The 288,358-nt window shown below is 41.1% G+C and overlaps 1 protein-coding gene across 1 annotated transcript; it reads right to left on the reverse strand.

Moving 5' to 3' along the window:
- Nucleotides 1–43,865: 43,865 nt before the first annotated feature.
- PLPPR5 (phospholipid phosphatase related 5) lies at nt 43,866–231,867 on the reverse strand. Its single transcript, XM_075539991.1, has 6 exons — nt 231,862–231,867; nt 207,934–208,512; nt 128,933–129,065; nt 119,420–119,670; nt 62,549–62,725; nt 43,866–44,030 (listed from the first exon to the last, which is right to left on the reverse strand). The coding sequence occupies exons 1-6, from the start codon at nt 231,865–231,867 to the stop codon at nt 43,866–43,868; spliced, it is 1,311 nt and encodes a 436-aa protein (XP_075396106.1).
- Nucleotides 231,868–288,358: the final 56,491 nt, after the last annotated feature.

The following is a 288,358-nucleotide window of genomic DNA, read 5'->3' on the forward strand; positions in this document are numbered from 1 at the left end:
CCACCCACAAGCAGGGTCCTGCCCCTCCCCGGACCCAGCCGGGACAGCCAGGGACCAAGCACGGAGTTCGGAGCCTTCTCCTGTGCCCCACTTCCTCGCCCTGGTTGTGGTGTTGTGTCTGCTGGTGTCTCAGCCTCTGAGACTGCAGAGCGCCCACTCCTGCTCCCCCCTCTGACTGGGAATAAATTCCCCCAAAGGAGCCCGGGGAAAAAAAAAAAAGAAGACTCTTCAACACTGGTCTGTTTTCCTTCTATTACAACGAATGACTATTTCTCCAAATATTCCCTCAATTATATTGGCTATTAGATAGATGCTGGTGGCATAGAGGTGACCCATTGGGCTGTGATCCAAAAGAGCAGCAGTTTGAAACCACCTGCTGCTCCTTCGGAGAAAGACAAGGGTTTTTATTACTGTGGAGAGACACCGTCTCAGAAACTCACAGGGGTAATTCTACTTGGTCCTATAGGGTCTCTGTAGGACTCAGCATTGGTGGAATGGCAGTGAGGTGTTTTTGTTTGTTTGTTTTAATTAAATACATCAGAGTCTTCACCTGACATGATAGACACATGGTATGAGCCAGAAACAGCATCACTTGCTTTGGGCTGAGATTTGGAGCTCTGTTCCTGTAACCTGCTGCAGTTCGACTCTGACTAATAGAGAGGTTAGCAGGTTCAAGTCACATGTGGTAAATGACATCAAAGCTGGTGATGGCGACCCAAACTGACACTCAGCTCTGTGTGTTTCTTTCTCACTATTGCAGAATACCACGAAATGTTCGCAGGAAGAGCAGTCCTTGCTTGGTCTATTATCTGCAGTGAGAATAAATATATTTTAATAAAAATTTAAAAGGAAACGGCTTTCTATCATGATAATAATAATGTGTGACATTTCCACACCTATATCCAGATTGACTTGGGTCGAAGTGCTGTTGTGCAGCTACTGCCTCTGCTGTCTTTATGACATTCCTGGAAATCTGTGAATTAGAAAGAGCCAGCAAAATATAAATTAAAAAGGAGTTGAATATAGCAGTGTCACTCCTTTTAAATATATATTGCTAATGAAAATAATATTAGAGCCTCTTTTGATGCTGGCTCAGCTGGTATGTCCTTATGTCTTCGGCATTTCTCTGAAGTCATCTGAAATGTTATGGGTATGATCCCAGCTGCTGTCACCATGTGTCTTATAAATTTCCCACTTACGAATACTAAGTTATGTCATTAAATTATCTGATGTAATACACAAATTGTTGTCCTATAATGAGCGCACCAAGTCATATATAAAATAAGAATGTTAAATTACTGACAGCATTGGTGTTTCACATTCAATCATTGCAATTTAGGACCCCTAAGTTTACATTTCATTTACAATAAAACTACGTTGACATAATTCAGGGAAAAATCATCCTTTAAGGGAGCAAGTTATTTTTTTCAACATCTATTTGGGATCTTTCAGATTAGGTTTCCCATAACATCATGATCTCTCATATTGCACCTTATTATTTTTAGTAAGAAAAAGTATGCTACATCAAGATATACCTACCCCAAACCAGTATATAATCAAAGTTCCACTTTTGGTAAGCAGATGATTTTAATCTAAACCATAGAAGGTGATTTAAAAAACCACTACATAACAAATAGATCAGACTACATTTAGCAGTCAAAGTGGCTATCACAATGTCCAAGCATCTTATTTCTTAAGAGAGGAACAGAAACTACCTTGACTTAATTTTATACATAGCAGCACCATGACTAACTAGGTATCTTTGACATTAGTTAGCTCTTCTGTGGATTATAACTCTAGAAAAGATCATTCAAAGGCAACGCATAGCAGACTGGAAATGGGTAAGATTGTAGGAGAGTTTTCGAGACAAGAAATGATGAGAATTAACAGCAGAGGGCAGAGAAAGCCATAAGGAAAAATCAAATCAACCATCAGTCTCTGAAATAGTTCAGATCAAGGGAGCAATTTCCCCTCTGCTCTCCCTTACACATCTCTGTGTCACTTTTAAGAGTCTTACTTTATTAGGATTCAAGGTCCACGTGCTGGATGGGCTAAGTGATGTATATTTATGTATGAAGTCAATCGTTGAAAAAACTATGTTAGAAAGTTGGTTTGAAGTATCAAGCTCCAGTTATCTGGAGAAAATAACTTTCTGAAGCCTCCTTACTGCTCCGCTCCCTTCAACGCACAGCCTGCATTTTTGGGAGGGTACTGTAAAACAAACACATAACTATCCACTGACAAGATCAGCATTTCGGAATTGACATCACCATGGAAAAACACATGATTACATAATCACAATTAAGAGTTCTGAAAAAAGGAGGAGCCAATACCAAGTAGAAAGAAAATGTTTTGGAGAGGATGCTGGCAACATGTGTACAAATGTGCTTGACACAATGGATCGAGGGGTTGTTACACGCCCAACAAAATGATTAAAATTTTTTTAAAAGAGAAAGAATTGAACTATGAAAAAAAGAGTTCTGATAATTAATTACTATAACGTTACAACAAATGATGCTATGTCTTTAAAAAATCATTTAATTGAGCTCATATAACTCTTATCACAATCCATCTATCCATCCATTGTGTCAAGCACCTTTGTACATTTGTTGCCCTCATCATTCCCAAAACATTTACTTTTTGCTTGATCCCTTGGTATCAGCTCCTCATTTTCCCCCCTGCCTTCCCACCCCCTCCCTCATGAACCCTTGATAATTTATAAATTATTATTATTTTGTCATATCTTACACTGTCCAAAGTCTCCCTTCACCCACTTTTTTGTTGTACATCCCCCAGGGAGGAGATTATATGTAGATCCTTGTAATCGGTTTCCCCTTTCCACCCCATCCTTCCTCTACCCTCCCGGTATTGCCACTCTCACCACTGGTCCTGAAGGGATCATCCACCCTGGATTTCCTGTGTTTCCAGTTCCTATCTGTACTGGTGTACATCCTCTGGTCTAGCCATATTATTAAGGTAGAATTGAGATCATGATAGTGGGGGGCGGGTCAGGAAGCATTTAGGAGCTAGAGAAAAGTTGTATGTTTCATCATTGCTACCTCACACCCTGACTGGCTCATCTCCTCCCTGAGACCTTTCTGTAAGGGGATGTCCAGTGGCCTACAGATGGGCTTTGGATCTCCAGTCCGCACTCCCCCACTCATTCACAATGATATGAGGTTTTGTTCTGATGATGCCTGATACCTGATACCTTTGACACCTTGTGATCGCATAGGCTGGTGTGCTTCTTCCATGTGGGCTTTGTTGCTTCTGTGCTAGATGGCCACTTGTTTACTTTCAAGCTTTTAAGATCCCAGGTGCTATATCTTTTGATAGTCAGGCACCATCAGCTTTCTTCACCACTTTTGCTTATGCACCAATTTGTCTTCAGCGATCATATTGGGAAGGTAAGCACACAATGGTATGATTTTTTTTTGTCTTTGATGTCTGATACCTGATCCCTTGGACACCTCATGATTACATGTTGCTTCTGAGCTAGATGGCCGCTTATTTACCACTATGTCTTAATATAAACTATATTTAGAGTTCCACCGAAGGAAAGCCAAATTCTTCCCACAGAAGTCATCTTGAGATCAGTCTAGAGTCAGATGACTCTTCATACATGTGTGAATCCCGCTGAGATCCTCAGATCTATCTACTTGACTGCAGTGACATAAATGAGTCCAGCAAATATGAGCAAAAGAGTGTCCTTATACATAGTGTCATGAGGTGTAATAAATCCTGATTATGATCATCCAGAACATTTTAGGTTTTAAAATTGAACTGTAGCTAGCAAGCACAAAGTTGTCTAAGGAGTAAGTTGTTTTGTGTGTGTGTGTGTGTGTGTGTGTGTACCTCAGCTGTTGCTGTAAGCTATGTACAAATATGTACATTGCATATGAACTGATTGATAGAATCACGTGATAAAAATGTGCTGGGTGAATGTAGGCTAGAAGGACTTCATGAGAAAGAGAAATAACACTAGAGAAGCCTGATAAATATACAAAGGACCTCAATATTTTGAATAACTCTCTCTTTTTAATTAATTTACTTTTCCTTTCTTTTAACACTGTATATTTTTACAAAGCCCATTTCAAGAAATGAAATCAGCAACAGTATCCTGTTAAATCCTACATAGATATAGTTTTTTCTTTAATTAATTTACTTTTCATTTTTAATTTAAACACACCTTTGTTTTCCATTCGGAGAAGTATAAATGCACACACATACATATACCCCCCTTTTAAACAAATGATAATTTCAGTGAATGTGAAAATAAACCAAAACAAAGTTTACTGCCATTGTGCTGACAAGTTTAGAACTGCTTCTGTGAGTTTCTGAGACTAACTCTACCCTTTCTACTGAAGAGTGGCTGGTGGTTTCGGATTTCAGCACTTGCAGTTACCAGTCAAGTGCATAGCCACTACATCTCCAGGGCTGCTCAGAATGGAAATTGGAATACTTTGAAATAACATAAAGTGAATTGGCCAGAGAATGATCCCTGTTGTACTCCCTCAATGCAAGAGAACTTTGTTCTAATAATCCAGTATTCTTGATGTTCACCTTGCCAACACGATTACTGAAGACAAAATGGGTGCTTAAGCAAATGTGGTGAAGAAAACCGATGGTGCCCAGCTATCAAAAGTTATTGTGTCTTGGCCTTAAAGGCTTGATGATAAATAAGTGCCCATCTAGCTGAGAAGTAACCAAGACCACATGGAAGAAGCACACCGGCCTATATGACCATAAAGTGTTGATGGGATCAGATATCAGGCATCAAGGACCCAGAACAAAAAAAATCATATTGATGTGAATGAGGAGGAGTGCATAGTGGAGACCCAAAGCCCATCTGTAAACAATTGGATACCCACTTACAGAAGGATCACAAGTAAGAGATGAGCCAGTCTAAGTCTTCAATGCTCCCCCCCCCACTATCATGACCCCGTCTACTTTACAAATCTAGCTAGACCAGAGCATGTACATGGGTACAGATAAGAACTGGAAACACAGGGAATCCAAGACAGATAAGCTCCTCAGGACCAATAATAAGAGTAGGGAAAGGCGGGGGAGGGGGAACAAAGGAGGAACAGGCCACAATTATCAACACATAACCCCCTCTCACGGTGATGAACAATAGGAAACTGGATGAAGGAAGACAGTGGTCAGTGTAAGACACACAAACAACAACAACAACAAAACAAATTATCAAAGGTCATCGAGGGAAGGAAGGTGGGGCAGGAAAGGGGAATGAGCCGATACCAAGGGCTCAAGTAGAAAGAAAATGTTTTGAAAATGATGATGGCACTAAATGCACAAATGTGCTGGACACAATGGATGTACGTGTGTACTGTGATAAGAGCTGTAAGAGCCCCCAATAAAATGATTAAAAAAGAAAAGAAGAATGAAATGTGAGTTTTGATGCTGGAGGTGGATATATGTCCACTCATTTGTATTTTCTTACTGTAGCTCTTTGTGAGCAAGACCACTGATTCAAAAGATGGCAGTGTGAAAGTAGGGTTTCTGCCTTTAGCCCTGGTGGTACTGTGAGCTGTGCACTGGGCTACTACTTGCATGGTGAATGGTTCAAATCCACAGTCTGTGCTGTGGGAGGAAGAGGAGGCTCTCTTCTCTGGTCAGGATTTATAATCTTGGTGGCTATTTGATGGAGCTGATTGGTGGCCGTGATGGAATCCATTGTGGGAAACAGAACCGGGAAGAGTTAATGTGGACAAACTTTCAATATTTATACGTTTAGAAGTCTGGGAGGCCAGGGTTCCCATGGAGGAAACCTTCGCATCATGGGTTGGAGATGCGTCCCACTCATACTCACCTAAGTACAAGTCATTCCCCGCAATGTCCCCCCATAATAATGTCAAATTTAAGGTGGTGTCTGCAAACACATGGTCGCTTATTATAAACTTGAAGGTCAACTGCTTGAAAACTATCTGCCTGAAAGTTGTCTGCCATCAAAAGCAATCAGACCCTGTTGTCTGTCCCACCCTAAGAAAGGCCCACTCCCTTCCGCTAAGGATTGTTCCCTGGAGAAGAGCTCAAAGACATCTAAGGTCAAGCCAACTCAGAGAAGACCAAGGCTAGGCTGACATCTTGACTCTAGAGCCCATCCGTCCTGTTACATATGCAACTTCCTGTCACCCATATGCCTCTAGCACCTCCCTTCCTATTTTGTGGATACTCCTAGCTTGTCCCCCTTGTTGTGTACATGCTTACTGTGGCCTGCGTGTCTGAGATTACATACCCTCCTGCCACTACAGTGAAATCTCTCTCTGCTGAGACCTGAAACAATCACAGGTGAGCCCTTGCATGCTTTATCTTGTCTGATGTCTCTTTAATTTACCTCTCAATTGAACAATCATCCCTTGGACCCATTTGGTTATGGGGAGACTGGTCCCCCACAATCCATCACAAAGGGTATGTTGGGTGGGGAGTACAGTTCATTTTCTTAAACCTTGCCATGTCTTTAGGCTCTACCACATTAACTACATGTAATTTGAAAAAAAGGAATAGGAAAATTGATTAGAATAATCTTATTTTTCTTCGTAGGACAATATTTTTTGTCTCAAAATCTTGGAGAAACTAGAGCCATCTGATGTGTCCAGGGAAACTTTTTAGACCATGTGATCAGAATGTCAGAAGTGGTGTTCCACAGGCAGGAGCAAGATCATTTGCATTCATTCCTTAGAGCCTTCTAGTACAAAGAAAAGTATATATATATATATATATATATATATATATATATATATATATATATATATATATATATATATGCAGGAAAGATTCCCTGCAAATTGTACACCTGTCCAGCATCCTAACTTGTTTCCAGAAGTTGCAATATGCAAATAAGGTAAGATCTCAGAATGGCCCAGGAGATGCAGAAAAACACTTAGTTGGCAACAGAACTTATCAGTCCTGGGCATTGTGATTTGTTTCCAAACACTGTCCAGACCCTCTGACAATTTTGACCCACATGTTTTTTAGCAAACATTTTTTTATTCCTCTACCCCCAATAAAGAACTAATGCATGGGGGGAAAAAATCAAGCATCATGTTTTTGGTTTTTTAAATTAAAATTTTGAATTTTATTTGAAAAATACAATACACAGCAGAAAACAAGTTTCTCCCCTACTGCTCTTTCACAAAGGAAACCATATAGTCGCTGTAACTGAACTGTTTGCTCGGGTAGGTCCTGAGAAAAGAGAGGCCCCATTAGAAGTGGAATTGACAAAGTTTGTCAAAGAAGGTTCACCCCTCTTTTAACATAAAAGACCCTTTTAAATAATCTTAGGACTCAGATAAAACATGTGCAGAATTTCTGCCATGCACACAGGAAATTTCAGGTTGACCGATTTATACTGACCTGGGCCCCAAGTAACTAGAATAAAAAGGAGATGTCTGTATCAGAAAGATATGTGTTTGCCTGCTTTGACTAGACTACATATGTGCATATTTACATATTTATATATCCTTCGAGTGTAGTTTTTCTTTATTCGTGGTAACATGCCGATTAAGGGCTCTGTGCTCTTTGCCTTGTGTAGATCTATGTACACACTCTTTTTCATTTCCTTTATGGCAGGGACACTCACTGCATAACCTTGTGCCAACGCATGGCCTTTAAATATCACCTACTTTACTCTCTTCTTGCGTTTAAGAAGGTTTTTAAAAAGAACGTATACTTCTTGCCATCAGACCAGAGTAGTGGTGCAAAGATCTCAGTAGTGCAGTATTTAAGTAGAGTTTCCAGCAGGAAAAGAAGCCCTGGAAAAACAGGCTAAGTGTGGCTGCTGAAAGGTCACTGGGTCGAATCTTCCTGCCGCTTCTTGGGGGAACGATGTGGTGGTCTGCGTCTATAAGGGTTACAGGCTTGGAGACCCTGGGGGGCCGTTCTACGCTGTCCCCTAGGGGAACTGTGGGTCCAAAGTGACTGTCCTTCAATGGGTCCCACAGGAAAAAGATTCCTGCTTACTCCACGTGTCTCTGGAAAGAAAGATGACACAAGGGATAGAAGCTATATAATTCGAAAAACCTCAGTACTAACAGTAATCCTGCCTCCGAGGACTGCATGATCTCCCTCCTCGCTTGCATTTCCAGTGATTCCTCACTGTTGTTATTGTCTAAAAGTGTCTTCAAAGAGGGTCACCATAGGTCCAACTTTTCAAAGTCTAAACTTCAGTAGAAGTAAATTGCTTTGGAAGTCTGAGGTTGGCAAACACGTGGATTTTCTTTTTTTAAAATTTTGGTACTAGGCATTTATTGGGAACGATCCACAAATCTTTGGCTATATTTACTGAATTCTACTGAATGTAGAGGATCCCTGGTGGCACCATGAGTTAAGCAGTGGACTGATAATTGAAAGGTTAGCGGTTCAAACCCACCATTTGCTCCATGGGAGAACGATCAGGCTGTTTGCTCCCATAAAGAATTACAGTTTAGGGAATCTCCTCTAGAGAGGCTATGGATCAGAATCAATTTGTTAGCCATGAGTTTTTAAAAATTACAGAAAACATTCTCAAGTTTACCTTCTCTATGAACTGTCACGGGTCACCTGGGCTCACATAGGCCTGCCCTACTCAGAGGAGGTTTAAAGATTACCCTCACTATTGAGGCGTGAATGTAATGGCTTTCTTCCGGTCCAGCTGATCTCCCTTATATTGCCATGGTTTGAACCCTAATCCTTCCGTCTCAGGAGAACATGTGCTCCTAGGGATGGGGACTGGAGTTGGGGACGGGGGACCTCTCCTGAGGGGCTGGGGTTGGGGACTGGAGATGGGGGTAGGGAGGACCTCTCCTGAAGGATTGGGGTTGGGGACTGGAGATGGGGGTAGGGAGGACCTCTCCTGAGGGGTTGGGGTTGGGGACTGGAGATGGAGGTAGGGAGGACCTCTCCTGAAGGATTGGGGTTGGGGACTGGAGATGGGGGTAGGGAGGACCTCTCCTGAGGGGTTGGGGTTGGGGACTGGAGATGGGGGTAGGGAGGACCTCTCCTGAGGGGTTGGGGTTGGGGACTGGAGATGGAGGTAGGGAGGACCTCTCCTGAAGGATTGGGGTTGGGGACTGGAGATGGGGGTAGGGAGGACCTCTCCTGAGGGGTTGGGGTTGGGGACTGGAGAGGGGGACGGTAAGAGCGCCATTTGATGAAGGCTTTGCCTTCACAATCAGTCTCACATCTAGGCTCTTGACACTGTTATTAAATATGAGTATACATAGATCCTTATCTATCTGCATATCTTAAAAGGTGTTCATTATCAAACTACCACAAAGATTTTGCAATTCTCTCTCGGCATTTCTCTCCTTTTCTACTTAAATGTAGGTAATTGCAAAAGACTTCACCTACTGCTAAAAGGCCACGGCTTGTTCACAGTGGGGTGGCCACTGTGGGCTATGGGCGGGAGAAATTCTGAGCCAGAGTACTCGCATTTGAGTTGTACTCTTCCTTGCTGTGTGTTTGTGTGTGATTTAGTTTGTTATTTACCCTGTCTTGGTTTCATTTTTCTCATCTATAAAATTACAGGCCATTCCCTTTAATGTTTACACGGCTCTTTCTAATTATTAAATACAAAGAGAGAGGTCAATGGACTTTGCTAACTAAAAAGTACCACACAAATGCAAAATAAAATATTCTACTCCTTTTATGTGAGGTCAGCGAAGTGCCAGAGTGTAATTCTTTCCCACTTGCATGACGTGGAGTCTTGACTCTCATAAAGCCAAAGGCAGGAGGCTTGGACGACACTAGTCATGCTGTCACCAAGGGAAGACTGCTCAATCATGGGTGTCATTGCTGATGTGAGTCCTGTCACCATCTTAAATACTGCCTGTCTTTGAAACCTGTACATCTACAATCAAATCACGATTTTCAGGAAAACAAATCCAAATAAATAACTTTTAATTATGATACATTACTTATTACAGTAAAAATTGGCATTTTTTCCCTCCAAAAGCAGAAGCACCAGTCTTAGAATGGAGAGTATGGATGGTATTTTAAAGTGAAATATCACATAAGATAATGTGCAAACATTATTTTAGTATCGAACAGACTTCCTAAAAGTAAAGTGATTTCACACGCTGGAATTTTGTTAGAATGGAAATTATGTCATGCTGAATAATAAAATAAAACTCCCATGACTTTCAAAGTCCACTTCAAATTAAAAATGGCATACTGCTGAACAGATAAATGATAAGTTAAAAAAGCTCAACTAGCCCCGAATTGAGGGTTTTCTTGTGCAAAGATGACTTCTCAGGGGTCTCTTTTCACGTAGCTGGCCTGATAACTGTGAGGAACTAAAGTGAACGTTTTATTTAAGAACTAATTTGTTCATTCATATACAAATTTTTTATTGAGCACCTACTTTGTGCTCGACATCGTGGTAGGTGCTGGGGGTACAGAGAAGGAGACACAGTCCTACCATGAGGGGCTCCCAGTCTAGGGGGGGCAACAGGTTGACACGGATTCTAAAATTATAGAAATCATTAGACGACATTAAAAGCCTCTTTCGTGATCAAACAAACTTTGGGTGCTATGGATGGACGGTGAAGAGGGACGATGTCCAATGCAGGGAAAGACCAGCTGCTTCGATATCATGTGACTTCCGCGAAGGCCGTGATGTGGTTCTGCAAAGAGAAAAAGGAATTGCAAGGTAAGAATCTTGGAGAAACTGGTTTGATAAAGGAGTTAGGGCCTTTGGCCAATCACAGCCAGGCTAATGTAAAATTACTGTCTCTATATGTTGAAATTACGCAAACACATCGTGTGAATAGTCTATATTCTATGTGTTACTACATGCTTAGCTGCTAATGAGAGAGATCTGTCAAGGTTCCTAATTAACCCAAAAGAATATAATGTCTTGTCTGCTTTATTCTAAATGAACATTCAAATTTGGGGAGCGAGAAGTGGCAATGGCAGAGACATCAATGTTCTGTCCATTGTGAAAATGGACTTTAATGCCGCACACTGGGGTTGCCGATTAATTGCTCCCTGTGAGACGGATGGCATGCAATGAGGTGGCAAAATGCTCAGACTGAAATGGCATTTCCTAGTTGACAAAAACTGACTTAAATGTACTTCATTTCTGATTCATGAATTCAGACTCCAGACTCTGCAACCGCTGTTAATTACCTTGACCATATAATTCCTTACAGAGCCTTTTAACCACCCCTCCCCAAGTAATAGACATTGTCCACGAAGTGTGCCACCGATCATTGTACAGTGCTGAAGTGTCATCGGGAAGCATGTATGCGCCAAATGAAGGCTGGCACATAGAGCTATGTCGAGACCTAAGATGAGTGAGCTCCCAAGGGCGGAAGCACCAAGAAGGCGTCTCTCATATAACCTATGTTGGACGTCGTCTCAGTAGTTTGTTTTTTAATGTTGACACTTTTTATTTTCCTTTGTTCTTTTAAACTTAGGATCCTTGTTTAGAGAACTTAGTTACTAATCACAAGGTTGGAGGCTCAAATCCACTAGCCGCTCCATGGGAGAAAGTGGAAGCTCCCTGCTTCCCTACAGATGCATAATCTCTGAAGCCCCACAGGGCAGTCGCATGGCACCTAAGTGGGTCACCATGTGTCAGAACCTGCTTAATGAGTGATTCATTGCCATGAACAAATAGGAAGCACATTGTTTACCATGTTAGCCTTCTTCAGGTGTGTAATTCAGTGATGCAGTTATGTTTATCACATGCGCTGTACCATAAAGACATCATAGAATTTCATCTAATGAATGCACACCACGAGTTGGTTTTCATGGACCTGTTGTCCTTTTCAAGTTAAAAAGAAAACATTTTAGCTTGCTAAACTACATTTAAAATGTACGTGAAGAAACTAAACTTCACTTTTATTAGATTTCTGCTCATAACCCATAACTAGAAGGTTCCTCTTGCCTAATGCTTAGGGTGCTATGGATTTAGTTTGAGCCACTGAAAAATAGGGAGAAACTATCCAGTAAGAACCAGTATTGAGAAAAGCATGCTCACTTTTCACAATCTCCAGAGAAGAGTTGAGAAACTTCCATTGTCACTAAAAAGGAAATGTGGAAATACTGGAAAATTCAGTAGATCATCTCGAAGTTTTCCTTACAAAAGTGCATCTGTGACTTCAGGACTTGTCAGGGTCACAGAATACATGAGAGCTGAAGAAAGGGCGGAAGAGCTGGGGGATCATAGTCTTTCCAGTGATCCCACGAAGATTTGAAATGTATAAATTGAGGAAAATATGATTGACATACGGTGTCTTGGTACAGTGCTGACAGGAGAGTCACACTCCTCTGGAGAGTACCTAGCATCTAGTGATTGCTGGAAAGAGGTCAAGGCCACATCTGGGGGACGGGGCAGGATGAATTGGTGACAGAGGACGGAGAAGAGAGGAGCTGTACATGGAGAGCGAAGAAGGAAAAGGGTGCTGTTTCAGTGACCACTGGCTGTAGGCATCCATCTTCTCCCCCTTGACCTAGAGGGCGAAGCACCCTAACGCTGGTTAAATTAGCTGAAGTGATCCCATGTGAAGGGGAAGCCATCACCTTGGAATGTACAACTGAAATATTTAAAGACCTTCTTAAAGCTGAAAAGTGAACAAACCATTGCAGACCACAAGGCCGAAGAGAAGCAGAGGGCAAACCAAGCAGATGTGTGCACACCAGCGAGCACGAGGAAGAAGGTGCCGTGGCTGCTGCGTGACTGTGGGATGGACTGTCCCCACCTGGACTTCTGCAGGGGGTGGGGGAGTTAATGCATTTTAGGACCACCTCAAAGTCTGAGGTCATGTTTAGAAATTAGGCATTGAAAGATGGTGATATGTGTTACTGAGGCATTGGAAAGCATCGGAATTCACTGTGGGTGATTGAGAGCACATGCTCGGTGGCTGCTAGGTCTTCCTTTCATGGCCCTCAAGTTGAAAATTGAAAATACTTAAATTTCTTTATACTATAAGGGTAACAACATGTTTCAAGACAAATTACACTTTTAGACTTAGGTCTCTGGGGAGAGAGACTGTAACAGTCGTGTCTAGCGTACTTTCAGTTTCACATCACATTTCAGTTTGCTTCCCAGACAATTCTTCCCATTAGATGGAAATTGAAGCATCCTGTGATAGGCTCGTTATTTAAAGGTAGTCATGCTTAGCAGAGAGATAAGCCCGCGAAGGAGAACACTGACCTGACTGTGCATACGAAAGAGAAAAACAGAAGGGAATTGAGTAGTGGGTTCTAAGTACATGAAAGGAGTCATTTGTTCATTAACTTTACTAAGCGCAAATGGACCTATTCCAAAGTATGAGGGAGAAGGATTATTTATCTTTGTGAGCTTTAGAAAAAATCAATTATCTTCCAGCTTAGCCACGCGTTTCCTTGAAGTGTTAGAGATAGGACACAATGCAAGCTAAGGTCCTTCCCACTTTCAATTCTAAATATCTTTATAAGCAGGCTGATAAAAATATGTAACCATCAGTGACATGGAATAGGTTCTGACTCACAGTGACCTTATAGCAACTCTATGGGAGTGAGTTGAACTGCTCCTTTGCGTTACCAAGTCAGCCTCATCTTCCTTCCGTGTTGCATCTGGAGGGTCTGAACCATCTTTGTGGTTAGCTGCCCAGTGCTTGATCCACTGCACCCCCAAGGAAGATACGATATCGCTGACTTCTCACCAGCATAATTTTAGGAGTAAAAAAAAATTGACTTGCCTTGTATGCTTTGAGACCCCCTTTCCTGAAGAATACAGTCACGGGATTTCACTTTTTAATGCAGGTGAAGTCTAAATCAACCATATTAGTTGATGGTAGTTCAAACACGGTATAGGCAAGCCAAAGATTCATGCGTAGATGTTTAAATAAGAGTCACAAGAAGAAAGTGTTTATATAAGGTATCAGCACGGCACGATGACTGGAACCTTAAGCAATTGCACATACAGAGGTTTATATGAGAGATGACAGAATTTGAACTCAGTGCGTGGAAGATTAGAACGTGCTACAAAAACACTCATTAGAAAATGCTCATTCAAGTCCACAGCAAACCAGGGGGCAAAACGAAGAATCAAATCCTTGAGTGCAGGAGTCTCATAGAAAAGGACACTTGGTTTCTAAAACATAGCAGGGATCCTCAAATTCAATTCATTCTCAAGCTTGTAGGTCATCAATTTTTAAACCTCTATCTTTGTATAAAATATCTCTTTTAATATTTACTCTCAGTCAGAAAACATGGGGGAAGGGAGACAGCGGTTGTTGTGAGAGATGAAAATAATCACAATGTACAATCTATCAGGAGGTTATGAGGGTGGAGGGGAGGGAAGGGGGTGAGCGCTGATACCAAGAGCTCAATAGAAAGTAAATGTCTAGAAAAGAATGAGGGAAACCTGTGTGCAAACATGCCTGATTCAATTGATGTATGGGTTGTGATGAGTTGTACGAGCCACCAATGAAATGATTAAAAAATACATTTAAAAAATAACAACAAAATTTACTCTGTCTCATTTGTAGAAGTGACACTACTTCTTTTAAAAATGTTATTTAACATTGTCACTTAGTTTAACGTGAAAACTCGGTGATGAAGCATCACCTCTGTTTATCTGCTACACACCTAACCAAACCACTCATTGCCATCCAGTCGATGCCGATTCACAGCGACTCTGCGAGGCTGACCTTGTGGATGACAGCTCAGCGTGTAACCACTCAGACATGAGGGTCTAGTTTTTTTCCTTTTTTTTTTTAAAGCGCAGGGGTGTGGGATGTGATAAGGGAAATGTTCAGAATTAAAGCAAGAAGTAAAGAAGAAAAAAATTATTGTTAAGGGCAATTTGATTGACTAATTCTAAATACTCGTAGATAAGTAGAAAAAGCAGTGGAAAAAAGATATTTGAAAACAAACTAGCAATAATAATCTCCAGTTCTTAAATATCTTTTGGTTGTAACAGAAACCTGCACAGAAGGATATAGTTTTCTGTATGTGCCACAGTTTTGCAAATCAGTCCCAACACCAGTGCGCTCTCGCGCACATACGTTTATTGCCTTAATCGAAAGTGTTCACAGTGGCTTATTCCCGTTATCCAGCTGAAGAGCCTTGCAAGACAACCTTTAAATGACCTTTCCTGGGCGTTTTCTTCGTCATCATTCTCAATGCATTGGTTTCTGGATACCTAGAACAGGTATTTTATATATTAATGGAATCTTAAAATATATAGTTGGATAAAGTAATAGTTTATTCAAAATACGGTGTTGTTCTAACATTATATTACATTCTTCTGGTTATTTTCCTTATATGAAAGTATTCAGTGAGTTGGAATTGGCTTGAAGGTAATGTTTGGTTTGGTTTGGCGTGTTAACTGAGAATACATGTATCTTTGACTTGGTTGACACTGGTAGTGTGGTCAAGCAGTTTGAATGCCAAGTATTTGAATGTTGCTTCATCACAACTTATGCTTTTATAAGCAATTTTATTCTCCAAAATCCAATTTTGCTTATCTCTAAAGTGGCGATAATAATATCTGTAGGAATTTGTTTTTATTAAAATTAAATGAAATTAAATGTTATATACATAAAGGTGCTAGTTTCTCAAATGTATCTGCTATTTATTTACAACTATGTATACAAGTAATAGAATTGAGCTTTAAAAAAAGAGAAGTCAAAACATTTTTTCCATAATGTTGTATTTTATAAAACAGAATACATCATTTGTTTACCTAACCAACAAGAATAATTCTTTAGGGACAATTACAATACCCCCAAAACCTTTTAGCCCCCAACTATCTTCATATAAGATATTAACTTACTGCCAAAAACTTGACCTTAACTGACGTGAGGCCATTAATACTCTGCATGTCTTGCTGTAGAACAAGTCCCATGTCTGATTTTTGAGCTGCTCTATCAGCCTGTACTTATAACACAAAATACATTGTATTTTTCTTTCAAAAATATAAAATCTTTAGAATACTGAAAATTATACATCACTAAGGACTTAAGATCAGAAGTTGCGGTCTTATAATTAAGTCGATCATCAATCAACACCGTCTCAGTCTCCATTTTATAAGGGGCCCTGCTGGTGCAGTGGCTACAATGAGGCTGTGATCTGCACGGTCAGCAGTTTGAAACCACTATCTGTCCCGCTGGAGAAAGACAGGGCTTTCTACTCCCATGAACAGTTTTGGACACTCCAAAGGAGCAGTATGATTTGGTGTGGACTTGATGTCCGTCAGTTTTGAGTCATGTTTTAAAGGGAAGTCAGATGAATGTCATGCTCCAAACTATTGTCCCGCTTTATTTAGCTAGTGGCTGTTCTCCTCCCTGCACTGTGCACTTGGAGGATGGTAACAGGAACGGAGGACAGCCACGGTACATAAAGGCCCAAGTTCTCTGAGATTCAACTTTGTGCCATTGAGTTTCCTCACGATGGTTTCCGATGTCAGTGCGTACCTTAGTAAGGAGAAATAATGTGTGATTGGCTTAGGAAGAAGCTATGTGAGAAACCCAGACTCAGTTGTAAAATTCATTTTAAGCAATTTCTTCTTTTTTCAAGAAGTTGGAGATATTGACACTCAAAGGATAACATGTGACTTGTCCTTGGGGGAGGGGACAGGATGTGGTGGCCACTTTCCAGAATGCTTCTACTCCTCCCTTCACCCCAACCAAACTCCCTGCCATAGAGTCAATTCTAGCAGGGACCCTATAGGACAGGGCAGAATTTGCTCTGTGGCTTTCTGAGACTAACTTTTTATGGGAGTAGAAAGCCTTACGTTTCTCCCTCAGAGTAACTGGTGCTTTGGGACTGTTGGCCTTTTTTGTTAGACACTCAATGTAGCCATCTCAATTTCATTTTACTTCAGAGGGTTTTCTTTCCCCTTCCCATTCAAGACTTTGTGTGTGTGTGTGTGTGTGTGTGTGTGTGAGAGAGAGAGAGAGAGAGAGAGAGAGAGAGAGAGAGAGAGAGAGAGAGAGAGAGAGAGAGTGTTACGAGAGGAGAATCTGTTGTCTAGAGAAAGGAGAACGCTCCACTCAGTTTTCTCTGGTAAGCTAACGAAGCCAGAGGCAGGCCCAGCTTTTGGTAGCTACTGAGCTTGTGGACTATTTCCAAGTCCTGAAGGGTCAAAGAAGCGTAAGGTTTTCTAAATCAGATCTATAGGACCCCTGGTCGTCAACGTTGGTTTCATGCTGGAATCAGGTGGGAGCTTGAACATTTCCTGATGCAGGGGTCGTAACCTAGAGACTAGAAATTCAATCTGTCTTGGCAGGACATCAGGGATGTTAAGGCCTCCTGCATATTTTAATGTACAGCCAGGGCAGGCAGACTCAACTGGATCCAGGCTGGGTGCTCGCTGTGGAACTGCATCCGAGGAGGTGCCTGTTACAGTGTACACCCCCACACCAGACACGAGAAATCACCTTGGAAGATTTTCCATGAAAGGTATCTTTGTATTAAAAAATGGGTGGGTGGGGTGTGGGAGAACTCCCTATATCCATGCTCTCTTAGCACTTTCCAATGCATATTATCTCAGTGAGGTTGATATGACTCACAGCAAGGAATTCTCTCACTTTAACTTGGGATTGCTCAGAGTTTTCCAAACTTGTTAGCATGCATGAGTCCGTGTAAGTTGGTTGATACTGACGTGTTTATGGCGTTAGTAGAGGTGGCCGTCCAAGCACTCTGCTCTGTAAAGTTCTTAACCTCTCTAAATCTAATGGTTTTCCCCTATAACCATTCTGCTTGGTAATCACAGCTATGGTCTCAACCCCAACTATTATTAGAAATATAAAATTCCCATTTTCCCTTATCCTTCCATTCTTCTCACACTAAAAGGCTCTTTGACCATGTTGGAGTTTCCCAGGGCTCCATTTACCTGAGCACTCAGCCTACCATGTTCCATCTGCATACTAATTTCCCATTCACTCTGGATCCCAAGGTCTATCCCCTTGCAAGGACATGCTCAAAGTCTCTTGCATCACATGCCAAACAAACGTTTGTACAAACGGGTTCGTCTAGCTTGAACATTCTTCTTTCTTCTCAATCACTGGGCTAAATCCTAAGTGTCCCTGAGAACTTGCCGTCAACGATGCTGAAAGCGCAGCTCAGCTGGATAAACAGGTGCTGTACAGATGGTGCCGACGCGAGGTGACCCGTATATGGCAGTGCGGAGTCCCACTCCACGGGGTCCTCATGGCTATGCCCTCCCAGCAGAAGACCACCCGCGCTTCCTTCTAAGAGACCCTTGCAGGCAGGTTGGAACCGCCAGCCTTTCAGGTTAGTGCTGAGTCCTGAACCACGTGCGCCAGCAGAAGACTCTAAGCATGTACACATCCGCCTGTTATGGAACCTTCTAACACAGCTGTATTGTCACTTGTCTGTCCATTTGTTCTACTCTGGTGGCTCGTGTGGTGCTGCCATGCTGGAGGAGCTGTCACTGGTATTTCGCAACAAGCCTGGTCGCCCAGAGTGAGAAGGTTTCAGCAGAGAGGCCAGTCTAGAATGGACTACCAAGAAGGAATAGGCTGTCCACTTAGGAGCTAATTAGCCACTGGGAACCATATGGATAGCAGCAAATCACTAACAAATACCGAAAAATCTCATGAATAGCAGCAGAACAATGTCAGGGATAGTGCCAGAAAATAAGCCTCTCAGGCCACGTGGACTTCTTCCGATGCAATACACAGAAATCAAACTGACAACATCTGTGGGAAAAACAATGGAGAAGCTCAATATCAGCAACTGAAATGAGGTCAAGGCATGGAACAGACCATCAATTGTTCATATTTAAGTTTAGGTCGAACCTGAAGAAAAGTCAGAATAGTCTAAGAGAGCCTAACTATGACCTTGAATATGTCATCTGTTGGTTCTGAACCACAGTGACTTTAAACACAACAGAATCAAATGCTGCCTGATAAGGTGTCATCGTTTTTTCTATGTTTGAGCCCATTGTTGCAACCACAGTGACGATCCATCTGCTTGAGGCCAGCTTCTTTTTTGCTGCCAAACATGACATCTGTCTTGAGAGCCTGATAGCTCCTGACAACAGGTCCAAAGTATGTAAGAAAGTGCCTTTAAGGTGCACCCTGACCTTACTTCTTTCGTGATAGATTTGTCTGTCATTTTAGCATTCCATGGCATCTTCAATATTCTTCTCCAGCACGATTTAAATGCATTGAATCTTCTCTACTCTTCTTTATTCAATGTCCAATTTTCACATACATCGGAGGCAAATGGAATCCCATGGCGTGGGTCGAGGGCACCTTATTCTTCAAAGCAACATCCTTGTTGTCAATACTCTAAAGAGATCTTGTGCAGCACATTCACCTAATGTGCCCCTTGATTTCCTGAATGCAATTTCTAGGAGCATTGATTGTGGATCCAAGCAAGACAAAATCCTTGACAACTTCAACCTTTTCTCCATGTATCATGATGTTACCTATTGGCCCTCTTTCCACGGAGTCATGATCCATACAGAAGGCTACGATCCATGTTCTTCATCAGCAAGTGTTTCAAGTCTCACTCTCAGCAAACAAGATTGTGTCAGCTGCATATCTCAGGTGGTTAATAAGCCTTCCTACAATTCTGATGCCACATTTGTCTCTATGTAACCCAGCTTATCTGACTCTTTGCTCAGAATAGAGGCTGAATACGTGCGGGGAGATGCAAAAGCACACTTTTCCTATTGTAAACCACTGCTCTCCTCTCACAAGTGCCTGTTGATCCAGATCTTGAGGATATGCCACCTGAATCTTGAGAACATCTCAAGATTGACTCATTGAACACTAATGACAAAAGACTTCATGATCTGTGGGACGCCATCAAGAACAGCATTCATGAAGAATGCAAAAGGTCACTAAAAGGAAGCGAAAGAAAAATGAAGTTGTCAAAAGAGATGGAAGGTTACTTTTGAACATAAAACAGCAAAGAAATAATGGAATAAAAGAGCTTAACAGAAAATTTCAAAGGACAGCTTGAAAAGACAAATTAAAATGAGTTAGAAAACCAAAAAGGAATAACATGCTCTGCATATCTTAAATTGAAAAATGAGGAAGATTTCAAGCTTTGAGTTTAAATATTGAAAAAATTCTATGGGCAAAAATGTATTAAATTGCCATCAACTCATTATTTGCTTGTGGTAATTGATGTGATCCTGTGCCAGCTGATGGTTTCTGCAGGCATGCACGCGCACACACCCTCACCCACTTACACAAACATCTGCACACTGACTGCCTGCCAGGCACTGCGCCAGTCACCGAGATACCATGATTTGGTACATGTTCAAAGAATGCAAAATGAGCATATTCACCTAAGCAAGACAATGACAAAGGTACATTATTTTTCAAAATAAGGACCAGAGCAAAAGTCTGTTTCTTTTGGTCAGTGAGTGCCTTTCTACACCGGGACCTAACCTGGAACGCCTCACACTGTCGTCCAGATAGCCCACCATCTCTCTCTGTCTCTGTCTCTCTCTCTCTCTCTTTGGTCTCAAACGTCTATTGTTCTTTGGAACACCTGACCCCATATGAACCATTCCACACTTAAAAGCATTTGTAAACTGATTTAATACATTTTTACCTCACACTAAGGTAATGTTTGATGGAGACATAGATACTCAATTTTAAAAATGTTAACACAGTACTGTGCACACAGTGGGTGCTCAATAATAATGAATGGATTTGTGACACAGACTTCAATCCCCCTGAACTGCTCTGCTAACACGTGAACAGATATGCTCTACAATCCAAATACACTTTAAATCTTGTTTCCTGAAAGTGTGGCATCTGAAATATTTGTAGAAAAACTTGGCACACTGGTTTGAATGTTTGTATTTTCTTTTGCCTCTGACTTTGTTACTGGCTTGTAACGTCTGTTTTCATCCTGTGCACGCTAGTGGAATGGAACAAACACTCTAGCCAATCATCAGAGGCCCTCTCTGATCGGTTGTCCAGAGCCATGACATGTACCGTTGAGTTGGATTTGGCTAGGTGGCAGTTGTTGGGCCCCAAGAAATACAAGAATTTACAAGTATCTTCCAAGAGCAAATACTAGAATCCTATTCAAGTGTATATGTACATTGCCACAGAGCAAAGTAAACTGAAATTGGCTGCTATATTTTATATAACTGTTTCTGCAAAAGCCTGTGTTTTGGATACTAATATTTGACATGGTTAATTCTTATGAATCTGTTGGAATTGTTTATTGTTAATAAATGCAAATAGATCCTTTTTAATTATCCTCAGGTAACAGTTCACTATTAGTGGTTTGAAGTGGGTGATAAGCAAGCCAACTTGAAATAAAATATGAACACGTGCCATTGTACTATAACTATACATTTTCTTGACAGATTTTTTTAAAAGTATTTTTTTGTAGCACGTATATGTTCATAGTATGTGTAGTAAATAAAAACATGGCCAGCTGTTTGGCTTGGTGATCTTTTGGAGATAAAGAAAGAACAATTCTATGGGCACACTACCGAATAATGCAGGGAACATCAAAAGAAGATGAAAAAGATACACAAGATCACTGCCCCCAAAAGAATTAGCCACTGCTCAATCGCTTCAAGAGGGAGCAGACGATCAAAAACGGATGGCACTGAAGGAAGGTGTCCAAGTTACACTAACGGCCTTAGTAAGAAACAAAGTTCTGGTAGTGACTGAAATCGCTCAAACAACACTCACTCCTTGATGGCAAGAAAATTGGAAGATAGCTACTTGCACCTGTTCCACAGAAAGGTGACCCAACCGAACACACAAGGTAACACTATTATCCACATTATACACGACTAAAATTTTGCTGAGGGCCCCCAACAATAGTTGCAGCAGCACATTTACAGGGAGCTTCCAGTTTCCCGCGGTGTTCAGGTGAGGGTGCGGAACGAGGGGTATCCTTTTTGATGTTCGATGGATCTTGGCTGAGAGCAAAGCACACCAGGAATCTGTTTCTGAGTCTCTGATCGACGATGCAAAGGCATCCGTTCGACGGTGGGGAGCGTTACCCCGGCTATCTGTGGGAAGAATGGCAATTCCAAACCACGTAATTGTGCTCATGCTGAACCTGGAGGTGGCTTAAGAGGCAGCGGTGAGAAAAAGAACAGGAGAATGCTGCACAGTTTGAAATCAAGATGCATGACGGGGTTGTATCCTATCACCAGACTTATTCAGTGTGTTCTGAGCAAATAACCAGAGAAACTGGATTGTGTGAGGAGAACTTGGCATAAGGAATGGAGGAAGACTTGTCAACTAAGTCTTCGATATGCAGATGAAACAACCTTACCTGCTCAAAGTGAGGAGGACATGAAGCAATTGCTGATGGAGAGAAAAGATTACAGGCTTCTATGGATTACAAACCAATGTAAAGCAAATCACAACCTTCACAACTGAGCAGCAATAGGGAACAGCATGGTAAGTCCAGAAAAGATTGAAATTGTTGAGGATTTTATCTTATTTGGATCCACAATCAAGGTGTATACAGGCAGCAGAAAGCAAACCACACATTGCATGGGATAAATCTGCTGCACGCATCTTTTTAAGGTGTTGTTGAGCAAGGATGTCACTTTGAGGACTCTCAATTGCCTCTTCGGCATGGGAAAGTTGGACACTGGATAAGGACGGCAGAAGGAGTATTGATGCTTTTGAATGATGGTGCTGGAGAAGATTATTGAAAGTATCATTGCGTGCCACAAGGACAAACACCTGTCGTGGAAGAAACGCAGCCAAAATGCTCCTTAGAAGCAAGACTGGTGAGACTTAGTCTCATGCACTTTGGATATGCTACGAGGAGAGGCAAGTCCCTGGAAAGGACAGCGTGTTGGGGAAAGTAGAGGGGCAGGTGAAAAGAAGGCCCTTGACAAGATGCATTGCTATGGCGGCTGCAATGAGTTCACATTGTGAAGACGGTGCCGGAAGGAGTGGTGTTTTGTTCCATTATATAGCCGGTTTCTGTGAGGTGGAATCACTTCTTTGGCTCCTAAAAAGCAGAACACCCACACGGCCATTGTTAACTTCTTCTGCACTCATGGTGGGGCTTCCAAAAGTTCATGGAACAATGGAATTAAAGGATGGTGGGGTTTTTCTGTGACTTCTGTAAAGCACTATTGTACTTCCCACATTTCCTATTGCAGCTCATGAGGATAGGAAAAATAGTCAGAGGCCTTGATATTTGTTATACATTTCAAATAGTAGAAATCTGATTACAAATAAAAATGTTATTATACATAAAACTGATGATAAGAAATAACTCATCCCATGAATCCATTTTATATATACTTGCCATATTATATATATATATGTAATGTATATATCATATATACACACCTTCCTAATTAATCTATCGCATTTAAAAAACATGTTTAAATATTTAGATTTGCTAACTGAGCAGCCCAATGCTAATTGACAGAAAAGAATCACAGCACATGAATAATGAAGATGCATGATGAAATTCTTGTATAATCAGAAGCCGATCATAATTCCTCTGTTAAACATTGTCCACTGTCATCAAGAGCAGCTAGTCAGCAAAATCCACATGAGTCACATGCAGAATCATTTCATGGAAATAAAAAATGAACTGGTAGCTGTCAAGTTGACACCCATGCACAGTAATCCTCCAGGGCAGAGTGGCATTGTCTCGAGGACTTCTGAGTCTCTGCCTTTAAGTGAGTGCCAGGTTGTTCTTCCATGAAGCGGTTGGTGGTTTCAATCCACAGACCTTTCCATTGATGGTCGAGAGATTTAACGACCAAAACTCTAGAAACACGTTTAAACCATTAAAATCTGTAAGGGCCTTTATCTAGACCTCTATAAATGCCCTTTTCCTCCTAGCTCTTTCCTCTATTTCCCTTGATTTTCCTCCTGTCCCACTATCATGCTCAGTCCTCACCTGGGTTTCAGCAATTCCTCTTTGTTACATTACCCTTGATCATGTCCTACCAGGCCTCCCACACCCTCCTTACCACCGATTTGGATAACTTGATGTTCCCTTGTCCTTGGGCTTGTTAACACCACTACCTTTCCCCCAACCTCCCCCTCTCCCATGTCCCCTCAGAACTGTCAGTCCCATTGTTTTCTCCTTCAGATTTTTTATCCAGCCTATCTTATTTAGACAGACCTGCGGAGATAATAACATGCACAAAAACAAGACAGAGCAAAACCGAGCAACAAAATAAAGCAAAAGAACAGCAACTACAAATCACTGACAAAGAAAAAAACAAAACACAACAAGAAAGAAAAACTTGTAGTTAGTTCAAGGATCGTTTGTTGGCCTTTAGGACTGTTTTCCAGTCTAGTCTGTTGGGGTACCACGCCCTGGCCCCAAAGTCCACCTTCAGCATTCCCTGGGGACCTCGCCGCTCCATTCCCTTGCTGTTCCACTGCACTCCCCCAGTGTCTTGCATTGGTGTGGTGGGATCAGATTGGGCACAATTCCCACACTGTGTCTCCGGTGCTGTCCCCCGCAGGGCCATGGGTCAGCAAGGGGCATCATGACTCATAGTGGGGCTGGCCATGTGGTCCTCTCTGTGGACTGGCTGCTCTAATTGGGGTCAGCATCCTCAAGACCTGGTGGATCAGGATGTACTCCACTCTCTCCTACTCCCCCTTCATCAGCTCCTGTGTGCTCTGATGTGCATATGCAAATATATTTATATATGAGGATGGGGAAATAGATCTATGTGCTTATATTTATAGGGTTAGTATTAAGGTAGCAGAAGGACATTGGGCCTCCACTCAAGCACTCCCTCAATGCAAGAATACTTTTTCTATTAAATTGGCATTCTATGATGCTCACCTTCCCGACACAGCCGCTGAAAACAAAATGGGTTGAATAAGCAAATGTGGTGAAGAAAGCTTATGGTGCCTGGCTATCAAAAGATATAGAGTCTGGGGTCTTAAAAACTTGAGAGTAAACAAGCGGCCATCTAGCTCAGAAGCAACAAAGCCCACATGGAACAACACACCAGCCTGTGTGATCACGAGGCGCCAAAGGGATCAGTTATCAGGCATCAAAGAACAAAAATTCATATCATTGGTGCACACCTCCATGATACGATGGCTGAGGACAAGCGGGTACATAAGCAAACATGGTGAAGAAAGCTGACGGTGCCCGGCTATCAAAAGGTATAGCGTCTAGGGTTTTACAGGATTGGAGGTAAATAAGCAGCCATCTAGCTCAGAAGTAACAAAGCCCACATGGAAGAAGCACACCAGCCTGTGTGATCACGAGGTGTCAAAAGGATCAGGTATAAGGCATCATCAGAACAAAAAAATATTACCATAGTGAATGAGGGGGGGGAGTGCAGAGTGGAGACCCAAAGCTTATTTGTCGGCCACTGGAGATCCCCTTGCAGAGGGTTCTAGGGGAGGACACGCGCCAGTCAAAGTAAAATGTAGCACCAATGAAAAATACAACCTTCCTCTAGTTCCTAAATGCTTTCTCCCCTCACCCTCCCCCCAACTATCATGGTCCGAATTCTACCTTGCAAGTCTGGCTAGATCAGAGGATGTACACTGGTACAGATAGGAACTGGAAACACAGGGAATCCAGGGTGGATGATCCCTTCAGGGCCAGCGGTTTGAGTGGTGACATTGGAAGGGTAGAGGGAGAGTGGGTTGGAAAGAGGGAACCTATTACAAGGATCTGCATGTGACCTCCTCCCTAGGAGATGGACAACAAAAAAGTGGGTGAAGGGAGATGTTGGACAGGGCAAGAGATGACAAAATGATAATTTATAAATTATCAAGGGCTCATGAGGGAGAGGGCAGGAGGGAGGGAGGGGAAAAACGAGGAACTGATGCCAGGGCTTAAGTGGAGAGCAAATGTTTTGAGAATGGTGAGGGCAATGAATATATAGATGTGCTTTACACAATTGATGTATGGATGGATTGTGATAAGAGTTGTAGGAGCCCCTAATAAAACGATTAAAAATATCTATCAGGGCCACTTGCCATCACACCTGTAGTTCACTTTTTTTTAAAAAAGAAAGGTAGATCAATATTTACCAAACAATTCAGTAATCCCGCTCTTAAAAGTATTTTTCTAAGTGAAAGACAATATATTCAGACAAAAATCTGTACATGAATATTTATGCTAGTTTTATTCATAGTCGACAAAACTTAGAAACAACTCATATGCCCTTCAGTAACAAACCGTGATACATCTACACAATGGAATGTCAGATTCAGCAGTGGAAAAAGAAACACCACCAAAAACTGACTGATCCACGGATAAATCTCAAGTGCATTACTCTCAGATTTGAGAGTCTAAGAGAAAGAAGCCAGACTAAAAAGCTACACACTATTTGATTCCTCTTAGAAGACATCTGGGGAAAGCAAAGGCACGGGGAGAGAAAACAGATCAAAGGTTGGCAGGAGGTGAGGGTGTGGAAGTGGTTATTTGTAATAGAGTAGGAGGGTGCCTTCTAGGGTGACAGAATGTCCTATCACTTGATCAGAGTGCTGGTTCCATGACGGTATTTGTGTTTTGTTGAAACCCAATACTTCACCCTAAAAAGAAGTGTACACTGTACCTAGTAAGGCTGACCCCAAATCCCAAACCTATAGGTGTCAGGACAGCTAGTCATGGTGGCAAGCCTGAAGACCAAAGGTGTCTAATTTGTTTTTATCAGTTATTGAATTATTGTTTCAAAATCTGATTGCACCAGTCACAAAATAAAAACGAGTAAAACAAATTTATGGTAAAATGTTTAAAGTACAAATTCAGAAAAGACATTTTACTGGTCATTGGCCTATGATCTTACTGATGATTATAGAGAACAACATTTTCCATTGTTTGAAAGGATATAAGGTTCATTTGCTCAGGTGAGAAGCCCTGGTGGCCCTGTGGGGCAAGCGTTGGGCTGCTAAGTGCAAGGTCATCAGTTCAAACCTACCAGCATCTTTGTGGGAGAGAGACAAGGCCATCTGCTCTTGTAAAGGTTTACAGTCTCAGAAGCACTACGCAGAGTCACCGTGTCGGAATCGACCAGATGGCAGTTGGTTTTGTTATTTGTTTTTAATATGAATCAAGAATATTTATCTTCTTTGTCTCAGTGTTTTCAACTGTATGGATTTACCCTGAATAAGTTATTTATTGAGCTCACAAACAAACATATTTTAAGAGTGTTTGCCTTAGTGCAGTTTATAATTGTGCAGAGCCGAAAGCAATGATCTAATGAAAAGGTAATGTTAGATGATTTACATAAGCTATTACTTGTCAATGTCATGACATAATATTATCCCAGTGAGACAGTTAATGTTTATTGTGCTAACCTGGCCAATAAACACATGTGGGGTTAACTGAAGGGCAGAGAGATAAATGGCTCAGTGAGCCTTGCCTTTCCAGTTCTTGGGTTTCTTTCTTTCTGATGGTAGGACCAGAGTGAAGCTGCCTTAGCCAGTTCCCTTCTTCAGCTGGCAAGGCTCACTTCCTGTAAGACATCCCTGAGGAGAAGTCACATGGACCTGCCCTGATGCAGCCCTGGGTGCTGCAGCAGATATGTGGAGATCCCTGCTGGTGCTGAGATTCTTACACGTTCACTGATTAGGCTTTTCTCCTGCGGTTGGCATCATAGTGTGCTTTGTGAGATGGAGGAGGACTTTGTGGATTGGTGTCTGATACATGGGTTAATGTTGGACTTTTGGGTTTGGGCAGCACTGGGTTGGGATATTTTCTTGAGGTTCACTTACCCTTATATAAAACTCTCTTATACAACTGAGTTTCTGTGGATTTTTTTTCTCTAATGTACCCAGGCTAACACACCCAGCATAGTGAATCTGAACATGAATTCTGAAGTCAGACAAATATGGTTTCATGATTGTTTCAGAATATATAGGTTAAGTGGCCTTGGCAAGTCTCTTAGTCTCTCTCTATTCCCTTCCCTGTATCATGGTGCTAATAAGACTTGTTTAATAATGTCTATAAAAATTAAATGAGATTTTATGTGTGAGGTTCTTCCATTAATTTCAGACACATATGAAGCTCTAATGAAAGATTAGCTTTTACTCTCATGTTTGATATGATTGCTATATTTATTCATGTGCACTAATACTCATGATATGATGCTATGGGAGTGAAAGTAGATTGACATGTAAAACAGCTTAGAGAGACCGTATTTGACCTCCCCTGGCTTTCCTATTGTGAAGAGGCAGAAGTCAGACATGCCTCTGCTCTCCATCATGTTTTACAGTCTAATACCAACTTTTTATCCCAGGCACTATATATCCACGTTAGGTTCATTAATTCATTGTAAAGATCATATGGAACTTACAGACAATACTTACAATTATGGGGTTTTACAAGGAAGCTAAAAAATTACCACAAGTCAGTGTTAATAAAAAGGATTGTCTATAGCAATTGGTCTACAGTCACTGGTCTACAGTAACACCCCTTATCAGCCAGCAGACAAGTATCTCTCTAGTCCTCTGCCTCTTGGCCTCTGCCACCTGGACCAGGAAGCAAGCGTGTTGCTGTGCTCCCCAGTCCCCAACTCTTGGCACTGTTCTGTTCTGTTTCATGGTTTCTTCACCTTGGGCGGGCTCCTTGGCTCTGCCCCATATGCCCTGCAGCACATATGCCCTGTGTCTCGGTGCCACATATACTGAGTGTCGGTACCACATATGTTCTTTGATACTTGATACTTGATACCTGACCCCTTCGACAGCTCATGGTCACACAGGCTGGTGTGCTTCTTCCATGTGGGCTTTGTTGCTTCTGAGCTAGATGGCCGCTTGTTTACCTTCAAGCCTTTAAGACCCCAGATGCTACGTCTTTTGATAGCCAGGCACCATCAGCTTTCTTCACCATATTTGATTATGCGTTCATTTTTCTTCAGCAATCAGAACACGCTCTTCTTCTGAAGGTCCTGCAGTTTTTTCTCTCTGCTCCTGCTGCAAAGATGGTTATCCTTGCCGCCATGGAAGAGGATCTAAAACTGACCAAACCCTGCTCTTACTGTTATACATGCCATATTTGCAATAATCCCACCCAGTCATTTGGGTGGAGTTATAGAGATGTAGAAGAGTCAAATTAAGAAATTTCACTCAAACACACACACACACACACACACACACACACATAAAATATCCATCTATCTATCTATCTATCTATCTATCTATCTATCTATCTATCTATCTATCTATCGCAAGGCTGCATTATACACATACTCTGAACACATCTCCTTTCCTCAGAGGTTCTTGAGAGGTACTAAATGCATGAAAACAAATCCCAGCTATTGCTGTGGTGGGACATGGTCGTACATTTAAAATAACACGTACACATGACTTATTTGTTCCTTGGTTGTTCCTTTAATCAAAGCATTAAAAAAACAAACATGGGCTGATTTTTAAAGCTGTCAACTGAATTAGTTTGCTTGCTTTCCTGGTTTTTATATAAGCATAGTTTTACATTTTTCCTATCAAAAAAGTTCAACAGAGTTGTAGTGCTTTGGATTGTGATGTCACCATGATGTCTGTAAGATGGTCCAGTGTCAGAGAAGAGATCTGGGCAAAGAAGGGGTGGCTGAACATGAACGATTTCCCATGTATGACTAATTATGTGTGCATTGCAAATGACTCTTCAGGTCAACCATTGTTTTACTTGCTCCTTCATTAACTAATGACTGAATGAATTATGCAATATAGAAATACAGTCATCAATTCTATATTTATTCACACAAATGAGAAAGCTTGCTATCTGTACTCAAAATTAATTTATGCAAGAATGGTTTTATAATAAATGTTCTGTTAGCTGTAAAAAGTTTGGCTTTTATAATTCGTATTATGATTTATAAATAATGTAGAAAATAGGTGCTGATTATATGTGAGTACAAATAGAAGAAATGACATATGGCAAAGTAGTAACAGAATGTGCTTGTGGGTTTTTTTAACCTAAAATGTTGATGTCAACATAATTATATGTGTTGTTTTCTTAAATTTACATTCTCCATTTACTTTTATCAAGGACAATTAAATTTAACATATAAGAACAAGTGGTAACATGTAGACATTGCTCAACTGCAAATAATGTCTTTGTTACAAGTAATTTTTTAAAGCCTCAAAGCTTAGATTAAGGAAAAATGCCTAAAATATGAGTATTTTTCATTCGACTACCTATCCCAACATATAATCACTAATAAAGTTGTTTTGACAAGGCCCTATATAACATTTACATTTCAGTTCAGCAGCTCTGTAAAACAAAGATTTGCATTTTTTTTAAAAACACTGAATTTTAACTAGACTGCCACAGTTGTTCATGCATAGCATTCTGAAACCTCAAAGGAATGGATCACAGGGACACGGTAATGTATAATCGTATTTGTCTTGGCAAGAAGCCACGGGGTTGGTTTTGCTATTGCTATGGCACTAATGTATGCAGCATTTCATACTGTGATACTTCTGCCACACGTGGGGCATGGCAGTCTGTATAAACACCTAAATAGGTCAGTTATGTTTACAGGAGTGCCCCAATATGAAATCAAATAGCCTTGTTATGAGAATTACTATTGTTGTAAGAGGGAACATAAGTTCTGTTAGACAACTGTGATGTGCCAAGAAAGTTACGCTTTGCCACTTTTACCGTACACACACTGAGATTCCCGTCTAATCTCTTGATTTACTGTAGTCAATTTGATCCCACATAGATAGTTTTTAAAAACATAGTGTTCAAACCAGGTATTTTTAAATGGTTATGTTAAACGATTGTTTGGCTTAACACTTAAGGGATATTTTTAACTTAAGGTTTCAGGCGTATCTTCGCATAATAGTTTTAGAGGCTCTTTTAACTCTCATTGCTTCAGACAGTCAAGAGTTCGTGAGAAGTTCAAATTCTGTTTTACATTTCCCTCCTTTTGATAAAAATCATTCTATAGAATTTGTTGATCAGAATGCTTCGTTATGATACTGGGCACCATCCAGCTCTTCTGATCTCATGACAAAGGATAAAGTTAGTCATTTCACTCTCTTGTTTTGAGTAAATATTTGTACCTTAAATGGACTGAGCTTGTGCTACAGCGTTGCTCTATCTCAATTTATTGACCATTCAGAACACGCCATTTTCTGTTGTAACCCTTTCCCGACCAATTTATTTTCTTCTTTGATTTGTGTGAGTGTTTTCAGTAACTGATAGCATGCTGGAATTCAGGGAAAACACGTTGTGAAGCATTGTGGAGCCTGGATGATGGCGTGTTTTATGCATTAGGCTGCGAACCACAAGGTAGGCAGTGCAAACACACCAGAGAGAGAGGAGGCATTCTGCTTCCACAGAGACTCATAACCTTGGAAATCCATGAGGATAGGGCAATTTGGAATCAGTTCAATGGCAGGCTGTGAGTGATTGCGGATTTTGATATAATTATGTTGGACACCTACACCTGCCGTGGATTCTAGCAGTGGTATTGGTGAGCTAAGGCCAACTTCTTTGGGTTAATGCAGTTATAAAGGTCCCTGCCAGGGGAAGCCTACACTGAAACTGGGACATAAGTTTCTCAAGAAACCTGAGCGGCTGAAACTTTTGTCGGGTGGTATATATGTGGTTCTTCCACAGCTCATGTCAATATGAAGTGCTTTAAATGACCCTAATTGTTTACAGAGCCAGGACCAACTTTTCAGCAAGACATTTGCCCATTCATAAACCTTGCCCATTTTTTATTGGTAGGTTTTTAAAATGATAAGCATGAATCCTTTGACATCTGTGTTCTTTATGGTTTTTACTTGTCATTGGTTTTTTATAAATTGTTGCACCATTTTTGGTAGCCTTTATTTAAAACAAACAAACAAACAAATAGCAACAGCCTTGAATGAAACAGTAAAGGACTTCTTTCATAAAATCTAGAAATTATCATGCTTTTAAGTGTTTGTTAGTATTATCTAGGATTTATCTCTGCTTTTTATTCTTTTCTACATTTTATAATTTTGGACTGTTTCTGTTACAATATTTACCTAAGTTACTTAGAATTAATTCTACCTTTAAATGGATTCGACTCTTACTTTCATCCATTCATATAATAACTTTGTCAATCAGAGAGTCCTAGATATTAATACACTTCTCAGTTACTGGTAATCATTGTCTAGTACTTCTTCACAAATAGTATCATCCCTGAATTCTCAGAAGTATGGATTTTTATTGTTAGATAGATATTTAAATTGGTGTGTTTATTGAAGTACAATTCTCTTAAAAAAACAAAAACACTTTTCATTTGAATTATGTTAAGATTAAAGAGGAGATTCTCGATTTTACATTCAATAACTCATTAAACTGCCCAATGTCTTTCCTTCTGTCCCTTATTTTTTATCCAACTTCTTCTTTTTGGATATTGCCTTTCCCTTCTACCAAGCTAACATCTGTCTACTCCCTAAGCTAGGACTTCCCCTTACCTCTCTTCCTCCCCCCACTATCCCCTCCCCTCCCCCCACAGACCTCGGGCAACCATCAAAATCTATTTTATAGTAAAAAATATTTCTTGATTTTTAAAAATTCAAGTGGTCTCATTCACTATGTTTCCTTTTGGCTTGATTAATTTCACTTAGCATTATGAACTCCAGGTTCACCTAGGTCATGATGTGTTTCACGGATTCACTGTTGTTCTTGAAGCTTACATAGCATTCTGCTGTGTGCATTGACCAAAGAAAGGGTTTTATTCACTCTTCTGCGGGTGGACACTTATATTGTTTCTATCTTTTTTGCTACGTGAACAGTGCTTCCACAAATAGGGATGCGCTACAGCTCTTATCTTTTTAGGATATATACCAAGTAAAGGACTTGCAGGCTAACCTGATATTTCTATTCTCAATGTTTTTGAGGAAGCCCCATACCGCAGGGGTTGTCCTGCTCTATAGTCGCACGAGTTATGAAGGAGAATTCCAATCTCTCTACACACTCTCCGATATTTTGTTCTTTTCTGTTTATTTTATTATTTTTAATGTCACTATCAAAGCTGGATTAGAGGTTTATCTCATTGTTGCTTTGTTTTGCAACTCTCTTAATAGCAAATGATTTGGGACATATATTCATATACTTTCTGGCCATCTGAAGGTCTTTTTTAGTCAACTCTCTGTTTATGTCCTCTGCCCCCTGTTTTAATTTATCTTTTGTTGAGGTGTTGAAGCTTTCTATAAAATTTAGTAATCAGTCCTTTGTCCAATATGTCATTAACAATCATTTTTCCCAGTCTGTGGGTTCTTTTTTTTTTTTTTACTATTTTGGCAAAGTAATTTCAATGCATTAAATGTCCTATATTTAGGAGGTCCCAGTAATCTATTTTTCTAGTCACTCTATTAATCTATCTTCCATGGTGTGTGTTTTTTCATTATGTTTGATAGATGTCACAAACTTTTCCCTTGAGAGTTCTTAAGGCATTCTGTCATCTAATGCTAATGGGGATCCCCATACAGTCTGAGTCGATATGCTTTCAGCTCTGACTACATAGCCAGCTGTTTCTGCTGGTGTTTGCTCATTTTTTTGGCTATATATACTTTCATACAAACCTAAACAGCTCTATCATTTCTGAAAACAATTTTTTTATTTATCCCTTATCCAGCATGTTGATAAAGAGGCTGGCTCCTGGATAAAAAATTAATAATCTATATATGATTTCTTCAGGCTGACCAATAGACATATACAAAGGAGTTACTGGCAAGCTGCAGGGGCAAAGCTGCCTGCCCCACCCACAATGCATTGCAGTCCTTGAATTTGTCAACTAAGAACTCAGCCCTGTACCCCAAATTTCAATGTCTTTTAGCCTATCTACTTCCCCAACTCTGTGTTGTTCTTGTGAGGTGCCATCTAGTCGGTTCTGACACATAGCAACCATACGGACAACAGAACAAAACACTGCCCGATCCTGTGCCAGCCTCACAGTTGTTTCTGTGTTTGTTCAGAGTCCGTCCCTCCATCAATATGGCACTCCATCCTACGGAGGGCATTTCCTCTTCAGTTATGTCTGTCTCCTCCTCCGGAGAATGGTCTTTCCAGACAGCATGTCCAAAGTACACAAGATGAAGTCTGCTATGTGAACACTCGGGTCACACTTCCGATGGCCTTGTTTGTCTTTTGGGCAGTCCATGGTACTTCCAATATTCTTCTCCAGCCCCACAGTTCAAGTGCACCAATTCTTCTTCAGTCTTCCTTAATCAATGTCCAACTTTCACATGCATCAAAGTGACACTCTTGCTTTTCAATATTCTAACAAACTCTTGTGCAGATGATTTACCTACTGCAACGCATCGTTTGATCTCTTGACTGCTGCTTCCACACGCACTGATTGTGGATCACAGCAAGACAAACTCTTTGGGACTCCAACCTTTTCTCCATTGATCATGATGTGACCCGCTGGTCCAGTTGTGAGGACTCTGTTCTTCTTAATATCGAGTTGTTATTCCTAGCCTAGCTGTGTCCGACATAGAAGACTCTTTATTGAGGCCCGTTGGCAGGGGGCTCCCATGGGCAACACTGCTAAAGCGTCCTAATCAGAGCACAGGGAGGGGAAGTTGAAGCCACCTCTCCACTCTGACACCATGCTGAGCGCTCTTCCACCCTACTGCCATCCCACCATCGCGGTCATAGGCTGCTCCTGGGGAAATGGAAACCAAGCACCGCCTTCTCTTGCTTGCACTATAGTTCACTAAAAAGTGGGTTCCTGAGACTGTAAAGCTTTACCCGAGTAGAAGAAAACCTCATCTTTATTACATGGAGCAACTGGTGGTCTTGAACTGGCGACTTTGTGCTTAGCAGCACGACTTGTACCACACTATGCTGCCAGAACGCGATGAAAGAAATGACTGAGCGTTTTATTTCAGCTCATTGTCTCTATCAGCTACTTGGGACAAGTGGTCGTCCGGTGCAGCTCAGCTCCTCTTTGTGACAGTTGGCAGTCAGCTTCTACCCATCGGCTCCAGGCTAGCGCCGGGATGCTGACCTGCTTCTCGTGCATTTCCATTCAGAGATTCAGGCTGAGGGAGTAGTTACTAACCATAACACAGTCTCCTCGGGCAGAAAGCATAGGAACAGTAAGGTGAGCAAAAACTCATCTTTGATGAACATGTTTAGGGTTGATTGGGTTTAAATCATGTCCTCTTACCTCCTATTTAACAACCCTCAAATAGATGATGTAGGAAGGATATTCCCTTAAGGAAGGTGGTAGTTTATAAGTGGGCACAACCATGCCCTTTACCCCAATACTCGTAGGATCGTTTCTTCAGTATTGAAATAAAACATTTTCACTTTTAATTATTTTATGTAGCATCTAGTTAGCTCTTCAAAGAGCCCAGGTGGTGCAATGCTCCAGTGCTCCGCTACTCGCTGGAAGGTTAGAGGCTCTGACACACCAGCTACTCTGTAGCAGAAAGGGCAGCAGTTGGCATTGGCATTGAAACCCTGTGGGCACTTCAACTCTCTCCTGAGTAGGCTCTAGGAGTCACAGTCAAGTACACCACAAGGGGTTTGCTAGGTTAGCTCTTCAAGCTTGGAAACTCAGGTACTTACTTGGAAGAAATGTTTTTTTCTTAAAATGCATCTCTGAATAGAATTGCTTCATTTGTTTTTTTTTCCCCTCAGGATCTACAATGATTCATACAAGGGGCTTCAAAAGTTCATGGAAAAATAATATTATTAAATAATTGAGATTTTCCACAAGCTTTTGATGCTCCCTCAAATGCTGTTTCTGTGACATTCTCTCTACATGATCCTTTTTCGCATCGATTGCCTTCTCTTATTCTAGGCACACATGCATTTTTTATAGATTGGATATTTGTACAGACCCATGCTAAGCAAGTCTGTCGGTATCATTTTCCCAATATCATGTGCTCACTCTTGTGTCCATAAGTCATATTTTTGTAGTTGTCATAATATTTCAAATTTTTCTCTAATGCTATTGCAGTAGAGTACCTTTGTAGACTATAGAATAATGTGCACATAATTATTAATTTTTTATTTTACCACAAAACCTAAAAAGTCCCATGATTATTTATTGCTGTATTCACTTTATCACAGTTGTTTGGATTGGAACTCACACTATCTCCAAGATATGCCTGTATATCCAAGATTCGTCTACTGGTTTGTTGTATTGTGTGTTGTCGTGATGCCTGTCACTATGCCACCAACAGTTTACGTATGAATAGAGCCATCAGTGGGGAAGCTATGTCAGGAAGAGCTTCCAGATTAACACACAATGGAAAGGACATGGGACTCCACTTCTGGAAGTAATTGCCGATTATGAAGGTCAGTGGACACCGGCTAATGCAGAGCAGAAAAATGAGCTCCTCAGGTGGGAAGGCACACAAAACATGTGGGGGGGGGGCTGTTTCCTCAAACAACGTTGACTTTAATGTACTGAATGGGACAAAGCTTTTGAGACCTACATTTGCTGAGGTGGCACGGGGGAAAATGAGAAGAAACAGCTGCCAACAGCCCTTCCTAATTAAACATATGTTATTCAATATTTTATTTATAGGACCCTTCAAAATAGCCACTCAAAGCTTGGATTTTTTCTTCAGTTTGCTGTAAGAAATTCCAAGCATGTTCTTCCAGTTTGTCTAACTTTCGGTATTTTCACATTTCATTATAATACTTTACTCTGCCTTCTAAAGTTACCCTTTGAAATCTTTTCAGTTCGTTTACTTAACCATTCATACCTTTAGTTTTAGCTATTCTATATGAAAGAGAAAACTTTAAAAGTCTTCTTCTGACATACATTTTTGTCTTTTCATTTTAGTGATATTTTTCTTTCTTCATGTATGGTGTTCTTGATACCATCCAGCAATTTGTCTGGTCTTCACTCATTCATTTTCAATATGTCAAATCTATTCTTGAGATAGTCTTTCAGTTCAGGTGGGGTATGCTTGAGACCATAATTTACCATTCCCATGGTCATTTTAATTTTATCTCCCTATCAATCAATTTATCATCTATCATAATTTATTTTTTGTCGCCCCCTTCACCAAAGTCAGCATGTTACTGGTTTTCCCTCATTCGTGATTTACTGCTTCTAAACCTCCCACCCCAGGGAGCCATCAATGAATGTTTCTGGGTGAAAACCTTTTCTTGACTTTTTATAATTGTGCTCCCATGTAATATTTACCCTTCTATGATTTACTTATTTAACTCAGCAAGCATCCTCCGAGTTCATCCATGTTGACAGGTGTTTTGCAGATTTGTCATTATTTCCATGTTGCATAGTATTTCACCGTGTACGTGTGCCATAGTTTGCTTATCCATTTAGTTTAGTTCTATCTGTCGGATAGCGGGAAAATGGATGTTCATACAGGGGCTTCAAAATTTCATGGAAAAACGTAAAGCCAGTATGAATTAGGATTAACTTGGTAGCAGTTGCATTTTGGTTTTACAAACAAAATGTTGAATAACATTCAAAGCAACAAGAGAAAATAGAAGGAATATACAGTCACTGTACCAGAAAGAGCTGGTTCATGCGCACTCATTTCAGGAAGTAACATATGACCAACAACTAGTGGTATTAGCAAAGAACTCAACCCCCCACACCCAGCGGCCGAGGTTTAGGCTAAACAGCAAGGCTCCAGCAATAGAAGGAATACCAATTGCAATGTTTTGATAAAAGGAAGCAAGCGCTGGAGGCACTCAGTCATTTGTGTGAATAAATTTAGATTACAGCTATCTGACCAACTGGAAGAGATCCATATCCATTCCCATTCCAAAGAAAGCTGGCCCATTGGATGAGGAAATTATTAATCAAAAGCATTAATTTAACACGCCCGATTTGCGTATGATCACACAGTAATAGGACCTGCACAGGAAGCATCCAGGAACCCAAACTTGATTCAGAAGGGAATGTGAAATGGGCTATTATTGCTGCTATTTTGGATCTTGGTTAAATGTAAAGAAAATAAAAAGTCTTATTGAATATGAAAATGCTTTCCACTGTGTGGATCATATCCAACTATTGATAACATTTCAAAGAATGGGAATTCTAGAACACTTAATTTTATTCATATAGACTCTGTACATAAACAAAGAGGCAGTCATTCAAATAGAACAAAGAAATGTTGAATGATTGAAAATAAAGGTTTTCATCAGGGTTATACCCTCTCACCATAATTATTCAATTTGAATGCCTGGCAAATAATCAGAGAAGGCCAACTATATAAATAACGTGTCATCAGGATTGGGGAAGACTCATTATCAACCTCAATGTGAAACTGCACTACCTTTGAAGACTGCTGTCTTCATTACGGATTGCATACACCTTGAAATAAAGAAAGTAAAAATCCTCACACTTGGATCAAGAAGGAACATGATGGTAAATTGAGAACGTCTCTAAGTGGCCCAGGAATTACTTGACTTCACAATCAACAATGCAAAAGCACAATCAAGAAATTAAATGGTGTATTGCATTGGGCGACTCTGCTGAAAAATATATCTTTAAAGTGTTCAAGAGGAAAGATGTAACTTTGAAGACTAAGTGCATTTGGCCAAAGCCATGATCTTCTCGGTCTCTTGTATGCCTATAAAGATTGAGCCACGAATACATGAGAGGCAATAAGAATTGGCATCTATGAACTATGGTGCAGAAGAAGATTATTAACAATTCCATGGAGAACGAGCACATCTGTCTGGGAAACGTAGCCAAATGCTCCTAAGAGTGGCGGATCGTGAGACTTTAGCTCACGTACTTTGGACATCTTATGGGGGCAGTCCCTAGAACAGATCCTTATGCTGGATAAAGCGGCAGGCCAGGAGAGAAGAAAGTTCTCAACACCACCCCTGACACAGGGATGGCAACAACGGGCTCAAACGTGGGAATCGGAGGAGAGGACGGTGTAGGGCTGGCCAGGGTATCGTTCTGCTGCAAGAGTCACCGGATGGAAGTGGATTTGCTGGTACCTAACAATAATAGCGCCTATGTGTTCGGAAACCTTTGATCAGTGGAACCGATTTGACTCTTTCCAGTGTAAAGTTTGTTCTTTATGATTTCTAGCATTGTTTTTTTTTATTTCGTGACTGAAGTACCATATATACTCGAGTATAAGCCGACCTGCATATCAGCAGAGGCACCTAATTTTATCACAAAAACTGCATTAAAATGTGCTGAAAAACTCAGCCTATACACAAGTATATCCAGTATTTGCTTTCTAGGTGAGCCCGCTATCATTCATCTCTCATTTCACACATGTTATCTAATTTCCTTGACAGTGGAAAGCAGATGCCATCTACAAGAAATTTAATTACATTTCTTGACATTAATCTTTTTGTCAACAATATGTTCTTTCTCTTGAAATCTCTCTCTCCTCTGTCAGGAAATCATGTTAAATGAGTTATTGTCCTGCTTTTTTCATGCTGCAATCACAACAGGTATACAAGTATAATCCTAAAATGAGTGTGAATGGAGTAACCCAGGATCCCTTTATGCTTTCTAAGAACAGTTTGGAAACCTTCCAGCTGAGACCTTGAGGCCAAGTGTTGAGGGCACAGTTTCATATGATCACGTTGATGATCTAGCAGGTGACCAGATGGGAAAAGAACCTGGCATCAGGAGCATTCTCAGAAAGTGGCTGTTTCTGTACAGTTCCGTGCCTATGCTGCTGAAACACCAGGCAGACCAATGGTCAGGCTCATGCCTGCTCCATGAGGTTGTGTAATATTTGGATTTAGCTTCTTTTAGAGGTGCTGCTCTTTGTTGTAAAGATGTCCTTCCAGATGAATCCATAGCAATGAATGAAACGCTTGCTGTGGGAAAGGCCTCTTGCCTGCAAGCTTTATTTTCAATTTGTGTTTATCTATTTGCTATTTTGCCTTGTTTTAAGAAGGGGGTTGGTCCAAAGGATTGAAAGTTGTTAGAGATCAAAAGTATACAAAATCCACCTTCAAGAGCTGTGACTAGAAGCAGTTCACTATATTTTACTGTGTCCCATGGAAGAAATGTACTGCAACTAAAATTTCCTATTGTTATTGTTGATGCCAGTGGCAGCTGAATCCATTCTAACTCAAGGATACTTGGCTGTAATCTTAATGGAAATAGATATGAGCTCAAATCACCAACGTTTATGTTAGAAATAGAAATATCAATGGTTCATACAGCCCACAGCTCATCCCCAACAACATACTACTGATATATATTTAGGATTTTCATGACTTGATAATATCAATGGTTATAAACGAATGTCACTTGAATACTTAATGGGCATTGAATTAAGACAGACCAATTTCCACAGAAGACTAATTCTTTACATAAAACCAAATGTAATCAATGCTCAAATTTACTTAGATTTTAGAGAAATCATGATTTTCCTCATAAATATGGTAATTAACGATATGACCAACTCCCTATAATTAAAGGATAAATAGCTGGCATAAAAATAAAGAATGTCTGTATGCTATAATTACTCTGCAGCTTACAGTTTATCAAACATGTGTTTTGAACATGAGGTTACATAAGTTCATAACTTCCAAAAGAAGCACGTTGCCTTGCCTGCTTTCCCCAAAGCAGACAACCAGAAACAAAAGCCTGGCTGAGAGGCGGTAACACTTGGGACCATCCCGCGTATCAGATCTTACCATTGGCATCATTTCTTTCCCCTTGCAGCAGTTTGAAGGATAAATGTTACCGTCCAAATAGTAATTACTGAGGCACAGGGAGAAAACTCACATTCCCTTTTCCCCGTATGTGAATATGATGAAAAGCAGCACGTGTGTCCCAAGTGCTCAGGAAGAGCAAAGCAAGGCATTGCAGGCTTCCTTTGCGTGGCGCCTTTCCTTCTGGTCAGCGAGCACGGCAGCGCTCCAAAGGGCAGCATGGCAGGTGTCCCTGGCCTCTCAATTCAGCCTCCCAGGATCTGCCTGAGGGGAGGGACTAGCAGCGGTGTGTGGACAGCATTCTGCCTCCGACTGGGAACACAATGAGCTACGAGGAAAGTGGAAGCGTAGCAGCCTGCGGAATGAATGCACTCTGTTGAGTAAAGAAGAAAGTCGAATTCAAGCAAACTTCAGTCTTTACTAAAGTGAAGGAGTTTCTGGGTGGTGCAAATAATTAATGGCTTGACTGGTAACGAAGAGTTGGGAGGCTTGAGTCCGACAACTAAATGGTTGCCGCAGAAAGATTACATAATCCAGTGCCTTAGAGGAGGGAGGAGCTTCTCGCTCTTTACTGGCACGTGTACGTGGTCGCTGCTCTAGGAGCTCATCCAGGCCCGTTTAAAAAAGGACTCCCAAACTTGTTCCCGAAATATTTTGCAAGAAATCCAGGGTCAGAAAATTCAGGGTCAGGAAATGTAGGGTCAGAATCTTTGAAGAGATGACCCCAAAGTTGAACGTATCCCTTCTGCTCACATTCTATTGCTCTGGACTTTGCTGCTTGGTGGCACCTAATTGTAAGGGAGGCTAATAAATATGGACTGTACATAATAAAATCATAGAATTCGCTTACTAGAAGGAGGATGAAAAGAAGGGAGGGAGTGGACTATTATAGCGGTCCTTGCCTCTGATGTCATGTCCAGGTTAAAAATTGTTATAGGAACTCGAAATGCTTTCATGGAATTTACACGAGTAGTCATTATAGTAGGAGACTGAGTGGTATAGTGGTTACACACTGGGCTGCAATTCTCATGGTCAGAAATTTGAAACCAGCAGCAGCTCCTCTTGGGCAAGACTGGGCTTTCTACTCCCCTGAACAGTTACCGTCTCAGAAACCCGCAGGGAGTCTACAGGAGCTGGCACGGACTCGATGGCGGCGGGAGGTGGGAATCAGTATGGCAGCATCCACACGCCCAATGATCTTTGAATGACAGCCATAGTCATCATCAGTACCACCACCATCGTCGACTACCCCCGATCCTCATTGCGATGCGTGAATTTCTTCTACAGTATTACAGGTCAGTAATTTTTAAAGCCTCGCTTGAAAAATTGCATTTAAACATATTGCATTCTCTCTTGGAGGAGCCTTTCCATGTTTTAGAAACTTTTTTCATTCTTCTCAGCCACTAGCCATCTCCCTACTCATTCCTTTCTTTCATCCAAATAGTGATCTCTGAGACCCACTGGGAGACATCTCATCCCTTATGCACATGACAGCGCGTCATCCCTTTATGTGCTTCAGAGTTACTTCACAGTACTCGGACACTGGCATCTCTCACCATCCTGTACACATTCATTTACTCACTTAACAATAAATTCTATCAATGCCCACCTTAACATGTTCTGCCAAGTGAGTTCCAAAATATGCCAAGTTGTGTACAATATTCCAGAGATGGACAGAAAAGACATTAATCCCTTCATTTAGGGCATCATTTTCTCTAGTAACACTTGAAGATTATACCTTAATTCTTTGCGTAACCATATCATGCTATTGACACAGGATGATTTATATAAAATTGAACCCTCCAACTGAATCAATAAGCAACATCAATAAATGGAGAAAATGTTAAGGTTATCAAGGATTTCATTTTACTTGGATCAGCAATCGATGCTCATAGACGAAGCAGTCAAGAAATCAAATGGCAAATTGCTTTGGTGTTGTTAAAAAAACTCTTTAAAATTGGAAAGGGTGTCACTTTTAAGACAAAGTTGACTCGATCACTCATGTGCATGAAAAAGCTGGACAATGCCTAAAGAAGATCAAAGAAAACCCAATGCACCTGAGTTACGTTTCTGTCACAGAATACTGGCTGTATCCCGGACTGCCAGAAGAACAAACCCATTTTTCTGGGAGGAAGTAAAGGCAGACATGTTTCTGATAAATAAGGATGTCGAGACATTCTTTTACATACTTTGGGCATGTTGTCAGGAGAAAACAATTCCTGGAGAAGAACATCATGCTTTCTATGAGAGGATATGAGAGGATCAGCTACAAAGCAGAAGACCCTTAGCAAGATGGATTGGCAGAGTGAGTGTAACAATAGGTTCAAAAACAGGTATACTTATGAAGATGGTTCAGGACTAGGCAATGTAATTCTCTGACATACATGGGGGTGATATAAATCCGCGTGGTCTTCATGGCACTTAACTGCAGCAACAGGCTCCAATATATTTTTATTTGTGCAGTTAACAGAGGTGCTGTCCAAGTTGTATTGGAACATTTTTGTTCATCCAAATGCAAAATATTTACTGTATTTCTAGGTAATTGCTAATTTTCTTACTGAAGTCTTTCAATAACTTTTATTATGTTATCCAAAATCCTTTGGTAGCCTTCATACCATTGAAACACATGATTAGCATATAATTAAACTCATTAAGATTTTGTTCTATATGTGGAAATGTGCAGATCTAAAGCAAAGCCACTGGTGGCTCTGAACCTAAGGACATCATCGTTTTACTCTCTCTGGAAAAGGAAAGTCTTAAGCAAAGCTTTTGTCAACATTTGCTTCAATTCCTATTAGTGATGCCCAAGAGAGTGGCCAGAACACACACACCCCCACTGGACATTGGTGTGTATCACTAATGTACACAGCATTTTCTTGTGTCTAATTAGCATGAGATTTCTGTGTTCACTGCCAAGCCCAAGGAGACAGGCCTGCCAGTCAAACAGCTGCACGGTCTGGGTTCATTCAGCCCCACTTGACTCAATTCTGCCTTCTTTCTGACATACCTTTATATATTTGTGGTTCAACCTATATTCATTATCAGTTGTCAGTCATCATTCTAAGCACTTTCTCATGCAAATGGAGCATGAAATAAAATCTAAAGTCATATGTGTGAAAAAGGCATACATTCTAGAGTAAATGATCATATTATGGAGCTTATTCAATGAGCATTCCACAGTATTCCTTAATTAGAAGCTGAACATATTCCATAATGCAGGGACTCTGCTTTTTGTTTCGAGGACACAAAGAGATGTGAAAGGTGACATGCACTGCTCTAAATTTTGCTAAATACGACACTAGACACTGAGATTGTAGTAAATTAACAATAAGTGTGTCGGCACACTCCAGACAGACACAGGAATTCATCTTCTCAGCTCATAATCACATCTTAGAACTCAAATTCGGAATCACCTGTACAGATGTTACCTTTTCCAAAGGACTTTCTGCTCGAGGGATGCTGATCATTGGCATCTGTGCCAGATTATCCATATGTATATGCTCATTTTCTGGTTGTCTTCCCTTGAAATTATTTACCACACACACAACCTAAAAGTTTAGAAAACAATTAGAGTTAAATTAAAATCCTGCTCCCTTTACAACCAGCTTTTTAAGTGGCTTAATAACTCTAATCATAGTGATAAAGCATTAAAATCACTTAAATATTACATGTAAGTAACTTAACACTCAGATTTATCTTGTACAAATTTTAATTGTTACTGCAATGCATATATAATCAAGACAATTCACCAATTAATATGTAGATTAATTAATGATGAATTTTTTATTATCCCACACTTTCATTACTTAAGGCATAGTCAGTGCTCAAATCAATCCAAAAATAACATCATAACGTTATAAAAATTATAGCAAGCTAACCTTTTACTAATGTGAATAACCTACAACTTAATTTAAATGCTAATTATTTCCCATTGCTTCAAAATCATTATATTCATAATAAACCTTTTACAATGTCTATTCTCAAATTTAGTAGAAAACCCTTTAATTAACCTAGCTTATTCTGTATTATTGTATCCCATAAATACATGGCATTTCAACAATAGCTTCCTGGGATGACTAGTGAAATAAAGACCCCCTGAAAGAAAGGAAATTGATCCTGGTTTCAATTGATCAAAAATCACAGGTGACAGAATTTTAATTACATGAGAGGTTCTGAAACTCTATTGTGCATAAAAATAAAGTTTGGGCGCGAATAAAAAGAAAGGTTGCATAAATCATCCCTCTAAAAATCTGGTCTAATGTTTGAAGCCCACCACCCATTTGGAGGGTGGACACAGAGAGGAAGGCTCTGGGGAATCACCTTTGACCATAGTCTTGGGACGTGACCAGCAGAGTTGCTGCCATGTTACCTTGTTATCCTGCAGAGAGCATTGGAAAGTGGATCACTGCAAATGCAGTTAGGTTAACACTTAACAGCTTCCCCTTTGGAACTCCCGTTTGACCCATTTTAAATTTGTTTTACTTTTTAGTATTTTCTGATTTCTTTCCAATTGAGCTTTTTCTCTGTTTTACTTTGTTATTGTTGTTTGTTTTTTTTTTTAAGGGAGTGTGCTTTTCTGCTTGTGAAATCCAGGATAGGTAAATCTACAGAGACAGTAACTGAATTAATGATTTTGGGGGAGTATGACAGAGGAGGTTGTGGGGCCACGAGGAACCAATAACAGTGAGTACAAGAAGGGGAGAGAAAGTTCTAAAATTGATTGTGATCATGATTGTACAACTCTTCTTAATATGATTGAACTATTGAAGTGTATGATATGTGAATTACATGACAATAAAACTACTGGAGAAAAGGAATCTAGTTTAGTAAGTGAAATATTGAGAGTAGAATTTAGCACTTTAAAATGCATTCCAGAAGCTTCTGATGTAAACACAGTCTAACAATATCATGTTCTGCATCCTAATTTGGTGGACTAGCCAGGAGCCACGGAGTCTGAAAAGCTTTTGAGTGGTCATCCAAGGAGTAACTATCAGTGGCTCATGTCCAGAGGAAAGAAGAGTGATTCAAATCAAAGACACCTGGGAGCAATTAGTCCAGTTTCTTAATGGACAACTCAAACATCAGTCTCAGAACACTGAGACTGGAAGACCTAGCCAGTGGCCAGTTATCACTATCAACTACTCAGAAAGAGATCGCATTAGAAACTCCTAGACAGAGTGGGAGGAAAATGTGGAACAAAATTTAAAGTCATAAAAACATCAGGCTTTCTGGTAAGATCGAGATTGGAGACAGCTGCAAGACTATTGCCCTTAGTCCCCTTTCAGGCCTAGAATTGAAATCACCCCAATGGCTCAATTTTCAGTCAAGCCACCAGGCAGGTTCATACAGGTACCAGAACACGAGGGAGATACATAGAGCAAAAGCAACTATTTTCGATTAAGAGGACAACACTGAACCAAGGACAAAGTTCCACAGGGTGAGAGGAAATGAGGAGGGGCTATGGAAACCACAGGGAGAACTGGGATATGGGGTGTTGCCCTGAGGGACTGCCATGGATGAGGCAGAGCACGTTTTTTATGAATCATTGAATGTAAAACTGGTGATCTGCTCTGTACATGTTCACACAGATTCATCATAAAACGTTTTTTAAAAAAGCATCTCAAGCAGGTAGGTGAATATCTTTAGAAAGCGTAAATTAACACATGACAATTACTGGGGTCGCTTGGCTATATTAATTACTAGTTAAGATATTCTTGGGTTTCCTTTGGGTGTACTTTATGTTATATTATTCAATCAATATTCAGAACTTATTTGTAGTTAAACTAACTTTAATATTTAAAAAATATGTGCCATGAATGGAATTGTCTCCCAAAGCACCTGCCAACGTGCCTGGGTCATGATTCTCAGTGGTTCAGCAGTCACAGAATTGTGCAATTGGCAGTAATGTCATGATGCATCATCTCCCATGATGCCCTCTGATGTAATCAACTTATACAGATTGGAGGGACCAGTGCAGGAGGCAGTAACTTCTGTTAAGTCATACCTCCCATATATGTAAGGCCATTTCCCCACCATGTGTTCTACATCATCTTTCGTCTTACAAGAGATGAAAGGAGAGAGAAGCAGAGAAGGAAGAATCTGATGACCAACAGAAAGAAGAGCCAGCCTTAGAGTGTGTCCTTTGGACCCAGGTTCCCTGCACTGAGAACCTTTCAGCTTCGGGCTAAGAATGGTGCAAAATACATGGATATCACCATGGATCATTAAATTGACAGATGCTGAAAGGAGACAGGACAAGAACGTAGTGCCAGCAGAGAAAGAAAGCCATCCTATTGAGCTGGTGCCGAGAATTAGGATTTCTATGCTCGTTACCAGTGAAAGAATGAATTCCTGCCGGCGAACTCATCGACTTGCGGTATTTCTGTTATGGCAACACTAAATCATTTTGTACTGAATAGTGGGTTGCTCCTCTAACAAAGATCTAAAATGCACAAGTGTTCTTTTAATTGGGTAGTGATTGGAAGTTGGAAGATTTTTTCAACAGTTTTATTGGCATCTAATCCACATATCATACAATTCGATAATTCAATTATATCAGGAAGAATTGTACAATTATGACCACGATCAGTTTTAGAACATTTCCTTCCATCTCCTACCCATCACTCTTAGCTTCCTATTTCCCCCCAAGCTCTCCTGCCAACCCCCCAGGGAACCATGAAACAGTTACTATCTCTATAGATCCACCCATCCTTGATTTCATATACTGAAGAAAGCACTTACAAACAAACAAACAAACAAACAAAACCCTAGCAAGATGAACAACAGAAAAAAGATGAAAAACTTCCAAGAAATGAAAGCAGAAAACCTTAAAAATTTAACAAATTAAATGGATCATAAGGAAGATCAAATGATAGGGTGCTTCATTTTACTCTAACTACGTCTGCAACAATCTATTTTCCAAGGCATCGTACATGAGAGCATCTGATATCCGTGGTCATGAGGGATTCACCATAAGCTTAATACACATGTACTTCTCCTCATTTAACACAAAAATTAAACTGAAATAGCTTTAAAATGAGTCAAAAGGGAGCTCAAACTGCTGTCATAATTGACTTTACGATACCCTTTGTCTGACAACAGGATTATTCAAATCCCTCAAATATGACTGGAGGGCATTCCCAGAGGCTTAATCCATGTGGGAACCCTGAAAATGGATTTTGAGCTTCCACTGTCACCGATAGCCTCTCCCAACCAGGTACTCACATTTTAAACTGCGACATCCTTCCCTCCTTTAGGTTTGGATTATATTACTTAAAATTCTTGAATCACACAGGCTGGTGTGCTTAGTTGACATGCACTTAAATGGCTGATTGTTTGAAAATATTCCTTTAATATCCTAGACACTATTATTTCGGATAGCTGGGCACCATCTAGTTTCTTCACCACACTTTGCTACAGCACCCATATCTTCAGTGATCCCTTCATGAGGTCAACCATCAAGCATTAAGCAACTAATAGTTCCTAGACTATGGCTAGAATTAATTGCAAGCTCAAATCCGTGTGTCTATGGTTTATTTACATCTCTGGCTCACTCTAGAGACATCTTTGACATTTTTTGGGTAGAGATCATTATCCCTGTGGGGCATCAATGAGGTTGGAACAATTGAAAGGTGACTGTGGTAGTTGAATAATCTGGGGTCAATTTGAGAGAATTATGAGTGAAGGGGTGGAGTCTGGCCTGTCAATCAAGATATAACCAATGAGGCCTCTGGGTGGTCACGGCCTTCTCCTGAGAATTCTGAGAATTCTTGTTTTTCCTCCTTGGAGACGGGAGACACTTCACTCTCTGCTCACTTCCTTGGAGACTCTCTCCTGACAAGGCTGACTCCCTGCTCCACATTCCTGATGAGAAGCCACATGGACCTACCCTGATACAGCCAGCACCCTGGACCTGGAGAGGCCACGGGGAGACCTCTGCCAGCATGGAGATGCTTACAATGGCACTGGATCTACAAGACTTCCCACTGGCCTATGATCATCCTGCATTTGGCATCATTGCATGTGTTTCATGAATCTGAAGAGGACTTTATAGACTGGTATCACACATATGGGCGCATATCGGACTTATGGGCTTGGACTGGACGGAGTTGGGATGCTTCTCAATGTACAATGACCCTGTAGATAAAGCTCTCTTTTACACACATATGAGTGCCTGGGAATTTGTTTCTCTCATCCACCCAGACGAACAGTGCCTCAGACTATAGGCCTGCATTGCCTTGAAGAGTTGCTGTTGTTAGGTGCCACCAAGTTGGCTCCAACCCATTGCAACCTTACGCACACCAGCAGGAAGCACTGCCAGCCCTGTGCCAGCCTCACCACTGCTCCTATGCCTAAGCCCACTGATGCAGTCACTGTGCCAATCCATCTCCTGGAGGGCCTGCCTCTTTTTTTGCTGCCCTTTCATTTTACCAAACACTATGGTCTTCTCCAGGGACTGGTCTCTCCTGACAATATGTCTAAAGTACGTAAGATGAAGTCTTGCCATCCTTGCCTCTAAGGAGCACTCTGGCCTTTCTTGTTCCAAGATAGATTGGTTTGTCCTTTTAGCAGTCTATGGCACTTTCAATATTATTCGCTGGAACCACAATTCAAATCCATCTATTCTGCAATCTTCTTTATTCAATATCCATCTTTCATTTGCATAGGATGCAATGGAGACTACCCTAAAGAGACTGTTGGTGAAATTGCGGATGGATTTCAAAGGCAGTTCTGGTGAGGGCTCAGAGTGAGTGAGGCGATCTCTGACACCAGGCCAGTGCAGACAACAAGTCACAGTAGCAGCTGAGAGGGAGCAACAGCCAGACTGAGTCCACAGTGAGCTCACAGGGGCTAGCCCACAGAGTGACTGTCTTTGGGCAGAAAGGGTCCCTGTAGAGTGGACGCCTCTAAGCCCAGGTCAGCGGAAATCAGTTTACTGATCATAGAACAATGGAGCTGAGCACCTTTGGGTCTTGGTTTCCCTTGGAATGGGGGCCTCTGAGCACTGTTGGCAGAGCTAAAGAGCTTTGTAGTACTTACATGAAGCAGAGAAGAGGTTGGGGGCAGAGCCAAGAGGCCTGAAGGGTCAAGAGACAAGGAGCACAGGAAGCAGAGCTGCCCAAGTCTCAAAGAGTTTGGAATCACAAAGGGTTGAATCGCAGCCCACTGGGGCTGAAATAGTTGGGTCACGGCCATCTCGATTTTAAAGAAGTATGTCTTTGCCTCTTTGGGTCCAGAGGGTTAGGCAGCCATTTATAAATGCCAGTGGCACGGATCCTACTTTGAAAGCTACTCAGCTATTCAAAGCTAATGGAGTGGCATTTTCATGGCCAGGAGCTAGAAGAACAGCTTTGTGTGTCCAGGGTGTGTGTTTGTATGTGTCCGTGTCATTGTCACTCAATTGAACTAGAGAAATGGGGCCACCCAAAGACAAGGGAAAAGTTGCCCTTCCAGTGCACTTGGAAGTTGGAGCTGCAGCCGAGGGCGACAGTGACTTCAGAGAGCATGGCCAAACTCAAAGGCTCCAGAGAAGAGCTATTGTCTGGATGATCTCAGAGATCACAGGAGTATCTTCAAGCTTTAAGAGCTAATGTAAATTATTCTTTTGGATTCTTTTTATGTGCTTAATGCCTGCTTTGGAGCCCTGGTGGCTTAGTGGTTACGCATTGGGCTGCTCACTGAAAGGTCAGCAGTTCAAAACCACCAGCTTTTCCAAGGGAGAAAGCTCAGGCTTTCTACTCCTGTGAAGAGTTACGGCTTTGGAAACCCATGGGAACAGTTAGTTCTAAGCTGACCTATAAGGTCATTATGAGTTGGAATCAACTTGATGACAGTGAGTTTTTGGTTTGGCTTGTTCTCTGCTATTTCTTTTTTCCATGGAGTCTCTCACATTGGTAATGGAATTTTGCCTTATACCTATTCCACCATTCTATTTTGGAATAGACAATATATAGTCTAGATCAGTGGTTCTCAACCTTCCTAATGCCGCAGCCCTTCAATACATTTCCTAATGTTGTGGGACCCTCACCCCCACCATAAAATTATTTTCATTGGTACTTCATAATTGTAATTTTGCAACTGTTATGAATCAGGCGATCCCTGTGAAAGGGTCATTTGACCCCCCAAAGGGGTCGTGACCCACAGGTTGAGAACCATTGCTCTAGATTCACATATGAAGAGGAATTTTGTCCCAGGTTGACTAAGCATCTTTTGGATAATACAACAGTGAAGGTGCATGTTTGCTTGCAGGTGTTAAGGACATTAATTTTGAGGAAGCAATGGAATGATATGGATTGGATTGGATTCCCCAAGCATGTGTCAAGTTAGTTGGGCCATGATTATCAGGGGTGCACAGTCATGAAATTGGTAGTTCTATGTTGATGTTACCATCCCAATGACATATTCTGATATAATCAATCAATCAGCTGTAAAGGAGCTAGGGTAGGGTGCAACACTCCTACTCAGGTCATGGCCTTGATCCAATGTGAGGGGAGTTTCCTTCGATGCGGCCTGCCTCACCTTTTATAGATACTAGGAGAGAAGTAATCAAAGAAGGGAGGACTTGACTACCAGCAGGTCCAGGGTGGAGGGAATTACTTAGACTGAGGTGCCTGGACATCTTCAAGGAACAATGGAAAACGACATATTAAATGGACACAAGACCTTCCCCAGAGGCAACAGAGAGAAGTCCTTCCCCAAATGTGGGTGTTCTGAATCAGACTTTGAAAGTTGGACATTGAGTAAGGAAGCCTGAAGAAAAATTGATGCATTTGAACTATGATGTTGATGAAGAATAAGGACTTGTTTTTTTGTGTTATAAGAGCACTGGATAACCAAGATAATATGTAATCATACAGCTAAATTTCACATGTTTATAAAGGTTCCACTGGAAGTCCTTTTATTTAGTAGAGATCATTACTAAATATTATCAAATGCCAAACAGATCTTGGTTACACACCAGCTTTCGAATAAAATTACTTTACAAGCCAATAGCTTACTATCTAATAGATTTTATGTTAAAAAGATAATTTCTTTCAAACGTATATATTTATTTTTTCCTCCACCTCTAAGAAGAGTTAAACATCAGAAGCACAGATCTAAGTAGGTTAAACTAGTCCCTCAACTTCAACACTGCTATCTTAAAATAAGGGGTAGGAAGGGCTTGTGGATGAGTACTTGATAAACCTATTATTAAATAATTTTGCCAATTTCTTGACCCTACAAAGGACTTTGAGATACAAGAGTTCTAAAACAAGAGCTATCAAATTTTGTCTGTAAAAGACCAACACAAAATCAAACCAACCATCCTTGAGTTGATTTAAACTCACAGCCACTTTAGACAGGATTCCAAGACTACAAATCTTGCTGGGAGCAGACAACCTCACTTTTCTCTCACCAGACAGCTGGGAGGCTTGAACACCTAATCTCTTTGTTAGCAGCCCAGTAGCTAACCCACAGAGCCACAAAAGCTCCTCTGTGAAAGACTAAAGAATAAATATTTTTGGCCTAAGAGTTCATACAGGCTCTGTAGCCACTACTCAACTCTGCTGATCTAGCAGTGAAGCAGTCATGGAAAATTGGCAAAATGTTACATTTTTATACAGCTACTTTACAAAAACAATATATATAACAAATTTGGCCTATGCTGTCGTTTGCCAATTGACTCTTGCTCTGGAGTATAAAGAATAACATTTAAAAAACAAACAAACATTAGCCAACAAAACCAGGAAGAAGAAAAAATAAGGCATTATACTCATTTATTGAAACATAGTCAATTTATTTTTCATTAGTACTAAAAATGATTAGAAAATTATTCCAATGAAAAAGTTTCCAAAGGCCTGATGTGGAACGATCAAGGGTAAGGTTGCGTAGAGAAGAGGTATAGCTGTAGCCCGGGTGGGGATGGAGCATGGTGGTGGGGCAGGAGGAAAGTCAAGGGAGATGGAGGAAGGCGCTGGGAGTCAAGGGTCATTTATGGAGGTCTAGACAAAGACATGTACATGCAAACATATATATGAGGATGGGGAAATAGATCTAAGTGTCTACATTTATAGGTTTAATATTAAGGTGGCAGAGGGACCTTGGGCCTCTACTCAAGCACTCCCTCAATGCATGAATACTTTTGTTTATTAAATTGGTACTCTCTGATGCTCACTCTCCCGACACAACTGCTGGAGCCAAAGTGGGTGAACAAGTAAATGTGGTGAAGGAAGCTTATGGTTCCCGGCTATCAAAAGAGATAGTGACTGGGGTCTTAAAGGCTTGAAGATAAACAAGCGGCCATCTAGCTCAGAAGCAACAAAGCCCACATGGATGAACGCACCAGCCTGTGTGAGCGAGTGATCCCAAAGGAATCAGTTACCAGGCATCAAAGAACAAAAAATCATCATATCATTGGCTGCACACCTCCATGATAGGATCGCTGAAGACAAATGGGTGCATAAGCAAATGTGGCGAAGAAAGCTGATGGTGCCCGGCTATCAAAAGAGATAGTGTCTGGGGTCTTAAAGGCTTGAAGATAAACAAGCGGCCATCTAGCTCAGAAGCAAAAAGCCCACATAGAAGAAGCACACCAGCCAGTGCGATCATGAGGTGCCTAAGGGACCAGGTATAAGGAAGGCATCATGCAAAAGAAAAAAAGAATATGTGTGTGTATATATATATATATATATATATATATATATATATATATATATATACCATATTGAATGAAGGAGGAAAGTGCAGAGTGGAGACTCAAGGCCCAAGTGTCAGCCACTGGAGATCCCCTCATAGAGGGGTTTAGGAGAGGAGAAGGGTCAGTCAGGGTGTGAGGTAGTACCGATGAAGAGCACAGCTTTCCCCCAGATCCTAGATGCTTCCTCCCCCCAACTACCACGATCCGAATTCTACCTTGCAGGGCTGGATAGGGCAGAGGTTGTACACTGGTACATATGAGGGCTGGAGGCACAGGGAATCCAGGGTGGATGATACCTTCAGGACCAAGGGTGTGAGGGGTGATGCTGGGAGAGTGTAGGGTGAGTGGGTTGGAAAGAGGGAACTGATTACAGGGATCCACATGTGACCTCCTCCCTGGGAGAGGGACGGCAGAGAAGGGGGGGAAGGGAGACTCCGGATAGAGCAAGATATGACAAAATAACGATGTATAAATTACAAAGGGCTCATGAGGGAGGGGGGAGTGGGGAGGGAGGGGAAAAAAAAGAGAACCTGATGCAGAGGGCTTAGGTGGAGAGCAGATGCTTTGAGAATGATTGGGGCAGGGAATGTATGGATGTGCTTTATACAATTGATGTATGTATATGTATGGATTGTGATAAGAGTTGTATGCGCCCCTAATAATACGTTTAAAACAAACAAACAAACAAAAAAAGAAAAAGTTGCCAAATGTTTTTCTGAAATAAAATTTATTGAAATTAATAACTGTGCTCATGGATAAATAACAGTGAGCACTGTGAGATTAAAAATGTTCATCTTATATTAATATGGCATTTTGAAATAAATTTAGTTGTCTTTTAAATTTCCTTAGGCGGGAACAGAGTGGCCAGGTCTCCAGGGAATGCTGAAGGTGGATTTGGGGGCCAGAGTATGGTGCCCCAACAGACTGGACTCGAAAACATTCCTAAAGGCCAACGAATAGTCCTTGAACTAACTATAAGCTTTTCTTTCTTGTTGGTTTTTTTGTCATTGGTTTGTTGTTATTTTGTTGTATATTGTTGCTTGGTTTTGCTCTGTCTTGTTTTTGTGCATGTTATTATCTCCACAGGTCTGTCTAAATAAGATAGGCTGGATGAACAATCTGGAAGAGAAAACAATGGGACCGACAGTTCCAGGGGGACATGGGAGCAGAGGAGGTGGGGGAAAAGGTAGTAGTGTTAACAAACCCAGGGACAAGGGAACAACAAGTGAACCAAATCAGTGATGAGGATGGTGTGGGAGGCCTGGTATGGTATGATCAAGGGTAATGTAATCAAGAGGAATTGCTGAAACCCAGGTGGGGACTTAGCATGATAGTGGGACAGGAGGAAAGTCAAAGGAAATAGAGGAAAGAGCTGGGAGGCAAAGGGCATTTATAGAGGACTAGATAAAGACATGTGCATATGCAAATATAGTTATATATGAGGATGGAAAAACAAACTTATGTGCATATATTTACAGGTTTACTATTAAGGGAGCAGAAGGACATTCGGCCTCCACTCAAGTACTCCTTCAATGCAAGAATACTTTGTTCTATTAAACTGGAATTCTATGATGCTCACCTTCCCGACACAACCACTAAAGACAAAGTGGGTGAAGAAACAAATGTGATGAAGAAAGCTGATGGTGCCCGGCTATCAAAAGAGATAGCTTCTGGGGTCTTAAAAGCTTGAAGATAAACAAGTGGCCATCTATCTCAGAAGCAACAAAACTTACAAGGAACAAGCATACCAGCCTGGGTGATCACCAGGTTTCTAAGGGATCAGTTATCAGGCATCAAAGAACAAAAAATCATATCATTGTGTGCTCACTTCCATGATAAGATTGCTGCAGACAAATGGGTGCATAAGCAAATGTGCTGAAGAAAGCTTTTGGTGCCCGGCTATCAAAAGAAATAGCGTCTGGGGTCTTAAAGGCTTGAAGGTAAACAAGCGGCCATCTAGCTGAGAAGCAACAAAGCCCACAAGGAAAAAGAACACCAGCCTGTGTCATCAAGAAGTGTTGAAGGGATCAGGTATAAGGCATTATCAGAACAAAACATCTTACCATAGTGAATGAGGGGTGAAGTGTAGAGTGTAGACCCAAAGCCCATTTGTAGGCCACTGGACATCCCTTATAGAAGTGTCTCGGGGAGGAGACAAGCCAGTCAGGGTGTGATGTAGCAACAATGAAACACAACTTTCCTCTATTCCTAAATGTTTCTTCCTCCCCCATTATCATGATCCCAATTCTACCTTATAAATCTGGCTAGACCAGAGGATGTACACTGGTACGGATAGGAACTGGAAACACAGGGAATCCAGGATGGATGATCCCCTCAGGACCAGTGGTGTGTGTGGCTATACTGGGAGGGCAGAGGGAGGATGGGTTGGAAAGGCGGAACCGATTACAAGGATCTGTATGTGACATCCTCCCTAGTGGATGGATAACAGAAAAGTGGGTGGAGACGTCAGACAGGGAAAGATATGACAAAATAATAATTTATAAATTATCAAGGGTTCACGAGGGAGAGGGTAGCGGGAAGGAGGGCAAAAATGAGGAGCTGATGCCAGGGGCTTAGGTGGAGAGCAAATGTTTTGAGAATGCTGAGGGCAATGAATGTGCAAATGTGCTTTACACAATTGTGATAAGAGTTGTACGAGCCCCTAATAAAATGATTAAAAATAAATTTCCTTAGGCTTAGAAAACTCTTTACAGGTTGTAGAAGTAATGACTTTGCCATCAGTATGAGCACTATTGAAAAGCTGAGAATTCTGATGTGAAATGTAAAAATTCCTAAAACATAATAAATATTCATGAAGGGAAACCTATTAGCATAATGATTATACTTCATTACTGTTATTTAAATTATAAAGAAGGAGATAGCCAAATGAGTAAAATCATATTCAAATATTTAATAAGTCTTGTTTGCTACTTCTCATAATTCCAGACATAATATTCTACTCAAAATCCTACCTGTGAAAAGATCTCTTTAAAGGGTGAAAGAGCAAAGAGGCCATATTTTTTTCAATAGTCTCATATGCATGTGAGAGCAGGAAAGTGAACCGGAAGATTAGGGAGGAATTGATGCATTTAAATGGTGGTGTTGGTGGAAGTAACCATGAATTTCAAAGTACCATGGATTTCTGGAAGAACACACAAATCTCTCTGGGGGAAAATACGGTTTCAAAGCTCCTTAGGAGGGGGAAGGGAGAGAATGCAGGGCAGGAACTTGGAGCGAGCAGTCACTGGTCGGCACTTTAGCCAAAAAATGCCTAGGAAACCCTCCCCTGAGACTCCTACATCATGACAACGTTCTTACTCATTCCTGTCATCACACAAGGGCACCTCTGCAAGATTTCTTTAAGAAATGATCAGATTTACACATTACAGTCCTGATTTATCTCTTTCTGACTTTGTTTCTACCCTTTAAAAAATGTATATAAAAGACTCATTTTTTTCCTTCAGTTAATATGAACTGAAATTGACCAGACGATACCCAATGATAATAGCCTATAAAATGGGAACTGGACTCTTTTAGGGAAGGGAAGGAAGCACCCTCTATGCAGTTGCACAAGTCAAAAAGCTGTGAATTTATCTTTTATGCCTTTCACTCAGTCTGCTCGACTTTACTTCCTTTACATCTTAATTTCTTATATTGACTTTGTTAGATCCTTGTTTCAAAGACTAATTTACCACCCCTTTCCCCCTGGATTCCTACAGAGCTTGCTCGACAGCTAAACCATCTTCCTGAATGTATCTGTCACCCTCAAGACACTTACATCTGAAATGTAAGTTGGATTACTTCATCTTCCTCAAAACTCTTGGTGGCTTGGCCTCTGATTTCTCTTTAATTGAAGTGTAAACTCTGGGCCTTCCAAGGAAGCCTCCCTAAGCTCAGTTTAACACACCTTCTTTACTCGCCCCCCCCCACCTTCCTTCTGTTTGCAGCCTCCTCTTCACCCCTTCTCCCTAGTACACGGTATCTCACTCACCTATCGTATATTGTCTCAGCATCACTTCGACAGGGAAGCCTTGTCAGCTAGCTTCTCCAGTCTGTTTGTTTTCTGCTTGTTTGGTTGGCTTTTGTTCACAGCTAACTGAGATTCTTTTCATCCAAGCACGTGATACAGGAGTTTGCATCCACGGGAGTTATGGTCTCTAGGAGTCCTGGGCTGTGCAGCTGTTACGTGTTAGGCTACAATCTTCATGGGGGACCGGGAGAGAAAGGCTGGCTTTCTACTCCCATAAAAAGTGACAGCCTTGGAAACCCAAAGGGGGTCTCTGAGAGTCAACAGTGACTCGACGGCAGTGAGAGAGGAATGGTTTGACGGCTGTATGTCTATTCCACGGCTGTAAACTCCGTGTAAGCAGGGACCCCCTCTCCATGTTGATCAGCACTATCCTAACAATGAATAGAGTGATGGGGAGTGAGCAGACACATGAGTGAACATGAAGCCAGATTTAAAGTTCTCCGGTTCCTATTATTCCCAGTTGAGTAAAATTACTCTCCTTTAACCCCGTTTTCACATTAGCAGCTTCCACGTGTACAATGCTGCTCTCACAAACATGACATAAATATGTCACCACTTAGCATATTTTTTCTTACTTTTCTAGTAATGACAGTAAGTTCATCTGACCCACTGGTGTTTATTTTTGTTTTTGCTCCCACCTTTCCCTTGTGGCAAATGTAAGACCACCATGTATGTCATGGACTTAAGTACATGGGTTTGGGGATCTTAAGCCTGGGCTCTGTGGTTTACTAGCTTTGTGAATATGGGCAAACTACTTAATATAATTTGACTTCTGCTTTTTTTATCAGCAAAATGAGGCCACACATTATATATCAGTGAGCTGTTCGAAGATTCATTTATTTAACGTAGTAAAGAACAGTCCACCCATTGGTGTCACTCTATTATTATATCTGGTGACATGAGAAACAGTTGCCGTGGCTCAGAAAATGTGACCCACACAGGACGACACTGATGCTCTTTTTTGGGAGCAAGTGCATTGAGGTTCATTCATAAAGTAGTATTGATAAATCTACAACTATTTTTCAACTCCTATATCCTGTATTTTGCTAAGCATGGAGATTCTGTTCTTTAAGCACACACACACACAAATGCATATGGAATTAGATCGATAAATTTAAGACAAAATTCCTTGTTAGGTAGTAACAGGATTGCTTTGGGTGCTTTATAAATTTAGGAGAGAGGAGGAAGATTGTTCCTGAAGAAATTTGAGAACTGTTTCAGGGGAAGCTTGAGTGAGTGAAGGACTACAGTGAATGCAAAGCTGAGGGCCATCCTCTCGAGGGCCTGTTCTGGCCTAGGCACTGGGATGCTCCCACTACATAAATGGATTCTGTTTAACTTTCCAAAGAAACCTGGGCGTAACTGAAATGACTCCTTATTTATTTGTTCACTTGTTCATCAAATATTTATTGAGCACTTTCATTGTATGTACCAGACCCTTTTCTAGATGCTAGGAATCAAAGTGCTAGATAGATAGGTAGATGTCAGATAGATAAATAGATGGATGGTTAGATAGATAGATAGATAGATAGATAGATAGATAGATAGATAGATAGATAGATAGATAGATGGTCCTCTCCAGGAGAAATTTACATCCTAGTGTGGTAGCCTCATTAGCATATTGGGTTATGAGTTGGACTGATAACTGCAAATTCAGCAGTTCTAACCCACTAACCCACTGAGGGTGAGCGACTGAGGCTCTGTACTTCTGTAAAGAGTGACAGTCTCTGAAAGCCACAGGCAGGAGTTTGACTGTCCTTCTAGGTCACTGTAAGTCAGAATTGACTCTGCAGCAGTGAGGGTCTATTTGAGTGATGGTGATAGAGGAAAAAGAAAATTGTATGTGGTATACTAAAAGTTGAAGCAAGCCAAGTCTTGGCTTGAAACACTGCGGTGGATGAGGGCTGGAGTTCTCTCCTTGGGTGGGGAGGCTGTTTTAAACAATGCAAGCAAGGCCTCCTCATTTCACGAAATGAGTGAATAAGTGACTTGTTCAAGGTCGTGCATCCATGATTAGAGAATCCGAGCCTGGGTCAGTCTGATTCACAAACCCTTGTTTGCTCTCTAAAATATAGAGAAGCAAAGGTTTTCTTCTTTTCACACAACTGTGTAGGTTGGGCAGTTGTATTTGCGAGAGAAGACCGAAGCTGACTGGTTTTGAATTTCAGGATTCACACCGTGAAGCGTGAAATTTAACTTGCCTAAAAGCGTGTGGGAATGTAGCGGCTCACTTGTACAATTGTTGCCTGCCATGTGGAAGGCCTGAAAAGTCCTGGTGGCGCGGTTGAGTAAGCCATGGACCTCTAGCCTAGGGGCTCGATCAGGGACAGACCAGGCTGTGTGCTCCCAGTAGACTGACAGCCTCAGCAACCCTATACATAGGATCCCAAGAGTTGGGGTCAACGGGATAACAGGAGGTTGGTTTCCTATGTAGAAGACCTGGGTTCAATTCCCTGCCAATGCTCCTTACCCTCAGCCACCTCATGTCGGTCTGAGCAGCTTGGGTGCTGTTATGATACTGGACAGGTTTCAGTGGAACCTTCGGATTTAGATGGACTACAAGACAGGCCTGGCATCGACTTCCAAAAACCAGCCAAGGGAACTTTTAATACAGTTCCTCATGCTGTGGTGACCCCCCAACCATAAAATTATTCTCATTGATACTTCATCACTGTAATTTTGCTAATGTTATGAATTGGGTGACCCCTGTGAAAGGGTCATTCGACCCCAAAAGGGGTCACACCCCACAGGTTGAGAACTGCTAAACTAGAGGAATGCAGGTGTGTATGAGAGAATGACAAGGGGACCCCACAGGTTAAGAACCGCTAAACTAGAGGAATGCGGGTGTGCATGAGAGAATGACAGGGGGACCCCACAGGTTGAGAACCGCTAAACTAGAGGAATGCAGGTGTGTATGAGAGAATGACGGGGAGGATCTGCAGTCTGAGCCTTTGATTGCAACTCCCGTCATGAACTCAAATACACTAGCTGTCCACTGAGACAAAAGGGGGGAGGCAAATCCCCCCCCCATCAAGAGGGCCATCTACATGCCGTATTCAATATGGTGGCCACTGGTCACATGGCCACTACTGAGCATTGAAACTATGGCACGCACAATGGAGGAACTGAGAATTAAATTAAAATCTTTAAATATTAAAATAAAACCTATATAGCTAGGGGTCACCTTAGACAATATAGGTCTGGACCATTTGCCCTTGGAGAATTTGACTTATATGATGTCAATACTAAAAAATACATAAATAAACAAACTTTTTCCCGCCAAAAATTCTATCAATGAAAATTCTTTGGATCACAGTAACCTGATATGCAACTAACCATGAGGTTAGTGCAGGCCTGGGTGTTTCTGCCGTGCCTGGGGTGCACTTGAGTCACGGCGGCTGTCAGCGTAGAGGTGCGCGAGGGGGCCGCATGGACTCTAGGAGTCTAATGAGAGAGGTCCCAGAAGCAACAGCCCCCATGGAAAAAGCACACCAGCCAGTGTGATCATGAGGGGTCACAGGGACCAGGTATCAAGCACCAAAGAACAAAAAATCATATCACCGTGAATGAGGGGGAGTGCGGGATGGGGTCCCAATGCCCATTTGTAGACAACTGGACATCCCTTGCAGAGGAGTAGTGGGGAGGAGATGAGTCACTCAGGGTGCAGTGTAGCAACAATGAAACTCTAAACCTTCCTCTAGTTCTTAAACACCCCTCCCCCTCACTATCATGATCTCAGTTCTACCTCACAAACCTGGTTAGAGCAGAGGATGCACAGTGGTGCAGACAGGAACTGGAAACACAGGGAGTCTAGAACAGATGAACCCCTCAGGACCAGTGCTGAGAGTGGTGATACCAGGAGGGAGGAGGAAGGGTGGGGTGAAAAGGGGGAACCGCTTACAAGGATCTATATATAACCTCCTCCCTGGAGGATTGACAACAGAAAAGTGGGTGAAGGGAGACATCAGGCAGTGTAAGATATGATAAAATAATAATATATGAATTATCAAAGGTTCATGAGGAACAGGGGAGCGGGGAGGGAGGGAAAAACAAAAATGAGGGGTTGATTGCAAGAGCCCAAGTGGAAAGCAAACACTCTGAGAATGATGAAGGCAGTGAATGGACAAGTGTGCTTTACACAATGGATGGATGGCTGGATTGTGATAAGAGTTGTATGAGCCCCAATAAAAAGATTAAAAAAAAGAAAAAGGTCTGGGTTTAATGCAGCAGAACAAAGGTGGAGGGTGGTTATTAGCAATGTGTTATCTCATAAATGTAATTTGTCTAGAATGTGGGTCTTTGGAGGAAAGTCAGCATCGAGGAGGCCACTAGAAGCTTACATAAATAATAGAGGTGAGACTACATGAACTCTAGAATTGAATGGCTTTGGTCACAATGGCAAATGAGACACAGCAGAAATAGTTTGTAAAGGAACTGGGACAAGATGAATCACCCATGTGGGGGATGAACGAGGAGAATGAGTCAAAGGCAAATGCAAGGCATTGGGTGTGGAGGCCTGGGAGATGTGGATGTCTTCCACAGAGACACGGAAACTTGGAGTAGGTTAGCATTAATTCTATTCTGGAATCCTTTTAGAAGGATGCCCACACTGCAGGATAATTGGAAACACCCCAGGATATTGCAAGCCAGAGCTGGAATCACTGGTCAAAACAAATGTTCTCCTTAGTTGCCCAATGGGAAACCAGGGAGTCATCATGGCTCGCCCCTCCCCCTGGTCCCGTCTCAGCATCTCCTGCCTTCCATCAAGTTCCCAGACCTCCATCTCCTAAACACCTCACAGGGAGGCTCCCTTTTCTCGGTGCCGTCTTATTTCCAATGTCTGCATTCTCTGTCTCCTCTAGCTTCAGCTGTCTATTGAGCAGAATTGCATTTAAGATGCGATTTTCTCTGAAATCGTGCAGACTTTCATTCACAGTCACTGAAGGGGAAAGGCTCATGGCACCAGGGACTTTTACTCAGCGAGCACACCGAGGCACGCCTCATGGAGAGTCAGTGGGAGCCACTTGCAGATGTTCCAGATGCTATGAGGTGCAAACTGCCCAGAGGAAACAAAAACTACTGCAATCAATCCCAGTTTAAGGACTGGCCAAGAAGGCCTGAGGGCATTTAGCTTCGTCTTATTTTGTAAGAGAATATTTTATGAACTTTAAGTGTATAATTTATATTCTTCACACCCTGCTAATGGCTTTGGGCAAAACACGTGGGAGAAGAGGAAGAATGAATGACTTAAGATGTATTCCCATTTGATATACCACATTTAGACAAGCCTAATGATTCCTACTTGTGTTTTCTTACAGGTTACTTTAAGCCCAATCCAATATAAATAAATGTGTACTTACCAAAAATACTGCTATAGATATGCCAACCAGAAAGCCGGCTATCACATCTGACCAGTGATTTCGATATTCTGCTACTCTGTTGAGTCCAGTAAGAAAGGCCAAACACATTAAACTCAAGCACAGAACAGGCTTAGCAAGTCTTGTTCCTTTGGTTTTGATTGTGTTGGTAATATACATCTGAAATATTAAAGGAAAAACAAGACTTTTCATGAACCTATTTCCTTAATGGATACACAGAATACATTATGTTTAAATATACACACATGTGTACATGGTTCAAATAATTTACTATAGTTTATACAATTTTAAAAAAAAGTTTCTTAAAAGCTGAGAGACAGACTTTAAGAGGAACGAGCATCTTATTTTACTTACATGCATGAGTAATTTTTATATAGCATTATTAATCAGTTATGAACATTGAACATAAATATGCTAAGACCCTTTGTTATTATAATGAATCCATGCCCCCTTTTAATGATTTATTTATATTATATTTTTTGCTAAAAATATACATAGAAGAGCATGTATCAATTCAATAATTTCTACAGTTACAACCCAGTGGCATTTATTTTATCTTTAAGTAGTTTGCTTCCAAATTGTTCTGCCACCCCATGAACATAAAAAAATACTTTCTGCCTGCTAGGCTTCCTATTTAACCATTTGTTTTGTTTCCTATCTAACCATGGATGGTTCTTTAAAACAGCAGAGTGCTCATGCTAGCCATTCTGCATTGATTAGGATTGAAGAAGACTGCCAGGGATAATGTTGTAAAGAATGACAGGGTAATAGTTGAGGAAGTTTGTCCAACTTCAATGACTCCAAAAATCTGGATTCAAGGAGAATTTTATATTCTGTTCAACAACCTCTACCTTTTGACCAAAATTCTTCTGTAAAATCTTTGATTAAACTATTCATTAATTATAGCCAAGCACACTCAAGTTCTTCTGATCTTCTAGCAGATCTTAGAGATAATTAGCCACCTCCTCCAGATGAAGTCGCCCTGTGCACTGGAATAGATAGACTTGATGGCGGTGAGGTTTTTTTGGTTTTGCTTTTAGTACTGATTCTTCATTTTCTGATGTTCCAGCTGAGTAGAGACCAATTGTACTTAGATGGCAGCTTGCAAGGTTATGAGACTGCAGATCCTAGACAGTGCATGTGGAGGTAGAAATGAAGGACTTGAAGACATTGGTATTCAGCCAATCAACGCTGATGTCCCAGCAAACTATGACCCTAAAACTTTAAGCCAAGAAACTTAATTCTATGGGGCATTAGTTGTACAGAGGCAGCCTCAGCAGCTGCTTTTTTATCGGAATTTACATTTTTTTTTCAATTAACCTTGATAATGTCTTTAGAAAGGGCAAATTAATAAAGGCATTTTTGATGTTTACATTTCTGCAAACCATATTGAGACACTGTAAACTTGATACAGTCAGAACTTCTTAACAGATCTAGAAAAAATATGATGGAATATATTTCTAGTCAGTAAATGTTCCCATGAAGAAGGAATCTGCGGTCCAATTGCCATACCAAGGTTTACATTAATTTTATCTGAAATTATGAAAGTAATTCATCATGACTAAATTTTATAAATCCAAACAACAAAAACAAAATTAATTACTAGGGGCAAAGGTGCCAACCAAAGCAAAACAAGAGAATAGATATTGAAATTTTCTGGCATCTCCATTGATGTAGTTAATTAATATAGCTCTGATAGCCATGTGATATAGTTCTGGACTCTGTGCCTGTGGCTGTAATCCCATTTGAGAGGAAGTACTCCGCTATACGAATGGGCAGGATGAAGGTGGGATTAAATGCTGACTTTTGTAGAGGGTGGGACCAAATCACACCCTTTGTTCCTTTGGGGTATGGTCTGCTGAGAGACAGAAAGCCCACTGCCATCCAAGCCACCCATCAATGTAAAGGAACCAACCCTGACACGGAGAAATCCCAGGACCCTCAAAGAGGAGCACGTGTGAAGAGACCAGAGGCCGAGACCATAGGTACCAGAGACTGCGGCCCAGAGACTACAGGACAGGAGCCAAGGCAAGCAGCAGGCTCCAGACTACCAGGCTGTGATGCAGAATGACAGGCTTTTTGGTCCACAGAGGCAGAGGCCAAAGGACCAGGTAGCAGAGATGCTAACGACTGGAGAGAGGCTTGGCTGCCGGCTAAGGAGAGGTGTTGGTATGGACCAATGACTAAAACCTTACTGTTTACTGATCCTGATTTGTGGTAACCTGTTACCTCTCCCCAGAAGCTCCTTAAAGGTGAGTACTACCAGAGAGTTCTGTGTGGCCATTGCGATGAATTATCGGACCCAGCAAAGAAGTAGAGTGGTGACAGTTGGTGTCAGAAGGATGATGTTTAGAGACATGACTGCCCTCTGCCTTGTGGCAACATGAAAGCTGAAGGAGGTCAAATACCATCCTCCCCTTTCACATGGTTTTTGCAGCGATTAAGAATGTATAGTGGCCATCGATTGCACTGTAAGACATGTCTGTAGTTCTGAGTCACGAGGCTAAGCAATAATAAGCTCAGGTGGCAGAGTAGTTGCATATTGGGCCACAATCCACAAGGCCAGATGTTTGAAACCACAAGCAGCTTCTCAGGAGAATGATGAGGCTTTCCACTCCTGTAAGTTTCAGACTCAGAAACTCACAGTGGCAGTTTTACCCCATTCTATATGGTCGCTATTAGCTGGCATCAAATCGATGCTAACACTATACTCAATAAGAACTGGGTCTTTCTTCCAACTTAATTTATCATGTTGCTCAATATAAGTTCCAATGTGCATGACGACACCAGGGGTCCTGGTGGTGCTGTGGTTAAGAACTTACTGCTAACTAAAAGGTCAGCAGGTAACACCTACCAGCCATTCTGCAGGAGAAAGATGGGGCAGCCAGATCCCTGAAATATCCCAGCCTTGGATACCCCACAGGGCAGATTCTTTTCTCTTACAAGTTTGCTGGGAGTTGGAATTGACTGGACAGCAACAAGCTTCAGTTTGGGGGGTTGCTGTACTATAAAAACAGATGGCAAGCGAATGTGTTGGTTGTTATTTTGTTAGCAGCCGGGTAATTATGAGAGAGAGGCTTTTGAGAGTGGCATAAGAAACTGGTTTGATAGGATTAAAGTCAGGTAAGTATCTGATACCAATAATGCACTCTGATAATACTCAGAAATCCATGACCACTTACCTATTCTCCTGATTTGCATATATTTGAAAATGGCTGAGATATTGGACTAAAATCAGAATTTAAAATTTGGCTCATAACAGTCATTTTTTCAATGTAATGAAATTCAGTAATTATCTTCTATTTTTGCTTTATTTTTTGTTCCTGGGAAAAATTTGCAATCTTATTAGTTGGCAGAAGGGGTGGTATGAATATTTAAATGCCCCGTGTGATATGGAGCGTCTCTCAAGCCAAATTCTAGCCCATCGCAATCCATCCCAGATCCCAATAGGCTGCAGAAAAACAAAAAAGAGACTTGCTTCCATTTGGGCCCGTGGCTGTCGGGAGTTATGCCTGTACATTCTAAACTGATGCTCAGGAGAGCTTACTGATTTCACTATGGCGAGTAAGTCAACATGTCAGAAGCAGGAAGAGGTGGGAAAGAGAAATTCATGTCCTTGGCATGCTGAAGACATGTGTTATAAAGCTCTGGTCACTCAAGCAACGAAGCATGGGTATCACACCACTTCGTTTCCAATGATGCAGAATAATTCCTAACATGACTAGTTCATTTGAATGAAGTTGAACACAGAAAAAATTTGGATGGTTTCTGAAATAAAACAACTACACAGCTGACACAAGATTTCTGCAATAAAAGATTAATGCAATAAACTAAATATGAATGAGTGCTAGATCACTGCAATGCAGGGAGAAGGCAGGGGCAAGTAGTTCCACAGAAAGGAGACCACATCCATACTCTGCTGTTCAGGTGGCACGGGGTATGCATGTGGCCTGGGTGGAAAACCCCCAACAGATGCTACACGGCCATCTCACAAGGCAATGTCAGCTCTACCCCAGGCTTCCGTGTTCAAGGTGTATGGAACACCAGTTGCCATTTAGTTCATCCCAGTCCCTGGCAACCCAGTGTAGTATAGGTACATCCTGATCTACGGGCCACCGTGTTCTAATGCTTCTTTGAATCTTGCCTGAGTGAAGCAGAAATGGTGTGATAAGGAGCCTAATGACACAAGGTGACCATTCTGCAAACTCTTGAACAGGCGTTTTCATCAGTAAGAATGTAAAATTTAGCTCTTCCTCTACTGCTGTGGTTGTTTCGCGTCATCAAGTCCGTTGCGACCCTCAATGATGCTATGCACAATAGAATGAAACGCCCTCCTCTACTAAATCCCTACGCTAATGGGCAGCGACAGAGGAGACAGTAAATGCATTCTAGGGTTCGCTGGACTTCTTGAGACATTTGCTTACATTCGACATCAAGATGGGTCATGACAGTGCTTGTATTGCACATATTTTCTTTTTTAAGAATAGCTTTGTTTGCTTCCCCTCTAGATGGCTGCTTGTTTGACCTCAATCCTTTATGACCCCAGACCCTCTATCTGTCGACAGACGGGCACCATCTCCTCTCTTCACCACGTTTGTTTACGCACCCGCTTTGTCTTCAGTAATCATGTCTTGAAGTTGATTATCAAAGAGTGCCAAGTTGTCAGAACAAAGTGTTCTTGTGTTAAGGGAGGCATTGGGTAGAGCCCAGAGTTCATCTCATAGCCTAATACTTATCACATAAATATATATACATCGACCTCTATCCCTTTCATTAGAAATTAATACATTCACATGTTGTTGTTCCCCCACCCCTGAAGGGGATGAATGACAGAAATGGGGGTGAAGAGCGATCAGACAGTGTAAAATACAAAATAATAATAACAATGTACAATTGATCAAGGATTCACAAGGGTGGGTGGGTGGGGAAAAAAGAGGAGCTGACACCAAGGGTTCAAGTAGAAAATGTTTTGGAAAAGATGATGGTAACATATGTACAAATATACTTGATAAAATTGATGTATGCAATGTTATAAGAGCTGTAAGAGTCCCCAGTAAAGTGATTTACACCATGTAAGAATAGTGTTGTTGGCATATCATTCACATATCATACAATTGAATAGCTTAATCAGATTAAGAAGAATTGTGTGATCACCACCAGAATCCATTTCAGAATATTTTCTTCTTTCTTATTGTTGTTAGCTCCCCATTACCAGCCCCCACCCCCCCAATCCATGCCTTCCACCCCCAAATCAACTCACTGCCAATGAATCAATTCTAATGCATTGCAACATTGTGAGTTAGTATTATACCAGTTACTGTTTCTCTAGATTTACTTATCCTGGATTCCATATATTGGATTCATATTTCATACAAAACACAAACAACTAACAAAAACAACACTGACAAAACAAAACAGAAAAAAGCTCTCAATTGCAAAGAAAGCAAAAAATATAAAAAATCTGGAACAACTCCAAAATGGGTCAAAAGGGAGATCAAATGATATAGCGTGACATGGACCATGGTCACCTTTCCAGTGCTCTGCCTGCCGGCAAGACTACACACACTCCTGGGCGATGGTCAGAGAGCATTCACCAGCAGTCTAATCCACACAGGGGTCCCTGCGAATGGAGTTTTGGTTTCCACTGTCATCTGTGGCCTTCTGCAAACAAGGTGCTCAGAATGTAAGCTCTGATACTGTCCCACTGAGATTTAGATTTTTAAAAATTTATAATCCTTGGCTCTCACAGCCTTGGGTGGTTCTTCATGTGGAGTTAGTTGATGCCTCATTTAGATAGCTGCTTGTTTTACGAAAACTTTGACGACCCCAGATGCTATTCCTTCTGATAGCTACATACCATCTGGGTTCTTCGCCGCATTTTGCTATGACACCCGTGTCTTCAGTGATCTCTTCATGGGGGTGTGCATTGCACATATTTTCTGGAGTACAGTCGGTTGGTATGGATGTCACAAAAGAAAAATTAGAGAGTTTTTACTTGTCCTCAACAACTATTAAGTATTTTATGAATAGACGTGCCTTTTAACCAGTCTAATTGTGTTATCTGCACAGAAAGTCTATTATTCTTAATTTATGGCATAAAAATCTGCTAAGCAAGTTAGAAACAGGACATGAATTGATTACTTATGCCTTCTTGGTTTTTAATTCACTTATGAAACCATCTAGATTAGCCACCTGTCAAAAGGCAGCTAAAATAAAACACAACAGGAGGGCCTAAGAATTGAACAGTCTGTTTACCTAATCCTGAGGGATCGGCCCTCCACCTTATAGTTCCACATCCATGTCAGCATTCCAGACTCATTCCACAAACATCAATTTGCATAAAAATGCAGAAAATCAAAGCTCATTGTTTGCTGCCTGTTTACAGCTTAGTGGGATACCTGACAGCAGAGTGGGTCAGTGCTTGACTGATAACCTAAAGGCTGCAGGTTTGAATGCATTTGCCACTGGGTGGGAGGGAGATGAGGCAGCTGTTTCCATGAGGATTGTAGTCTCAGAAACCCTAGGCAGCAGTTGTGCTATACAGGCTATGACTCAGGATGAACTCAGTGGCACCCACCCACAAAAGTCAGATGGGTATTGTTATACCCCTTCCTCCTTGTTTATGCAAACACATTCAAGCATTGACACATAGATATTTTGCTTGCTTTTCCATTTTACTAAAATCTTAATAGCCATGTTACTCTGTTATGTGACTGGACTCATTTATTTGTAAAAAAGGAATGCTTTTCACTTCTTTGTAAATTGAGAAAACACACTATATAAAGATAAATCAATAAAACAGTCAAAGTCTCTACCAGAGACTGGGCTAGATGGCTTCAAAGAGGAGATTCCTGAGGTTCAATTCTAAGGGATGAGCCCAAAGTTCCAAGGAAAGGAGCAGAAACCAGAAATATGCCCCAGGCACAGAGATAATGCAGGGGATCCTTTCAAGGAGCTCGCTCTCAGGGGATTGACCACAATGCGTGGCTAGCGCTGATTTTCGTTGTTCTTTCACTAGTCGGGAGGTCTGATGGAACGCACAACTGTAAACTCAGTACCTGGTCACAGCCTGACACACAGTAAGCTCTCCATATAGATACATAAATAAATGTATGATGAAGAATGCAGAGCCCACGGACAGAGGATGACGTATTTTCTTCATACCATTTGTCAATATCTAAAATGATGTTCTCAACTTGTTTCTGCCCTTCCACTGTTACACCTCATTAGAAGGGCCCTTTGCCCATTCACTGATCCATATGAAAGACACAGCACAGTGGTGTGTCCATAGAGGTGTCCACTGACTATGGACTGAAACAAGTTAACAACATGCATGAGAAAAAGTAAAAATTTTCCAGTGTTTTATTGTTATAAAATACTTATCTCTATCAGACATTCGCTTGCATCTGCATTTGTTCACTTGTTCATAACATGTCTCCTCCTTTCTATCTCACGCTGGCTGGAGCAATATCTGGTAGAGGGTAGCCATTTGCGATAGGTAAGGATGGCCATTCCTTAATCCCTGGAGCTATGAACATGTTATTTTATACAAAAGAGCTGAATTTTCAGACCTAGTTAAGGGTAAGACCTTTGCAATGGGGAGATTTTCTTGGAAAATGAATCATGATTTCTTGAGCATGCAGAATCTTTCTGACTGATGGATGAGAACAAGAGCTTCCAATGGAGTGAACTCCCTCCCTAACACGTGCATAAGGTTCGTAGTATTTTACATCCACCAAACACTGCCGGCTTGAACTGAAAGGGGAAGACAGAGTATGAAATGAAAGAATTCTGCCAGACACTAAAAATCAGAGGCAAGAAATAAACTACAAAACTGCTCATTTGCAAAAGTGTAGTACTTTTCATTAAAAAGCAAGGGGTAAGAGAGCTCAGAGGTATGTAAGAATATTCTCAGGCCTGGAAACCAAATGCTATTGAAACTGCTTGGAACCAGTAACTCCATTTTCCCCATGCTTTCCTCCCTTTTCCAAAAAGGATTATCTACAACTGGTATCCTATTTTGCCCTACAATTGCATTTGGGAACTAGATCGCTTAATTATTAGTTTCAGAGATCCACACTGATGGAGAGGACTATTGCTCCAGAGTGCCATCTATACCTATTTTAGAACATTTACCTGCTAAGTTTTGGTATCTTGAAGGTTTGGAACTTTCTGTTGTTTTGAATTAAGATGTTGAACAGATGTTAGAATGGGTTGAGCTTTGGGGAGAATTTTAGATGTCATGTGGGATGTGTGACTCTTTGTAGGCCATAAGAAGGACAATGATAAGAACAATGATGCCCCACTAAAGATGTCTTTCCCTTGGGAAAGTTCTGCAATTTGCGGCACTTGGATCTTTCAGAATGGTCAATTCAGCCTGAACTTCTACTCCACTTTAGCTTTGCATCTGTCTCTTGCTACTATCAAACCCTTAGATCGACTTAAGCCAGCAACAAAAGAAACTTATTTCTCTGTGATTAAACTAAAGGCATGAAAAGAATGTTCCTAAGGCAGACCCTTATCAGGATTTCTCTCTGCAACTCTCTAGAAATGTTTTAGGAAAACTGCTAGTTTATGACGCCTGTCAAACGCCACTGAACAAATTCATACACCCTACACAGGTTATCAACCAACCACATTCACATCGCTGCTGCTGTCCAGTCAATTCTAATGCGTAGTGAGCCTACAAGGACACCGTAAAACTGCTCCTGAGGGTTTCTTAGGGAATAAATCTTCATGGGCTCTGGTTTGTCTTATCTTTCTTCTAAGAGTGGCTGGTGGGTTTGAACGGCTGGCCTTGGGGTTCGCAGTCCGTTGCTTTCCCCACTGGGCCACCAGGACTTCTTACCAACTGCCATAGAGACACAGATTTTGCAACTTCCATTCAGTGTTGCGCCATAAACTCTTGATTTTACCTAATAAATATGCCTGTCACTCCATTTTGGCACATTTGACTTCACAGTCTCCCATTCTGTTTGGAGCCTGCAATAAATCTCTGCTTTTATTTGAACAGATGAGATGTTCTTACTTGTTGACACCATAATCCCTGAAACCTATGAGCACATTCCTTTACAAAGCAAAAGCGACTTTGCAAATATAATTAAGGTTAAGAACGTTGAACGGGGACGATTATCCTGGATTATCCAGGTGCGGTGATTCCAGCATACATCAGAATCCTCAATATGTGGCTTGAGTCCTAGTCTGGAACAAGGTTAGAAAGGTTATCCCATATATGAAAGCTTTGGTCTCCATACAGGGATGAAACGGGAATAACTCTGAAGGCGCTGCCACAACACATTGTTGGCATTAAATTACATACATGCACAAGCCACTCACAGAGTATGACTTGAATTGGGGCTGGAAAACACGGTCACCCTCTGCTCTTGATTCGGGGGCAGTGCCCAACGAGGGCCGATCGTCGAGGTCTCAGTGCCAGTGTGAGCCTGTAGAAAACATGGCTCTCTCTTCTCCTCATTCTTCTCTCCTTACCCTCATTCGTCTCCCTTTCAAAGTCTTTACCTGAAGACCCCCACCAATGGCTCCATTGTATTTGGCTTTTGTGCATACTTTCTCATTTTTTTTTCCAACTTCTAACCTGTTTTGCCAGCCCCACTCGTGTGGGATGAACTCGGTTGTATGATCCCTCAGCCACCCAGGCACCGCCCTGTGGTTGCGCTCTCCTTCCTCCCAATGGGAGCCGGGACCAACCCCACTGCTGGACATCCCCTCTGGCAACCCAGGATACACAGCGAAAACTGGAATGAACTGCGTCCCGTAGTCTTACTCACTGATTATTTTCATTATAAGTTTAGGATTAGATTCTACTTAAACTGATTACCATTTTTTCGTGCCTGGATTAAAACAATCCAATAAAGCAATACGTTTGTTGTTTGTTTTAATCAGGGTCCCAAACTTTTAAAACAGGGGGCCAGTTCACTGGCCCTCAGGCCCGTTGGAGGGCCAGACTACAGTTTTTGTGTTTTTTTAAAACTATGAACAAATTCCTATGCACACTGCACATATCTTATTTTGAAGTAAAAAAACAAAAACACCCAAGAACCGGATGAATGTCCTTGGGGGCCACATGTGGCCCACGGGCCATAGTGTGAGGACGCCGGGTTTTAATAATCATCCAACATTCTTGGTCACATTCGGCTTGTCTCCTAAAACCTCCATGAGTTCCTTACGGGGACTGATGACTTTGACAGCTTCTGCTGACCATCAATTGTTATTTTTAAAAAGTTAATTTAAAAAATAAAAATTGTTAGTTTCAAAATAACCTTCCATCCTGTCGTGGGCATCTCTCCCATTAGTTTCTCTCTCCTTATGGATCACCAACACCAAAGCAACATCAAGGTTAGAACTCATGGTTAGAATACAAAATGTAGATGTTTCTTTTTAAATTAACCTGGAGATATTGAATGTAATTTTTTTGCTTTAGTGGGCTGTGTAGTCTCTTGGACATCTGATTACTCTATCCACGCTTGTCATTCTTATCCATATTCATACATGGCCAATTAGCATGAATATAGCATAAATATGATGGCAGGAAAATTAATTGTAGAAAGACCATGCCTTTGAGCCAGATTGATGTATTCACATAATTCAGACACTTAGGGACAGTGATGGATGTGCAATACATGGTTGACACTTCAAGTCATATACATTACAGAGTACAATCTGGATTATACAACATGATAATAATTTACTTTCCGTAATGGATCTAAGCATCACCATGAGTATTTATGCTGCATTGAACCGGAATAGGAATGGGGAGGAAAGACTCTTGAATAACGGCCCACTTCTGCAGCTCATCCTTCCTGCTCTGGCAAAATGACAGTGTGGCTGTGGTGGTTGCATAATCTGTTATCAATTCGAGAGGATTAAGAGTGAAGGGGGGAGTTTAGCCTGCCAATCAGGTGGCAGTTTGATGATCTCATTTGTAGGTGCAAAGAACATAAACAGCTCGCTCGAGGCAGGACACAAGCTCACTCCCTGAGAGACAATGCTGCAGACAAGACGCATGGAGCTACCTTAGTGCCCTGAGCTGGAGGAGCCACACAGAGACCCCTGCCAGTGCTGAGATGCTTACGGCACCACTGTATCCACAAGACCTTCTACCCACTGCTGTGACCTTCCTGCATTCAGCATCATTGCATGTTTCTCATGACACTGAAGAGGATTTTACAGATTGGTATCAGACATATGGGCTAATATCGGACTAATGGACTTGATCTGGGCTGGGTTGGGATGTTTGCTCAATATTCAGTTGCTCTTGCATATAAAGCTCTTTCTTATTCACATGTATTTATAAATTTGTTGTCTAATTTACCCAGACTAACAAAGTGCTCCAGTGGGAACCTTGCATGACCTCATCATCCTAGTGAGGAGGCAACAGAAGAGAAGGCAGAGGTCAGCTGGCAGTCTTCCCCAATCTTCTTGGGCCTTCACTGCCATGTGTCTTGCCTATTAGGTCATCGGGCAACCTACAGACAATCCCTGGCAGGGTACTTTCTGCCCCATGGCTTGGTTCATTTAAGCTCTTACATTACATTTCATTAAGCTATAATCCTGAGTCTCAGCCACTCCTCCCTTAGGTTTCCACGTTGACTGTCTTTCCGCTCAGTTTCTGCAATGGTGTCCTCTTCCTGTCAGCACAGCCAAGCTCTCTACTGCCTGACCTGCTTCCACGTCGGTGTATTTACAAGTTCTCTCAGAGTTTTAAAGCAGAAATGAAGCACACACTCTCCCTGCATTCTGATTTTTGCCCAGCCTCTCTATTTTTAATCAAACAATGTCGAGTAGGACAAACAATATTGGAACACCGTGATGAAAGGGGAATGGAAAATAGAGAATTTTATTTATTACATTGATGACAGCTAGATACCAAACCTACAACCACCCGTAGTTCATCAAACAACTCTGTTTTAAATGGCACATTACATAATAAACATGCTGTTATTGACTCTATTGAACTGTTACTGAATTTTTCAAATGAGACAATTACCATATATACTTGTGTATAAGCCGAGTTTTTCCGAACATTTTTAGTGTGGTTTTTGTGGTGAAATTGGGTGCCTCGGCTGAGATTCGGGTCAGCTTATACTTGAGTATATACGGTACATCTCATCTTCCTTTCCCCGCCCAGGTATTGGTAACGCAACAACTACATTTTTCTTCTCTGTCACCAAAATTAACAGATTGTTTTGTATGCCACTTTACCTACTTGGGGGATTTCATATTCAGTTTGTACAAACTATTAAGGGAAGCTCGGTCTCAGAAATTCAATGTTCGGGGCCAAAGTAACTTCTTGCAGACTTCATTACATCGTAGTGTCCATGAATGAGAAGGACAATGTTATTCATGTTGCTTAGAACTGGCAGGATGCAGGCTTGCTTCATTCATAGATAATTTCATGTGTTGCTTGTCATCCCCTCATTTCTTGGCAGAGTGTCTGAGCTGTCAGAGATGCCCAGTAAATGTCGGCTGAGTAACACTGAATCCAGACAAAGAGACCTGGTGGTGCAGGCGGGTAGGTTTGGGGATGATAACTACGAGGTTTTCGATGCAAACCCACTAGATGCCCCTCAGGAGAAAGATGAGGATGCTGTACCTGTAAGATTTACAGTCTTGGAAACCCACTATGAGTCAGAACAGGAGCCCTGGTGGTATAGTGGAACAGGCTTTGCTGCTAGCCACAAGGCCGCAGTTCAAACCCACCAGCGGCTCCTGGGGATAAAGATGAGGTTTTCTGCTCTCATAAATTTCTATAGCTGAATGCCCTCTTCAATAAGTGGGGCTGGAAAACAGCATATTTACATGCACAAAAACGAAGCAAGACCCTTACCTCACTCCATGCACAAGAATAAACTCAAAGTGGATCACAGACCTTGTGGTAAAATCCCACACTATTAGGGCCATCAATGAGGGAATTGGGACAAACCTGAGAACTCTGATGCAGAGAATACATAGGTTATCAGAAATTGGGAAGAACACAAATAAAAATGAGCCACAAATTGACAAGTGGGATACACTGATGATAAAATCCCTGTGTACACTGAAAGAATTCACCAAGACAGTAATAAGAGAGTCCACAGACTGAAAAAAACATCTTTAGTAATGACACATCAGACAAAGACTTTATTACTAAAATCTATAATGCTCTGCTAGCTTCCAAAAAGAAAAAAAAAATTGCCAAATGAGGAGGTAGGCACAGACCTGAACAGAAGTTTCACAGGGGCAGAAATCCAAATGGCCAATAAACATAAGAAAATGTTCCCCATAATTAGCCTTATGAGAAATGCAAATTAAAACAACTATGAGATACCACCTAACACCCTCAAAGACAGCCCAATTAAAAAAATCAGAAAGCAACAAGTATTGGAGGGGGTGTGGTGAAATAGGAACTCTCATCCACTGCTGGTAGACCTGTAGGTATGTACAGCCACTATGGAAATCAGTTTGGTGATATCTACAACAGATGGAAATTAAGCTACCATACGACCCAGCAATCCCCCTACTGGGCATACATCCAGAAGAGACAAGAAACAAACCACGGCCAGACATCTGTGCTCCAATGTTCACTGCAGCATAGTTCACAATCACAAGGAGTTGGAAACAACCCAATCACAAGGAGTTGGAAACAACCCAAATTTCCATCAACTGATGAGTGGATTAAAAACCTGTGGTACATACATATAATGGAGTACTACACATCCCTAAAAAACAGTGATGAACACATGAAGCACATCGTCATATGGGAAGAACTGGGGGAAAGTATGCTAAGCGAAGTAAGTCAAGCACAAAAGGACAAGTACATCATGGGCCCGCTGAGGTAAGCTTAAAACAAAATGCAAAAGGGGCATAGGGAAAAAGCTACTGTATACAAACACTCCAGGGGTGAGGTCCACGTAGTATGGCAGAGGCCAGATTAAATCCAGGGATACATATGTTAATCAACTAAAAAGGAGGGGGGAAAATCATAGGCAGTGGAGGAACAGGGCACTAACCCACCCACGGGAGGGTATTGTTTATATCTCCACAGGGAAAGAGGTACCAGACTTCAACCTGGTGCTCCAAGATGTTAATTCAAAAGAAGTAATAGACAGGTCTGAGAAGCCATCCCCAATCTCGACTATGTGGACATCCTCCCTTCCTGCAGAAGAATTCACCTCAGAGGACAGCACTGAATCTACAGCTCAGGGAGAGGGACATGTCTGATCAGAGCACAGGGGAGCAAATTCAGGGGGAAGAAGAGAGAGTGGAGCACGTCCTGGCCCACCATGCCCTGAGGATGATACTCCTGCTCAGAGCAGCCAATGCACAGAGAGGACAACAGGGCTGGCCCCACCATGAGACAAGACATCCCTCACTGACCCTTAGCTCTATGGGCAACAACACTGGACACACAGAGTGGGATCTGCACCGGATCTGACCCCTCCACACCAAGGCGAAACACTAAGGGTGTGCAACAGAACAGGAAAGGGAGCAGAGTAAGGAAGCCCAGAGGGCATACTAAAAGTAGACTTTGGGGCCAGGGCGTGGCACTCCACTCTTAAAGATCAACAAACAGACCTTGAACTATCTATAGGCTTTCCTGCCCCCACCTTGGTTTTTTGTTTTTGCTGTTTTGTTTTCTTTTGTTGCTTTGTTTTGCTCTGTCTTGTGTGTTGTGCATATTACTATCTCTGCAGGTCAATCTAGGTAAGATAGATGGGAAAAACAATCTGGAGGTGAAAACAATGGGACTGAGGGTTCCAGGAGACATGGGAGAGGAGGAAGCAGGGAAAAGGAAGTGGGTGTTAACAAACCCAGGGACAATAAATGGTGAGGAGGATGTAAGAGGCCTGGTAGGGCTAGCTCAAGGGCAATGCAACTGAGAGGAATTACTGAAACCCAAATGAAGGCTGAGCATGATAGTGGGACAAGAGGAAAGTAAAAGGAAATAGAGGTAAGAATTAGGGGGCAAAGGGCATTTATAAAGGTATAAATGCAGGTATGTACACAAGTAAATATATTTATATATGACGATGGGGAAATACATGTATGTGCATATATTTCTAGGTTTGGTATTAAAGTAGCAGATGAACATTGGACCTCAATGTTCTCAAGTATTCAAGTACTCCCTCAATGCAAGAACACTTTTTCCTATTAACCCAGCTTTCCATGATGCTAACCTTCCCGACATGATCCCTGAAGACAAAGTGGGTGCATAAGAAAATTTGGTGAAGAAAGCAGATGGGGCCTGGCTATCTTAAGATATAATGTCTGGGGTCTTAAAGGCTTTAAGATGAACAAGCGACCAGCTAGCTGAGAAGCAACAAAGTTCACATGGAAGAAGCACACCAGCCCTTATGATCATGAGGTGTTGATAGTATTAGGTATCAGGCATCAAAGAACAAAAAATCGGGAAGTGGAGAATGGAGACTCAATGCCCATCTGTAGGCACCTAAGACATCCCTTACAGAAAGGTCACTGGAAGGAGATGAGCCAGTCAGGGTGCAGTTTAACACCAAGGGAATATGCACCTCCTCTTCCCCACTATCATGATCCCAATTCTACTTTAGAAATCCTGTTAGACCAGATGGTATAGATAAGAGCTGGAAACACAGGGAATCCAAGACAGATAAACCCCTCAGGACCAATAGTGAAAGTAGCGATGCCAGGAGGGTGAGGGAAAGGTGTGTGGGTGTGGAACCATTCACAGTGATCTACATATAGGACCCCTCCCTGTGGGATGAACAATAGAAAAGTGGGTGAAGGGAGATATCAGACAGTATAAGACATAAAATAATAATAAAAAATTATAAATTATCAAGGGTTTGTAAGGGAGAGAGAGTAGAAGAGGGAAAGGATAAAATGAGGAACTGCTATTAAAGGCTCAAGTAGAAAGAAAATGAATTGAAAATGATGGCAACAAATGTATAAATGTGCTTGATACAATGGATGGATGCATGAATTATGTTAAGAGTTTGTTCGAGCCCCCAATAAAATGATTTAAAAAATATCTGTAGCTTTGTAAACTCAAAGAGGGCCGCTCCACTGGGCCCTTTAGGGTAACCATGAGTTGCAAACAACTCTTTGGTCGTATTTGGTCTTTTTAATGAGTCAGAATGGACTAGAGGGCTGTGGATTTGGTTTGGATTTGATTATATAGAAAATGCAGACCTAGCATTGAAATCATACAACAGTGTAACGTTTATCCTTATCACATGACAGCATGATGATAATGTTTGCTTTGAGACTGGAATAAAATATTAAAACTATTCATTTGGTATAAAGCTACATACTTGTAATATGTTGAATTTCCTTACTTATAAGCAGAGGGGTTGTAGTGAAATTAGTTTATGCCGTCTTTTCCATGGTGCTTTGGAAAAGCCAGTTGAAGAGCTCTCCCCCCTTATCCAGAGGTTGCCTAGTAGTCCAGCCCAGTGAGTTTGTTACTCTTGTTCAGGTTCATTACACTTTTTGAATAAACTGTAGCAACTCCACAGATGGTTTGATACTTTTTGTTTGCCCATTAGTTTATCTGCTTTGCATTAATTAGGCCAGTTTATTATGCAAATCTAGGGACATCTGGTCCACTGAGGGTTTGGTCAGTTCGTGGCCCTGCTGGAAAGGCTATGCCTGGCCACTGAGAACTGATTGCGATCGAGTCATTGCAGCTCAGAGTGATTCCTCTAGTCGAAAAGCCCTTGTGAGTTTGAGACTAAACCTTGACAGGGGGTGTCCTGTAGAGATAAGGAGGAGGGAGCCTGGTCTTTCACCCGTGGAGTGGCTGCTGGATTCAAACCACTGTTTTGTGGTTAGCAGCCCAATGCTCAACTCACTACGCCAACAGGGATTCTTTATTTTATTTTATTTTTTTTACATTTTATTAGGGACTCATACAACTCCCATCACAATCCATACATATACATACATCAATTGTATAAAGACACATCCATACATTCCCCGCCCCAATCATTCTCAAAGCATTTGCTCTCCACTTACACCCTTTGCATCAGGTCCTCTTTTTTTTTTCCCCTCCCTCCCCGCCCCCCCTCCCTCATGTGCCCTTGGTCATTTATACATTGCCACTTTGTCATATCTTGCTCTATCCGGAGTCTCCCTTCCCCCCCTTCTCCGCCGTTCATCTCCCAGGGAGGACGTCACATGCGGATCCTTGCACTCTGACAAGGAACTTGCTTAAATAGGAGGTAACCCCACATGGGTTTTAGACAGGTGCGAAGAGAGAAGCTGAGAGAGGGGAGGCCAGAAACCTTGTAAGCGAGCTGAAAACACTGAAGCTGGCCTGGAAAGGCCCCTATTATAGAGCTGCTAGGGACAGGCCCAGCAAAGGCCCTATGGCAGAGGTGGCAACAGTAGGCTTGGAAGTGACTCTGAGACCCTGGTGGTGACAAGCTTGTGAGGGGACCTGAGATAGTTAGTTTATTGTGCCAGCCTGGCCATAAACACAAGTGGGATTAATTGAAGGGTGGAGAGATAAATGGCTCGGTGAGCCTCGCCTTTTTTGTCTCTCACTCTTTGATCATCGGACCAGTGTGTGGCTGCCTTGCTTGTTCTGTGCCTCAATTTAGAGGCTACACTACCTGCGGGACACATAGCTTGTGGACTGTGTCACTATACGTTGAGGTCCTTTTAAGCCCACACGATTGGAATGTACCTCTCTGGAGCTGGGGACCGGAGGCTGGTGACCTGCCTTGCTGTTTGCTGCTTGTGTATATATAACCCAGCTCTCTCTACAGAGGACGGAAAGGTGGCCCTCAAGACTTAAAGGACTTCCAGTGTCTCACAACTCTCTCACGGGAGTGAGTTACACTGAGCATTTGTACTGCTTTATAATTTAACTGTTCATTTCTTGTATTATAGATCTATCTCTCTGTATATAATTTAATAGTTCACTCTTGTGTTATCTATCTATCTATCTACCTACCTATCGATCTGTGTGTGTGTGTGTGTGTATATATATATATATGTATATATATATGTATATATATATATGTATTTACTAGCAATCTGGTTTTGTCTATCTAGAGAACCCTGTCTAACACAGGCCCTAAGTTGAAAGCAGAGCCCTGCTGCTAGGAAGGCAACTCCATGACAGGAGCAAGCTGCCACACTGGCCTTCTATGAGTTCGCCAGCAGTGAAGCCCAGGCCAAGGAAGCCCAGAGCAGCAGGCCTGCCTGCATGGCTAAGAGCGGGTGTGCAGAGTCAAGAGAAGGCCTGCCCTGAGGGATGCACTGGAGGCCTGGGCAGCCAAGAGAGGATAGCCCATGGGACGGAAGAACCTGCCTGCTTGCACATCCAAGAAGAGTGTACAAAGCTCTCTTCTCTGAGGCAGGAAAGGGCGATTGTGTTCTTCACTTTCAGGGATTCTCCCAGACATTGCTTACACACGTCTTGATCCTGATCTCAAAATAACCATGGCACTCCCTACTTAGCCTCACAGTCATCAGTAGGGTGAGTTCTGCGTGGCCATTGCAATGAATGTTTGCAGCAGCGGAAGAGCTGGTGTCGAAAGGGTGAAGACCCTGGAGAGCCCCAGTACGCAGAGACCTCTCTTTCACAGGCACCAACTCTGGGCTGCTCCTGAGTTGGACTGTCCCGTGGGAATTCAGATGACTTGAACACATCTAGAACAGAGGATACAGGTCTTTAAACACAGTATGAGAGTCAAGTCGAGAATACACATCCAGTCTCTTTACAGCGATGCTTCATGGGTAGCTAACAAAGGTTACATAATCACAGCCACAGAATTCACCATGTCGTTGCTGTCCTTGAATGGGCAAACGCTGGGGAGTCACCAGCGCCATGTGAGTAACAACAGCGTCAGTGTTCAGGACCAGCTGGTGCCTGCAGTTAGGATCAGAATATGCTCAGGGACTCAGCTGCCTTCGACACAATGGCCCATTGATGGCTGGGCTGTGAATAACACCCCCTTCATCACTGACACATTTACCTTATCCCTAGAGTGCCGCCTTGGCTGATTTACACGGAGGCCGTTACGCTCCAGCATGACCACACTGATCAATACATGGCACACACGTGGGGTTCCTTTATCCTCGGCTAGGAGAACAAAAGCACTTTTATTTGCCATTTCCTCTCCCTTCTATAAAATCAAGGACCACATATACTCACCACTTAACATTTATTTCCCAACCTAAAAAAGAAGTGAGATGATATTTAGATAAAAGATCGGCCGCCGCCTTATTTCGCGGTCCGATGCAAGGCAAGGAAGCCGTGTGACATGTGAGCTGCTAAGTGCCTGCAGAGGACATAGGACTGCTATGACTCTCTGAGCCCCTTCATCTCCAAGACATGAAATTCACTTCCTAGCACTGTCAAATTCACACAGGAAACTAAAATTATAAGTAAACAAGGAATCTAGAAACCTTTAAATATATCAAAAACGTGCACTCTCTTGGGAGGGTAGTTGAGGTATTGCTTTCAGTTTTTCTGGAAGAGAAATGATGAACGCAGAACATGGAAAACTATTGAAGTGCTGGAAAATGTCATTTAAATGTCAGGGACAGGAAATTGGGGGTAAAATGATGGAAGCACATCTCAACTATCTCTGACAAATCCTCAAAACTGTGTGACCATGCAGTTGCATCTTTGGGACTCAAAATATTTCTCATGCTTTCTTCAGTCAAGAATAGAAACTGTCATTTAAGTCGGTGTGATTTGTTAATTGCATCTATATATAATTCTTAAACACACACTCTATTTATTTAATATAACCCTGGCAGTGTCGTAGTTACATGCTGGGCTGCGGACCGCAAAGTTGGCTGTTCAAAACTTCCAGCTGCTTCCCTGGAGAAAGATGCATCTTTCTACTCCTGTATAGTTCTGCTCTGTTCTGCTGCGTCAGCATGAGTCAGAACGGACTCAATGGCAGTGAGTTTTTGCTTTATGCCATACAGTATCTGAAAAGAAAATACCTTATTTAATTACTACTAGATTGCAGATCCTTGTTATCTTTAATTATCCGATGAAAGATGAAGGCAAGACATACGTGTAAAATCCCTGACGTCAAGAGGTGAGCAGCACGTCGAACTCTGGAGTCTCATGTTTACTTTGAGTGCATCTGAATGGATGGCTTACTTAAACCGGCAATCAGTGACCAGTCACACTGCCAGTTTCATACTCACTTCAATAAATATCCTAAACATTAACCGCATTGTGATTTCAAGAGGAGTTTGCAAATCCAAGGCTAGAGATACATGATGCGAAACTTCATCTGCGAAGAGCTGGGTGGCGATGAGAGGGGAGAAGGAAGCTGCTTGAGTGGTCCCAGGAGTTGCTCTTCCCTTCCTTGGCTCATGGCTTGGGATTTCCTTTCCCACTTCCTCCTTTTCCATTCAACTAAAAGCTGCCTAGCTCCAACCCCACCCCCACCCCCACTATATCCTCACCCCATTCCAACTCTCACTTTTATTCCCCCTCAAGGAGCGGGAGAAACATGGAGAGAGTGAATTCCCACGATCTCTCTTTTCTTACACCTACCAGCTTCTAACCTCCATTCCAAGAAGCTGTGAGGTTGGGGAACACACTTGTGGTAGATGGCAGAAGATACCTGTCTTCATAGTGTCTGTCCTTGACCTCAGCTCAAACTCTCCACCTGAGTCCCAGTCATAGAGATAAGCATTCCCTTTCTGATTTTGCTATACAACACTTTGTTCAGAACTTACCAAAGGACTTATATTTATATAGAAATAATATTTGTTTTCTCTTTTGATAACTTGTTAAGGATAGACACATCCTTTCCTCTTTGCAACTCCAGAGCCTAGCTAGCATGAAGCAAGGCTGCTATTCAATACTAGCTAATAATATTAAGGAAATGACGTACTAAATAATGATTATGTGCCACTGACTGTGCTAAGTGCATAATGTGCATTCACTGAGTTATATTCCAAACAATCCTAAGACAGTGGAACCTAACAAAGAGGTTACAAGCACATGGATTCTCACGTAGTAGATGACAAAGCAGGCTTCACACTCAATCAGCTTAGCTACAAAGTCCATGCTCCAAAAGCCTATGCTGTAGGACCTCTTTGATAAATGTCTTGTCATAAATAAATTATGAAGTGCACACAACAGCCATGTCTTACTTCACTGCACAAAGGAATCCATGACTTTACCTTCAGATGAAAAAGGAATCTTAAATTGGAGGGTGGCATCAATGGGCTTGTGGAAAATCTGATGAAAGTTTTTAATCTTTTTGATACACACACAAAATGCACAAGTGCACGCACACACTATTTTCCATGTAATTCCAGGGCTTCACATCAGATCTAAGTACTTTTCAATGTCTATGAACAAGGAGAAACAACAGAATAAGTGGACATCTTTGCATTCCCTACCTGCTATTACAAAGAAACAAAAACTCAGTAAAACAACTCTAAAAGTTACCTGACTGCCAGGGTCTTCCTACCAGAAGCATTTGCATCAGGGATGTAGTCACAAATTTCTGGAAGTTCATGGGATTCAATTTCAAAAGCAATAATCAGATATTGCCCCCCAGGGAGTTCATGTCCCAGCCAGTTGCCAGTATCACAGAGTGAGGAGGTGGGCTTACTACAGTTTACTTATCACTTCCTACATCACTGACTTTGAGGATGCATCTTATCTGGAAAACTAGAAGATGCTTCTTCTGCCCTGGTTAGTAGGAAAGTTATTATCCAAGAAATTAATCCATGCAAACCAGGTTAGCCTATTCTCCACAGCAGAGGAGAATATTGGAGTCTCTCAGCCAAGATATTTATTTTTCTGTAATAAAGATTTTTTTCATGCTAAAAAAAAAACAACAACTCTAAAAGCCAGACGCTAGCTCTAGGTTGGGGACAGGTAGGAAAGACACTAACAAGCAGGTGGGAAAAATCTGATAGGAAATTGGGAAGATGCTCCATGAGACCGCCAAAGACATGGGACTGCAGAACACTGGATGAAACATGAGAGGGACCGTCTGAGACTGGGATTGCATGAGGCCTGACATTTCACAATCCCATCAATCTTCCCATATGAACAAACCACATGCCCCAACGTCCTTGCCCATGTCTTCATTCATGTAGCCATTCCTAACTTATCTATTGAATCCCACTATATCCTCAGAGATATGTTTCTGACCAGGGAGACCAGGCTGGTTCCTTAGGGGGCTCGCCATCTTAATAGGGAAAAGAAGTAAGGCAAAACTCAAATCCACCACCACTAAGCTGATTCTGAATCAGAGTAAGTACAAATTTGAATGATGAACGATGCTATGAAAGATACAGTATGAAGTCCCGAGGACACCCCTAACTCAGTCTTGGAGTGAGAAGCGAGGTTCAGGGAGTGCTTCAATCAGTGGTCAGAGAGCACGTCAAGGAGGAGTTAAACATATCACAGACTATCAGATGGCCGGCATGATAGAGGAGGGTTCAGATGTGTACCCGAGGCATGACAATGTGTAAGCCTGATGTTTTGTCCAGAAGCAAAACCAGTTAACACTCATATATGCATCAGAAAGAACTTTAGGTCAATAAGTAAGTTTGTATGGGGAAGGCACCCCAGGTCAGGCAACTCAAGTCCATGGTTCTGATACAAACCAGAGTCTCTTCAGACTCATTGGTGCAGGTCGATGGGGTAGAAAGGTGAAGCAGAAGCTGGGGGATCCCAGGCTGCTGAATACAGAGTCTCGTGGATGGATCTAACATGCCAGGAGCTAATAGCTCCCTGGGTTGGGGTCCACAGCGAGCCGCCCCTAGAGTCAGACGCAGAATCCAAGCAACGGGGAGGGCAAAGGGAAAGACAGAAAGAGAGGTTCCCTGTCTCTTTTATTAAAAGGCCATGCCCCCAAGAAGGCATCATCAGGCTCTGACTTGATAGGGTGGACCCACCCCTACAACTTCACACAGGTCTACGCTGACATAAAATATAATCACCCCAGGCACAGGGCGGAGAGTGGCAGAAAATTAAGGAAAAGATAATAACAAAGGTCAAGTTGAAAAAATTAAATGCTGGCCTGCTAACTGACATAGCAGTGGTTTGAACCCACCAGTCACTCGCGGGAGACAGCCGAGGAAGTCTCTTTCCATAAAGAATGACAGCCTCTGCACCTCTAGGAGACAGTCCCCCTGGGTCCCAGAGCACTGCTTCCCAAAGTGGGCAGTAACCGCCACCGGGGGACTGGATCCATCGGGGTGGGTGGAAGGGATGTGGAGTCTACGAAAGTAGATATCCACACTTTATCCTGGAGGAGTCCTGGTGGGATACTGGGTTATGTGCTGGGCGGCTAACCGCAGAGTCAGCAGTTCAAAACTGCCAGGTGCTGCACGGGAGAGAGAAGAGGCTTTCTCCCCATTAAAAAGTACTATCTCAGAAACTCACAAGGGCAGTTCTATCCAGTCACTAGGGGTCAGCAGAGACTCGATGGCAGTGAGAGAACACACTTTATCCTTGATTATGGGCTACAGTACAAAAATTTCTCATTGCCAGAGTGCTTCTGAGTAATTTTTGATTTTTTTTTGAAAACGGGGTGGTAGGCCAAATAATTTTGGGACCCTATGTCCCATGGGATCTCTATGAGTGGAAAGAGCCGGGCATGGGTAATTGCAAAAGACTTTGAGGAATGGGTTGGTTGGTTTTATCTTGAAAGTGGGGGTGGGGAATCTTAAAGGGATGGGAGCAAATGACAGGGGCCATTTTGAGTTTGAAAATTTCACTTGGGCTGACGCGGTCCCATGTGTTCGATCAAGTCCTGTACTGAAGTGATACTTGCTCAGAAAGGAGAACTGGTCATGTGGAGTTTCTGTGTGCTCACACACCTGCCTGACCAGGCAAAGGTGAACTGATATGAGAGGTCAGTGGAGGACATGAGGTAAGAAGTGCAGTACCCCAGTCTTAGGTTCAGTTGTCAATTGTGACGATTAGTGTCTATGTCAACTAGTCTCTGCCAGCGGAAGGCAGGGGTGGAGCCCAGTCTACAGATTAGGTAGCAACCTGATGATACTTCCTTGGGGGGCATGGCCTTTTGTCTGAGAGAGATCCTTGATAGCAACAAATGTACAGATGCCCTTGACACAATGGATGTATAAGAGCAATGGATGTATCACAATGGGTTGTGATAAGATAGTATGAGCCCCTGAGAAACTAATTGAGAGAGAGAGAGAGAGAGAGAGAGAGAGAGAGAGAGAGAGAGAGAGAGAGAGAGAGAGAGATTCTAAGCAGAACTGAGTTCTCGGTGACCCCTTGCCTGCCGCTGGAACTGGGTCCTGCATCTGGTTCGGAGATCTCCTATTACATCCTATGCTGATCCCAGGAGCTATCAGCAGATGACTGATGGTGGATTAGTTCATCCAACCGTGGATTCACTTACGTGTGCATCTGCCATCCTGTGGCCCCTTCTGCCTCCCATTCTCTGGTCATCTTGCTTTTGGGTCATCAGCTTCCACAGCTACATCAATGAAGAGAAGCTTGACTTGAATCACACTGGACTTACCTGCTTCGACTGTGTGAGCCATTTCCCAAGATAAATCTCGTTCTGTATATAAACACAGACCCGTGTCACTGGTGTTGCTTTGCTTGAGAACCCAACCTAACAAACCAATTTATCAAACTCAAACACCCTCAACTTTCTTCAGGGGAGCTGAACGTGGGTGTGAACCACTAACCCTGAGGTTGGCAGTCCCATGTCTAATCCAACAGAAGCTTCTTACTAGAAAATCTACATTCCTGCCTGGAAGCACAGTACATTAAGAATCACAATGTTGTAGTTACTTTCTCATAGAAGCATTGTACTCTATTAGAATCTTATGTCATTGTTGTTAGGGGCTACTGAATCAATTTCATCTAAGAATGACCTCCTGTGAAACTAACACCAGAAGGTTTTTAGGTTGTAATCTTTATAGAAGCAGGTCACCAACTTTTCTTCTGTAGAGTCATTGGGGGGATTTGAAATGTCCACTTTTGGGTTAGCAGCCAAGTTCTCCATTGCAGCATCATTGGCATCATGCTGGGTACAGTAGAAGGGCAGTGGGAAAGATAAAGGCCCTTCATGAGATGAACTGACCCAGTGCCACAGCAAGGGGCTCAAACCCAACAAAACTTGTGAGGACGGGGTAATGTTTTCCTCTGTTGCACATAGGGGCAAGGAGTCAGAACAAATTAGCCATTGCCTAATCACATCATCAACAACAAGAACAACAACATAGCACGATTAAACTAATTTAAAGTACATATGCCTTGTACAGGCCTACAGGCATCCCAACCTCTTGCATGACAGGACATCCATTAGGCAACATTTTCAAACAACTAAATTAAAATCCTAGACTGCAACTCCACGAGGGAAAAGGTGATGTTTTTCTTGTTCCCTGTTTTATACCACATGCTGATGGTCATAAAGGAGGTGCTCAGTGAATGAATGACTGTTATCCACAATGAGATTGCATCTACTTTTTATTGGTGAAATTTACCTAAAATATAATACATAGATACTTAAAGGAATTTCCACAATGATAATATTGACCTTTCAACCTTATGAATTATTTTAGTTTTTTTAAAAATGTATAGTCAGTTATGTTCTGTGAAGCTATATGTGGTCCAGCAATTTATAAATTTTCTAATAAATAAGTGCACCGAGCAGGCTGTGATAAAATCATCTCTGCTTTCTCTACTCTCTTTTTCTAAATACCCGGCCCAGACTGACTATGATGAGTGTAGAGTGCATCATGCTCATCCGTTACAATCAGAGGATCTGAATTCAAGTTCCACGTCTTTAAAGAAGACTACATATCACTTCAAGTAATAAACACTATTGCATTAGGTGAGTTGAGTCTTTCTTTATGAGTCTTAGTTTCTTCATTGATCAAATGTGGAAGAGAGTGATATCTGTCTTCCTAAAGTACCACAATCCCTTATTTGAATCCCGGACATGAGAAGTATTTCAAATATATATATATATAAATTTGAAATATATATGAAGTATATATATTTCAGATTCTAGAGAAGTAATACATATATTGATGTGATGCTAAATATAAGGCAATGCCAGTGGGATCTAGACTATACTCCAAAATAAAACACAGTCTATAGCAAAACATAAGGACCTTCTTCCTGAGTCGAGAGAGAGAGAAAACCTTCCTGTAGAGCTAGCATCCAGAATTCAGATTTTATCCCCCTTAAGTGTGAAAAGAGAAATTTCTGTTTGTTTGGTTTTAACAAACCAAACCATATGTGGTATCTGTTATAGCAGAACTAAATAACTAAGACACTGAGCATCTCCACTTATAGGCTATAATTAATCAAAAGAATTTAAATCAACAATTCAGAATACACATACACACAAAGAGTGTTGACTTTAGCATTATGCACAATAGCCAAAATGTGGAAACAGCCCAGTTGCCTACAAACAAAGGAATAAACAAACTGTAGTCTATGCATAGGATGGAATGTCATGCAGTCAGACGCAGTCTAGGAATAGTGATGTGATACATGCCACCATATGGACAAAATTGAAAATATTATGCTCAGTGAAACAAGTAAGTCATGAAATAATAAAATTATGTAGCCCACCATGAGCTATTTAGAATAGTAATCTCTCCAGACCAAAAAATTAACTAGTTGCTTTGGGTTGGAAGGAGGAAGTTATAAGGAGAAAGGAAGGAGAGAAAGGAGGGAGGAAGAAAATAGAGAATTTAGTAGGAAAGAGATGCAGACAGAATTGATTTTTTCATTCTTTCAGTTACTGATTAATTTTAAAATGTTCTTTGTGTCTTTATTCTGCTTTGATACTGTGCTTCACATATCATGTATAGGAACAGAGAAAGACTTCTTTACAGACTTCAAGCAACTCAATAGTGTAAAGTGAGAGATATGCTAAAAGGCAATTATAATACAGTTCAATAAATAAGAGTCATTATGATGTATGTAGAGGAATCTGAGCCCATCTTTCAATTTGTCATAATGTGAGAGCCTGCATTTTACTGTAATTCTGGAAGCGAATCCATTCATATTTAAAATCCCAGCAGGATCACCTATGGTAGATGGGTTTCAGAAGGGATTCTAAAATGGAATCATACTCAAAAATGCAAACTGGTGATCTTCTGAAAACTTTTGGCCAGCGAAAACTTTATGAATGGCAGTAGAAATAAGACCAGCTACCAAAAAGAAAACTTAAACAAGTCTGTGGAAGACAAAGTGTGCCTATGAGCATACACCATTTGAATTAGTAGACCACCACAAGAAATATTTGACACGTCAGACACTAACGACAGAATGCCAGGCAAGTCATGAAATTATGTCAAGATTACCACACATGGAGAAAGCACAAGGATGCTGAAAGACAGGAAAGAAGAGAAGACCAAACCGGGTGTCAGAAAGAGACTCTGAAACTCGTTCTTGAATGTAGAATAGCTACAACGAAGGAGGAAACGTTGAAGGAAAATATCTGAACAGAATACTTCAGAAGGTGGCTCGTGAGACCAAAACAAGGTGTTATACTGAACTGGACGAAGACACTTCAGTATTTCTCAAGTGGAAAGAGAACAGGGGGGAAAGGTCAAAGCGCAGGTTGTAACACTGAAGCGCTCTCTAAACAAAATATTGAAAAATGCAGAAAGTTACAAAGGAAGATCGAAGGAAAACATGGATGCACTGTGCCTAAAATAGCAAGTTTAGATTTAAACATATGATCTTATTGAGATAGATGAATAAGTGGATTGAACCCTGGAAGCACTCACGAAGTCTCTATCAAGAAAGTTGAAAGGCAGCTTCTTGGTCACGGCCTGGAAAAAAAACTATATGTATGCCCTTTCCAAAAAATGTGATCCGACCGAATGTGAAAGTTATGGAACAATATCGTTAATATCATACACAAGTTACATTTTGCTGAAGTTAATGCAAAAACAGTTATGACAGAAAACTACTATAAGTTCAAGGAGGAATCAGAAAAATACCTGAAACAAGGGACATCCTTGCTGATATCAGGCAGATCTTGACTGAAAACAGAATACCAAAAATATGTTTACCAGTGTTTTATTGACTATGCAAAGACATTTGACCGTGAGGATCATATCAAATTGTAAGAAAAATAGGTATTCCTGAACTTGGGTATGTTCATGAAGAACCTGTATAGAGACCAAGAGGCAATCATTTGAACTGGAGACTATTGATTGGTTCAAAATCTGAAAAGATATGCATCAGGTTGTATGATTATTTGATCTCAATGCCAAGCAAATAATCTGACAAACTGGATAATATGGAACAGAATGGGCATTAACAACCTTCATATGCAGATGGTACAACCTTTCCTATAGAAAGTCAAGAGGAAGTGGAGTACTTGCTGCTAACGAATAAAGAACATGTCCTTCAAGTACGGATTGATTACCCCTCGGCATAAAGAAAACACAATTCCTTGTGGTTGGACCAATAAGCAACATCAGAAAAAATGCAGAAATTCTCAGAATTGTCTGTAGCTGTGGAAGTATCAGTCAAGATATCAACTGGCATATTGCACTGGAAAAAATCTGCACAATATCTCTTTAAAGTGTCCCAAAGCAAAGATGTCACTTTGTGCCTGACCTAAAACCATTGTATTGTCAATCTCTGTAGATGCCCGTGAAAGCTGGGCACTGAGTCAGGAAGGCAGAGTAGTAATTGGTGTCCTGGGTTTGGGTGTTGTGAAAGATCTTCCCAATGGAAGGGGCGTCTTCTGCCAGTTCTGAACCACTGCTTGCATCCAACAACACTTCTCCACCCGCGGAGGGCCACAGCTTCCGTCTGATCATCTCTCCGATAATTCACCATTCCTGCCTTGGTTCTTCACTCTTCTCCCTAGGCTAAAATCAGTTTTCTTATCATAAGTCAGCCCGTCAGCCTATGTCCACCTGCTCATCTACTCCTCCCTATAAGAGTGCTTATTACAGTGGCTGTAATAGGGATGTCTTTGCTCCCCTCTTCGGGCCACTAAACCTCCTGATAAATCCAGAACTTAACAGGTGCTCAACAATTGCTATTTAATTTGGCCAATAAATAAACTGAACAATTTTTAACTTCTCTGTTTAATGTCACAGTTTTGTAATTTGGCTGTTCGGGGTCTGAATTTGTGATCTGCATGTATTAGATAAAATGCTGTGAAAGTAATCGAGTTAAACCATATTTGTTTACTTTGATCCCTTTTAGCTACGTCTTAGTAGAAACTAAGATAGTTGATGGCAGTGAAAATTATTCGTTCTGTGAATTTAAAGAAACAAGATAAAGGTCGCTGCTGAAGAAAACACTGGGAGTTCTGTTTGAACAACAGATCAATGCAAGCAAATTTGCAAGATGTGTTTGTTGAAAGATTCCAGAAAACAATGACTTTTAAAAAATTCATATCAGCTTAGGTGTGACTTTCAGTGTTTGAGGTGTATATGTGAACAAAAGTTCAGGCATTCCTTAATAATTGCCTTTGTAAAAGCAACTGTCAGTTTACAGAATTTTCAAATTTTTAAGTGGAAGGAAGCTTACAAAAAGATCCAGAGGCTTCTAAACTGTATTCCATGAAGTCCTTAAAATTCATGGAAGTGCTTCCAGAGCCTTTACGAGGGTAGGAGTGGGAGGAGATGACACGATTATGTGAGTACAGCATCCGAGCGACTGTGTAATTTCCAGGGCTCACTGCAAAATGAAAACGAGGGACCGCTTGTTCAGACATCGTTATGAAGTCAATATGATGACAGCAACCAAGGAGCGAGCACACTAGTTCACTTAATCCATTAAGTTATGATGCTCATTTAAGAATGTTTCACGGATAGAAGAATACATAAAGCAATGGATTTCATTTCAACGAACAAGAAAGAAAGCCATCAGGAGATTTCTGTTAGAACCCCACACCAAAGTCGCTGCCATCGCACCGATGTCTACTCGTGGTGGCCCTACACAGGACAGAAGAAAGCTTCCCCCTGCGTCCCTGTGGCGGTGCCTGCTGACGGGAGTGGAAAGCCCCATCTTTCTCCTGCAGAGCGCACGGGCTTTCCACCTGCGGAATGTCAGATGGCAGCTCAACTCGTGGCCGCTAAGCCACCGGGTCCTAGCGGGAATAACAGGCGGCTCCAACTTTGCGTAAGTGCACAGTGAAGTTTCAGTATTCTAAAATAATAGTGCATATGACTGCTCACATGTCAAATGTACTTTTCTCTATTTTAATTATGTTTATAAGTCCAAACTTACAATCTGTATAACTTTATAAATACCCAATAAGAAAACTTTATGAAATAAGTAAAACCAATTCCATGGAGTGTTGAAACTTCTGGCATTTCAGGTAGCGTCCAGTTCACCTCATGGAGTTTCTGCCCCATGTGACTCTGGTATGGTCTTTGGAATGTGCTGTGCACCTGGAAGATCCAGCATTCAATGCCCTAGTGTTCCATGGCACTGGACCATGGCTGTGCCCGGTGAGTGGTTTATTCAGTTGGTGCCTATTATTGGGGACACTACCCACTAGGGTTCTTAAATGTATTTTTAGTCATACCCCTCCTGCCCCTTGGAGGCTAACCCACACTGTTAGTCTTCCAAAAGCAATGCACCTGTGTTCTCCCAAATGTGTCTGCTCCCTTTTCCCTTTATTCTGAACATGTGAACAATCCAGGTCTTGTGATATGGAGTCAGCCTACATTGCCCCAATAGCCCTCTATTAACAGTGTTTTAAAAAAATAGTACCAGGGGCTAATCAATAACAATATTAACAGAGCATATTTTTGCTCCAGGGAGATGATTGATATGACTCTCTACTATAAATAAACAATGAGGACTCTAAGAGGAGCTAGAAGTAGATACAAAAAAAAACCCAAACACACAAATCCAGGAATGGGTTTTTGGCTAGACTACATCCTATCTCCACTTTAAGAAAAATTAGCTTTTACAACATGGCCCTGCTCAATACTCACCCTCAGGATGGGACCACAGAAGATATGGGTGCTATAGTAAGGTGTGGTGAAGAAATTAGATGGTGCCCAGCTCGCAGATAAAACAGTCAGGGGTTTTAAAGGCTTGTTTTTTAAAAAAAGACATCTAAGTGAGATGTCAACTATGGTCACATGGAAGAAGGACACCAACAAAAGTGACTAAAGGATTATAAATCACATAATCCAGATCCAAGGAAGGGAATTGTATCAGAACCTAACGTGAGATATTCTGGTTTGCAGAAGGCCACGGATGACAGTGGAAGCCCACGATACATTGAGAGACCTACACAGTAAATAAGCGATTTCTCTCTTTACATCCTAGAAGGATGGAAGAAACTGGTTACCAAATGGAGTGCCTTGGAGAGACAACTATAGGAGATCAAAGTGATAAACCTGACTTCTGTGGTTACAACCTTGTCAGTTGATCACTTCTCTGATGCATGTTGGGCCTGAACTAGCTTTCAACATTTTCTGATACTGATACATATACATACATATATATGTGTGTGTGTGTGTGTATGTGTTACAGATATATCTATATATCAATGTAATTTGTCATTGGGAGTAAGTCCCTTGAATTTTGTTTATATGTTTTTCTGTTTTTCAGTATATGAAACCCAGGAGTGATGAATCTATAGAGACAAGTAGAATAAGGTTTCCTGGGGGGAGCGGAGAGTGGGAAGGGGGGAGGGGTTGTAAAGGGAGGGGTTGTAAAGGGAGGGGTTGTAAAGGAGTTCAAGTAGGAAGAGACTGCTTTGAAACTGACTGTGGTAGCAATTACACAACATTACTTGATGTGACTAAACTATGGAATGATATGCTACCTGTATTAGCTCCCAATAAAATGGTTTGGGGGAAAAAGCCCTCTTGGTGATTCTATTTTAAAAGTAGCTCAACTGAATTAATGAGTGTCATCATCAGTAGGGCAAACTTAATAGCAGCAGATATATGAGCAGAGAGGAGCAAATAAAACACGGATTTATATGCAGCAGCTTGCTTCTCGGGCTCCTTCTCGGGCAGGTAGACTGTAATTTCTTGCTCGCTCTTTATTAAAAAATCAACAGGCTTTGCCATGATAATATACCATGGTCACATGAGAAGCCACAGCCTGGGCTGAGAGTCAAAACCCTACCTGAGACACTACAGAGACCTCCGCCAGCCCAAGAAAGGTTTGGGGGCCTTAAGTAAATGCCAAGGTGTTGCCACTCCACTCTATTGAAATTGTCACAAGAAATACAAAATGTATCTAAAGAGGCAGACATACAACTATGCAGAATGATTTATCTAGAAGTTTATCCAGGCATAGCCTCTGAGTCCTTTTTCCTGCCCCAGCTCCTTTGAGATTTATGCTTTAATAGGAGGCATGGACAAAATACTTGTTTAGACCTCCCCTTTACTAAGAATGGGCACCTAATACGTACTTGCAGTTGTTTGAACCAATGAACAATCTTTCTTAAGCTTACATTCTGTTCATGCCACCACCAGCTTTGTGGTGACTATTAAAATATAGCCAAAAATTTGACTATTAAAATATAGCCAAAATACATTTGTAATCTACAGCAGGTAGACAAAGAAAAAAAAGCAGATAAACAAGCGAAAAATAAAAGTAGGCTGGTGTGTAGTCTTTGTAAGCACAGGTTTGCACGTGGTTTCTGCTATCAGAGTGCAGTTGGTGGAAGAGTTAGGGGAAGCAGTAGTAGTAGTCTGTCCCAGGGTGAGGCAATACGAGAACAGAAAATTTAACAACAAGAATAAAATGTCCTAAAAGTCTACCTGCTTTATTATTACCACTATGCTCTGGCAGGTACAAACAATTTTAGTGATAAGAGACTCCTCTCCCCCAAAATCTTGATGGTTGTACTCGATGGTTTTGACGTAGCTAGCCGCATCACTATTCCTACCCTGCCCCACTGCTCCTGATTTCTCTCTAGTCCCCTTATCACTAGGACACCATAAGGTAGTCAAATTTACCCCCTTTGGTTTGGGGCTAGAAACCCTGGTGGCATAGTGGTTATGCATTAGGCTGTGATCTGAAAGGTCTGTAGTTCAAAACCCCCAGCCAGCTCCTCAGGAGAAAGATGGAGATTCCTTCTCCAGCAAACAGTTATTCTCAGAAACCTACAGGAGCAATTCCATTGTGTCCTACAGAGTCACCATGAGTTACCATCAACTTGGTGACAGTGAGAGTTGGCTTGGGGAAGTCTTGTGGCTTGTTACCAATAAAATGTAGCAGGTGGGACATTCATGCACAGAGTCCAGTAAGGAGTCAGCAATTTAGGACCACCAGGCTGTGCGGAAGCTCAGACATCGGGAAAGGCCATGCGTAGGGATCCCTCATCTCCAAGCCCTCCTGCCCATGCATAGACATGTGAACCAACAGTCCTCCAGAAGGTGAAATGTCCCAGCCAACGTGTCAGCTCCTAATCATTGAGAGTCTCCAGATGAGGCCTGCAAAATCACGGGCAGAAAGAAGACAGACACACCATGCCACTTAGAAAATTTCTAACTCATATTATTTGTGAGATTCTTTTTGTGCTGCTAAATTTGGGGCATGGAGCCCTGGTGAGTTAAGCATTGGGCAAGGCTGCCAATGCAACCCTATCAGACAATGTGTTGGACAGATGAGGCAGCTCTGTTCGGTAAAGTCAGAGTCAGAAATGCAAAGGGGCAGCTCTATTTTGTCTTATAGCGTTGCTATGAGTCAAAATGGACTCAATAGCATTGGGTTTTTTTGTGGGTATTTTTTAGCTTAACTTGGGGTGATTTGTTATGAAGCAATATACATGTTATGAAGCAATATCATTGGTCTACTGGTCTGCAGTTACTGTTGCATTACTGTATATCTAAATGTCACCGCGATGCACTGGTGATTCAATGATAGAATTCTCCCCCTCCAGGTGAGAGATTGGGTTTGGTTCCTGGCCAACACACCTCATGCACAGTCACCAGCAATCTGTCAGAGGAGGCTTGTGAGTTTCTGTGATGCAGAACATGTTTCAGTTAAACTTGCAGAGTAAGAAGGACTAGAAAGTAAGGGCTAATGATCTACTTTCAAACATCAGCCAGTACAGATCCCATGAATCACAGTGACTCAATCCACAAACAGGCATGTGATGGCACAGGCGCTAGCAGTGTAGGGAATGTCATAAGCCTCATTACCTCTGGGTTATAAAAGTGGCAGCGTAAACACAAATGCATGGACCAACTAGGGAATCTAGATGTCACATGAGGCTCCACTGTGAGCCAAGAAACCAATGAATCCCAGGGACCACCTACAAAGAAGTACTCAACTCAACCAAGGACCTCTTTAAGACTATGGCTTTCAGAAGCCTGAGAAGTTACACTGGTGTTATTTAAAGCCACCCTCTGGTGGTATTTCTGGTCAGGAAGCATTCGGCAAACAAGGCATGTGAAAAATGGTCTGATTTGGTGTTAAGTGTTCTAGGTGTTTCACTGAAGATGAGTAGCTTAATTTGAACCAAAAAGACAAAACGAATTTCTAGGAGGAGATACAATTTGATCTAGATCACAACGTTAAAAAAGAAATTTGCCCCTTTCTAGAGAGCATCTGAACTTCCTTCCTGTGAGTGGGGAATTCTCCCTGTTCCGAGTCCTAGTGGGTTCATATCTATCACCACCAAAGTAAAGAGGGGTTGGACATGACCATCTTCAAAGCCCCAGCACGGTAGTTCACATGGTCTACACTTGGCCAGTGAGATTCTCTGAGTATTGCCAAGAAGTAGAAAAGGTACAAACCTCTTATATTGACAGCTGGGGACAAATCAGTGAGACATCCAGGCATGGTGGTATTTGGGGGTGTCTGAGAGCCATGTTCACGGAAATGGATCACCATTGTACCCTTCCTGTGGTTTGATTCTGGCTTCAGTTCTAGATTTTTTAGCTCCTATAAATTCGTGTTCCTTTCTTGGGCATAAATGTAAGCTGCTCTCTTTATGTCATTTAATGTAAATGATTTTATCCAAACCGTCTATTATTTGTGGAGAAGAATTCAGATGGATAGAATTATGACCAGGAAGAGACAAATACAAATCTGGAGGTAGAGAGAAGACTGCAGGCTTACAGGATAGCAATCCCAGGAGAGGTAGAACAACATTGGTGTGTTCAGTGACTGGCCGTGGTCAAATATGAACTGAATTTATATGACGTGATAACAGATTTTATGAGAGAAGCTATTATCAAGTAAAAGGGAAAGGGAAGGGTTTAGCCATGGCCAAGATATGGCAGACACAGGGATTTGACACCTGATGGGTCAGCAATGGCCGACAGGAAAGCTTCCAAGCGAAGAGGGTCTTGCTCAAAGGTCATGTTTTAAGAGTGCTTCCCAGGTACCAGGGTGTCAGATGGACAAGAATCGTGGTGAAAACTCACGTGAGGAACTTTGCAATAGTCAAGGCAAGCAATGTGCGGGCGGGATTCAAACAGCAGGAATGTAAAGGGAAAAAGGAAGAGTCTTGTTGGGAGAGATACTTACATGTGGAGTCAAACGAATCCGATGTCAGATGAAGAAGGAGGCCGAATGCCGATAATCAAATCAGAAGATGCACAAGTAGGACCTAGTTCAGAACGGCGAAACAACCATGATCCGAGTTTTTGAAACGCTGAGTTTTATTCACAAATTGACACTGCAGAGAACCAAGGATGGAGATTATGAGCGATTTGGGATATACTTGAAAAGGCATAAGTAGAAGAGAGGAATGAAGACCAAGAACAGACACTTAACTGTGAAAGCCAGTAGCTGCTTCTCGGGCACTGTGGCAAAGCTCTTCGGGACGGAGGAAGCAAGCGAGGGGAATCTAACGTTCTCAGAGTCTAAAGTCTTAGATGGCCGCAAGACAAGAATATGAAGGAATCCCGGTAAAATGGAGGGTGGCTGCTCTCTGGGGATAATTTAAATAGAGCACTGCCATGTGCGGGGATAAAAAATCCCTCTTATAGCTGGTCACAATGAGCGAGGATAAACTAAATCTTCCTGGAACCTCCAGAGATGCGAGGAAAGCTCCAATCAATAGAGAGCTCGCCTTGGCGGTGTTGTTTTTGACCCAGTGGAAATTTTGGCATGTCCAAGAAAAATAAATCCCCTAAAATTGTCCATAACCTAGTGGACCACTTCCCTATCAGGTGCCCACTGCAGTTGGCAAAAGAAAGTAAACGGTGACTAGCACAGTAAGCACTCAGTAATGATAGGTATTATTTTATGCTCTGAATTTCCATATTATTATAGAGATTTCTACTTGTTATTTGAAGTCTTTTGTTCCCCTTCCAAGATTTTCTTTAAATGGCTTATACAAACAAATAGCTCAAAGCAGAATACATTCACAAGGATAAAGCGGCCTTGTGTAATACAATGGGAGAGGGGCTTAGAAATCTCCCTGATTTTAACTCGGGAGAAGTTTGATGAGTAAAATTATAGTATCAAAACTTATTGCTATCTGCTCAAGCACTTACCATGTAACTATATTTGACAGAGGAAAAAGATAACAGAAGAGAATACATTGTGCTATTGATACTGTTATGCAGTTTATTAGATGCTCTCTGGGTTATGGCTGGGTAAAAGAAGCATGGCGGTCGTCGTCCTTGAGGAAAGAGGCAGTTGTGGGCTGCAAGGAACAGTTAGAAAACCTGACGGGCCTTTAGATTCTCCACAAGTTTGCAAAAGACGTCACACTCATCCTGGGATGCCCCACTGCCCACCGCACCATGCCCCCAAAGGATTGACTGTGGTATAACTCTTTAATAGGCAATCTTTGCTTAGGATTGGCTGAGCTTCTCAAATCTGAATGTTATACTCCTAATTCTATGCCTGCATCTGCGTCTGCTTCTGCTTCCTAGAGGATCCTCCTCGATAGAGTCGTTGAGGAAGCGGGTGATAAGGTGGAGTTTTGACCACTTGTCTTTAAGTTTTTCACAGCTCGTTATGTTGCTATGAGGCTGGGAGCCCTGCGACCGGTGAAGAGGTTTCAGTCGAGCTTTTAAACTAAGACAGACTAGGGAGAAAGACCTAAGTAACTACTGCTGAAAATGGGCTCATGAGTCCCTATGGACCGCAACAAGTCTTCCTCACTTATCTGAACACAGCAGAAGGGATCACTCACTAGAGGAAGATGTCATAGTTGGTGAAGTAGAGGGCAAGGAAGTTACTCACTGAGAAAACTGACGTAATAGCCACAATGATGGATGTGAAGAAGCCCATGAATGTTAGGACGACATGAAACCAGGCAACATTGGATTCTGTTACTCATTAGGTTGCCAAAAGTTGGAATCAGCTCAAAGGCATCTATCTATTTTCACGCTCCTGCTCTTTCCCCCTTTTTCCTTTTCTCCTTCCCACCCTTCTTTGCATCCTTCACCCACTCCTTCTTTAACCCATCTCTCTATTAATAATGGGATTTTGGAACGAGTCCACTCACATCTGGGCTGGAAATGAAGACCCCGTCCACAGGAAAGATGGAGCACATATAGGCCCCTGAGAAAACAACCAGTAATGATGTGGCTGAATGTTCCGGTGCAGATAGCGTGATCAATGAGTTGTTTTGCAGGAAACCATGTTCTGCACCTCAGTTCCTAGGGAACTGAGATCGTTGGTGACCCTAGTGGGAGGAATCCTGGGATGGGTTCAATTATATAGGCAGCTGAGAAGTCTAGGGAACAATGCCTACAAGGGTAATAAAACTAGAGCATTCTTATTAGGTTGCATTGGTATATCTGCAAAGGGGAAATAAAACTCTGAAAGTAGCTAACCAGCAATTAAAAACTAAATGTGCAGGAAAGATTAAAATTTTTTGTTAGCCTACAAAGAGATAGTTTATCTGGCAGTGTGAGAGCAGAAAATGTCGAAGACTAAAGTCATCATTTGGTAGTTTAAAGTCAGAGGACCTTCAAAGATGACGGAATGTTCAGTGTAGGCATGTCTACTATGCCAAGGTCGGGGCATGCTTGGGCAAATCTGAGACCTTGACCATGGGATGAGGATGTCTGGTGGATGTACCTGAAGATCATGGTTCCTGAGACTCTTCTGAAGCCTCAAAGATTTTGCCTGTGACCCACTACTACCCATTAGCACTGTCCCATATTACTCCATGAGAGAACATACTTTTCGGGAATAGAGGGAGGAGAGTGAGCTTCTTCACAAGGAAACAGCCCCCAACACCCCCTCATAATCTTCCCCTACCTCCTGTTCCAAGAATGTGATAATTGTCCCAAGAATGTGATAAACCTGGTTTATATCTAAAAGGAGCTGCAGATTCGGTCAGAAATAAGCAACATCTAGAGGAGAGCTGTAGGGCTGGGGTTTTCGGGTTCTTGATCAACTAGACGGAAATATAGTCAGGCTAAGGGAACATCTGTAGATGTGGCAGGACTCTCGTGGGCTCTAGGATGGACCAGCGAGAACGAGGACAGCCCTGGACTGACACAGTGGGCTCAAATGTAAGAACAGTCGTGAGGATGGTGCAGGACTGGGTCGTGTTTCGTTCTGTTATCCGTAAGGTCAAAATGTGTCATTCAACAACACCAAGATTTACCCCTCCAGAAAGCCCCTTGGGGATGATAACCCACTCTCGGCTGATCCACTCCTAAAAACCTGGGAAAGGCGATGGCTGAATGAAGTAGAAATGCTTGATTATCAAGAAGGGAATGAAATGACTCAGAGAAGGGGGCATGCCATAGGGGATCTGTCACATTAGGCACTAAGACTCACCAGGTGATTCTGTGCCACAGGAGCGGCCGGGTCCCAGAATTCACCAAGGCGTCAGAAGTGTGCTGGTGAGAGGGGCACGTGCATCCCTCCAAAGCTCAGTGATGGTTCTTTCTGATGCTAAGAGATACCATCAGAAATCCTGGGCTCCTTAACAGTCATGAAAACCCTGAAAGAATTGCACTGTGATCCACAAGGTCAACAGTTTGAAACCACCAGCCCCTCCAAGGGAGAAAGATGAGACTTTCAACTCACATAAAGAGTTACAGTCTCAGAAACCCAGAGGTACAATTCTATCCTGTCCTATAGGCTTGCCATGAGTCCGAATTGACTCGATGGCAGTGAGTCTGATTTGGGTTTGGTTTAGCATTGCTTAACCACCAGAAGCCAGGAACCTTTCATTATCATGACATACAAAATTAGCTTGCGATTCATGGGAGGGTTGACCTACAGGAAATTCTGGAGATGTTTTACAGAGAACAGCATGGTAAAGTGACACAGTAGCAACAGCTATATATTTTGGTTTGTTTTCTTTTGTTATTGTTTTGGGGGTACAATGGGAGGCACTGGTGGTTCGGTGGGAGAACGCGTGCTTTTATCTGGGACACCCAGGCTGTGCTCTTGGCCAGTGCATCTCACACTCCCATCACTCATCTGTCAGTGACACGTTGTTGTCACTGTGGAGATGACATACCACACGCTTCAGATGAGCTTCCAGATGGAGGCAGATTAGGAGGTAACGCCCGGCAGTTTCCTTGTACAACTCTGCCCCTGACAATCCTACAGATGACATGGTCCAAGCGAAAACCAATCAGGAGGATGGAGCAAGATTAGCCAGGGGCCATGTCAAGGGCAACTGACAACAAAAGGGAAACTTGATAGGCAATCAGTTGGGATTATTACATAGCATGCATAATTACAAGAAACCGGGAGTGTAGGAGGTTATTATTGGTGCTTCAATAAAAAGTAGAAATCTTCGCAGTTACCAGACTTTACTTAAAAGATAAAAGAGGTGGTCGGATACCAGAGAGAAGTAGCCTGCAATACTGCAGAAGGAATACACTGTTAACAGTCTCCCCAATGTAACGATTTCCTCAGAAGGACCTATGGCAATTTACACAGGTAACTGACTACTTTGGGGAAAAGATACTTCCTAGATCTGTGTGGACCCTTGGACACAAGGTCTAACTTGATTGATTCTGGAGATCTGAAATGGAGTGAGGTGCATACGAGAGGCAGGTAATAATGGAGTACAGATTCATGGGACCACTTGTTCTGCAAACACGTATGGCGATCATTGTTTCCAGTCCAGGAATGCATAAATGGGTGGAGTCAGGCCCAGATTGGGAGAACTGAAATGAGTTTCCGAGCTGCGCACTCCCAGAGCAAACCCGGGAGTAAGTGCAAAGGCCACATTGAACTAGAGGAGAGCAAATTGTGGTACACTGCAGAGTTCAAGCTAACGGCGTGGTGGGTCTTCTCCTGCCTGTGTTGAATTCCCCTGTCTGTCAGGATTTAGAAGAATGCCTACAGGCTGTTCAATCTTTGACCGAGTAACAGTGGTCGTTACTTTGCCTAATGTTTCTTTCCTATCCCAATTCAGAAAGAGGGTGAGACATAGCTCAAAGGCACAGAGGATAGGCAACTACATAAGCCAGTTTGTGTCTGCGCTATATTACTGCTCCCACTCTCTGCCATAACGTAGTTTGCAGAGGTAGGAACAGTGCGTACATCAAAGACATTATTCTGGTCCGGTAAGAGAAGCAAGAAGTGGCTAATATCCCGGACACGTTGGTGGTAAGATCTTAAGAGAGAAAAACCACAAGACTGGGGGGCCTATGGCGTCAATGAAGTTTTCAGAGACCTAGGTTGGGAAGTATGCTGACATCCCATGCAAAATAAAAGACAAATTTCTGTATCTTATCTCCACTATGGAAAAGACAGGAACAGAGCACTGATTAGGACTCTTGGGATTCTTCAGAAAGCATTAAGGAATACTTCTCTGGTCCATATGCAAAGTGGCAAACTCCCAGCTTAGTTGGCCCTGGGGCAGGAAAGAGCTCTGTGGCAGGTATAGGCTATGGGGCAAGCAGCCCTGCTGTGCCAGCCATATGATCCGCAGGACCCTAGGATGCTCAGGGATCACTGGTAGAAAACACAGTGAGGCGCTTGGAGGGTCACAATGCAGGGAATGCAGGGGTTAAGGCCATGCCATTTACAGCAAAGAACTACTTATCATTTGAAAACTCACCTGGTAGAAATAAAATGTGTGGTCACAGGCTATCAAAATACCATGCATTCAGAATTGCCTACGAAGAGCTGGACAGTGGTATTGTCTAAAGGCCCCTAGGTGGCTTAAGGAGTTTGCCTTCAAAGGTTGGCAGTGTGAATCCAGCCAGGAACACCTCAAAAAGAAGTCCTGGTGATAGTCTTCTGTAAGACTATAGGCACTGAGACCCTGCAGGGCACGGTTCTCCAGGGAATCACACGGGCTTGCCATGAGTTGGACTTAACTAGCTGGTAATAGATTTTTTAAAATATTATTATTAGTATTGCCTCCCATGGAGTTAGATCAGTTATAAGCACTGCTAGGTCCTAGTTAGGCTATTATGTAGCCAATTACTATACATTGTAAAGACAATAAAGATAACTTCGAAGTTATTATTTTAAAAGCAATTAAAGTTATTTAGCACCTCAAATGATGTACATAACATAAAATATTAATGACCAGGTGTCATAAGAATAAAATATGTACTCACTTAAAATCCTAGTACAATTAAACTCTAATAATCCAGACCTATTATATTACTTCTAGTATATGAGCTTCTTGGCCACTTGGAAACTCTCCTTGATTGCACTTCTTTCAAGGCATGTTCCTAATTTGCATTACACAAAATTTAATTAAATTCAGTTCACAAATGTTCTGACGCAGCAACGTGGAAGCCACTGCACGCTGCAGATAACTCAAAACACGGCTGGTTTGTCATCACTGTGTACTTCTCCGGACACCATGTGATATGAAAGACCAAACGCAGGCAGTCTCTGGACAGGAGTGTCAGACGGAAGGCTCACTCCTACCTACTCTTCAATGTTACGTACACTTGCTCTCACTTTGAAACGAACCAACATCAATGCACAACACATTCTTGATCGCAACCACCTTCATTTGCTACACATGGAACTTTTAAATCATTCACAAGGTCTCAAGCACTATCCATTTCCAAACCCACTAGTCTGTCCATTTCTTATACTGTCGTGGTCTGCATGTTGCTGTGATGTTGGAAGCTACACCGCCATTACTTCAAACACCACACAGGAATCCACGGTGAATAGGTCTCAGCAGGGCCTCCAGACCGAAAATGAATAGGTAATCCGCTTCTGAGGGATCAGCCGCTGAAAACCACATGAGAGCTGTGGAATATTGTCTGACACAGAGCCAGAGGATGAAACCTTCAGGTTGAAAGTACTTAAAATATAATGGGGCTGCTGTCTCCTCAAAGTAAAAGTGACCTTGCTACATGGATGGAACAGAGCATTCAGGACCTTCATTTGCTGATGGGGCATGGCATAAAGTGAGAAAAAAAATAGATATTAACTTCCACTAATCATTAGAACTGGAGGGAACAATCATTGGTGGGAAAAGACGATAAAAGCTAAATATCAATTCCAAAACAAGGTCAGAGGCCAACTTGTAACAGCCCATATGTTGTTCATATTCAAGTTCAGCTTGAAGCTAAAGAAAATGGTAACAAGTTCATGAGAACCAAAGTAAGATCTTGAGTTTAACACATCTGAATTTTGAGAACATCTCAGAAGCATATTTGACACGTAGAACAGGAGTGAATCAAGCCCAGTCAAGTTAAAGGATGAGATGTCAGACATAATATAAGAGAGAGAAAAACAACAACAGCAAAAAACAATAACCCCAGATCATTTTAAAAGACAGGAAAGAATGACTAGTGTGGGTATCAGAAGAGGCCCTGATACATGTTCTTGAACAGAGAGTAGCTAAAGCAAGTGGAAGAAATTATTAAGTAAAAAACCTGAACAGGATATTTCAAAGGGCAGTTTGAGAAGACAAAATATTATAAGGAAATGGGCAAAGACCTGGGACTAGCAAGCTAAAGGGGAAGACCATGTTGAGAATAAATCTCAAGCTTAAAAAGAAGAAAAATTCAAGCCTGGGATTGAAGTATTGAAAGATTCAGTGAACGAAATTTTGAGCAATGCAGGAGGCATTAAAGAAGATGGAAGAAACGCACAGTCACTGTGCGAAAAAGAATCAGTAGCATCTGATCAAGAGCCCTGTGTTGAAGCCTGGTGTCCAAGCTGCACTGAAGGTCTGGACAAAAGCAGGTCTCCAGGAACTGACAGCATGACAAGCGAACAGGTCCAACAAGCTGGTGCAGTGTGGGAAGCCTTGTCTATGGCAGTAGATGCATAAGGCAGCTGCCATGCGAACCTGCTGGAAGAGCGCCATGTTTGTGCCAATACAAGGAAAGATGGCAGAAGAGACAGTGGAAATTATCATCCATAGCATCGTTATACGCAAGTAAAATTTTTCTGAAGCTAATTCAAAATTGGTTGCAGCAGTACCACAGCAGGAAGCTGAAAGAAATCCACCTTAGACAGAAGAGGCCATGGTGCCAAGGATGTCATTATGGATCTTGGCTGAGAGCAGAGGCTACCAGGAAGATGTTCATTTGTGTTTCACTAACTGCGCAAAGGATTCAACTACGTGGATGGAGCATAACAAGAAGTTTGGGAATTTCAGAAAGTGTAATTATGTGCGTATGGAACCTGTATGTGTGCCACGAGCCAGACATTTGAACCGAATAAGAGGATATTGCACAGTTTAAAATCAGGAAAGTTGAGTGTCGGGGTTATATACCTTTCATCACAGTCATTCCATTTGTTGGCTCAGCAAATAACTTGAGAAGCTGTACTGTATGCAGAGTGACAGTTAAAGAACCTGAGGAAGGCTCATTAGACGCCTATAATACGAAGATGACATAGCCCTTGCTTGCTGAAAGGAAAGCAGACTTGAAGCACTTATTAATGACTATCAAAGGCTGCAATCTCTGGCATAGATTACAGCAACATAGAAAGAAAACCAAGATCCTTACAACTGGACCAATAGGTAACATCATGATAAACGGAGAATTGGACTTTTCAAGAATTTAATTCTACTTGGATCCACAATCAACTATTATGGGAACCAGCAGCCAAGGAATTGATTAGTTCACTGGGTCAAACTGCTGCACAAGGCTTAATTAACATGTTCAACAGCAAATATGTCACCAAAGGCTATGGAGCACCTCACCTATGCCATGGTGTTTTCAGTTGCCTTACATTCACGTAAAAGCTGGAAAATGAATAAGGAATACTGGAAAAAAGAAATGGAAGCTTTTTAGTTATGATATTGTTGAAGAATACCAAATATTACTATAGATTGCCAGAAGAACCAACAAATCCATTTTGGAGGAAAGATATCCTTAATGCTCCTTAGAAGTGAGGTTGGCAAGATTTTATCTCTCCTACTTGGACATGTTATCAGGAGGAACTAGTGTCTGGAAAAAGCCATTGTGCTTTGTAAAGTATATGGTCAAGGGAGAGAAAATAAAAAAGGAAGACCTTCCACCAGATGGACTAACCGGGGTTTCAATGAAGGGCTCCAACATAGCAATATTAGTGAGTCTGGCGAGGAACAATAGAGTTTGTTGTGTTGTATAAGCATGACTATGTGTCAGCATCAATTCCAGGTTGCCTATCAACAATCCCATCCATTTATACTAATTTCCATCACCCTTAACAAAGGCTGAGAATCCCCCAAGTGAACAGTCTCTTTTTTTTCTCTCTTTTACCCCGGTTTCTGGTAACCATTAATAAGCATTGTTCTGTATCCATTCGCCTATTTTAATATTTTATATAAATGAGATTATATAATATTTGCTTTTTCAATTTTTTCCTTCTCCAACTTTCTCTCCATTCTTTACCAGACAGCCCCTTACACTCTAGAAAAATGTTTTTATCAATATGTTCAGGTCCAATGTATTCTAGATATTAATGAGTATTTATGAAATGGTATTAAATAGTAACATTTTAAAGTACTGAAAGTTGTCACACCTTGGGCTTCTAACTGCAAGACCAGCAGTTCAAAACCATCAGCTGCTCTATGGGAGAAAGACAGGCTTCCTACTCTCATAAGGAGTTACTCTTGGAAACTCATGGGGGCAGTTCTAGCCTGCCCTGTAGGGTCGCTATGAGTTGGCATCGCATTGATGGCAGTGAGTTTGTTTGCTTTGGTCTGTTTTGCTTGTTAGAGTCACAATGTCTCTGAATGGTTGAGATTTATTTACTCTTGATAGTCTTTAAGTCCCACAAAACCCCACATATTGCTTCCACCCCAAATTTTCAATTTGAGGCCATCCTCTCTATTCTAATTTCTCTACTGTTTCTTGACCCTGCTAATCGCCAAGTCCTCCCCTGCCCTGGAATGCCTCTTCTTTACAGATCTCCATTGCTTCCAGGTTAAGGCCCATCTCCAGCACCCTTCTGAAGTATTCCTCTGTGATAGTTCCCGAGTGACGTGTTTTCTCCTTGAAGACACTCATTGCAAAGTCCAGATGCACTGATGATAATTCTAAACTTCATTATGTCCTGTTCTCAGGGTAGAAGTCGCTCGGTTGAGAAAACAGTTCAAACCTACTCCGATGCATCTCTGAAGACAGGCCTTGTGAAATACTTCCAAAAGGTTTAGCCCTGAATGCTCTATGGAGCGGGTCTCCACTATGCCCACCTGCGGTCACCTTGACTCAGAATCAATCCCATGGCAACGAGCAATAACATCTGCAGGACGGATTTATCTATTGGACAAAGAATGCACAATAGGAGACCACTAGACTTCATGGCATGCACAAACTATGTTACTATCTTGTAAAATCGGAAAAGATCTTTTAGGATGCATAATACTTATACATGTGTTTTAAAACCATGCAGTTGTAAAACATAATTTAACTATTGCTATGGATACATGACGAGGACCCATAAACGTCATCGTGCAACCACATTCCTGTATACATGTTTCCCACGACAGGGCCAGACCTGCGATCCTAATTAGAACTTGTGAGGCCCAGCCAGGCTGGAGTTTCTTTTCTAACACACATGTATATTCATCAATTCCTGTGACGTATTCACAAGGTTTCAAAAAGCCAAATAGTATATTTACCCACCAGAAGTCCACAGGCGATAAATGAAAAGTCAATGCTTTGCTTTGGCTTCAATTGTGTTAAACTGTTAGTAAGACTGGTGAGCTCATGCTGCGCTGGGGGTATTCTAGGCTGTTGAGGACACAGGATCAAGAATACAAGATAGAGGAAAAAAATATTTTTTTCTTCTGTGATATAATGGACAGCCAGGTATCATTATAAAGCCACATGCCAATCCAGGACTTCCAGATTCGTCTCTTAAAGAGGCCACTTAAAAATCTAAGCTTAAGGTGCAGTGTACCCATGTGTCTTTAATTGTTTACTGAATGACTTATTACCTAATTGTGGGTATGTATTTTCAAAACAGCATTATTATATTATTGTTATTATGGACCACTGTTAAATATGTGGCCCTAATGTTGAATGGGAAAGTTATAACACAGGAGCATTGGGTAGATTGTAACATTTGGCAGTAATAGGAAAATATGGAGGCAGGGGAGAGTATGGTGCCCTGTAGTGAAGTGAGATTTCTTAAGATTTTTTTTTTTTTATCTACGCCTCTGTAATTCCCACCAAGGGACTGGGTGGGGCCGTGCAAATTAGGAATAAAGGACTTTTAACTTGAAGACTTGTCAGTTTTGCCATTCCCTGGCTGTAAGAATAAAACATCACAGAAGTAAGAACAGAGAGGATTCCCAAGACCATCCAGGAGGAAGAGCCACCCGAAGATCTGTTCAAGGTCGCTTACTAATGTGGCAGAGGCCAAGACCCAAGGTCCAAGAGGCTGTGGCTCAGAGACTATGGAGTAAGGAAGTCAGGCTGAGATCAGAGGCTGAGGCAGAGACTGTGTTAGTATGGGTTGACTAGAGAAACAAATCCAGAGACACTCATATACGTATAAGAGATAACTTTATATCGATAAAACACTCCAGCCCCACCCAGATCAAGTCCCGAAGTTTGATAAACCCATAAGTCCATTGTTGGCCCATATGTCCAATACTAGCCCATAGATTCTTCTGCAGACTCATGCAGGACATGCAAGGATGCCGAATGCAGGAAGATCACAGGCCAGTGAGTGCAAAGTCTGTGGAAGCATCTCAGCGCTGGCACAGCCCTCTATGTGGCTCCTCCAGCTCCAGGGATCGGGCTGACCTTTAGCATAGCTTCATGTAGCTTGTCAACAGAATGTGTAGCAGAGAAAGACTGCGGTCCTCCTCCCAGAAGGAAAAAAGAGGACATTCCCAGAATCCTTCTGGTCTGTGTTGCCTTGTGACCTGATTGATAAGCTAGACTCCACTCCACTGTGTCATAACAAGCTGACATGAAATTATGTACCTGCCACAGAGACCTCGAGACAGAACAGAAGAGCAGTGCTAAGACCACGAGACGGAGGCAGAGCAAAGGGTGGGTTTCCTGGCACGTGGAAGCAGAGGCCAAGGGAGTGTGCAGCCCAGAGACTAAAGAGCAGAAAGAGACACTTGGCTCCTGTCTGAGGAGAGGCAGTGCTGTGGACAAAAGAGTTTATCCTTCTTTATGATCCTGACTTGTGGAAACCTGTCAATATTTCTGATAATCCCCCATAATCATGAGCATTCGCTGTGAGTTCTCAAACCCAGCAGAGAAGTAGAGAACAAGGGGAGTGAGGTTTGAAGTCAGAATAAAGTAGAAGAAGGACAGAGGATGGAGGGTGGAGGGTGCCTGAGCTCTGGCTTGTGGTAGTTGGCCTTGGGTTGGTGTGGAGTTGAATTATTCTTCTCCTGTGTGGGGCCAGAGGAGGTCAGGTAAGTCATAGGAGGGAGTACACGCAAAAACCTCATGTTAATTTGCTTTGTTGGTGTGAGGGTGATAGTGAATTGGAGTTCATTCCACTAGGTCAGACTATTAACCAAGCTTTCTATTTAAAGGTTCTGAAATACTGCATAACAATGTGCGACAAAAAAGGTCTGATATGTCACACACTGTTATGTAATCTTCTCAGCATCTCTAAACGGTACTGAAGCTGTAAATAGATGTAAATAGACATACAGCTAAGTCAGTGTGCTGGTTTTAGGCAAAATACAGCATGCCTCTCTTGCCTCATGCACCTTACTCACCTGACCTCGCACTGTGTGACTTCATTTCCGTGAATGAAGAGGGACATGAAAGGACAGTGATTTGACGACATAGAAGAGGTGAAGAAAGAAATGAGGAAGTACTATCAGCCATCGAAACAGATGAGTTTGAAAAATGTTATCCCGAATGGGATGGCACAGATTTGACAAATATATTAAGTGTAATGGAGAGTACATTGAAGGAGATAGGTTGTTTAGTTAGAAAAAAAGTTAAATACAGAGCTTTGGAGAAAATTCCAGTTTATTTTTTGGGGGTACCCCCTCACATATGACCTCTACACAGCTTTAGAAGTCCATAGACAAAACGGCAGTCATTGGGTCATTGTGGAATCATAGGGACCCTGTAGGACAGGGCAGAACTGTCCCACGGGATTCTGAAGGTTGTAGAGTTTATGTAAGCAAAGTACCGTATCTCTCTCCTATGGAGCAGCTGGTAAATTTGAATACTGACCTTTTGTTTAGCAAGCAGGGCTCCTAAAGAATAAGCCAGCCCATGGCCATCAAGTCAATTCTGACTTGCAATGTCTCTATTGAGTTCCCAAGGCTGTAGATCATCATGGGAGCAAGAACAGCAATTAATCTTTATCAGCAGGATAGGCTTGTGGGTTTGAACTGCCCATTTTGCTCCTAGAAGTCCAGTCTTTCCCAGTAGTGCCATAACACGGGCAGTGAAGATCTTAGATTCCAGTGGATACTTCATAGATGTCTTGTGCATCACCATCCATCTCCCAACAATAATACTTAGTTGAAGGATGAAAACAAAAAATATAAATTGATAAAATTGGTGGCCATCCCATCACTTCAACAGTAAAGCAGTCATAAAGAGCGGGTGTTAAATAAATATTTTTCATCTTTACCACGGAGACACTTAATCCATTTGCTGACTTAAAATGCACAGGGAATTGATACACATCAGCATTAAATCACTCTTGCAGGAGCAGGGGAAATTGATAGAATGGCTTTATGATGGCAGGTGTCCTCGGTGCCAGGAAGACAAGTCGGTGAAAGTAGCCAGAAGCTTCACTTTCAACCTACCCTCAGTCCTTCTCTCGCTAAAGACAACCCATGTCTAAGAGCGATTTACCCAGGAAAGTGGAAGATATGTGAATATCATATCAAGAAAACTAGTAAACCAAGCTTGACCAATAGTCATCATGGCTGAAGGAGGAAGAGCTTTGCTTAGGGGGCAAAGCATTTATGTTACTGGTGGTGGAATGATGTGGAAAAGGATATCAATCATGGTTGTGCAACACAAAGGGTATAATCCATGGCCCTGAATTGTATATGAAGACATAGTTAAATTGGAAAATGTTTTGTCGTGTATGCATATTGTTACCACAATTTTAAAAATAATTACATGAATAACAAGCAGTACAAGGAAGAAGAAAAATGTCTACAACAGAGGAAGGAACTTGGAAGTAAAATATATTTATAGAGGTATAAATATAGGCATGTATACATGTAAATATAGTAATATATAATATAAGGCTATAGGCCTATGTCCATACGTTAATACGTTAAGTATCAAGATAGCAGATGGACATTGAGATTCTACCCAAGTCCTCCCTCAATGCAAGAACACTTGGTTATAATAACTGTGATGCTCACCTTTCCAAAATGATCTCTGAAGACAAAAGGGTGCATAAGTAGATTGGGCGAGGAAAACTGATGGTGCCTGGCTATTACTAGATATAGCATCTCGGGTCTTAAAGTCTTGAAGATAAGTACCCATCCAGCAGGGAAGCGACAAAGCACACATGCCTGTGTGATCACGAGGTGTGACAGGATCAGGTCTCTGGCATCAGAAGACCCAAAACAATCATATCAATGAGAATGCGGTGGGTTGGAATGGAGACCCAAAGCCCATACATAGACAACTGAACACATACTCTCACAGAAGGGTAACAAATAAGGGATGAATCAGCTTGGGTACCATACAGCACTGATGAAACATATAACATTCTCTGAGAGGCCAGCCCCGAACCTAATTACATAGACATCCACCCTCCCCCAAGAATAATTTACTTCAGAGGTCAGCAATGAAGCTACAGCTCAGGGAGAGGGACATGTCTGATCAGAACACCCAGGAGCAAATGAAGGGGGAGGGAGAGAGTGTGGAACACAACCTGGCCCACCAAGCCCTAAGTATGATATCCTTGCTCAGAGTAGCCAATGCACAGAGGGGACAATATGGCCAGTACCCACTATAAGATACAATATCCCTCACTGATCCATAACCCTACAGGGGAAAACACTGGAGACACAATGCAGGAATTGAACCCGATTTGACCCCGCCACACCAAGGCAAAAGACTAAGGGTGTGCAATCGAACAGCAAGGGGAGCAGAACAAGGAAGTCCTGAGGGAATATTGAAAATAGACTTTGGGGCCAGGGCAAGGCACCCCATCAGCTTCAACTGGAAAACACTCTGAATGGTCAAGAAATAGACTTTGAACTATTTACAGGCTTTTCTTTTTTTGGTCATTGCTTTTTCATTGTTGTTTTGCCTTGGTTTTGTTGTTGTTGCTGTATTTTATTCTGTCTTGATCTTGGTGCATATAAACTCTGAAGATTTATCTCGATAAGATAGGCAAGATAAACAATCTGGAGGAGAAAACAATAGAACCAATGTTTCAGGGGGGGCATGGGAGAAGGGAAGGAGGAGGAAAAGAAGTGGGTGTTAACAAACCTACGGACAAGGGAACAACAAGTGATCCAAAATCTATGGCGAGGAGGGTGCAGGCGACGTGGTAGGGATTAGTCAAGGGCAATGTAACCAAGAGAAATTACTGAAACCCAAATAAAGGCTGAGCATGATAGTGAGACACGAGGAAAGTAAAAGTAAATAGAGGAAAGAACAAGGAAGCAAAGGGCATTTATAGAGGTCTAAATGCAGGTATGAACATACATAAATATATTTATATATAATCGTGGGGAAATAGATCTATGTACATATATTTATAGGTTTAGTATTAAGGTAGCAAATGGACATTGGGCCTCTACTTAAGTACTCCCTCAATGCAAAAACACTGTTCTATTCCACTAGCATTCCATGATGCTCACCTTCCCGACATAATCGCTGAAGACAAAATGGGTACATAAGCAAATGTGGTGATGAAAGCTGATATTGCCCGGCTATCAAAAGATAAAGTATCTGGGGTCTTAAAGGCTTGAAGATAAATAAGTGGCCAGCCAGCTGAGAAGCAACACAGCCCACATGGAAGAAGCACATCAGCCTATGTGATCATCAGGTGTTGATGGGATCAGGTATCAGGCATCAAACAACAAAAAATCATATCATTGTGAATATAAGGCCATCTGTAGGCAACTGGACATCCCCTTGCCGAAAGGTCCCGGGGAGGAGATGAGCCACTCAGGGTGCAGTATAACACTGATGAAACATACAACATTCCTCTAGTTCTTTAGTGCTTCCTCTCCCACCCCTCTACCCCCATTGTCATGGTCCCAATTCTACCTTACAAATCCAGCTAGACTAGAGCATGTACTCTGGTACAGATAAGAGCTGGAAACACAGGGAATCCAGGACAGATAAACCCCTCAGGACCAATAATGAGAGTAGCAATACCAGGAGGGGAAGGGGAAGGTGGGGTAGAAAGGTGGAACTGATCACAACGATCTACACATAACCTCCTCCATGGGGCACGGACAACAAAAAAAGTGGGTGAAGGGAGACATCAGACAGTGTAAGACATGAAAAAATAATAATAATTTATAAATTATCAAGGATTGGTGAGGGAAGAGGGGTGGAGAGGGAGGGGGAAATGAGGAGCTGATACCAATGGCTCAAGTAGATAATGCTTTGAGAATGTTGAGGGCAACAAATGCACAAATGTGTTTGACACAATGGATTGTATGGGTTGTGATGAGAGTTGTACGAGGCCCCGATAAAATTATTTTAAAAAGAAACATGTTCCCCTAGTTCTTTAATGCTCCCCCGTCCCCCCATCCTACACACCATCATGACTCCAGTTCTACTTTACAAATCCGGCTAGATCAGAGAACACTGGGACAGGTAAGAGCTCTTGACACACGGAATCCAGGGCAGATGAACCCCTCAGGAACAGTAATAGGAGTAGGAATACCATGCAGGCTTCGGGAAGTTGAGGGGAGGAGGGAGAGAAAGGGGGAACTGATCACAATGATCGACGTATAGTCCCACAGGGTGAACAACAGAAATGTGGGTGAAGGGAGATAGCAGATGGTGTAAGACATGAAAATGATAATAATTTATAATTTATCAAGGGTTCACAACTGTGGGAGGGTGGAGGAGGGAGGTCAATTTTTAAAAAGGAGCTAATACCAAGGGCTCAAAGAAAAAGAAAAAAATTTAAATGATGATGGCAATATATGTATACGCTCAAACAACTGATGTAGAGATTTTATAAGAACCGTAAGAGACTCCAATAAAATGATTTATTTTTTTAAAAAGAAGCGAATGTTCAACAATTGATTGTGGCAATGATTGCACAACTCTTCTGGATATTATTGAATTACCAAATTGTATGATATGTTGATGAAATTCCAATAAAACTGTTAAAAATACAACCTCTGACCAGTCTTATAAAATCGAATGTTCCAACTTATTTGGAATGCATTCTCCAAATTCCTAAAATGCTAGAATGAGGGTCTGCTTAAAATGAGGATCTGGTACATAAAAATCAGTGGCATCAAGTCAATTTCAACCCGCAGCCGGTCCATAGGGTTTCTGAGGCTGTAAGTCTAATGTGAGAGAAGCAAGCCATATCTTTCTCCCAGAGGGGCTGGTGGGTTTGAATCGCCAATCTTGCAATTACCCCACAGCACCACCAGGGCACCTTTACGACCTGCATAGATTTACGTACAAAGCTGTTAAAAAGGGAGGTGGGCCATCAATGGATTGTGTTCACTTTACGCTTTTCTCAGGAGCCTGTGAGCAATGAATACTGCGCATAGGACAGTGTGAGCCTTTGAGAAGAGAGAGTTGTGTGGGAAGTGAGGCGAGGACGCTGCATAGCACTGAGAACCAAACAGAAGGAGGTCAAGTCAAAAAGGGTACTTTAGAGTTTTCCACTAATATTCCGGGGGAGGAAAGACTCTGGTAAATTAATGAAATTGATTGCTAATGCCCACAAATGTCTCTTCTCCCTGGATTGACAATCTGTCTTTGGCATGCTTCCTCTCCAAATGGAGTCTATTTTTCCACCCCCATCAATCTGGGCTCACCCAGAAACTTGCTTAGACCAACAGAATGCTTCCAGAGTGATGTTAAACACGTTGAGGAGTCTAGTACCCCAATTTTAACTTATAATAGTCCCATTACATAGATTTTCTGAGGCTGACAATCTTCATGGGTACACATTGCCGCATCATTTTCAGGGGGGAACAGCTGGTACGTTTGAATCAATCACCTTGTGACTAGAAATCCAAGGTTTACCTGAGAGGCCCACCAGGGTTCTTAGCCAAGGAGGTCTCAGCATGTCTTAGGAGCTTGGGCTTTGCTAGCTTAGAATACTACACAGAAACAGCAATCAGGGAAGACCTAGTGCAGTGAGAGACCCCGCTCTAGGAATTGCCACCGATGATCAATGATCGGAGGCCCCCAAATGACTGATCAGCTTGATATGAGGCTTGGCTGTTAGGAAACTCCCAGTCCGCTCAGAGACTTCTGAGAGTGATCTAGCATTACTATCGCGAGGGTGAGGTCGTTGCTGTAGAGTAATAAATAGCGGGACTGGAGCCTAGCTAACGGTGCTCCCTCTTTGTCTTGTTTTTCAACATTTTCAGAAAACCTAATGTCAGCATTGGAAGAGATCTACTGAAATCATTTTAGGTCTTTCGAGTTCAAGGGTTGATGAGGTTAACTGGAAAGTCGCCAATCACGATTTCTCATTCTCAGCTCTGAAGTTCATTTGGTTTTAATTGGAAACGCTCTGGCCAGCTGATGTGGAAAGAAATGCCACAGAGCTAAAGTTAGATTGCATTCTAAGGTAACTTAACACTGAATTATAATTTGACAGTTCGAGGGTTAAATAACCTTCAGAATTTTCTTTTCCAGGGAAACCGACAGCGTTTGCTAAAATAGGCATGGGTTGTTTTTTTCCCGCCCCCCCCCCCCAAGGTTCTAAAGGAAACTGTGATCAAATTATCCTCAATGCTGTAATTAGTCAGCTGCAGAGGGAGAGGCCATGTTTCTTGATTTCCTGTGCTAATCCACGGCAACTATCGGAGGAGTGTGCCTCAGGTCTCACACGCTTCATAAGAGGGCTTGTTGATTTTTATTTATGTGAGTTACCTATGCTTTTAACCCCCACAGCAAAGAAACAAGTATGTAAGAACACACACACACACACACACACACACACATCCGTGGCTGTCCTTTTAAACTCACAGCAACCCTATGGGCAGAATAGAATTGCCCCAAAGGGTTGCCAAGATGAGCAGCTGAGTACTTAACCACCGTGCCATCGGGCGCCCTCTCTGTATTCAGATATTAACTGTAAGCCCATTTCCATTGAGAAAATGGAACACATGGTTGTTTCCCTCATTTACCTACTCATCGCAATTCTGCAGGTATTTCATGAGACTGTATCAGCCTGGAATACTCCAACATGTCTATTATGAACTTTTCCCAAGGTGTCTCTAGTAAAGCTGGGAAAAAATGTTTGTATATGGGTTCAAATATAACATAAAAACCTGACTGTAGAGCCTACAGCTTTCCTGCCCAAGTTGCAGCCGGAGTTATATTCAGAGTTGCCATAGCAGCCTCCCACCCACCCCCACACATGCACACACAGGCACACAAATGGGTGGTCAGGAAAGAAAAGAAGCAGTTAGCAGAGAAAGACTCTATTGTTAACAAGACAGCTGTACCCATCGAAGTAATTATAAGCAAGATTGACTGTTAGGCTGAACTGCTCAGTGTTTAATGATAGATTTTTGAGTGTTTCTCAAATGTTTTTGTTTTTTTTTCTCTAAAGCATTCTACCTTCTGTACCCTTGGCTTTAACCTTCGTAGAACGCGGAGATTATGTTCCGGGAGGACATCCAGCCCCGCAGGCAGTGGGCAGGGCTAACGGGATGTGATATTTTCTCTCTGTGGAACATCTGGAATCGTTGTAGTCAACGATATTTCTGATTTGATGGGCCTGGAGAAAAAGTTACCACACTAAACAAGTGTCCTCATCTGTAACCTGGAGTATTTGGTGGGTTTGAACCGCCGACCGTATGGTTAGCAATACGAAACGTACCCAGCCGCACCACCAGGGCTCCTCAGCATCCTTGTTGTTTGGCAGTTGTCAGGAGCTGTCGGTCAGTTCTGACTAATGGCGACCTTATGAAAACAAAATGAGATACCACGTGGTCCAGCACCATCCTCACAGCGGTTCCTGTTTGACCATTGTCGCAGCCAATGTGTCAACCATCTTGTCAAGATTCTCCACTCGTTTTTTTGCTGTCCTGCTACCTCACCAAGTACGATGTCCTTCTCCGGGGATTGGTCTCTCCCGTACACTTGTCCAAAGTCTGCGAGACAGAGTCTTGTCATCCTTCTCTCTGAGGAGCAGTCTGGTGTACTTCTTACAAGGCAGGCTTTTTTTGCTCTTTGGCAGTCCAGGTTCTTCCACTCGTCTTTGCCAGCAGCACCATTCGAATGTCCCAGTTCTTTTCCAGGCTTCCTTGTTCAAGGTCCAACTTCCAGAGGCCTGTGAGGGGACTGCCGAATTTGTTGTGAGGGGCTGTCAAGTCAGTTCCAACACCAGATCCCATCCACAACAGAAAGAAATGAGTTGATTTCTTCTCCTTAAAATCGCCTCTTTTAGTCAGCTTTCTTTCTAAATTCAATGTGGTATTCCCTAAGACGTGATATTGCCTTTAGTGACAATCTGACACAGTCACATCGGAAATATCTCCATGATCAAATAGCTTTCCGAGGGCAACAACAATCCTGATTTTTCTGAGTATTAGATAGGATCAAATTTAATTCCAAGTCAACCCTAAGTTTTTAGAATTCTCTTTCCACGGGGTTACCACTCGGTACCCCTGGTACCACCAGGCAGGAGAAGCTAAAATATCCCTTGGCCTCGAAACTTCCTGCTAGTGCTCAGAGAACGGCTGCTGGGCACACTTGGCCAACGCCAGCGCGCAGGCGGGATATGCAGAGATTGGAGAAAAAGGCTACTGGCAAACGCTGGGGTCAAGTGTCTTCTGTTCCTCATGTCGTTAGTGCGTCAGCTGTGACCGCTCCTCCTCAAGGCCTTCTATCAGTGCAGTGGGGTCAGCTCACTATCACTAAAATTGTGGCACGAGCTTGAGATCCAGAGGTCAAATCTGTCCAGAGGCATCTCCAAAGAACTGAAAACCTTATGAAGAACAGGACTGTGCTACAGCACAAGGGGCTGCCAGCAGGGGGCAGTAATCCCAGGGCAGTTGGCTTGATGGCATCCACTGAGACGGTAAAATGATAAGGATGCAGATAACAAAGGAGCTTCCAGATTAAAAACAACTCTTTCTCCATCCCCCAAGGGAAGACTGGAGCGCAAGCAGCCCACTAAGAAGCCCGGGTAATTCCCATAAGTGTGCTATTACAAGTTCATGGGAATGCAATCGAACAAATATGTTTCCATTAAAGCCTCTTTAATAGAAAGATGAACATAGTCTCAAATAAAAATGCTAATGACTACATTTTCTAAGGTAACTAGCTATCCACATATAATCTCATGAGGGCCAACACACTGAATTTCACTCACAATACAAATAGTTAGGACTACCTTAAATGGCCTACAACAGGTGACTACTGTACTGCAAGTAACTGGCATCGTGGCAGGGAAAAATCGTTTACACATTTGAAGAAATAACAAAAACACCAAGTGCAAGGCCATGCTGCTTTATCATCCTTACTTACTGCCAGATACATAGCTGCATAGACGCTGAGAGCAGCTTCTTTGGATGGGAAGGTCTTCCGTGCTCTCAGGACGAGATCCGGGTTGCCAGTACAGGCCTCCTCGCCACGGATGAACTGTGTGTACTGCTGACACCCCAGTGCTGTGTAGTTGGGCTTACACAGGGCAAGAAAGTGTGGAGCCAGGTTTCCGGTCACCACTTGGCCGGCATTCACAAAGATGTCGGTAGCAAATAGTCCAAACGTATAAATCCCTAAGGAAGAAAACAAACCATTTTAACCCTTCACTAGTAGTATTTCTGCTTATTAAAAAGCAAAACAGGAACATTTTAAAAATCAGGAAGGATTTCCTACATACAAGCATGTATGTTTCTAGTCCACGCCTTCCTAGTTCTTTCCTGACTCTCTGAAGTGAGTGTTGGAGTGCTCAATAATTTTACATATTAAACTGGTTACCTTTTATTCATGGCAGGTTTATGACAAGATAAAAAAAAAGAAAATGCAGTCTAAGGCTGGGTTTAGAGAATGGAATTAGTAATATGGAAATGCGTCTTCTCTGATAGGTTACAACATATATAACTTTTGATTACTGTTAAACTTCAATCTAATCTGGCTCATAGCAAACCCATCTTTTAAAAAAATTTTAAGTTTTAGTTTTTAAATAATTTTATTGGGGGCTCGTATAACCCTTATCACAATCTATCCATCCATCCACTGTGTCAAGTCAAGCACATTTGTACATTTGTTGCCATCATCATTTTCAGAACATTTTCTTTCTACTGGAGCCCTTGGTATCAGCTTCTCATTATTTCCCCTCCCTCCCCCCTCCCTCCTTCATGAACCCTTGATAATTTATAAATTATTTTTTCATGCCGTGCACTGTCTCTGATGTCTCCCTTTACCCACTGTTGTCCATGCCCCCAGGGAGGGGTGTTATATGCAGATCATTGTGATTGGTTTCTCTTTTCTCCCCCTACCTTGCCCTTACCCTCCTGGTATGGCTACCACAATATTGGTCCCGAGGGGTTTATCTATCCTGGATTCCCTGTGTTTCCAGCTCTTATCTGTACCAGTGTACATGCTCTGGTCTAGCTAGATTTGTAAGGTAGAATTGGGCCATGATAGTGGGGGAGGAGGAAGCATTAAAGAACTAGAGGAAAGTTGTATATTTCATCTGTGCTATACTTCACCCTGACTGGCTCGTCTCCGCCCTGAGACTCTTCTAAAAGGGGATGTCTAATTGTCTACAGATGGGCTTTGGTTCTCCACTCAGTACTTCCCCATATTCACAATGATATGATTTTTTTTGTTCTGGGTCTTTGATGTCTGATACCTGATCCTATCGACACCTCATGATCATACAGCCCAGTGTGCTTCTTCCATGAGGGCTTTGTTACTTCTAAGCTAGATGGTCACATGTTTATCTTTAAGACGCCAGATGTGATATCTTTTGAAAGCTGGGCACCATCAGCTTTCTTCACCAAATTTGCTTTTTCACCCAATTCATCTTCTGCGATCTTGTCAGGAAGGTGAGCATCATGGAATGCCAGGTTAATAGAACAAAGTGTTCTTATGTTAAGGGTGAACTTTAGTAGAAGTCCAATGTCCTTAAAACTGAATCTATAAATATATGTACACAGATCTATTTCCAGATCTTTGTATCTAAATATATTTACATATATACATACCTGTATTTAGACCCCTATAAATGCTCTTCTAACTCTTTCCTCTATTTCCTTTTCCTTTCCTCTTGTCCCACTATCATGTTCAGCCTTCATTTGTGTTTCCGTAATTCCTCTTGGTTACACTGCCTTTGATCAAGCCCTACCAGGACTCCTACACCCTCCTCACCCTCGATTTTAGAGCCCTTGTTGTTCCTATGTACCTGGGTTTGTTAACACCCACTTCCTTTCCCTTGCCTCCCCCTCTCCTGTGTCCCCTTGGAACCATCAGTCCTGTTGTTTTCTCCTCTGGATTGTTTATCCTGCCTACCTTATCTAGATAGATCTACAGAGACAATAATATCCACAAAAACAAGACAGCAAAACAAAGCAACAAAAGAAAACAACAGCAAAAACCAACTACTAAAAAGGGGGAGTGTTTTCTGGTCGAGTCTGATGGGGTGCCACGCCCTGGCCCCACAGTCTGTTTTTGGTATTCCCTAGGGAATTCCTTGCTCCGTTCCCCTTGCTGCTCTGTTGCAGGCTCTTAGTGTTTCGCCTTGGTATGGTGGGATCAAGTAGGGCACAGTTCCCACACTGTGTCTCCAGTGTTGTCCCCAAAGTGCTATTGGTCAGGGAGGGATTCCACGTCTCCTGGTGGGGCCGGCCCTATGGTCCTATCTGTGCACTGACTGCTCTGAGCAGGAATATCATCCTCAGGGCTTAGTGGGTCAGGATGTGTTCCACGCTCTCTCCCTCCCCCTTTGTTTGCTCCTGTGTGCTCTGAGCAGACATATCCCTCTCCCTGAGCTGCAGCTTCAGTGCTGTCCTCTGAAGTGAATTCTTCTGTGGGGAGGGCAGGCTTTCCATGTAGTTGGGTTTGGGGCTGTCACCTCAGACCTCTCTATTGGTTCTTTGCTTCATGCTGGTTTGAGCAAGCCCCTCTTTATGGGAGCAGACACCCTCATGTTTTCCTCCTGGGTGCTGGCTCGTTTGTACCGCCAGCTTTGTATACAATAGTCCAGTGCTTAAATCCACAGGACCACCAGGCTCTTCTACACTAATATCAGTCTTTATTTATTTCTCTAGTTTTGAAAATATTGAGCCAGCATAAAGCTAAGCAATTATCCCCTTTTGATTTGTGTCTCCTTAAGCCCGTCCAACTGATGTTAACTCTGCAGAAGGTGCTGATTAGCAGTAAGATCCAATGACATCAGTTCTTATTTAAATATCAGGGGAAATCTGAAGTAGAGCAGAATGTTTCAGAACAGTCCTTACAGCTGCCTTCAAAAGCCCACTGGAAAAACAAACCCAAAACATCGTAAATGGCAATTTATCTTATTTAAAGAATTGGTCACTTTAAGGTAATTTATCAAATTACAAAAATTTTTAAAATATTAAACAGTCAAATGGTAAAATTTCAATTATTTCAGTATTAAAATGTATTTGTTTTTGTATTTTAGCCTTAAGGTGTAAAATTAAGAACATATTTTTCTGTTGTTTATTTATTTGGTTTGTTTTACTCTTCCTTTATAAAGAAATTATGAATCTACTCAAATACCAAAAACACTTTAACATGTCACTAGTCATTGCTACCAAAAGTATTTTCCTATTTATGTATGTAGGCAAAACAAAGGTTTTTCATCATTGTCAATTAAACTCATAAATATAACCTTCAAAGATATGATAACAATAGAAAGAAACCAATTCTCTTATACTTTTATGAAATAAAATCAACATTTTAAAACTAGACCAAAATGATACCTCCTCAAACAGATGACTCATTATTCCATAATTCTATTATAATAATGAGCTATTTTTCTTCTTAGCCAGATGTTTCTAGATGATTTGCGTCGTAAGCCTTTATCTCATTACGGATTGCTATATGGGGAATCATCAGGAACATTGTGAAGGACTGAATAATTACCCCTAATTTGATACATGGCCATCCTTTTAATTTTCAGAGTATCATGTAATATTTTTAAATGTTCATACACAAGTCTGCATATGGCAAAATTATCTATTCAAATGATTATGGTGCAATGGCCTTCGTTTTATCTTTATCTAAAAATCTTAAAAGAAAATAAGAAAAGTCTCACTCTGTAACTTAATCAGTATTCTATGAATCATAAAAGTAAATGTTATCAAAAGTGAAATTTGGGAGAGTCAGAGAAATACAGAATGACCAAGTACATTAAGTACACACTTCTTTTTTTCCAAAATACCGTGGTCAAATATGAACACCTAAATTACAAACCATCTTCATTTGTATTCCCCTAAAATCTGGGCTAATATGTAATCATCTTATTTAAGCAAGCTATTCTTTTCATCTGGTGTAATAAGTTTTCCTGTTTCAAATAGAGTGAAGTATTTGATAAGGACATTGAAAAGTCTCTTGATACTGGTAAAGTTCCCAAATGTGCTTTAGAATGGAACTGTCCGTGCATCAGGCCCCCGGCCGATGTTTTGATTGACTACAAAGGGAGGAAGCTAAAGTGAGATCCCATGAGTGTATCCACTCTGCTGCCCTGAAGAATAAAGTCCCTACGAAGGGTAGTGTTCCACTGTGCAGTAACGCCTTGCTGACCACCCGGTGTTTATGATAATAAACTAGAAACACCGGTCATGATTTTTAACAAGGAAATAAAAATCAAATCAAGCACTCGTCAATGTTTCACAAATCATGTGATCGGTAAGACTATCTAGCAATGTAAAAGCACATTGTTTTGTGCAAGATGTTCCTTAGAAGAAATATGTATGGATACGCAAAAGCAAGTTTTGAAGTAGATACAAGATAACTTAAGAAAGTTTAGGAAAGCTTAAATTTAATAAAATTACTATTGTTTTTTAGTACACAAGTATTTTTGTTTACTGCTTACTTTATAATTACATGAGTCTATAGATAGTTACGCATTGAGCTGCTAACCACGAGGTCAGAGATTCAAAACCACCAGCCACCCCACAGGAGAAAAATGAGGCTCTTTCCTTCAGTAAAGAGTTATAATCTCAGAAACCCGAAGAAGTAGTTCTGTCTTGTCTTGTAGTGTCGCTATGAGTTGGGATCAACTCTATGGAGGTGAGGGTTTTTAAAACTTTTTAATTAAAAGATCATTTTATTGGGGACTCCTACAACTCTTGTCACAATCCATACATTTCTTGAATCAGATGAATTTTTATATATGCTGCCTTCATTCTTTTCTAGACATTTACTTTCTATTGAGGCCTTGGTATCAGCTCCTCTTTCCACCCCGCTTCCTGCCCCCCCCCCCACACCCTCATAACCCCTTGATTACAATGTACATTGTTATTATTTTCATCTCTCACACAGACCGGGGTCTCCCTTCCCCCAAGTTTTCTGTTGTTCTTCCCCCTAGAGAGGGGTGTATGGTTATGTGTCAATCATTGCTTTCCGTTCCCCCTTTCTCCCTTCCTCTTCCCTTCTCCCCCCTACCCTTCTGGTATCACTATTCCCACTCCTGTTCCTGGATTCTGCGTGTCCTGAGCTCCCATCCCTCTCCATACCTGTGTACCTGTTCCAGTCTAGTCTGAACTCAGATGCAGCACTGGGGTCATGAAAGTGGGCGGGGGGTGGTGGTGGGGTGGTGGTGGTGAGGAAGCCTTAAGCAACCAGAGAAATGCAGTGTGTGTTTCATTGATGCTTTACTGCACCTTGGTTGACTCATCCTTTCCTTGTGGCCCCGCTGTGGGGGATTGCTCCATTGTCTATAGATGGGATTTAGATCTCGGTTCCCAGCCCCCTCATTCTCAACAATATGTCTTTGTATGATTGTTATGTGTCTGCTGATGCCTATTACCCGGTCCTGATAACTCCTCATGATCACACCGGTGGTGTGCTTCTTCCATGTGGACTTGTTGCTTCTCTGTAACTTCAAGCCTTTAAGACCACAAACGCTGTATCTTTGAAGAGATGGCAGATGGTTTCAATGAAGGTGACAGTCCTAAAAAACCCTAGGAGGGCAGTGCTACTTTGCCCTGTACATTCTCTGTGAGTTGAAATTAACTCAAGGGCAATGACTTAGTGTAAAGAGAAATGAGTTAAAGAAATAGTATTAATATGTGTGGGAAAATTACTTTTTAAAGTTTCATGTAACAAAACAGATGGGGATTTTGGAGACATACTTTGATGATACTATGTTTGGATAAGAAAATCTTTATGCTCAGATGGGTCTAAAGATATGTTATGTCTAGTTATTTAGTTTTTAATGACTATACAGATTAGGTGATTGCTGCATAATATCTCCAAATTCTTAATCTTGACTCTATTGATATGAGAAACATATTGAAAGAGCACAATATTTTAAAAAGATTTTTTAACAGTTTTATTGGCATTTCAACCACATATCATACAATTCAATAGTTTAATCATATCAAGGAGAGTTATGCAATCATTACCACAAACATTTTCTTCTTCCTTGTTCTCATTGCTCATGATTAAAAAAAATAATTATGGCAACAATATATGCAACATTCTCCAATTCAACAACATCTTAGATGTGTAATTCAGTGCCACTGATGGGACTTGTTGTGTTGTGCAATCATTGTTGATATCTTTTTCCCAATTATTCCACCACCAGTGACCCCTGAACAAAAATTCTTCCCTCTGCCTATGGGATCCAATGGTGTCAAGTATGGTTCCTTTTTTTTTTTTAATGTTTTTAGTAGTTTTCTTGTTATAATATCCACAGATCATACACTTTCATGGTTAAACTGCTTTTAAAAAGAATTGTGTATAAATTATCCTAATCAGTTCTCATGTTCCCCCCCACACACACACACATTCATTGTTCCCCAATTCCTCCCCAATTAATCATTCCACCAGTAGTTATTATCTCTCTGCATATACTCTTTCTATGGTTCATAAACTGGGAAACCTAACAGAATCAATTAAAAAAAACAGAATAATGATAACAATAATGTCAAGATACAAATAAAAGTGTAAGAAAGAAAAGACCACCAACAATATTTTAAAAACCAGAGAAGACATGTCTGCCTTGAAACAAAAGAGAAATATTTGGGCCTAGAGCAAATTCAAATTGGGTCACAAGGGAGGTCAACCGACCAGGTATCACATTATCATAGCAGGTTCAATCCACCATAATCAAGTTTACAATAATCCCTGACTGATAGCAAAGCTGTTGGCGTCCCTCACCTGTGGTTAGAGGGGATCTGACAAGGCTCAATCTGACTAGATGCTCTGCAGATGGACTTTGGACTCCCATTGTCCTCCATAGCCTTCTCAAAATTGGTTGTTCACAATTGAACCTCAAATACTTTCCCCTTCAGCATATTGCATTTTGTTATCATCATCTTTGGATCACAGGCTGGTGTGCTTCTTCCCTGTGGACTTAGTTGAGGCCTCGCTTAGATGGCTGCTGGCTTCACTACAGGCATTTTAGACCCCAGGCACTAGGCCAGTTGACAGCAAGTCACCCTCTGCTTTCTTCACCACCCCTTGTTGGGGCACCTTCAACACTGTATTGTCAGTGATCAACTTCATGACGGGGAGTATCACAGCAGGGTTATGTTATGAGAACTAACTATTCTTGGATTAAGAGGGGCCCAGAATCCATCAGCTTGTCTATGGGTATGAACCACTGTGGTTTACATTCATGGTCATATTATGACAAAAACAAGAACAAAAATCAACAACAATAACAACAATCACCAAAGACAAACAACCCCTCCTAAAAACAAACGAAGCAAGAACAACTTTGTCCATCATCCCCCTCCACCCCAGAGTATACAGTGATTGCATTGGTCATTTCAAAATGCCATCAAATGGCATAGACATTTCCAGTCTTGGTGTGGGCATCCTTTGCTTCCTCTCCTTTCAGGATGTTTCCATCCTAAGTTCAAAGGTGCAGAGAGTTTGGAGGTAGGGCCTAGGTAGTCCTGTGAGGTTTCCACATAGAGTGCTTCTGGTGTGGCTCTGGGGGATGCCAGGTTCACTGTAAGGCCAGCATCTAAGGTCATCTTAGTGCTTAGTCCATGGTGTGGTTCACTAAGGGTTAGAGAACTGGGTTTCTCTCTCCTAAGAACCACCTCCAAAGAGAAGATCTCACATGGCTGGGGTCACCCCTTCAAGAAGAGGGGAAAGGGGGAAGGCCATCAACTGGGATGCTATAAAATAATTATAAGGAACTTAAAAGTTCCTTATAATTATTTTATAGCATCCCTTCTCAGGGTGAGGGTGCTATTCCCCATTTACGTACCATATCCACCACCACCACCAAAAAAAAAAAAAGTGGCACCTCTAAAATGCAGACACTTCCCTCTCTTGGTCTTAACGTGATTTTCCAGGAAGGCTCTCCTGTCCTTCCTACGGAGCACCAGTTGATTTGTTGTAGCCATGTCTCAGTATTTTATAGCACCCAGTTGATGGCCTTCCCCCTTTTCCCTCTTCTTGAAGGGGTGACCCCAGCCATGTGAGATCTTCTCTTTGGAGGTGGTTCTTAGGAAATATACATAAGGGGGGTGGGGGAATGATGTATGGTTCATTGCCAGTAGGTAGATATTCTACCCGTTTGTTTGGTAATTAGTCTCTAAGATTTGCTTAATGGTATTTTTCCTTACAATATTTGTTCATTGTGATTGACTAGCCACTCAGCACAATGGTTTCCAGGTGTGCCATGCCATGCCATGCCATGCCATGCCATGTTTCATCATCGTTCTTTAGGGCTGCATAGTATTCCATCGTGTGTATGCACCATAGTATCTTTGTGCATTCTTCCACTACTGAGCATTTTAACTGCTTCCAGTTTCTTGCTATTATGTACAGTGCTGCTATAAACTTGGTAGAGCATACATCCACTCGTGAGGATCACATCATTTTTAAGGTTCATTAGATACCAATGAGGATTTCTCTCAGATGTTATCTATAGTGAACCATATACTTATTTACATATGCTAAATAATGAACATAAGTGAATTTATTTATTGTGTCAAATAAGAAAAAAATTGTCTCAGTCAAGTTTCTATTGAATTGAAATTATTTCCAAAAAATCAGCATCACTCATGCTAAATATAAATTTGAAAATTAGAGTGTAGTCAATGATTCTTGTCCTCTAATAAAATCAGCAATACATATTTTTATACATAAGAAGTACTTCAGAAGCAGTACATTAAGCACTACCTCAAAGTAATTGCTACTGAGTTGATTCCGACTGATAGTGACAACACAGAGTAGGGTAAAATCGCCCCCTGTGCATTTCAGAAATGGAGTGGAGAGCATCATCTTTCTCCAGCTGGTGATTTCAAACTGCTCACCCTCTGGGTAGCATCCCAACGTGTCCCCAAAGTGCCACCAGGGCTCCTTCTGCACACACAGGTTATAAGCAAATACAGTGTTTCTTCTACTTCCCAAGCCTTCATGATATTCAACATCCTCCCTGGAATAACCACTTTTCCCCAAAACATTGATTGCTTCTGATATTTCGTAAACACAATAAGTAATTTATTTTAATTATCCAATTTCTAGTTTTAAATAGATTCTTAAATATCCGGTGTGGTGTCCTTCTTTCCCCTTAAAAAAGAAGAAGAGGGAGAAGACAATAAGACGAAGAAGAAGAAGACGAAGACGAAGAAGAAGAAGAAGAAGAAGAAGAAGAAGAAGAAGAAGAAGAAGAAGAAGAAGAAGAAGAAGGAGAAATGATATCCCTAGCAGGCCCTTACAATATAAAAAAAAAAGCAGAATATAATGCTTATTTCCAAACCAAACTGAAATATTTTTAAAGGAATCAAATTATGGGTACTTAAAATGTTGAACATTGCAAAGGTTAGCTTGTATGCAAACATTTTTTTTCACCAACAATAAAAACAGTTTAATGAGCCATACCAAGAAATCGGACTGTGCGCCGCACCAGTGGGTTTATATAGCAGCAGTCTCCAGTTAAAATCGTTTTTTCTTGATTTTCAAAATCTCTGGTGGCGAGTTGTAGGCAAAACACAGCAGTTTCTCCAACTATTATCTTGCAAGAAAACAAAGATGAAAGAATGTTAGCATTTAGCCCAGATAAATGTAGGCTATTTTTATTTTTTAAATGCAAGGAAACAGCTCCTTGGAATTGAAATGCTCTCAAGGTAAACCAGGTAATATTTTCTTAACCAGGCCTCTTCATGAAAACCTTGTTCTATACAGATCATCGATATTTCGGTCAATTCAAAGTCCTATTGATACATTATGAATAAAATAGACCATAACTTGTTTGTCTTCTGGAAATTTACACTGAATAACGAAATGTACAAAAAAGAGCTCTGCTTTATTTTGGAGATGTAATTGAATTCCATGCTTTATTTCTGAAATGATTGTGTCTTGCTTCAATTTCACTTTGCCATAGAAATGAAAATGGTTCTGTGTGCAAATATTTTTGTAGGATCAGCATAAAGATACTAATTTATACTAAAATAAATACTTTCATAATAAGAAAAAACTCAGTTCACAGGTGTTTGGCCTGGAGATTATCTTTTGCCAATATCTCAGTTTTCTGTTTTAAAACATTATTGAGAATTCCAATCATGACTACAATTTATATTTTAATATGGATGTCATTTTACCTTCATAAAATACATTGAACAGATTATTGCTAAACTTGCAAGTGAAGATCCCAAAGCGGGGAACCCATTGCATGGTCAAGGTCACAGAGGAAAGAAGAAGGAGTGGACACTGGTCCAGATCCTTTACCTTACCATCCTATTAAAGGACCAGGTTTATGTAGCAATCAAAATATCTCATTATGAACAAGTATCAAATGAAATAGTTTTCATATTGTTCTCAAGACTACCCAGCAAGCTATTATCCCATTTTGCAGAAGAGAAAATTGGAGTACACCAAGATAAATAATGTCTCATATCGGGCCAGTCAAAAGCCAAAAAGCCATTTACAAATCAACCATAGATCTTTCGACTCCATTTACTACCCTGAACAACAGCTGTAGAAACAAAATTAAGAGGGGGGAAAAAAACCCAACTGGAGCCAATAGTACCTCACCTAACAGTTGTAGTTTAGATTTAAATATGCCAAATCCCATTAGCATAATATACAGGGAGTCCCTGACTTTCCCAGGAAAACTTTTGGGGATCTCCACGAAAGGTAATATCTACAATTACAATACCTTCAAAGTAGCCGGTGGAAGGTTGAGAGGGAGTTCAAAGAAAAGTGGGCGTGTGACCTACTTTTACCCTAACATGAGCAACAGACTGTGAGGCATTTCTTTAAAATCTTCAGCTGGTTTTGCTACCTCCTGCTCCTCCATCTCTACTGCACATCTTCCAAGCAGGCAAAGAACCAAAGTCGAATAAGGCGATGGTGAACCAAACTGCACTAAAGGAGTCCGGTCCTGCCATCTGTTGAGACTGGTTTGGGCTAGAGATGGTTATGGCATTCAGCCTTCCAAATCCTCCTAATAGTATAACTTCAGTTTAGTAAATCCGAGCTAGTTTATAAAGCATCAGTTCATTCAGACTCACGAGGCACAAAGGTATTCTTTATTGGTAAATCAGCTGTTGCCATGGTCCTTAAAGAAACTAAAAATGGTGAGGGGGTGCGGGTGGGGAGGAAGGGGGAAATGAGGAGCTGATACCAAGGGCTTAAGTAGAAATAAAATGTTTTGAGAATGATGATGGCAACAAATGTACAAATGTGCTTGACACAATGGATGGATGTATGGATTGTGATAAGAGTTGTATGAGACCACAATAAAGTGATTTTTTAAAATGGCAAGAAGTACATTTAGCACCTTCATGTCTCCCTTCCTGCAAAACTCTTTTGTGTCCTAACTACTCTCCCATGGCCCTCAGAAGAAATTACTCCTGCAGTGCATTGTCTTTGTGTCAACATTTCCCAAGATTCACACCTTAGTATAGTCCAAATCCTAACATTCCATTATCCACCCACCGCTAGCTGGTCAGTTTGTTATAATGTGGTGACTTGTATCGCTCAGTGATTGTTTAGGAACTATGTCACCAGTACTTCATGCAACAGTGGGGTCATTCATGAAGGACAGGTTTCAACAGAAATTTCAAACTAGGAAAAAGGAACCAGTGGACAACTTCTTTTCAACTCGCCATCGAAGACTTAAGAAGAGCCTCAGAACATTGTCTGGAATAGTGCCGTAAGATGAGCAGCTCCATTTGGCCACACTCAAAATACGACTGGACAGAGAAGCATCCTGCAGGGGGTTCGACCTTAATAACCTAGAGGAGGCAAAGCTTTGGGGACCTTCATTTGCTAACGTGGCGTGACTCAAAAGGAGAAGCAACAGCAAAAGACATCCATTAATGAAATGAACGTGGATGCATAAAATACATACCTAAGAAAACGGAAAGTCCTCAGAAACAAGGAACTCATAAAGTTCTGTTTCATAGACATTAGTGAACGGAAATGGATTGATAGTGGCCATTTTGAATCAGACAATTATATGATCTGTTATGGTGGGAATGACAATTGAAGAGAAATGGTGTTGCCTTGATAATTTAAAAAGCATTTAATTATCTATCTTGAAGTATAATGCTATGATATGATAAAATCAATATGCCAACAGGAAAGACCTGTTAAAATTTACATACCAATAACAAGCCAATGATAAAGAAATTGAATAATTCTATGAACTTCTGTTTGCAATTGATCAAATATGTAATCAGGATGCAAGAATAATTATCGGTGATTGGAATGTGAAAGTCAGAAATAAGCAAAAAGATTGGTAGTTGGAAAATATGGTCTGGGTAATGGAAATGCCACAGATCACACAAGAGATTTTGCAAGACCAACGACTTCTACATTGCAAATAACTTTTTCAACACCCTAATTGGCACTTACATACCTGGGCCTTAGTATATGCTGGAATCAAACTGAATATATTTGAGGAAAAACATAATGGAGAAACTCAACATCATCAACTAAAACAAAGCAAGTAGAGAACGATAGAACAGTTGCTCATATGAAAGTTCAAATAGAAGCGGAAGAAAATGAAAACAAGCCTATGGGAGAAAAAATATGCCCTTGACTAGATCTCAATTGAACTTAGAAACCTACTCAGGAATAGATTTGATGCACTGAACACTAACGACCAAAGCCCAGAAGACTTGTATAAGGGCATCAAGAACATCAGACATGAAGAAATTAAAAGGGCATTAAAAAGATAAAAATTTAAAAAATGACTAAAATGGGTGAGAGACTCTAAAACATGTTTGAATGCAGAGTAGCTAAAGCAAACGGAAGAAATAATGTACTTATTAATGAAGTTAAAGAGCTGAATAGATAAAGGCAATTGAGAAGAGAAAGTAAAGTATTATAAAGAAATGTGCAAAGACCTAGAGTAAGAATACCTAAAGAGAAAACATGCTCAGCGTTTTGCAAGCTGAACAAACAGAACTAAACTAAATAAAGGGAAAAAAAGAAATCTCCGGTTGCAATTTTAAAGGATTCTACCAACAAAAGAGTGCGCGTGTAGGAAGCCTCCAAAGAAGAAGAAGAAAGACACACACTCTCTACACTAACAAGAATTGGCCACCGTATAACCATTTCAAGATGTAGAAAGGGACCGAGAAATAATCGCACAGAAGGAAAAAGTCTAAGCTGTGCTGAAGGTATTGGCAACAAAGAAAGCTCCAGGAACTCGGAGACTACCAATTGAAATGTTTCAATGAACTGGTGCGCCTCTTCCTTATCTATAGCAAGAAACTTGAACACTGGAAGACAAGCGCCTGGCCGATCAACTGGAAAAATGCATAATTATGCCCATTCCAAGGATGAGGACCCAACATTGCATAGAAATTATTGAACAATATCATTATTGCCATATGAAAGTAAAATGTTGCTGAAGACAATTCAAAACCAGTTGCTGCAGTACCCAAACAGGGAGCGTTCGGATAGTCACTCCGGATCCAGGAGAGGATGAAGCATAAGGGACAGCAATGATGACATCTAATGGATCTTGGCTAAAAGCAGAGAACGCTAGAGCGATGTTAACTTGCAATTTATTGATGATGCAGTTATTCTGCCGTTGATCATAACAAGCTCTGGATGACATTTTGAAGAACAGCAATTCTGGAACACTTATTTGTACTTAGGTGGAGCCTGTGCAAGAGGCAGTCTTACACACAGAACAGGGGATTCCACGTGGTTTAAAATCAAGGTGTGCCCAGGGCTGTTTCCTTTCACCATACGATCCGATCTGTACGCTAAGCAAACCCTCTGGGAAGCGGGCTATTGGAAGAAGACCACATCAGGATTGCAGGAAGGTGCATTAACTTCCTGCCATATACAGGCGACACAACCTGGCTTGAAGTGAAGGGAAGAGAGCTTGAAACACCTTTGACAAAGCTTAAGACTATAGCCTTCAGTAAGGATTACACCTCAAAGTGAAGAAAGCTAAAATCTTCACAACTGTACCCCTTCGTCACACCAAGATAAAAGAGAAAAGGTTATCAGGGATTTCATTTTATTCAGTGCCACGATCCATGCTCATGGAAGCAGCAAGCAAGAAATCAAATGATTTGTTGCCCCGGGAAAAATCTTCCACAAAAGATCTCTGAAAGAATCAAGATGTGCTGTAGAGATCTAAGATGGGCTTGGCTCCAATCTCTGGTGTTTTAAATCACTTCATGTGCACATGAAGAAGGCCAACAAAAGAAGAAGAAGGGATAGTAATGGGGGCCAGATCAGGAAGAGCAGCAAACACTGGATGCTGTTGAAGTATAGAGTTTGAAAACAATATTGACTAAACCATGGAATTACCAAGGAAAACAAATGTTTTGGAAAATGGACAGTTGAATTGTTTCTTAGAAGCAAAGGTGTTCAGACTTCCTCTCCTGCACTCTGATAACTTATCGGGAGGGACCGGTCCCTGGAGAATGACATCATACTTGGTTATGTAGAGTCAATGAGACCAAAGAAGGAAGACCCTTCATGAGAGAAACGGACATATGACTGCAATAGAGAAATCGATGACAGAGTGACTGTGAGGCTGGTGCCGTACTTGCAAGTGTCCACAGGGCCACTGGGAGTTGGAACTGACTTGGTGGCACCCGACAATGACAACACCATCTATTACACATGAGGAATTCACTCATTCCTCGTCTGTTCCTGCTCTCAAATGTCCCTTCTCCAAGCTAAATTCAACTGGCTCTGTACCTTTACGCATGTGCCAACCCATAATGCCTTAATTCCTGACTCAGGCTGTTCACACACTAAGCTCTCTAAAATATAGTAAATAGTCAGCGATTTTGAGTAAATGCAAAAATGAATCTATCTCATCTTCAATGGGAATTTAAAGATTGTGATTTGAATAGATCAGTTTTAACCAGACTCTGTCCAATGCCTGATTTCCAATAAACAACTCATTCTGCCTCACTCTGGTGATAACAGTTTTACCTGACAACCTCATTCCTATAACCTGATCCTACATGGAGGAATCAAATGTAGACTCGACTCAATCACCTGTTAGAATTTCCAGGCCTCTGCCAGATTAAAAGGCACCTTAGGCCACTCTCCCCGGGAATTGGACTATAATTTATTTAATGCTGACTTCCTGCTTGCCTGTATCTCAGTATACTTGTTTCTAAATTTCCTATTTGCCTCCTAAGCAAGCTTATCTGTGGAAACACTATTTTTGTCAATATCCTACAGCTGCCACTAAGAGAACCCCACTTGAATTGGATTAATTAGCATCGGGCATTTATTCTGGGTACTGTGCCATCGAAGTACCTGAGATCAGGGAGTAAGAACTAGGCCAAGGGAACGAGAGTCCTTCGCAATCTAGGTAATGACTCACTCATCATTACTTTGTCTTCCTCTCCAGTCACACTCTCGTATCTTGGCTCCTGGCTCATTTTTAGTTCTCTGGAAATCACTTCTCCCTGCTTCCTAGTACACATGGTTACTCTAGTTATGTATAATAACCGTGCGTTTTGAGTAAACATTAGCTCTGAGTAGATAAGATTCAAAGGCTTGTTCAACTAGACTTGCTAATGCCCAAGTCCAAATTTCCAAGTGGTTCATCTCGAAATTGCTGTCTCCCTGATCCAAATAACCAGGGTTAAAAAGGCAGTGTATGAAAATTACTTCTCTGGGTGAAGGGGATCGTTCTTGCGGATGAAACATCGGTTATGTCTACCTCAAACTCCCAACTGTGACTTTGGCTGGACCTGCCCCAAACTAATTGCTAGCCTACACTTGCAATTTCCACCATATCCCCCCACCTAATTACACCTATGGACTATGGACATCTATCTATATAAATCCTCATTGAAACCATATTTCTTTCTTTTGTTTTGTTTTAAATCATTTTATTAGGGGCTCATACGACTCTTATCACAATCCATACATACATCAATTGTGTAAAGCACATCTCTACATTCATTGCCCTCATCATTCTCAAAACATTTGCTCTCCACTAAAGCACAGGTCCTCATCTTTCCCCTCCCTCCCCCTCCCCTTTCCCTCATGAGGCCTTAATAATTTATATACTATTATTTTGTCATATCTTGCCCTGTCCAATGTCTCCCTTCACCCACTTTTCTGTTGTCCATCTCCCAGGGTGGAAGTCACATGTAGATCATTGTAATCGGTTCCTTCTTTCCAATCCACTCTCCCTCCACCCTCCCAGTATCGCCCCTCACACCCCTGGTCCTGAAGGTATCATCCACCCTGGATTCCCGTGTTTCCATTTCCTATCTGTACCAGTGTACATCCTCTGGTCTAGCCAGTCTTGCAAGGTAGAATTGGGATCATGATAGTAGGGGACGGGAAGAAGCATTTAGGAACTAGAAGAAAGTTTTATTTTTCATCATTGCTACACCGTACTTTGACTGGCTCATCTCCTCCCCTAGACCACTCTGCAGGGGATCTCCAGTGGCCAACAAATGGGCTTTGGGTCTCCACTCTGCACTGCCCCCCTCATTCACTATGTCAACCATATTTCTTAACTTGCCTTCTGCTCTAATTTTGGGAGTCTTCTCACCATTTACTGTCTTTGGCTAAGCTCTAATAAGAAAAATAAAGCAAATCTTAGTATAATTTAAATGAAGGGCTTAAAATTTTGTGGAAAATAGAAACAAAGATAATGTCATTTCTCCACAAACTTTTAGAAATTTCCTCATATTTAAATATCTTTCGGGTTAATAATGACACTAATATTTTACTAGTTGAGCAGACATAGATGAAAATAATGATGGTACATGGTTTTTTGAACTGATTTGTGGACCTCTCAAAATATATATTGAAAGCCTATTCCTTGTGCCTGTGAGTGACTCCACGTGAAAATCGGGCTGTTCTTTTTATGTTAATGAGGTCCCACTATAGTTCTACCTAAACCAATCTCTTTTGAATGATGTTTAGAAAAAGGGTCAAGAAAAGAAACGAAGAGACACCACCTGCATAGGAAGAACACAGCCCATGAGGACCCCTCTCCAAGGCGGGTAAACATACACAAATGATGAGAGCTGAAAGGAGCTCAAGGGACCACAAATGACCACCTCCTACATCAGGCAGCACAGCCCTAAATTCAAAACCCCAAACCCTCAACACAGCGAGAATATTGCTCTGTGGTATTTTTGTTATGGCAACATTAGGAAACTAAGACAATTGCTCGCCAAGTTTTCTTTAGCTGTTTTGCACAGCAATTAACAACAACAAAAAAGTCTTGAATGGTCAACAAATATACAAAAGGAATGTAACAATCATTAGACATTAGAGAGATACAAATAACAATGACAATGAGATGGTAATCTCACCCTGGAAAAACACTGGCAACAAAAGCACAAAAAAAGTAGAAAACAGCTAATGCCAGTGAGGTTGTGGGGAGCTGGAACTGTGGGAATTTAAAATGGTGCAACCACTATGAAAAATAATATGGCTCCTCCATTCCTAGGTATATAGCCTAGGTAAATCAGACAAATGGACACTGATGGTCCTTGCAACATTTACAAGAGAAGAAATATGGAAGCAACCTAAATGTCCATCAAGTGGTAATTGGATAATTGTGATACATGAATATGATGGCACTCTATGTAACCAGAAATAGAATGAGGAATTCATAAAACCCCTTATAAGATGGATGAATCGTATATGATGGAGGACATTATAGTGAGTCAAAGAAAGGATACATATTGAAAACAAACTCACTGCCATCGCGTCAATACTGACTCATAGTGACTTTCTAGGACAGAGTAGGACTGCCCCAGTGAGTTTCTGAGACTGTCACTGTTTACAGGAATAGACAGCTCTGTTCTTCTCCAGAGAAGGTTCTGGTGGTTTTGATCTGCTGACCTTTCTTATCACAGCCCAATGCACAATCACTACGTACCAAGGACTAGGCAATTCCAAATATGGATGAAGTAAGCACAAGTTAAGCAATGCAAATAAAAGCACCGAGAAGTACACTAAGTAGACAAGGGGACAATTACTGTACATGCTATAATACATAAAATTTTAGAAAAAAATAGCCAAAAATACATACGTGGTTAGGTAGGTAGATATGGATAAATATACCTGAGAACTTTGAAAGTTCATGAGCAAAGGGAACTACAATATAAAAGAAATTTTCGACAAGCTTTTTGAAGCACCCTCCTGTCTACAGATGAAGACACATGTGAGTAAATGCAGGTGTATGTGTAGTGCTATCTTCAGAATGTGTATATACATGATTTTAGGTGCAGCACATATACCTATCCACATAGGTAACAAACCGCAGGGGGCACGGTTACAGAGGCTTCCTAGGCAGGCAAAAAAAAAACTCGCTGATTTCTTTACTTGGTTAGAATGCTAGGGACCATAGTCTCAGAGGACCGCTTAGCTAATTGACTAGTTCACAGAGATCATGTTCTACATCTCGGTTTAGTGACCAGTTTCTGTGGACTTAAATTTTTGCAAGCATCCATCTGTGATCCAACTGTTGGTCTCTAATTATACAACTGTTGATCTCTAATCATGGATTATGGCAGCAGATGGATATTGGGTCTCCACTCAATACTTCCTCAACACAAGAACAATTTGTTCTCCTAACATGGTACTCGATGATGTTCACCTTCCCTGACATGATTGCTGAAGGCAAAATGAGTGCATAAGTAAATGTGGTGAAGAAAGCTGATGGTGCCTGGTTATCAAAAGATATAGCATCTGGGGTCTCAAAGGCTTGAAGGTAAACAAGCGGCCATCTAGCTGAGAAGCAACAAAGCCCACATGGAAGAAGCACACCAGCCTGTGTGATCATGAGGTGTCAATGGGGTCAGGTATCAGGCATCAAATACCCAAAACAAAACAGACAAACGAAAATCACATCAATGGGAATGAGGGAGAGGGTGCACAGTGGAGACACAAAGCCCATCAGTAGTCAATTGGACGCCCCTTCTCAGAAGGGCCACAAGGAAGAGAAGAGCCTGCCAGGGTGCAGTATAGCATCAATGAAACACACCACCTTCCTCTAGTTCTTAAATGCTTTCTTTCTCACCCCCACCCCCACCACTACCATGGCCCCAATTCTATCTTAGGAATCTGGCTAGACCAGCACATGTACACTGGTACAGAGAAGAGCTCGCACACAGATAAAGCCCTCAGGACCTATAAAGGGAGCAGCAATACTAGGAGGGCGAGGGTAGAAGGGAGGGTAAAGAGGAACCTTTCAATCACAATGATTGACATATGGCTCCCTTCCCAGGGGGACTGACAGCAGAAAAGTGGGTGCAATGAGACAGTGGTGAGTGTAAGACATAAAAAAATGGAATAATTTATAAATTATCAAGGGGACATGAGAGAGGGGGGAAACTAAGAGCTGATGCCAGGGGACCAAGTAGAAAGAACCTGTTTTGAAAAACGATGATGACAACATATGTACAGAAGTGTTTGACACAATGGATATATGTATGGATTGTGATAAGAACGGTAAGAGCCCCCAGTAAAATAAAAAAAGAAACTATTCCATGGGGCTAGTAAGTCACATGCACCACAGCTAAACAAAGACTAGAAGAACTAGACATGGCTGGCTACCCAACTGTTCTGACGAGGAACACAAAAGAAGGTCCCAGATAAAATATGAGAAAATGTGGACGACGGCTCAACTTCTAAAGCAGGCCAGACGCACTGGGCAGATGGAATCTAGCGGCGTCTCCTGCATTACTACCCTTTGAACTTAGAACTGCAGCTACTCCATAGGTTACATAACAGAGGGGCGATACTGGGAGGGTAGAGGGTGAGTGGGTTCGAAAGGGGGAACCGATGACAAGGATCTACATGTGACCTCCTCCCTGGGAAATGACAACAGAAAAGGGGATGAAGGGAGACTCCGGATAGGGCAAGATATGACAAAATAACAATCTATAAATTATCAAGGGCTCATGAGGGAGGGAGGAACAGGGAAGGAGGCGGGGAAAAAAAAGAGGACCTGATGCAAAGGGCTTAAGTGGAGAGCAAATGCCTTGAAAATGATGAGGGCAAAGAATGTACAGATGTGCTTTACACAATTGATATATGTATGGATTGTGATGAGAGTTGTATGAGCCCCTAAAAAAATGTTTAACAAAATGAACTTAGCACCCGTGAGTAATGCACTCGCTCCCTTAGGTGATCAACCACATGAGCCTAAAGGCCAATATTGACTCAGCAGCAACCATGAGAAGGCTGGGAGTAGAAGGAAAGCGAGATCAATGACAACAGAACAAGCACAAGTAAACAAGCATGCTGACAGGTTGTAAACATTACAACTAATGGCATGAAATCATTTCTATAGACTGTGTCATGGGGAAATCTAATTTGCTGGGCAAAACACAGCACCATGTTACTTTTTAAAAGAGAGAAAGCGGAACTAGCAGCAGTAACAGAAACCTAGTGAAAAGGGCCCTTCGGTTTAGAGAAGGCCTTTGTGATCGCCATGAAGCATGCCACTCAGACCTGCGGGGGAGCGGCTTAGGGACAGTGGCCCAGATCCACCGCTGCGCCTGTGTGAGACTGTGACTCCTGCAGGCTCCGCGTGGACACTAAGAAAGTACGGCTGGTGCTCAGGGAAGCCATTTCTCTGAGACTTAAGATATCTCCAAGGGGGAAATAGTACTTACAGGTTCCCCGTCAACTTGGCCCAATTTTTCTCAGAATCGCAATTCAAGCTGAAGTGCTTCCTACCAAACTCTCCTCCTCCTCACCCCTCTTCTCTTCACAGTGGTCCAACCTTCATCATGGTGTTAACCTTCCCCTGCCTTCTTTGCCATCTGCTACACACACACGGGTATCCTGTAAAGGCACCCTCCCCGATAAAGCTCTGCTATAAAGGAGGCTTCAAAAATCCACAGAAATATTACATTATCTTTTACTTCCGTGTCTCCATGAACATTTCAAAGCCTCTTCGTGTATAATCCATTTGATAGTCGTGCGTTCTAGAGCACAACTTAACACAATGGCAAAAGGTAGGATGTAACCCTGACTACTCTTGAAGAAAGGAAGGTAAAAGATAAGTGAGAGGATTTGGAAGCCTTCCCTCCAGGAAATCAGCGTCACAGAACAGAAATCTAAAGTAGGTTGAGTGTACATTGCAGGAAGAGGCTATCTTCAGTGCATTGCAGACTTAAATGAGATGTGCACCGTATTATATTTTTGGTTCTTTTCTATCCTTCCAGAAACACTCCCTGGTGCACTTCAGTCCTCTTGAGAACCCCTGCGATAAGTCAGTCACTAGACAGTAACTCAATTAATTGTCTCTTAGGGTTATGGAGGAGAGGCTGTGTAATGGAAAGCTAATATTAATGAGTTAATGGTCTAAAATAAAGAAAATGGTCTAAAATGGACTGTAGTTATGACCATTACAGCTATTTTTAATATATTGAAACCATTGCATTATATATGGTAATTATATGCCAATAAACTGTTAAAATTTTCATTAAAATAAAATAAATAAATATAGAAAAGAGAACACAATTTCATAGTCAAAAAGGGCCCAATTGATCAAGACAACACAACAATCCTAAATGCTATGCACTGAATTAGTTTCATATTATATGAAGGAAAACCTGATACAGCTGTAAGAAGAAACAGACAAATCCAAACTTATAATCAGAAATTTTATTACCCCTCAATAATTGGTACAACCACAAACAGAACATAGATGATATGCAAGGATATTTTAGGCCAAAACAACAATATTAATCAGGAAAGACCATATGCTTGATTAGTGGTTCTGAGCTTTCCTAGTGGCACGACCCTTTACAACAATTCCTCTGTTGTGGTGGCCCCCGTATGTGGGCTCAGTTCCTAAGACCATCGGAAATAAGGTCTTGAGTGACCCCTGTGAACGGGCTGTTGGGCCCCCCAAAGGGGTCGCGACCCACAGGTTGAGAACCAGTGTTCTAGATCATAAACCAAATCTCAACATATGTAAAAGGATTAAAGTCATACAAACTCTGTGATCTGACCACAAGAAAACTGCATTAGAAATCCATAATAGATCTCCTGAAAATTCCCCCAAATTTTGAAACTAAACATTGAATTTCCAACTAACTCATGGGTTTAAGAAGAACTTACGCACGGAATTAGAAAGTGCCTTGAATGGAAGGGAATTAAAAGCACAAAATAGCAAAATTTTGGACACTGTTTTCTTCTATGATATGGATCTGTTGTTGTTGTTGTTGTTAGGTGCCCTCCAGTTGACTGTGACTCATAGCCACTCTACATACAAGCGAAGGAAACACTGCCCAGAACTATGACATCTCACAATTTTGAGGAGCCCATCTAGGCAGTCCCCGTGTCCTTCCCACTCGACGGCCATCTGCTACACTGTCTCTGACAAAGTCTGGCTCTTTCATAAGTATATAGCAGATGTTAATGGTACTTTTTCCATTGACAATTGGTTAGGTTGTTTCTAAGATGTCACAATTAGTTTGCAGTGATACTATCTATCAATAGCTTTAAAGTATCCTTTTATACATGGTAAAGAGTTTTCTATCATTTATATCTGGGTGTGGAATTGATGCCTTTAATATGAATTAAGCATGGTGTTAATTTGATCTAAAATCCATATTAAATCATATATTTTATGTATTCCTGTTTTGGTTATTTGTACCTTATCCATTTATAAATCTGTAAAAGGTAATAATGACATATTAAAAAACACTGTTGCATCAACACCTCTAGGTTTATTTTAAAACCTTTATCCTTTTAAAAACCATCCACTGCCAGATTGATAAACTGAAGACACTTTTGTACAATCCAAATTTTCTAGTTACAGTTTCAATTGGTTCTGCCATTGGCGACCATTGTCATGTCTTCCCACAGCCCTGGGTAAAGAGTGTAATCCCAGTGCTTCCCTCCTAAGAGACTGGGGTCCGGAAAGCTTTATCACTTCACAGCGTCCCTTGATAAAATTTCCTCTCTCCTGTGAACTAACAGATGAAAGTCGTTTCCAGGCAGAGTTGAGGTGATGAACAGTGTTAACTGAGATCAACCACCAGCACCCAGGGGCTACAGGAAGCAAGAAAGGTGCAGACTAGGAAAAAGACACCTGTGGTTCAGGTGGGGTAGCCCCCCCCCCCCCACTTATGGGACAGTCTTTCACGGTGAGAATTTCTCCCCCACTTGAGTCCACACTCTCCATTCGTCCAGACAGCAGAAGAGAAAGGAAAACAACACACTGATTACTGGCCAGGAGGGTGTAGGCTGGCAAGGCACAGAGCTGGGAAAGCTGACCTCTTCCTCTTGCACTTCCTCTCCAGCCCCTCCCATCTGGGCTTACTCACCTCCTTCCACCCCCACTCTCTCTGCTGAGCGAAGCTTCCCTGTGTGTTCCCCACTCCCATGTAATGTTCGTATCTATTTATAGCCTCTGTCAATCAGATATGGAATGTTATAAGCTGCCAAGGATCCAGGAGCTGATGTTTCACTTCCCAGACAGGGCTCTATCTTTGTCACTTGAGTCACAGCCCACCTCCCTGGGGGCCAAATCCGCTGCATCCTACTGGCCAAAAAACTTCTTCCTTACCGCCACCAGGTCAATCCCAACTCATAGCAGCAGCCCGACTAGAACTGTTCCTGGGGATCTGGGAGACTGTGAGTCTTTGCAGGAGCCGAAAGTCCCATCTTTCTCCCATCAGTGGGTTCAAACGGATCACCTGGTGCTTAGCAGCCCAAAGTGCAATCAAGGGTCTTATTCCAAGGACTACCTTCCTGGTCAATGACATTTTGACCTACTTCTTGTTGGATCATTCCATGATGCTTTATTTCACTCATTGAACATTATGAAGCTCTGGAACTCTTTCTTGCTATCACACTGAAACAATCTATTTCCCTTTTTCCATGACCTATGCAAGTCTCCTGTCTTTGAGGGCAGATCTGATATCCAGTCCTATTCTTCAATGCTACCATGTTTAGTCATGAGTAAAACAACCATCTTGCTCAGAAATAGCAAACGAAAACTGCAGTTGTAAATCATGGATCGCCAGGTACAAGTACATAAACTTTTCTTCCTTGAACACGTAGTTTTGCATATCCCTCAACTCCGCAGGCGGACCCTTTGGGTATTCATATTCTCTGGTGACAAAATACAAAATGAAGTTTTTCTAGGAAGAGAATATCATTGCAGACTTTCCACAAATTACAAATTACTGGTAGTTTTAAGCTTCCATTTATAAAAATCCAAATAGAAATTCCCCTGTAACTGGCAGTGATTCAAAAATAGCTAAGCATCAATGGTTTGAAATTGATACAAGAAATCTATTGCAGACATAATGTAACAGTAAGGGTCATGAAATCAGTGGGATGGTTCTTGGCATGTGTCTCACATAACTGAAATATGTGTGACTTAATATTTTACCCAGGTAATCTAAGAATCAATTAATCCACAAAAATGTAATCATGAGACACAATTAAAATTTTCAGTGTAAGAAGATACTGGGTTTATATTTAGAATCCTATCATACTGTGCTTTGTTCACGATTATATGGGAGCTTATTTATTCTCATCACTCTCAAATTAGTCAAGGAAAATTGTAAATCATATCAAAAGAGAATATGCTATGCTGGGTACCATCTCATTAAATTGTGTAATGATACAAAGAAACCAAAGTGTCCTCTATGCATGCTCGGCATCCTTGCTTCAGCATCTTTGCTAAGTAATTACATCGCGCATTCCTTGGAACATGATTCCTGAGCGTAGCGAGCTTAACCAAACGCACTTCTATCGAGTCATTTCCAAGGCACGCTGCTGTGAGGTGTCATCACGTCAGTCCTGACACACAGCAATCCTGTGCACAATGGAACAAAGCACTTCCCGTTTCTGTGCCATCCTCACAATTGTTCCTGTGCCTGAACCCTTTGTTGCAGCCACAATGCCCATCCATCGCCATGAGGGCCTTCCTTTTTAATGCTGCCCTGCGGCTTTACCAAGCGTGATGTCCTTCACCAGGCAGGGGTCTCTCCTGACAACATAGCCAAGGTATTTAGGACTCTGATGTATAGCGGCCCTACAGAGGGTATGCATCTTCAAGGGAGAGGCAGCAGGCAGCAGGCAGCTTTCTCTGGAGTTGTGGCTAACTGGTTTGAACTGCCACGATCTTTGCCATTAGCAACCAATAGCAAACCCACAATGTTACCAGGGATCATTGTGAAAAATGGTAAGAGGGAGGAAAATGAATGGGACTAGTTCTTATGATTGGAAATTGATGATCTAGTTGTTGCTAGATCCCTCTCAGATGTTAAAGCTTCACAACAATCGAATACCCAACATACACGAGAAAGTTACCTTGGGATGTGGTAACCGTGCCTAAGCTACCATTCCTTATGTACTTGTTGGACTTCCAGAGGAATGTTAAAACATGTGATGGATGTCAGGTTTAGACTGTAAAAAAAAAAGAGATTCTAAAAATCATCACAAATGTCTTCTTCATGCTCTCCTCCCCTCAAGGGTTGGCTGGAAGCACCCAGGGTACCGTGGCTGCCCAAGGCAGATGAAGTCACAATGCAGGAGGGGCTGAAGTGCTGCAGCCAGATCAGCATCATCGGACTCTTACCTGAGTGAGAAATAAGCTCTAATATGTAAAGTGACTGATATGTGGGGGAGCTATTTCTTACACAGCGAACACTTGCTAATTTCCCTGTTTTAAAGAAAGACAAAATAGATTGGCTTAAGAAAAATTAGTTGAGGTGGTATGCAACTGTGAAATAAATCATTAATGAGATGTGCTAAGATTAAAATTTGGGAAACATCTTTAATATACAGTAGAACCTAACATCTGAGGCATTTAAAATGTCCTAAGCACTGCAACAAATCTGCTGGGCAGTGGGGCTCCGGGAGGAGGAGGAGGTTCTTTAAATTTCTAAATAATCAAAGCTATCACTGTGATGATGAAGGGGTGCTTGATCGAAGCGATGGGATTTTCAATGATTTTATACACATGAGAAAGCTGCAAAGGGGGTGGCGGGAGGAGACAGAAGAAGATTGATTTTGGAATGTGTTTTTAAACTATGCAATAGGCTGCCAGAAGAATAAAACAAATCCCTCTTTTAAAAAGTAGATCAAAATGCTTCCTAGAAATGAGGGCGGTGAAACTTTGCCTTGCATATTTTGAAAAGACCAATTCCTAGAAAAGGACATCATGTTTTAGCAAAAGGAGAAGTTTCAGTGGAAACAAGAACAAAACCTCAGGAGAGGGGTTAATGCCATACCACAGTTCACGAAGACGGCCAGGCCAGGCAGTATTTTGCTCTGTTATATACAAAGTCCCTGTGAGTAGAGCCAACTGCACTGCAACTAGCAACAACCGCCACAAAGGACTGTTGCAATTGTGGTGCATATTATTAAGGGATTTAATTCTCTGAACAACTTTATGGGAATAGAGAGTCTGAGTAAAATCCAGGTATAAATGAAAGGAAGGAAAGCATTCATTAATTTAATTGTTGGTGGGTTGAGGAGTGGGAAACAAGCATGAGAAGCCAGGGAACTCTGTCTCCAGGGCTCAGGATATTAACCTGTATGATGAGTCTTCAAAAAGTTCATGGAAATTGTATATTATGAGGAAAACTGCATGGAATTTTTTTCTGGTACCAAAATGTACTCCTGCTAACTTCTCATAACATAGCTGAATAGGATCTACTTTGAGGCAATAAGAAGGGTAAGTCATCAGTCTGAAAACCGTCCCCAGTACAACAACATGAATTCTACTAAAACCGAATCAAGAACAAACATCAAGTTTATGGTGAGGCTTGGATGGAAGAATGTTGAAATAATTGATGCCTATGAAAAGTTAATAGGGGCAATGAGCCCAAGAAATCAGAAGGTCACAAGTGGAGAATTCTGGTGAAGAAGATATTACAGGTAGTGTTGGGGATGAGGCCGCCCCTAGCAGACCATTCACACCAATTTGCAAGGACCAATGTAATCCTTCTCACATTGTCAATGAGGAGAGCCAATGATTAGCAGCAGACACATTTCAGTTGGATCAATTTACGCAATTCTGAATGAAAAAGTTGAGCGAAAAAGAAGAAAATATAGCTCAAATATATGCAGTGCCCACCTTAGGATATATAATCAAGTTAGGATGAATCCCTTTTAAGATTGTCTTGTGATTTTTGTGGGTTGTACATCTTAGCATTAGTAATACACCCTTTGCTGCGGTGAAAAACTGGCTGATGCGATCATTCTCAGATGTTTGCTCTGAGATGCTCGGTGTTAGGCTTTCGAAACAAGCCCTTGGCAAACTTTGAAAACTAACAACAAAAAGAGGTATCTGACGTACACCAGAACCAAGTTATAATGTTGGAACCGGATCTTGTTTTAAATGGGGACAGGCTGTAATACATTTAAAAAAAATAAAGAGTAATAGTTACACATAAATTAAAAAAAGAAGAAAATAAAAAGTTGAGCGAACGTTGCTTGACAAGAGCCAAACATGTTGCAAATGTCAATGGGAATTTTAAACCAGAAAATCAGGATCCTGAAGCTTTTCTTTGAAGACCTGCAGCAGGAAATTAAACACGGATTTATCAGTTTGCATTTTTAAATTTTGTTATTAAAAGATCATTTTTATTAGGGGCTCTGTGGTAGTTACATAATCATTTGTCAATTTGAGGATTAAGAGTGAAGGGTTGGAGTCTAGTCTGTCAATCAGATCATAGCCAATGAGGTCTCTGTGTGGGCATGGCCTTCTGAGAATTCTGGGAAATCTGGTTATTCCTCCTTGGAGGTGGACAAACTTCTCGGTTCACTTCCTGGGAGACATCCCTGATGAAGCTTTGGGAACTGGAAGAGCCACATGAGACCCCTGCCAGCACTGAGATGCTTACGCCACTGGATCCAAAGACTATCATCCTGATTCAGCATTTAGCATGTGTTTTGTGAATCAGAAGGGGACTTTATATTTGGTATCAACTATATATGGGATAATATCGGACTTATGGACTTGATCTGGACTGGTTGGATGTTTACTTAATGTACAGTTGCTCTGTATATAAACACCCTCTTATATACATATGAGTGTCTATAAATTTGTTTCTCTCATCTACCTGGACTAACATAGGTTCTTACAGTTCTTATAACAATCGATATACATTAATTGTATCAAAGCATATTTGTACATATGTTGCCATAATTATTTTCTAAACATCTACTTCCTATTAAGCCCTTGGTATCAGCTCCTTTCCCCCTCCCCCCCACCATCCCCACTCTTGTGACCCCTTGATAAATTATAAAGTATTATTATTTTCATATCTTACACTGACCAATGTCTCCTCTCCCCCATGGTTTCGGTTGTTTGTCCCCAGGGTTGAGGTGGGGTGGTGGTTATGACAGTAGTGATTATATATTGATCATTTCAGCTTGTTCACCCTTCCTCACCCCTTCGCCCCACCTTCCTCTTACTCTCCTGGTATCACTACTCCCATTCCTCTTCCTGGATTCTTTGTGTCCTGAGCTCTTATCTCTTATCTAGACCTGTGTACATGCTCCACTCTAGCCCACAGTGAAAGGCAAGACTTGGGTCATTATAGTGGGGGGTGAGGAAGGCTCAAGGAGCCAGAGGAATACTGTGTGCTTCATCAGTGCTATATTTCACCCTGGCTGACTCATCCCTTCCCTGTGACCCTTCTGTGAGGGGATGTCCCATTGCCTACAAGTGGGTTTGGAGTCTCTGCTTTGACCCAGCCTCAGTCTCAGCAATGTTTGTTTGCTTTGTGTCTTCTGATGACTGTTACCCAATCCTGTTGACATCTCATCATTGCACAGGCTGGTGTGCTTCTTTGATGCGGGCTTGTTGCTTCTCAGCTGGATGGCGACTTGTTTAACTTCAAGCCTTTAAGACCCCAGACACTATATCTTTTGATAGCCAGGTACCATCTGCTTTCTTCACCACATTTGCTTATGCACCCATTCTGTCTTCAGCAATCATGCCAGCAGGTAAGCATCACAGAAATCCAGGTTGTTAAAATACAGTGTTCTTGTGATTAGACAGGCCTTGAGCAGAGGCCTGAGGTCCGCCCTCTACCTCAGTGTATGATCTTGAAGACGAAACACAACCCAAGCAATGGCTGCTAAGTGGTATGGGTGGATCAGGCAGAGCAAACCTGGACCAGTCATGAGCAAAGGTTATGGCATAGGTTCCCAAATTTATTTGACCTACCATCCTCTTTTCAAAAAAAACCAAACAAACAAAAAAACCAAATGCATGGCCCCCTGGCCATTAAAAACCTTTGTACTACAGTTCACAATCCAGGATAGAGTGTAGGTATCTGTTTTTGAAGCCCCCCTGGATAATTTCCACATCTTGCTTGGTATTTTTCACTTTGGAAACATTGTTATGGTAATAATTTGAGGGGACTTAAGACACTCCACATATTGACCTTCTGGAAGGCAAATAAATAAACAAAATGATAGCATCTTCTTCTGTGAGCGTGTTCTAAGAAAATCAAAGCTTTCACAGTCAAATTAAACTCACTACCATAAAGTCAATTCTGACTCATAGCAACCCTGCAGGACAGAGTAGAACTGACGCTGTAAGTTTCCCACACTAAATTTTACAGGAGAATAAAGCTTCAGCTTCATCCTGAGGTTTGGAAGAGCAGCCCAACCTGTAACCCAGTACACCCCCCAGGGAGGCTGTCACAGACAAATATCTGGTGGGAAATGATTAGGCCTCCCCTGATTTGGCTTCTTCTGAGTGTGTGTGTGTGTGTGTGTGTGTGTGTGTGTGTGTGTGTGTGTGTGTGAATCCCTGGTGGCACTGCTGGGTAAGCACTGAACTACTAACTGTCAGGTTGGTGCTCAAACCCACCGGTTCACTAGTACTAGAAGGGTCCATAGCCTCAGACACTCTGTAAAGGATCTCTGAGTCATAACTGACTTGCTAACTGTGGATTTGGGGGTTAAGTTTATTTTGTTTCCTAATCTTAAAAACATTTCATGGGGAGCCATTTTATCTTCAGCTAACAATGTGAAAAAGATAGCTCTGACATGGGCAATACAGACCTTAAGCTGATATTGCTTACGAAAGTGGCTTCAACTTGATGGAGTTTATGTTGAGAAATAATTCATATTTTAGCTTTTAACTTTCCATCTTTCCACAAGCTTTATAAAGTCAGCTAGTATATATTACTAACGGCGGGTTATGCATAATAAATAGTTAGCATGTCTATTCAGCATATATGTGATAGCCACATGCTCTCAATTGGCAAACCTAGGGAGAGAACAGCTTAATGACCTAATGAAGCGGTGGCTCAAAAGTCAGAAAGAAAGAAATGAATTTCAGCACGGGATGTACTCTCTTGCATCGTTTGCAGTGTTAAGAGATCCCTGTGAACACGCAGATACCAAGGCATGAGAAACACAGAAAGTGATCATTAGCTATTAACCAGTGGATCTGTCCATTGGGAGAACTGTGAACAGCTATTTGTCTATATCAAAAGTGCTCTCTGAGGCCACGCTATCGTTATTAGGTGTTGTTAAGTTGATTTTCGACTCGTAGAGCTCCCCTGTGACCGTGGGACTGTCCACAGGGCTTTAATGCTGTAGCCTGTAGGGGGCAGATCAAGTTTTTCTCCTAAGAAGTTTCCAAGCAGCAACCTATCTGCTAGCACCAGCAGTGCTCCAGCTTGATGAGCATCATCATTCAAGTATGTTTCCCGGATCAGCAGGACCAGTACAGCTCATCAGTATCATCTGGAACGTCTGGAGATGCAAATGCCATCCAGACCCACTCAATCAGAACTCCGAGGGTAGGACACTAGTGATCTGTGCTTTAACAAGCCTACCAAGCTCTTGCATGCATTCCCAATCATATACCACCCCATTTTCAAGAAAAAATGCATTTTCCCAGCAGCCTCGTGTCAATTAAAAAACAACAACACTCAAACTGCCATTGAGTCAATTCTGACTCATAACAACCCCACACGACAGAGGGGAACTGCCTTTGTTGGTTTCTAGGACTAACTAATGATTTTAGGGGGTAGAAAGCCCTGTCTTTCTTCCTTGGAATGGCTGGTGGTTTCATACTGCCAATGTTGAGATTAGCAACCCCGAGTGGGAACAGTACACCACCAGGGCTCCCTAGAATCCAGGATAAAGTGTAGGTATCTGATTTTGCTCCCCACCCCTGGATTTTTTTCAGTGACCCCAGGGTGTGGTATTGCCAAGTTTGGGAAACACTGCTCTACAGGATATGTGAAGGGCATCTGAAATTTCTGATTATGACATGTATTCATTGTGTCAAGCGTGTTTCAGAAAGGAAATTGTAGATACTTCAACAAATGGTTATTACGGTCTGTCACTGTGTAAGAGCTATTCTAGGCATTATAGGAAAGGAGTAAACTATAGGAGAGGTTAAATTTTTTTGACTCCAACATCCTTGCTTTCCCTAGAGTCTAAGTGATACCTGGAGAGATGCTGTGTCCTGACAACGGTGCCACAGCTACACAGTGATCGACATCAGTGGCACCTCGGCCACATGCTCAGGATCCAAGGCATTTCTCATGCTGGCTAAAATGGAAGAGGCCATCAAAGAAGCTTACATCTTCCCTAGCAACTACAGACAAATTGAAAAATAACACTAGAAAATGGGGGGAGGGGGTGTGGAGATACATGGCAAGTACTACTGACGGAGGACGGAAGGTGCTCGTGAACAAACTCAGAGTCCCTTTTTTAGGACACTTTTGAACAAACTATCCAGTCTTCTTCAACCCATCTAAGCAGTTCGACCAGTATCAACTCTCCAAAAAGGAAAGCACAACCCAAGTCCACTGCCATCTGGTTGGTTCGATCGATCGCTTCCTCGGTTCTCTAAGGCTGTCCGTCAATACAGAAGCAGAATGCGTTTCCTCTCCCATAGAGCAGTTGATGGGTCTGGATTGTCAAACTTGTCCATGTCATTCTTTTTAGTCCAGTCCTCCATTGTATAAAGCGGAGGAATAATTGTAATGCCATCTATTGTGAGCACAAAGTCAGTTGCAATAATACCCTAACCATATTCACCGCCACCCAGTTCACTTCAATTTTTGGCACCCTCATGTGCTGCAGAACCAAACTGAATTCCACGGCTTTCTTGGCAGTAATAGTAACAACAAATAACCAGGCCTTTCATCTGTGGTCCAACTGAGTGGGTTCACACTGCTTTCAGTTTAGAAATGAGTTCAAACCACTTGTAGTCTTCAATAAAAAAAATCCTAGAGTAGAAGACATGGCATAAGAGCCTTGGTGGCTTAGTGGTAACAAGTCTGGATGCTAGGTCAGCAGGTCAGTAGTTCAAAACCACCAGCCACTCTCCATGGGAGAAAGGGAAGACTTTCTGCCCTGTAAAGAGTTACAGTCTTTAAAACCCACAGGAGCAGCTCTCACCTACCCAATGCTATGAGTCAGAGTTAAGTCTAGGGTCATGAGTTTGGTCTTCCTGAGTTTGACATATGGTAAACACAATGTAACTGCAGGTATTATTAGATGACCTAGAAGGTTCGGCCCACCATAGCTCTGTGACGGGTTCACGTTCATGATAAAGGAAATCGAAGAGATAGGAATGTGAGATGCTTGCAATATGGCAAGAATAGAAGACCTGCATAAGTTGGGACACAGGAAAAATCCTGACATGAACCTGTAAAGGCATGCATAATTTAGAGAGGCAATCCCGACATGAACCTTTAAAGGCATGCATAGTTTAGAGAGGCAATCCCGACATGAACCTTTAAAGGCATGCATAGTTTAGAGAGGCAAGCCGATGGTACAGAAAAAGAAAGTATGGTCTTTCTAATGCCAAGGCATAGATTTCCAAGATATGCATATTCTTTTTTTAAACGATGAAAAGCTTGAGGAAATGACTTCAAAAAATGCTTCCCGAGCTAAAATAAATGCAGCTGATTAAACTTTACATGCTCTTTACGCTTTGCCCAATTGCTCATTATAAAGGCAATGACTATATGATTAAGAAAGCATGTATTACAGGAGTACTGCAATAAAACTCTTTTTGTATACCTCAAGGCTTTGATTTTTTTTTTTAATACATAAGAAAGTCAACTTCTCCATGCTCACCAAGCTGCTGCTAGGCCAGTGTTGTTAATGGACCTATCATGCCTCAGAGGAGCTAGCTCATACTTAATAAAATTAGCATACAGATTATTAGGGTGCTTTTCATCTCTTCTAAAATACGCATCGTCAAGAATGAAATTGCATTCCCTCAAAATGTAAGTCCACTCGACTAGGTCATGATTCCTAGTATCGTGTAGTTGTGCTCCGTTTTGTAATCTGATGCAACTATGTTGTAAATCCTAATCTCTGTTTCTGTTTAATGAAGTAGGCTTGTCATTTTTAGGTGCCGTCAAGTCACGTCTAACTCATAGCAAGCCTATGCACTGTCCTTGCCTCTAAGGAGCACGTGACCTTTCTTCTTCCAATACAGATCTGTTTGTCTTTGTGGCAGTCCATGGTACTTTCAATAATCTTCTCCAGCACCACCATGCAAATGCATCAAAGGTTCTTCAGTCTTCTTTATTAGGGTTCGACTTTCACATGCATATGAGGCAGCTGAAAATACCATAAATTAGGTCAGGTGCACTTTAATCCTCCAAGTACACATCCTTGTTTTTTAATACTCTCAAAAGGTCTTGTGCAGCAGATCTACCTAATGCAGTGTGTCTTTGGATATCTTGCCTGCTGCTTCTATGAGCACTGATTTTAGATCCAACCAAGAAAAAAATCCTTGATAACTTCAGCTCTCTCTCCATTTATCATGGCTACTTAATCCATGCTGAAGGCTGAAATCCTTGACATTCACCAGCAAGTTCTTCAATCCCTTCTCACCTGCACCATACAAGGTTGTGTCATTCCTGGGTTGTCCTCCAATCCTGATGTCACATTCTTCTTCATAGAGCCCAGCTTTTCTGACGATTTGCTGAGCATACAGATTGACTACGTATGCAGTTCTGCCCTGTCCTATCGTGTTGCTCTGATTCAGAGTTGACTCACTGGCAGTGAGTTTGATTCTTTGACAGAGTGTGCCCTTAGCTTTATTTTACCTCCTCCTGGCCATGATATGCAGGAGGAGTTATACACCTGTTATGAGCTTAGCTCCTTGCCTAGGAAGGGTCACTGTCACAGACCCCGGCAGGGCTTGTCACCTCCCCTTACTAGTCTTCCCTGCTTCCAGATTTAATTTCCTCAAGCATGGGCCTAATCAAACCACTCTCTTCCCAGCCATTACCTAGTTTCCCACTGTGAGCAAAATTAAGTAGGAGCATCTCACCTTGACCTCAAAGTATTTACATCATAGCCTGGAGACAGCCTGATGCAATCTACCATTAGACCACCCTGTCTATTCCATAGCCCAGCTTAATTGGGTATTTGCTGTTTCTCAAGGACATCCTCTATTTTCCTCTTCTGATGCTTTATGTATATTCTCTTTGTCTCCCCCTGTAACTATGGTAACAGTGTGTCCTGCTTTCCTGGGCCAGTCCCAGTTTATTCCTGTTGTCTTGCCATCAGTATAGCTCAGCTTCTTGTTTCATGCTCAGAAGTGTAATTTTTGGGGAAATAAATGACATGATCCCCTGCTCATAAAGTTCTTTCTGCGTTTCCTCCTCTCCATCTCCTTCCTCCCTCTCCATCCTGCTCAATTCTGCTGTGTCACCTGTAGCCTTCTCTTCTCAAGCCATGCTGTTGTTAGCTCCCCTCAAGTCACTTCTGACTCCTGGTGGCCGCATGTACTTTAGGGAATTTTCAAGGTTGTAATGCTTTGGAAGAAAATCATCAGGTCTGAGGAATCACGAACCTCCAGGTGGTTTTGCACTGACAACCTTTTGGCAAGTCGTCAAGTGATTAAACATTTGGCCACCCAGAGACTCCTAATGGCTGTGCCGTTCGGTTTGAACTGCCTTTTCAAATATGAGGTGAAGGTGGTTACCACTACACCAAGGAATCTAGGTGACTTTCCATGGCCCCTATGAAACACACCCGCCCCCACACCCCTCTCCCCAAACCCACCCCATCATCAGTTTAATGTACTCCCACCCTACTTTGAATCCCTACGTTTACCCACATGGTATTGTTTATGTTTACATGCAATTATGTATATATTGAAAGTTGTTTATCTCTGTAGCACAGTGCAAGTGCCAAACCTTGTTCTTTGTATTAACTACACTGGTTTTCAGCTGCAAATAACAAAAACCTTTGATTCAATGCTATAAGCCACCATGGAAGTTCGTGTCACGTAGCAAGTAGTGCAAAGGTAGAGTGAATAAAAAATATCTAATTCAATGGAAAACCAACAGATCAACTGTCTGGGTTTGTTTTTCCTTTCCACTTATATATATAATATAGCTTGGCTCTGCTCGTGGCCGGCCCCTCATTGTGCCTCGTTCGCCAGTGTTATGCTAGACATCCCATAGATACATAATGATTCCAGCAGCAGAATATCTTCTTCCTGGAGGAAAATTATACCATAAGCCTAGGTTTGATGCAGACACAGATCAGGTGGACAGGACCAGGACCATCAGGAATTGACAAATCATTTGTCCCCTGAGGCTGACAATGAGTCTTTTCCTGAAGACCATGGTTGAAACACACACACACACACACACACACAGCTCACTGTCATGGAGTCAATGCTAACTCATAACAGTCCCTGTGGGGTTCTGAAACAAACTGTTTATGGGAGTAGAAAGCCTCCCTTTTCTCCTGAGGAGCTGTTGGTACTTTTGAACTTCCGACCATGCAACTCACAACCCAACCTGTAACCACCACAGCACCAGTGCTCCAAGAGCATGGCCGAGGGGGAGATAGATAACTAATGAAAAGGGCTACCCTGAGCCGATCAGGAATAGTTCAAATGGACTAGGGAAACAACAATTTTGGCTGCACATAAGCTGCGGTTAAATCAATACTTATTAAATAGTGTTTCGTTTTAAACAAAGGGCCCTGGTGGCTCAAGGCCATGCCCTTTTCTGCCAATTGAAAGATTGGTGCTTCACCCAATGGTTCTACAATAGACAAGACCTGGTGACAAGCTCCTGAAAATATTACAGCCAGAGAAGCTGTGTGGCAGGGTTACTCTGATATCGAATCACTCGAAGTCATAATTGAAGGGATCACACCAGACAACAGTAACAGCAGCAACTTTTAAATCAGGATACGAAAGATATTAGTTTATTTGAATAGTCTAATGATGTCATGAATTTATAAAAACTCATGTGAAATACACACTTCTTAAATGATCGGTATTGGATAATCCATCCAATTCAAAATTAAGTATATAGCGAGTGACGGTAACTAGATTTTGAAAGAAAATTTGATTGAGATGCAATTCCTATCTAAAACGGCTGGCTCATATACAGGACTCAGGATTTCTCATCAAGTCGAATTGTTTCCTGTTCCTTTTTGAGGCCTGTTATTCTGAGTGTTTGAGTCGGATACAACACTCACATGCTTACAGGACTTCAAAGATCTGTTAAGAGTGTATCTTTTAAAGTTGCAAAATTCTCAAAAATGTCGACACTCCTGAAATGTGATCAACAGGAAGTCAAAATAGGGTATTCTAACATGTTTCATGGTGCCGAGGAGAGCAAAGACAGGGAACTGCAATGAGGACCGACCTTCACTGGACCCAGTCTCATTCCTTCATTCAAGCCAGGTTCATAAGGGGCTGCAGGACCAGGGATGCCATTGCTGAGATCAAAAGCATTTTGACCGAAAGCAGAAAATCCCAGAAGAATGCTTCCCTGTGTATTACTGACTGTGCAAAGACAGTGACAGGGAGGATCACAGCACACTGGATAAACTTGCAAAGAACGGGAATTTCTGCACTCTTAATGGTCCACAGAGCAAGTGACAGTCATCCAAACATAAAAGAAGGTGCTCCCTGCTTTAAAATTAAGATTAGTAAGTTGTCCACATTGTGTCATTTCATCATACTTGTCCAGCCTGTATACTGAGCCAATAATCACAGAAGCTAGACTATGTGAAGAAGAATTCAACATCAAGATTGAGGGAAGACTCAGTAGCATGCTGCAGATGATGCAACCTTGCATGCTAAAACTAAGAGGACTCGAAGCACTTACTAATAAAGATGAAAGAATGCAGGTGATATAGTTAAAATTTATTGTGCCAACCTGGCCGATAAACACAATGTGGGGTTAATTGAAAGGTGGAGAGATAGATGGCTCAGTGAGTCTCGCCTTTCTAGTTCTCAGGTCTCTTGCTTTGTGATGGCCAGACCAGGGTGCAGCTGCTTTAGCCAGTTCCCTGCTTCAGCTGGCAAGGCTCACTTCCTGCAAGACCTCCCCGAGGAGAAGCTGCATGGACCTATCCTGATGCAGCCCTGGGTGCTGGAGCAGCCATGTGGAGACCCCTGCCAGCGCTGAGATGCTTACACAGTCACTGACTCAGCTTTCCTCCTGCAGTTGGTGTCATTGCGTGTATTGTGTTAGATGAAGGAGGACTTTGTGGATTGGTGTCAGACATATGGGCTAATTTTGGTCTTGTAGGCTTGGGCAGCACTGGGTTGGGATGTTTTCTTGATGTGCACTTACCCTTTATATAAAACTCCGTCTTATACATATGAGTTTCTGTGGATTTGTTTCTCTAATGTACCCAGACTAACACAGCAGGCGTCAATGTGAATTATACGTCAACGTAAGGACAACACGGGACCCCTTGAGGCATAGTGGTTATGCAATGGGTTGCTGCTAATCACAAGGTCAGTAGTTCCAAACCAAAGTCAGTAGTTCAAAACTACCAGCCACCCTGAAGGAGACAAAGGAGGCTAGCTACTCCCCTAAATGAGATAGACTTGGAAACCCACAGGGGCAGCTCTACCCTGTCCTCTAGGGTTGAGATAAGTCAGGGCCATTAGCAACTAAATGATAAATGCAGAAAAGATTGGACCTGTGAAGAATGTCAACACCTGTGCATGCAGCAGTCATGAAATCAAATGATACACTGGGCAAGTCTGCTATAAAAGAGTTCTTTAAAGGATTAAAAAGCAAAGATATCACTTTTTGGACTAAGGTGCACCTGACCCAAGTTATAGTATTTTCAGTTGCCTCATATATATGCAAAAGATGGACAAAGATTACGGAAATCAAAAGAAGAATGTTTGCCTGTGAATTATGGTCTTGGAGAAAATTATATCTATACATATAGATATAATTTTCATATATACTGTCTGCCAGAAGAATAAATAAGTCTGTCTTGGGTGAAATACACACAGAATGCTCCTAAGAAGGTCGTATGAAGAGACTTTGCCTCACATACTTTAAACATATTATCAGGAGTGAACCAGTCCCTGGAGAAGGACATCATGCTTGGTCAAGGAGAGGGTTACTGAAAAAGAGGAAGATGCTCAGTGAAATGGATTGACATGGTGGCTGCAAATGTACTTGAAGGAATGATGGTGAGGCCGGAGCAGGCCCACGCAGGGTTGCCCTGGCCTGTAGCTAGGACCGCTCTGACTCGGGATTGAGCTGATGGCACCTAATAGCGATCCTTCTTCTGGTCAAGGGTCGTCCATTAATGCCCAGCCCCCCCCAACCCCCCTGGGGTGAGTAGAGGTGTAAGACAGAGCGCTTGGGGTGCTGCTTGTGTTCCCTGCACAGAAGTTAGTTTTGTGCTTTGCTAGAGGGAACTTGCTCAGTCTTCTAAAGGATTCCCATCAGTCAGTACAACAGACAGCTCCAGTGGGGCGTCCACAGTGGGAGGCCCAGCATGCTTTCAGTCAACAGAAGAAAGAGCCTGCACTATTACTGTGACAATGTCCCAAACGATGAAAAGATCAAAAGGACTAATCTCTGTTTCTTCGTGAAATGGAAATAGCAAAGCAGAGGGCAACCGCTTCTCAAGCCTTCATTGGCCATGCTTCCAGAGTGACGGCCTTGGGCTTCAGAGGTCTCGGAACGGGCATTTCATGTTCTCAGCAAACCTTGCTAACTGCTGGGATGTGCTGATTCCAAACCTTTGACAGCTCCTCAAACGACTCGGGGAAATGGTAATGGAAATGAAGAAGCTAAGATTAAGGGTGGTTAGAATGTTTGAACGATTATCAAGAAAGCGAAGGGGACTGAATCAGACTGTTTTCTTTACAGGTGTCAAGGTGTGCAGTTTTTATTTTTTAATTTATTTCAACACAGAAGTTCAAAGCCATATAAATGTGAATCTGGATCTTGAAGGGAGAGCGGTAGGGATATAGCGTAGAAACGGAGGTAGGGACGACAAGCTTCAAAGGCCTACTTTTCTCCCTTAAGAACTAGGAATCAGTTGAAAGGATTCCACATTCATTCTCTAAATGTCTCCTGTATCATTCAGCTTCTGAAAACATGTAAGCACCATTCTTCTGAGAAACAATATGAATCTGTAACTTTTCTCCTAATTTTAGAGTTTTTTTCTTAAGTGTTATTTTTATTTGAAGTTAGGTACCTTTCTTCACCTCCCACTAAATTTCCCCATCACCAATAATATTTCAGAATCACATTTTGGGGCACAAGGTCCTGATTCAAAACACAGGATGCAGTTCTTTTGTAGGCTGGGAGGTTAATACGTTCAGCTCCACTGCCCACATAAGACTCCCTCCTCTTCTCTTCCTTTGGAAGAAAAAAATAACGATTAGTTAGAACTTCTCGGCTTTATTTATATAGATTTTTTTAAAGAACAGATTCCATCCTTATACTTCATATTTAAAAGCTATTTGAGGGAATTATACTTATATGTGAAGAAGTTCACATAAGAAAGCTTTAATTGCCTGTCTTTCTTTCCCAAAATAATGCCAAAAATGTCATAATGTCAAGTTTGACATTGAGTGATAAAGTAGATTAATATATATTTATAATGGGCTTTGACTCAATTTCTGAAAATAAATTCTCCATGGTGACTACAAAAGTAAACTTGGATTAGGATTGCCTGAGTTTGAGTCCCTGGTCTGACATTTATGCGCTGTGAGCCCTTGGGGAAATTATTGAACCTCCTTGTACCTCAGTTTTCTCATCTGCAGAATGTGGTAATTAATATATACTTACCTCCTGCATTAGAGGTGGACACCAAATCAAATTAATATATGTAAAATATGGCACATAATGTAGGTGCTATGTTTCTTTAAAAATTATAATGAATATTCTGAATAATTATGATTTTTATAATACATATGTAAAATTAAAGACATTTTAGAGAGTCAAAATGATATGTTGGAAATCCTTAAATGGGCTTGTTCTATCAGTTCAGCCATTTAGGGGTTGCTAGGAGAAGTCATTGATTCGGGAAGTATTTCCCTAATAAGGGGTCCTGATGGTGCGGTGCATTTAGAGTTTGGTTGCTGACCTCAAGGTTGGTGGTGCAAATTCATCTGTGGGCAAACGATGAGGTTATCTGTCCTCATAAGGAATCAGCCTCAAATTCTGAAAAGCAGTTCATTCCACCTTGTCCTGTAGGGCCACTATGAGTCAAAAGGGATTCACTGACCCTGAATTTCTAGTTTTGCTTTTGTTTTTCACACGATACTGTGAGCGTCAGCTGAAAGTTGCACTCTACCAACACACACAAATGGAACCAGACTACAAAACTGAGTTTATGGTCAAACATTCGTCTCACTCATTCATTTTAGTGTTTCACGTGTACTTTCCTTTCTACAGGCTCATCAAACATTTTGAATGACTTGGAAAAGTATAGGTTTTCCTATGCAATCAGTATCTACTCTTCCAATGAAAGTACTTTAAAAATAAAGTCCTTCAAATGTCTAGTCATTTTTCCAGTAAATATGAATGGCCTTAAAATGTGTTTGCTCTGGCAGTCTATTTAAAAATGAGAGAAATGAAAGGCAAGAAAACCAGAAGGAGATAGCCGCAAGGGAAAGATCTGTAAGATGAACTTGAAATAGCGAGGAATACTATTTCTGCTTTCACAGGCAGAGCTGTCACCTCAAAGCCTATTTTCATGAAAAGGAGGGTTACCAGAGTACCATGGTTTAGTCTACTGAATACATAGTCACTCAATGCGGGTAGGGCACATGAAGGTGACTACTAATCCTCTATCCCATTGTAGAACAGAATTTGATATTTGGTACAGAAGAAATCTTAACCCGACAGAAGCATGGAATTTCTGAGTCTGTAAATACATATATATGAGGGGGAAACCCTCTCCAAACAGAATTTTTTCAAAGCTATATAGTTCAATTGTCTTTTAGCAAACAACCTTATTACTTTCAAAGGACTCTCCACTACACAGAATACACTTGTCAAATCTGTGATTCCAGCTTGAAAACATTTTATCAAATCATCTCTTTGGATGACGGACAACACCTCCCTTGTTTTGCTTTATTTTTTCCCACCTTTTCTACCACATCAATTCACTCTCCTCTCAGGTCTTCTTCATTCACAGAAACAAAAAGAAGTCACACAGATCAAGGTCAAGTGAGTGAAGTGCATGAGGCAAGACGGCCATGCTGTTTATTGACGAAAACTAGCGCACTGATATGGCTACATGAGCAGGTGCATTGTTGTGGTGGCAAAACTTGACCCCCACAAATTAGGCCTTTTTTGTCTCACTCTGTTGTGCAATCTTTTCAGAACCTCTAAATAGAAAGCTTGATTAACAGTCTAACCTGGTGGAATGAACTCCAACTGCACTATCCCTCCTCACATTAAAAAAAATCCCAAAAGAAAACAAATGAGCATCTTCTTGATCTTTGATTGCACTTGAGAAGCTTTTTTTTTCAGTGAGGTGATGATGGCGTCTTCCACTGACTTGATTGATGTTTAGCACCATGTCTCATTATCAGTAATGACTTTGGAAAAATTCTGGGTCACTTTGGATCTGTTCTTTCAAAGCAGGATATGTTTTCAGTCAACTATCTTCAACTATTTTTTTCCTGGTCAGTCAGAACCTAAGGCACAAATTTCTCAGCGAACCTTCTCATTCCCAAATCTTCTGTTAAATTTGCTGAACTATGCTCCAAATAGTCCGTATAATTCCCCCACCTTTGCAATGGTCCTTTGTCCTTGGTCTTTGAGCACAAGTGCATGAATTTTGTGAACATTTTCATCCTCTCAGAGAGTTGACAAATGTCCAGAACAAGGTTTGTCTTTTTTTGACATTTCATCTTTTCTGAAACAAGAAACCCACTCATACACTTAAGTTTTTCCCATAGCACTGCCTTCATAAGCTCTGTTCAACATCACAACAGTTTCTGTGGCATTTTTCCTGAGCAGAAAACAAAATTTCTCTACTGTGCACTGTCCTCTTAAATCAGCCGTCACAAAAAATGATGTTCAAGAGAAACCAGAGAGAACCCTCCCAGATGAAGCCCCTGGATGCACTACCTCAGATGGAGTTGCTTGATGCTTGCGTAGCAGGAAAAATGTATGCAGACGATGAAGCTCTGCCCAGCAGAGCATTTTTCCTTTTTTTAATATAAATTTCACACACACACACACACACACACACACACACACGAGTCATCACCATTCTGTCAATGCTGACTCGTAGTGAGCCCCTGTAGATGTCTGAGACAGTAACTACTGACAGGAGTAGAAATCCAGTCTTTCTTCCAAAGAGCTGTTGATGGTTCTGAACTGCCAATAGCAGATTGAACTGCGGATTGTAGCCCAACAACTAACCACTACACCACCAGGACTCCTTGCACACACATACACACACACACACACTCCTACATATGAAACAAACAAACCCAAAACTTTAGAATTACTCTCTGCCCCAATACCCTTGGGATTTTAACCCATAGGCAACCATGTAGGACAGAATGGAACTGCGTCCTAAGATTTCTGAGGCTGTAAATCCATGAAGCAGCTTGTGAGTTCAGACCAGCAACACTAGCATTTCAGTGCTTAGCACTGGGCCACCAGGACCCCTCGCCTCTGCCGTGAGACAGTAATAAGGAGCCGCCATTCTGGCTAAGACGCCTTGGGACTCCTCCCACACTTTAATGCCAGCAGACTACACAGGGATGTTCAGTGGGAAAACAGGTCTCTTCCTCACTATGGAAAAAGAATGTTAGTCCCTGAGTCATCAAGCCGAAAACTCAGGAGGATCCTGCCATCCTTCACCGGCCGCTTTCTTAAATACCTCTATTCCCCACTTGGGTCACCTTTACCCGTAATGGTTTGGCTCCAGGATGGCGTGAATTCTAGTTCTTGTGTGTCCAGCTTCCCACCTCTTCTCCTTGGTCTTGCCTTATGAAGTCTGACCCCATTTTACTTTTGATTTCTGAAGTATTGTTATTTTTAACCAATTATATGATTAGAGCTGTGGTGGAGAATCCTTTCTAAATTCCAATTTCTCTCCTCTCTGAAGAAAGAAGGCTTTTGCTTTTACCTGCCTTGCCTCATGTTCCCGGGCCATTAGCTTCGTCTGATATTTAGCTTTGTCTCCAGAACCGGGGAACCTCTTAAGTTGTAAAGTTAATAGTTTTCTTTAACAGATTGCCAAACTTAGGGTCCATGCAGGAAAGCTAATTGGAAGAAATTATAAGTGCTGAAGTTCAGAAAGAAAGCTTTAATTGTGTGAATTTCTTCCTAAAATGAAGCAAAATAGTATAATATTTAGTTGAACTCAAGCACCAGGCTACATGAGTTTGGGCGGTGGCTTTACTACTGCTTGCTAGCAAATGATTGTCGACTCTTCCATAGAAAGCATAGCACCTCTCTGTGTCTCACTGTTCACATCTATGAAACGGAAACACAAACACACAAAAATAACAGCACCATCTCAGGATTACTGGAAACCACTCATCTGTGTGTGCTGCTAGGTATCTGGAATCTCCGGGAGTGGTTGGGCTTGGAAGTTTCTGTTTTATTTTCCCCCAGCAATCCGCTCCCCTTCCACCGAAATAACTATCAACGCTCAGAGGACATCATTTTAGAAGCACCGAGCTGGGAACAGTTTACTGTTGCTGTGTTTCAAAGACTCCGTGTTCGTCTGCTTAGACTAATACACTAGAGAAACAAATCCACAGAAACTCATGGATAAGAGAGAGTTTTATATAAAGGGTAAGTGCACATCAAGGAAACATCCCAACCCAGTGCTGCCCAAGCCCACAAGTCCAACATTAACCCATATGTCCGACACCAATCCACAAAGTCCTCCTCCATCTCACAAAACACATGCAAATAGGACAACTGCGGGAGGAAAGCCGAATCAGTGAACGTGTAAGCATCTCAGTGCTGGCAGGGGTCTCCACATGGTTGCTCCAGCACCCAGGCTGCATCGGGTAGGTCCATGTGGCTTCTCTTCAGGGATGTCTTGCAGGAAGTGAGCTTTTGAAGCTGAAGCAGGGAACTGGCTAAGGCAGCTGCACCCTGGTCCGACCATCACAAAGCAAGAGACCCAAGAACTAGAAAGGCGAGGCTCACCGAGTCATTTCTCCCTAAGAGCAGCTGGTGGTTTCGAACTGCAGAGCTTGCTATTAGTATCCCAGTGCACAAACTACTATGCCACCAGAACTCCTTACTATGACACCAGGGCTCCTTAAAAGGCACACACAAGTGCTGAAAAAGGAGCAAAGAGGGAAAGAAAGCTTCAGAGGTACAGTTTGAGATCAGCTGCATTTAGTCAATTGGGAATTTTTAAAAAAAAAAGGAACCAAGGAAACACCCAGGCGCAGGAATGTTAGCAAGACTGAAGGAGGTGGAGGAAGTTCATATCCAAGCAAGAAGTCTGACTGTTAAAAACAAAACAAAAAACAGAACAGTTTTTCACACTGCCTTTGCCCTTCATAAAAGCCCATTAGCTGAGTTAATGGAATGATTCCCCAAACAGACCAGTCTGACTTAAATGATGGAATCAGGCAAGGAGGGAGAAGCTGAAACTCTGAGATGGTTAGAGGTGCTTCATCCTATGTCTTTCTTGACATTTACACTTTCCGTCTCCTATGTCTTATTAAAGCCGGGATCACGTAAATGCCTCTTTCCCCACTGATTCTAAGCTCAGCCCTCCCTGATTCTTTGAGTGACCATACCTTAACCAGGAGTGCGACACCCAGCCCCGTGATTCGCGGTGTCCTCGTTGCTGTTAATTCAGGTTGAACATTCTGGTCTATATTTCATACGAAGGGTGCTTTGTTCCTGAAGTGCGACTTCTACTTCATTCTTGATTTCTGCTCACCGGTCCCTGAATCTCTGCTTTCTTCACTTGCACACCGGTCTCTGTAAAGCTTAGCCTGCCTCTCCCTGCACACATGATTCCCAGGTATGGGAACTCTGAGGTTTAACTGCACAGCGACCAAGGCCCTAATCTCTGACTTAGTAACAGGCTAGGGGCTTCAGAGATTTTGTGGGAAAACAGAACGGACAGGTTATGGAACCTTTCCACAAACTTTCTGAAGCTCTCTCATATTTCTCTTCTGCCCACCTGATCCCTGACTCTGCAAGCTATGTGATTCCCACCTACCCAGACTCATCTCCACCAGCCCCCCCGATAGACTTGCTCTCAGTTTATCTCCATCATTTGCCAATGCTCCTCCCAGAGTCCATGTTCTGCTGCAGGACCAGATGCCCAAAGCCCCTTTACTGCACCTAGCCCTCAATTGTTTTCACAACCAGCACATCCCGGCTTCACCTCATCCAGTGGGTTATGCAGCAGGCCTCTACTTCACTCTGTCTTGACAAAGGATGAGAGATTTTTGTATCCAATTGCATTTTTGTAAAGGTCATCCAGGTGAATAACAACACCTGTATTTTGGAACCAGTTCAGGAAAACAGATTTTGAGCCAACCTCCCGCCTTACACCAATCTTCCCATGAAACTCCTATGCTTAAAGATCTGTAGGAAGCAGTGAGAGGTACTAGTGCATACAGATGAACAGACACGCTCTAAGAGAGAAGCAACAGGGGTTCTTTTTGGCCCAAGGTGCAATATGAATAAAGTTTCAACAATAACATTTTGTGTTTACTCTTGAAATAAAAATACCTGTATAACCTTAAGTGTGATGGTAAACATGGAAATATTAACTTCTCCCCAAACCTATCTAATGATGCTGATAATTGAGTGCACATTTGGAAATAAGGAGCCCAGTGGTGCAGTCAGTGGGTTTTGCACTGGGTTGCAAAAAGCAAGGTGAGCAGTCACAACCACCAGCAGTTCCCAGGAAGAGACCAAGCCATCTCTGTAACTCCCCTAAAGAGCTACAGTCTTGGAAACACACATGGCAGGTCTGCCCTGTCCTACAGGGACGCCGTGAGTCCAAGTTGACTTGATGGCAGTGAGGGCTGTTTGGTGGGGAATTGGATTACGCATAGGACTACTAACCACAAAGTGAGCAGTTCACACCTATCCCGTTGGCTTTATGGGAAGCAAAAACGGACACTTTGCTTCCATGGAGACCACATGGGGTCATTTCACTGGTCACATGGGGTCACTATGAGTTGGAATTGACTGGATGGTACTCAACGGCAACGGAAATGGGGTTCCCTGATAAGAGTACTCGCTTGAAAGTGGTAAGGATGAAATGCAGGGTAGTGACAGAATGGGCAATTCTGATAAAACTGGAGGAGAAAGGAACACTTTCCAGCAAATCAGGGCATCTGGGCTCCAGCTCTCCATCACCAAGGAGGAATAACGCCACCTCTTGCTGAGGGCAATGATGGGCATCGTATGTTAGTATCCTGAACTGTTACGATAGACAGGCCCTGACATCTTCAGAGCACCGTGTGTCGGAGATTAGGGCTAGCCTTGTGTAAAACAATTTCAGAGCATGACTACCTTCGCCATGCTACAAATAACTTTTCTCCACAACTTTAAGTAATGTAACCGACTGTTGCTTTAACCAACACAAGAAAATCAGTGGTGCTGGTGGGGGTGGGGAGATACAATTCACACAGTCATTCTTTCCTCCCTTGGCCAATCACATGGTAGAAAAATATGTAATATGCCCTGACCCAAGTTTAATATTCTAAAATGTTCTATTATTTCCTCCGTACTTCCTCATCTTTGTGAAAAGTGTATTTTAATATAAAAATAAATTATTTTTAAAATATATGAAACAGTTGCAGCAGACCGTGTGTTAATTTTAGAGCAATTCTTTTAAAATCTATTCTGGTGTGTCTTTTGAAGAATATATCATAGTGGTAGATATAGCAGTAGTTCCTATAACTATGAAAGATGTAGCCCAGGAAGCTAGTAAATTTAAATCAATATAGGGGGAAAACATCTAAATCTGCTCCTTCAGTTCAATAACCTCTATCCACCTGTGGCTTTTAAACACTCAAAAGGTGGTAAATCCAACCTGAGATGTCCTGTAAGTGTAAAGTACATGGAGGATTTTGAAAAGCTAATGTTAAAAATATTTTCAAAATACCTCATTAATAGATATTTATTTACTTCAGATTACACACTGAAATAACATTTTAAATATATTACTGTACAAAATACATTAAAATCAATTTCACTTGTATATTTTCCTTTTTTAGTTTAAGGCGGCCACAAGGAAATTTAAAATGTGGTTCATCATATTTTTATTGGACAACCCTGGTCTATCGTGCTGTTATCTTTCCAGCCCATCATAGCTGCAGATAACTCCAGAGGCCCTGGCTTTTTAAAAGAACCAGAGCAAAGGGGAGAGCTGCACGGATGCCACGGATATAGATTTTTTGGTTTTTATTTAGTGTGCCCATCCGATCGATTTCCTATGGTAGAAATACAAAATTAAATAGGAGGAGAGCTTTCAGAAAACTTTTCATAAGACATCTCTATTTTAATGCCTTGGTCTTTAAAGGTTAAAATGTTCTCAGATGAGCTCCACCAAGCTACTGGGCATACATTTGTCATTTGTGATGGATTAAATAAATATACATGAAACTCTAGTGGGTTGGAGTGGGTTTTAACCAACTGTCTTGACATTTACCATGGTCTTTAATCAGAGGCAGTGCTGATATGTCAATCACACCTAAGGTCTAACCTAACTATTCTAATGTAAACAAATAGACTACAAGTGATTCAACTCACAAAATGTGTCCATCCTGTCGATTTTGATTTTTTTTTTTACCTTCCTCCTTGAAAATATCATTGCTTACTTGAAGGTGTACTAATGTACGTAGAATGTTTAGCCTGGTTTCTTTCTTGCCTTATTTTTGTTGATAAACTAGTGTTCTTAAGTAGTCATTTTATAGATTTTGGAATCCAGCAAGTTCCATATCTCCTCTCCTATCTAGTTCCTCATCCTGATGTCCCTAGTTTGGCATTAGGGCGTGAGTTTCCACCAGAGTTTCCAACAAGTTCAAAATGGTTCAGTCACGGTCCGTTCACTCATAGCCTATGGAAACAATGGCGCTGTGCATGTCGCATAGCAACCGGATCTGTTTAACATCATGCTGAAGGGGCTCTGCTGAAGCAGTGGCTTACACATTGGCCTGCAAAACTCGTGGTAAAAAGTTCGAATCCACTAGCCTCTCTACAAAAGCAATGTTTTGGTGTCTGTTCCTGTAAAGATTCACAGCCTTGGAAACCCAAACGGGCAGTTCTACTCTGTCTTCTAGGGTTGTTATGAATCAGGATTGACTTGATGGCAGTGAGTTTAGCTTGGTTCTTGGAAGAAACAAGCAACTGTGCCCCGCTCAAAGATGGTGGGTAAACATGTCACTTTGAATGTGGTCAGCTACTGCCTTTGCGTACAACACAACCGCCTGTTTCCTACAGTGCTCAAATCCATTGAGCACAACATTTGGTTGCTATGTAAATCATACGTTGTCTTTGTTCCCATGATTGGATTGTTTTCCTACTGACTCCAAAGCCTTAGTTTCTCTACAAATGAAGAACTATATTCTTTGATATTTGCCTTGGAGGCATGGTTTATTCTCTAGTAGCTACTTAGCTTCTTACCTAGGGAAGGATTTAATAGAAGATTCCTATTGTATAGTCTGGGACATAAAAATGTTGCCTTCGGCTGTTAATCTAAAGATTGTGAATTGAAATCAGCCAGTGGTACAACGGTGATCATCTTTCTTTAAAGGCTGTAACTAACAGGATTGTGTGCAGCACTTCCACTCTGTAATGCATCACGAGGTCACTGTGCGTCAGAGTTGACTTAATGGCAACACACACATCCAGCATATGTTATGTACTATGGTAAATGGAATTTTTATAAGGTACCTTAAAGGCAAGGATAGCGAGCCTTACTTTGGACATGTCATCAGGAGAGGCCATTCCCTGGGCATCCTGCGTTCTATAGTGGAGGGGAAGCAGAAAAGAGGAAGGCCCTCTCCAAAATGGTTTGACACAGTAGCTGCAACAATGGGCTCCAACAGAATAATCGTAAGGATGGCGCAGGACCAGAACTTCATTCTGTAGCGTATCGATAGGATCACTGTGAATCAGAACCAGCTGCATGTCACCCAACAGCAACAATAAACAACCTGTGAACCAGCTTGACAACCAGAAATCATAGATAATAAATGGTCACAGCATGGTTAGCTACAACACAGAATTAAAAAAACAAATCGATTCTGCACAGTTGATTCTGGCTTACAGTGACCCAGCACAAGAGAGAATAGAACTTTCCCATGGAGTTTCTAAGACTGTAATCATTACACAGGCAGATTGACCCAAGTGTGGCTGTGGGTTTGTAATTGTTGCTTTATAGTCAGTGCCGAGTGCTTTAGCCAGAAGATGAACTCGTTCAACATCCGCACACGTAATCAAATCAAAAGATGCGCTATCTGCTCTCATAAAGACTGACAACTTCAAAAGCTCTACAGAGCAATCTGCCCTCTAATATACGGTTGATATGAGTCCACATCAGCTCCACAGTAATGGTTTTGGTTTGTTACAGTGATGGTTTAATGTCCTCAACAGCTATACCTTAACTATAAATTCCTCCTTTTTATTCATCCTTATTACCCAAACTTTGTCACTTCCTGGCACACAGAAGACAATAAACAAATGACTGCTGAATCAAGAGAGGTTGTATAAACGGTGAGAGGCATGGCTAGGTTAATTCACAAACTGAGTAACTGCTATCTGGGTGAATAACAAATGTAGGCCCCTCTCTACATTCTCATGTGCACCCAGGGCCAGAATTGATGACCCTAGTGAAAAAGTCTTCATATATTCACGCATCTGCCTTTAGCACACAGATGCAGTGCAGCCTCCTCTTTCTATAGAACAGTCTTATGAGACTCCACAAATCCTCAAGTCACATTTTTACTTATACTCACTTATCTTAAATCCTACTGCCACTGACGGAAGGAGTTAGGAAATGAAGTTAAATACAAATAGATCCCCAAATGGTCTGCAAAAGTCTAACACTCACTTCCTCATGCCCTCTAAATTTGTTAGTTTAGCTATTTGTTCTTCAGTTCAAAACCTCCAGAAGACATAAAAGCACTTTGTGATCTATTCCAGCTGAACATGGTCTTGTTTCACAAGTTTAATATATGGATATGTTTCAACCTCCTTCGGCTTTTTATATATGTTACAATGTCTGTTGTCATATCAAATTTCAATCAACAGTTCGATTTTCATATGAAGTTATTATCCTATGTCCTAATCATCTCGTTCTATATTAATGATAACTCATTGAGGCAACAGAATTTGTTTCAATGCCCTCTAAATTATTGCTCCCACAACCCTTGTTTCCTCCTACACATCCCAATCATAATCCAATGGACTGAGCGGAAGTGTCCTCTTTCTTTCAAAACTCCCCTTGTAGTCCTGGACACTTCCTTTGTGTGTTACTGGCAGGTGGTAAAAAAAAAAAAAGAATGTGTTTTGGAGCTAGACAAACCTTCTGGTTTCAAAGTGGTTGGTTTCATTGAGTTTGTTTGAGACAAATGGAGAGAACTGTTGTGCATATTGAATCGGGTGAGGGGAAATTACCATACCCCAAAGCCGGAGCTTCTTTCTGTACCATCAACATGGGTTTTAAGGACGCTTCTCTTCCCTCCCTCCCCTGGCCAATACATCTGTTCCCCGCCCACGAAAGCTGCTTGCCATTGAACAGATGAAAAGCCATGCGATCAGAGAAGCCATCCCTATTCACAGGTGCACGCATGCGCGCATGCACACACACACACACACACACAGGTTTCAGAGTCGATTCTGACTCAAGGCATCCCCAGTGGGCAGAGGAGAGCCGAAGGATTTTCTTGGCTATAACCTTTGTAGAAACTCCTGGCCAGGCCTCTGCTGGATAGAGCCACTGTGTGGTGCCCCTGCCAACCTTCAAGTTAGTAGATGAGCAGGCTGCATGCACAACTCAAGGGAGCTGGTCTGAGAACGGACTGTCGCCTATACTCAGCAGTCACCACGTTTCACGCAGGATTATTTACACATGACAGTGGGACTGGTTTCAACTACAGGCACGCTTCTTAGCCTCAAATCCAAGGTATTATGCATGGATGTTTGTGTAGTTGCTAATTTAGCTGATGTCAGAAAAACCCTCTGATTTCTCTTTGCACCCGTTCCTCTTTTCTTTCTTGTTTAAGAATACTTTTACTGAGCTATAATTAATATATCACATAATCCAATAATTCAGACATATCGAGGATGGTTGCGTAATCATCATCCCAATCAAATCTTGGACTTTCCCTTCTTTCTCTGATCACTGCTGTGGACTCATTTCTCCCAGGCAATCATTAATCCTCCTCCTACTATCTTCATAAATCCACCCATCTGGGTTTCCCTATACAGAAAAACGTACAAAAAAGACCCCCCCCAAAAAAAAAACCTGATAAGGACCCAACAACAGTGATCATATAAAACAAAGAAAGACCTCAACCTGAGAGAAAGCAGAACATATAAAAATTTAGAATAAATTCAAAATGAGCTACCCTTTTCCTCATTTGTCTCAAAGTACTTCACACGCAGGTTTCGATGCCAGGGCCTGGTTCTCACCCAAGTTCTGCCACTGTTTGGGTCACATAATCCAATCTTAATTTCCCATGCCTCTGTCTTTTCATTTCTCACCATTAGAAGTGACTTGATGGCAGTAAGCTGGTATTTGACTTAGGAAAACGACTAAAACATACATGCCACAGGATAGTTATGATAAATGTCATCACCATGTCACAGCTAAGGTTTCATGGTGTTGGTATTGTTATCACTTTATTGTTTTTTTAACACACAGATGCCAAAATGAATGTTCTGGAGATAGATAGTTCCTTCACTAGCAGCTGCAAGGTCAGAAGTTCGGTTCCCTCTCAAGGTTTCCTTAATCCTGTTACTTCACATCTGTTTTGTAGACACTGCCCAGATTCAATTTCTGAGACCCTGACCACTGCTGCCTGGAATGGGCTTCTGGTCTCAGGAGGCCAGTGCTTCTAAGACAGGCTGCTAAGCCTCAGCTCCCCAGATTGTACCCAGGTTCTCACCTCATCGTCCTGCATGGTTCTTCGTCCCTTCTGGTCTTCCCAATCCTGAGCAGTCTGCCTTGCCTTACGTAGGGGCGTCTTCTACATTTCACTAGCTCTCCGCTTCCTCCATAGGGCTCCATGATACCCTATCTGAAGCATCTTGGTACCAGACTGTCATCTCTTCCACAACCCGGGTTCAACACTAACTACTGATGACCGAATGTCCCTTTACGTGAGCTGCTTCCTGTCCACACTACTAGAAAACAGGCTGCCCGCAATACAACTTGCCATGTTTACCTAGATCTTCCCTAAAAGCCCGGCCAGCGACCCTACCCCTACAATCAACTAGTCTCAGAAATCAAGGTTGATTTACCTATCATTTCTTTAGAAAGAACAGCAGTCTTTGTGTTAGACTGGGTTGACTTGTGAAAGCAGATGCTCAATATGGACAAACAAGGGCTTTATATCAAAGAGTCATTGTATATTAAGAAAACATTGCAGCCCAGTCCAGGTCAAGTCCATAAGTCGAATACCAGTCCATAAGTGCCATACTAGTCCATAAATTGCTCCTCAGACTCACACAGCACATGAAATGGTGCTGAATACAGCAAGATCACAGGCCAGTTAGTGAAAAGCCTGTGGATCAGTATGGGTGGAAGCGTCTCAACACTAGTGCAGGTCTCCATGTGGCTCTTTCAGCTCTCTGAGTGTGGCTCCTCAGCAGGAAGGTGAGGCAGAACAAGAATGTGGCCCACCTCCAAAGAAGAGAGGAGGTTTCCAGAATCCTCATGAGAAAGCTACACCCACAAAGAGGCATCCTTAGGCTATGATCTGATTGACAGGCCGGACTCCACCCCTAGACTTACTTATCAAGTGATTTAACTACCAGTTTGTGTTTTTAAATCGTCCAACCTCTTCCCTCCTGTGCCCAGCTTTCCCAGACTGGGCCTGCTTGTAAGTTGCCAAACCTTTAAGTAAGAGGTTTGGCTCCTTATGATTTGTTTTTGCCATGCCAGTAACCTGGCTGCTTTTATACGCTTCCTTTGCGACCTTTAATATGTTTCCTCTTTTGAATTAATTTAAGTTCTCCTTTCTGAGTGAATGAAGTCAAGCTACCAGCACCTTCCCATCATAAAATTTATGCAGATGCAATTAATCCAATCAAAGCTTGTTTGTATAAAAGCCTGTCTTCTCTTCTCTTTGAAGTCATTTCCCATGAATGGAAGTCTTAATTAGATGGCTAAATTTAGAAAGATGGTACATCTTGCAAGAAAACCAAGTACATTTAATCCAGAACACTACAAACTGGAAAATCGGAATTTTGCCTACCAGGAATGGTACTGTTAACTTTCACATAAATTATTTTCAGTACTTTCTGAAAGAACTAGAATATTATACACTCAAATTTCAGAAGTGCCATATACATGCATGTATCTCACTTTAATGTCCAATTTATAATGAGAATATTTTAGGCATTTATCACACAGGTGAACACACCTGTTATGTACTTTAAAACAGGCAAGTTAAAATGAACTAATCAGAAGCAAAACGAAGCAGTTATAATAAAAAATAGTTCCTGTCCATTGAAACTTATTTGTGCATACCAACATAAATTTTTACAATTAGACAAATATCGGTATGTTAGTATTGTTCATGTTACATACACTGATTTAAAGCCATGCAGCATTTGTCACTGAAGCCAACTTCTTAGTAACCATCTAATTAAAATTTTCTTTCACAGTGGTATTTTTGTTTTAAAGTGGGAAAGGCATATGTATTCAGGAACATAGTTGGCAGCCAAGACCCATGTGATAAACACTGTCCTAGATTCCTTCAAACTCGAAAACAATATTCTAATGTCTCCCTGTAGTTTACTAAAAGAAAATCATCCACAGAAACGTGTGTGAGAGAGGGAAGTGTAGATGCCCCGTTGTACAGATAGCAATTCTAGGATAAGAGGTCACAGTGTGGAGGGCAGATTAACTGTTCTAAGCTGGAAAGGGGTCTCTGAGTAGTAATGCAATGTGTTTTCTACTAGACAGCCTTTTGGCCTGGATTTCATTGTTTCTGTGATTGGTGCCTTCTTTCTTTAAATTTTGCATAGCTATTTCAACCTCCTGTGCTTTCCCAGGCTTGGTTTATTGAACAAGCCCTTTGTGGGGAGCACCCTTCCCTCACTAGCTCCATCACTTGCCTCTCAGAAACCTTTGCATTCAACCCTCCACCCATCGGCTGACTTCACACCCCTCCCAGTTACAGACAGTCACCTCTATCAGGATTTTTGGGGCCCTGATGGCCTAGTGGGTTTTCACTTTGTGCTGCCAACCCAAAGATTCGCAGCTCAAATCCAGCAGCCACTCCTTGGGAGAAAGAGGAAACTGCCTACACCCTTAAAGATGTGCAGCCTTGGAAACCCAAAGGGGCAGTTTTACTCTATCCTAGGGTTGCTATGATTTGAAATTGATGTGATGGCAGTGGGGAGGAAGACTACCTTGTGCCTCATAGAGACCCCATAGGACATGGCAGAACTGTGCTGTGGGTGTCCATGACTGTATCTCTCATGGGAGTAGACAGTCCTACCTTTCTCCCTGGCAAATGCTGGTGGGTTTGAACTGCAAATCTTCCTGTTAGCAGCCGCACGTGTCACTCAGGATGCCTTTAAGTGGGAATCAACTCAGTGTCTGTGAGGTTGAGCTGTTTAAAACTAAACTGAAATGGGACTTTGAATCTCTTAGGACAGGGATCCTTCCTGTCACCTTTGTCTATCCGGAACCCATTACAGGTACTCACAAACTTGCATTGGGGAGGATTTGGAGACTATTTCTTGCAGAATAAATGACAGAAGGAACTGCTGAACCCCAGCTTGAATGTGTTCGGTAGGAGGAAGTTCCATTTGCACCCATTTGAAAAGGTGAGGGGCTCATATACACTTGCTGATATTTCACTTTAATTAGGAAATTCTACATTTCCATGGAAAGCATCCATAAACAATGAACTCCTAGGTTCCTTTACCCTGTTCCTTCTGGTGTTCATGGAAGTTGTAAGTGATTTGCCTGCTGAAGCCTCACCAAACCTACTCAGTAATGCCACTCTCTAACGTGACACTAATTTTTATCATTCTCTGAGGGAATGCTCCTCAAAAATAATCGGCGCCTTGAGTCAGATGTTTGAACTCTTATGCTAGGATGACAAATGAACATGTACTGGAGTATGAATCAGAAATCCCGAGTGACAATACAATTATGAGTAATCTCGTTTAGATACGCTTCCAGCTACCTAGAAAGAGCAACATGAAAATATCAGGGTGGGGGATGGAAGTTAAAAGAGAATTTGATCATTTACACAACTTTCAGATTAAAATGTAATAATGGTGGTCTAATTTACGAAACTGAAAGTAAGATAATCTTCTTTTTAGGATATTCAATTTGGGAAATAAATTCGTGTATGGAAATACAGAAAAGCTCAACTTTGAGGAAGTAAGAGGCTATAGTAGACAAACACTTGTGTAGTGGCTATTTAAAATGTTTTCGGTGCTATGTATAACTAAATGAGGAAATAAAATAGAAGTTGTGCAGCCAAAATAGAATGCTAAATACTGTTAAAGAAAAAATGAGGTGTTTGAAATATACTACTTTGAAGTAAATCATTTTATTTTGGGCATGCATTCCAGGTAATTCTGAATAAGAAAAATTAAATGCTGTGTATGGGAAATATTTGACATCAGTGCTGGCTAGGAAATAGAGTAAAACAATAAAAATTTGAGTTCTGGAAGAGTAATTTGTGCTTTATAACCTAAATTTCTACAAATGAGCAGTGCATCTAAATAAAAATATGCTGTTATCTAAAATAACATTTATCCAAATACCTGGGAAATTCATAATAGTCTTAAAGAAATACAAATACCTAAAATAGGTTAAACGGTAATTTCTACCTATTCAATTTTGTTGTCTAAAATCTATAATTACACAAATCTATTATTTGAAAGGCATTACTATTTGATGTACAAGAGGCAAAGATGCGCCAATATATTTGTTTAGAATAAACTGCAATGCATCCCCATAGAGTACTATAAGCTACATATAATTAGATGCATTTTAATGATCTTCTAATTACAAAATTACAAATCCCACTAGTTAGGTTTTGTATCAGTTTGGCTGGGTCGGAAGTCTCAGTGGTTTGAGGATTAAGACTTAGTCATCCCCCTGATGTGACCTAATCAGTTCCATAATGGGGTCTTCTGGAAGACTTGTCAGATGATTAGGGTGGAATGCAGCCCCTTTACTGAGGGAACAACTCTGATGGAATTCAAAAGACTTTCCTTGGCGGTTTGGCCTGTTTCTTATGTAAATGAATGCTGCAGAAAAGTTTGTTTACTTTTTGCTGGATTTTCATCCAGCTTTTATGTATATGTATATGAGAGAGAGAGAGAGAGAGAGAGAGAGAGAGAGAGAGAGAGAGAGAGAGAGAAAGTTAGTTTTCCTTCTTGAGAGACTCTAGCCTCACAAATAGAGGCAGAGAGACAGAAGGTTGTGTGGAATTCTGGCTTAAGGATTGGGAAGCCCTGATCCATCTCAGCAGGAGAAAGAATGGCATGACAACACAGTGTTGGGTTGTCAATGGAGGGGAAGAGTAGAGTAATCATGCTGTGCATATGCTGTCTTGAAAACAGTTGAACCTGTTCCTTTTGCAGATTAGCTCATTGAAGATGAGGGCACTTTATTCCTGCCCGGAAGCCAAAGACCTGAAATATTGTATATGAATAGGTACATATCCTGTTCCAGTTGCTCTGATGAGAATGCACCAAATGCTGCATTCAGTGCTGGTAAAACATCTCAGAATAAATCAATCTGGAGTGTGGTTGGATGTGAGCAGGCAGAATGTTCAAGGAGACTCTTACATCCATGCTAGGTAAGATGGAGATTCAAAGTGTTGAGAAGAGTGAGAGGACTGACAAACAATCTTAAACAATGAAAAACCAGGTGAGTTGTTTTCTATATACCTTCAAAATGTTGAGAGGGTCCAGTGAGTTGAAGATCCAGAGATGCTCACTGGAAATTTTTACAGACATATTAATTGCCATTTAGTCAATTATGATTCCATAATTGGCAAGGTACGCTTGTTAGAAGCTGAAGCTGAGCACCTTCCAGGTGTGCACTACTCAGGGATTCATTGTAAGACAGAGTGTCTTAAGAGTCCAATTTAATTCGTACATACAACAGGCTGCTGGGAAAGCAGTAAGTTGGTCTCCTGCTCCAATTGGAGTTCAGAACCTTCTACAGCGTAGCTCGAACGGCACAGGTCAGAAAGGCTCATGGATAGTTCGTGGCAGACAAAGGAAGGCTCGGGTCACTTGGCAGTAATGACTGTTCATTTTATGTTGTCGTGCTCTTTCTCTGGCTTCTGATCTCACAGCGGCAATCGCCCTCCTCTTTCATGGAGAGTGAATCAGGTGAAGAGGTGAGGCTATTACTCATAGAGAAGGTCATAGGACAGATAGCTCATTGCTGACTAGAAGCATCAAAAAAAGATTTGGAGAAGTAGGATTGGAACTCCCCAAATTAAACAGTGAAAAGCATTTTAATAAATGTGCGAGAAGAGCAAGGAGGGTCCCATAAAGCACGGGAGGCAGAAAGCATCTTTCTCAGGTCGCTGCTGCTTCCAGGTGCTGGAGCCCCGGCAGCCGGCCACACTTCTTCTGCTATCATTTTGAGAGTATTCCTAAAAACAGATTTCACCCTTTCAAGTGAAAAATAAAATTAAATAAAATTTAAAAACTAAGTTCAAGAAGCAAATGTAGAAATATCAACGCTTTGTATTTATGTATAGTTATGTCCCTGAATGGTTCTTTTGTACTAATAACAAGGGGCTGTAGATTCACTATAAGCATTTATGTTAGACAGGGTCCTCTAGAGAAACAAAACCAGGATGCTTATGAATACATATATATGTGTATATATATGCATATATATATATATACACACACACACATATAACACAATGAAATAAACAGATAATTAGTCCACAGAGCAGAACAGAGGGCTCAGCTCAATTCACTTCCATGAGATAGTTAATCTACTGGTGGTCCTTCAACTCACAAGGGCTGCTGTGTGCAAGTCAAAGAAGCAGAAAGCTGAGTCTTCTGTAGAGCGATACAGGTAGTTCAGCCACAGGCAGGAAAAAGCAGGGAAGGTCACCAAGTCAGCCAGATGACAGGTTCCAGCAGTCGTCAGCTCAAGTGATGCATACACCAGCAGTGTGGCGAAGCAGGTCTCAAGGTACCTCAAACTATAGTGACACGGTCCACAGGGAGGATGTCACAAAGATAGTGCAGCTCCTAAGTTGAAGCAGAGAACCAGCTAAGGCAGCAGCACACTGGTCCAATAATCAGAGCGCAAGAGACAGACAGGTAAGGCTCGCGGAGCCATTTCTCTTTGCCCTTCAATTAAACTGCAACCTTATTAATCCCACATGTGTCTATTGGCCAGGTTGGCACAATAAACCTACCTGTCACAGCATTATAAAAATCACACAATAAGAACTGTAACTCAACACATCAAAAATGGGTAGATTTTTGCTATCTCCACTTCTAGCATGCTTCACGTGTGGTTCTAGTTTTTCACATGCATCTGAGGTGATTGAGAATATTAGTCTTCAAAGAGACATTCCTGCTCCTGTGCAGCAAACTCAACCAATGCAGTGTGTCTTCTGCTTTCCTGACTGCTGCTTCCGTGAGCATTGATTGAAATCCAGGAAAGATGTAATCCCTGACAACTTCAATCTTTTCATTTATGATGGGTGGTCCAGTTGTAAGGATTTTGATTTTCATTACATTGAACTGCACGCCATTCTGAGGGCTAAATGACGGTTTCATAAGCAAATGCTTCAGGTCCTCACTTTGGGAAAGCAAGTTTTTGTCACCTGCACATCATCACTAATTAATACACCTTCTTACAATCCTGATGCCACATTCATCTTCTTATAGTCTAGCTTTTCAGATTATTTGCTCAGTATACAGAATGAATAAGTATAGTGAAAGGAAATATCCCCAACCCACACTTTTCTTGATTTTGAATCACGTTAAACTCCTTTGTCCTGTTTGATGACTGCTTTTCTCTTTCCTATCTTTTTAATGAGCTGCTGGTTTCTTATTGTCATCCCTCAGCTCATCAAGGCGTCCGCCACTGCTGTCCAGTGCATCACATCTGTTCTGCAGATGTTCTCAAAGTTCAGGTGCGCTATGGTCAAGGTTGTATTTTCGCTCCTGTGAATGTGTTTCAATTTCTTTCAACCCGAACTTACATATCAGACCCCAGCCTGAATTTTGGCTACTGATGTTGAGCATCTCTATTGTGCCTTCACACAGATGTCAAATTGATTCCTGTATATGTTATCGGACAAAATGCATATGTTTAATCTGTGTTTAGGATAGTGAAAAGGGTCTTTTCAGCATCAGGAAAATGCAAGTTTTCACCTCGGCAAAAACAGCAATGTTCAACAAACAACGACCATCTCAAAGCAACAAATGATGATTAGTATATAGAGAGATTTGTAGATATAAGTACCTATAAAATGGTAAAAACCCTGTGCAAAATGGCATAGCACTTCCTTAAGAAGTTGAAGATATAAATAAATATTTGCTGCATTATCCCTACCAAGTATATATTTTAAATAAGTAAGAATCGTAACGTAAATATATGCACACTCATAATTATTGGAGTATTATTCCCAACAGCATAAGGATGGAAACAAACCACGTTAATATTCACAATGGAAAACTTCTCGTCTTAATGGGGGATGATGAATCTGTGAAGCACCTCATAGCATAGATGAGCCTGGAGGACAGTGCGCTGACTGAGATAATTCAGTGTCAAGAGGGCAGGTATGCATTTTAAAAACGGAAGGAAAGGATTACATACAGAGAGGAATTTTTTTTGATGGCTGCCAGGGATAGGAAGCGAAGGGAGTATAATCGACGAACTGGAAAGTAGGCAAGTATTGGGTCTTGGATGAAGGGAAAGGCGACATCCATCAAAGAAGAGAGCATCACCAAAGGAGCAGGGCAAAGGAGGCCCTGGGAGGAGCAGAGGCAGACATCACCACATTCGTGCTCCTGCACCAAGAGTGAAAGGAAGCCCTGTGGACAAGCAGAGACACAGACAGACACGCAAGGGGACAGATGTGGGGAAGCTAATGGGAGCGCTCCCATGAGTAGCTGCTGATTTGACAGTGGAGCTGCCTACCTGTGTCTCTGTAGGTACTGCAATATACTCACAGACAGCCTCGACCATAACAGGCCAAATTCTACAAACGCCTCAGTCATAACCCAACACCTGGAAGGAATGAGTCATTGGACTCGGCGACTTAGGATCACAGTCTCAGAGGATGTCTAGGTCAATTAGCAGAACATATCTGTAAATGTCCCGCATCTTACTTTGGCGAGTAGTGACTGGGGTCTTAAAAGCTTATACGTGGCCATATAATGTGTAGTGGTTTGTCCTTCTTAGTCTAGGACAATAATATAGTAAATCAAAGACTCAGTCAGGTACAAAATTATTGCAAAGGACGGATGGGCCACTATATCAAAGCCTTCACTGTGACTGATAGCAGAATAAACAGACGGTGTCCCGCAATCATTACCTACTGCTCGGATCAGGTTCACAATAGAAGGTCTTAGACTAAAAGGGAGGAAAAATTTTAAAAAAAATCAAAATCAAGATCAGAATTACTGGTCTAATAGAAACTTAGAGAATCTACATGACTGCTGTTCTTACACACTTTTTATGACCAAAGCTTTATCCATTCCTAAGGATTAACTTTTAGTCCCCCCTAAATAGGCAGATCTATAAAGAATAAAGAGAAACCAGAGAAAAATGTACTCCTCAAGTCAATCAACCATAAGAAATCCAAAGGGCAACATCTAACCCAAATAAGAGCTCACACGTCAAGAAGGGACACGAAAGAAAGATGAATGGAATCAGGGATCCCCGAAAGGGCGTGGGAAGCGTGCTGTTACATTGAGGGTATGTCATGACAGAAAATACGTATAAAATGTTGAATGGAAAACTCATTTGCTATCTAAACTTTCAGCCTAACTGCAACAAAAAGTAAGAAAAAATAGATGTGATGTGAGAAACATAAAAGAAAACTATTAATAGAGCCAAATATTTTTAGAATTAAGTGGGCTTTCCTATTGTTGTCGTCTCTTCCCTATCAGAGATTAGGTGTTAACCATAAGCACAGAATTTAATAAAATCTTCTGAATCAACAGTATAAAGTCTTAAGAAAAAATTATAACAATCACACACTTCTCATCTCTCTATCGCAATTAATCCTGTAGGTAGGAAGAACAATAAAAGGTGGGCTTCCCCCTGTGAGCAGATGGCAAAACAACAACAACATAGGACTAGGGCTGAGGGCCATCCTGTGTTAGGAACAACTGTGAGGACCTTCTTCCCAATATGCCAAGTTAGCGTTGTAAGGACAAAGCTACCTGGTTGTCTGGGTCTCCATGCGCTCATCTGAAAATGGAGATCACAACAGTCCCTACATCTTAAGTTCCACCACTTGACTGTCAATTTATCAAACTAGGGTGTTTGCATGCTGTGGAGATGTCGGAGCCTATGCCACTAGTATTTCAAATACTAGCAAGTCACCCACGGGGAACAGGTTTCGTGGAGCTTCCAGTTAGAATAGAGGCTGAAACAGTACTAGACTGGCTACGTCAGAAGAATCAACCACTGAAACTTGATGAACAGCTCTGGAATGTTGTAGGATTGTATGTCAGAAGATGAAAACCTCATATTTGGAAAGCATTCAAAATATTAGCAAGAAGGAATTGCCTTCTCAAAGTATAGGTGGTTAGCTCAGAAGCAACAAAGCCCACATGGAAGAAGCACACCAGCCTGTGTGATCACGAGGTGCAAAAGGGACCAGGTATAAGGCATCATGCAAATATATATATATATATATATATATATATATATATATATATATATATATATATATATATATATATATATATATATATATATATATATATATATATACCAGAGTGAATAAAGGGGGAAGTGCAGAGTGGAGACCCAAGGCCCATTTGTCGGCCACTGGAGATACCCTCACAGAGGGGATCAGTCAGGGTGCGATGTAGTACTGATGAAGACCACAGCTTTCCCCCAGATCCTGGATACTTCCTCCCTCCGACTACCATGATCCGAATTTACCTTGCAGGACTGGATAGGGCAGAGGTTGTACACTGGTGCATATAGGAGCTGGAGGCACAGGGAATCCAGGGTGGATGATACCTTCAGGACCAGGGGTGTGAGGGGCGATGCTGGGAGAGTGTAGGGTGAGTGGGTTGGAAAGGGGGAACCAATTACAAAGATCCACATGTGACCTCCTCCCTGGGAGACAGACGGCAGAGAAGGGGGGTAAGGGAGACTCCGGATAGGGCAAAATATGACAAAATAACAATCTATAAATTATCAAGGGCTCATGAGGGAGGGGGCAGTGGGGAGGGAGGGGAAAAAAAGAGGACCTGATGCAAAGGGCTTAAGTGGAGAACAAATCCTTTGAAAATGATTAGGGCAAAGAATGTACGGATGTGCTTTATACAATTGATATATGTATATGTATGGATTGTGATAAGAGTTATATGAGTCCCTAATAAAATGTAAAAAAAGAAAGAAAGAAAAAAGTATAGGTGACACGAAAGTAAAGTGTTCAAGACTTTCATTTGCTGGAGAAGCATGACAAAATGAGAAGAAACAGCTGGAAATGTCCATTAATAACCTGAATGTGCTTTTAGAAAGTGTGAACCTACGAAAATTGGAATTCATCTAAAAAAGAACTGGAAAAAGTTCCATCTCCTGGGCATCGGTGAGCAGAATGTACCGGTATTGGCCATTTTGAGTTAGATCATCTGAGTTTGCTAAGATAGGAATGAAAAATTCGAAAGGAATGTTGACACATCCATCATCATAAAAAACATTTCAAGATACATCTTAAAGTACAATGCTGTTGATGATAGGACAATATTTCTATGCATACAAGGAAATCCAGATAATACAATTATCACTCAAATTTATTTACCAACCACTGGTTAGTGATGATGAAACTTAAGAATTCTACCAACTTCTTCCCTATGAGATTGGTCAAACCTGCAATCAAGATGCAGTAATCATTATTGGTGATAGGATATTTAGAAGTTGGAAACAGAGGAAGGAAGAAGGCAAACAAGCAGCCATCTAGCTCAGAAGCAACAAAGCCCACAGAGAAGAAGCACACAGCCTAAGCGAATACAAGGTGTTGAATGGACCATGTAGCAGACACCAAGGAACAAAAACAATCATTGTGTGATCACCTTCCTCACATAATCGCTGAAGACGAAAGTGTGCCTAAGCAAGTGTGGTGCTTGGCTACTGAGAGATATAGCGTCTGGGGACTTAAAGGCTTGAAAGCAAACAAGCGGCCATCTAGCCCAGAAGCAGCAAAGACCACACGAAAGCAGCACACCAACATACGTGATCATGAAGGGCAGAGGCGACCAGGTCTCAAACAACAAAGGTGGGGGGGGGGGGGAATCACATTACCGTGAATGAGGGGGAGTGCGTGATGGGGACCCAATGCCCATCTGTAGACAGCTGGACATCCCTTCCAGAGGGGTAGTGGGGAGGAGATGAGTCACTCAGGGTTCACTGTAGCAACAATGAAACTCAAAACCTTCCTCTAGTTCCTGAACGCATCCTCCCCTCCCAATTATCATGACCCCAATCTACCTTGCGGACCTGGTTATACCAGAGGATGTACAGCAGTGCAGTAGGGATCTGTAAACACAGGGAATCTAGGACGGACGAACCCCTCAACACCCGCGGTAGGAGTGGCGACACCAGGAGGGAAGGGGGTGTAGAAAGGGAGAACCGATCTCGGAGATCTATGTGTAACCTCCTCTCTGGGAGATGGGCAATGGGAAGGTGGGTGAGGGGAGACACCGGGCAGTGTAAGATAAGATATAATAATTATTCATAAACTATCTAGGGAACACGGGGAAGGGGGGAGCGGGGAGGGAGGGGGAGGGGGGAAAAGGAAAACCGAGCTGATTCCAGGAACCCAAGTAGAAGGTGAATTTTGAGAATGACGAGTGCAACGAATGTATAAGGGTGCTTTGCTCAATTGATGTATGTACGGATTGTGATAAGAGTTATATGAGCCCCCATAAAAAGATTTATTGAGAAAAAGAAAAAAATTAGTTGGAAAATATGGTGTTGGTGATAGAAATAAAGTTGAAGATCATATGATGAGGTTTTGTAAGAATAACCATTTCTTCATTACAAATACCCTTTTTTCAGTAAGAAAAAGGGACTCACCATGTGTCGTTTTAGCCAGATAGAAGACCTGGAAATAAAATTGGCTGCTATATCTGTAGGAAAGGATGATTGAGTAACTCAGTATCGGAAGCAAACCAAGGCCAAGGTCTGACCATGGAACAATCAGTTGCTCAAATGCAATCTCAAGTTAAATTCGAAGAAAATTGAAACAAGTCCACATGAGCCCAAATACAATCATAAATATATCTTACCTAGACTCCTAGGATATCTCAAGGCTAAATGTGATGCGTGGAACGATAATGACAGAGACCTGATGAAGTGTGGAATGCCATGAAGAGCAGCATCCACGAACACAGTAGGTGTCATTAAAAAAAGAAAGAATGCATCCGCGTGGATGTCAGAATAAACTCTGAAACATGCTCTTGAGCAGAGAGCAGCTATAGAGTAAATAGAAGGAAGGGTTACGTGAAAGAGCTGAACGGAGTTTCAAAGAACAGCTTGAGAAGACAAATCAAAGTATTGTAAGAAATGTGAAAAGACCAGGAGTTAGAAAACAGAAAGGGAAAAATATACTCAGCATTCCAGAAGTTGAAAAATAAGAAAACTTCAAGCCATGAGTTGAAATATTGAAGGATTCTATGAGCAAATTATGGAGTAATGTGGAAAGTATCAAAGAAGATAGAAAGAATGCACAGAATCACTATCCAAATCAGAATTGGTGTAGATTTAACCATTTCAAGAAGTAGCATATGATCTTGGAACAGTGGTACTTAAGGAAGAATTCCAAGGTGAACTGAAGGTTTTAGCGGAAAACAAGGTTCCAGCTATTTATAGAATATCAACTGAAAGGTTTCCCTGAGCTGCTGAAACACTGAAAACACTCTTGTCTATGACCAGAAAGTGGAGATAGCAATCTGGCCAACTGATTGGATGAGATCAAAATTTGTACTCATTCCAAAGAAATGTGACTCCACAGAAGGAAAAACTATTGAGCAATATCATTAATATCATATGCAGGCAAAATCTAGTGGAAGATCACTCAGCAAAACTTCCAGCATCACCTCAACAAGGCGCTTCCAGAAACTCAAGTCAACAAATTCAGAAGAGGTTGTAGAAACTGAAATATCATTGCTAAGAGCAGACTGAACTTGGATGAAAGCAGAGAATAGGAGAAATGTTTACTCTCTTTTATTAACTCACGTGCCTTATTTACTCATGTGTCTTATAACAAAGTATGGATAACATGGATAAGAATGGGAATTCCAGAACACTTCATAATGCTCATGGGAAATGTACCTGGACCAAGAGCCATTCCTTTGAAAAGAACAAGAAATACCGAGTGGTTTAAAATCAGGAAATGTATGCCTTGAGGTTGTGTTTTTTCACCATACTTACTCAATATGCATGCTGAGCAAATAATCTGGGAATCTGGACTGTTCGAGAAACACAGCATCAGGGTATTAGAATTGGAAGAGGTTTATTAAAAACTTGGGATATGCTGATGACGCAATCTTGTTTGCTTAAAGTGAGGAGGACTCGCAGCACTTGTCCATGAAGATCAAGGACCAGAATTCCCTCAATTGGACTTATCGCTGTCGTGATAAATGGAGAAAAGACTGAGCTTGTCAAGAGTTCTATCTTGCTTGGATTCATAAACGGTGCTCATGGAAGCACCCATCCAGAAATCACACAATGTGTTTCATGGGGAAAATGTGCTGCCTAAGACTTCTTTAAAGTGTTGAAGAATGAGAATGTCACCTTGAGGACTAAGGTGTGCTGTGTTAAGCCATGATATTTTCAATTGCCTCACAAGCATGGAAAGTTGGATGTTAAAAAAGGAAGAGTGAAGAATTGATGTGTCTGAATTATGGTTCTGGCTAGGAATATTGAAAGTAGCAAGGGCTATTACAAGAAGAAACACATTTTTCTTGGAAGATGCACAACCAGAATGTTCCTTGGAAGTGAGGATGGTAAGACCAGTGCCCTCAGGACATGGCATGTTGTGTGGAGAGACCAGCCCATGTAAAACAGTAGCATGCCTGGTGCAGTGGAAGGACACTGAAAGGAGGAAGACCCTTACCCAGATGGACTGACACAGTGGCTGCACCACTGGGCTGAAGCCACAATCACTGTGAGGGTGGCAGAGGACCAGGAAGTGCTCCATTCTGTTGTAGATAGTGTCATTCTGATCCTGCATGGACCTCACACCACCAGACAATACCACCCCCTCAAAATGCCATTGTGAGAAAAGCTCATTAGGTAGCTTATGCAATGGGCTTACAAAAATGACAGGTCCATCTTTGTTAGCAACTTGTGCAATATCTCATTGGTCGAATGGCTTTGACTTTCTTTTTTTATTACTCTCTCTGGGCATTTATCAGAAAATATAAGACATTAAACTATAAAACTGCTACCGCCCCTTTCCTGACTAACAAGTCCCAGCTATGAAGAAGCATGCTTTCTCTCACTTTGCATTCACAAAGCTTTTTCAAATGCGGTTTGCAGGCAGGAGGCTGACGGAGTGGTATGACTAGACTGGATTCCCATATCAGTATTCTAGACTTTGTCCCGAGATAAATATAAAGGAGACCCCAAGTCGCCATGTGACATGAAGCCAGAGGAAAAGGGAACAAAGATTTCTTTGTGAAAGGCCCAAATGGTTGTCACGTAAATTTGACGAAGCCTCTTCATTCATTTCACTCCCTGAGGAAACGCAACTGTGCAAAGGCACGTATACGAGGGAAGCACTCATGCCACCGCCAACCCAAGGATACTGTGGTGTTTGTTTGTTTGTGTGTTATTGTCAGTAGGAGCTTATTTAATGAACAAAATGAAGCCCCACATGCACGATCTCAATCCAGCACTGCGCAGTTTTGGTGCCTGTGAGAAGATAGTATTCTGCTTTGATCTGGGCTCTGGAAACACAAGGTGCTTCGCAGTGTTAAAGCACTTCTGTGCACCCAGTGTAAGAAAAAGCTGACTGACACATGGAGATGGAAAAGGACGTCTTTGCTGACACTACTGAAAGCACATTCATAAAAAGAAAAAGGAAAAAGGATCATCGGGTGGAAAATACAATTTAGTATTCAGTATAGAGATTCTGGCTCTATCAACACAAACCCGCTTCCTTTTAAGAGTAAATGCCACGTGAGTTATTTTGGGTAATATGTAGATATGCCCGGAACATATTTGTATTTCACTGCCCGTGATTTTGTGTTTTATGTCCTGACACTATTTTGAAAGGCTTGGAGAAGGTTAATCCTGGTTTGGAGACTTGAATCTTAATTCTAAAGTGGAATGTACGTAGAAGATGCTCAACAAATACTGCTCAAGGAAATGATGAATGGAGTGAGTCAGAGAGAAAGGAGGAGCAAGCACAGAAGAGAGGAATGAAAGAGAGGAAGGGAAGAGACAGAAAAAAGCAAGAACGGTCAACAGGAGGCAGAGATGTGAGGGAACTCCCCAGGCCTCCATTCTCTTTAGATATGATCAACAATTCAAAGGGTTTCAGATATCTCTATATCATGACAGACAGAGAAAAATCTATCAATGAATGAATGAAAACTTTAATACACGATCAAACTATGACTATGCCCATATGAGAAATAAAATCTTATCAGTTGCATGGTTACCTATTATTTATTATTCAGTCATCTATGACTGACATATTTTTGAAGATCTATTGTATATGTAAGAAGCCCTAAAGATGTAGTGACTAAGTGCTCAGACGTTAACCTAAAAGTTGGTGTTTTGAGCCTGGCCAGTCTCTGGGAGAAAGCAGTGACATTTGGCTTCCACAAAGATCACAGCCTTGGGACAGCTTTACTGTGTTCTCCAGCGTCACTAAGAATCAGAACTGATGCAATGACAATGGGTTTTATTCTACATTTAGCGAATCTAAAGAAGATGCAGTTGGTCAATATTATGAAGTCTGTGACTACATTTCAGTGTAAATCATGTGGTATCATGCATGTACCAGTATGTTTACCAAAAAATCAGTAGCTCATTCGGGGTACTGTAGTTGTTGTAAGATATTGCTGAGTCAGCTCGGTCTCACAGTGACCCTCCGTACAACCCAATGAAGCACTGCCTGGTTCTGTGCCAAGCACAACCCTTCTTACGATCATGCCCGCTGTTGCAGCCACTGTGTCACTCCATGTTCCTGAGAGTCTTCCTCTTTCTCAATGTCCTCCTCCTTGATCAAGCATGGTGGCATTTTCCAAGGACTGGTCACTCTTTGCTATCCTCACTTCTAAGGAGCGTTCTGACTGCACAACTTCCAAGACAGATTTTTTTCTGCCCATCCATAGTACCTTCAATATTCATTTCGTGCCAGCACCATGATTCAAATCCATCAATTCCTTTTCACTTGCCCTTATTCGCCATCTGATTTTCACATGGATGAGAGGGGGCTGAAATGCCATGGTTGTGTCAAATGCACTTTAGTCCTCAAAATGACATCATTGCTCTTCAACACTTTAAGGAGATCTCGTGCAGCACATTTGCCCAATGCAAGCCATCATTTAATACCTTGACTGCTGCTTCCATGAACATTTTAGATCCAAGCAAGATGGATATTTAACAATTTAAATTTGTCTTCATTCATTGTGACTTTATTGGTCGAGTTGTAAGGAATTTAGTTTGGGTTCCCCCTCACCCCGCCCCCCCCCACCAATTGCAATCCATACAGAAGACTGCAGTCCTTGATCTTCAGCAAGTCTCCACACTTTCAAGTCTTACTTACACTTTCAGTAAGTTTGCATCTCCTATATATTGCAGGTATTGAATGACTCTTCCTCAATCCTGATGCTACATTCTTCTTCAACTAGTATAAAATCTCAAATCATTTACTCAGCATACAGACTGAATAATTATGGTGAGAGGATATAACCATGGGTACTCACAAGTATTTCATGAGAAAATTCCCACTTCAAAGAGGTTTTTAAAATCTTTGTATTTGTATCTTAATTAAAAATATATTTAATTAACACTGTGTATATAAGATTGCTTTTTATAAGTGAAAAAGCTAGTGGCTCTTAATTAGTATGATGAATGTTAACAAGGGACTGGTTAAATTAAAAATGTTCAGGCTTTATAGACTTGACTAAGATTTTTGGAGGATTCTCATCATTGAAAAACCCAATCTTTAAGAACCAGTGAGACCTGTAACCTTCACCTCTTGGCTTCTTACTGGGTCTCCAGTCCAGCCAGTTTTGGAGGATTTCTGCTTGGATAACGTGAATCAAAGACAACAAATCTGCCTTGTCCAATTCCTTCCATGCACCTCAGAACACAGACCGTTGGGAGTTCGGAGTGTTCACAAGGATTGTTTCATCGATCCCGTGAACAGTCCTGAGGAACTTTTCTTCAAGAAAGGCAACCAGGATGAAGCCAAGATTGAGAGACCTGAGCTCTATGAGACTGAACATGTCTGCAACAAATGCCAATTACTAGAGAAGCCATTGTGTTGGACAAAGGAGAGGATCCCCCCAAATGTCAAAAACTCTAAGTAATATGGAGTGCAGACTAGCCAAAAGAATGGACCCAGATCTAGCAAAGTCATGAAGACGGAGCGGGAGTGGGCAGCATTCCATTTGTTAAACATAAGGTTGCTATGAGTCAGAGCACCTGACAATAACAACAGCACTGTATGTTCGCAGACTGTGGGCTGACACTTGAAATCATCATAACCCCATCACCAACCGGTGTTTGGATATCCTATCTACCAAAAACAAGCCAACAAAGAGCAACTCAGATTTGGGCATGACAAAATTAACGAGTATATTACAATACCCTGAAACAACAGTTGCATCAGAGAAGCTGGGTCATATGAAGACGAGTGTGACGGGATTAAAGGCGGGCTTACTAACAACCTGTGGTATGCAGATGACAACCCTCGCATGCTGAACGTAAAGAGAAAGTGAAGCGCTTGCTGACGAAGATAAAGGAATAGAGCCTTCAGTGTGGGTTGCAGCTCAATGTAAGGAACCCAAATCCTCACAACTGGACCAATAGGCAACATCATGATAAATGTAAAAGTGTTTCAAGTTAACAAGATTTTGTCTTGCTTAGATTTATAATCAATGCTCATAGAAACAACAGTCAACAGATCAAAAGATATATTGTATTAGGTATATCTGCTGCACAAAAACTATTTAGTGTATTGAAGAGCACGGCTGTTTCTTTGTGGACCAAGCTGTGCCTCAATATTCTCCAAACCACAGTATTCTCCATTGCATCACATGCATGTGAGAGTTGGATATTGACTAAGGAAAGGCACAGAAGAATCGATGCGCTTGAATTGTGGTGCCGTGGAAGGATACTGAAAGTACCATGGACAAACCAACGTGTATTGGAAGAAGTCAGGCCAGAGCGCTCCTTGCAACAATGGCAAGACTTCATCTTACATATTTTGGACATGTAGTCAGGAGAGACGCATCCCTGGAGAAGGACACTCTGTTTGGTAGAGTGGAGAATGAGCAAAAACAAAAAAAAGAAGAAGAAGGAGAAGAAGGTCCTTGCTGAGATGGACTGACACAGTGGCTGCATCAATGGGCTCAGGCACAGCAACAGTGGTGTGGATGGAACAGCACGATGTTTCCTTCCATTGTGCATGGGTTGCTATGGATGGCGCTGACTTGATGGCAACTAACAACAACAACAACAACAATTAGAACATTGTTTTGATGTCACTCATTTTATAAAAATCGAAAGGATCATAGAGAAGAATTCAACTATTTTACTTGGAAAAGAGTCCCTAATATTTACACAGAGGAGTAGATTTTAAGTATGGAAGGAAAACTCAAAATGTGCTGCACAGTTTTTTTGTTTATTTTTTTTGGTGAGAAGGGGATGATTAGGGTAAATTAATATAAGAAATTACAAAACTTTATACAAACAAAAAATGCCCTGCCAGCAAATCATTCCTGATTCATGGTAACCCTCCAGACAGTGTGGAATTGCCCCTGTGGGTTTCAGAAAGTGCGGTACTTTCAGGGAATAGAAAAACTCATCTTTTCCCTAAGAAGGGACTCATGGTTTCAAACTGTTAACCTCTTCATTAGCAGCCAACATGTAACCACTATGACACCACACACACACTTATCAACTCAAAATCTCATTGCCATCAAGTCACTTTTGACACCAAGTGACCTACAGATTAGAACTGCTCCAATGAGCTTCAGAGAATGTGACTGTTTACAGGTGTAAAAGTCTCGTCTTTCTCCCACAGGGCACATTGCAGCTTAAAATACTGGCTCTGTGGTTAGCAGTTGAATGTGTAACCTATCATACCACCAGGGCGAAGGCATGTGTACGTGTACTGTACATGTATACATGCATGTATACTGATACATTGCTATGGAGTAGATTCTGACTCATGGTGAGCTCCTATGGTGTAGAGGAAAACTGTTCCATGACGTTTTCTTGGTTGAATCATTACAGAAGCGGATGGTCAAGTCTGTCTTCTTCAGCACCAGTTGGTCAAAATGGCAACCTTGAGAATACTAGTCAAGCATAAACCATTTGTGGTACTCAGGGATATAAAAGCAAGTTTCAAAAATTTCATGGATAAACTCCTTTATCCTTTTGGTCTACATTTCCATGAACTGTTTAAGTCCCTTCACATATATCTATAAATGAATTGACATAATAGCAGTGAGTCTCAATGGAGCCCTGGTGATATAAATGATTACAGGTTAGGCTACTAACTGCAAGGTTAGCTGTTGGAAACCACCGGTTCCATGAGAAAGCGATGGGACTTTCTACTCCCAAAGAGTCATGGTCTCCATAACCCACAGGGGCAATTCTACCCTGCCCTGTAGGGTCATTATGAGTAGGTATCAACTCATTGGCAATGAGGGATACAGACACATATATGCTTTTATTCAACAAATGGGGTGGGGAAAACAAGAGAAGAGGAAGCAATGGACTAGATGATTGACAGGTATTGCCTTGCGTGAAGGAGAAGCTAGCAATCCACAAGAGGGGAAGAGAATTCAAAAGAGGGAGGGTAGGGTAATCCAGTGGGCAGTTTGATAAATAGCTGAAATTATTGAATACAAAATTCATGATGTGAAAAGTAACAAATTCAAGTCAAACTCAGTGCCAATGAGTCAATCCCAAACGATAGCAACCCTACCCTACAGGACAGGGTGGAACTGCTCCTGTGGGTTTTGCGGACTGCACCTCTAATAGAGTGGAAAGTGTCCTCCTTCTCCTGTGGAGTGGAGTGACTGGTGGTTTTGAACTCCTCACCTTTCAGTCAGCAGGTTAGCAGCCCATTGGGTAACCACTAGACAACCAAGGCTACACCCCACCTAATTCGCAATTAAAAACAAAACACATATACTCTAAATGGGAAATGCCAAAGAATGTTCTTCTTTTGGGGTTTTGAATAAACCTGAATTGAGAAAAAAATCTAAAGTTCCATTTTCATCAAAAAAGGAAGAATGATTTTATGGACAGTGATCGTCAAACTACCGCTGTCATACCAGCCTGCTGAGTGAACACTGGCATTCTCAGAAATAGCGTACATAGCACGAACACAGAACTGCATTTCACATACTTGAAAATATTTTCTATCAAAATGATAGTCCTCAGACTTTTCCAAACTGTGAATAGAGAGCCTTCTAACTACGGGATAAGATCACAGTGCTGACATCAGAACCCTGCCTCGTCAGCCTGGACGGCTTCAATGGTAAACTGGGAAATGAAATCCCATGTAGTAACTGTCTTAGGAACCAAGGCGGTGTCTCATTAAAGACCGCTTTTCAATTTCTATGTTCACGTTTCAAAGGAGACTGCACACTAACAAGTGTGGCTACACCATGATATGTAATCAATGTGCTTTAACCTTCCACGGTCTTTCAGGAGTGCCGTCATAGCTGCTGAGTTATATTAGAAGGCATCTGTCCACATTCAGTAGAACACTGGACTTGAAGCTAACACATTTGGATATTAGATATGTCATTTACCAAGTGGAGCAATTTGATTAAGTTCCTTAGATGTGTTTAAGCATATAGAAGGAGGCTTCTGAAAGTGTGTGGACAAATGGAATGGAAGACAATAGAAGAAAAGAGTTAATGGGAAGAAATAAATGAGTTAAGACCTTCACTCAACAAGAATGATTAAAGATGATTCAAGTTGTCATTTTGCCGTGCTCTCTCAATAAAGATTACGTATAACTATGTTTTAACATTAGTGATTACTTATTGTGCAGATGCATTTAGTTCCGTAAGGCATATTTTAAGCAGCATTTCCTGAATTTAACAAATAAGAACACAGGCTTGCAGCTACACTTTCATACACATTGTCTGAACTCTTGAAGGTCAGGGGATGTACTTTCTGAAGTGTAACCACATCCACTGGACCTTGTAGACAGGAGCCGCATTCACCAGTATTCAAAACTTCGATTAAAGGTGGGGGGGAATGTCATTTGGCATAATGTGTAAAATAATAGACTTTGGGTCCAGGGTGCGGCATCCCATCAGACACGACTGGAAAACCGTCATAAATGTCAACAAACGGACCTGAGATGATTTATAGGCTTTTCTTTTGTTGGTGGTGGTTTTGTTTGTTCATTTCTGCGATGTTGTTTTAGCTTTTGTTTTGCTGTGCTTTGTCTTGTTTTTGTGCTTATTATTGTCTCTGCGTGTCTATCTAGATAAGATAGGCAGGATAAACAATCAGGAGCAGAAAACACAGAACTGACAGTTCCAAGGAAACAGGGGTGAGGGGAAGGTGGTGAAAAGAAGCGGGTACAAACAAACCTAGGGACAAGGGCACAACAAGTGATCTAAAATTGATGGTGAGGAGGGCGTACTATGACTGGTGGGACTTGATCTAGGGCAATTCAGCCAAGTTGGGTTACTGAAACCCGAAAGAAGGCTGAATATGATAGTGGGACAAGAGGAAAGTAAAAGGAAATAGAGGTAAGAACTAGGAGACAAAGGACATTTATAGAAATCTAAATACAAACATGTGCATATGTAAATATATTTCTACGTAACGACAGGGAAAGAAATCTATGTACATATATTTATTTATTAAGTATTAAGCAGCAAACATTGGGTCTCCACTCAAGTACTCCACCAATGCAATAACACTTTGTTGTAATAACCCAGCATTCTGTGATGCTCACCTTCTCTGACATGATCACTGAAGACAAAGTGGATGCATAAGCACATGTGGTGAAGAAAGCTGAGGGTGCCTGTCTATCAAAATATATAGCATCAGGGGTCTTAAAGGCTTGAAGATAACCAAGTGACCATCTAGATGAGAAGTACCAATCCCACATGACAGAAGCACAGCAGCCTGTGTGATCATGAAGTCTCGATGGTATCAGGTATGAGGTATCAAAGAGCCAGAACAAATAATCATATCAATGTGAACAGGGGAAGGGCATAGTGGAGACCCAAAGCCCATCTGTAGACAATCAGATATCCCTCACAGTAGGGTCACAAGGAAGGGACAAGACAGGGTACAGTATAGCATTGACAAAACTTTCCTCAAGCTCTTTAATGTTTCCTCCCTTCCACCATCATGACCCCAATTCTACCTTCCAAATCTGACTAGACCAGAGTATGTACACAGGTACAAATAAGAGCTGGAAACACAGGGAATCCAGGACGGATGAACCCCTCAGGACCAATACTGAGAGTAGTGATACCAGGAGGGGAAGGTGGGGGCAGAGAGGGGAAATGATCATAATGATCCACATATAACCCCCTCCCAGGGGACGGACAGCAGAAAAGTAGGTGAAGGGAGACAGTGGTTGGTGTAATACATGAAAAAAACAATAATTTCTAAATTATCCAAGAGTACATGAGGCAGAGGGGGAGGAATGATCTGATACCAAGGGCTCAAGTAGAAAGAAAATGTTTTCAAAATGATGATGGCAACATATGTGCAAATGTGCTTGACACAATGGATGGATGGATGGATGCATTGTGATAAGAGCTGCAAGATCCCCCAATAAAATTATTTTTTAAAGTTCATATGAACAAAAATATACTTAACAAATAGTAGCCATGTATTAACTGGAAACATGACTTGTTTCAAATTATAGAAATGAATAAGGCGATTCTTTCTAATAATCTTGACTCTACTCAGAGTTAGCTGTTAAACATTTAAACAAAAAACAGTCTTGTGTATTGGAGTCATACTATTTAGTAATAACCTTCATGCCATTCTTCCTATAAGGAATAGGAAAATCAGACACACAAATGTAAGTCGCATACGTTTTTTCCCTCGACAGAGTAAATGTGTTATTCTGCCCAAGCTGTGAACTCCAGTGCTCTGTGCTGTCCTTCCCCCTCCAACGACCAGGTGGACATAACCCGTGTAACTTGTTCACATTATGTTTCCCATGTACGCAGGAAATGAATTATTGTCTCCGAAGTGCAATCTCATACATTTGGTGCTCATAACAGCCCTGAAGGGGAGGGAATCCCCTGTGACCATTTCTCAGATAACATAACCAGTCAGCTCAGAGAAGCCTCACGTGTGGATAACGTGTGTTGGCGGGGTAGGGGAGTGCAGGGGAGGGGAAAACAAAGGAGAAGAGAGAGAGGAACGGCACTCTGATTCTTGGATCTTTGCTTTTCCCTCAGCATCACCATCTCGTAACACTATGCAAAAGCAGAGACAGCTGGAAAAAAGAGCGACAGAGAGGAAGAGAGGGAGAGGGAATGTGAATGAGACTAGCTACAAGCAAGGTTGCAAGCGATGTGGGTATAAGACGGGAATTACACAGATCCAGAAATCCCCAAAGAGTGGTTCTTAACATTCAGATAATCTTGGACATAATTGAATGAACTCAGCAAGGCTATTATAAGAAACACAGGCATATACAATAAATTGCACACAATTTCTGTGGGTACATTGCACCCCAACATGCAATTGTAGGTGCTATATTAAGATCCTGTCTTAGGGAAAGGCCTGCTCACAAAATGGGTTAAATATTGGCTCTAACCAATAGGTTGGTGGTTCAACGCCACTAGTCACTTCTCTGGATCAAGATGAGGCTGTCTGCTTCCCCAGAAATTTACAATCTCAGAGAAATGTAAGGCACAGTTCTGCTCTGTCCTCTAGGTTCACTCTGATTCAGAATCAGTCAGATGGCATGTGGTTTGGCCGAATGTTTCTCGCTGGGCCTTAGGAATAAAGAACCCTCCTCTCTCTATGCACTGTGGTCAGCGAATCTAGACTGGAGGGTGCCTGCCCCACTGCTGATTCAGGAGACATGCCTTCAAATCAGAACAGCGGAAACACCGCTGAATCCCTCCTGTCACCACCCACCTCTCCACTTCCATTTCCAAGCTTAATGGGAAACAAAACAATTTCCTACACCACACATTGGGACCATTCTCTATGGTTGGGAACATAAAGCTTCCCAACAAACCAGGCAAATAGAAATCAAGGATAAACGGGCTGAGAGAATTTTCACTCTGCTGGTACTGAACCATTATGACTAAAAATCTTTCACGAGTAGTTATTCTACTCAGATGAAGCTACACACACACACACACACACACACAAAGACTAAATCCACAGCCTATGGCAACTTTGGCAATGTCATCTTGAGACTCCATGTTTGTGATCTAATTTCTTAAATGTCCAAGTCTCCTTCATAAGTTTATTTTGAACGTTGATTATATGAGGGGTTTAAGTAACTTAATAAATCTGGCAGGTAATTAGAGTAAACTGCAGCTCTCTCATTTTCAAAATGGGTTTAATCATAGTTGTCTATGTTTAGAGAAAGTATTATCATGGTACGGATTAAATAAAGTTGAGCATTAACTATACCTAATTACATGACCTGAGAACAGTCATATAATCTTCTAATACGGTATCCTTGGCAACAAGGTAGTATGCTTACCTAATGCTTATGATCCGTATATCATTCCCTTAAGTGTACATCTTAAAAACCCCATCCCCAGAGGAAACCTCATCTCAGCTGGGGTCAGTCTCTAAGGCTGGAGGGGAGAGGGAGACTGATTAGTTCCTGCCATATAGCATGCTTCCATAGTGGCTACGCCTTGGGCTGCAATCCACATGGTCAGCTGTTCAAAACCAACAGCCACTCCGAGGGAGAAAGACATTGCTTTCTATTCCTGGAAAAAGTTAAATTCTCTACAATGTACAGAAGTGCTTTATACAATTGATGTATGTATATGTATGGATTGTGATAAGAGTTGTATGAGCCCCTAATAAAATGTTTAAAAAAAAAGTTAAATTCTCAGAAAGTTATAGGGGCAGGTCTAGTCTTTCCTTTGATTTGGCATTGACTCAATGAAAATGAGGTTTCTTTAACAAGTTCTCAATAAACACTAATGGAAATGCAAATGCAGAGGTGGTAGTGATTAAGGGGCATATCTGTCTCAGAAAAAGTGACAAACCAGGAAGGGAAGCCTGTTATTGAGAAAATCTTTTAACATTATTTTCACAGATCCCTACGGGGAGAAAATTCGCTGAATTATTTTCCAAATCAGACACTTTTGACTGAGTTTCTATACAGCAATTTGTGACTCAGGTCATGTGCTATCAATAATTGAGAATTTAGTTTTCATTCTTTTGGGGTGCACACCAGACAGATACAATTGGGAAACCTTGCTAAATAAACGAGGCTTTACCTTTATCATATCACATCTGTAGTAGATTAAAAAAACTGAAATACTTGGTATCCCAATAATGTGGATTTGGAAGTCATTGTACTTTTGGTTCAAATCACTTGCTTTGAGGGTGCCCAATAATTAGCAACTTAGTATTCCAATATATTTGATATTTTATTTTATTTTTTTGTATTTTTCAAAAATGTTACACAATCAATATTTATTTATCATCTAGTTACGTACACAATGCAGGTATGCTGGTCAAAGAGAGTTCTGTTCCACACACCCATGATGGGGCTCTGTCACCTTGTAGCTAGCTAGCTGTACCGCATAGAAAATGTGTCTTCTGAAGTCACACAGTGAAGTGGAAGAACAAGATGGAGTTGATCCATTGATTATTTATTAATAAATCTTTTTATTGGAGGCTCTTACATCTCTTATAACAGCCCATAGGGAGAGAAAAAAGATGAGTTAATACCAAGGGTCCTTTCAGTACCAGTGGTGTGAGTGGTGATACTGGGAGGGTAGGTTGGAAAGAGGGAACTGATTACAAGGATCTGCATGTGACCTCCTCCCTGGGGGACGGACAACAGAAAAGTGGGTGAAGAGGGACGTTGGACAGGGCAAGATATGACAGAACAACAATTTATAAATTATCAAGGGTTCATGAGAGAGCGGGGAAGGAGGGAAAAAATGAGGACCTCATGCCAGGGGCTTAAGTGAGAGCAAATGAATGATGAGGGCAATGAGTATACAAATGTGCTTTACACAATTGATGTATGGTACGGATTATGATAAAAGTTGTATGAGCCCCTAATAAAACGATTTAAAAATACCAAGGACTCAAGCAGAAAGAAAATGTTTTGAAAGTGCTGATGGCAACATATGTACAGATGAGTTTGATACAATACATAATTCTTCCTTAGTAAATGAGAATAACTGGAAGCTCTGCCCTATTTCTAATCCTCATTGTTTACGTAAATTGTGTTCAGTCACCTGTTTTTCATCTGTACAAGTCTAAAATCTATGTATTTTAATCTAAAAACTGTCCTAACAGGTTTACTTTCCCTTTTGTCAGCAGCATTTTAAATTCTATGTCATTGCCTAAATTAATGATAACATTAGGAGAATTACAATATGCCCCAGGGGATTATTTATATTACACTCCAATAAAATGATACTGCTGTGTCCAGTGGGCCAGGATCATATAGATAAACCATACATATGACTGGATTGGGGGGCTCACACTTAATGGTATGCTCTAATTGAAAAACTATTAGTTCTTATGCTACAGCCCTATTCAAATTCACCCTCATGAAGAAATTACTGAAGATATGAGTGGGATAGTAAAATATCGTGAAGAAATCATATATGCCCAGGCTACCAGAAACTCTAATCTCTGGGGTCTCAAAGGTTTACTTTATTATTATTATTAATATTTTATTAAACTATAATTCACATTTAATACAATTCAGTAGGTCATTCAAGGGTTGCACATTCAGCACCCCAATCCACTTTGGACCATTTTCCTCCTTCTTGTACCCGTGGCTGTTGACTCCCCCCGCCCCTTCCAACTGCCCACCATCTCCTCTTCTGCATCCCCTAAGTCAGTTGTCACCTTCGTAGATCCACATGTCTGGGCTTGGTTGTACAGAAAAGCATACAACACAAAGACAGACAAAAGGATTCAGTGGCTCAATCTAAAAGAAAATAGAAAATATTTCCAGAAAACATAATAAATTCAAAATGTTTCCAAAGGAAGCTTTAATGATAAGGTGCTACATTCTAAAATGAAGCCACCGGTGCTGTGGCAAAGGATGGTGTCTGATTATTAGAATAAATTGTGTCTGGAGTCTAAAAAGCTTGTCCCAAAGCAAGCAGTCATCCAACTGAGAAGTCAGCTAAGTTCAGACAGAAGAATCACACCAGCCTGTGTGATCCCACGATTGTAAATAATAAAATGCAACTGGGAGCAGAGAGCGATGCCAGAACCTGGATTCTAAAGACCCAGTGTGCAAAAGGTCACTGAGGAGAGTGGAAGCCCAAATCCATTTGCAAGGTCCCCACAAAGACTCCATCTTTGGTACATCCTCCCTTAAATCTTGTCTTAAGACAAAGAGCCATCTAAGTGAGGTGTCAAGTAAGTCCACTGAGAAGAAGCACACCAGCCTGTGTGATCCCAAGACTGTAAATAAAATCTAAGCTGGGAGGATGAAATTGTATTAGATATTAAATTCTGGGCACCGGGTTTGCAGAAGGCTGTGGATTACAGTGAACATCCAACATGCATTTGTGGAGTTCCCACGTGGAGCAGGCCTCTAGTGGGGACCCTCTGACCTAGCATCAGGGGTGAGAATAGCCTGGTTATCAGACAGAAAGTGGATTCGTGCAGATGTCACTAGGATGGTATTTAGCACTTCACACTATTTGTTTCCGCTTCCAATCCATTTTAAATTTGTTCTGCTTTTGATTATTTCTGGCTTTCTTTTGGATTGAGGATGTTCTGTTTTGTTTTTATTTTGTTGCTGTTTTGGTATGATTTTCTTTAAATGATATTCAGCATAGGTAAAATTACGGCGACGGTGACTAGAGGAAGAGCTTCTTAGGGCTGTGGCAGAGGAAGTTGAAGGTAATGGGGAGTTGATATTAATGAGCACAAGAAGCAGAAAATGTTCTAAAATTGATCATGGTGATAATTGTACAACTCTGTAATATGTTTAAACAATTAAAATGTGTGGTGTGTGAATTATATGCCAATTAAACTGTTAACAATTTTAAACATACCTAATTAACTGCCTGGCTCATAGAAATATCTAACAAATAACAGCTAATATGGGCCACTTGAAGAAATGGAAAAGAACCAAAGGTGGGAATCCTGACCTGGTTCTAAGAATGTCCAGCCTGAGTTGAGCGGATGGAAGTGGGTGGCCTCTATGGTTCTGCAGACCTCTAAAGACGTGTCAGCTTTCTGACTGGTCAGCAAGCAAAGGGACTTCTCTAGGTGTTTTAAAAAGATTGTTTTAATGACTACCTTTTTTGCTGTATCGCTGAGTTGATGTGACTCCTAGCAACCTGATGTGCAGCTGAAGGAAACACTGGCGGAGCTGCCCCATGATCACAAGCGTTGCTGCTTGAGCTCTCTGCTGCGACACTGTCTGTCCATCGCATCCAAGGTCTTCTCTGTCTCACTCTCCTTCTACCACAGTCCTTGGAAATGTCATAGTGGCTGGCACTACTCTGTTACGTAACACATATGAACCCATTTCAGACTTACAAAAATGCTACGAAACCAGGACTCAGATGATCCTTGCTATACAATCTAAAAAGAGGCCCAGAGAGACTAACTGGATCAAGTGCACACAGCTGGAACGTGGCAGAAATAGGTTTCAAGCGTCTGTCTTTCAACTGGTCAGTATTTCTATATCCAGTCCATGAATAAGAACATTTTGCCCAAGGTTGTGTAACGAGTATGTGAGGAAGATCGGTATCAGACCGACTTGTTTAACAAATGTGCATCTGTCTTTTTCTCCTGCTCCTCAATATACAACTGGGCTCTGGGGCTGCAGGCAGGAAAGGCAGCCCAGCACCCCTCTCTTTTAGGGGAAAGCGCCCTATGGGGATGCGGTAAGTCCTTGGACCTATGTTATGGGGCTATGGGCCAAGAGCCTGCTTGGTCATTATCCACCTCAGCAGCAGAGGCTCAGAGTCCAGAGAGTTCTTGGAAACAGGTGGTTCTAACCCTCAGAGCTGGCCTGCTGGCTGTCAGTACTGCTAGAGTTGGGGCTTGATTGTGTTTTTCCATTTGCGTCAGTTTGGACTCAGAGCAAGCCCGTGCACACCGAGAACGCTGCCCCCTATGGTGCGGGAAGAGAAGAGGCGGAGAGAAGAAGGCACCGGTGTGGTGGGTTTTGTTATAATCCTAGCTCTGGCTCGGTGGAGACAGAGCGCAGTGGGAGCTCCTTAAAGTCATCTTGGTGGCTCCGTGATCCAAGGAGCACTGGTGCCGGTGGCCATGCTACCCACACTGAGGGAGCACACGCTGGGGTTGCACCAGTTCTGAGACCACATCCTCTAAGTGGCACTTTGGCAAATGCTGTCCCTGTCCAACTGAAAGCACCTGTCTTCAGGGATTATGAACTATGCCCTTCATGTGAATAGCTTAAATTATTTGTGTTTTCTGAAAGCATAACATCATATTAACAAAGTGAAGCAGACTTGATACATACTTAAAATTATGTATACAGAAAGCCAGAATACTGTTTTCAAATATGACCAAACCACACGATGTCTCTGCTCGATCTCTAACAAATGAAGAAGACTCCTCCCTCCCGTCTGGGCCGCAGTGCTCATCCATGAGCTCTCAATCTTCTTTCACACACTGACATGCCCTCCACCACCCTGAGAAACAAGCCGAGCTCCTCACTAGTAGAAGAGCACACAGTCAGCATCTTCGCACACCGTAGACGGACTACCACAGCGGATGCTGTGAGGACCTGGTCGGAGTTCCATTTCAACCTCAACTTCAAATCGCATCTCTACCACTGCCCTCTCCACCAGGACTCCATGCCTTGCCTCCCAGGGCCGGGGTGGGGTGGGGGGTGGGGGGGAAGACATCTGTCTTCTCAACCACTGGAGTTCTTTTGTGGTGTCCTGGGTGTGGCAGAGATGTAAGACGCTACGCCACTATCCTTTCAGTGACCAGCAAGGTCACCGAAAGTAGACCGGTTTCGATGGAAAACTAGTCAGTGCAAACCCTGTGGCTCACCACAGAATTCCGTCCTACATTGCGATGGCAGATAAGCACCTAGATCAGAAGGCGCTCAGTCAGATAACTGAAGCCCGCCCACAACGTGAGGATAGCACCGGACCGGGCGACGCTGTGCTGCATTGTGCATGGATCACTGTAAACCAGACAATAACAAAAGATGCGCATACATCTATGTGGATACATGTCTACCTTTCTTGCCTATATTATAATTTGCCATATTCCCTATTCTCCAAAATTAGGTTATAAATTCTTTTGGATTGGACCACGGCTTATTTTTTAAATTGGCTTTATAATCTCTAGTGTGTTTGATATGGTGGTAGAGAGAGACTGGACATTTGATAAGTTTTTAATTAATTAATACATAATAATAATAATGGTATAAAACCCAAACCTAACTCCCATTGAATCAGTTCTTCTAGTGGTATGTCAGAATATAGCTATGCTCCATCAGATTTTCAAGGGTAGTTGTTTATTTTCAAAAGAAAATCACCAGGCCTTTCTTCCAAAGTACTTCTGAGTGTACTCAGGCTTCTAACCATGTGCACCAGGGACTTTGATGGAGTCCTGGTTGTGTAGTGGGTTACTCACTGATTGATTGCTGAAGGCAGCTCAACCCCTCCAGCAACTCCATGTAAGAAACACGAAGGCTTTCTGCTCTAGTAAAGATTTACAGCCTTGGAAACACAGTTGGACCCTGTCCTTTTGTGTCTGAATGGACTTGATTGCAGTGAGTTGGTGTTTTTTTTGTTGTTTGGTTTTTTGTTTTGATTTTTGGATTTTTTGAGGGATTTTAGTAATGTTATGGCTTCATAACTTCTAATAAAATGCCAAGGATGTTATTTATATATTATAGTGAATTTAATATTAAAATTTCTATGATTTAAGAAATTGAGGCATAATGAATTTAGATTAATTGTTGAACGTCACAAAGCAAGTAAAGACTTCTCAACTTTGGATCAGAGAGTACTTTGGATCTGAATTCAAATCTGCCAGGTCACAAATCTGAGACTCAAACTCATCCTATATAACACAAAGTTCAAAAGACATATTGTTTTTAATGACTAGATATATAAACTTTTACAATGAAGAAACAAACATATTTGGCAATGAGAAGAAGCCACTTCTCAAAAAATGTTCTAAAGGATTATAAATGAAATAATATATATTAATATACATACATATACAGTTCTCAGCTTCTCAAGTTCAGAATTTCAAAAACATCATACCCTGTTCACGAGAAAGAGGAAACTTTCTACTCTCTTAAACAGTCTCAGAAACCCACAGGGGCAGCTCTATTCTGCCCTATAGGATTGCTACAAGTCAGAGTCAACTAGATGTCAGTGAGTTTGTTTATATATATACCAAATGTTGGTTAGCAGCCCGGCAAAAAATCATTTGTACCACCCTGAGGCTCCTGAATAGTTCTAATATAATTTATGTCTCACAGCAAACCTCGCATATTCTTAAACTCAACGTACTGCCATGAGAGCGAGAGAGAGAGAGAGAGAGAGAGAGAGAGAGAGAGAGAGAGAGAGAGAGAGAGAGAGAGAGAGAGAGAACACACCTCTATAATCACAGGGAGATACAAGAAAAGAGAATCTTTGTTGGAGTCATTTGCATAGAAAATTGATTTGTGAATACAGTGTATGTGTACAACAGAAACAGGCTTAAGGGATTGACAGACTAAGGTAAAAACGTTAGCTGTCACATTTTTTAGGCTCGGTCCTTGGGCAGATTATCTAATGTCTCTAAGTCTCAATTTTCCTAAGGACAATGTGAAGATAAAAAATATAAAATTCAATTTAGAGATGATGTAAATAATTTATTTAGAAAACCTTCTCAGTGGATTTGTTCCAAAAACCTTTGGTTAGCAGTCTGGTAAATAATCATTTGTACCACCCTCAGGCTCCTGATTAGTCTTCTCTCACCTATTTCTCACAAAGAACCGTCCTTGTCCTGACCACCGTCACTCACTTCCTTACAGCCCCAGTTCCCTTCCATGCCCAACACTGCGGCCACCAGAGGGCATGGTGGGGAGAGATGTATATGCAGAAAACCTATTAGAGTATCCAAAAAAAAGAAGTGATAGCTCCACAGGTGATGGATATGATTAATACTAAAGGAGGCCTGGTGGCATAGTGGTTACACATGGGGCTATTAACCGCAAGGTCAGCAGTTTGAAACCACCAGCCACTCTTTGAGAAAGATTTTCTACAGCCATTAAAAATTATATTGAGTTTATGTTAATGGTGGTGGAATAATTTAAGAAAGGATGTCAATAATGGTTGTAAACACAAAGAGTATAATCAATGGGACTGAATCATGCATGCAGAAGGCGTGGAACTAGCGAATGTTCTGTTGTGTATACTTTTGCCACCATGGAAAAAAATAGCTACAAGAATTACCATGAGTGCAAAGAAGAAAATGTTCCAAATTGAATTGTACAACTCTTCTTGATAGCTTTGAGTTATTGAATTGTACGACACGTGGAAGAAGGGCCCATAAAAGTATTGAAAAAAGAAATGAAAACAGAAAGCAACCATTCTGTTGATGAACCACCAGAAAGCGCTACAATCTCAGAAATCCTCGGGGCACTACTAGCCTGTGCTGGCAGGTCACCACGAGTCAGCCTCAGCTCGAGGGCGGTGAGAAGTAAGATTATTGTTATGACAAAACGGCTGCGGTGAGTTTTCTTGAAATGAATCGAGAGGTGGGGCTGCCACTACGGATCCCAAGCCTCACGTGGTGGCGAGTGTAGTCCAAGGCACAGGAGGAGACGCCCAACTCAGTAGCATGGCTATCCTCCCAAACGCAGCATTTCCTTTACTTCAGACACACTTCCAAACCCTTTGTGAAGAACTGAAAGTCAAAATCCGAAGGTCCATTTGGATCCTCCCCTTTAAAACCTTCCCACGCATGTCTTTCCAGCCTGCCCATCAGCCATCTCTGCTGCTCTTCCTTCACAAAATATGATCTCCAGAGCTGTGGAAACAATGTGGCTGGGATCAGTCCCATGACCATACAAATATCACACTGCTATTGCTAATTGGGGGAATTTTGAGTATCTAAACTCTGTTTCCTCAAATGTTAACTGGAGATGCGAATCTCTTGGAAGAGCTGCTATGAGAGAAATATGAGACCATGGCTATTCAGGATCCAGGCTGATGCCAGTCCCTAAGCATTAACTGGAGGTTCATGGCTGAAACCCACTCAGAGGCACCTCAGAAGACAAGCCCATCAATCCTCTTCTGCATGTGCAGCTTGGAAAACCCTGTGGGGAATAACTCGGAAGAGGAGAACAGTTGCACAGCCGAAATGTAGTAAGAATCATTGACGTGTACTGTAGAAATTGCTGAATTGGTGTATGACTTGGTGTATAGAATCTCAGCCACCAAAGCAGTCTGAAGGAAAAAAGACAACTATAGAACAGTTCTCCACCAAAGACATGGATTCTCATGAGTCTGAATCACTCAACAGCAACTTGTAACAATGACTACTCAGAGCCTAGCACGGAGTAGACAATAATGACTAATTCCCTTCCCGCCCTTGGCACCTCTTACCCCTCAGTGGAACATAATCACCATCTTTGGGCCAATGTGTTTTTGTATCTTAGTGCCACCTGCAATCATGGCTGGATGGTCAGTAGATGATAATTTTCTCTCTCACTTAAATAAGATGCAAGACAGTAATTACCAAGTGATGAGTTATAACCACTCTTGATTATGATTGTGCCCTGATGGATGACAGAAAAGTGACCACCTTTTTTCTTTGTCTTTTCTTTAATAGCCTTGCAAACTCTGTTTTTCTGTAAAACATGGTCCTAAAAATTGATGTTTTTTCTTCTTTCCCGCCACCCCCCACCAAGTTTCTCAAGTGGAGGGGAGAGAGCATAAACATGAAGCTGGACTGGGGTATTCTGTTCTGTTGAAGCAAATATATATATGTATACACATACACGTTCTCTGGTGCAGGGAGCCCTAGTGGGATAGTGGTTATCCATTGGGCTGATAACTGCAAGGTCAGCAGTTTCAAACCAGCAGCAGCCCTCAGGAGAAAGACAATTACTCCTGCAAAGAGTTACAGTCCCGGAAACCCACATGGGTAGTTCAAGTCTGCCCTGCAGGGTCACTGAATTGAGACTGACAGCATGACAGTGAGTTTAGTTTGGGGTTCATTTTTTGTTTGTTTTTTAAGTGAGATCCTGGTGCGAGGTCTAACACATTTCAAGTATTATGCTGGAGCTGAATTTGAAGGTAAAGATTGCAGTATGTGTGATAAACAAAGTTACTTTGAAGTTATCAACAAGTTCCTTGCTTTGTTTGTGGAATTCCCTAATGAGTGTGGGGAGGTGGGGTGGAGTTTTAACGTAAAAAATAAATAAATAAACTCCCTAAAACCAAACATAAACCTAATGGGCATAACAGATGTTCCTGACATTCATTATTCAAATATGCACATTGAACCACTGATAAGAAAACTTCATTTTCCCTCTCCTGTCATTTTTCTATTTTTAGATCTATTAAACACACAAGCAGGGAGCCTGCAGGACTTTGTCAAAGAAAGGGAGCCGAAGCAGGTGCTCTACAGAAACGACCCCAATTCTCCTTCCAGTAACTTTGCACCATCATCACACATGTAAATTGTCACCTGATCAGTATGCCAATGGCTGTATCAACATCTTTCGCTCTCACACTCACACACACACACCACAATCCATACACCCCCAAAAGGCATTCCCATGTACATTCAGGTTTTAAGAGCAAAGGACTTCAGCTTTTGCAGGCATCAGAGCTTTCTTAAATAAATCCGGAGTGCTCTTGCCATTTAAACCCTAGCCATGCTTTTCAGCAAAGCCCTGCCACGGGCTTCTTCATTTCGGAATTCTCATCTTCTTTCCGACATTTGTTTCCTGGTCAACTTGGTCCCATTTAACACGCTCGTCTCCAAAAGGCAAAGGGTGATATTTTAGGAATAAGCGCCTCCACTCTGGAAGCAGGGGTTCCCTTCCACACCCGGAATCGGATCCCCTTCTTAGCAGAACCCTGGGCTGCTCATCTTCCAGTCTAGCGAAGCAAGGCCGGCCCCGTACTCAAATGAAGACTTCCCAATGTCTTACCTCCTTTCTAGCCCCAACCATCACCCTTCACCTCTGTACAGCCCCCACCCACCCCTGCCCATCCCCCTCCTCAACCACCAGCACAGAAGCCACCGCAGGGGGTGCGGGGGCGGGGTGCAGGGGGCTTGCTTCCCACCCACCCTTCGCTTGCCCTAGAAGAATGTCCTCTAGGGAAGGGGCTGCTAACAACTTGCAGGAACTTAGAGGCAAAGGCTTGCAGAGCCGCTACCCTGCAGGCGGCCTCAGCCCCGAAGGGGAGGGAAGGCGGGGAGTGGGGGCGCAGGCGAGCGCCCGGGCTTACCACGAGCACGGGGACCCCGGCGGCCAGCGAGTAGAGGAGCACGGGGGGCACGGCGCTGCTGTCCTCCGGGCCCGGGTAGGGCTTGCGGTAGGCGCTGTCGTGGCAGAAGAAGCCCTGCACGTTCACGGTGAACGTGTCCGTGTACTCGAAGTAGTACGCCAGCATCACCGTCCCTGCCATGATCACCATCTGGAAATAGAGCATGCTGCTGGTGAGCGCCGCGGGCAGCCGGGCACGCTCAGCGCCCGGGCCGGGCCCACACGGCGGGCCCCCTCCCCGCTCCGCCGAGGCGGCACCGGGGGCGCGGGGGTGGCGGGCGGCGGCCGCTGGAGGCCGAGGTGGAGGCAAAGTCCGGGCTCCGAGGTGCGGGCGGGCGGACTGCGGAGGAGGCGGCTCCCCCCGGACGAGGCCCCGCTCCCCTCCCCGCCCCCTGCCCGCCGCAAGCGCCGCCCGCCTGGGCGCGGGGTCGCGCCGAAGGGCGGGGAGTCCCGGGCGAGGGGCGGCGGTGGCAGGCAGTGGCGGGCGGTGGGCACCGGCGCGCCCCCGAGGCGGTGGCGCGGGGTCGAGCCCCGGGTCCGCCTGGAGGGGGCGGGGTCAGCAGCCCGGACGGTGGCACCGGGACCCTTCGGCGGGCGCGCGCGGTGGAGCGGAGGCGCTCCGGGTGGGGGGGAAAAAAACCAGAATTGGGGGTGGTTGGGGTAAGGAGGGGAAGCAGGAGAGATGGAGCTTCCAGAAACTCCCTCCCCAGGCAGCAGCTTGGCGGCTTCCAAAGCCCGCACGGCGCCTGGGAAAATGGTTACGTGCGCGCGTCTAGGAGCGCAAACCCTCCAGGAGCCAGAGCGCAAGGATGCTCGCGGCGAGTTGGAGCCTCACGCCGCGTTCAGCCGGCGCCCTCAGGGACTGCACATCCCCAGGGCGGTTTCTAGGCTCAGTCAGAAAGGGAACCTCGCAGGATTTTAGATTCGAGGTTTCTTTGCCTCCCCTCCAGCTTCCTAGTGCTTGCGATGTAATAACACCGAAATCATAGGTCGATCGTTCCTGAAACATCATTCTTGTACATCAGCCCCTTCCTGGTATGTGCATTCGCTCTCCTCTTGCTCTTCTTCTTCGCTGCCCTTTCTTAGCTGCTCCTGAGAGGAGGCTTTGCAGATTCCTGGGGCCAGGGGTGCTAATGCAGAAGGAAAAGGGCTGTTTGCCTCATCTCTCCAGTCCTTCTTTAACAAAGAACTGCACTGATTCCTTAGAGTCAGGGGAAATGAGTGGGAGACCCACACGGGTTCACACCACAGACATAAAAAATTGTGCCTCTACGTGGGTGTACCCATGTGTGCGTGGGAACATGTGTAGCTGTCTGTGGATCTGCGTCTAGGTATTAACTCTCTTCTCTGTGTCCTTAAGCACAGGTTTAGGCAGCTGAGTCTAGGGGGGTGGGGGGTAAGGGGAGTCTCAGAGAAGCCTATCAATGCTTATAGCCTCCACTCCAATGAATGAGGAAAAAAACTTGGATACGCAAGGCAAAGGCAGAAAATGGTCCTAGAGTCCTGCCCTTCTCATTAAACCAGAGAATTACCTTAGCAGTTGTCTAGAATGATCATTCATTTTAACAAATTGGGGCTTGGTAATTTTTAGTATGAGAGTTTATCATCATGAAAAAACAACACCGTTAGGCTACAAGGACCATTTAAACGTGGCCGATGATTGGTAGTTGGGGCATGAGATAGTAAGGGCCGTGTGAATTTCTTTAATGTAGAGCACACTTATTACAACCTATTACAACCGTCATTCAAAAATTACTTAGCGGTTATGGCATAGATTGCAATGAACAAAGAAGACACCAGGCAAAGTGTGGGGAGTAGGAGGAAATGGCTCTTAAACGGATGAAAGTGACTTACTCCACATTGTGAAAGTGTACTAACTATTACAATGACACATGTCAAGGTTTCATGCATGAAGTCATTATCAGTTGGTAGTGGTATTTAAACCATTCCTCTGGTTCTAAATAAGAGTCCCTCCCACCGCCCCCAAGTACCCTCTAGAAGAATAGTGTTAGCTTCTAAGGGTAACTGTTTATTAAGTAAAGTCAATTGTAGTTGATTTATTGAAACTCATCCAAGTGGAGCCTACATGGTGGGGTGGTTAAGCAGTGTGCTACAATCCTCATGGTAGGCTATTCAAAACCACCAACTGCTCCAGGGGAGAAACACTGGGCTTTCCATTTCTGCAGTTAGTCTTGGAAACCCACAGGGGTTCACTATGACTCAGCATTGACTAGATAGGGTGTTCCTAGTGAAAGTGGGTATTATTTTGAAAAGTCAAATGCATTGCAATCCATTGTTAAGGGGCAATGAATACTGTGTCTGTGACAGCGAACACAGTGCTGGTAACGAAAGAGGGTTCTCTTCAATCTGGGTCACTACTCTGTCCCCAGCACATTGTGGCTATGCGATAAATATTTGTCAAATAAATGAATGAATTTACTCCTTTAAGAACAATCAAGAGGCATTTTCATGTATAAAATTTATGCCAACAGTTAATCCTAATCTTTCTATCCCTCTGCAAATTTGGCCCACATGGGCATCCTAACATAAACGTGAGATCAAGGAAAAGCAGTGACTTGAATTGCACTGCCTTCATTCAGATCTCAGGAGTCCTGGGGCAGGGCAAATGACCAACACGGTAGGCTGGAAATGGAAATCTACTCGGTGGCACCTCGGAAGAAAGCCGTGCTGATCAAATTCTGAAAAATAAGCCATTGGAAACCAGCCACATGAAGCACATTTCTACTCTGATGCGCATAGGGTTGTCATGAGTCAGACTCAACAGCAGCTGGCATGGGCACTGATATTTCCAGTCCTAGCTCTATCATTTACTAGGTGTGAAAAGCTGGACAAACAGCCTTCTGCTTTGATTCCATTACCAGTGAAACTAAGCTATCAGCACCTATTTTGTAGGGTTAAAAACCCATTTCATTGTCATTGTGTACATTCAGATTCATGGCAACCCTAGAGAACAGAGCAGAACTGCCTCTGGCGGTTTTTGAGACTGCCATCTTATTGGGAGTAGAAAACATCATCTTTCTCCCACAGAACGGCTGGCCATGGGGTTACCAGCCCAAGATGTAATCACTAGGCCACCAGGACTCCATAAGGTAACTATGCAGATTAAATGATAACTTGTTTGATGGATAATAAAGGCCAAATAAAGTTTTAATTCTATAAAACTTAACTTCTAGACACATATTTACCTAAACAAACAAACACTCATTGTCATCATGTTGATTCCAATTTAGAGTGACCCGAGAGTAGCCCAGTCAATTCCAATGTTCACCGACAGGTGCGTCCTTCTCATTGTATGATAGCAAGTCACAAGTATTATTGCCAAATCATTCAGACCGCTATTAAACAAAATATCAAAACATGAACCTGTTGATTCTTGACACATCATCCATCCAGATTTATACACTTCTCAAGGTGGTATTTCCAACACTCCAACCCTTCCCCCAAAGAATTTTAGGTTCTTCGGGATACATACACCACCTTAAAATGATAGCTTGACATTCCTTAAAGGCCGCAAATTATATTTCTTTTAAATGCTCTTTAAATGGTGGGACTAAAACAAATCTGAAGAAACAGAATCAGGGATGTACCATGGATAAGGTAAGGTTTCCCTTAATCTTTTTTCTTTTTCTCACCAATACATATTTTATTTTCTTTAAACTTCTTCATAATAAAGTCCTGTGATCATCTTGCGGTCCTTCCAGAAAATCTGTCAAGATTACCCTTTGGGATTAAAAATATAGCCACCACCTTCTGAGCTGATCGCTCTGCCTTGAATATAACTGACCCATTAGATTTCCTAAGGAAAACAGTTTTGATGTGCTATTTTTTAAGGCACCTTAACAAGACTAAGACAAATGCATTACCAAAAGTGCGTGTCGATAGCCATCCATTGATCACAAAGACATTTTGTTTGAAATAAGCCTGTGCATATATGGAAAGAACTCAAGGGGCATTGCATCTTTCCTTCATATCCTGACACAATACTTCTGGGTGTACTCACATGTCAGGGCATACAGTTTCTTCTATAGATGTTTTCACATGCTATCTTCTGCTCCAGATGTTACCCAGTTTTAAGAAGAAGGTATTCTTTCCCTCAGAATTCTCAATATACACATTATTTCCCCTTACATGTTGGTCAGATAACATTGACAATGGATTGGAACATGGGTGAATAACCAACCAATGCTGAAATGCAAAATATAATACTTACTATTAGCAAACATCATTAGCACAACAATATTAAATTCATCTCGAGGAATACTTGAGCAGATTGGTTATTCAGAGAAGGTGCACGATGTGGATGAAAAAGCATGAGCTATGTGCTCTTAGGCTGGTTACTTAACCTTCCCGAGCCTGAGCTTCTTCAGGAGCAAAATGAGCTGTCATATTACTTCTGGAATTATGTGAAAATGTCTAAAATACCTAAACCCTAAAACATCTTTATTTAGAATGGTTTTTATTTAATTTAATTATAATATAAATCATTGAAACATTTTTTTCTCCAAAAAGCAAAAAAATTCTTACTTGAAAAAAAAGATACTTTGGAATCCAGACTATGTTCTTAATTTAAGTTTTAAATTAAAGCAGCATCACAGTGCTTTTGAAATCTGTTAGGTGGTACCCAGTCAGCCCCAGCTCATAGTCACTCTGTGAATAACAGAGCAAACGCTGCCATATCCTCACAATCGTGATGTTTGAGCCCATCGGTGCAGTCACTGTGTCCACCCACTTCGTGAAAGGTCTTGTTTTGCACTGACCTCTGGTTCTCCTCCAGGGCCTAGTCTCTCCTGATAACACGTCCCAAGGACATAAGACAAAGTCTTTCCATCCTTGCTTCTAGGAAGCATTCTGGCTGTACATCATCGCAGACAGATTTGCTTGTCCTTCTTGCAGTCCAGGGTACTGTTGTCCAGTCCAGGGTACTTCTTCTTCCACTCTATAAATCGAGTGCATCAATTCTTTGGCAGTCTACCTTATTCATTGCCCAGCTTTCACGTGCATCTGAGGTGACTAAATATATCATGGCTTAGGTCAGATGACTAAATTCCCGAAAGTGACCTCTTTTGTTCTTCAATATTTTAAGTAGGTCTTGAGCAGCCATTTTGTTAAAATACATCTTTTTCACTTCTCTACTATTCCCTTCATGAGCATTGGTGTGGTTCAAATGAAAATCCTTGACAACTTTGATCTTTCTCCATGTATCATGATGTTTTCCATTGGTCTGGTGGTGAGGGTTTGATTTTTTTTTCTTTTTGCTGAGTTGTAGTTCATAATGAAGGCTGTGGTGTTTGATACATCATTATGTGCTTTAAATCCTCTGCTTTCAGCAAGCTAGCTTGTGCCATCTGAATGCCACCAGTGGTTACTAAGACTTCCTCCAATCCTGATGCTGTGTTCTTCTTCATGCGGTCCATTTTCTTAGCTTATTTGCTCAGGAATCAGACCTAATAAGTTTTGAGATTGAATAAGTATGGTGAAAGGATGCAACTATGATTCAAATGATTTTAAATCATGCAGTATCTCAACCTGTGGGTTGTGACCCCTTTGGGGGTCGACCGACCCTTTCATTGGGCTCATCCAATTCATAACAGTAGCAAAATTACAGTTATGGAGTAGCAATGAAAATAGTTTTATGGTTGGGGGGGTCGTCACAACATGAGGAACTGTATTTAAGTTTTGTGTCATTAGGAAGGCTTTAGAAACATTGCCTATTGTTTGGTACAAAAAGGTTTCATACAAACACAATCAAATGTCCTGGTATTCCCATTCTTTGCAATATTATCCATAGTTTGTTTTGATCCACATGGTTTAAGGTCTTTGCATAGTCAATGAAACACAAGTTTCCTAGTACTTGCTGGTATTCTATGCTATTAGTCAAGATTCATCTGCTGTAATCAATTATATTTGTTTTTCCATATCCTCTATTAGATCCAGCTTGAATTTCTGGCAACCTGTTGATGTACCACTGCAGTTGTTTTTAAATTATCGCCAGCAAAATTTTATTTGCATGTGATATTAATTAAGTTATTAAATGGTTTATATTCTGCTGGGTCATCTTTCTTTGGAATGGACACAGATATGACTCTCTTCCAATTGGTTTACCAGGAAACTGTCTTTCAAAATTCTTAGCATAGACAAATGAGTGTTCTCAGCATTACCTGGGGTTTAAAAAAACCCAAAACATTTCCATTGGGATTCTGTTAGTTCCTGAAATTTGCTGTTCACTAACACTTCCAGCACACCTTGAATTTCTTCATTAAATACTATTATGCTTGATAACACACTACCTCTTGAAATGATTGACTATTGACCAGTTCTTTTTGCTACAGTGATTTTGTGTATTCCTATTGATGTTTCAGGCAACATTCAATTTTGCCCAGACTCCTTCAATATTGTAACTCAAGGCTTGAATTTTTTCTTCTACTCTTTCAGCTTGAGATGTGCTAAGTGCTTCATTCGCTTTGGGCTATCAACTCCAGATTTTTGCTCATTTCAATATAATAATTTTCTTTGCCTTCTTGAGCTGCCCTGTTATACTGCTCTGTTCAGCCCTTTTGCTTCATTGTTCCTTTTATTCACTTTAGCTGCTCGTGCTTTAGAACAAGTTCCAGAGTCTTTTCTGACTTCCACTTGGGTTCCCCCCGACCCCCCAGCCTTTTAAATGACTTTTTGTTTTCTTCACATATGATGTTCTTGATGTCATCCCACAACCTGTCAGGACTAGTTTATTATTCTTAAATGCATCAAATCTGTTCTTGAGATGTTTTTCAAATTCAGGCAGTATTTACTTAAAGTCACATTTTGGCTTCTGTGGACTTGTTTCACATTCTTCAGCTATGATTGATGATGCACGCTACAGTCGCTGCCTGGCCTTGTTTAGGTTGGTGACATTGAGCTTCTCCATCATCTTTCCCCACAAGGATTATTAATTTGCTTTCATGGTCCATCGAGTAAGGTCCATGTTTACTGCCGTTTTTTCTATTGTTGACAAATGTTATTGGCAATGAAGAATTGAGTGATCTTGCTTAATTATACCACACATTTTCCACCTTTGTTTCTCTCACCAAGACCATGTTTCAAATGGATGATACTTTCTGTTTCTAACTTTGCCATTCTAATCCCCAATTGCATGTTCTACCAATCTCAACTGAAGAGGTCTTAAAATATTCACTGCTTGTGGCAATGATGAAACATACAACTTTCCTCTAGTCCCTAAATGCTTCCTCCCCCCCACCCTCCCCCACTTTCATGATCCCAATTCTACCTTACAATTCCGGCTAGACCAGAGGATGTACACTGGTACACACAGGAACTGGAAACACAGGGAATCCAGGGCAGATAATCCCAGGACCAGTGGTGAGAGTGGCAATACTGGGAGGGTGGAGGAAGGGTGGGTTGGAAAGGGGGAACTGATTACAGGGATCTACATATGACCTCCTCCCTGGGGGCACGGACAACAGAAAAGTGGGTCAGTGTAAGATAGGACAAAATAATAATAATTTATAAATTATCAAGGTTCCTGAGGGAGTGGGCAAGGGGGAGAAGGGGAAAAATGAGGAGATGATATCAAGGGCCCAAGTAGAAAGCAAATTTTTTGAGAATGATGATGGCAACAAAAGTACAAATGTACTTGATACAATGGATGTATGTATGGCTTGTGATAAGAGTGGTACAAGCCCCCAATAAAATGATTTTCTTAAAAAGAGAGAGAAATGTTCACTGCTTACTTTAGTGATTGCCTCATGAATTTGTATAACAGTTTTATTAACTGGACTCCTTCGTAGGTATGTGTATATATGTATATATATATATATATATTCAGATCACAGACAGCTTTGTACTTCAAGACAGATCTTGAAATGCTTTGTGATAATGAATATGAGGGGGTGTTCACCCCCCTCAAAAAGTAAACAAAAAAACGAGAAAAACTCCTCTGGGCAGTGGTTTTATAGTATGCATTTTTCCCAGTAGGGGAAAATCAAGCAACTCATGCTCAGTTAGTGTACCCAGTGGCGTCTCCTGGGAAGGTTCTCTCTGGTCACATTGAATTTTTTCCTTGAAAGCAGTGAGGGTTGTATTTCTTTTTCTCTGATGGCCAATTTAAGGAGCAGCGTGCCGCTGTGAAATTTTGTTTGCTGCTGAGGAAAAATGCTTCACATATTGTTGTGATGTTAAATACAGTTTACAAGGATAGCACTATGGAAAAACTCAAGTGTTAGAGTGGTTTTCTCATTTCAGAAAAGGTGAAATGTCGATTGATGACAAGCTTTGTTCTGAGCGTCTGTCAACTTCCCAAACAGAAGAAAATGTCAACAAAACCCATGCATTTCTGGTCAAACAGGGATCATTGAAGAATGGGTAAGTTATCTGGAGTATCTTGGAGCTTGGTTCAGTGAATTTTAACTGAAGATTTGGAAATGAAAAGGGTTGCTGAGAAATTTGTGCCTCACATTCTGACTGACCCTAAAAAAATTCATCAATCAAGAAAATGCTCATTTGTCTTTTTGTTTGTTTTTAATGTGATGGGGATAGTGCATTTGGAGTTCATTCCACCAGGTCAGACTGTTAATCAAGCTTTCTATTTAGAGGTTCTGAAAAGTGTTTGACAGAAAGGCCTGATTTATGGCAGATGGCGGACTGGTTTTTCCACCATGATAAATTGCACCTGCTCACACACCCATCTCAGTACGCTAGTTTTTGGCAAAAACAGCCTGCCTCTCTTGCCCCCACGCACCTTACTCTTGTGACCTTGCTCCATGTGACTTATTTTTATTTCCACAAATGATAAGAGACATGAAAGGACAGAAATTTGATGACATAGAAGAGGTGAAGCAAAAAACTAAAGGGGTGCTATCAGCCATCCAAACATATAAATCTGAAAAATGTTTCCAGATTGGAATCACAGATGTGACAAATGTATTAACTGTAATGGAAAGTAGTACTTTGAAGGTGATAAGGTTTTTTTTAATTTTAAATACATAGTTTTGAGAAAATTCATTTTTTTGCTAGCCCCTCATATAATCCCATCCCTATTGAATTTGTTATTCCCTGCATTGCTAGGTGCATCATGTTTATTCCAACTCAGCAACCCTAAATACCATAGAATGAGTATTTTCTGGTCCTGCTCAATCCTCTGAATAACTGTTATTTTTGAGCCTGTTGATCTCTCCTTTTAACAGACAGAAATACATGAAACAAAGCCTCATCATACTTGCTTCTAAGGAGAATTATCACTGGACCCAAAATGGTCATTACCAGTCCACTGCAGCTCACTAGTGCATAGGGCTTCCATCTCCATGTGTTCCATTTCATTTTTGACAACTTCTAATTTTCCTAGATTCATATTTCTACATTCTTCTTTCTGATTGTCAGTGGATGCTTGCAGCTGTTTATTCTCATTTTGAGGAGTTGTGCAAATCAGCAAATGACAGTCCGAATAGCTTTGCTCCATCCTCATTGCCATTAGGATTAACTTTATTTTGAGAAGGACACTCTCCGGCGGTCATATTCTGAGTGCTTTCTGGCCTGTGTGCCTCATTCTGCTGTATCTATGACAGCTTCTCTGCAGATAGTCATATGTTTTCAGTGACAAAACCCTCAGAAGTAGAGCGTCTACCCTTCTATTTTCAGTCGAAATGCTCCTCTGAAACGTATTCACCGTGGTTACCCCTGCTGATGTGTGAAACAGCATCGCTTCCGGCATTAAAGCAACATGAAAGCCACCACCAGATGACGAACCAACAACTGGGTGGTGGCTTTGCAGCTCCTGTCTTTCACCGGCCTAATGCTAGAGAATATCCCACTGCTCAGTGACATTCCAGCAGAGTCAAATCCGCCCTCCCTTCCGCTGCTCTTTGTAAGTGTGCTTCACCCATCCTTGGACCTCCAGACAGGCTATCGCTGCAGCTGTGTAGCCTGGAAGTTAAATTTGTGTTTTCCTGATTTTCTTCTCATGCGAAGCTATTGATGTTCTCCTTCTCTCTCTCTCTCTCTCTCTCTCTCTCTCTCTCTCTCTCTCTCTCTCTCTCTCTCTCTCTCTCTCTCTCCCTCTCTCCCTCTCTCCCTCTCTCTCTCCACTCATCCTTATTTCATCAGCACAGTCCTGGTGCCCTGAGGGGCAGTGGGTGGGAAGATTCATGGTGCTTTTTCCTCCTCTCTTATTTTGCTTTCCTGTCTCCCTTCATCTCTCCAGGCAACAGAAAGTGAGGTGGAGAAAGGAGGAAAGGGGGAAAGGGGAGCAGCTGATAGCACTGGTGACTGTGTAGCCCCGCTTGAGGGGAGCGAACAACAGAATTGTACATGCATGGACATAGCGGATGGTGTAAGGTGTGGAAAAAATGATAAATAATAATAATAAGGGTTCCGGGGGCAGTGGGGGAGGGAGGGGATAGAGCATTGTCACTATCAAGGAGTAGAAGAAAGACAATGTTTGGAAAGTGACGGTACAATTCTGTGTGATGTGATTGAATTAGGGACTGCTATGATTTCTGTAAGAGCTCAATATAAAATGATTTTTTAAAGGACAAAAAATAAACACGAAATATCTGAGCTGAGGTGTTTTTTTTAAAGTAAAAACTGTGATAAGGAATAGCATGACTTGGTGTCTGTCACCCTCTCCCTTTAATGGGGAAGGAGAACTAAACGCACATCGGTATTGCCCAAGGCCTAACCTTCTTACTCAATGCTGACACAACTCTTTGGAGCTGCTGGTGGCTGCAAACTTCCTGCCACGCACATCACAGCCCAACATGTAACCATTACACCGCCAGTGCCCCTTCCCACAGCATGCCCTGATTGTCAGTGGAGTTCGGTAATTCATTGCAATGAGCACGCGGAACTCGCTGACAAGACTCATGTCTATAGAGTGTATGTACGGCAGGAAACCGGTTACAATGCTGAGGATGCTATTAGTCATGCAGGGCAGCTCCTTGGCTGTGTTCATAGGTAGGATTCCCTGGTCTTTGGCCGCTCAGTCACATGGCCCATTGGCCTCTACCCTGCTAAGGCAGTGCTCCAAAACTCTTTTAGGGATGACAAGAAATTTTACAACATCTTGACACTGTGCCATTGTCTGTCGTCCCAATGTGCTCATCTCTATCTCTGTAGGTCAGCAAGCCTAGCTCCCCCAATAAGGCACCCTATTCCGCAAGTCAACTTCCTGCCCAAAGACACTCTCTTTTTTAATCATTTCATTGGCCCATAATCCACATATCAGACAGCTCAATAGTTTAATCACAACAAGAATTGTACAATCGTTATTTCAACAGTTTTTGAACATTCTTTTTCATGGTTGAATCATTTTTAAAAATGAATTAATCACCATCCGCTCTAGTGCTCCCTCCCCTCTCCAGCATACTTTCTTTGCTCCTCTAACCCCCTCACCCTCTCTATTTCCCACCCCACCCCTACCCACCCTATAAGCCCTTGAATCAATTATCTCTATGCATCTGCTCCTTTTGTGCTTCACAAACTGAAGAACCCAACAGAAACAATAAGAAACAGAACCAAAATAAAGTGGTAATGGTAAAATAATAATAATACAGAGATGAAATTACAAATAATGTGTAAGAAATAAAAGATCTGTACGGATGTGCTTTATGCAATTGATATATGTATATGTATGGATTGTGATAAAAGTTGTATGAGCCCCTAATAAAATGTAAAAAAAGAAATAAAAGACCACCACCAGTATCTCAAAGGACAGGGAAGAAATTTTTGTCATGGAACAGCAAGAAATACTTGCCCCTAGAACAATTTCAGGTTGGGTCAAGATGGAGGTCAAATAAATATGTAACAAATACAATCCAGTATAATCACAATTATAATGATCTCTATCTGATAGTAAAACTGTCTGAGACTCACTGTGCAGATGGTTTGGGGCTCCCGCTGCCCTCCACAAGCTTCCACAAAGGGGTGTTTGTGGGCTTAGAAGTACACTGCTGGCTGCCTTCTCTAGCTTCTGTTTCTGCTGTTCCGGCTACTCTGTCACTCCTCTGTCCGTCCCCTGGTGTCTCTTCTCTCTCATAGATCAAGAAGATTCAATCTAAAGAAAGCTCAGGATTTACTGTCAAGTGGTTTTCAAAGAACTAATCTATGACTATGGTGAAATCAAATTCAGATTTTCTGTTTAGAGGCCAATGGTAGAGCCCTCATTGTTTTGATGTAATATTTTTTGGTAAAGAGATGCCTTCATATTTCCAAGGACCCATGGGGATTCCAAATGTTAATATTGTTTTCAAAGTGTATCTGGTAACTAAGGTGAAGACCTAGCAATTTTCCTATTTTTTTCCCTCATTCAATATAGTAACGCAAAGAGGAAGAAATCATATGTACTTTGAACACATAGTTGAGCTTGTGGGATTTGAAGGATTCAGAAGAGTCTACATAAAACAAATTAGAGAAGCCACTACAACAGAGTAGTTCCCTTCTTAGAATAAACACACACACACACACACACACACACAGGCCTGTGTTCATTATGCTCAAGTGGAGGTAGATGCTTCAGGAGATTCAGGAGTGTGGAAAGTTAGATGACTTTGTAAGAATGAGGAGCTTTCATTATTAACATATAGATTGGTACAAGATCTCATGGGAATATATTTAGAAGGAGGTTATCTGAATAAGCCAGGTCACTGCTTTCCAGAACAATTAAAAACCTCCTATAACTCATTCTAATAATTATGGAATATGCCCTTAAAAAGTGCTCTATCTTCTCGGCTTACTATTGAGTCTTATCCACATAAGGAGCAAATTCAGTCCAATTTTAGCTCCCACTGTATTTTATGAAGGAAATACGCGTGAAGCTTGAATATGACGTCAGTTGCAGCACTGGCCAAATCAAGAAGTAGTTTTTGAAACTCTTTCGATAAATCCAAACATGCAGTATTCTCAAAGGCAAAGAAAAGAGCGCTGTGCGTATTGGGGATTGTGTCCTTGATCTCTTGTATTGGGCATCGTGGAGTACTGCATCCTCATAGACTGCCCTTCAAGAGGTGGCTGCTTTCTCAAGAAAACAGGAAGTAAACAGCTAGTGTAGCAATGATTGTCAGTCTTCGAGGTTCCAGCTGTCATGGGAGTTTATTGTAAGGCCAGATGCTTCTGACCTAGACAAGTGGTACTGATCTTCAGCTGGAGCTGTTAAGAGCTCTTTAACGTGCTGTATTCTTTGATGCCCAGCACATGGTTTGTGCTGTTCCACATGCTCCATATTTTAAATTTTACTTTCAAAATAGACATCATGAACAAGCGATACATTTTATTGAGTTATCTAGTCATATTTTATTGAAGGTACACATAAAATACTGATGGGCCAAATATGAGAACGTTTGGACCTATAACTAGGAAAAACAGGAAAACATTAACTTATATCAATTGCATATTACTATATTCAACAGAATTTTTTAAAGTTATCAAAAGTTAATTGGACCTGGTGATAATATCATTAGTTATCTTTACTGGGTCTCAGGTTTTTTCCTCTTTAAAATTGGAATTTGAATCTTAACTATACCAAGATGTCAAAGGACGTATATTTATAGTGCTTAGTTATACTTAAACTATTGGGCAAATATGCATTAGAACATATGCTACCATCAGGAAGAGGACATGCATAGTCTAAGTGAGTTGTGAAGTTACTCTACAGCATTGAGCTGCAACCTAGATTGAATTCAGATTAATCACTGTCTGTGAATATGTATCATATTCTGCATATTTTAACCATGATAAGAAACATTTTTTTGGTTAAGCATAACCCCATGGATCCATACATTTAGGGAAAAAATCCCAAATGCCAGGCCCTTGATTATAACTTTTAGGAAACAATAACAAGAGAGATCATTTGAGAATGCCAGTGAAATATGGTGGTTACACTCGTTTGAGTGTACCTTTGATCTGTAGATTCATAACTGTGGGACTGTGGCCAAACCATTTTAGTGTTCTGTTCTGTTTCTCAGATGAGGATAAAGTTGCTTACTTCATCAGGGTATAGTACAGAATCTGGGCCATTCATGGTAATAAATGGCCATTAATTATTGTAACTACACATGACGTTGGCTGTAATCAATCCTGCGAGTGCTAAATCAGCAAAGCTTCCATTGATCCATTTGGAAATACACTGCATAAAATCTGTTGAATTGTCTTTGTAGCTTCATGCTGATAAACCAAAAAGAAGAGGAGGAGGAGGAGGAGGAGGGGGAGGAGGAGGAGGAGGAGGAGGAGGAGGAGGAAGAAGAAGAAGAAGAAGAAGAAGAAGAAGAAGAAGAAGAAGAAGAAGAAGAAGAAGAAGAAGAAGAAGAAGAGTCATCATCTTAGGGCAGTCATATGGAACATGTGGGGGAAAATTAAGCTGATGGTAGCTGCAGGTCCTTTGCTGAAGATATAGATGTGAATGCTAATCAGTATTAAATTTTGTTGTCCTTCAGTATCCCAGATAAATCATTGAAATGAAACAATAGCAGAAACCTCATAGACAAAATGAATAATTTCATTTATCTTTAAATTATGATGGACTTACAGTTAGAAATCTTAGAATCAAAGGTTGCTTTTGTCTGCTCTGACTCATGGGGCAGGACATGGGTTCTGGCCCGACGTACAGCGGAATGAAACACTGCCTGGTCCTGGGCCATGCTCACCATCGTTGCTATGGTTGAGCGCATTGGTGCAGCCACGGTGCTCATCCATTTTGAAGAGGGTGGTCTTCTTTTTCGTGGACCCTTTACATGACCAAGCGTGATGTCCTTCTTCAGGTTTGGTCCCTCAGGATAACATGTCTAAAACATATCTTCATTTTTTAGGTGCATCCTTGTTGCGCATATTTCATAACAGACTTGTTTGTTTTTCTGGTAGTTCTTCTGGTACATTCAATATTCTTCCCACACATCATAATTCAGTGTCGAACATTCTTCCTCAACCTTCCTTGCTCGTCGTCCAGTTTTCACACACACATACAGTGATTGAAAATACTTTGGCTTGGGTCAGGCACACCTTAGTCTTCAAACTGACCAATGTGCTCTCTTTTTCAACACTTTAAAGAGGCCTATTGCAAGAGATTTTCCCATTGAAATACACCATTTGATTTCTTGACTGCTACTGCCTAAGTGTTGATTGTGGAAGTAAAATGAGATCGTTGACAACTTTAATTTTTTCTGTTTATTATGATGATATTTACTGTCCAGTTGTGAGAATTGATTTTCTTTACACTGAGATGTAATCCATGTGAGACTACATGGTCTTTAATCTTCAGTAGTAAATGCTTCAAGTCCTCTTTGCTTTCAACAAACGTGTGTCATCTTCATATCAACGGTTGTTAATAAGCTTTCCTTCAACTCTAATGCCATGTTCTTCATCGTTCAGTTCCTCGAATTATTTTCCCAGCACACATGTGGAATAAGTGTGGGAAAGGATACAATCCTGACGCACACCTTTTCTTATTGTAAACCATTTGGTATCCCCTCGTCCTGTTCAAATATCGCTGTTTGGAATCTTTAAAAATTACCCATATGTATGGATTGTGGTATGAATTGTATGAGCCCCCAATATAGTGATTTTAAAAAAATTACCCCCAAGAAAAATAAGTCGGCATTCACAATCTTGATTAGTAAAAACATGACATATGATGTGTTAGACTAGTTTATCTAGAGAAACAAACAAATGATACTCATCTATGTACAAGAAAGAAATTTATATTAAGAAGCAACTTTAATGCCAGTCCATACCAACTCAAGTCCATAGGTCCAGTCCTCTCCAGACTCACGTCGCTGTAGGCTGGAGGTGAAGTGGGAAGCAGGGAGATCATTGGCTGGTGAGTACAGAGTCATGTGGATCCAAGGTTGGTGGAAACAGAAGGACACTGACAGCTCTCGGAGTAGGGTGGCCAACCTGCGATCTCCCTTGAAGGCAGGCACCGAATCTCAGAAGTTCAAGCATGGAGGAAGGCAAAGTGACAGAAAGAAACCCTTCCAAGTCCCTCACTCTCAGACAAAGGTCATACCCCAAAGAGATGTCATTAAGCTATTACTTGGTTGACAGATGAGACTCCGCTCTTATCCAGGAGCTTGCAATTGATGTAAAATCATCCAACTACCAAATATGGAAAACCAGATTTAGAATACACTGGAAGCCTCCATTACGTGGAATGGCTTTAGCAATAGAATATTATACATCACTTTTGGGAAGAGAGTCAACCAAACATTATGCTGTTATCTATTCTATGAATTATGGGCAATTGTTAAATTAGGGATATTTTTCACATTAAAGTTGCTGGGTGTTATTGGGAAGATTAGAGCTATTCACATATGGGGAAAACACTGTTCCTTTCTGACATACAGCCCAGTTACGTTTAAGCTGGTTCTGATTCATAGCAAGCCCGCGTGTGTCACACAGGATTTTAGTGACTGGCTAATCAGAAAAGATCATCAGCCCTTTCTTCTGAGGTGCCTCTAGGGCAGCAGTTCTCAACCTTCCTCACGCCACGACCCTTTAAGACAGTTTCTCATGTGGTGGAGACCCCAGTATGGGCTTATCTGCATGTGGGTGGACCCGCCTGGAGATTCAAAGAGGACTAGTGTCTTGGTTTCTAAGACCACCAGAAATATGGTCTTATGTGACCCCTGTGAAAGGGTTGTTTGACCCCCCCAAAGGGGTCATGACCCCCAGGCTGATAACTGCTGCTATAGGTGGACTTGAACCTCCCATCTTATGGCCAGAAGCTGAGCACGTTCACTGTGCGCACTATTGCAGGGACTTCTGGAATAGAACACTGACTAAATGAACCTTCCTAACGTTAACGTTGGAGCTCTGGTGGAGACCTGGTTATGTGTTGACCTGCACTCCAAAAGGTCAGCAGTGGAAACCAACAGCTGCTCTGTGGGAGCAAGACAGGCTTTCTACTCATGTAAAGAGTGAGTCTAGGAACTCACGGTACAGTTCTACCCTGTCCTATGGGGCTCGCTATGAGTCACCATGGACTCGATATGGCAGTGGGTGTGGCTCTTTTCTGTTTGTTTTTGGTGGGCTTGGTGATGTTAATGTTACCTAGTGGTGGAGTGGTTGAGCATTGGGCTACAAACCATCAAGTCAGCGGTTCGAAACCACCCGAGGCTCCCAGGGAGAAAGATGAGGCTTTCTATCCTCAAAGAGTTACCGTCTCAGAAACCCACAGGGGCAGTTATACCCTGCGCTATAGGGTATAATAGAATCAATTGCAGTAAGATTGGAATGTTGACATTGTTGCTAAAAAGCACAAATGCTTCAGGCCTATTTTTCATAACTACATCCAAACTTTATCCTGCCATCACACTTAGTAGAAAATCAGTCTTATAAATCTTGTACTACTGCAGTAACGAGCATTAAATAACTGAGCTTCAAAATAATGACCCCAATCTCAAATCCTTTATATTCAGAACACTTTGGTTATTAATTTAGGACTTCTGACAAAAATGTAGAAGCTTTCTATTAATAAAAGCTGTAGTTCCCCAGGATATCCCCTTTCATGAGACTTTTATGAAGTTAATTAAGGTTTTGCTATTCATGTTTCTATATTTTTATTGTAGATCTATTTGAGCCCAAGAAGTATTAAATAAATCACCAGTTAGTAAAAAAACAAAACACATTAATACGTTATCCTTAGAGTTTAATAAATTACACATTGAAACATTTATAATAATGGGAATATGATTAATTATATCCTATTTAATAGCAAAAAGTAATCGCCAGAAGGGTAAATTTGCAATATACAGAGTGATATGCATCTCTTCAAAATACTTGCCTAGCCATTCTTTCAAAATGATTTTGTTTAACAGGAATTCAATGTCAAATACATGTATTTCAAAGACAAAAATTTGTTATTTAGTACCTTCACATGCAGCAATTAGGTTATAATTTTCTTTCTTTGACCAAAATGATTTTTTCCTTATTGTTTTAACTCTTAGAGGGGAAGAAATCCAAAAATTTAATAATCCATGAAAGTGTAATGAAATTTAGGCTAAAAAAATAAAGCCAGAAGCCTTTGTCTTTTTACTAAAATCATATCCTGAATTTGAATGTTTTTGGAAGAACACCCTTGAGACACTGGTACACCCATCTGTCAAGTACCTTAATTATTTTTACTAAGATTATCTCTAGTTCTGTCTTGAACTACATTTGAATGGCTTTGCATGAGGAGGACTTTCAGACATGTCCTAAAGGAGGGGCTCCGAGGCTTACACAGTCCAGATACTCCTTCACTGAAAAACCCATTGTTTGTACCTGCTTACCTGAGTAATATGGAGATGAATGTGAAGGACTAGGAGTTTGAGTGATACGGATCACAGTTTTCCTTTAAAAATTGCCATTAAGTTGGCTCCAACTCATGTCCATCCCATGTGCACCTGGACTCCAAAAGATTTTTCAAATGATTGATCGTTCAGAGGTAAATTGCCAGTCTTTCTTTCATGGTCCTTCTCACTGTACTTGAACCTCCAACCTTTTAGTTAGCAACTGAAATGTTAACTGTTTGCACCACTCATGGATTACATAGCTTGCAAAAGGGCCCTAAAAATATCACATGTCACTTATTGTGATAATGGAACAGGACAGCATATAGGAAAATTGCTTTGTAATTTATATTACAAAGGGAGCAATAATAAGCATAGTTACAATCTCATATATAAGATATTGTGGTAGTTACATAATTATGTGTCAACTTGTGTATATTAGGAGTGAATGATGCCTCATTGTGGGCATGGCCTTCTGGGAGGGTCCTTTCTTTCTCCCTGGAGGAGGTCTCTCTCTCTCTCTTTTACTTTCTTATGGGCAAAGCACATGGAGTCATGCTGATGCCAGCCAGAGCCCTGGAGATATATCCACCGCCACTGGATCCACAAGACTTTGCACCCAATGGTCTGTACTCTTCCTGAATTCAGCATCATTGCATGTGACTGTGTGAGTCTGAAGAGTGATTTATGGACTAATATCAGACTTATGTGCTTGATCTGGACTGGGCTGGGATGTTTTCTCAATATACAATTGCTCTTTGATATAAAGTTCTCTCCTACACACACAAGTGTCTCTGCATTTACTTCTTTAGTCAACCCGGCTTAACACACTTACTAACTAAAACACAACAACAACAAAAACTCTAAGCTATCTAACAACAACAAAAGGATTGCTAATAGTGGCATTTCTTAATTTTGGACAAAACAGGTAAAATACAAAATAGCTGCAGGATCTCACCAAACCACACTACACTACATAGTACAGAGGGCTTAATTTTGAACTTAAATCTGTTGAGGTTTAAATCTAATTATGATTCTATTGTAGCAGTAACAGAAATTCTCTTTGGTGACACAGATTTTGTATTTTGGCGTTAAGTGTACCGAGAGATGGGATCTTAGACTTAAGGGGCAGGGACTACCCTATCCTTTCAATACCTGATAATCCATGTGTGCTAGTGAGCCAGACGTGGAAGAGTAGAGAAGTCTTTGAGATATCCACCCCCTGCTCTTTCAATTTGACAAACAAGAATATTTTATTTGGTTTAACTACATAAAATGTCCTTTTGATAGAAGAGAAGCAGTTGATTATTGGCAAATTCAAAGAAATCATCCTATTCAAGATCATTGCATGTAGTGATCGGTAAATTATAAGACAGGAAAACAGTAAGCTATATTTGCTCATTTAAAAATGATATCTTTGCCTCTTTGTTGAACTTTTTAAAGTTGAATTTGAGATCTCCAGAATTTTTACTACCCAATTGTAAAAGTCAGGAAGCAGGAGTTAAAATGGAACCAATGGCACATAACTTTAACGATGCACTTGGCAGTACAACCATACTAAAACCTTCCTTAGCACGCTTTTTATACTATAAATGTGGGAATCTAAAGGATAGCCTTCTCACTTGTTCAGCTAGTAGTATAAAATGAATGAAATATAGGGTGTGTGGGCACAGAACATTTTCTTTTTATCTTTGGGTCAGAAATTTAATTGCTTCTTGCTCATACTGATAAGGGAACTCTATATTAGACTTCTGCAATTGCAACAAATCAATTACTGACAAGTAAAGGAGTCCAGTATCAAGTGAGATAAGGAGGCTTCAAAATCAGCTTCACCCCGAGGTTTTCCCAATGCTATTTCAGCCACCCAAGCCTCCTTTCTATTTAAGGATCACCTTCTTATCTCTTACAGGATATAACTGCAAGACAGGGAGCAGGTGAAAATATGCATCTATCACATCATAATCAGATTACGTGAATCCCCGGTCTGCTGGTGTGACTCAAACCAGCATACTAAATTCCTAGTCAAGGAAGCTACTATATAAGGTAATCTTTTACTAGCAAAGCCTACTAACTACCATCCTGAATTTGCTTAGAAACATTTATTAAGAGTTCACTAGATACACAAATCTGGCTAGACCAGAGGATGTACACTGATACAGATAGGAACTGGAAACACAGGGAATGCAGGGCGGATGATCCCTTCAGGACCAGTGGTGGGTGGAGGGAGGGTGGGTTGGAAAGGGTGAACCGATTACAAGGATCTACATATACCCTCCTCCCTGGGTTACGGACAACAGAAAAGTGGGTAAAGTGAGACATCATACAGTGCAAGATATGATAAAATAATAATTTATAAATTATCAAGGGTTCATGAGGGAGGAGGGAGTGGGGCAGGGAATGAGGAGCTGCTGCCAGAGGCTTAAGTGGAGAGCAAATGTTTTGAGAATGATGAAGGCAATGAATGTACAAATATTATTTACACAATTGATGTATGTATGGATTGTGATGAGTTGTATGAGCCCCTAATACAATGATTTTAGAAAAAAAAAGATGATGGGACAAATATGTTTTGCAGATATTTCAGCCTGGCTTGCCTTGGAAAATAAACATATATAAAAAAAGAATTTACTAGATACAAAGATTTATACCAGGTATATGGCATCATAGATTATATCCCAACTGCTAAAAAAAACCCCAAATGTAAAAAATATAATTTATAAAAGTTATTATAAATTATATAAATTTAATAATTTTGTTATATTATAATATGTTTAATAAAATATTAAAATATCATTATGAGTGACCAAAGATAAGAATATGGAAGTTAAACACTTCAAAGAATATGAGGGAGCTTCAAAAAGTTCATAAAATTAGTATACAATGAAATTTTTCCAAGATTTTTTAAAGCCCCCTCATGTATACAATGGTATATTTTCTTTGTGGCAGATGATAAGAAGAAGGCAGAGAGATTTGTCCGCTTAGTCAGTGCCAAACAGATTTACAGATGTAAAATTGTTATGTAATTATTACCTATGATGTATCATGACTCTCCACTTTGCAAAATCTGGGGTTCTGAGAGAGTTTTCAGTTGCCCACAATTACTAAACAGCAGAACTAGTAATTAAGTCTGTATCTGGCTGGCTCCCAAGATGTTTCTTTTGCTTGGGCTAACCATTTTTAATATGATCTCCTAGTTCTGCAAATACCAATACATACATTGTAAAATCCATTTGAATAAACTGTGTTATGCTACAGACAACTATCCAACAATATAAAGAAATATATAAAACTTTGGAACTTGGGCGAATCTCAAAGGAAAGATGCCCGTCGTCAAAGGTTGCATACTCTCCGATTCACTTTATCTGGTACTCTTGAGAAGCTCCACCAGTAGCGATGGAGAACAGATACATGGTGGCCGGAGCTAGGTGTGAGCGGGGTGGTTTTGAGGCATGAGAGAGTTCTGCAAGCGGATGAAACTGCCATGCTTCCCAACGAGAGCTGTGCGTCTCTGAATCTACCCATTCCCCAGAATTCATATGACTGCCTTGTGCGCAGTGATACGAACTATAGGGAATGGGTAGACCCAGAATCACCACGATTGTGCGCAAAGCATCAATACGATGGGTGGTGTGGTGGACCGGAATTCAAACATGGGAGTGCTATACAAAAGACATCAATATGCTGACAGTCTTTGATATTCTTATGTTTTTGTTATTAGACAAGAAGGTCATGTGGTTTTTGAGAATTTGTAGTCCCATCTAGAAAGATATCTACATATCTATATATAGATATATAGTTATATAGATATATGGATATAGATATTTTAATTTATCTGTATTTATATAAGGTATGATGCTTAGGAATACTAGAGGTTACTATATAACTTCAACTGTCTTTCAAAGCTTTTTGCTGGGTTTGGACCTAAGAAATATTGTGACTATTTGAGACAAAATCACTAAATAGAAAGGAGGATCTCATCCCATAGCTGGGGACATTGTAAATAAGGCCCAATGAGCGTAACTGCACTGAGCATTCAAGGCCAGTGATTAGGGAAGATCCAGGGAACCAGCGGCAAAGCACATTTGTACCGTTCAGCATAAAAATAGCTTCAGAACAGTAGCGAACCAGTGAAGAGAGCAACTACCAAAAGTCATCCTGGTCACACTAGGTAGTCCATGCTTCCCCAGCCCCAGCGGCACAGTGCGGTACGTTTGGGAGCTATTGGCATGCAGGAGGTCCAGATGGAGCAGCTGCTCTGAGGAAGAGAGACAGGGCTGCCTCGCTCCCGTAAAGCAGTTCCACTCTGTCCTTATGGGTCACTGTGGGCGAGAGTGGGTTTGTTGTTGTTGTTTTTATCTAAAACTAGCAGCTGAGTCAGAATTGGCTTAGGGATTTGCATCATTGGCTGTTAGTGACAGAAAGTGGAAAAGGGAGGAATTGACGCTTTAAGGCATTCTCTTGTCACTTCAGGGGCTTATTGAACTTTCTCAGGATGGCTGAGTATGTTCTTAAAGAAGTTAATGACTTTGAAAAGGATACAATCAACCACAAACTCTCCTTGTTATTAACCTTGCAACTCGGAGGCTTCCTGGAGAGAGTATTGAACAGGAGGGTTAGCATTTGTGAGCGTGCCAAAAATACAAAATGTTCAATCTTTCAAAATTTAAAAGATGTGTTTCAGGTAAACACAATCCATATGTATCGGCACGCTGTACAAAGACTGCACCTTAACAAGCACTAACAAATAAGTTGAAAATTGTAAATTACACAGTGAAACCACAGTAGTACATCTTGACTGGAAGATTACCCTTTCAGAAAAAAATATCATTAAATTGCAAATATGCTAAATAAATCAAATTTGGGGGGAATCAACTTTTCAGGGGAATTACAATCTGTTTAACAATACTGCATCTCTACAGGATTTCCATCTGAATCGTGCTAATCATCTGCAGCCTGAGAGAATGCAATAAAAGAAAAAATTCCACCACTCTGGACTTCCGTTTTAGCAGATGTTGATATTTTGATAACTACATCCAAAGGACAGGCATGAGAATTTTTGCATACAGCTTCTAAACAATTATTGGGAGAGGTACTCTCTGAGGGGGATTTTGGAGGGGAAGTAAGGAGGATACCACATTTTAAAACAGCATATTGTACATCTACAAATAAATCAAGTGCATTTCAAGTATTTCACTAATACCTGCCCCCTGCTCTCCCAACCCCCACTCCCCAACCAGGTACATGGGCGAAGGTTTGAGCCTGTTTGAACAATGACTTTCCCAAGCAAAACTCTTCTTAACCCAATTGATTCACACGTGATTCTGAGGATGTCCCGTTTGAACAAGTCTGGCTCCCAGGCTCCTGAGATGAACACCAAGATTGAGACTGAGATAGTACATAGCTATTTGGTTTCTGCTCAGCACCTCATTCCTCCTGGTGCTGGCTGAGTCCTAGCCTGTTGAAGCCATTCAATCAGGAATTGTTCAAAGCTGCTTTCTGAAGTAACATAGTACGGAGGAAGCCGGCCAGGCTTTCAAAACTCAGTGAGGGTGTTTTGTGTGTGTGTTGGGGTGGAGGAGGCGTTGTTTTGTTTTTAAGTCTTGTCATATACCTTGCAGTACCTGCATCCCGACCATATTCGGTGACTTGATCCTCCTTCTGTCTGACAGTGATTTCCAGACTTTTCTGCACATTGGTATCATCTAGGGAGCTTTTAAAAACCTTGCCTTCCCCGCTTTAAGGAAATCCCCATGCAAAAGGTGGGACCCAGCCCTTCTTTCATTTCTTTTTCCCTCATAATCCTCAGATAATTTTAATATTCAGCAAAATTTGTGAAGCCCTCTTCCATGGCCAATCTGGTATGTGACATAGTATGGCAGAAACTACATGGATATTTGGGGAATAAGCGAAAGAACCAGTCTCAGAACGAACGGTGTTTAGATAGTGGGGTCAATCTCACTATTTTCTAACAGCCCTTTCCCCAATGCATACTCCCTCACAAAACACAAATGTTACACCTCACAAGTTACACATATTCAAATGAAAACAATGCTGCACTGCTGTTTCCTGTTTTGGTTTTTCTTTTTAATGATCATATTACCAAAGGTATATGCTAGGAAGAAGGCGTATAGGTGAGCATTGTCACACTCTATCTGTTAGAATATGAATTAGTAACCCTTACTAGAAAGCTATTAAGTGATATGTGACAACAATTGGCTTTTTTGACCCATTAAGTTGCATATTTTAAAATCTGTACAAAGACAGTATTTGAAAATTAAGAAAAATTGTGCTTTAACTGTATGATTTATATATGGAAATGTCTAAACAATCAGCAAATGAAGTGGTAGAGTAAATTATGAAGTAGACCCCTCTAGCAACAGGTAGTTGAGAGAAGAGAGCCAAAGGGGAGGTGTATTTTTTTTAAGGACAATGTTCTCAGGAATATGAATAACACCCACTTTATCTGGAAACCAGTATCATTTCCATGACTTTAATTTAGGTCTGATATTACAGTCCCTCTCCTTTTAAATCTATACATCTACATTTGTTTACACCTATTTCTATATGTGCAGTTTACTGGCCTCGAACACACTCGCTCAAGTGAGGAGTAGAGTGTTGGAAGGACACCCCGGCAATTTCCAAACCCCCCACTCCCGTGAGAACAAGGTTCCCTCTAGCAGTTGAAAGGCAGACCTCCAGGACCCTTCCTCTAAAACACATTCTCTCTTCCCTGCAATCTTTCTGTCCTCTACGCCACCCCCTCTTTTGTCTTTCCTTTGGGAGAAAAATTGTATCAAGGACAGAAAAACTTATTTTTCTCTTTGAGTTACTAAAGTAGCTTGTGAATATAACTTTTTGAAAAAATGTTAAGATCCTATATCAGAGCAATTAAGGCTGTGCCAAACTTGCTGATTGATCCAATGCCATGCTTTGCGGGCGAACCAAGTCAGGAGACATTCAAATGAACACAGCATGGGAAAAAGGCAAAGGAGAAACTCCGTCCCACAGACTTTTCTCACAGTCTAGCACTTGTCAGTGAAAAGCATTAATGTATTATGAGCTGCTGCTTCTTCTTTTTGAGAAAGATAAAAACATTTTAAGATGCAGACAAAAATCATCTTGTATCCACGACAAAAGGCTAACAACACTTTACTCGTCAGCTGATCTTAAAGGATCCATAAAATCAGCGCACCCTTAATGATGCTTTTCTCTTGAGGAGCTTGAACATATGGAAAAAAGTTTAAGAAATTATCCATTTTTATTTGTTCCTGCTTTAAAAATGAGAAAATGGAGGGGCAAGAGACATAAAAGATTTTAATAATTTTCCCGAAAATGAGTATCAAATGGAAAATTAAAGTCGTAACATGAAATCATTGGTCAATTGAGTTATAGAGGGGTACTAATTACTTTTGGGAATATAATAATAAAAATCAAAGCCACAACTTTTGTCTCTTACATACCAGGCATTTTAATTTTGTTTTGAATTATTATTAAGAAACATTATTAAATCTCATGAGTCTAGAAATAATGCTTTAATCTTTGTGTGGCCACCACCTGGATTATTGCCTCAGAACAAACAAGGAAAACCACTCAACTGCCATCGACCCGATTCTGACTCAGAGCGACCCTACAGGATAGGGTGGAAGGACCTCTGAGCTTTTCTGAGAAGGTCAAACTTTACTCCTAGAAAGCCTCTTCTCCCTCTAGTGGCTGGAAACCCACTAGGCCACCAGGTCTCCCTAGATCTTTCAGGATTGAAAAAATGTTGGTACTTCTTCAAGTCAACTATTTGGGGATTATTCTATTATATAGTTGATGTAGGAAAAGGAGGACATGTTATCAATGAACAGTTTAAAAATTGAATTGATTTCATAATACCCTCCAAAAACCAACTCATTGCCATTGAATCTATGCTGCCTCATAGTGACTCTCTATGACAGAGGAGAATGGTCACTGTGAGTTTCAGAGACTAACGTCTAACACGAGTAGAAAGCCCCATCTTTCTCCTGTAGACTGAGTGGTGATTTTGAACTGCCAACCTTTTGACCAGCAGCCCAGTACATTACCACTGTGACCAAGGCTCCTCCCCTCCCACAATTTCCAAATGATACTACATCCCAAATATTTTTAAATCTCTATATTTCTATACTGTATTTTTAGGTAAATAATGTACATGTTACTCAATTTTATCCAACTGCACCATCAACCATGCAACCTTCCCCACTTCATTTTCTATCCTCGATCAAGAAGACCTGGAGGGAAGGACGCATGGGAGGTATGTGATATGCATCATTTCCATAAAACTGTGTTGTGCACATATCTGGTCCTTAATATATACCAACTAAACAACTGACATCGCTGCTATCGAGTTGATGGTGACTCACAGCGACTCATGTATAGGACAGGGTAGAAGTGCCCCAAGGGTGTTTTCGAAACCGTAACTCTTTACTGGTGTACAAAGTCTCTTCTTTCTCCTATCAAGGAGCTGGTGGTTTTCAGCAGCTGGCTTCGCAGTTAGCATCAGTGGTGCGAGTCAAGTAATTTAACGACCAACTGCGCTCTAATGATCATTTTAAGTATGAAAATCTATCAATGAATGCATAAATATGAATAATAAAAGAGGTACCCCAAACTAGGTTATGTTATGAGAGTTTTAGAACACTAAAGAAAAATATTCATTTATAGATGAAAAATAACAGTGACTGTTATTTAGGAGTTGTGGGTTTTTTCCCCTCTATAGACACACAAATAAATTTATCTCCAAGAAATAGCTTACACAATTGTAGAGGCTGACATGTTCAAATCTCATGTTCAACTATCAGACGGGAGGCTTCTTCTGTTTCATACATGCAGGATCTGATGAACCTGAGATCAGTAGATCAGATGGTAGAGTTCCTGCTACAGAGGCAAGGGAATCCCAGGTCAGATATCAAGTTATTGAGAATGGTTCCAATGGGTCAAGTTCAAAGAACTGGAAACCAGGTGACTATTCAGATGCAGGAACTATACCTAGGAAAGAATGTTATTAGCTGTATCTTTAGATGGCTGCTCACAAGTTTTTAAGACCTCAAATGATACTCACCTCACTAAGACACCGAATATGATTTTTGTGAACTGTGTTATGTAACTTGGTTGAGTTGTTACATGTGACAATGTTACTAGGTGCCATCCCCTCAGTTTCAACCCATAGCAACCTCACGCACAACAGAACAAAACACTGAGCAGTCCGGCACCATCCTCAAAACGGTTCCTATAGCTGAGCCCATTGTTGCAATCCCTATGTCAATCCATTTCATCGAGGGCCTTCCTCTTTCCTGCTGTCTCTCCACACAGCATGATGCCCTTGTCCAGAGACTGGTCTCTGCTGACAACATGTCCAAAGTATATAAGATGAAGAACCTACCCCTTCTTGCATCCAAGGATGACTCTGGCCTTACTTCTTCCCAGACAGATCAGTTTGTCCTTTGAGCAGTCCATGGGACTTCTAATAGTCTTCTCCAGCGCCACAATTTAAATGCATCAAATTTCAATCTTCTTAATTCAATGTCCAACTCTCCCATGAATCTGAGGCAATTGAAAATACCATGGCTTTTGGTTCAGTGCACCTTCATCTTCATTCTTGTTTTCAGTACGTTAAAGAGGTCTTGGGCAGCAGACTTCCTTAATGCCACCTCTCTTTCGACCTCTTGACTATGGCTTCCATGAGCATTGATTGTGGACCCAAACAACACAAAATCCTTAACAACTTCAACCCCTTCTCCATTTATTATGAAGTTACCTTTTGGTTTAGTTTTGAGGATTTTGGTCTTCTTTAAATTGATTTGTAGTCTATATTGAAGACTGCAATCTTTGATCTTCACCCACAAATGCCTGAAGTCCTCCTCACTTTCAGTAAGCAAGATGGTGTCATCTGCATATCACAGTTGTTAATAAGCCTACCTCCGATCCTGATGCCACATTCTTCTTCATAGCCCAGCTGATCTGATGCTTTGCTCATCATACAGATGGAATAAGTATGGGGAGAGGTCACAACTCTGGTGCACATCTCTCTTGATTTGAAATTATGCAGTATGCCTTTGTTCTGATCACATAGCTGGATCCTGACTCATGTACAAGTCTCTGAACTGTTCTGAAATTCCCATTCTTGTCAAGGTTACCCATAATTTCTTATGATCTACACAGTCAAATACTTTGACATAGCCAATAAAGCACAAGTGAACATCTCTGATATTCTTTGATTTCCGTCAAGATCCATCTGACATCAGTCATGATATCATTTGTTCCACGTCCTCTTCTAGATCCGGCTTTGCATTTCAATGACAGCTTCCTGTCAACATACTACTACAACCATTGATGGATTACCTTTAGCAAAATGTTACTTGCATGTGATATCTATTATATTGTTCTCTAATATGGTCATTCTGTTTGGTCACCGTTCATTGGAATGTGTACAAATAAGGACATCTTCCATCAGTTGATCAAGTAGCTAGCTGTCTTGTACATTTGCAGGCATAGACAAGTAAGTGTTTCTAGTGCTCCATCAACTTGTCGAAACATTTTAATTGGTATCCCGTCAATTCTGGGAGCCTTTATCTTTTTGCCAACATTTTCAGTATAGCTTGGATTTCTTCCTTCAGCCCCACTGGTTCTTGCTCATGATCATTTTGATTCAGTGACTGTATATCCTTTCATTCTTTTGATGCTTCCTGTATCATTCACTATTTTGCTCATAGAATCTTTCAATATTACAATTGGAGGCCTGAACTTTGTCTTGCGTTCTTTCTGTTTCAGATATGATGAGCTTGTTCTTTCTTTTTTGTTTCTATCGCTTGAGTTTTACACATTTCAATATATAATATTTGGCTTTGTGATCTGGAGCTACCTTTTGACATTTCTATTGTGCTCTTTGACTTTATCTTTTCTTCCATTTGTTTCAGCTGCTCAATGACTAAGCGCAAGTTTCATCCACTTTGTTTTGTGACATCCACTTTTATTCTTTCCTTTCCTTCCTGTCTCTTTAAGGACATTTTGCTTCCACAGCCCGGCCTTCTTTTACCCTATTCTAGCACCAGTTGTTTCGCCCTGCACACTGTCCTTCGCTATTGGGTTCAGTAATTAGTCATAATGGCCTCACACACTCATAGACAATGCTCACTCGTATGGACCTTTATTAGGGAAGTTGACAGATGACCCCAAGCAAGGATCAGAAAGGATTACAGATACAGTCACTGGTCCACAGGAGCTCTTCTCAACCAACAGTTGCCTTGTGGGCTCAGCAGTGGGGTTCTACTGTGTTGTCTCAGCATGGCTCCTTTGCTCTGTCTCATGGCCTTTGGACCTCGCTCTCTGATGTGTCTTCCGCTGTAAATGGGCATCTCACACATCATCTGCTGGTGGTTGTTCTTCCTTGTGGGTCCTGGTATTTCTTAAGCTCTTTCTGCTTCTGAAATAGCTCTTATATACACAGAAGAATGACAAAATTGACAAATCCCTGTATTATATGTGTACAAGGAGGCTACAAAAAGTTAATAGAAATAATCATTTATTTTTTGCTCTACTTTTCCGTGAATTTTTAAGCCTCTCTATGTGTACTTATAGATGCTATCCTCACCTATTATATACTCACCTAGGCCTACCCATTTCCATACATGCCGAGGCCCATTCATATGTGCTCACACATTAGCTCTTTGGTCTTTGTTGGGGTCAACCCCTTTCATATGGACAACTGTATGTCTTGAGTGCCGCTCAGGAGATCACTCACTTTGGTTGTGCTGTGTTCACTACACCTACGCTGGGTGCTTCTTTCTCCATTAGTAAAAATAACACGTCTCTATGATCTAAAGCGTATTTTCTTCTCTCACTTCCTATCCTCAGTAAGCACCAATGAACTCTAATCTCTCTGTTTTTACTTGTCCGTATCTTCCAAACCGGAGTTCATACAACATTTGTCCTTATGATTGAATTACTTTATATAGTATTATTTAAAATAATAATACCATACTGCTAGGTGCATCCATCTATGTCATAGTATGTTTTCAGTCTCATTATTGTCCTTTGAGGTTGTGTAGTAATCCATTGTACCCATTTTGCTTATTTATTCAGCCATTGGTTGGAACTTTCATATTATGAATAAAGTATCAATGAATATGTCTGTTTCTGTTATTGTTTTAGGATGCTGAGATATTTACCTAGGAGTGGGATCGCTGCATCATCAGGTAATTCTATTATAGTTAGTCCCCCATCCCCTGAGAATACCCTATAATATGTTTGTAGTGGGTGAATTAGTTAACAGTACTGCCAGCTATAGACAGTCTCCTCGCATCTTTGCCAGCAGTTGTTGCTGCCTATATTTGGGTATTAAAATTTTTTTTAATCAATTCATTCCATTTTTGCCAGGGTGCTTTGGTATCCCCTTATAATTTTGATTTGCATTTTGTTAATGGCTAAGGGTGGGTCAACAATAAAGAAGCCCCTCAATGAAATGTATTGGCACAGTGGTGGTAATAGCCTCCTCAAACAGAGCAATTATGAAGAGGAGGCCGAGCCGGACAGTGTTCTAGTCTGCTGTCTCCAGCGTCACTGCGCATTGGAAGCAACTAACAGCACCTATAGCAAGAACCCTAGCTAATGGTTGTGAACATCTTTTATTTGTTTTTAGACTGCTTCAATGATTTCTTTAGTGCAGGATCTATTACACCTCTTTGGCCATTTTGTGATTGGGCTTTTGTATTGTTAGGTTGCTGCAGTTTTCTGTAGAGTATAGAGATCAGATTCTTATTAAATATGCATGAATAGTTTTGTTCTGAATTATTATAAATAGAAAATATTTCTGAAAGTTTTCACCCAACTGTAACTTTTCTATTTGTCCTTTAATAAAACCTTTAAAATGAGAATACATTTAACATTTTTATAAAGTCTCATTTATCTATTTTGTCTTTTACTGTTGTGCGTTTGTTGCAATGTTTATTATGCTATTTTTATAGAGATTAGGGTTAATTGTTTTCTCCCATGGGTTTAACATTTTTCTCTTTAATCCATTTTGAGTTAGTTTTTGTGTACGGTGTGGGGCATACTTCCTGTTTCTTTGTCTGCAGGTTGATAATCCTGTTCTGCTAAAACCATTTATGAAAGACACTGTTTCTACTCCACGGAAGGAGCTCTGATCCTTTGTTGAAATAAGTTTTACACAACTGCCTGTGCTTAATTCCGAGTCTCCCAGTCTATTCCACTGGTCGAACACTGTGCCGCTATCAAGTGCATGGGGTTACAATGGAGATGTAGCATGTCTTCATACCGGAAACAGTGAGACCTCCCACCTTGTTCTTTCCCTCAATTATGCTTCTGCTCTTTGGATGGCTTTCTTCTCCTTAAGAAGTTGATCATTAGAGTTTCCACTTCAGTAAAGAATTTTGGAATTTGTTTTTGGATTATATAATATCTTTATATAAGTTTAAGTAGAATTAACATTTCACTGTATGAAATTTTCAACTCCATGAAGACAGAAAGCTTTTCCATATTTTAGGTCTCTTTAAGTTGTTTGTGGGAGTTTTATAATTTTCATTGTGTATAATTTTTATTTCTCAGTTAGGCTAACATTCTGATATTTTATTGATTGGGGGAGCTTTTGTAAAAAATATTCTTTTCTTTTAAGTTTTTTATTATGAGTTAGGTGAAGGTTTACTGAGAAAATAATTAGTTTTACACTCAACAATTCCTGCACATTTGTTTCATTTCATTGGTGGCAATACCCTCAATATAACAGCATTCACCCCCTTTCATCCTTTCTTCCATTATTCTGTCCTTGGGTAAATAAATTTGATCTCAAATGACTAATTATGCTAACGTGTGTGTACCTGCGTGTGGGGCTATTAGTCCCCCTGTTTATTGATTGATTGAACATTGAACCACAGGTGTGAAATCAGTTTCAAAACTGAAGTGTGATTAAAGGCCATGATCTTGGTGGTCCCACCAGTAAGCCCTATTCTTTTTTGTGATTTTCAGTTGTGTTCCACATTTTTCCTCTCATTCTATTCAGAACCTTTTAATATGACCTCTTTCAAAGAAGATAAAAGAAATAGCTCTAGGACAAAGTAGAATTTTCCTTGGGCATTTCTGAGACTGTAACTGCTTGCAGTCTTCCTCCTGTGGAGTAGCTGTTGATTTTGAACTGTTAATCTTGAGATTAGGAACCCAATGCACAACCCACTACACCCCCAAGGCTCCTCAGGATGAATAGATTACTATATTATATATATATATATATATATATTGAAAGAACAGCCCAAGGGGAAGAAACAGCAAGTATCAAAATGCTGAATGTCCTGGCTTATTTGAAAAATACCCAAAAAACCAAGGTGCTAGAATTGAAAACATAAGAAGGAGAGTAGTAAGAAATGAGGTCAGAGAGGTTAACAGAGCATCAGTTTATGGCTTCCCTTGTAGGACATTATAAACATTTGATGAGATGACATCTGATGAGATGCCAATGACATGGGAACTGTTGTCAGAGGGAGTGCCATTGTCTAATTTGAGGTGTTGAGAGTGGAATACAGAGGGTTGAGAGGGCAGAGGGAGAAGCAAGACCAGCTAGGAGGCAGGCGGACATCATATTCACCTGTCCTCCAGCCCCATATATATAACTGCCTGATGAGCATCTCCAGTCTCTGGACCTACGGACAGGTACCTCAGACTCCACCCCAAACAAGTCATTAGTGGACCCAGATTTCCCCCCAAAACTAGCTATTAATTTTTCTATTTTCTTTTTCTATTTTAATTCAGCTAGCATAATTTTGCTTCCAAGCATGAGTCAGAAGACTTGGAAAACAATTTTTTAATTCTTCCAAACCAAAGATTAAACCTTGCCCCATTGAGTCAACTATGCCTCCTTGAGACCTTGTGTACGATAGTTACAACTGATTTCCATGGGATCTTCTTGGCTTTCATCTTTATGGAGGGAAATTTCCAGACCTTTCTTTCGCAGAGCTCCTGAGTGGATTCTAAGAGCCAAGCTTTTGATGAGTAGCTGTTTGCAAATGTGTGCCTCCTTAGGAACCTTTCGCTCATGTCCAGTCAGCCCCACTTACAAAAGATGGTATGCTCTCAAGCTCTCTCTAGACAATTTCAACTCCCTCCCCATTCCCTCAAGTCCCATAATTCTTTCCTAGATTGATACATGTTCTATTGCTGATCTATATCTTTCTAATTCCTTCAGCCATTGTTTCTGAGCAAATATCTGGACAGATTAGCAGGTTATATCATTTCCCTGATTTAATGTCATATTCTCTTGTTTTATTTCCTCTATATGTACTATTTATATGTTCCTGTATGTATACAAGACCTTCCTGATTCTTTTTTTTTTAACTGGTCTCTGCTAACAACACACATTGCCCATAGGTGTGATGCATCGTTATCTTGGAGAAGCTGTGTCTGATAACCCTCATGGCACATTCAGCTATTTATCAATGCTACATAGTTTTGCATGTTTGCTTTTCCTATTTTACTAACCTGAGATTCTGTAATTATAGCCCTTGATTCCCTCCCTTCCCCCACTGCTATGTGTGAGCTCTTTATAGCAGAAACTACATAGCTGAGACTCAAGCTTTGGTGTTAAACAGTCTTAGATTCACAGTCTAGCTTTGTCTTTTCTTAGTAGTGAATTTTTGGCCATCATAATCTACCTGAACCTCAGTTTCCCCTGTTAAGTACTCATCTAATATAGAGGATTCTGCTCACCCCTCCACTCCCCCACCCCATCCTCATCCCCTAAAATAAAAACTTTGTTGTGTCTTTCTGATTCAGAGCAATCCTATGTTAAGGGGTACTTCATCCGTAAATCTTTACTGGAACAGACAGCAACATCTTTCTCCTATTTATGGGCTTGAACGACTAACCTTGTAGGTTAGTCCATTGCTCACCCACCAGCAACACTAGAGTTCTTGGTGAGGATTCAGTGAGGCAATACCTGAAGAGAGTTTGGTATAACTTTCAGTTCCTAAAATCTTTCATTCAATGCTAACTGTTTTTACCATGATCAGAAGATTACTAAAACAAAAGAGCCAAGAACCCCCAAAGCAGTTGCTGCTGAATCCTTCCTGATGCCTGGCGATCCCAGGGTGCCCAAAGTAAAGCTACGGTCCATGGTCCTCAGTGGCTGATTGTCCAGACTTTCTTACTAGGTGCCTCTGGGTGAACACAAACCAGGCAGCACACCGTTAACCAGGTGCATCTCTGAGAGTCTCCAAAAGAAGCTCGGTGAAGGCAAAAGGAGGACAAGGCCAGCCTACAGGAGAGAGTCACATCAGGTACAGACCCAGGAAAAGCAGAGCGGGGCCCTCCTGGGGACAGAATCCACAGGTCAGCAAGCGATTCCCCTAATTAGACCAGGAGTGGCAGCCAAACAAACCCAAGAGGCAAGTCTCAATTGACATTGGCCTGAACTGGCTGAGAATCTAGATTTTTTTTTTTTAAGTAGGACACAAAGGATAGTCCTGAGAAAAGTGCTTTGAATAGAGTTCTTTTGAGATGGGTATTTAAAGGTGCATGGCTCTTTAAGAGGTGGTATGGAGAACAGCTCTCTGATGATAGAAAATTATAAGTGCTATTAGACTATATAAAGGACACAGTGCTAAACACATGTTCATTAATTGCCACATTCAATCATGACAGTCTCATGGGTTAGATACTGTTATCCTTTTTAAAGTGGTAATGCTGGGAGGTTGCCTGAGGTTAAGCAATTTACCTGGGATCACACAGCACAAAGGGATCTAACTCAATCTGAACCTGTCCTATAACTTAACTCCAGCCCTTAGGCCTGCACGTTGCTTACCTCACGCATGCAATAGGAAATGTAATGCTACAGTAAGTGACAGGTTTCATGCTTGTGTTTGTGGGTCCTTTCTTTTAACAGTACTGGAGGCTGGCCGCTGAAGTGCTTTTGGAAAGAATCGTTCAAGTACAGATATTTTGATTAAATACATTTTTAACTTTGAGAAAGACATCTCTTAGCTCATTTTCCCATGAAAAATGATCTCTTCTTAAGTTCCCCTATGTATCAATCTATATTTACTCATTCATTCAGTTACTTAATCATCCATTTAACAAATATATCCTAAGAAGTCACTATACTCCAAAACCCAAAGGATTAGGACTTCAACAGGGGAAAGACCTATCATACTTCTCACAGCTCTTGTTCTCTATTTAAACACTACCTTGCTCGGGTGTTTACATGTTGGTGCCTTGGGTGGACAATAAGGATAAGTTCATTTCTCACTGTTTTTTTTCCACTGGTTTTTTTGAGCAAAAAAAAAAAAAAGATCTCATGTTGGCTTTTGTGTCCCCATATTATTTATGGAACATTGGCCTTGTCACCTAAACTCTACTCCCATTTGCACATTTGTAAAATGAAAATCACAGTATTTATCCCATAGTATCATTGTGAAGATTAAGGGAGAAGATGTATGCAAAGGAAATAGTTAAATAGAAAGGCTTAATGAATCTGATGGTATTATATGAATTGTTTAATAATTTGGTACATTGTCTGAAACATAATAAATATTCAATAACTGAATAATAAATTAACTAAATAGGATAATATAGATGAAAGCATCATAACAGCTATTGGGCTAGGAAGACATATGTGTATACAGACAAGGAGACTCTAAAAAGTTTGAGGAGAAATTCCATGATCTTTCAATTTAATTTTTCCATGAACTTTTTAGAACCCCATATACTCTCTTTCACTGCTTTTCTAGATTATACAATTCGGAACCTTTATGAAATGCTTCTAAATTTTAATTTTCTAAAGTTATTGATGATGGAAGACATTGTCAATATTTGTTTCACAAATCCAAAGGGAGAACAAAATGAATAGTTTGTGAGATGAGGGTTATTTACATGCAAAATAAATTCAAGGTTATCTGATTGACTGCATCAATTGAATCAGTGCTTAGTTAAAAAAATGAGCCTAGCTCAGAATTGTGACAGCTTAAAACCAACAATAATAGCAAAAGCCTAAATCGGAACAGTTTGCTTGAATTAGGTATTGCTGTCAATCCTACTGTCTTTTACCATCCCAAGAGCCCCAAATAAGACAACGTGAATGATACACATTTCAGAAATCATTTATAACCACCACTTGAAAGTAAACACAGATCTTTTATTTTCTGATACTTCCCACCACATTCCACATTATAGGACTTAAGTGTGGCTCTCAATTCTTTTATTGAACTTTGGGGTTCTTATTGGAAAAATCTATATTATAAATATCTAATGCTAATGGCACTTAGTATACAGTACTTGCATAGAAGAAGTGTGTTGAGTCAATGAGTTAATAAAAAAATCAGTTAATGATTGAATATGTTAACAAACAGCTACATTTATGAATCATTGACTTGGAAACATCTACCCCAGAAACATCTACTTCTATCTTGAATGCATGGCATTTCACATTTTTAGAGAAACAGATCATGTATTTGGTGAGATAGTCTCATCTTTGTCCGACATGCCCCTATTCACTCATTCATTCATTCCTTATTGTTTACTGTTGCTGTGATTGTTGTGGGTGCTGTTGAGTCCAAATTCAAAAATTGTCACGAAGTTTGCATGCATCCTTATAGCCACTGTGTTAATCCATTTTATTGTAGAGCTTCTCTTTTTGTCACCGACCCTCTATGTCCCCAAACATCATGGCCTTCCCAGGTACTCGTCCAGCCTGACGACATGTCGAAAGTGTATGAGATGTTCAAGGCGCACTCTGCTTGTGCTTCTATGACAGACTTACTCCTTCTTCTGGACGTCCACATTTTTTTTCACCTACACCCAAATCCAAGGGCATTCATTCTCCAGTGTTTCTTATTCCTTCTCCAGCTTTTGCAGGAATATGAAGCAATTGGAAAACCCGAGTTAGGAGCACCTTTGTTCTCAAAGTGCTTCCTGGGCAATGATTGAGGACCCACATAAAATGCCATCTTTGACAAGTTCATGGTGCTGCTTATGGGTCAGCCGTGAGGATTTCTGCTTTCTTTATGTGGAGGTGTAATCCTCCATACTGAAGTTCATAGTCTTTGGTCTTCATCAATAAGTGCTTCAAGTTCTCTTCACTTTCAGTAAGGAAGCTTGTGTCATATATGTATTGCAGGTTCTTAATGAATCTTCTAATCTGGTGCTGTGTTCATTTGCTTATAGTTCAGCTTCTCAAACGATTTGCTCAATGTACAGATAAGGCATGGGAAAGGGCACAACTCTGAGGCATACCTAGGAAAATTTTAAACCATTCCACATCCTCTTTTGCTGGTGTTGTTGTTTGAAAGACTGCCTATTGGTCTAAATATTGGCTCCACGCGAGCATAACTAAGGGTCCTGGAATCCCCAGCCTTCAAACAGCAGTCGACATTTGTTATCACTCACTCGGGTAAGTGCTTTTGCATCTTTGAGAAGGCACAGGTGTACATCTTTAAGTATTCTGTCTTCACTCAAGATGCATCTGGTCCCAGTAATGCTTATGTGGACCCCATGGTTCACATCTGCTTTGAGCCTGGCTTGGATTTCGGGCAATGCTGCTGTTGAAGTTTTTTAAAAGTACCTTTAACAATATCTTACTTGTTTCTAATACTAATGATAATTCTCCCATAATTGAGTCAGCTTTCATTGGAAAGGGCTCAGATATGGATCTCTTTCAGTCTGTTGTCTAGGTAGGTGTTTTCCAAATTTCTTGGTAAAGGCCACTAAGTGCGTCCAGTGCTGCCTTAGTTTGTTGCATCAGTTTCAATTAGTACCTGTTCAAGTACTGAGAGCTTGTTAATTCACAATACCTCCAGTGTAGCGTGGACTAATGCAGTACCACCAGGTCTGGAGCATATGCACCCTCCTGAAATGATTGAACTGTATATTTGGTATATTGACTCTGTGTGTGCCATCCATCTTTTGATGTTCCTGATTCATGCAATATTTTCCCATAGCATCCTTCAGAATTGAAAATTGAGTCTTGAATGAGTTCTTCAGTTATGTCAACTTGAGTAATGCTGAGCATGTAATTCTTTTTTACATGCTGACTCCAGGTTTTTTTTTTTTTTAAACATTTTATTAGGGGCTCATACAACACTTACCACAATCCATACATAGACATACATCAATTGTATAAAGCACATCTGTACATATTTTGCCTAATCATTTTCTTTTTTTTTTTCTTCTTTTACATTTTATTAGGGACTCCAACAACTCTTTTGTCTTCTTGAGCTGCTCTTTGAAATTTTCTGTTTAATTTTTTTTGAGTGAGGAAAAGGAATTATATTGTAATTACATCAATCAATTTCTATTTTGTTGATCAGGTTATATGTGAATACATGTTATTTTTTTTCAAATGTGTTCCACCATCTACAGAGATACTTACATGATTTTTCTTCTTAGGTCTTTTATCTCTTTTACTTAATATGTTTTCCATTTCTCTAGCTGCTCTATCTTTGAGAGAAAGATTCAGTGTTTCCTCTGACATTCACGTTTATCTCATCTTTTCCCCATCTTTTCCATGAACTTTTGCATTCTTTATGCATGAAGTTGTTGATGTCATCCCACAGATTTTCTTGTCTTTGGTCATTAATGTTAAATGTGTCAAACTATTGTTGAGATGGTTTCTATTTCTTTGGATTATGTTTTTGTGCCTTGAGATATGTTATTCCCTAGGACCAAGATATCCTTACCCTTAGTAGGTTATTGTTTTACTTTTCATCTAGTCAGTCCTGATTAATAGATCGTGCACCATACCGATGTTTGTTTGTGGACCAAGTCATTGAGATGAATAAGGTGTTTGAATTGGTTGAGTTGCGGAGTAGATAGTCAGGTCATTCTTTCTGGTCCATCTCTGTCTGGAAAGTGCGAAATGTGTTCAGCATCATGGCAATGTATGAGCCCTCATTGACAGCAACATACTTCAAATGCATCCGTTTCTCTCTAGTCTTCCTTCTACAATGTGCAACATCATCATGGTCATGAGGCAATTGAATAGTATCTTGTTTGGGGTCATGCACACCCTACTCCTCAAAGTGACGTCCTTGCTTTTCAGCATTATAAAGAGGTCTTGTACAGCAGATTTACCCAATGCCATTCATCCTTTAATTTCTTGAATACTGCTTTCATGAACTTTGATTGTGGTTACAAGCAAGACAAAATCTTTAACAACTGCAATATTTTCTCTGTCATGATGTTCTCTCTTGATATAATTACGAGGACTGTGATTTTCTTAGCACTGAGTTGCCATTCATACTGAAGGCTGCAACTCTTGATCTTCATTAGCAAGTGCTTCAGGTACTCCTTACTTCCAGCAAGCAAGGTTGTGTCATCTGAATATCAGAGATTCACAAGCCTTCCACTGATCTTGATGCCAACTCTTCTTAGTCCAGTTTCTTGGATGATTTGCTCAGCATGCAGACTGAATGAGTATGGTGAAAGAATACAACCCTGAGGCATGTCTTCGCGCATGTAAACCTGGCAGTGTGCTCCTATTCTCTCTTTGGGACTGCCTCTTGGTCCAGATACAGGTTCTGCATTCATTCCCTTCAACGTTGTCCAGGATTGACACAGCCTTTGTATAATCTATGAAAACAAGTAAACATGTTTTTCTGGTGTTCCGTACTTTGAACCAAGAGTCATCTGATGTTAGCAATAGTATTACATTGTGTTAGTCTGGGTACATTAGAGAAACATATCCACAAAAACTAATATGTATCAGACAGAGTTTTATATAAAGGGTAAGTGCACATTAAGAAAACATCCAACCATGTCCAAGCCCCAAGTTCAACATTAACCTGTATGTCCAACACCAATCCACAAAGTCCTCCTCCATCTCACAAAACACACACTATGGTGCTGACTGCAGGAGGAAAGCCGAATCAGTGAACCTGTAAGCATCTCAGTGCTGGCAGGGGTCTCCACATGGCTGCTCCAGCACCCAGGGTCGCATCAGGGTAGGTCCATGTGGCTTCTCCTTGGAGATATCGTGCAGGAAGTGAACCTTGCCAGCTGAAGCAGGTAACTGGCTAAGGCAGCTGCACTCTGGTCTAACCATCAGAAAGCAAGAGACCAGAAAACTAGAAAGGCAAGGCTCAATGAGCCATTTATCTCTCTGTCCTTCAATCAACCCCACCTGTGTTTATTGGCCAGATTGGCAAAATGAACTTTAACTATCTCATCCATGGTCTATGTCCTCTCCTAAATTTGGCTTGAATTTCTGGCAGCTCCCTGTCAATGTACTATTGAAACTGTTGTTGAATTATCTTCCACAAAATTTTACTAGCATGAGTTGTTAATATTATTTGATCATTTCGATGTTCTGTTGTATCACCTTTCTTCGAAATGGGTACAAATGTGGATCTCTTCCAGTCACATGACATCATCAGCATGTTGGCATATTTCAGTTGCTATTCTTTCAATTCTTGGAGATTTGTTTTCTCTGATGCCTTCAGAGATGCGTGGGCTTCTTCCTTCAGTACTATAAGTTCTTGATCATATGCTGTCTCTTGTAATGACTGAGTGTCCACTAAGTTTTGTTGTTTCTTTGCTTGTTTTTAACATAGTAACTTGGTGCATTCCTTGCATCTTCTTTAGATACTTCCTTCATCTTTCCATGTTTTGCCTATAGAATCATTGAAGATTTCAACTCAGGGCTTGGAGTTTCTCTTCAGCTCTTTCAACTTGATATATGATGAGCATATCTTTCAATTTTGTTTTCTAACTCCGTATCTCTGTACATTTTTCTTAGGATATTTTACTTGTGTTCTGCAGCTCTTCTGGAGAAATTTCTGTTCAATTCTTCTACTGATGGTTTATTCCATAGTCAGTCCCTTGACCCATTTTAGTTGCTGGTATTGTTTCTCTAACCTTTCTTCCCACAGAGGTAGTCAGTTTGATTTCTGTGTATTGCATCTGGAGAAGTCCACGTATGTACAGTTACCATTTGTATTTATGAAAAAAAGTATTTTCTATAAACCAGTCATGGGTCTTGCAAAATTCTACCATGTGATCACCACCTTTGTTTCTGTCATCAAGACCAGGTTTTTCAATATGTTCCTTCCTCTTTGTTTCCAGTTGCTGTTGTTTTATTTCAATTGCCAATAATTATCAATACATCTTGATTGCATGCTTGATCAATTTTAGCCTGGACATGTTGGGAGAATTTTTCAATTTCTGCATCACCAGCTTTTTGTGGTTGATGCAAAAATTAAATAATATTGGAAAACATGGATTTGTATGGACTGGCTTTCCTCATATGAGGATAAATATTAGCTTCTCGCAGCCAGCATTGTATTTCAAGATTGGTCTTGAAATGTCCTTTTGGACGATGCACCCATTGCCATTCTTCCAATTATGTCATTCTCAGTAGAATCGATGAGAAGACATTCTGATTTAAAACGGACAGGACCTGTCCATTTCAGCTCACTGATGCCTAGGACTATCTATCTTTATATATTCCATTTCCTTTTTAATGACTTTCAATTTTCCTCAATTCATACTTTGTACATTTCAAGTTCCAGTAATTCATTGATGCCTGCAGCTGTTTCTTCTCATGTTGAGTCATGCTCCGTCAGCACACAAAGATCCTGAAGGCATGAGTCATGCAGGCTCACTCTGTCAGCCTCAGTACGGTCTACTCAGCCGGACGCGGGCAGCTCTTCCTCAGCCATATTTTGAGAGCCTTCCAACCCGAGGAGCTCTACCTCTGCCCCTCTCTCTGACAAGGTTCTGCTGCTGTTCATTAGTTTTGCAGTAATAGACAATATTTTGATGCTATTCATGGAGTTTTCAGTAGCAAGTTCCGCAGAAGTAGACACACCACTCCTTCTTTGTAGTCTGTTCTAGGCTGGGAGCTTTGCTGAAACCCATTCACTGTGGGTGACTCTGCAGGTATTTGAAATACCAGTGACATCGCTTTCAGCATCACAGGGGCACGCAAGCCACCACAGTACAGCAATCTGATAGACGGTGCTGTCCATGAAGATTATAGCCTTAAAGGGCACGTCGGCAGTTCCAGGCTACCCTCTAGGGTCACTATGACGCAAAATTAATTAGATGGGCATGGGCATGAATATTGTCAAAATAAAAGTTTGTTTTAAGGATGATAATTATGGAGTAGAAGAATAGAAATGACATTTCTAGATTTCTCTATCAAGTCTTCATCTTGGAAAACATGAATTCAGAGTTATTAATGACAGTCAAATTCTTATATTTATTAAAACATGATGCATCATACTTTAATGAACTTTCATTAGCATTTGTTGTTTTATTTCATATTCTATGAGAAAATGCTCTGTAAATTTATGACACTATAACTGGCCTGAAGCTTAATGATTCATATTCCTTGTTTTTCAGAAAACACCGTCTATTCAAATATGATTTTCTCACAGCAGTAAAGCATTCATTACAGACCTTTAAATAGCAAGCCCCTGATGAAAGTAAATGCTGACAGTTTATCAACTAATTGGCAAAATCTTGTCAGGCAGAGAAATAGTGAAGGTGATATGAAGGACTGCCAATTGAAAAATAAAACAGAAATGCAGATAAAATAACTCTTCTAATGTAATCTACATTAGATTTCCTCTTATTTCATTTGCACATAACTTTTTGGAAATTTACCTAATGAATAAAAACACAGAGACGCAAAAGTAACTTCAAAGCAAAAATAAATAAAGTAAAATGCAAATGAAAAAAAAAAGTAACTTCAAAGTTTGGGGTTTGTATGCTCTGCCTCTATCTTAAAACTTTCTCAAATTTAAGTTAATTTTTTAATTTGTGGAAACATGTTTCTGGTTAAGTGAGGGTGATGATTTTTACATAAAATTAGTTGTAAAAACATGTCAAACTAAGTTTGTAGTTCCCACATCTGGAAACTCTGCTGTGACATCAACCACTCAGCTTCCCTGTTGAAACTGTTCCGATCCACTTCTCCTATCTCGATCACGCTCTGCTGTGGAGTCCTGCACTCCAGCGGTTAACACATCTGTGCATCTTCCACCCCGATACGGAATCTGTTCTTTCTAATATTATTTATGGAGCAATGCATTGTGAAAGGAACTACACATCATGCAGACTATACATGGGGCTTTAAAAAGTTCATGGAAAATTTGATTACCTTTGAATTATATTTTCCACACACTTTTTGAAATGCCCTCACTCAGTGCTAAACAACTAGTAAACCAACACACAAATTTATTGCCACTGAGTCAGTTCTTGACTCGCTGTGAACTGCCCCTTGAGGTTTCTGAGACTAAACATCTTTACAGAAGTAGAAATCCTCATCTTATCCCAATGAGAGACTAGTGATTTCAAATTGCTGGCACAATGGTAAACAGCCCACTCAACCCCAAGAGCTCCTGTCACCAAGCGATAGTGTCCCAACATTATTTAAATTGGAATGTAAAACCAACTTCAATCGCATTGTATTTAAAATATAAAGTGGTTCACCTATGTTTAAAATATATTTTAGGCTGCATTATTACTTCTCATTCTTTAAGTCAATCTACTGCCTTCAAAATCTTCTAATATTTATTTATTCATAATAAATATTTCTAATATTTATTTATTCATTTTTAAATGAATCTCACAGTGCTAAGCTCTGGAAATCACACAGTGAAAAACAAAACAAAACCAGTTTACATATTAGATATAAGACATAGACAATAAATAAAATAGAGTAGTGATAAAAACAATCAGGAAGCAGTGCCCTGAGGCATCAGAGTGTCAATCGCCCGAGGCGATTGGCTTTAGTAGTCAAGGAATGTCATCCATTGCTCTTCATATAATCGACGCTTCCTGGCCTTGTGTGGCCTCCCAGACACCGGATCTCACCATCCTATTCATCCCTGTTAGGCATTCTTAACCACTCTTCAAATGAGACTGCTTCTCTAACCACACTTTTGTAAAATATTTTCCAGTGGACTCTGTGCAGAACATAGTTTTGTTTTCGCTTTTCATTTTCTGACCCTCTTCAAGTCCCCTCAGATAATTTCCACTCCTTCCTGACTCAGTCTCCTACATCTTACCATCTTACAGGCAGCACTTCTGCCTGTGTCTTTGCTCATGTGTTTCCCGGTCTCAGAATTCTCCTTCTCCTTCTTCTGAATTTACTTTCTACCTTTCCTCTGCACTTTAATTCAAGTCACACTTTTACTTTAGGCCTTTCTGTCAGATTGATATGTTTAGATAGTATTCATGCTTTATGATTTGACATCAAATCAGCCCTGAATGCACAGTGACCCCATCATGCACAATGCAAGGAAATGTCTCATTCTGCACCTTTATCACAACCAATTGCAAATGGGATCATTTGTATTAGAAGGAGACCAAAAGGTTTGTAGTTATTGATTTTCAAAAATAGATATCCAGTAATTATTTTTCTATTCTGTCAGAATCTGGAAACTCTCCTGAAATCGGTTTAGTAATACATAGCCTTCTGCTGGCAGAAAATCTTGAGGTGTATTAACCAGAAGTTGAATCCAGGCCTCCTGTGTGGAAGGCTAGCATTCTACCCATGAACACAAATGCTTGCTAAACTTGTAAAATATGAAAATTAAAAATTAATCCTTTAGTTACCTATTCTATTTTAACATATCACTTTACTATGACATAGTCTCCAATTCTGTAGCTTGTAGTTCTCAAAGAGCAGTGCTTATACTATGGTGTGACAGTTAAGATTTTGTGTCAACTTTTTTGGGCCAAGGTTCTTAGTGGTTTGGCAGTTAAGACTTATAGTACTCCCCTGATGAGATATCCTCCTGATGATGATGTGCTTTCAATGTAAATGGACTGCAAAAAAACTTGCTTGTTTTTGGGTGGGGAGGGGGTTGTTTTGTTTTGTTTTTGCTGGATCTAGAGATTATACTGCTCATGATCTGCTTTGGAATTGAACCGGTGGCCTTCTCTATTACCAGATGATCCTGAGAGCTTCAACAGCCTGCCATCATACTTGATGACCTTGGATTGATTCTCTGCTGCAGTATAAAGGTTGCCTTCTGAGCTGGGAATCTTGGAATCACCAGCCTCTGCAGCCACGTGAGTCAAGAAAAAACATGTGAACCATGGACTTAAAGCTTGGTCTTTTTTGGATATAAACCTCTCTGGTTTTGCTTCTCTAGCAACCCAGGTAGGACATACCAGTGTGTACCCTTATTTCTGGTCCTTTATCCTGACAGGTGGTGGAACATTTTTTAATGTTCTAATAACCTATAGAAGAGGCTCTGTTAAGGCAACCTATCGATTAGAAAAGGCAGGGGACCAATAGACAATTTCTTTCTAAGATCTATTAGGTGCTAATCCAGTCTTTCAATTAAGCACAAAAGTACCTAACTGGATAGATATGTCACACTTTATGTAGATAATCTGTAAATGAGAAAATTTTCTTTTCCTACTTTTCATGAGGCACACAAATGGAAAGCTAGGTTGTTTGTATTGTAAAGTAGTGCTTTTGACTACTTTGCCCAGATAACATCACATAGAGCACGTTTCATAGAAAGAAACAGCTTGATTTTTGTTAGAACTTTGTCTACAGAGATTTTGCTAGCTTATTTTCTAATTTCACTGACATGTCTTCAGAGTCTGTCCTTTGTTCGGGATAATATATATATATACCAAAGAGAAGAAAAGCTTTATTTACGTAAATGCTTTTAGATGTGATTAAATAAAATGTTGTTATTTTGTATATTGTTAAAATGGTATCCAGCATTATTTTCTATTGTTTAGCATTTGCGTTGCTTTTAAAAGAAGGGGGAAGTCATCCAGCTAAACGTCTATGCTTCTAAAATAGATTAAATAGAGCAAATGTGTTTTTGATAATCTAGGTGAAAAGGATGTGCAAATGTGCTTTTATTGCATGTATTGGGGTGGGTACAATAGTGCACTTATGAAAAAGCAAGAGGTACATAGCTTATTTTGTCATGACAGTGGTTTTTGAGCACACTGGACTCCATTTATTAAAGTGTTACTTACACCAGGGGATTGAGAAACACACTGTTGAATCTCCTTATTGTAACAGAAGGGGAAAAAAAAGAGATGAAAATGATGGCAGAGATTCCTTTTATTAAAAAAAATAAAAGGAGGGAAAGTACTCAAAAAGCAAAGCTTTATATCTGTTCATCCTATTTCTATGCTCGATACATTAGTCTGGAGTTGTGAAAAGAGCGAGAGTGACCTAGGGCTATCATATCTAGCCCGTTTCTAGCACCTTACCTAGACTACACACACACACATACGTGCACGCACGCACACACACGCACATGCACAAACAAAAGCAAAAGCTTTTATAGATAGATATCAGGGTTAGCGGAATTAATATCAGGATTAGCGGAATTAATATCAGTATTAAAAAATTAGTAGTTATCTATTGAGGATCATTCTTATTATCTTTTCAAGCATACAATGATATTTAATCATTGATTACCATGCTTGATGTTGGGGATTATTTTTGAAGAATTCCAACATAAGTAGTAAAATTTAAATAAATTGTGAATTTTTGGATAAGGTATATACATTTTAGAAACCAATGTGATATCTAGGCTAATAGATAATGACAAAATTTGATCAAAACAAAAAAACAGCATGCTCTCTTTTTGTCCAAAACAGAGTAATAATTTGGATTTTATCCAACAAATCAAGTTGCACTTTTTAAAACTTAAGTAGGATGTTCTTGAGCCCTAAAAAATCTCCCCAATTATCCATCATACTGAACTGTTATTATTTATTGAATAGATGAAATGGAGAGAGATAAGGCTATCTACTCCTATACAGTGGGGGCCTCAGACACCCAAGGGGGCAGTTCATCTCTGTCCAGAAGGTCACTGTGAGTCAGAATTAAGTAGATGGCAGTGGTACGTACTATTCTACTTTTGTACCTTTATTTACTCCCTGTCCATACAAATCTTATCTATCCTCTATCAATGTAAATGCCACCCCAACCATGAAGGCTTTCCCTAAATCTCCAAATGAAAGTATTCTCTTCCTCATGCAATGAAAGCCAGTTGTTTTTGGTATTGGCATAATGACCATTATTTCCTACACAGAAAATTAGAAAACACACAAACTCATTGCCAACAAGTGAGTTCTGACTCATGACAACCCTACAGGACAGGGTAGAACTGCCCCGGTGGGTTTCTGAGGCTGTGAATTTCTGTGGGAGTAGAAAACCCATCTTTCTTCTTTCCACTACAGACGACCTCTTTAGAGGTTTCATGCACATTACTAGCTGGTTCACAGCAGCTCCCTTTCCCCTATGTACCCCGTTTTAATAACATGACACAAAAGGCACAGTTAATTGCCTCAGTGTCGCAGGGACAACACTTTCTGTTTCTTAAACCATTCTTTCTGGGTCTCCAGGAAAATCTCATTTCCCAGATTTCATTGAATTGGCCCTCAGATGAAATGATTGGCCATCTGATCATAAATATGCAAGTAAAGCCGCTTTATTGAGATGGGCTTCTCATAAGGTGCAGGGCTCTAAGGATGAGGTTTATGGATGGCCCATGGTCAAGGGTTTCTCTGATTTGGGTTTGAAGGAGAGTCACTGCTAAACCACAAGACAATTTCCATGAGAGAGAAAGAAATCGCGGTTCAATAAGGTCACTGAAATTTCAAGGTAAATGTATGGCCTCTTTTAATTCTGATATTGACACTCTCCTAGGAGACCTGGAAGCAGTCTGGGTCACGCATTGTACTGTCAATTGCAAGGTGGGCCACTCCTTTGGAGAAAGCTGAGGCTGTTTGCCTCCATGGATTGACCGGCTCTGAAACACTGGGTAGCATTGTTGGGATTTGGGATCAACTTGGAAGCAATGGGATTGGTTTGCTTTGTTAGACTTCCTGATCTCACAGAGTTGAAGTTAGGATCCAATGGGCAGGATCACCTTTGAACATATAATATATGCCAAGAATTTTAAATGATTCATAAATATGAGCTGTGTAATAAGGATGGGCTCCCACATAACACTGCATGGTTTCAAATTGGGAAAGGTGTGTGTCTGAGTTGAGTCCTCTCACCGTACTTATCCAATCTATCTGCTGTACAGCCGTCAGAGAGGCTGTGTTCTATGAAGAAGAATGTGGTACCTGAAGAAAGGGATGTTAACCACCTGCAATATGCAGATGGCACCACCTTCCTTGCCGAGAGTAAGGGGATTTGAAGCACTTTCTGACACAGACCAAGGATTGCAGTCTGGATTACAACTCAATGTAATGAAGACCGAAATACTCCTACCGGACCCATAAATAACATCATGATAAATGGATAAAAAGTCCCAGTTGCCAAGGATTTTGTCTTGCTTCGATTCCCAATCAATGCCCATGGAAGCCCAATCAAGAGATCAAAAGACAAGTTTCATTGGGTAAACCTGCCGGATAGATATATTGAGAGTTTTGAAAAGCAAGGATGTTACTCTGAGACATAAGATAGACCTGATACAAGTGGCAGTGATTTCAATTGCCTCACATGTATGTGATAGTTGAACACTGAATAAGGAAGACTGAGAAGAGTTGATGCACTTGAATCGTGGTGCTGGAGAAGGAGATAGAAAGAACCAAGGATTGCTGAACGGATACACCAATCTGTCTTCGAAGAAATATGGGCAGGTTGCTTCTTAGAGACAAGGATGTTGGGACTTTGTCTTGTATTCTTTGGACAGGTTTGCAGGAGAGACCAGTCCCTAGAGAAAGACATCATAGCAGAGTAAAGTAGAGGGACAACGAAAAAGAATTCCCTCCATGACATGGATGCACACCATGGTCTCAACAATGGATTCAAGAAGGAACATCTGTGAGGATGGTGCGGAACCCGACAGGGTTATGTTCTGTTGTGTAAGGGTCAGTGAGTTAGTTTATTGTGCCAACGTGGCCGATAAACACGTGGGGTTAATTGAAGGGCGGAGGGATAAATGGCTCGGTGAGCCTCACTTTCCTAGTTCTCAGGTCTCTTGCTCTCTGATGGTTGGACCAGGGTGCAGCTGCCTTAGCCAGTGCCCTGCTTCAGCTGGCAAGGCTCACTTCCTGCAAGACATTCCTGGGGAGAAGGCCCATGGACCTACCCCATGCAGCCCTGGGTGCTGGAGCAGCTGTATGGAGACCCCTGCCAGCGCTGAGATGCTTCCACATTCGCTGACTCGCCTTTCCTCCTGTAGTCGGCATCATAGTGTGCATTTTGTGAGATGGAGGAGGACTTTGTGATTGGTGTTGGACATAGGGATTAATGTGTTAATGTTGGACTTGTGGGCTTGGGCAGCACTGGCTTGGGATGTTTTCTTGATGTGCACTTACCCTTTATATAAAACTCTGTCTGATACATATGAGTTTCTGTGGATTTGTTTCTTTAATGTACCCAGACTAACACAGTCAGAATGGATCAGAACCAACTCCATGACACCTAACAATAACACACATAACACAAGTTTTGAGGATGCCGCTGGCAGGGTAGTGTTTTGCTCTGCTAAACATGCAATTGCTGAGCATTGGAACTGATTCGACACAACACCTAGCAACAGCAACAGCACGTGATAATGAGACTTGGTGTCCCGGTGGTTAGAGTGCTCATCTGCAAGCCAAAACATGTACTGGTCTGCTTCCATAACTATCACAGCCTTACAAACCTGCTGGAGCTGTCGCACTCCGTCCCGTAGGATCTCTGTGAGTCAGAACTGGCCGGAGAGGGTTTGGATTTATATACTTAGATACTGAAAGGTTTTTGAAGACTATAGAGATTAATTTTGTTGCTGATACTGTCCTCTCATTTCACTAGACTTAGGTTATTTAAGAGTGGATTGGAATATTGTGTGCTATCCAAAATTGTATATCAAAGTATATGAGAGTAGGCTTTAAATTAGGACGTCATCTATTATACTTAGTAAGTGCGTGATTTTGTACAAATTCCCTAAAATCTCTGTGCCGTAGGATCTCCATCTTTAAAAGAAGGAGAATAAAAGGATCCACCTGAAGGAATTCTGCGAAATAGTTTTATTAAGACATAATATTCATAAGAAGTGCTGTGAATCATCACCATAATCAACCTTAGAACATTTTCTTATTACTTGTACACATTATCATTGACCCCTCATTCTCCCTAACCCCTCCTTGCCTGCCCCATAGGAAATTGTTAACCCAGGTACTGTCTCCATAGATTCTCTTATCTTTTATTCCATATAGGAAAAGCCATACAAAACACAGACAAAAAAATACAGAGTAACAATGACCATAGAAAACAGAAGGAAACCTCAATACAAATGAAAGCAGAAAATATTAATAACTGGAATAAATTTAAAATGGACCAAGAGGGAAATCAAATGATAAGATGTTACATGTTATCCTAACCACTGCTGTCCAGATCCACTTGATAAATTCCCTCTGTCTGGATATTCCCCTCCCTTGACTATGGCCAGAGGGCCTTCACTAGAGACGTAATCCACACAGGGCCATATAAGTGGATCTTGGCTTCCATTTTCATTCATCGTTTTCTGGAAACTAAATGTTTAGAAATTGACCTCTAATATTGTTTCTTCTTTCAAATTCAGATTTTATTATTTACAATCCTTGAATCACACAGGGTGGTAGGATTCTTTTCTGCAGACTTAGCGGACTCACATTTGATGGCTGCTTGTTTTAAGACAAATCGTTATGATCCCAGATTAAATTTTTCAGAGAGCTGGGCACCCTGATAGAATGCTTGTGGACCTTAGATGGTTTAGTGCACGTGAGGTAATTATAAAAACTATCTGTCATAGTGTGGGAATTGTGCCTGACCCCCACTTCCACCCACCCCTATACCTACCAGGACTTAACAAGAAGGGAGTGCAACGGAGAAGCAGGGCAACAAAGCAACCAAGTTCCCAAGGATCCCCAAAATTGACTAGACGGGTTGGGGTCTAGGGGGTAGGGCTTGCCATCACTTCAGACACAATTGGAGAACATTCATAAGGAGAAGACAGACCTGAAACTATTTATAGGCTAATGTTTTTGTTTTGATTTCTCTTCTTTAAAAAAATGTCCATTTGTATAAGATAGGGAGCATAAACAATCCTGGGGAGAAAACAATGGGACTGATGGTTCCAGAGGACATGGGAGAGGAGGAGGTCTGGGAAAGGGAGGAGGAGCCAACAAACCCATGGTCAAGAGAACAGCAAGAGATCTAAAATTGATAGCGAGCAGGATGTAGAATGTCTGGTGCAGTTTGCAGTGTAGCCCTGAGGAATTGTGGAGAGCCGAAGGAAGGTCAAACATGAGAGCGGGACAGGAGAAGCGTAAAAGGAAGTACAGGAAAGAACTAGGCAACAAAGGCCATTTATAGAAGTATAAGCACAGGCATGCACGTATGTAAATATAAGACAGGTGTATACCATATTTGTGAAGATATTTTTCTCAGATTGCTTCTTCATATTCATGTTTGCTTTTAGCTTCATTATTTATAGTAGAAATTTCTCCTTTAAAGCAGAACAGTGTGTGTGTGTGTGTGTGTGTGTGTGTGTGTGTGTGTGTGTGTGTGTGTGGTGTAAAGGCAGCCAAATCTGGAACGGGCCTGCCCTGAACATGAATGCACAGATGTCTGCTGACTTGGTAGGGGTGCTTGCTCTCGATATTTATTTGCATGAGTTGAGTTGAATGAGGCAGAGGTTGAAGGCCATAGAGGTGGGCCTTCTGGTGACCTTTTCCAGAAGCAGTAATGTATCATACACCAATCTGAACCTGGGGGAGGGGAGAGAAGAGGAATTCATGGAAGGGGACATTTTCATGAGGCCTGTCTTGAGAGTGACAGTCGGGAAACGCAGAGGAGCTCTACCTTCTCTTTACAGGAGCACGTACTATCCACCTGACAATGAACGCTCCAAAGAAGCCGATGTTTCCACAAACACTAATCCACTCATTACATACAGAAAATGCAAAACCCCTTTTGTGAATATAGGACTAAACATAACGGGTTTTTCTATAATTAAGCCTAGTAGCTTTTAGAGCTCATAAAATGTTTTGAAAATATTTTTGAAAATAATTTTGTATTTTCAAAAAACTAATTTTGAAAATAAAACTATCCGTATTTCCACATAATAAACTAGCCTTTATTGTATTTCTCAATGAGTTCATTTATTTGTTCATCTACTCATCGTATATTTATTGATAAATTATCACATACTATTAGTCATTATGCTAGACTGTGGATATCCACATTGAAGAACAACATAGACATTGTCTCTGGACATATGAAACTTAGATTCTAGTGGGAGACACAGACAATATGCATGTGTGATTGCAAACACAAAAAACACTATGAAGAAAACGAATAGACTCTAAGACAGAGTGCGATAACAGCACTGACTTTATTTGGGTGACTGGCGGGCCCTCTCTGATGAGCTCATTAACTGAGCCTCAAATGTGAGACAAAACCAGCCCTGCAGGTTTGGAGACAAACATTTCTGCCAGGAAAAGTCCCTCTGCCAGAGTCCCCCGTGTAGGATGGTAAGGCAGTGCCCCGAAGCAGAGGACAGGCTGGAACTGCCCCTGGGGTCCCTAGACTGACTCTCTCCAGGAGCAGAACGCTGTGTCATTCTCCCCTTGGCGACCACGGAGAGTAACAAGGGAAAATAAATATTCAGAGTGCTTTCTGGACAGAGATCAACATGGTACCTTGGATATCTAGTGGAATTATGACCCAAGATAGACAGCGTAGGAAAAGGAAGGTGATGATAAACAAAAAAAAGAAAAGGAAGGTGATGGAAACGAGATATTCTCTGCAGTCTGCCTTTGTTCAAGTCACACCTCTCTGGAGCTTTGGTATCCTCACTTCCTGCACTGACTGACGTGGGAGTGGGGGAGGCGGCACGTCTGGACAATTACAGAAAGATCTGCTAAAGCAACTTGGCACTTTTTTCTACCAGTTGGTTCCAGCCTGCATTATATCTCTGAGAATTAGAAATAGAAAGTCCTATGGAGGGGATATCGTTGCGTGGGTAGAATGTAATAGAAATTCAGTGGTACAAATATAATTAAATTGAAAAAAAATTAAAGGTTGAGTTATTTAAAAAGTTTAAGTTAATGAATAAAACATGTAAGTTCAGGTTTTCAGATAGTTTACCAAGCCTTACTTGCTGGAATAATACCTGGTAAAATAAGAACTTCACAGGCTCACTAAACGAAAAGGGCGTTTTTTCCAGCCTTTTGTGCCAAATAGTTTAGACAATTCTATTGTTTCATGAACCTTAAGTGTGTTTCCCTTAATGAGCACAGAGGAACGTAAATGCAATTGGGAAAATAGTTCTTGTCAAGTAGTTAATTCAATTGCAATTTCAATAGATCTGAGTTTCTGATGTATATATGTGATACTCTTAATTAACCTGATACTCAGCTTAATTAAATTCTCACTAACAGCTAAGTTTGGACTTGATGTTTTTACAAAAGGAAACAAAACAACACACTCAAATATAAAGCAATGGACAAAGTCCAGTTTAGGGGGCCTGAAATGAGGTTTGTGAATGGTTCGATCTCACTGCATTGATTTGGGCAACAATAAAGTGAGTCAAGATAGCCTCTCCCAGAGTTTAAAGAGGTAAAACAAAGAATGTATGTCAAATTCTGGTATAGTGTTAAGTATCATCAATAACTGAGGAGAAAATATACTGTATATGTGGGAAATATCACACACAATACCGAATACTATCAAGTTATAGTAATTTATATAATAAGCACAAATCTATCATATTATTCATCCAAAGACTATTTGTTAATAGCAGTTATATGATAGATACTGGGACCCTTCTGCATGCTGGTAATAGAGAGGTGAACAAAACAAAGAGCACAGTTATAATATAAAGTGGTTAGGGAAGGACTCTCAATAGAAGGTCAGAGAAGAGAGAGTGAGAGCACATGGGTGTGTAGTGGAAACTTGGGGCGGGGACGTGAAGATTTTTCCAGAACAAGGAATAGTAAGTGCAAAGAGTATGCTTTGTCTGTGCAAGGAGGTCCAAGTGGGTCAATGTGGCCCAAGCAAAATGATGGAGGTGAAATGAGGTTGGAATGAGAAATGAGTAAATGACATCACACAGGGTCAAAGAAGTGTTAGTTTGTGCTGAGCTCTCACCTACTGTGCCATGGATTTGGTTTTTATTGAGTTATGGCGAACTCCTACCAGGTCTTGGGAAGAATACTGACAAGATTTTAAAATCTCTATGACTCTGGCTGCATGGGAATGGGCGATGAAGGCAGGAGGAAGGGCCGTTGGGACACCGAATCACTAGTTTAGTTGAAAAACAACGGCTCTTCAGAATTGGATAATGGTAAAGAAGGTAGTAACTATCAAATTTGATATATATATATATATCTTGGGAGTAGTCATTTCTTTAAGGCAGATCAGTTTTTTAATGAACTTCTCAGCTTCAAGAGAGAGTAGGAAAAAAAACAGAGAGTAGAAGGGCACGGGGAACATAGGAGGATGAACAACTTATTTCATTCTTGCCGAAATATGGGCAGAAATATAGAGAGAGTAGCAATCAGAAGGATATGTGGGCTGAGGGTTGCATTTATTACTATTGGAAATAGAATATTAAGTCTTACGCAGGAAAAATCATCCCATGAAAAGAGAGCACCCAATGATAATGCGGGATAAAAAGGACCAAATCAAGGCCTAACATCTGATTAAGATCCTATGCACAAAGGAGGAGTTTATTCACAGAGGCACCATCAGTTCCCTATTCTAACTAGGCAATATGAGTACAAATTTAGGTGGATTGTTAAATTTGATGGTAAGAGCATGTGGAAATTTTCTCCCATTTCCCTGATACCTCAAGAAAATAAGAAGCCGGGCCATCAAATGACAGTGGGCAGAAGAGGTTCTGGTATTCTGAGAGAGGGAACAAAATGTGAAATGTTTAGCCAGGTGTGTGGATAGCAGAATAATTGGGGAAATGTGGTAAAATATCTTGATAACTCGAGGTCAGTAGTTATAGATTCAAGATTATACAAATTAGCACAGCAGTCTATTTTTACCTTACATTCAACAGCTTTGGGAAGGAGAAGAGAAGGCAGAGCTGGAATTTAACCAGGTTTGGAATTCTGGATGATATTTCCAAATAGAAGGAGAATTATGAGGAAGAAAGTCTTAAGAAGGCCAGAAATCTCTGAGATTGTCACAGAGAGATCAGTCAGTGGTGTCCTCGGGTGATACACCATAAGAAGGTTTTTTGGAAATCCCTTTGCAACAAATCAGTCATTGAAAATCCTATGAAGCATTGAATGAAGGGGGAAGTGCAGAGTGGAGACCCAAGGCCCAAGTGTCGGCCACTGGAGATCCCCTCATAGAGGGGTTTAGGAGAGGAGATGGGTCAGTCAGGGTGCGAGGTAGTACCGATGAAGAACACAGCTTTACCCCAGATCCTGGATGCTTCCTCCCCCCAACTACCATGATCCGAATTCTACCTTGCAGGACTGGATAGGGCAGAGGTTGTACACTGGTGCATATGGGGGCTGGAAGCACAGGGAATCCAGGGTGGATGATACCTTCAGGACCAAGGGTGTGAGGGGCGATGCTGGGAGAGTGTAGGGTGAGTGGGTTGGAAAGGGGGAACTGATTACAAGGATCCACATGTGACCTCCTCCCTGGGAGAGGGACAGCAGAGAAGGGGGAGAAGGGAGACTCCAGATAGAGCAAGATATGACAAAATAACGATGTATAAATTACAAAGGGCAAATGAGGGAGGGGGAAGCGGGGAGGGAGGGAAAAAAAAAGAGGACCTGATGCAAAGGGCTTAAGTGGAGGGCAAATGCTTTGAGAATGATTGGGGCGGGGAATGTATGGATGTGCTTTACACAATTGATGTATGTATATGTATGGACTGTGATAAGAGTTGTATGAGCCCCTAATAAAACGTTTAAAACAAAAAAACAACAACAAAGAAAATCCTATGAAGCATATGGGGTTTCCATGAGTCAGAACTGACTGATAATTACCCTCAAATTATTTGAAGATATAGTATTGGAGTGGGAATAGGCAGGGATTAAAATGAAATAAGTGGATACAAGGAGCATAAGGAGTCCGACTAAAATAAGCATGAATAAGGTAAAAACCTGTTTATGTATTTTCAGTCTTTTCAGAGTTCCCCAAAAGAAAATGGATCGATAGAAAATAATATTGATTAGGAAATTAAAATAAAATGCATCCCATTAACTTTTCTTTTTCTACTTCTCTATTTTGAAAATAAATGCTCTCTGTGCTTTCTCTACTTTATGTGCAGGAGGCCAGAATATAATTAACTTTTGATTGTGTTGTTACTGTTGTTCTGTACTATGAAATTGATTCTGACTCATTTTTTTCCTTGTATGTGAATTTAATTGAACTTGCTCTTCTACAGAGAAGTACTGGCATCGACAGCTTGTTTTCCACTAGCAAAGAAACCCCAACCTCACTGCGATTGAGTCACTGCTGACTCAGTGACACTTGAGGACAGGGTACAACTGCCACAGTGAGTTTCTGAGACTACCTCTTTTTTTTTAAAAAACATTTTATTGGGCGCTCATACAACTTTTTCACAATCCATTTCACATCCATTGTGTCAAGCAAATTTGTACATTTGTTGCCATCATCATTCTCAAAACATTTGCTTTCTGCTTGAACCCTTGGTATCAACTCCTCATTTTTTCCACTCCCTCCCCGCTCCCCCCTCCTTCATGGACCCTTAATAATTTATAAATTATTATTTTTCATATCTTACACTGTCCAATGTCTCCCTTCACCCACTGTTCTGTTGTCCATCACCCAGGGAGGAGGTTATATGTAGATCCTTATAATTGGTTCCCCCTTTCTACCCTACCTTCCTTTTCCCCTCTCGGTATCACCACTCTCACCACTGGTCTTGAAGGAATCATCTGTCCTGGGTTCATTCCAGTGTACATCCTCTGGTCTAGCCAGATTTTTAAGGTAGAATTGGGATCATGATAGTGGGGTGGGGAGGAAGCATTTAGGAAGTAGAGGAAAATTGTATGTTTCATCGTTGCTACACTGCATGCTGACTGGCTCATCTCCTCCCCATGACCCTTCTGTAAGGGGATGTCCAGTTGCCTAGAGATGGGTTTTGGGTCACCAATCTGTACTCCCTCTCATTCACAATGATTTGATTTTTTGTTCTTTGATACCTGATACCTGATCCTATTGACACCTCATGATCACACAGGCTGGTGTACTTCTTCCATGTGGGCTTTGTTGCTTCTGAGATAGATGGCCATTTGTTTACCTATAAGTTTTTAAGACCCTAAACACTATATCTTTTGATAGCTGGGCTCCATCAGCTTTCTTCACCACATTTGCATAAGCAGCTTCTTTGTCTGCAGTGATCATGTCGGGAAGGTGAGCATCATGGAATGCCAGTTTAATAGAACAAAATGTTCTTGTATTGAGGGAGTACTTGAGTGGAGGTCCTATGTCCATCTGCTACCTTAATACTAAACCTATAAATATATGCATATGTCTATTTCCCCACACTCATATATAAATATATTTACATATGTACATGCCTACAGCCCTGTGGGGCAGAGTAGAATTTCTCCCAAAGGGTTTCCTAGACAAGAATCTAGGAAATAGGAGTAAATTGTCATGTTTCTTCTTTCAGAGCCACTGGTACATTCAAACAGCCAACCTTACTTTTTTCACCCTGCTGTTGCCTGAATTCATTTCTCATGATTTACTATAAACAAATATTACCCCAAAACTTCTAGAAGATTGATATCCTGAGATGTAGTTTATTGCTTAATGTGAACTTTCAAGCCACGTTTTTGATAGCCAAACTCTCACTGCCATGAGTCTATGTTGACTCATAGTGACATTGTGGCAACCCTGTAGGACAGGGTAGAACTGTCCTGTAGGTTTCCAAGATGGTGACTCTTTACAGGAGTAGAAAGCCCCATCTTTCACCCAAGAACCAAAAAGATACCATCTTACACCTACAATAATAGCAATGACAAACACAAAGAAAAAATATAACTTGGGAAATGGTGTGGAAGCCACATCTGATCTCTTCCAGCTACTCCAGTCAGGGAGGAAACCCAAGTCCACATCCGTCTGGGAATGATTCCTGTGAGGTAATGGTCAGACATGCCTCCACGTGGCGCCCTTCTTATCCTGTTCAGACATCCTCCATCCTTCCATCGTACGCCATCTTAGAGTCAAACATCTTTTTCTATATCTGGTTGAGTTCTGATCAACTCAGCCCTAGCCATTCAAGCTGGGTCAAATGGGTAGTAGGAACAAGCTAGGCAGTTCATATATACCTATCTGTCCTTTAGAATAGCTGTCCCCTTCATATATTCTCATCAGCCATAGCCCCTATGGGAGAGGTCATGTCCATAGGCTCAGGAATCCACCCAACTTTTTAAACTTCAGACAAGCCAGCACTTCCTCTGTTCTTCCATTTCTAGCCTCTGTGGATCGCATCAGTGTGTGCCAATGGAATTTCCCCATACTTCGCCTGTGTTTTTCACTGCTGTGTTTCCCCCTCCTCAGTAAATAGACGGAGGTGGTCACCACAGTACGAATACTAGACTGCTTTATGGCTCCCTGTAGTTTTCAGGTCTCTTGTTTGCTGTGGTTAGGTGCTATCAAATCAATTCTGACTTATAGAGAATCTATGTGCAACAGTAGGACCTCCCCCCCCCCCGGCGTCCTGCAATGTAATTGTTCTTGTGTTTGAGCCTATTGTTGAAACCACTGTGTCAATCCATCTTTTTGAGGGGGAAGGTTTTCCTGCATATTGCTGCCCCTCTACTTACCAAGCATGATGTCGATGTCATCTCCCATGAATTAGTCTCTCTCCTGATAACATGTGCAAAATATGTGAGATGGAGTCTCACTACCCCTGCCTTTCAAGAGCATGCTGGCTCTACCGATTCCAAACCCAGTTTGTCTGTCTGTTTGGCAGTTGATGGTGCTTTCAATTTTCTTCTCCAGCACCATAATTCAAATACATTGATTCTACTTTGGTCTTTTTTATTCCATGTTTTTGATAGATCCATGCACAAAGATGTGTGAAATACTAATAGAGGATTTAGGGCAGTTTTGACATTCCATTTTGTATATAAGTAAGCCATCTCAGAAGCAGGAAGCAAGAGAATCCTGTGACCATAAAGAAAAATGAGCAACCAGTGACGTGCTTGTCAACCCCTTGCCTGCATTGGCTGAGGCACCAGAGGCACCAGAGGCACCAGATGCTACCGCATTGAAATCAAGAGACAGAGTAGGGAAGCAGCACTGACGCCATGAGGCTGGGTGCCAGGCTTTTTGGTCCATGGAACAAGACAGAGGCCAATGGTCCATATGGCCATGAAGCCGAGACGCAGAGAGAAAGACTACCTATCAGTATGGTTGCAGTGAAGAAAAGAACTGTATCCTTAACCTTTCTGTAATGTGTTAGCATCCCTATGATCATGAATATTGCCTATGCATTCTATGTGGTTATTGCAATGAATTTCTGAACCCAGCAGATAGAGTATTACAGGAGCAGCTGTTAGTGTCAGAGTAGGGTACAAGGAGGATGGAAAGTGGACACATGTCTGACCACTGCCCTGTGGCAATTGACCTTACGCAAATATAAAGATGTGTCCTCCTCCTTTGAATATCCAGAGGAGGCGAGAGGAGGCTTCCTTGTTGTTTTCCAAGTTGGTATCAGGAGTGGGAAACATTGAAATGGCCCTGGACTCATGGAGGCATGAGAAGTCATTCATCCTTTTTGCAGTCCATGGTACTTTCCATAATATTCTCCAACACCACAATTCAAACACATTGAATGGTGTTTTCTTTATTCAATGTCCAATGTTTATATGCACACGAGGCAATGGAAAATACCCCAGCTTGAGTCACGCACACCTGTCTTCAAAGTAGCACCCTTACTTTTCAGAGAAGAAGAAAACTGCTTCTGGGGATGCCTGGAGGCAAAATCATAGCTGTTGAAACAAAATGGCTCATAGAAAATCAATGGACCGGGCAGAGTTTCATTCTGTTTTGCATAGGGTCTCTATGGACCATAAAGGACTCACTGGCCCCGAACAAGAACAACAACAACAACAACCAATTTTCACTTAAAAAGATAGGCATACCCCATCCAGAATTACTGAGAGAACAGAGGATTTGCCTTTGAAGGAAAGATTTGCATAAAAAAGGTGATGGTTTGCCTTTTTGAATTTTGAAGCAAGCAGTTTGCCTTTGAATTCACTGAGGTTGGAGAAGTCTACATCCATCAGAGAAAACTCCCTTCTCAGACTGAATGTGGAAGGTTGCCAATGAGCAGCCTGGTATCCTTGCTAGGTGTCCACCTGGATTCACTTGTTGTGTGGAAGTGGGAGAAATGCAGCAATGAAGAGATGAGTTGAATTGGAGCATGTTGCATTAGCACTCTTTCACCTGGTTCTAAGAGACCAGAGGAAGGGGTGGCTGGTCTACAGTTTCAAGTTGTGCCAATACTGAGCCAATGAGCATGACCTAGTTGTAGAAGGGGCTACACTTAGGAAAGTATGTGAAGGGGCAGATGGTCTGAACTGCAGGGTGTGCGTGTGAATCCCCAAGCCTTCAGCTGGCACTCCATTGACCTAGCATGAATGGCTGGCAGACCAGACTAGCATGAGTTGACCAGACCCCAACTGAATGAAAAGAGAAAGAGGAAAGAGGTTTCTTCCATGAAGTGGTATAAATTGCTGCATTCTGATGGGGTGCCATGGATTTTACTTTGCTTATGGATATAAATTCACAGAGTTTCAACTGGAGTGAAGATTCTTCACATAAAAAGAACAACCTGTCTCTCCAGAATACTGATACTCAGAGAAATAAGCAATTTAAAAACTCTTCACTAAAACAGAGGGCAAAAAGGCGATGAAGGGGATAATTTATGAGTTTTCATGGTTTATAAGCGCTCCTGTGTGTTTAGGCTCAAAGTGGCTCAGACATAGGCAGGTTCTAACTGAATAATTTTCTCTTTCCATGATAGGTCTAGGGATAAGAGGTTGGGGGGAAGATAGTGAATAGATGATATGATTCAAGTGTGGTTGTTAAAGGGAAAGTTGTGAGTAAAATTGTAATTCTAGAAGATTTAACGGAAAGGACCCAAATAAATAAATAAATAAATAGATAGATAGATAAAATAACCAAACTCACTACCATCAAGCCATTTAGGCCTCATGGTGACCCCATCGGACAGGATAGGAACTGCGCTGCTGAGTTTTTGAGTAGGTAAATCTTTATGCTGACAATATTAGTCACCCAACAAGTAACTACTGAAAGGAATGGGAGCTTAATTCTTCAATTATGAAAGTTCTAGAGTAGACTCAATGGCAGTGGGTGGTTTGACACAACAAGAAAGGCACTTGGCTGCCAACCATTGTATTAGAGTTGGCAGCCCAGCTCCTTTGTTCATGGAAAGCTATGGCACAGTGGTTACATGCCAGGCTGCAATCCAAGGGAGAAAGAAGGAGCTTTCTGCTCCCATTAACAGGTACAGACTCGGGCACTCACAGGGGCAGTTCTACCCTGTCCTGTAGGGTCACATTGTGAGTCAGCATCGACTCAATGGCATGGCAGTTATGGTTTACAGTGGAACCCCACATCCACCTAGATACAACTCCATTGAGATTTTACTTTTCTGACCATTGGTCAGCCATGTGACCAGCTTAGCCCTCATGCAGTGTTTGACATGGATTTCTAGCACCGCCCTAGCCAGTCCGACAAGGAGAAGCCTTTCCCAGCATCACTTGGGTGTTCCCTTGATGCAAATCGGGGTATTAGGCTTTCATAGTCATGAGTTATGCCCTGAGTGGCTGGGTCAGAGGACCCTGAGACAGTCATTTACGCTTCTCTAGATGATGGTCTCCCTCATCCAGGTGAATTATTTCATCCCTGTCACCTCTTTGTATTATTAATCACAAAGTTGGCAATTCAAACCCGCCAGTCACTTCTCAGGATACAAATTAAGTGTCTGCCCTTGTAAAGATGGATAGACTTGAGATCCTTATAAAAGGCTAGCATGCATTGGAATCAATTTGATGGCCGTGTTGTTTGATTGTTTGCTTTGCTTTGGTCCTGTTTAGCATTTAAGAAATGGATCTCTATAAAGTATGTTTGAATTTAGAGTCTCTTTTCTCTTTTAAAATGCCATAAAAGACCGGTGGTTTGAATCTACCAGGTACTCCTAATGAGATAGGTGCTTCTGTAACTATTACAACCTTCAAAACCCTTTAGGGCATTTCTACATTGTCCTATAGGGTCACTGTGAGTCAGAATCAACTTGATGGTAGCTTGGTTTGCATTGGTGTGGCTTGGTTTTCATTGGTTTGGGTATGAAGCAATGGTGGTACAGGACTAAAAACATTTGTCCTTTAACTCAAAGGTTGACAATTCAGCAAATCTTTGGGGGAAAGTTTTGGCATTGGCTTCTGTAAGACTATGGCCCAAACCAAACTACCTTGTGAGACAGCTACACTCCGTTACATGGAGTTCAATGAGTTAAAAATATTGATTGAACATCACCCATTACCAAGGAATTTCTTGGTGGTACAACCAATTAAACCCTCAACTACGAACTTAAAGATTGAAAGGCTGGTATTTTTAACCCAGTCAGCGGTCTCCAAAGAAACATCTGGAATCTGCTCCCCAAAGATCCCATCCTTGAAATCACCGTGGAGCCCAGTTCTACTTTGATATACATGAGGTCACCAGAAGCGGAGTTTGACTTGATGGCCAAGGTTTCTCTTGTTAAACATTGGCTTAGGGATCAGTCAGTTCGGGAACTGACAAAATTTCCATCTAGAGCAGATTATCCCGTCCTAGGACTAAACAATGAGCTTCTAGAACCAGGCCAAGGATCTCACCACCTCAACCAATCCTGTGTTGCTAGAAACAGGCCAAGGATCTCACCACCTCAACCAATTCTGTGTTGCTAGAACTCATAAAAAGTTCTAAGTATTTTGAGGAATGAGAAATATAGTTAGAGGAAGGCAGTTAACCTGAGTAATTCCAGTAGAAGGCATTTTTGTTACTAGATTAGATTTTAACACTGCTTAATTTAATTGCCTTCACACAGGTTTGAGAGGAAATTTGGAATCAATTAATGGACAAGAGGCTAAATATTTGAATTTCTTAATTTCTGCCTTAAACTTTTGATTTGCTTTAGAATTTGTTTTATCTTCTCTTCTCCTTTGGCTTCTTTAGCTGAACAATTCATTTTGTCTTGTTTACATAATGGTGACATTTATGATGATAATTGCTTTTCCTGAGAAATGCTTTTGTTTCCATTCATAAGTTTGCAAGTCTTTTAATTTTATAAAATTTCAAACATACACAGAAATAGATCAGAGTACTCAACCCCTTTGCAATTACACAACTGCAGCTTCATCAATTCATGGCCAATCTTCTATCATCTATAATTCCAGATGGGCCTTGATAATCAGATTATTTCTAAGCAAATATTAGTATATAATTACATCCATAAGCCAAACATATAAGCTTCTTACTGTAAAGCATAATTTGGGATAATTGTTAAATATATAAACTCTAAAAGTTTCTCTTTTGATTTTTATATATGAGAACCGGGCTTCAATTCTGTTATTCAATAAAGCCCACTTTCTAGATCTTGATAATTATTCATATGGGCTTTCATTTTCACATTTTAAATCTCTTAATTTTTCTGTAAATGGATCATTATATCTTGAAGCTTGAGTAAATTTAATTTCAATCACAGTTGGACATGTTGAATGCTATCCAAAGACAAAGTAGGTTGTCTTTTTGTGATATCACAGGCATTGTTGCTCCCTGTCTAAATTGTTTACTTCAGGCAGTTCAGAATAGTGGCATTCACTTTCATAATTCTTTATTTATGAGCTGTAGTAATTTCATAAACAGAACATTCTTTTATCAATTATTTGATAATTTTGATGAATAGTTCCTATAGGACAGATGATTATTTTCTTAATTTTGATTATCAAAATGTTCAATTGTTTCCTGAGCACTCTTGTTAAGTATTCAAGGTTTTTTTCCTTTTTTGCTTTGGGTGAATTTTCCTAATGGGTTCATGGATTCAAACATATTTGATGGGTCTCAATTTATGACTGCTATTAGCATTGTTCAAAACCTGGATACATCTTTGTTCCAGTGAGTCGCTTCACGGTGGTTCCGGAGCTCTTATGACAAGATCCCAAACACTTTCAGAGCTTTCTTACACTCTGTGATAGATGACAGATATCCCAGTCTGATCTAGTACATTTTTTATCTAGTTAAGATTCTATTACAAGTATGACTGGTTATATTGCTACGAAAACAATTTTAGTAAGCATCCAACATAGATGGAAAGCTTTATATTCCATTTGATTCACATTTTTGTGTATTTTGTCTCCAATATTATATTATGTGGGAAGATAGTTTCTTTACTGTGTGGCTTACTGGTCAATTTATCAGATTTGGTCTTAAGCCATTTCTTTGAGTATATCCCAAGTAATTTAGCTTGCCTAAGAAATTGATTTTAAAGCCAAAGGAACTTTTATCCTCTCAGAGGGCAGGTTTTCCTTCCAATATTGCCCTCAAGAGCTTTTAGTATGTATGTGAGGCATTAGAGTTTGTTGAAAATATATAAAAGAAAGTTCTTTTTCATAATATAAGCCACAAGAAAAAACACAGTTTTCTCCTTTGCAAGAAACTCTTAAAAATGTGTGAGGAACACAAAACAAAGCAGAATCTTTCCCATGAGACCTGGTAGTACATTTTTTAACCCAGCTCTGAAGTTAAATTTCTTACATTTCTCTGCTGGAAAGATGTCATTTATGGACAAAGATCATTGTACTTGAATCATATGGCATGCATTTTAGTGGAAACATCTTGTCATTATTTTCTAAATAATGTATAAATCTTTTATTTGCATGATTAAATATTTTTATTTCAACTAGTCAGATACAAGTGTTCTACCATTATCTTTTTATTTATTTATTGAAGACAAGTTGTTTTTATTTTTATTGTGTGTGTGTGGATTCTGTGAAGGCTTACAGAGCAAGTCAGGCACAATCACTACACATTTTGTTTCAGGTCATTGATTGCAATCCCCACAATGTCCCATCACATAGCCTGCTTCCTCCCTGTGTTTCCTGGTTCCATTACTCCTGCTTTCTTTTTTTAAAAAGAATTTAAATCATTTTATTGGGAGCTAATACAACTCATCACAGTCCATAAATACATCAATTGTGTAAAGTACATTTGTACATTCGTTGCCCTCATCATTCTCCAAACATTTGCTCTCCACTTAAACCCCTGACATCAGCTCCTCCTTTCCTCCTCCCTCCTCCCTCATGAACCATTGATAATTTATAAATTATTATTTTATCATATCTTATACTGTCCAACATCTCCCTTTACCCATTTTTCTGTTCTCTGTCCCCCAGGGAGGAGGTTATATGTAGATCCTTGTAATTGGTTCCCCGCTTTCAACCCACCTTTTCTCCACCCTCCCAGCATCACCACTCACACCACTGGTCCTGAAGGGATCATCTGTCCTGGATTCCTTGTGTTTCCAGTACCTGTACGTGCCAGTGTACATCCTCTGGCATAGCTGGATTTGTAAGGTAGAATTGGGATCATGATAGTGAGATGGAGGAAGCATTAAAGAATTAGAGGAAAGTTGTATGTTTCATCGTTGCTACACTGCACCCTGACTGGCTCGTTTCCTCGCCATGACCCTTCTGTAGGGGATTTCCAGTTGCTTACAGATGGGCTTTGGGTCACCACTCCACATTTCCCCTCATTCACAATGATATAGTTAGATACCTCGTTGTCACACAGGCTGTTGTGCTTCTTCGGTCTGGGCTTTGTTGCTTCTGAGCCAGATTGCCACTTGTTTACCTTCTAGCCTTTCATCACATTTTCTTATGCACCCTCTGTATCTTCAGTGATTGTGTTGGGAAGGTGAGCATCATGGAATGCCAGTTTAACAGAACAAAGTATTCTTGCTTTGAGGGAGTGCTTGAGTGGAGACCCAATGTCCATCTGCTACCTCAATATTAAATCTATAAATATATGCACATATATCTATTTCCCCATCCTCATATAGAAATAGATTTATATATGCACATGCCTTTATTTAGACCTCTATAAATACAGTTTGCCTCCTAGCTCTTTTCTCTTTTTCCTTTTACTTTCCTCTTGTCCCACTATCATGCTCAGCCTTCATTTGGGTTTCAGTAATTCCTCTCAGTTACATTACCTTTGACCATGCCCTACCAGACCTCCTACACCCTCCTCAGCACCAATTTGGATCACAAGTTGTTCCCCTGTCCTTGGGTTTGTTAGCACCACTTCCTTTCCTCCCACCTCCCCCTCTCCCATGTCACCCTGGAACCCTTGGTCCCATTGTTTTCTCCTCCAGATTGTTCGTCCAGCCTATCTTATTTAGACAGACCTGTGGAAATAATGACATGCACAAAAACAAGACAGAGCAAGCAAAGCAACAGAAGAAAACAAAGCAGTAACAATAACAAAAAGAAAATAAAAGCCCGTAGTTAGTTCCTGTAATCTTCTAGCTGTTGTAGATTATGATCAAAGAAATAATATATATTCATTTTGTAATTTATTGAGTATTTTGTGATCTATTATAAATTTTTGAAATTATGTCATCAACACTTGAAGAGAAAGGATCATATCTTGTGCAGTGCTTAAGCTTGCTATGTTGTCATTGTTAAGTGCCATCTGGTTGGCTCCCACCCATCATGACCCTATGCACAACAGAAGGAAACACTGCGTGGTGCTCCATCAGCTTCATATTTGTCCCTATGCCTGAGCCCATTGATGCAGACACTGTGTCAATCCATCTCATCAAGGGCAGATTTTTTTTGCAGCCCTTCCACTTTACTGAACATGATGTCCTTCCCCAGAAACTGAGCCTTGCTATCCTTGCCTCTAAGGAGCACTCTGGCCTTCCTTCTTCCAATACAGATCACTTTGTCCATCTAGCAATCCATGGTACTTTCAATATTCTTCCCCAGCACCACAATTCAAATGCATCTGTTCTTCTATAGTCTTCCTTGTTCAATGTCCAAATTTCACATGCATATGGTGCAATCGAGAATATCATGGCTTGGGTCAAATGCACCTTAATCCTCAAAGAAACCTTTTTGCTCTTCAATTCTCTAAAGGGATATTGTGCAGAAGATTTACCTAATGCAATGCATATTTTGATCTCTTGACTGCTGCTTCCATGAGCATTGATTGTGGATTTTAGTAAGACAACATCCTCGACAGCTTGAACCTTTTCTCCATTGATTGTAATATTACCTATTGGTCCAATTGTGAGGGTTACGTTGAGTTGTCATCCATCCTTGATCGTCATCAGCAAGTGCTTCAAGTCCTCCTCACTTTCAGCAAGCAAGGTGGTGTCATTTGCGCAGCGCAGATTGTTAATAAGCCTTCTTCCAATTCTGAAGCCATGCTTTTCTTCATATAATCCAATCACTCTGTTGATGTTCTCAGCAGATATGGTGAACAAGTTTGGTTATAGGATACAATGCTAGCACACATCTATTTTATTTTAGGCTATGCAGTGGTCTCTTGTTCTGTTTGCATAACTGTCTTTTGATCCATGTACAAGTTGCGAATGAGCACACTGAAGTGTTCCAGAATGCCCAATCTCCTCAAAGTTGTCCGTGGTTTGTTAGGGTGCACACAGTCAAATGCCTTTGTAACGTCAAGGAAACACAATTTTCGAATCAAATACTAGAAAACAAATATTAGAATCTTTCTAATATTCTCTGTTTTAAGCCAAGATCCATCTGACGTCAACAATGATATCCATTGCTCCATATCTTCTTTCGAATCCAGCTGGAATTTCTGGAAGTTCCCTGTCAAAGTGCTGCTGCAACTACTGTTGGATGATCTTAAGCAAAAGCTTACTTGTGTGCAATATCAATAATATTATTTTATCGTTTGAGCATTATATTGGGCCACCTCTCATAATTTAAATCAACTTACATCACCATTTATCTGTCAGTTTGTTTACTGTGGTGGCTTGTGTATTGCTGTGAGGTGTCCGACTTCAGGTCAGATTTGGATACCCTTCCTTTCACAGACAGACAGCAGATGGCAAGGGTAAGCCAGTGGCCCACGAATAGAGGGAAGAGCGGTCTGACCCAGCTTAGGTCAGGCCAGGAGAGCACCATGACACCACATGGATCTGAGAGCTATTTCATTGGTATTGCAAAAACTAACAAGCACATCCAAAATGAATGGGTTTCAGCAGAGCTGCCAGGCTAACCACAGAAGGAATAGACAGTCCACTTTGGAGAAATCAGTCACTGAAAACCTATGCCTGGATTGAAGCATTGTCAGACAGTGAAATGCCTCGAGTAGAAGCAGAACATTATCAGAGATGGTGTCCTAAGATGAGTCCCTCAGGTCAGAAGTCACTCCATATCTGACAGGGAGAATTCCCTTCTTAAAGTAGAGTCCGCCATAACTACACAAAAGGAGTAAAGCCTTTGAGACTTTCACTTGCTGAAGGGGGCATGACTCAAAATGAGAAGAAAAATCTGCAAATATCAATTAATAATTGGAACTTGGAATGCATACAATATGAAACTAGGAAAACTGGAAATTGTTAAGAATGAAATGGAACACATAAAGATGGACATTCTAGGCATTCATGAGCTGAAACAGACTGGTATTGGCTGGCCCTCTTGACTCTGAACTATGGTTTGTTTTTCCTGGATTGACAGTTTTAGGTGGAATGGCATTGCCTTCATCGTCAAAAAGATATGTTAAGTTATCATGAAGAGCCATGCTATCTGTGGAAGGATAATATTGATCTCATATAAGGAAATCTGGTCAATAAACATTATTTAAATTTATTCACCAACAACTATAGCTAGTGATGTAGATATTGAATAATTCTACCAATTTCTTCCGTTAGATATTGGTCAAACATGTATCAAGACCAGTTGATAATTGTTGGCGAATGGAATGTAAAAGTTGGAAACAAAGAGGAAGGAACAGTAACAGGAAAATATGGTCTAGGTGATAGAAAAGAAGCTGAAAATCAAATGATAGAATTTTCTAAGACCAATTACTTCTTTATTGCAAGTACCTCTTTTAGCAGCATAAATGACTGTACACATGGACTTTTGCATACAGAATAATCAGAAGTCAAATGGACTGCTTCTGTGGAAAGATGAGGGAGAAGCTCAGCATCAGCAGTGAAAAACAGGCCAGGAGCTGAGACTATGGAACAGACCATCAATTTCTCAATTGTAATTCTGAAATCAATGCCCTTGGAAGCAGTAGTCAAGAGATCAAAGATACATTTCATTGGTTAAATCTGCTGTACAAGAGCTCTTTAATGTTTTGAAAAAGTAAAACATTGAGGACCAATGTGTGCCTTGCCCAATCCATGGTATTTTCAATTGCTTCATGTGCATGTGAAAGTCGGACATTGAAAAAGGAAGATCAAAGAATTGATGCATTTGAACTCTGGTGGCAAACAATTTTGAAAGTATGGACTGTCAAAAGGGGAACACATGTGTCTTGGAAGAAATGCTGTTATAGTACTCCTTACAGGTGAGCACAGCTTGATTTCATCGTGAATAATTTGAGTGTTACCAGTCCCTGGAGAAGGACATCATGCTTGGTGAAGTAGAAGTAGAAGAGCAGCAAAAGAGAAAAAAGGCCCTCACCACAATGGATTGACACATGGCTGCAGCAATGCCAATGGCTGGAGCAATTGGTAGGATGGCACAGAACCAGGTGGTGTTTCTTTCTGTGTGTACAGGGTCAGTATGGGTCAGAAATGACTCTATGGCATTTAACATAAATTAACATAACAAGTTCAGGTTATAGTTGTGGAAAATGAAAACAAGTTCACCAGAGCCAAATGACGTAGAGTCTTCCATACCTGAATTTTGAGAACATCTCAAGAACAGATTGTTTTACTGAACAGTAATAAGAGAGGACTGGATGAGCTGTCAGATGACATGAAGAATATCATACATGAAGAAAGCAAAGATCATCATGAATTTCAGAAGAGACTGACACATTACCTTATTTATTCTCTTATAGAATAGCTAATGTAAATTGATGAAATAATGAAGTAAAAAAGCTGAGTAGAAAGTTTCAAAGGGCAGCTGGAGAACATATTTTAATGAAATGTGCATAGTCCTAGATCTGGACAAACAAAGGAAGAACATGGTCAGCATATCTTAAACTGAAAGAATAAAAAAGAATTCAAGGCTCCAGTTGCAATATTGAAAAACTTTTGGGGAAAATATTGAATTATGCAGAAAACATCTAAAGAAGATGGAAAGAATACACATTCACTCTACCACCAAGATTTGGTCAATTTTAGACATTTCAGGAGGTGGCATATGAGCAAGGGCCAATGGTGCTAAAGGAAGAAACTTAAGCTACACTGAAAATGTTAGCTGCAAACAAGACTCCAGCAATTAATGTACCCAATGAAATGTTTGCACAAGGTGATGAAGCATTGGAAGCAACTAGCTGTCTATGTCAGGAAATTTGGAAGACACCTACTTGGCCCACTGACTGAAAGAGACCCATATTTGTACCTATTTCAAATAAAGGTAACCCAACAGAATAAGGAAATTATAAAATAATATCATTGATATCATACACAAGTAAAATTTTTCCCAAGATCATCCAACTATTGTAGCAGTACAGTGACAGGGAGCCTCTAGAAGTTCAGTCTGGATTCAGAAGAGAGCATATAGTAAGGAACACAATTGTTGACATCAGATGGATTTTGACCAAAAACAGAGAATGCCAGAAACATGTTTATTTGTGTTTTATTGACTATGCCAAAGTATTCATCTCTGTCGATCATAACAAGCTATGACTAAGCTTGAGAAGAATGGGGTTCCCAGGACATTCCATCGTGCACATGTGGAAACTGTACATGAATCAAAGGGCAGGTGTGAACAGAAAAAGGGAGTACTTCATGATTTTAAATCAGGAAAGGTGTTAGTCAGGGTTGTATTCTTTCACCATACCTGTTCATCTGTATACTGAGAAAATAATCAGCGAAGCTGTATTAGAGGAAAAAGCAGGTGGCGTCAGGTTTGCACGATGGCTTGATGAAAACCGACAGTGTGTAAATTACACACCTTTGCTTGCTGAGAGAGAGGAAGAATTAAAGCACTTGCCAATGAAGACCAAGGACTACAGTAAGGATTATAATGCAATGTCAAGAAGACAAAAAAGCATCACAATTGAACCAATAGGCATCGTAACAAATGGAGAAAAGTGGAGTTGTCAAGGATTTTGCCTTACTTGGGTCCACAATCAATGCTCATGGAAGTATCAGTCAAAACATGAAAAGACACATTTGGAACACCTGCTGCACAAGACCTCTTTAGAGTTGAGAAGCAAGACTCTCATTTGGAGGAATAAGGCGCACCTGACCCAAAACATGGTATTTTCAGTTTCCTCATATGCCTGTGATAGTTGGACATTGACTAGCACAAACCAAGTAAGAATTGATGCATTTGCATTAAGGAGCTAGAAAAGCATGTTGAAAGGACCATGGGCTGCCAAAGGAACAAACACATCTGTCTTAGAAGAACTACGGCCAGATTCTCTTTGAGGCAAGTATTGCAAGACTTTATATCATGTAATTTAGACATCTGGCACTTTGGACATGTTGTCAGGAGAGACCAGTTCCTGGAGAAGGGCACTATTCTTGGTAATGAAAAGGGGCAGTGAAGGAGTGGAAAACTCTCTTCAAGATGAATCGACACACGGGCTACCACCATGGGCTCAAAGAAGAACCCTGTATTGGTTCTGTAGGGTAGCCGTGAGTCTAACCAACTTGACAGCGCCTACCAACAGCATCAACCAACGAGCGTTATTCGGCTCCCACTGCTGTGCTGAGAACTTACTTTATGAGAGAATAGTTTGTTCCCTTTTTTCACAACTGTTTGTTTTATTTAATTTTATTTCATTCAAAATGAACTTTTTAAAGAGTTGATACATTTTATTATATATTTATTGTTAATTATTACCTTGATGAAAATTAACAATTTGGTATTTTATATCCATTTTGTCTTTCTCATAGTTTTAGGGATATTACATCACAATGTTGTGAAATAATGTTTTTAAGTTTTTATATCTGTCTTGTGAAATGATTTCTCATATATATACTTTTAATATTTCTATGTCTTTTAGAGTCATTCTTTCAACAATCTCATACACATAATATTTTCTTGAGGAATTTAATATGTATGGCAATTCTCATGGTCTGTATCTTTATCAATTTTTTACATCTTTCAGTGTTTTCTTTGCTTTCTGTCTTTTGCTCTGAACTTTCGCTTTGTTTTGTTGTTTCACATTGGGGAATCTGAATGATGCAATTTTCTGGCAGCTATACTTGAATTTATATTTCCATAGTCACTATTTTATCAACTGCCTCCATCCTATATGATTATAAAATTATCTGATTTTCACTCAACATCTCAGTATCTATCATTTTAGCCCAAACCGAGATTTGGGGATGTAATTATTACTTTTGAATTTATATATTTATAATGTCATCTTTATTAAAATAGCAACATTCATATTATGTATAATAATCTTATGCCGCAATTATGCAAATTATGGCTTCTTATGTTCACGAGTTTTTCATTTTATTTTGTTTTTACAAAAAATCCTCAACTTTCTCATCATTTAGAAAACTTGGCTCTTTCTTGGGTATTTGCTGTATGTTAGGATTTTTCTAGGGATTATTTATGGATACTCTCTGAATTCCTGAGAATATTTATTATTCAGCATGTAAATTGTAACCTGGCTAGACTTACTCTTTTTTGGTCATAATATACAGTGTTCTACAGTGTACTATAGGGTCGCTATGAGTTGGAATCGATTCAATGGCAGTGAATTTGTGTGAGTTGTTTCTCTAAGATCTGGACCTGTTTCTCAAAAAAACAAACAAAAAAACAAAAAACAACCAAATATAGCTCATTACCCTTGAGTTAAATCTGACTCATAGTGACCCTATGGGACACTAACTCTTTATGAGCGTATAAAACCTTGCCTTTCTCCCTTTGAGCCCCTGTTGGTTTTGAACTGCTAACCTTGTGGCTAGAAACCTAAAGCAAAACCACTACACTACCAGGACACCTTTGGACCTTTCTGGTTTTATTATTTGAAATGTAAGTAACTATATACATACAAGGCATATATAATCATGCTGGCAGAAGGGTTTAAGTTGGAGGAAGGAGCATTTTTGGTAGATTCTTGGGCTGATTAATGTCTAAGAGTCCTTTCCATTCTAGAATCCTTTGGCACTATGAATTTTTCATAAGATGTTGAGCTATATTTTCTCATGTACTTTATGCTTAGCAAATTTGGAATTCATGGACTCTGAAAATGACACAGTATCTTTGAAGTAGTAAAGTTGTAGTGACTAAATTTAAATACAGGTATATTTTCAAGGTAAATATTGTTACATGATATTTCAATCACAACTGGGTCTCTCTCTTCCTTGTGGAAATTTTTCTGAGGATCTTGAAGCTTCATATCAGAGTCTCCTGGAGTCATTGACCTCCTTTTCAAAGTCATGTTTATGACCACAAAATTTGGTGTCCCTTATTCCCAAGATATTGCAGTTATTTATGAATTTCTACTGGATTGAGACCCGATCATGTTCCAGACTCAGTAATAGACAATACAGATGAAAAAGACCTAGATAAATCCACTCATGAATCTTGCAGTTTATATACCAAGACATTGGTGTGTGACTAGATCAATTCTTTAGAAAAGCATTGTAATTCTGAGTACATATATACTACAAATATGTGTGGACAAAGGAAAAGGTTAGCTCTGACACAGTCCTGAAAATCGATTACTGGTGAACCACGGTTTTATGCCCATGGCCGATGTTAATGTTCCTATCCGTTGAGAAAGCGGAGTTACACACTTGGCCTTATGTTACTGATGAGAAGATAAGCAACTAACAAATCAGCCCTTCAGCTTTTTGGTTCTCATAGAACACTATGCTCTGGGAAGAACTGGTACAGAATCCTGTGGGAAAATGTTCTCTCTCACTTAGATCTAGAATTGTAGACTATTTCAAGGGTCCGGCAGCCTAATATCTATCCATTGTATAAGTTACCAATAGACTTGTGGCACTAAATTTCCCCCTCATTCTTTTGAAAATAATCATAAATATTATGTAATAATCCCAAAGCATTTTCATGACATCAGAGGCCTTTTTTCAATTTGAGTGAAATTATTAGCTCCATAAATCATGTGCCTTCATTTTTTCAGTATTTAAGTGGTGATTTGGGTACTATTTTATGAGACTTGATCCAAAAGACACTCATTGAGACAGACAATGAACTAAGTCTTCAAGAAAAACCGCAGCGTCTGTGACCAGTGGGCATGCAACCTAATTAGACTGATAGGCCTCATCCAGTCCTAGGAACTTATCCCACCACATTAACAAGTCACTTAACCACATTTTAAAACTGGGACGGCAATTTAAAAATCTCAGGGGGTTCATTATGCCTTAGTACAAACTGGGCATCTCTAAAATCTCAAAGTACTTCCGAAAATAAAGAGTCCTGGCAGCAAATTTTGTACTTATAATGCACCTTTTCACCTGCCAGACTCTCTCTATTGTGCTTGCTTGCATCAGCGTCTCAGTCAGCCTCAATCCAGTGCTTTCGGACCACGTTTAGTGGTCGTACTTCTGTCTTATGGGCTGTAGCTTAAGCTTACGTGATCTTGCACACTCACGTTGCTAGCTCAATTGTTAAATGGAGAAATCTTAAGGATTACTGAATATTGTCGGCAGAAACTGGCAATACAGGATTTGTGTCATACCTGTTCAGACATCGCTGGATAGTGAAAATGAGGTAAGTGCACAACTACTAACTGAAAAGTTGAAGGTTGTGTCTACCCAGAGGCATCGCAGAAGAAAGGTCTGGCAATCTACTTCTGAAACACCAGCCCTTCAACACCTTATGGAGCACAGTTCTGCCCTTACACACAAGGGCACCATGAGTCAGAATCAAGTACATATTGTCTACCACATCAACCAGCAACCACTGAGAGCAAAACAGAGCATGTGCACCGACTAGTGCTGCACCTTGAATCAAGAATTGTCTAAGTAAGTTTACATTGAGGAGTCCGCCTCCCTCTCTCAGTTTGTCAGACTGTGGTGGCTTGTGTTTTCCTGTGATCCTGGAAACTATGTCACCAGTATTTCCAATGCCACCGGGGTCACCCAAGGAGAACAGGTTCAGGCAGCTTCCACCCTAAGAAGAGACTATGAAGAAGGATGCAGCCACCCACTGTAGAGCAAGTAGCTGCTGAAACCTTACACATACCTTCAAAACCTTGTAAGATACTGAAGACCAAATGAATGGAAGCAGAACATTGTCAGAGATAGTTCAAGACTGTCGCCTGGTCAGACGTCCTTGAAATGTGACTGAACAGTAGCTGTGCTCTCAAAATAGAGTTGACCATAATGATGTGAATAGAGTAAATTCTGTGGGAGTATTCAGGATCTTCATTTACTGTTGGTGCATGCTTCCAGGTAAGAAGAAACAGTGGCAAAAATGTAATAATAATCGCAACTTCTAAGGTAGGAAATATGAATATAGGAAGCTTGAAGTCTTCAGAAATGAAATGGAACCCATAAAGATCAGTATCCTCGGCATTGGTGAGCTGCGATGGACGGGTAGTGGCCATTTTGAGTCAAACAATCCTATGGCTTGCTACATTGGGAATGGCATAATCAAGAGGAATAGTGTATTAATAATCCAAAAGGCCACTTCAAGATCTATTTTTAAATACAATACAATCTGCAATAGGGTTATATCTATCTGCCTTCAAGGAAATCCATTCAATATAACTATTCAAATTTATGCAACAACCACAAAAGCTAGTGATGAGGAATTCTAATGTCTTCAGTCAGAAATTGATCAAACATGAAATCAAAATACATTGATAATTATTGGTGACTGGAGTGCAAAATTTGGAAGCAAAGAGGAAGGAACAGTAGTTGGAAAATATCATCTCAGAGATAGAAACAAAGCTGAAAATAACATGGTATAATTTTTTATGGCCAATAACTTGTTAATAACAAAACATTGTTTCAATAACCTAAAAGGCTACTATACACATGGACTTCTCCAGATGGAATAAACAAATTAAACTGACTACAACTATAAGAAGAAACGATAGCGCTCAATACGAGCAAGTAAAACCAGGCTAGGGAGTGTCTACGGAACAAACCATCAATTTATCAGATGTTAGCTAAGGTTGAAACAGAAGAAAATTTAAAAGGTCCACGAGAGCCAAAATATGACTTAAGTAGATTCCACCTGTGTGAACATTTCAAGAATGGCTTTGCTGCATGGTGTCTTAATGAGAGCAGACTTGATGAGCTGTGGGAGGATAGCAAGAGCATCACTCATGAAGAAAGCGAAAGAGTGTGAAGAACTCAAGAAAGAAGGACAAGACCTGGATGTGAGAAGAGACTCTGAAACTTGCTCTTAATCATAAAATGATGAAGTTAAAGTTTAAACAGAAAATATCAAAGGGAAACTCACTAAGACAAAGTCAAATATACTGGAATGTGCACAGCCCTAGAGCTAGAAAACCAAAAAGGCAGAATAAAGTCACCATAAATGGAACAGGAAGAACTCAAGGAAAAATTCAAGCTTTAAGTTGAAATCTTGAAGGATTCTATGGGCAAAATACTGAATGATGCAGGAAGCATCCAAAGAAGTTGGTACGAACACACAGTCACTGTACCCAAAAGAGCTGGTCCACATGGAACCATTCCCGCAGATAACGTAAGAGTAAGAGCCAATGGTTCTGAAGAACGAAGCTGAAGCTACACTGAATGAATTCATTTTTAAAAGACTCCAACAATTGACGGAATACCAATCAAAATGTCTCAGCAAGATGGTGAAGCACTAGAAGCACTTACTTGTCTATGCTAGCAAATTTGGAAGACAACCACATGGCCAATTGACTGGAAGAGATCCATATTTGTACTCGTTCCAAATAAAGGTGACCCAACAGGATGCTCAAATTATAAACTAATACCATTGATAGCACAGTAAAGTGTTTCTGAAAATTACCCAACAATTGTTGTAGCAGCGCTTGATGGGGAGCTCCCAGAGGTTCAAGCTGGATTCAGAAGATGTGGAACAGTAATATCATGGCTAATGCCATTGCTAACTGGCTGAAAGCAGAGAATATCATAAAGATATTTACTTGTGTTTCATTAACTATGTCAATGGTGTAGATAATAACAGTGGGCAGTCTGGAGAAGAATGGATACTTCAGAAGTCTTCCAGAACATTTCCTTGAGCTCATGAGGAGTTTGTACATGGATCAAGAGGCAGATGTGGGAACAGAACAAGGGAACGCTGCATAGCTTAAAATAAGAAAAGGTGTGGGTCAGGATGTATTCATTTTGTATGCTGACCAAATAGTCAGAAAAGCTGAATTACAGGAAGAATGCGGCATTAGGATTGCAGAAAGGCTTATTAGCAACCTGTGATATGTAGATGATACAATATTGCTTGCTGACCTTGAGGTTGAATTGAAACACTTTTTGATGAAGATAAAAGAGTACAGCCTTCTGTATAAATTACAACTCAATGTAAAGAATACCACACCCTTCAAAACTGGACCAATAGGTAGCATCATGATTAATAAAGAAAAAAATTGCATTTATGAAGAATTCTGTCTTGCTTGTATCCACAGTCAATGCTCATGGGAAGCAGCAGTCAAGAGATCAAAAGAGGTATTGCACTGGGTGACTCTGCCACGCAAAATCTCTTCAGGATACTTAATAGCAAGACTGCTATTTGAAGACTATCTGTGCCTGACTCCTATTCCTTTTCACATGCGCCAGCTTCTCTGCTGATTTGCTCAGCACACAGTTTGAGTAAGTATGATGAGAGGATACAACCTTGACACTTACGTTTCCTTTTTCTGTTCTCTCAACTGCCCCAGGATCCATGTATGAGTCCCTCATGAGCACAATGAAGTGTTCTGGAATTCCCATTTTTCTCAAGGTGGTCTATAATTTCTTATGACACATACAGCTTTTGCATAGTCAATGAAACACACAAGGAAGCAATAATATTCTTTTAAAATATATACATAGTATAGGTTATCATATTTATACTTCTCTGTATTTAAGAACACGGTTTTAATAAATATAATACTTAGGAATGCACATAATTATATTAGAATATACAATGATTTTTTAAAAATTGAGTTTTAGCTCGCAATCTAGTTTCAAACTCTTCCAAGAACTTCTGCTAATTATAAGATTAATGACCTTGAATTGAGAAGTTCATGGCTTAAGCCAGCTTTGACTTCAGAAAAGAACAGGTTCTTCATATGAGGGGGTACCCAAACAGCCACCATGCTCATTTTCTTCTTTTTTTTTATGAGAGGGATAGTGTATTTAGTACTCATTCCACCAGGACAGACTGTTAACCAAGCTTTCTATTTAGAAGTTCTGAAAAGATTTCCTAACAGTGTGTGACCAAAAAAACCTGATTTGTGGCAGAGGGGGAACTGATTTTGCACCATGATAATGCACCTGCTCACATAGCCATCTCAATGCACTAGTTTTGGACAAAAAATCAGCATGCCGCTCTTGCCCCACACACGTGACTCACCCCACTTGGCTAAGTGTGACTTCTTTCTCTTTCCACAAATGAAGAGGAACACGAAGAACAGCAATTTGACCTCTTGGAAGAGGTAAAGAAAAAGATGAGAGAGGTGCTGTCAGCCATCCAAACAGATGAATATGAAAAATGGAATCGCAGAGTTTGACAAATGTATTCAGTTTAATGGAGAGTACTTTGAAGGTGATAAGGTTGTTTTGCAAAAAAAAAATTAAATACATAGCTTTGACAAAAAATTCCATTTTGTGGAGGTACCCCTCAAATGTTCTTTTTATGAAAGCAAGTGTTTCGTATACACTAGTAAATTATCTCAAACTTAATATATTTTTTGAAAATAAACCCAAAAATTATGTATATGCTGATTTTTGAGATTTCAATAGGACAAATGCAAAAAATATTATGTGTAGGTTATTAAGGTTAACCCATATTTTAGTATGTGGAATCTGTCTAAATACTCTTTCATAGACATATAACTGAAAGCACAGTCATACAATAGACTACCACAAAACCATAAAATATTGATACATACAAGGGGTTACCCCCCCCCCCAGCAGGAATTTTTTTCAAAGCTATGTATGTAATTTTTTTACAGAACAACTTTATTACCTTCAAAATACTTTCCATTAAACTGAATACATTTGTGGAATCTGTGATTCCATTCTAGGAAACATTTGCCAAGCTCATCTGTTTGGATGGCTGACTGCATCTCCTTAGTTTATTTCATCACCTCTTCGGAGTCATCAAATCACTGTCCTTTCATGTCCCTCTTCATTTGCAGAAACTAAAAGAAGTTGCACTGAGGTCAGGTGAGTAAGGTTTGTGGAATAAGAAATCATGCTATATTTTGTCAAAAACTAGTGCTCTGAGATGTCTGTGTGAGCAGGTGCAAAACCAGTCTCTCATCTGCCACAAATCAGGCCTTGTTTTGGTTGCACACTGTTAAGCAAGCAATCTTTTCGGAACCTCTAAATAGAAAGCTTGATTAACGGTCTGACCTGGTGGAATGAACTCCAAACACACTACATGTCTACATTTTTGTCCTTTTTGGAAGCTGACAGATGTCCAGAACAAGGTTTATCATTCAACATTTCACATTTTTTTGAATGAGGAAACCACTTGAGTTTTTCCAATAGTGCTGCCCTTGTAAGCTGTGTTCAACATCACAACACTTCCTTCAGCATTTTTCCTGAGTAGAAAAAGAAAGTTCACAGTCACACGCTGTTTTCTTAAATTGACCATCACAAAAAAATGAGGTTCAAGCAAAACTGCTTTTTTGAAAAAATTCTCTGTGACCAGAGAGAACCTTCCCAGGCAACCTAACTGGGTGCACTAACTCAGAGAGTGCGTTGCCTAGTAGGGAAAATGTGTACTAAGAAAGCTCTGCTCTGTCCAGTGCAAGTCCGGTTTTATTGGGTACCACCTGACATGGATTAGCATGGTTTGTTTGCA

The sequence above is a fragment of the Tenrec ecaudatus genome, chromosome 1 (assembly GCF_050624435.1).
Source record: "Tenrec ecaudatus isolate mTenEca1 chromosome 1, mTenEca1.hap1, whole genome shotgun sequence".
NCBI classification, from domain to species: domain Eukaryota; kingdom Metazoa; phylum Chordata; class Mammalia; order Afrosoricida; family Tenrecidae; genus Tenrec; species Tenrec ecaudatus.

Bases quoted from the DNA above. Each gene is read 5' to 3' on its own strand.
- PLPPR5 (XM_075539991.1), bottom strand. The intron at 129,066-207,933 runs GTAAGCCCGGGC...TTTTCTTGCAAG, and splicing joins CCGGGGTCCCCGTGCTCGTG to ATAATAGTTGGAGAAACTGC. The intron at 119,671-128,932 runs GTATGGCTCATT...TTTCTTCCTTAG, and splicing joins GCGCACAGTCCGATTTCTTG to GGATTTATACGTTTGGACTA.